This window comes from Kogia breviceps, chromosome 2, assembly GCF_026419965.1.
Source record: "Kogia breviceps isolate mKogBre1 chromosome 2, mKogBre1 haplotype 1, whole genome shotgun sequence".
NCBI lineage: Eukaryota > Metazoa > Chordata > Mammalia > Artiodactyla > Physeteridae > Kogia > Kogia breviceps.
Genome location: NC_081311.1, coordinates 167883990 through 168107514, shown reverse-complemented (window position 1 = coordinate 168107514; position 223525 = coordinate 167883990). Strand labels below are relative to the sequence as shown.

Below are 223525 nucleotides of genomic sequence, written 5' to 3'. Positions count from 1 at the left end.
TGAAATCAACTGATAGGGTTTGGGCAAAACTTGCAGTGTGGAGAAATGTTATGTTAAAGTAACCTTATGGGTAGGGCTTTCTCTGCTGAGTCCATGTACTGTTGTTATATCTCTCACTGCCCACTGTATATTGAAATTGATGTGTTACATGCCTACACTGTAAATATTCATAAAGGGTCTAGAGGGAATTCTCCCATTCAAGGCACTGCCATATGTAGATAAGTCCTTGCCATTTGCCACACGTGGGTGGATCAGGATTTAAGTAAGTGCCTTCACCCTCTCATGTCTAAAGATATAGGTGATGTCCTATTGGTTAGCAAGTCAAAAACCTCAGTTTCAGAGGCCATGACTGTGGTGGTATCACACCTCTACCAACAGAGGTGGCTGATAAACCCTGACAAATTCAAGGGCCTGCTTGCCAAGTAAATTTTCCTGAGACTCTGTGGGCAGATTCACAATGCTCAGTTCCTTTGGCAGTCAAAGAAAAAGTGCTGTCTCTTTGGCCACCCACCACCTAAAAGGAGGCCCGACATATTTTTGAACTCTTTGGGAATGGGAGACTATATGTACATCACTTTGGGCATTCTACTTAGCGCTTTATGTCACCTAACTTGCAAATCAACATGCTTCAAGTAAGGCCTAAAGCAGCAGGCTTTTCTGGTCAAATGGTAGCAGTGTGTTCAGGAGTGCATCTGACCTGGTCCTAGCATCATTTTGGTTTTGTATGAAAAAGTGGCAGCAACCAATTTTGGTGGAACCTTATCCTTCATCCTGCCACCGGAAGCAAAGCCACTGACTGACTCAGTGGAGCCCTGGATTCACAGATGTGCTCCTAAATACCTGGGCCAAGTTCACTCATGGTTCAGATAAGCTGAACATTGGGCTACTGTGGCTGTTCAGCCTAAAGGTCAGCCATGCAGAATCAAAAATGGATGTGGGGGCTTCCCTGGTGGCGCAGTGGTTGGGAGTCCGCCTGCCGATGCAGGAGACGCGGGTTCGTGCCCTGGTCCGGGAAGATCCCACATGCTGTGGAGCGGCTGGGCCCGTGAGCCATGGCCGCTGAGCCTGTGCGTCTGGAGCCTGTGCTCCACAGCGGGAGAGGCCACAGCAGTGAGAGGCCCACATACTGCAAAAAAAAAAAAAAAAAAAAAAAAAAAAAAAAAAAAATGGATGTGGTTATTCCACTCAGCTGGACAGAACTCTGGCCAATACTCCTCTTTAAGAACCTTGTTACATTTTGCTTACTCTGGAGCTATTTCCAATGGTCTAGCTACTTGGTTTGCCATTTGAAAAACTACAGATGCTGCGGGGCCGCAGCCGCCGGGCGGTGGGCGCCCGAGGGGCCGGGAGGTGAGCCGGGGCCCCCGGGCGGGTGTGGCCATCATATCCGCAGCCAGCGTCCCCAAGGCCGGGTTCGGGCCATGATAACTTGGTGAAGCTGCGCCGGGACAGCGCGGAGGACCTCTTCTCGCGCTGTGAGGACCTGTGCGCGCTGCAGGACTCGGTGCCTCCTCCCGCCGTGCGTGCCTCCCTGCGGGAGGGCCTGCTGGACTTCAACGCCGACCGCCTCCGCGGGGTGGACTGGGTGCCGCCCCTGAGCATCCTCTGCCCCCGCCCGGTATCCAGAGCTTCTTCCAGCCATGGCTTGGCGACACAGCACTTGATCTGCAGCAGTGTGGCCCCACCAATGAAGGAGCGAAGGCTTTACTAAAGACCCTTGAAACCAACAGAACTCTGATCATTCTGGATATAAGAAAAAATCCACTTGTTGATCGTTCTGTGATGAAAGCAGTTATCAAAAAAGTCCTCCAGATGGAAGGAGTGCCAAGTCAGAGTACCGGTGGATAACTTCTCCATTGGTGAAGGAACCATCCAAAGCTGCTAGACAAAAAAAAGAGAACTATAATTTTGGGAAGTGGTTGAAAAGGAAAAGCTACTATTAGAATCGATGTCCTGTGGAGCCCCCAATAGAAGCAAGATGAATATTCCATTCCGCACTGGCAACACCAAAGGAGATGATGCTTTAGAAAAAAGATTTCTCGACGAAGCTCTTGAACTCAATATGATGTCCCTGAAAGGGCATAGGTGGAGAGTACATGTCCCATCCAGAAGCTTGTCAGAGAATTGGTTTAGTTTTCAGACGCTGCAGGAAACACATCTAGGAGGCTGCCCATCCTGGAGTAGCAGTTACTGTAACTAGTTGGGAAAGACCATTTGTTACGGGGGTTCTCCTGCTGCTGCTTACAGACCCCTTAGCATGATTCCATGGCCGAGAGCATGGCGGGGGGAGCCACCCCTTCTAGGAACTTTGGTCCAAATTTCCTTTGAAAATCTCTGCTCTGACAGCACAAAGGGTGCCATCCCAGCTCTGGTGCAGCTGGCACAAGCCTGTTCAGTGAAAGCACAGACACTGTTGCTCCCCTGAACATCAGAGAGAGTAGTTAATTCTGTAAGCTCCATGAAAGATGTATGTTCTCACACATGAGAATAGATGCCCGCTCCCTGTCCCCTGCATGGCAGGCTCATCAAAGACTTGAGCTAACCTAGGTTACCTGTGAGCGTGACGTTTCTAATGACTGAGATGTGTGATTCTCCTGGCCACCTGCATTGGCTTTCAGGTGGGAGGTTGGACACGATGGTCTCAGGTGCCATGACTCTCGCAGGAGCTGGTGACGGGAAGGAGGGTTGTCTTGATGCTCAACCAGATGCTCCTGTTCTTAACGGCTGCATCGGTGGTTCTTCTGGGTCCATGGGAGTCATTCGGGCCTCTGTGTATAATGCTGTCACCATCGAAGATGTCCAGAAGCTGGCAGCCTTCATGAAGCATTTTTTGGAGATGCACCAGCTATGAGCACATCCTAACCAATATACACTCTGCCCTTGAACAATGTACAGAATTGAAAGTCACTTGGGCATGGCTTAAAAAACTAAAGAAACACAGTATTTTTCTCGAATGAACATGCTTATGATAGATTTTCTTCTTTTTTCAGAGAACAGCAAAACATCCACAGCTATCCCAAGCTGTTGAAAGTTAACCTTAATTCTGACTTGAACTGGAAGCTTTTAAAAAATCTTCTCTTGCTTTTCTACCAAATTCTAGCTACTGTTGTCTTTGCTGCTACTATTTCTGCCTAGATCTCATATTCAAAGCTGCCTATGGGTTTAATTATATGCAAATTGCAGGTTATTATTTTTAGAGACACACAGCATGGAGGGTGGGCGGGGCCCTCTAAGGTGCTGAGTTTTGATCCTTTGCAAGATGACAGCAGTGGGGTCTTCTGGATTCTTTCTTTATACAGTTATTCTCATAAAGCGATAAAAGTGACATAATATATGTTTATCTAGCAAGGTCTGTTTTTAATACCAAATAGTTTATATCTCTATGCATTTATATCTCTGTGCCTTTATATTTCTAATAATACGGTTCTTGTTGGTATATGTTGAGACTTTGAGAATGTTAGGGTCCTTGACCTTGTGCATTAGAGTGTTACGTTCTCAACAGTTGTATGCCTCCCTTTCCCCCTCCCCTCTCTCTTTTAAAGCTGCTTCACAAGATTTGGAAGCTCCCTGTTTCACCTTTACTTTCCTTTCAGTGGGTAGAAGAACGGTTGGTTGATTGGTTGGTTGGTTTTGTTTTTCAGTTATGCTGTTAAACAAAACATCTGTGTTAAATTCCCTTACTGTTTGTTCACATGACTGTTCTCTTTATGGTGTTTGACCAGTGATGCCATGAGTTTGGGAAGATCTTTGCTGAAGAGTCTTTTCCCCTATTGTTCATCCATTGTCACTGTTTTATGTTGACCGTGTGAAGGACATTGAAGTCCTAAAACATCAAAAAAAACCCCAAAACCCCCTACAAACTGGCAGATTAAAGACACCCCTTTTAGGGGCTGCAAACTATAGAACCAAATTGCTGCTACTAAAAGACTCATCTGGGTCAGTTGTGTAGACGTACACAGTAAGGGCATGTGCTCCATGAGACTGACTAGAATCAAGCTGCTCATTGAGCCTCTCCTCCACAGATTGCCCCCATTGCTGTTTGGATTTATCATTGTACTGGATGTGACAACACATCCACCATCATAGCTGGGCACAAAGTAAAGATGTCAACTTTGGTACAGTTTCTGATGCAGAGGCTGCCGCTGCATGCCAGATTTGACTCCTCAAGGGTTGACCCATTTACCTTGCAGTGAGAGAGCTTACATTGCAGGAATCCCACCTTCTAACACTGGACTTTGGGCTCCTTTTGAGGGTAATCAGTTGACAATTTTTCAGTTTATTGTGTTGCTTTCAGTCCAGTTAGACGACTTCAGTTACTCTGTTATAGTGCTTGAAAATGTTCCTGGTCGTGTCTTTGGCTTTCTGGCTCATTTGCAGTCTGAAAAAAGTTTGCAAAAGCCACTTTAAAAACAGCTAATAATTCTGTCAAACATCTAGAGACTAGCTAACACTGATCCTTCTCAAACTCTTCCAAAATATAGCAGAGGGAGGAACACTCCCAAACTCATTCTACGAGGCCACCATTACCATGATACCAAAGCCAGACAAATATGTCATCAAAAAAGAAAACTCCAGGCCAAAATCACTGATGAACATAGATGAAAAAATCCTCAACAAAATACTAGCAAACAGAATCCAACAGCACATTGAAAGGATCATACACCATGATCAAGTGGGGTTTATCCCAGGAATGCAAGCTTTCTTCAATATACACAAATCACTCAGTGTGATGCACCATATTAACCAATTGAAGGAGAAAAACCATATGATCATCTCAATAGATGCAGAAAAAGCTTTTGAAAAAATTCAACACCCATTTATGATAAAAACCCTCCAGAAAGTAGGCATAGAGGGAACTTACATCAACATAATAAAGGCCATATATGACAAACCCACAGCCATCATCGTTCTCAGTGGTAAAAAACTGAAACCATTTCCACTAAGATCAGGAATAAGACAAGGTTGCCCACTCTCACCACTGTTATTCAACATAGTTTTGGAAGTTTTAGCCACAGCAATCAGAGAAGAAAAAGAAATAAAAGTAATCCAAATCAGAAAAGAAGTAAAACTGTCACTGTCTGCAGATGACATGATACTATACATAGAGAATCCTAAAGATGCCACCAGAAAACTACTAGAGCTAATCAATGAATTTGGTAAAGTAGCAGGATACAAAATTAACACACAGAAATCTCTTGCATTCCTATACACTAATAATGAAAAATCTGAAAGAGAAATTAAGGAAACACTCCCATTTACCATTGCAACAAAAAGAATAAAATACCTAGGAATAAATCTACCTAAGGAGACAAAAAACCTGTATGTAGAAAACTATAAGACACTGATGAAGGAAATTAAAGATGATACCAACAGATGGAGAGATATACCATGTTCTTGGACTGGAAGAATCAACATTGTGAAAATGACTATACTACCCAAAGCAATCTCCAGATTCAATGCAATCCCTCAAACTACCAATGGCATTTTTCACAGAAATAGAACAAAAAATTTCACAATTTGTATGGAGACACAAAAGACCCCGAATAGCCAAAGCAATCTTGAGAAAGAAAAACAGAGCTGGAGGAATCAGGCTCCCTGACTTCAGACTATACTACAAAGCTACAGTAATCAAGACAGTATGGTACTGGCACAAAAACAGAAATATAGATCAATGGTACAGGATAGAAAGCCCAGAGATAAACCCACACACATATGGTCACCTTATCTTTGATAAAGGAGGCAAGAATATACAATGGAGAAAAGGCAGCCTCTTCAATAAGTGGTGCTGGGAAAACTGAACAGCTACATGTGAAAGAATGAAATTAGAACACTCCCCAGCACCATGCACAAAAGAAACCTCAAAATGGATTAAAGACCTAAATGTGAGGCCAGACACTTATAACTCTTAGAGGGAAATATAGGCAGAACTCTCTATGACATAAATCACAGCAAGATCCTTTTTGACCCACCTCCTAGAGAAATGGAAATAAAATAAAAAATAAATAAATGGGACCTAATGGAACTTAAAAGCTTTTGCACAGCAAAGGAAACCATAAACAAGATGAAAAGACAACCCTCAGAATGGGAGAAAATATTTGCAAGCGAAGCAACTGACAAATGATTAATCTCCAAAATTTACAAGCAGCTCATGCAGCTCAATATCAAAAAGACAAACAACCCAATCCAAAAATGGGCAGAAGACCTAAAGAGACATTTCTCCAAAGAAGATCTACAGATTGCCAACAAACACATGAAAGGATGCTCCACATCATTAATCATTAGAGACATGCAAATCAAAACTACAATGAGGTATCACCTCACACCGGTCAGAATGGCCATCATCAAAAAAATCTACAAACAATAAATGCTGGAGAGGGTGTGGAGAAAAGGGAACCCTCTTGCACTGTTGGTGAGAATGTAAATTGATACAGCTACTATGGAGAACAGTATGGAGGTTCCTTAAAACCTAAAAATAGAACTACCATGTGACCTAGCAATCCCACTACTGGGCATATACCCTGAGAAAACCATAATTCAAAAAGAGTCATGTACCACAATGTTCATTGCAGCTCTATTTACAATAGCCAGGACATGGAAGCAATCTAAGTGTCCATCAACAAATGAATGGATAAAGAAGATGTGGCACATATATACAATGGAATGTTACTCAGCCATAAAGAAACCAAACTGAGTTATTTGTAGCTAGATGGATGCATCTAGAATCTGTCATACAGAGTGAAGTTAAGTCAGAAAGAGAAAAACAAATACCGTATGCTAACACATATATATGGAATCTTAAAAAAAAAAAAAGGTACTGAAGAACCTAGGGGCAGCACAGGAATAAAGACACACATAGAGAATGGACTTGAGGACATGGGGAGGGGGAAGGGTAAGTTGGGACGAAGTGAGAAAGTGGCATGGACATATATACACTACCAAATGTAAAATAGCTAGTGGGAAGCAGCCGTATAGCACAGGGAGATCAGCTCGGTGCTTTGTGTCCACCTAGAGGGGTGGGATAGGGAGGGTGGGAGGGAGACGTAAGAGGGAGGAGATATGGAGATATATGTATATGTATAGCTGATTCACTTTGTTTTACAGCAGAAACTAACACACCATTGTAAAGCAATTATACTCCAATGATGTTAAAATTAATTAGTTTTTAAAAAGGGCTAATAGTGCAGATATTTAATGGGCCTTTCATGATCCCCACCATCCACATACATCTGGTATTGTTGACCACTGGAACATCCTGCTAAAAAAAAAATAAAAAAGACTTTAAAAGATTTCTGACTCTACTGTTCTCACCTCCTCCTCCTCCATGGGAAGAGGTATCTACATAACCCTCCAGGGAATGGAAGGTTATACAGACCTGTTTTGAAAACCTGAGATTTCACCTTGACCACTCCTGGGCATGATACTTCTTTTTTTCCACTAATGGCAAATCCAAGTTGACCTGCATTGTACACTCTCCATGTGGCAGCGAAGCCAAAAGGGGCTTAGGAGATTCAAACAATCTGATTCAGCTACTTACATTCTCTTATTTGATTGATATTGTGCTAAATCGTAAGAATGACCACTTGGTTGAGCACACTGCTCTCCCAGTCCTCCTACGGTGGCCCACACAAGCCAATGTGGGGTGCATAGTGGGCCTCTGTAAATTATTCCCTTTTGGGTCTGACTCTTCTGGATGAAAGGTCTAGATGACATTAGGAAATGGTTGAGGAAAAGGTGAAGTTGTAGCCATCCGCAAGCTCTTCTGTCTGCGGACGTTCGGTAGGGTAATGTTAGATGTCTGACGTTTCTAGGCCTTCCTTCTTATTTCATTTACTTTTTCCTAAATTAGAAGATACTGGTAAGAATTCTAGGCTTTTGTTGAGTTATTTTCGTTCCTCAGAATTTCTTCTAGGGCTGGAAGTAGGTTTAGGAGCCAGGTGATTTTGCAAATCACACTAGCATCCCTTGTGTCTTTGCTTGGCTGCCATGTTTTGAAGTTAAAGAGAAAAAATTGTACACCATTCCCTATTAAGTTGCTGCTTATGAATTTATTATTATATTTTGTTTCATTAGATATTAGTGAAAGGACTTTGCTTTCCTGATTTATTCTCCCATTTTTACCTGGAAGTTTCTATAATTCAAATGCAGGCTCAATAAATGACTTCTGGGTTTTAATGAAATTAAACATTTCCCTATATTCAATTGAATCCAATTTCCTTCCTGAATAGGGGGAAATAAAACTTCCTTAGCTTGCTTCTTCTTCTAAAATTAGTACTGTCAGTGTCCTAATACTTGTTGTTAATCTGTTCTGAGAACCCATTACACTTTTTCATCGCTCCCTTTACAATATATTTGTCCTGTTGTGAAATATACATACAGAAATGTGCATAAAACGTGAGCATTTTAATGAGTAATTATAAAGCAACAATCATTGTAACCACTACCCAGATCAAGAAATAAAACAGTGCAATTACATGAAAAGCTCTCCCTCAACCACGTGCCCTCCTGATCACAATCCCATCACACCCTCTCCAGAGATGACCACTAGCCTGATTGTTGTGATTACATTTCCCTACTTTGGAGTTTTACAACTTATTTTTACATTCCCAAATAACAGTTATGCATGTACTTTATTACATTATTGTGTATTATTTTCAGCATTAAATTTGTGAGATTCAATCATATCTTTGTATGGATGTATTTAAGTAATTTTCATTGCTATAAAATATTCAATTGAATGGAATACAATTTGTGTGAATGTAACTTATTAGTCCCACCCATTTTTGATAGAATTTGTGTTGTTCCCATTTTGGGGCATTTGTAAACAATGCTGTTGTGAACATTACTGTGGTACGAAACTCTCTGGGGTGTATATACATAGAGGTGGAATTGCTGCTCCCTAAATAGATGATATGCCCAATTAAAATTACAGATAAAGCCACACTGTTTTACCAAGACGGTTGTACCAATTTACATCTTACCAATAGTGTGTAAGGGTTCCTAATGATGTTTCCTGAATAACATGTTGATACTCTTAGACTTTTAATTTTATAAATGTGGAATCTTACGTTGGTTCTTCTTTGTTTTTCTTTTGTTTTCTATAAACTTTATTGAGGTATTACTATATTAATTGCCTAGGGATGCCATAAAGTACCACAAATCGGTACCTTAAAACAACAGAAATTTATTGTCCCATGGTTCTGGAGACTAGAAGTTTGAAATCAAGGTGTCAGCAGGGTCTGGATCCCTCTGAAACCTATAGGCGAGAATCCTTCCTTGCCTCTTCTAAGCTTCTGGTGTTGGCCAGTAATCTTTGGCATTCCTTGGCTTATAACCTCATCATGCCACTCTCTGCGTCTGTCATCACATGGCCATCTTCTCCCTGTGTGCGTCTCTCCTCTTATGAAGATATCAGTAACATTGGATTAAGGTTCCAGCCTACTCCTATATGACCTCATTTTAACTTATTACATCTGCAATAACCCTATTTTCAAGTAAGGACACATTCTGAGGTATTGGAGCTTTGGACTTCAACATATCTTTGAGAGAAAAAGTCAACTCATAACGTATGAAATATACCCAATTTTATGTGGACAGCTCAGTGAGTTTTGAAAATGTGTTATTTCACCATATGAAGATCTAGAACATTTTCATCACTACACAATTAAGTATGATAATATTTTTTCTCCAGCTTTGTTGAGATTTAATTAACAAACAAAATTGTACATATTTAAAATGTATACAATGTGATGATTTGATATAAGGATACTTTGTGGAATGATTATCATAATCAGGCTAATTGACATATCCATCACCTTCCAGAGTTACCTTTGTATGTGTGTGGTGAGAAAACTTAAGATTTACTCTATTAGCAAATGTCAAGTATAAAATAAAGTATTACTAACTACAGTAACTATGCTGTACATTAGATCTCCAGAACTTATTCATCTTGTAATTACAATCTTGAACCCTTTGACCAGCATTTCCCTATCTCCCTTATACCCCAGCCACTGGTAACCACCATTCTTCTCTCTGTTTCTACAAGTTTGTCATTTTTTAAGTTTCCACATACAAGTGAGATATACAGTATTTTTCTTTGTCTGAGTTATTTCACTTAGCATAATGCCCTAGATTTCCTCCATGTTGTCAACATAACACCAATCCATGAACATTGGATATCCTCCCATTTATTTGTCTTTGTCAATTTCTTTATTTCAGTGTCTTATAGTTTTCAGTGTAAAAGTCTTTCACCTCCTTGATTAAATTTATTTATAAGTATTTTACTTTTGATGCCATTTTAAATGAAATTGTTTCTTAATTTCTCTTACTGATAGTTCATTTTTAGTGTATAGAAATACAACTGATGTTTGTATACTGATTTTGTATCCTGAAACTTTACTGATATTGTATATTAGTTCTAACATTTTTATTGTGGAGTCTTTAGGGTTTTCTATATACAACATCATGTCATCTGCAGACCACTTTATTTCTTCCTTAATGATCCTTAATAGGATACTTCTTTTTTTCTTTTTCTTGCCTATTTGGTAGGACTTCCAGTACTATGTTGAATAGAAGTGACGAAAGTGGGCATATTTGTCTTGTTCCTGGTCTTAGAGTAAAAGCTTAAACATTGAGTTTGATATTAGCTGTGGACTTGTCAAATAAGGCCTTTATTATGCTGAAGTATATCTCTTCTGTACCTAATTTCTTGAATGTTTTTATCACAAAAAGGTGTTGAATTTTGTCAAATGCTTTTTCAGCATCTATTGAGATGATATGTAATTTTTATCCTCCATTCTGTTAATGTGGTGTATCACATTTATTGATATGCATGTGTTGAAACATCCTTGCATCCCAGGAATAAATCCAATTTGATCATAGTGTATGATCCTTTTAATGTGCTGTTAAATTCAGTTTGAGAGTATTTTTTTTTGAGGATTTTTGTATCTGTGGTCATCAGGGATATTAGCTTATAATTTTCTTTTCTTTTAATATCCTTCATGTCCTTAGTGGCTTTGGTATCAGGGTAATGCTGGCCTCATAAAATGAGTTTGGAAGTTTCCCTCCTCTTCAGTTTTTTGGAAGAGTTTGAGAAGTATTGGCTTCAGTACTTCTTTAAATGTTTGGTAGAATCCACCAGTAAAGCCAGGTCCTGGGTTCTTCTTTGTTGAGAGGTTTTTGTAATCTCCTTACTCATTACTGGTCTCTTCAGATTTTCTATTTCTTTGTGATTCAACCTTGGTAGGTTGTATGTTTCTAGGAATTTATGCATTTCTTTTAGTTTATCCAATTTGTTGGCATAAAAACATTCATAGTAGTCTCTTTGTATTTATGTGGTATTAGTTGTAATGCCTCCTGTTTTATTTTAAATTTTATTTATTTGAGTCTTCTTTTTTTCTTAGTCTAGCTAAAGTTTCGTCAACTCTGTTTACCTTTTCAAAAACCATATCTTAGTTTTATTGGTCTTTTCTACTGTTTTCTTGTCTCCATTTTATTTATTTATGCTCTGATATTTTTATTTCCTTCCTATGCAAACTATGGGCTTAGTTTGTTCTTATTTTTTCTAGTTCTTTAAGGTGTAAAGTTAGGTTGAGAGCTTTCTTTTTTTTCTTACTGTAGGGTTTATCACTATAAACCTTCCTCTTAGAGCAGCTTTTGCTGCATCCCATAGGTTTTAGTATGTTGTGTTTCCATTTTCATTAATGTTAGGATTTTTTTAAATTTCCCTTTTGATTTCTTCTTTGACCCATTGGTTGTTTAGGAGTGTGTTGTTCAATTTCCACATATTTGTGAATTTTCCAGTTTTTCTCTTGTTATGATTTCTAGTTTCATACCATCGTGGTCAGAAAGAGACTTGGTATGATTTCGGTCTTCTTAAATTTGTTAAGACTTGTTTTGTGACTTAACATATGGTGTATTATGGAGAATGTTCCATGTGTACTTGAAAATAATGTGTATTCTGCCTCTGTGGATGGAATATTCTATATATATCTGTTAGATCCATTTGGTTTAAAGTATAGTTCAAGTCCAGTATTTCCTTACTGATTTTCTGTTTGGATGTTCTATGCATTGAATGCATTGAAGTTCCCTAGTATTATTATGTTGCTTTGTATTTCTCCCTTCAGATCTGTCAGTATTTGCTTAATACAGGTAAGTGCTCTAATGTTGGTTGCATATGTATTTGCAAATGATATATCCTCTGTATGAATTGGCCCCTTTGTCATTATATAATGACCTTCTTTGTCTCGTTAGAATTTTTGGTTTAAAGTGTATTTTGTCTGACATAAGTATAGCTACCCGTGCTCTCTTTTCTTTTGCATTTCCATGGAATATCTTTTTCCATCCCTTCACTTTCAGCCTATGTGTGTCCTTAAAACTGAAGTGAGTTACTTAGAGGCAGCATATTTTTCAGTCCTGTTTTTTTGTTTTTGTTTTTTTGTTTTAATCCACTCAACCACTCTATGTCTTTTAATTGGAGAATTTAATCTATTTACATTTGAAGTGATTATTGATAGCTAAGGGCTTATTAATTCCATCTTAGTAATTGTTTTCTGGCTGTTTGTATTCCTTTTTTTCCTTTCTTCATCTCTAACTGTCTTCCTTTATGAATTAATGATTTCTTATAGTGGTATGCTTTGATTCCCTTCTCTTTATTTCTGTTTATGTACTGTAAATTTTTGCTGTGTGGTTACTATGAGGCTTACATAAAACATCTCATAAGAGTCTATTTTAAGCTGATAGCAGCATAATTTTGGTACATACAAAAACTGTACCCTCCTTTCTGCACATTTTGGTTTTTAGTCACAGTTTACCTCTTTTCATATTGTGTATCCATTAACAATTATAGTTATAGTTATTTTTAACACTCTTTGTCCTCTAACCTTTATACTAGTTAAGTGATAATATACCACCATATTACACTATTAGAGTATTCTGAATTTGACTGTATACTTACCTTTACCAGTGTACTTTATGTTTTCATATGTTTTTATGTTATTAATTAAAATCCTTTTATTTCAGCTTGAAGAAATCCTTTCAGCATTTTTTGTAAGGCAGGTGAAGAACTCCCTCAGCTTTTATTTTTTGGGGGAAGTCTTTATCTCTCTTTCATTTCTGAGGAACAGATTTTCTGGGTAAAGTATGCTTGGTTGGCTGGGGTTTTTTTTCTTTCAGCACTTTGAATATATCATTACACACTCTCTGGCCTGCAAAGTCTATGCTGAGGAAACCACTCATAGCCTTATGTGGGTTCCTTTGTATGTAAGGAATTTTTTTCTTTGCTGCTTTTAAAATCCTCTCTTTTTCTTTAATAATAGACAGTTTTATGAGAATGTGTTTTAGAGAAGATCTGTTTTAGTTGGATTTATTTGGAGACCTGTGAATTTCATGAATTTGTATGTCCAAATCTCTCTCCAGCCATTATTTCTTTAAATACAAGTCCTGCCCTTTTCTCTCTCTGTTCTCCATCTGGGACTCCAGTGATGTATAAATTGTTTGGCTTGATGGTATCCCACAATCCACATAGGCTTTCTTCACTCTTTTTTGATTCTCTTATTATTTTTCTCCTCTGACTGGATAATTTCAAATAATCTGAGTTCACAGATTTTTTTCTTCTAAGTAATCAAGTCCACTGTTGTGCCCTCCATTGAATTTTTCATTTCATTCATTGTATTCTTCAGCTCCAGAATGTGTTTGGTTCTTTTTTTATGACCTATCCCTCTAAACTTTTTATTTTTGATCATGTATTGTTTTCCTGTTTTCATTGAGTTGTCTGTGTTTTCTTGTAGTTTGCTGAGCTTCCATAAAACAACTATTTTGAATTCCTTATCAGGCAAATTGCAGATCTTCATTTCTTTTGAGTTTGTTACTGGGAAATAATTGTGTTCAAAACTATGTTGAATAAAAGTGGTGAGAGTAGACATCCTCATCTTGTTCCTGATCTTAGGGGAAATACTTTCAGCTTTTCACCATTGAGTATGATGAGTTTGTCACATATGGCCTTTATTATATTGAAGTAGGGTTCCCTCTATACCCACTTTCTGGAGAGTTTTTATCATAAATGTAAGACCAGGTACTGTAAAACTCCTAGAGGAAAACAAAGGCGGGACACTCTTTGACATAAATCGCAGCAATATCTTCTTTGGATCTGTGTCCTAGAGTAATGGAAATAAAAAATAAATAAACCAATGGGACCTAGTTAAACTTAAAAGCTTTTGCACAGAAAAGGAAACCATAAACAAAACAAAAAGTCAACCTACAGAATGGGAGAAAATATTTGCATAAGATGCAGCTGACAAGGGATTAATCTCCAAAATCCACAAATAGCTCATGCAGCTCAATATCAAAAAAAAAAAAAAACCCAGTCAAAAAATGGGCAGAAGATCTAAATAGACATTTCTCCAAAGAAGACATACAGATGGCCAAAAGGCACATGAAAAGATGCTCAACACTGCTAATTATTAGAGAAATGCAAGTCAAACCTACAATGAGGTATCACCTCACACCAGTCAGAATAGCCATCATCAACAAGTCTACAAATAATAAGTGCTGGAGAGGGTGTGGAGAAAAATCAACCCTGCTACACTGTTGGTGGGAATGTAAATTGGCACAGCCACTATGGAGAATAGTACGGAGGTTCCTTAAAAAACTAAAAATAGAGCTACCATATGATCCTGAAATCCCACTCCTGGTCCTATATCCAGAGAAAACCATTGTTCAAAAAGATACATGCACCCCTATGTTCATTGCAGTGCTATTCACAATAGGCAGGACATGAAAACAACATAAAAGTCCATCGACAGATGAATGGATAAAGAAGATGTCATACAAATATACAATGGAATATTACTCAGTCATGAAAAGGAATGAAATAATGCCATTTGTAGCAACATGGACAGACCTAGAGATTATCATGCTAAGTAAAGTAAGTCAGAGGGAAAGATAAATATCATATGATATCACTTACATGTGGAATCTTAAAAAAATGATACAAATGAATTTATTTATAATACAGAAACAGACTCACAGATATAGAAAACAAACTTATGGTTACTGAAGGGGAAAGGTGGGGGGAGAGAGAAATTAAGAATTTGGGAGTAACATGTACACACTACTATGTATAAAATAGATAAACAACAAGGACCTACTGTATAGAATAGGGGACTATACTCAGTATTTTGTAATATCCTATATGGGGAAAGAATCTGAAAAAGAATATAATATATATAACTGAATCACTTTGCTGTACACCTGAAACACAACATTGTAAAACAACTATACTTGAATAAAATAAATTTTTAAAAAATATCTTGTCTGTAAAGATGTATGATGGACAAGGCTATTGCAAATATTTTCTCCCAGTCTGTAGGTTGTCTTTTCATTTTTTAATGGTTTCCTTTACTGTACAAAAGCTTGTAAGTTTGATTAGGTCCCATTTGTTTATTTTTGCTTGTATTTCTATGGCCTTGGGAGACTGACCTAAGAAAACTTCAGTATGATTTATGTCAGGGAATGTTTTGCCCATGTTTTCTTCAAGGAGTTTTATGGCGTCATGTCTTATATTTAAGTCTTTAAGCCATTTTGAATTTATTTTTGTGTACAGTGTGAGGATGTGTTCTAAATTCATTGATTTACATGCAGCTGTCCAACTTTGCCAACACCACTTGCTGAAGAGTCCATCTTTTTTCCATTTTATATTGTTGCCTCCTTTGTCAAAGATTAATTGACCATAGGTGTGGATTTATTTCTGGACTCTCTTTTCTGTTCCATTCATCTGTATGTCTGTTTTTGTGCCAGTACCATGCTCTTTTGACTACTGTAGCTTTGTAGTGTTTCCTGAAGTCTGGGTGGGTTATGCCTCCTGCTTTGTTCCTTTTCCTCAGGATTGCTTTGGCACTTCTGAGTCTTTTATGGTTCCATATAAATTTTATGTGTATTCTAGTTCTGTGAAAAAAGTCATGGGTAATTTGATAGGGATTGCATTAAATCTGTAGATTGCTTTGGGTTGTATGGCCATTTTAACAATAGTAGTTCTTACAATCCAAGAGCATGGGATATCTTTTCATTTCTTTGAGTCATCTTCAGTTTCCTATATTAATATTTTATAGTTCTCAGTGTTTAAATCTTGGTCACCTCCTTGGTCAGGTTTATTCCTAAGTAGTAGACAATATCTTAACTGCATCTAATTTTCTCCAGGAGTACAGGTATGACACCTTCTTCCAAGGTGATTTATTTGACATACTCATTCAGGACATACAAATATTCACAAAGGAGTTTATGAAAGGGGATGGGCCATTGCCCCACACCTAGTGCAAAGCCTGACATCTTGACTAGATTCCTGAAAATTATTCAGTAAACTGAGAGCTGCTCCATTCTTGACACTATCAAGAAACAGTTTTGAGGGCTTCCCTGGTGGCACAGTGGTTGAGAGTCTGCCTGCTGATGTAGGGGGCGCGGGTTCATGCCCCAGTCTGGGAAGATCCCACATGCCGCGGAGCGGCTGGGCCCGTGAGCCATGGCCGCTGAGCCTGCGCATCCGGAGCCTGTGCTCTGCAATGGGGGAGGCCACAGCAGTGAGAGGCCTGCGTACCACAAAAAAAAAAAAAAAGAAAGAAACAGTTTTGAAACTCTTGGCACCTACAACATTAAAATAAGCCCAACATATTTTGGGGTTCTGGAAGCAACAGGTCTTATGTCTTTAATCCATTTTAAGTTGATTTTTGTGTATGGTATGAGATAAAGGTCAAATTTCATTTTTTTGCATGTGGATATCCAGTTGTTCCAACACCATTTATTAAAAAGATTTTTCTTTCCCCAGTGTGTATTCTTGGCATGCTTTTCAAAGATCAGTTGACCATATATGTGTGGTTTTATTTCTGGGCTCTGTGTTCTGTTCCATTTTCTATTCTGTTCCACTGGTTTATATGTCTGTTTTATACAAGTGATATACAGTTTTGCTTACTGTAACTAACAGTCAACAAAATGAAAAGGCAACCAATAGCATGTGCAAAAATATTTACAAATTATGTATCTAATGAAAGGTTAATATCCAAAATATATAAGAAACTACTACAACTGAATAGCAAGAAAACCCACATAACCCAATTAAAAAACAGGCAAAGAACTGAACAGACATTTCTCCAAAGAAGGCATGCAAATGACCAAAAAAAGGTGCTGGACATCACCAATCACCAGAGAACTACAAATCAAAACAACAATGAGATTTCACCTCACACTTGTAAGGATGGCATTTATTTAAAAAAAAAAAAAAAAGATAAACAAGTGACAAGTGTTGGCAAGGATGTGGAGAAAAGGGAACCCTTGTACACTGTTGGTGGGAATGTAAATTGGTGCAACCACATTGGAAAACAGTATGGAGGTTCCTCAAAAAATTTAAAATAGAACTACTGGATGATCCAGCAATCCCACTCCTGGATATATTTTCAAAGGAATTGAAACCAGGATCTCAAAGAGATATTTGCCTTCCCATGTTCACTGCAACATTATTCACGATAGGCAAGATATGGAAGCAACCTATGTTTCCCTCAGTGGATGAATGGATAAAGGGAATGTGGTAAACATACACAATGAGTATTAATCAGCTGCAAAAAAGAAGAAAATCCTGCCATTTGAGACAAGATGGATGGACCTTGACAGCATTATACTAAGTGAAATAAGAGAAAGACAAATGCTTTATGATTTCACTTATATGTGAAACCTAAAAACAAAAAAACTAAACTCATTTGTACAGAGAACAGATTGGTGGTTGCCAGAGGTGCATTTTTGGGGTGGGTGAAATGGGTGAAGGTTGTTGAAAGGTAAAAACTTTCTGGTTATAAGATAAATAAGTCCTTGGTTTGTGATGTATAGGGTGGAAAACAATACTATGTTGTATACTTGAAAGTTGCAGAGAATAAATCTTAAAAGTTCTCATCATAAGAAAAAAAATTATAAATGTGTGGTGGTGGATGTAAACTAAACTTATTGTGTAATCATTGTATAATATATACATATATAAAATCATTATGTATGCTTAGAACTAATACAATGTCAATTATATTTCAATGCAAAATAAATAAAAAATTTTTAAGCATGTAGGAAATTTTAGAAGTTACAGACCAAAAGTAATAATAATGCCTTTTATATTTACCTACATAGTTACCTTTTCTTCAGTTCTTTGTTAATATGGGCTTGAGTTACTGTCTAGTATGTTTTCTTTCATCCTGAGAGACTCCCTTATCATTTCTTGTAAAACAAAAATAATAGTGACAGACACCTCTAACTTTTGTTGATCCAGGAATGTCTTAATTCTTCATTTTTGAAGGATGGTTTTGCTTGTTATATAATTCTTGGTTGACAGTCTTTTTCTTTCCACTGTCTACTAACTTACATGCCTTGTGACGAGAAATTGGCTGTTAATCTTATTGAAGAACTTTTATATGTGATGAGTCACTTTTTTTCTTGCTGCTTTCAAGTTCTCTCTTTGTCTTTTAGTTTTATTATGTCTTGGTGTATATATCTTTGAGTTTATCCTCCTTGAAGTGTGTTGAGCTTTTTGGATGTGTAGATTCATGCCCTTTACTAACTTTGGGAAGTGTTTGGCCATTATTTCTTCAAATATTCTTTCTGACTGTTTCTCTTCTCCTTTGATTCCCATAATGTGTATGTTGGTACACTTGATTGTTGTCCCCAGGGTCCTTTAGGCTCTGTTCATTTTTTTCATTCTTTTTTTCTTCCTGCTTCTCAGGCTGGATAATTTTAATTTCCTTTCTTCAATTCAGTGATTCCTTCCTCTATCTGTTCAATATGCTGTTGAACTTCTTAAGAGTTTTTCATTTCAGTTATTGTACTTTCTGATCCAGAATTTCTATTTGGTTCCTTTTTATAATTTCTATCTCTCTATTTACATTTTGTTTATATATTGTTTTCTTGATTTCCTTTAGTTGTTTGCCCATGGTTTCTTTTTGTTCTTTGAGCATATTTAAGAAAGTCATTTTAAAATCCTTGTCTATTAAGTTCAATATCTGGGCTTCCTCACAGGCCATTTCTGTCAAGTTTTTTCCTATGAATGGGCCATATTTCCTATATCTTTGTATGTCTTGTGATTTTTTTGTTGGAAATTGGGTATTTTAAATATTATAATGTAACTCTGGAAATTCTCCTCCATCTCTAGGGTACTGTTGTTGATTTTTGAGGGCTGTGGTCACATGTTTCTTTAGTGACCTATCCAAACTATTGTTTTGCAAAGACTGTAAATTCTTTGCCATTTGTGGTCAGTCACTGAAGTCTCTCTTCCATTATCTCAGTGGCCAGCTAATGACCTAACAGATTTCTTAAAACACCAAAATTTAGCTGCCCCTTTTTTCATTAACCAGTCCCTGATTGCTATAAGTTTTGTATTAGATTATGGAGTTTGAAATAGTTGATCTGTAAGCCTTTGACATTTATATTTCTTTCAGTGAAGGGACAAATTCTTTGAGCATCCTACTCTACCATTTTCCATCATATCACTTCTCCATTCTCCTTTGATATATGCTTTCTTTGATGTTAATATTATTTTTATTTTATATTTTAAGTTACTATTTTTGTTCCCTGGGGCTTAGGGGAGTAAGAAGAAATCAATAATATACAAAGTAGTATCATGTACTTTTTTGATGCTTGACATTTCCTACCTCAACAACCTACTAATACAATGTTTCAGCCATGCAAGTTATCTCACCACCTCCAGGTGTACTGGTTATAGTAGAAATGAATTATTTTCCTTCTATAAGATAAATCCAAATGGTAACATTGGATCTCATTTTATTATTATTTATAGCTATCAATAATGCTAAGTTTAAAAATTATATTGATATATATTTTTTTCTATCTACTTTTTCTGGTTTATTTTTATTTCAGAGTTCACATTGTTCCTGTAGCACAGTGAATGAAAATTTAAATATCCCTTATGGTGTAGGTAAGTTATTATTTGTATATATGGTTGCAATTTTCAAATATTCAGTGAAATTGAGAATATAAACTCATGTAAAATAATTACTATCAAGACTTTCCTTCAAAATGTAAATTACACTATGATGTTTGTGATTACTGGCATGAAAAACCTATGGAATTACAATATTAGTGGGAAATCAAGCAAAGCAAAATACAGATGGCCTTAAGATCCTAGATAATATTTATTTTACATGCATTATAATATAATATTACTAAACCATTTATTACATTTATCTGTGTTTACAAACATTCTGGCTATCTACAGATCTATCTAGTGAAGTTTTTCTAATTCAAGGAATTGTTCTGTGATATTGTTATGGAGACACATTTGACATATCAGTAAACCCAAAGATAATCAAGATAACAACTAGCACAGCATGAGCATGGAACAACCAGATCAGACAATGCTGCTGGATCGGAGTTCTGGAAGTCCCCTGCTGTGTCATGTTGGGGTTGAAGGAAATGGGAAATTCCTAAGGGAATCAAGATAGCCAGGGCGGCAATGAATCTAAGATGGATACTTGTATATCTTGAGGCAGCAACTTTTTACAAATTAGTATAGAAATGTTTTAATATTCAACAATTGGGACAGTTATGACTGTGTAGTAACTGAATATCCATCCAGAGGAGACTGTAGTAATCTAATTAAAATGAAGAGAAAATAAGAATAAAACACTTGACAGGGAAGATGAGCAAGCAGGCATGTTTCTTTGTAACATGAAAGCATCCTTGAGTAGTAGAGAGTGTTCTCCAATTAGGAACTTATGGGGAAATAGAAGATGAAAAAATATATATATTTTTAAAAAGACATACAGGGAAAATATCAGATGAAATTATAACTGAGAAGTGTATTTTTAGAAGAAAGTCCCCAAAAGGGAAATTTGACTTATCTTGAATAGTTGAATGTCGTGAAATAAAATTATTACAAATTAATGTTTTAGCCATATATGTGTTTGTATTTATTCATATGCTTACATATGGATGTGTGTTTATACATCTGTTCTATGCAATAATAACAGTTCTAAGAATATATATTGGGGTACAGGAAGCTATTTTAGAACAAAGGATGTCAGTTCCAGGAATACTTTAAATGTCAGGAAAAATTTAAAGTACACCTAAATTATTATTTATTTTAGAAGAGAAAGTGACCATTTGGAATAACATTCATGAGTAATAAGAGGGTACCCATAATATGATACCGTTAAAACTTTCATTCTAATATCCTTTGGAGTCTTCTAATCATAAAAGAACTTTTGGAGTAAATCTGCTAGAACAGCAAGCAAGCTCCTTATTTTATTATTTCTGACTATTGCTTGAAAAGGGGAAACAGTGTATCAAATAATAGGAAATATTGTTGAGGCGATAAACCGGATCTCACCCCTGCCTTGCCACTAATTAGCTTTGGACCTTAGGCAACCTTGTCTTACAAAAGCCTCAATCTTCCCATTTTAAAAATTAAAGAATGGAACTAGATACTAAGAATAAAGATTTCAGTACTCCCTTGCAGTTTCCTTATATTGCCTTATAGTCTTCATAACTCTGTAGACATTTCACATATATTAATTTATTTAATCTTCATAAATACAACCCTGTTAGGCTGACACTATTATACTAGTTTTATAGATGAGGCAACTGAGGCATGGAAAGGCTGAGTAGTTTGACAATTCTGTAAAAGAAGTCTGTGAAACAAGCCAGTGGTCCAATCTCATCTGAAGAGTAAACAGCCTTTATAAGCAGTGTCAAATCAAATACAGAATTGGAAAGAACATGTATGGTGTATCTTTTAAAAAGTAAATGCTTAGGGAGGAAAACAGGGCTTATTTTCTTATTGTTCACTCCTATTTGCTCTTGGGCAGGTCATAACTTAAATGGATTTTTTTTCTCATTTTTAAAATGAGAAGAAAGATGGTTTTAAGACTATTTGGTCTCCTATTTCTCTAAAAGGCTATATTCCTAAATTTATATCTGAACAGAGCCTTTTAAAAATGATTCAAGATTCCTAAATATATATTTTAAATGATTTTATTATACTTTGCATTACACTCTTCAGTTTATTTATATAGACCAGTCTTATATAATTAACCTAATTCTTCTATAGATACATTATATAAGATAAAATGCAGTATATTAAAGTTTATTTAGTAAGGTTCAGAACTCTTGCTAAATTCCTTGAATTATCATTACCTTTAAGCAAATTAGAGGCCTAGCCCGGTTCCTTTGGAGCTACTTTCATAGATACCCTCTGACTCCTGATATATATGCACATATTTTTAGCCTAGCACCACAATTTATTTAAGAATATGGTCGTTCCACTCCATACTCTCATAAATTCTTTATTACATAAGAATCCTCTCTAGGGTCATGAACTGAATTAAGGAAATATAGAATTATTTATGAAATGTATCTAGAATGTAGATTGTCTGTCCACACAGCTTTACAGAGTAGGGTATGTATAGCAAATGAATGATGGAAGATTACCCAAATGACTGCTAGAGGATAGGCTAAAATGAGGCTCCAAGAAGGATTAGTAAAAGCAATCTTTTAAACATGCAGTCAAGCATAGCTCTGATAAGGTGCCTAATCTTTAACAGCCACAAAAACATTCAGAACCACCTAGTTTTTAGTTTTTACTTCATTTTTTGAACTGACATTAAGAGCCAGAAAAGTAGAAGTATTCAATACATTGACTATAATCTGACTACAAGAAAATCTTTGATGTACATAAAGTATGGTGCATGATGACATTTAACTTTAATAACTTTATGTATTTTAACAATGCTATTCAAATTAGTAGTCAGAGTTACTAGATGACAGTCCCAAGGGTGCAGTGTGTCAGGGGTCAGAATAGAGGGAGTAGTAACAATGGTAATAATAACAGCAAAACTTCCATTCATTCGTGCTTATTATGTCCCAGACACAGTATTAGTTGCTTTAGCCCTTTAAATCACACAGTTCTATGAGAGAGGATCTTTACCGTTTGACAGATGACAAAACTGAGACATAGAGAGGCAAGATAACTTGTCCAAATTTAGATGGTTAGTTAGTTGCAGAGACTATTTGAGTCTAGGCAGTCTGGCTGCAGAGCCTGTGCCCTTAATTGCTATGCTACATAGTCATTCGAGACATGTCTGAAGAACATGCTTGTCAAATGCCACAAGTGCTAACTTAATTATATCATTTTTTCATTCTTTTTCAGATGAGTTAATGCAAGATAAGGCCTATGGACAGAAAAATACAAATAGAAAAGGAAAATCAGTAAGTAGATTGATATATCCTTTAAAAGCCATTGTTAACATTTTACATTGTTTTGAATTAATTTTTACTGAATATTCTGTCATAAAGAAAGCATATAATTTATTACTGAGAATTTGTGAATTTATTATAAGTAAATTTTATTTATATTATTTATCATAGTTTATTATAAAATTATAAATTATTATAAAGCAATATAAATATATCATTAAATTCAGCAGGTTATAGTATTTAATTCTTCTGCCTCTCCCAAAATGGCTATTGTTTAGTGGGCAACTCACAATAGCACCAGGAAAGCATAGACTATCTTTGCCCAGCTGTTGTGACATGAACAATTTTAAAGAAGCCATTCTCCTTGTCCCAATTTTCCATTAATACTTGCAATTAACTATACTGGATTCCTTTTTTTACACCTTGAGAATTTTCAGTTGTTCAAGATTCAGCTGTCTAAATGCCATGCCAGGCTAAGAGCAGTATTTCAGAAATGGAACAAGGGTTGTGTGGCTTGGGATAAGGATCGGGCAAGAAAGAAACACTGAGATGAAAGGTGAGAAGAGAAAGGAAAACTTGGTCTACTTCATATTTTGCACTCAGTAGGTATGAACCATGCTCACACAGGGGAGAAGATTCTAAGCCCTAAAAGAATTGTCAGTACTTTTCCTCATAATTTTTAATGACTGACTCCTTAATCCAAGACATTGGAACCCCATGCTAATATTATTTTGTAGGGAGTAGAATTTGATATAAGAATGTCTTGGACTACACGCAAAAGGGTTTAGTCACTTTAAAAACAGAAATCCCAATTGTCCAGGACATTACTGATTCTAATATTCAATCCAGTTGTCCCAATAAGCCATTAAAATGTCCTGGAAATTTTAATGTTTTGCTATTCAAACTACTTCTTCCAGGCTCATTCATCTAAAAATAGCACAAAAATCCTATCTGATTACTGGCCTAAAATTTATTTAGGAAAGGAGTGGCATAAATCTACCAGGCATCATACTGTTATAGAAAGAGTACAAGATTTTGAGTCAGAAGACTTGAATTCTGGCACCAGTCCCTTCACTATTCGCTGGAGGTTAAATGGGAACAAACCTAGTTGAATGAATCTGAGGTGGATTTTCAGTAGATGAAGCAACCCTCACACAATTTTTCACCTTCCATTTTATTTTTCCATTTATTATCGCCGCCCTAGCAGCCATCCATCTTTTATTTCTTCACTAAACAGGCTCTAATAACCCCACAGGAATCTATCTGACATAGATAAAATTCCGTTTCATCCATATTATACAGTCAAAGATATTTTAGGCACTTTACAATGAATCCTAGTATTACTAATACTAGAATTATTCTCACCCGCCCTGCTAGGAGATCCAGACAACAATATTCCAGCAAATCCTCTCAACACACCACCCCATATTAAGCTAGAATGATATTTCTTATTCGCATATGCAATCCTACGATCAATTCCCAACAAACTAGGAGGCGTACTATCCCTAATCTTCTCAATTTTAATACTAGCATTCATTCCAATATTCCACACATCGAACAACGAAGTATAACATTCTGACCTCTTAGCCAGTTCCTATTCTGAGTATCAGTAGCAGATCTACTAACATTAACATGAATTGGAGTACAACGCATAGAACACCCCTTCATTATTACCAGACAACTAGCATCCATCTTACACTTCTTTTTAATTCTAGTGCTAATACCAGTAGCTAGCATTATTGAAAATAATCTCCTAAAATGAAGAGTCTTTGTAGTATATTTATTACCCTGGTCTTGTAAACCAGAAAAGGAGAATAATATATCTCCCTAGGACTCAAGGAAAAAGCTCCAGCTCCACCATCAGCACCCAAAGCTGAAACTACTTAAGCTATTCCCTGATAATTGTTATGGGACATTTCCACAATCTTAAAGTACCATGTCAGTATTAAAATAACATTTTACCCTCCTATAAATAGCTAATGTATTTCATGCATATGGTATATATCCATGTATATAAGTACATACATATTATATATACATAATATATGTGTAATTGTGCATTAATTATCTGCCCCATGCTTATAAGCATGTATATTATATTATTGATATTACATAGAACATAATAGTATTAATAGTACATAGTAAATTAAGTCAAATCAATTCCAGTCAACATGCATATCATATCCAGTAGGTCACAAGCTTAATCAGCAAGCCACGTGAAACCATCAGCCCACTTAGCATGTGTCCCTCTTCTCGCTCAGGGCCCATGACTTGTAGGGGTTTCTATTAATGAACTTTATCAGACATCTGGTTTTTACTTCAGGACCATCTCACCTAAAATCACCCACCCCTTCCCGTTAAATAAGACATCTCAGTGGGCTAATGACTGATCAGCCCATGCTCACACATAACTGTGGTTCACGTATTTGGTATTTTTTAATTTTTAAGGGATGCTGTGACTCGGCTATGGCCATCTGAGGACTTAACAAAGTCAAATAAATTGTAGCCGGACTTAATTGAATATTATTAACCAACATCATCAACCGTAAGGTGTTATTCAGTCAATGGTTACAGGACATAAGGAAATTACACACACATACGTGTGCACGTACATGTACATAATTACACGCACATACACGTACACATTTATTAAATAGGTAAACGTCCTGCTTAACAAATCCCCTTACCCCCCACTAAGCCCTATGCTCCATATGCCTATAACACCCTACCAAATCCCAAAACAAGGTCAGAAACATACAAATACATAGAATTTAATTAATCTATCCAACAAAACACAGACGTTTCAATACTCAAGTAAAATAAACCCTAATCATACCAATGAATTATGTAGATATATACCACTTATATAGACAGATATCTCCCTAGACTTATCAGCCACTTTTATTAAAATAAATTTTAAAATTCAACACTAAATCTAATATAAAATACACAAATTAATCATATACACATTACCACATAATCATACATACAAACTCAGCCTGTTAATGCAGCTTAAGACTTAAAGCAAGGCACTGAAAATACCTGGATAAGTTTACTAACTCCATAAACACATAGGTTTGGTCCTAGCCTTTCTGTTAGTTTTTAATAAAAATTACATATGCAAGCATCTACACACCAGTTAGAATGCCCTGTAAATCATAAAGATTAAAAGGAGCAGGCATGAAGCACACTACAATAGTAGCTCATAATGCCTTGTTCAACCACACCCTCACAGGAAACAGCAGTGATAAAAATTAAGCCATAAATGCAACTTAGACTAAGTTATATTATCCACGGTTGGAAAATTTCGTGCCAGCCACCGCGGTCATATGATAAACTCAAATTAATAGAAAACCTTCATAAAGCATGTGACAGAATAAGTTTTCAAAAAGTTAAATTCTAACTAAGCCATAAAAAGCCATAGCTAAAATAAACTACCAGTGACTTTAATATTTCCTGATTACATGACAGCTAAGACTCAAACTGGGATTAGATGCCCCACTATGCTTAGCCCTAAACTCAAATAATTACAGTGACAAAATTATTCACCAGAGTACTACTAGCAGCAGCTTAAAACTCAAAGAAGTTGGCAGTGTTTCATATCCCTCTAGAGGAGCCTGTTCTATAATCAGTAAACCTCACCAACCCTTGCTAATTCATCTATATACCACCATCTTCAGCAAACCCTAAAAAGGAACAACAGTACGCATAATAATTATACATAAAAACGTTAGGTCAATGTGTAACTTATCGAGTGAGTAGAAATGGGCTACATTTTCTATTTCAAGAATATATTTCTTTTTTTTCAATTTTTTTAAAAAAATCTTTTGGCCACACTGCACGGCATGTGGGATCTTAGTTCTGAGACCAGGGATTGAACTCGCAGCCCCTGCATTGGCAGCATAGAGTCTTAACCACTGGGCCACCAGGGAAGTCCCAAGAATATATTTCTTATTACACAAAAGTTTTTATGAAACCAAAAACCAAAGGAGGGGACCTCCCTGGTGGTCCAGTGGGTAAGACTCCGTGCTCCCAATGCAGGGGTCCAGGTTCGATCCCTGGATGGGGAACTAGATCGCACACGCATGCCGCAACTAAGAAGTCTGTGTGCCGCACCTAAGAGCACGCATGCTGCAACTAAAAGATCTCTCATGCCACAACTAAAGATCCCACATGCCACAACTAAGATCTGGCACAGGCAAAATAAATAAATATTTTTTAAAGGAGGATTTAGTAGTAAATTAAGAATAGAGTGCTTAATTGAATAAGGCTATGAAGCACACACACCGCCCATCACTCTTCTCAAGTATTAAAATAATCCTCTATAATCTATTAACAAATACTAATCATATGAGAGGACACAATTCGTAACAAGGTAAGCATACTGGAAAGTGTGCTTAGACTAATCAAAGCATAGCTTAAATAAAGCACCTAGTTTACCACCCAGGAGATTTCATAATTTATGAATACTTGGAACTAACTGGAACCCAAACCTCCCACAATTTTAATTACCACAAGCAAATCAAATAAACCATTAACCTAATAGTTAAAGTATAGGAAATAAAAATTTTAAAATCTTTTGGCACTATAGAGGAAGTACCGCAAAGGAATGATGAAAGAAGCATTAAAAGTAGTAAAAAGCAAAGCTTACCCCTTTTACCATTTGCATAATGATTTAACTAGTAAACATTTAACAAAAATAAATACCCTGAAACCAGACAAGCTATTTATGAACAGTTTATTAGAACAAACTCACCTATGTGGCAAAATAATGAGAAGATTCATAAGTAGAGGTGACAAGCCTAATGATCCTGGTGATAGCTGGTTGTCCAGAAAAAGAAACTTAGTTCAACTTTAAAAATTACCTAAAAAACTATAAATTGTAATGTATATTTAAATGTAATCTTAAAAGGTACAGCTTTTTAGAAGTAGGGTACAACCTTATCTAGAGAGTAAAAACAACACCATAGTTCGCCTAAAAGCAGCCAGCAATTAGGGAAGCGTTCAAGCTCAACAATATATTTACCTTAATAACAACAATAAGCAAATCAACTCCTAGTTTAATACTGGACTAATTATTAACCAATAGAAGCAATGACGTTAATATGAGTAACAAGAAATAGTTCTCCCTGCATAAGCTTACATCAGTAACTGATACTGTACTGAAAATTAACAGTAAATAAATCGAAATCAACATTAAATTACTTATTATAATATACTGTTAACCCAATGCAGGCATGCACTTAAGGAAAGATTTTTAAAAGTAAAAGGAACTTGGCAAACACAAACCCTGCCTATTTACCAAAAACATCACATTAGCATAACTAATAGTAGAGGCACAGCCTGCCCAGTGACATCAGTTAAATGGCCACGGTATCCTGACCATGCAAAAGTAGCATAATCAGTTGTTCTCTAAATAAGGACGTGTATGAATGGCCACAGGAGGATTTCACTGTCTCTTACTTTTAATCAGTGAGCTTGACCTTCCCTTGAAGAGGCAGGAATAATAAAATAAGATGAGAAGACCCTATGGAGCTTTCATTTATTAACACCCCCCCCCCAAACCAAACTAAACCACCAAGGGATAACAAGTTTCATTATGGGTTAACAATTTTGGTTGGTGTGATCTTGGAGGACAAAAAAGCCTGAAAGTGATTAAAATCTAGACCAACTAGTCAAAATATCTTATCACTTATTGATCCAAAAATTGATCAATGGAACAAGTTACCCTAGGGATAACAGTGCAATCCTATTCTGGAGTTCATATCGACAATAGAGGTTACGACCTTGATGTTGGATCAGGACATCCCAATAGCGTAACCGCTATTAAAGTTTCGTTTTTTCAACAATTAAAGTTCTATGTGATCTGAGTTCAGACCAGAGTAATCCAGGTTGGTTTCTATCTATTATATATTTCCCCCAGTATGAAAGGACAAGAGAAATAAGGTCTACTTTACAAAAGTGCCTTAAAATCAGTTAATGATATGATCGTGATTTATTTTATAAATGTACTACCCAAGAACAGGGTTTGTTAGGGTGGCAGAGCCTGGTAATTGCATAAAACTTAAACCTTTATAAACAGAGGTTCAACTCTTCTCCCTAACAAAATGTTTATAATTAACATCTTGATACTCATGGTCCCAATTCTTCTAGCTGTGGCATTTCTCACATTAATTGAATGAAAAGTATTAGGTTACATGCAACTTCGAAAAGGACCGAACATCTTTGGACCATATGGCCTATTACAACCTGTTGCTAATGCAGTCAAACTATTCATTAAAGATCCACTACAACCAGCTACACCTTCCATCTCCATATTTATTCTTGCACCAATCCTAGCTCTAACCTTAGCCTTAACCATAAATCCTGCTACCTATACCTTACCCTCTCATCGACATAAATCTAGGAGTATAATTCATATTAGCTATGTCAAGCCTAGCCATCTATTCCATTCTATGATCTGGATGAGCTTCTAATTCAAAATATGCTCTAATTGGAGCCCTATGAGCAGTGACACAATTTCATATGAAGTAACACTAGCAATTATCCTTTTATCAGTCCTTTTAATAAATGGATCCTTCACCCTCTCAACTCTCATCACAACACAAGAACATCTATGAATAATTTTTACATCATGACCTCTAGCCATAATATGATTTATTTCCACCCTAACAGAAACTAATCAAACCCCTTTCGATCTACAGAAGGAGAATGAGAACTTGTATCTGGCTTTAATGTAGAATATGCAGCAGGCCCATTTGCTATATTTTTCCTAGCAGAATATGCCAACATCATCATAATAAACATTTTCACAACAATCCTATTTCTAGGAGCATTCCATGATCCCCATACACTAGAACTATACACAACCAGTTTTATTATCAAAACACTACTATTAACAATCTCCTTATGCATTCAAGCACCCTACCCATGATTCTGATACGATCAACTCATACATCTACTTTGAAAAATTATCTATCACTAACGCTAGCCCTGTGTATATGACACGTTTCACTACCTATCATAACGTCAAGCATCCCTTCACGAACATAAGAAATATGTCTGATAAAAAAGTTACTTTGATAGAGTAAATAATAGAGGTTTAAATCCTCTTATTCTAGAATTATAGGAATTGAACCTACCTCTTAAGAATTCAGAATTCTTCGTGCTACCACATTACACTATATTATATAGTAAGGTCAGCTAAATAAGCTATTGGGCCCATACCCTGAAAATGAAAATCCCATTATCTTTATCATTATCTTAATAACCATTATTTCAGGGACCATAATGAAATAACTAGTTCACACTGATTACTTAACTTGGGTTTGAAATATATTAGCTATCATCCCTATTCTAATAAAAAAACTTTAACCCATGAGCCATAGAAGCATCTACTAAATATTTCTTAATATAAGCCACTGCATCAATATTACTTATAATAGCTGTCATCATTAACATACTGTTTTCTGGTCAATGAACCATTACAAAAATCTTTAATCCAACAGCATCAATAATCATTACAATAGCTCTAGTCATAAAATTAGGACTATCCCCATTCCACTTTTGAGTACCTGAAGTCACACAGGCATTTCACTAACAGCAGGCTTACTTCTATTAACATGACAAAAACATGCACCACTATCCCTATTATACCAAATTTCACCATCCATTAACCTAAACTTACTACTAATCATATCCACACTAGCAGTCATAATTGGAGGATGAGGCAGACTAAATCAAATGCAACTACGAAATGTCATAGCTTACTCATCAATCGCTCACATAGGATGAATAACAGCTATCATATTATATAATCCAACTCCAACAATCCTAAACCTACTAATTTACATTATAATAACACTCACTGGACTTCCCTAGTGGCGCAGTGGTTAAGAATTCACCTGCCAATGCAGGCAACACGGGTTCGAGCCCTGGTCCAGGAAGATCCCACATGCCGTGGAGCAACTAAGCTCATGTGTCACAACTACTGAACCTGTACTCTAGAGCCCACTAGCCACAACTGCTGAGCCCGCCCGCCACAACTACTGAAGCCCACGTGGCTAGAGCCCGTGCTCCACAACAAGAGAAGCCACCGCAATGAGAAGCCCGTGCACCTCAACAAAGAGTAGCCCCTGCTTGCTGCAACTAGAAAAAGCTCGCGTGCAGCAACGAAGACCCAATGTAGCCCAAAATAAATTAATTAATTTAAAAATAACTCACTATATTCACATTACTCATTCACAGCACAGCCACCACTACATTATCATTATCACACACATGAAACAAAATACCCATCATTACAACTCTTATCCTCACCATTCTATTATCAATAGGAGGCATCCCACCACTATCAGGATAGAGTAATTATTCAAGAAATAACAACAACAACAAAAAGAACATTATTTTACCCACACTAATAGCTATCACAGCACTGCTTAACCTATATTTCTCCATACAACTTACATATTCTACATCACTACCATATTATCTTCAGTCAATAACATAAAAATAAAATGACCATTTGAATATATAAAACAAACAACTTTTCTACCAATAATAAGTGTAATATCTACATTACTTTTACCCCTTACACCAATCCTTTCAGTACTGGAATAGGAATTTAGGTTAATATAGATCAAGAGACTTCAAAGCCCTAAGCAGGTTTAATTTACTTAATTCCTGTATAATAAGGATTGCAAGACTCTATCCTACATCAATTGAATGCAAATCAAACACTTTAGTTAAGCTAAATCCTCATGTGATTGGTGGGATTTCATTCCCACGAAATTTTAGTGAACAGCTAAATACCCTAGTCAGCTGGCTTCAATCTACTTCTCCCGCCGTCAGGAAGAAAAAAAAGGCGGGAGAAGCCCCAGCAGAATTGAAGCTGCTTCTTTGAATTTGCAGTTCAGTATGTTTAATTCACCACAGGACTTGGCAAAAAGAGGACTCAACTTCTGTCTTTAGATATACAGTCTAATGCTTACTCAGACATTTTACCTATGTTCATAAACCGCTGATGATTCTCAACCAATCATAAAGATAACAGCACCTTGTACTTATTATTTGGTGCTTGGGCTGGGATAGTGGGTACTTCCTTAAGCCTACTAATTGGTGCTGAATTAGGTCAACCTGGAGCATTACTTGGGGATTATTAAATTTACAATGTAATTGTAACAGCTCACACATTCGTAATAATTTTCTTCATAGTTATACCTGGAGGCTTCAGAAACTGGTTAGTTTCACTGATAATTGGAGCACCCGATATAGCCTTCCCTTGTGCAAACAACAGAAGCTTCTGATTACTTCCACCCTCTTTCTTACTCTTACTCGCATCATCAGTGGTAGAAGCTGGTGCAGATACAGGCTGAACTGTATACTCACCTCTAGCCAGAAACTTAGCTCATGAGGAGTTTCAGTTGATCTTACCATTTTTTTCTTATATTTAGCAGGTGTTTTTTTCAATTCTAGGTGCTATTAATTTTATTACCACAATTATTAACATAAAACCACCCACTATGTCTCAGTATCAAACACCATTATTTGTGTGATCTGTCCTAATTACAGCTGTATTACTATTATTATCATTACAAGCAGCTGAATTACCATACGATTAACAGACCAAAATCTAAATACAACCTTTTTCGACCCTGCAGGAGGAGGAGACCTGATTCTTTTATCAACACCTGTTCTGATTTTTTGGTCACTCTGAAGTTTATATTCTTATCTTACCTGGATTTGGAATAATCTCACATATTGTAACTTATTATTCAGGAAAAAAAAGAGCCTTTGAGGCATAGTATATGGGTATATGGGCATAGCATGAGCTATGACATCTATCGGCTTTTTACGGTTTATCATATGAGCCCATTATACGTTTACACATAGATGTTGATACACGAGAATATTTTACATCAGCTACTACATTTATCACTATTCATACAGGAGTAAAAGTACTTAGCTGACTGGCAACTCTTCACAGGGGTAATATCAAATGATCCCCTGCTATATTATGAGCCCTATAGGCTTTACTTTCCTTTTTATAGCAGGTGGTTCAGCAGGAATCATTTTAGCCAACTCATCCCTAGAAACCGTTCTTCATGATGTGTATTCTGTAGTTGCACATTTCCATTATGTACTATCAATAGGAGCAGTATTCGCCATTACAGGAGGCTTCATACATTGATTCTCACTATTCACAGGCTACACACTTAGAATGAGCAAAAATTCATTTTGTAATTATATTTGTAGGCATAAATATAACTTTCTTCCCACAACACTTCCTTGGTCTATCTGAAATACCATGATGATATTCCTACTACTCTGATGCATACACAACATGAAATAGTATTTTACTAATAGGCTTATTCATTTTACTAACAGCAGTGATACTAATAATTTTTATAATCTTTATAATTTTTATAATTAATAATTTTTATAACCGAGAAGCATTTGCATCAAAACGAGAGGTCTCGATAGTAGAGCTAACCACTACAAACCTAGAATGATTACATGGATGTCCTCCACCATATCACACATTTGAAGAATCTACTTATGTTAAAGTAACTAAATAAGAAAGAAAGGAATCAAACCCTCTTTTACTGGTTTCAAGCCCATACTATTATGTCTTTCTCGATAAGTGAGATATTAGTAAAATTTACATAACTTTGTCAAAGTTAAGTTATAGGTGAAAACCCTATATATCTCTATGGCATATCCTTTTCAACTTAGGCTTTCAAAATGCAACATCACCTATTATAGAAAAACTTCTACACTTCCATAATCACACATTAATAATCATATTTTTAATTAGCTCCTTAGTCCTATTTATTATTTCACTTATATTAACAACTAAGCTAAGACATACAAGTACAATAGATGCACAAGAAGTGGAAACAATTTGAACAATCTTACCAGCCATCATCCTAATTTTAATTCCTTTGCCATCACTATGAATTCTTTAAATGATAGACAAAATTAATAATCCCTCTCTGACTGTAAAAACTGTAGGACACCAATGATATTGAAGTTACAAATACACAGACTATGAAGACTTAAATTTCGACTCATATATGATTTGTACGTCAGATCTAAAACCAGGAGAGCTGCAATTATTAGAAGTAGATAACCAAGTAGTTCTACTCATAGAGATAACAATCCAAATACTAATTTCTTCCGAAGATGTTTTACACTCATGAGCTATTCCTTCATTAGGCCTAAAAACAGATGCCATTCCAGGACACTTAAACCAAACAACCCTTATATCATCACCACCAGGCCTATATTATAGACAATGCTCAGAAATTTGTGGATCTAATCATAGCTTCATGCATGTCGTCCTTGAATTCATTCCACTTAAATACTTCGAGAAATGATCTGCATCAATATTATAAATTCATTAAGAAGCTAATTAGCTTTAACTTTTTAAGTAAGACTGGGTGTTAAATCTACCCTTAATGATATGCCACAACTAGACACATCAACATGGTTTATTACTATTTTATCAATAATTCTAGTTCTATTCATTATATTCCAACTAAAAATTTTAAAATATATTTATACTTCAAACCCAGAATTAAAATATACTAAAACACAAAAATAACTCACCCCTTGAGGAAAAAAAATGAACGAAAATTTATTTGCCTCTTTCATTAACCCAACAATATTAGAACTTCCTGTTTTTGTATTAATCGTTGTATTCCCAAGTATTTTATTCCCCACACCTAACCAACTAATCAACAACTGCATGATTTCTATTCAACAATGATTAGTCCAACTTACATTGAAATAAATAATAGCAATTCACAACCACAAAGGACAGACCTGAACACTAATACTTATATCACTTATCCTATTTATTGGATCAACGAATTTACTAGGACTCTTACCACATTCATTTACACCCACTATGCAACTCTCAATAAATTTAGGTATAGCAGTCCCTCTGTGAGCAGGAACTGTAATAACTGGTTTCTGCCATAAAACAAAAGCATCCTTAGCCCATTTTTTACCACAATGACCACCAGTTCCTCTTTATTCAGCCAATAGCTCAGCTGTATAATTACAGCAGGACATCTATTAATTCATTTAATTAGGGGAACAACACTAGCACTACTAAATATTAGTACCACCACAGCCCTCATTACATTTATTATCCTTGTTTTACTTACTGTGCTCAAATTTGCAGTTGCCCTAACTCAAGCTTACGTATTCACCTTACTAGTAAGTCTTTACTTACATGACAACACATAATGACCCACCAAACCCATATCACATAGTAAATCCCAGTCCCTGACCCCTTACAGGAGCTCTCTCAGCCCTTCTAATAACATCAGGCCTAGTAATTTGATTTCACTTTAATTCAATAATATTATTATCATTAGGCCTATTAACTAATACCTTAACAGTATACCAATGATAACAAGATATTGTCCGAGAAAGCACTTTCCAAGCCCCCCATACACCAGTTGTTCAAAAATGACTTCAGTATGGAATAATCCTATTTATTATTTCAGAAGTCCCCTTTTTCACTGGCTTTTTCTGAGCCTTCTATCACTCAAGTCTGCTCCTACACCTGAATTAGGTGGATGTTGACCACCAACAGGTATCCGTCCTCTAAATCCACTAGAAGTGCCACACCTTAATGCCTCAGTCTGATTAGCTTCTGGAGGATCCATCATCTGAGCCGACCACAGCCTTATAGAAGGAAACAGTAAGCATATACTCCAAGCTCTTCTAATTACAATTACCTTAGGTGTATACTTTACACTTCTACAGGCCTCAGAGTACTACAAAACACTTTTTACAATCTCAGACAGGGTATATGGCTCAACTTTCTTCACAGCTACAGAATTCCATGGTCTGCCTATAATTATTGGCTCTACTTTCCTAGTTGTCTTCTTCTTAGGCCAGTTAAAATTCCACTTCATCTACAATCATCACTTCAGCTTTGAAGCCACTGCCTGATATTGACATTTTGTAGATGTAGTATGACTGTTCCTTTATGTGTCTATTTATTGATGAGGATCTTATCCTTTTAGTATTAAATACTACATTGACTTATCAATTTGGTATAATCTGAAAAAGAATAATAAATCTTATAAATGATACTAATTACAAGTATAGCACTAGCCTCACTACTTGTATTTACTGCATTCTGACTCCCTCAATTAAATATTTATACAGAAAAAACAAGTCCCTATGAGTGGGAGATTTGATCCCATAGAATCAGCATGCTTACCCTTTTCCATAAGTTTTTTCTTAGTAGCTATAACATTTCTTCTCTTTGACTTAGAGATTGACCTCCTTTTTACCTTTATCCTGAGCATCCCAAGCAAATAATCTAAAAACAATACTTGTTATAGCACTATTCCTAATCCTACTACTAGCAACAAGCCTGGCTTATAAATGAACCCAAAAAAGTCTAGAATGGACTGAATATGATAATTAGTTTAAGCTAAAATAAATAATTTCAACTCATTAGATTGTGATCAAGTTCATAATTATCAAGTGCCTTTAGAATATATAAATATCATTATAGCATTACAGTATTCTCTTACAGGATTATTAATATATCAATCTCATGTAATATCCTCACTCCTCACTACTATTCCTAGAAGGAATAATATTATCACTATTTATTATAGTAACACTAATAATTTTAAATACACACTTCACCCTAGCTAGCATATATTATACCTACTATACAGCAGGCACCATGCTATAAATCATTAACAATGATATACTATAGATGAGTACCATATTGATAAGCTTTTTATGTGCATCATTTTATTTAATCCTTATAACAAAGCAGGCATTGTTATTTTATATGTTTTGCAGATGAGGAAACTGAGGCTCAGTAAGATTAGATAAGGGAGTTGGAATTTGGACCTAGAATGCATATGATCAACCACCTTCTCCTGCCCACCTGACCTTGATAACTAAAAATGTATTAGTGAATGTGGCTGACAGAAAGTGGGGAATTATATAATACATCTATAATACTAGATGAGTGCACAGGGTACCTTGGAAGCATCCTGTGAAGAATGTACCTAACAGGGACCTGGTGCAGGAGAGGGAGGGTAGATATGGGTAGTGAAAGGCCTTTTTAACCAAAAAGTGTGATTCAGTGAGATATTTGGTTGGCAAAAATGTTGATTCAGGTTTTTCCGAAACATCTTATGGAAAAACCCGAATGAACTTTTTGGCCAATCCAGTAATACATGTAAAATATTTACCAGTGCTTTGCCAACTTATATTGTGTTGGTTGAATTGAACTGAACCCTAATAGCATGACATTCCCAGGACCATTCAAGCAATTCGTATTTTGAAAAGACCAATGAGCTAGAGAAATGAAGATTTTATGTCTATTCCAACTCAAACTATTTTGACAAAGACAAATTTATCAAAAACATGCAGCCCTAAGGGTCTCCAAGGGACTCACTTAGAGACTCCTAAGTAAAGTACAAGCCATTCCCTAAATGACAGAGTACTAAGGTCTTTAATCATAGTTGTTCATCTTCTTTACCATAATGTAAGCATTTTGAGAGCTAAGAGTTTGTGTGTCTTATATTCTCAGTATCTAGAACAATGTCTGGAACCTAGACAATTGACAAATACTTTTTGAATGAGTACCTACTATGTGCCTGGTACTGTGGATACAAAAATGAAAAGAATGTAGCTGTTGACTTCAAAGACCTTATAGCCAGGTGGAGGAAAAGACTTAATTGGAGTAAACCATATTACAGTAACATAATTGGTATAAAGGAGATAAGTTTACAAAGTACAGTATGGATCAGCAAAGAACACTGACAGATTAAGATGATCTGTCAGCTGGTTTAAGATTGGACTTGACTCCATATTAACTATGGCACCTTAGGTGATTTGTCACATTACCACCACAGCGATATCCTTTACAACTGATCATGTGACCATTGTCTTTACTAGATTGGGGCAAGGTATTTGTCCCACTCATCGTTCTATCTTCTGACACCTAACACGGTGGTACAAAGTAGTCAACTGATAGGTGTTGTATTTTGTTTATGTTTAAGCCATGTGGTTTTTTGGCTTATTCCGTTACCACTAATAGTTTCTGTCTACCAAGTGCTCTATGACTTTCCCCTAAAGGTGTTGGTAGTGTTAGGCAAATGCTCACAAGTATATATATTTTCCTACTCTCAGGGATACTACACTCCTCACTTCCTGTAAGATCACCTGCAGCCAAGGCCAAAGGCCACCTGTAGACGTGGGGAACTGCATGTTATAACCCTTCAAGGATCTAGACTAAGGGCAGTCAAGACCTATATAGGGGGAGGGTTACTGAACTCAGCTAAAACCCTGCAAATGATAGGTGTATTTCTTTGTTAGAAACACACACAGATATGTACACACATACACACACACACACACACAATTTACATAATTGATATACAAAATTTCACCACTTTAAAATATATGCAGAAGAAGAAAACAAAAGATAAATGGGGGGTAAAGGAAAAAGATTTATCGTAGCATTAGGGAGAGGCATGGCAACTAAAGAAAGGAGAGCCTTCATATATACCAACATGGTATCAGTACAAGCAGAAAGTTGATCTTCTATCTCAAACCCCCATTCCCACCCCTGGGAAAAAGGTGGTGCACTCTGATTTCCCCATGTGGTAGAACTGAACAGGCAGCCGATCTTCTATCTCTACCCAGGAGAACAAGGTAATGCAAAATTGTCCTGCTAGGATAGTGTTATGGGGCTAAGCTGTGAGCTGATCTTTCATCCCCGGCCTGGTGAAAGAGGCAGTGCTATGATTCTCCCATCAGGGTCCAGTAGCCAGCTACACCCGTATCTGCACTTAGTAGCAGTAAGATTTAATGAGGTTGTGCAGTGTGGTCCTAATTCGCATTAGACTGCATCCTCTTCACTGTCAGGAGGATCCAGTGGGAAACTGAGCCTCCACCCCACCTGGCATCAATGAGGAAAAACTAGGTGGTGAGAGGCAGGCTACATGGCACTTTGCTTCTCTCTTTTTACTCCTTGTTGTCAAGGGGCCTAGTGGAGAAATGACCTTACACCCACACTTAGAAACAAGAGATGATGCAAGTAGCTGCCCCACTTTCACTGGAAGGATGCCAGCTGGACGGGGGAGGGTGTTCAATGTCCATCCCACCTGTTTGCAACAAGTTAGTGTGAGTCACTACCCCATTTTTGCTGGGGTGGTGTCAGGGGAGCCTAGTGGGAAGCTGAACATGTACACCCACCTGGCTGGCCCCATGCTACATCTCAACAGAGTGACTGCCTGCTAAAAAATATATTTCAAAAGATCCAGAGTCTTATAAGATCCAAAGTGTCCAGGATAAGATTGAAAATCACTTGTCATGGGCTTCCCTGGTGGCATAGTGGGTAAGAATCCACCTGCCAATGCAGGGGACACAGGTTTGAGCCGTTGTCTGGGAAGATCCCACATGCCGCGGAGCAACTAAGCCTGTGCCCCACAACTACTGAGCCTGCACTCTAGAGCCCGCAATCCACAACTACTGAAGCCCACGCACCTAGAGCCCTTGCTCCACAGCAAGAGAAGCCACCACAATGAGAAGCCCACACACTGCAACAAAGAGTAGCCCCCGCTCACTGCAACTAGAGAAAGCCCATGCACAGCAATGAGGACTCAACGCAGCCAAAATAAATAAATAAATTTATATATTAAAAAAAAAAAAAAGAAAATCACTTGTCATACCAAGAACTAGGAAAATCTGCTGGTCTTAGAGGTCTTAGAGGACCACGCGCTCTGGAGCCCATGTGCCATAACTAGAGAGAAGCCCTCACACCACAACTAGAGAGAAGCCCACACACCACAACTAGAGAGAAGCCCACACACCACAACTAGAGAGAAGCCCGCACACCACAACGAAAGATCCCGCATGCTGCAGCTAAGACCCAACACAGACAAAAAAAAAAAAAAAAAAAATACAGTTGGCAGTGTGAATCAAAAACATGATCCAACAACATGTTGTCCACAAGAAATTAACTTCAAATATCAGTGCAATGACATATGTAAACTAAAAGCAAAAGAATGGGAAAATATGTGACTTCAAAATTTAATCATTAAATGCAACAAGGGCTATATTAATATCAAATAAAGTAGATAGACTTACGTGCAAAGAAAATGACTAGAAATAAAGAGGAATGTTATACAGTAGTACAAGTGTCACTCCACCAGGAAGACATAACAATACTAAAGTAACAAAGCATGACATTACATGATAGAGCTGAAAGAGGAAATAAAATCCACCCTTATAGTTGGGGATGTCAACACCTCAGAACTACTAGAGAGAAAATCAGCAAGAATATAGAACACCTTAACAACACAATAAACCAACAGGATCTAACTGACTATCCAACAATAGCAGAGTACACAGTGTTTTCAAGTGCCCATGGAACATTCACCAAGATATGCCACATCCTAGACCATAAAACCAAGTTCAGCACATTTAAAATAATTAAAACTATCTGAAGTGGTGCTGTCTGACCATAATGGAATATAGGGAGTTCAAGGGATTTGGGAGCTGATCAAGGAAAACCATTTGACCAGGAGGTGGCAGTAGCACACACAGCTTTATTTGAGTGACACTTTGACAGGTCTGCATGTGGGGGAAGTCTCTCACAGCATGAGACCATCTAGAGGCTACCGCACAGAGGCCAATACTCAGAGGGAGAGAAGGACAAGGAAATTCCTAGAGGAGAGGGATATCAGAGAGGGGGTTACATCTCTAGGTGATTTCACTCAGCAGCCTGGAAGGGAGTCTCTGGGTCAGGAACCCCAAAAGGCAGCAGAGTCTTGGGGTCTTTATAACTCCAGGGTTTATTTTACCTATGGCTAGTATATGCTGGGCACAGTTTTTTGAGTACATAAAGCAGGCAGGCTCTAAATAGTTAAAAATCTGCTTATTTGGTTGTGTTTAAAATAATTGGATGTGTACAAATTTTAGTCTGGTGCTGGCAGACTTTTGAGCTAATGGGTCTCAGCCTGCTGTGAATAAGTAAACAACCTGGGGTGGGTGGGGTGGCAATATACAGAGGCCATCTTTGTCTTGCGTACAGAACACAGAATCAAATGAGAAATCAATAACAGAAAGACAACAGGAAAATCTCCAAACACTTGGAAATTTAAAAACACACTTCTAGGGCTTCCCTGGTGGCGCAGTGGTTGAGAATCCGCCTGCCGATGCAGGGGACACGGGTTCGTGCCCCGGTCCGGGAAGATCCCACATGCCGCGGAGCGGCTGGGCCCGTGACCCATGGCCGCTGAGCCTGCGCGTCCGGAGCCTGTGCTCCGCAACGGGAGAGACCACAACAGTGAGAAGCCTGCGTACCACACAAAAAAATAATAATAAAAAAAAAAAAAAAACAAAAAAACACACTTCTAGATAATCCTTGGGTCAAAGAGGAAATCTCAAATGGAATAAAAAATACATAGAATAAAAATGAACATACAACATATCAAAATTGATAAGACACAGTTAAAACAGCAGCACTGAGAGAAATGTATAGCACTAAATGCATACATTGGAAGAGGAAAACTTTCAAATTAATAAACTAAGCTCCCACACCTCAAGAGCTTAGAAAAAGAAGGAGCAAAATAAATACAAAAAGATGAATGAAGGAAATAATAAAGAACAGAGAGGAGAGGGATGAGGATGGGCTTCCTCTCATGGAGTCAGGCATAGACCTGACTAAGGTGCCAGCTGTTCAACAGAACAGAACGGTGGCATTTCTAAACCAATTTGTGTGCACAGTGTACAGGTTCGCAACCGATTTTCTACAGTTTGTGAGGAGAAACTGGCAGACCTTTCTCTTTGTATCCAGCAAATTGAAACAACTCTCAATATTTTAGATGCAAACTTGTCTTCTATCCCAGGGCTAGATGATGTCACGTTTGAAGTATCTCCTATAAGTGTCACTAGAATCACAAATGAAACACATTCTGAAACCACTTCAGAGCAATCACAGCAGAACAGTTTACAAGACTCTGGACCACAGGAAAGTGAAGTAACACCAGAAAATAACCGTAGCCAAGGATCTAAGATATGCCAGATATCTCAAAATGGGTGGGTGTTCCAGTGATGGCAATAAGAAACAAAATTATATCGGAAGGACTAGACCCAGATCTTCTAGAGAGGCCAGATGCTCCAGTGCCTGATGGTGAAGATGAAAAAAATATAGAAGAAAGTTCAGACAGCAAATCTTCTTTTAGTGACTAAGCTTAATTTTTATAACAATTACATATACATGTGTTGGTACACATTTACATTCTATAAGAAAGAGAGCCTGAACTTTAACTCAGTCATAAAAACATCACATGGCTACATATCCACCACCAAGCTTCCTCTATGTTAAAAAATAAATAAAGCATTTACAATTAAAAAAAACCCAGAAATCAGTGAAACTGAAAACTAAAAAAATAATAGAGAAAAATCAATGAAACAAAGTTGTTCTTCAAAATAATCCATAAAATTGATAAACCTCTAACAAGACTGACAAAGGTAAAAAGAGAGAAGATGCAAATCACCAAAATCAGGAATGAAACCTGATATACCACCACATACATATATGCAACCATTAAAAAGATAACTATAAACTACTATATAAAACTACAAAAAGTTTTATGCTCATAAATTAGAAGAAATGGACCAAGTTCTGAAAACCACATACTAAATCAAGATGAATTAAACTGAATAGTCCTGGGAATGTCATGCTATTAGGGTTCAGTTCAATTCAACGAACACAATATAAGTTGGCAAAGCACTGGTAAATATTTTATATGTATTATTGGATTGGCCAAAAAGTTCGTTCGGGTTTTTCCATAAGATGTTACGGAAAAACCTGAATCAACTTTTTGGCCAACCAAATATCTCACTGAATCACAGTTTCTGGTTAAAAAGGCCTTTCACTACCCATATCTACCCTCCCTCTCCTGCCCCAGGTCCCTGTTAGGTACATTCTTCACAGGATGCTTCCAAGGTACCCTGTGCACTCATCTAGTATTATAGATGTATTATATAATTCCCCACTTGCTGTCAATTCAAGAAATTGAATTGGTAATTTAAAAGTTCCTGGAAAAGAAGTGTCCAGGCCCAGATGGTTTCACAGGAGAATTTTACTAACATTAAAAAAAAACACACACACACTAATTTTACACAACCTATTCTGAGAGAGAAGAGGAAGGAACACTTTCCAACTCATTTTATGAAGCTAGTATTACTCTGATACCAAAACTAGACACATTACCAAAAAAAGAAAACTACAGACTAATATCTCTCATGAACTTAGATGCATAAATCTTCAACCAAATATTAGCACACCAATACTGTAATTTATAAAAAGAACTATATACCATGACAAATGGTAAGTATTTCAGGTGTGCAAGGCTGGTTCAGCATTTGAAAATCAATCCATGTAACCTATGATATCAACAGAATAAAGGAGAAAAATCATATGATCATATCAATTGATACAAAAAAAGTTATTCACAAAATTCAACACCCAATCATGATATAAAACTCTCGACAAAGTAGTATTAGAGGGTAAATTCCTCAACTTGATAAAGAGCATCTACAAGACCTCCATATTACATTATACTTAATGTTGAAAGACTGAATGCTTTCTTTCCAGGGTCAGGAACGAGGCAAGGATGTCTGCTCTTATTATTCTTTTTCAATACAGTACTGTAAGTTTTAGCCATTGTAATAGAGCAGGAAAGGGAAATAAAAGTCACACAGATCAGAAAAGAAGAAATCAAACTGTCTCTATGTTCAGATGAAAAAGTTATCTATGTAAAATAGCAAGGAGTCTACAAAAAAAACTACTAGAACTAGTGAGTTGAGCAGTTTGAAGGATAAAAATTCCAAATGCAAAAATCAACAGCATTTTAACACTCAGCCATAAAAAAGAATGAAATAATGCCATTTGCAGCAACATGGATGGACCTAGGGATTATCATACTAAGTGAAGTAATGCAGGCTGAGAAGGACAAATATCATATGATATTGCTTATATGTGGAATCTTTAAAAAATGATAGAAATGAACTTATTTACAAAACAGAAATAGATCCACAGACGCAGAAAACAAATTTACAGTTACCAAAGGGGAAGGTGGAGGGAGGGATAAATTAGGCATTTGGGATTAACATATACACAGTACTATACATAAAATACATAAGCAACAAGGTTCTACCATATAGCACAGGGAACTATACTCAATATTTTGTAATAACTTATAAGGGAAAAGAATCTAAAGGAGAATACACACACACACACACACACACACACACACAAATGAATCACTTTGCTATACACCTGAAACTAACACAACATTGTAAATCAACTATACTTCAATTTTTAAAAATCAGCAGCATTTCTACATACTAACATGAACATGTGGAAACAAAAATTTTAAACACAATAACATTTATAGTAATTCCAAAGAAAACTAAATACTTTTAAATCTAACAAAACATGTACAGGATCTAGATGATAAAAATCACAAAATGTTGATGGAAGAAGTCAAAGACCTAAATAAATAGACATACCATATTCATTAATTGGAAAACAACATAGTAAAGATGTCAGTTCTCCCCAGATTGACCTATAGATTTAATGTAATTTCTATCTAAATACCAGCTCCTTGTAAATATAGACAAGATCATTCTAAAATGTGTATAGAAAGGCACAGGTCCTAGAATAGCTAAAATCATCTTTAAAAAGAAGAAAATGGGAGGAATCACTTTACCTAAATAAGGCCTACGAGGTACAGTAATCAAGCTACAATAACCAAGAGTCAAGATAGTGTGGTATTAGAGGAGAGAGAGACACAAAGATCAATGGAACAGAATAGACATGCCTGAAACAGACCCACAAAAGTATGCCCAACTGATTTTTGACAATGATGCAAAAGCAATTTAATGGAGGAATGATAGCCTTTTTAAGAAGTAGTGCTGGAGCTATTGCACATCCATGGGCAAACAAAACCAAACCTTGACCTAAGTCTCTTACCTAAAATAAAAAACAATAATAAACTTAAGTGCTGGTGAAATGTAGAGAAATTGCTGATGGGAATTTTAAATTTTATAACCACTCCTGAAAACAGTTTGGTAGTTTCTCAAAAAACTAAATATACAACTGCCATGTAACCCAACAATTATACTCTTGGGCATTTATCCCAGAAAGATTAAGTCTTATGATCACACACACAAAAACACCATGAACACAAATATTTATAGCAGCCTTATTCATAGTAGCCAAAAAGTGGAAACAACACAAATGGTCTTTAATTGGTGAACAGCTAAATAAACTGTGCTACCTCCATGCCATGGAATAATACTCAACGATACAAAGGAACTTTGATACATACAACAACCTGGATGAATTTCCAGAGAATTATGCTGAGTGAAAAAAAGCCAATCCCCAAATGTTATATGCTATATGACTTCATTTATATGAAATTCTTGAAATTACAAAATTATAAATGTAGAACAAGTTAGTGGTTGCCAGGCATTAAGTAGGAGGTGGAGACAGGAAAGAAATGGGTGTGACTCTAAAAGGACATTAGGGATCCTTGTGAAAATGTCTGCATCTTAACTCTACAATGTCAATATCCTGGTTGTGATATTGATATTACATAGATTTGCAAGATGTTACTGTTGAGGGAAACTGGATAAAAGGTAATGGTCAAGGGTTTAATTTTTTTTAAATAAAGAAAAAGAAAACTTACCTTAAATATTTTTCTTAAGGGTGGTAGCCAGACCTGTATATGACAGATAAAACTAAATTAAGTTGAACAAGATAAATTCAGTGGGTAACCCATAAAACATAGGTTACATAAAATCAACAGACTTAGAATGTTGAAAGAATCTATCACCTAGGGCAACAGGCTTATAAATTGAAGACATATCAGAGTTCTAGAACAAATTCCTAAAAGTCTAAGCTAACTGCTTCATAAACAAGTCACAAAATCTTCAGAATCTACGGTAAAATAAACTTTGAAGTTTGAAGTTAAAAGAAGAGTTTTTTATGAACCAAGGTAGACAGTGTGTTAAAGAAATGCAGTATTTTGAGACAAACTTCTAGAGTGCTAATCTGAATTGGAAAGGACTAACGTCTCTTTCAACTCATAGCTGATTCAGGTGACAGTCTTTCAATAGTTCCTTCACATTTTTAGAGCCCCTTCATAAATTTAGATTTTCAAGATATAGCTTAATAAGTTTCTATTTAAACCCTGACAATGACAGGATGCTAAATCATTTCCCCAAAGGTCAGGGTGAAAGAAAGGTAGGGGGGTGGGGAATTTAATTTCATCTACCAATGAAAAGCAGTGTTTGTTGATGGTAAGAGAATTAGGAATAGGAAATTAGAATATAGGAAAAAGAGCTTGGATTTTACAGTAAGAAATATCTAGGTTCAAATCCAGATTCTTCCACTACCATGGTCACATAACTTTGGGCAATTTACATCTAACTTTCAGTTTTCTCATCGCAAAATGATTATACTATCATCTATTTCAAAGAATTTTAAAGGGTTTGGAACATAATAGTCACTTGCTAAATGGTAAGTATTATCTTTATTCACCTATACAAGTATATTATAGGATAAATATGAGAAGCAGAATTGTTGGATCAAAGTACATGAGCATATTTACTTTTGATAGATACTACCAGATTATCTTTTAAACCAGACTTACTTACTTGCATTTGCACCCAAAATGTAGGAAAATATCTATTATCTCACAGCCAGGTCATTTTTGTTTTTGTTAATTTGATGCACAAAAATGATATTCTATTGATTTGCATTTTCCTGAGAATTAATGAGTGAACAGTTTTCATGTGCTTATTATCCATTTGTATTTCTGTTATTTGACTGTTTATAATCTCTGCTCATATTTACAAATTTGGTTGTGTGTTTATTTATGTGTGAAAATGCTTTAGGTATTTTGATTAAAAATGCTTTGTTATCTATGTTGTTTGTTATCTGCATTTTTTTTTACTTCTTCAGAGTTCTTATAGAAATTTGAACTGTTTATGTGGTCAAATCTGGCCACTTTTCCTTGTGCCTGTTAGTTTATATCTTGTTTAGATTATCCTTCCCCTCTCCAAGATTATGTCAGCATTCTCCTAGCTGTTTTTCTATGTATACTTTTTTATATTTAAATATTTCATCCATTTATACTTAATTTTTTTGGTATGAGGTAAAGATCTATTGATAATTTTGCTGAAGTGGATAGATGATTACCTCAACGCTATTTATTAATTGTTCACATAGTTAACATGTTTTTGTCTGTCAGTATCCCTTCTTGAGGATAATATCCTCAGTCCTTGGTGTAGTGGGCAAACTTGACCCTCTGCCTCTGTGGCAACAAGGATGACCATGTAGTTTGATATAAAAATATTAAGAGGGACTTGCCTGTTTGTCCAGTGGTTAAGACTCCACGCTTCTGCTGCAGGGGGCACGGGTTCGATCCCTGGTCGGGGAACTAAGATCCCGCATGCTGCAGGGCGAAGCCAAAAAAATAATAAAAAATTAATTTAATTTAATTTAAAAAAATAAAAATATTAAGACAAGTCTTTGTATAATGTTGTTTTCATAAGGAATATGTTAAAAATAAAATTAAATAATAGAATGAGTGTGAAAGAAAGTATAAGTGTGAAAAGTCAATACTTTTTTAAATAATAGAATTTAGTGTATGAAATCAACATTATATGGAATTTCCACTTAAAGGACAAATTAAGCACAGTTTTGGCATTAATATCTCATCTCTTTTAAAGAAGACATACAGATGGCCAGTAGGCACATGAAAAGATGCTCAACATCACTAATTATTAGAGAAATGAAAATCAAAACTGCAGTGAGGTACCACCCTACACCGGTCAGAATGGCCATCATTAAAAAGTCTACAAAAAACAAATGCTGGAGAGGGTGTGGAGTAAAGGGAACCCTCCTACACTGTTGGTGGGAATGTAAGTTGGTGCAGACACTATGGCAAACAGTATGGAGTTTCCTTAGAAAACTAAAAATAGAATTACCATATGATCCAGCAATCCCACTCCTGGGCATATACCCAGACAAAACTGTATTTCAGAAAGATACACGCACCCTTATGTTTTGTTTTGTTTTTTGCGATACGCGGGCCTCTCACTGTTGTGGCCTCTCCCGTTGTGGAGCACGGGCTCCGGACGCACAGGCTCAGTGGCCATGGCTCACGGGCCCAGCCGCTCCGCGCCATGTGGGATCTTCCCGGACCGGGGCAGAACCCGTGTCCTCTGCATCGGCAGGCGGACTCTCAACCACTGCACCACCAGGGAAGCCCTTTTGTTTTGTTTTTTGAGCACTTTCATACTTTTTAGTTCTATAAGATGTTCCAGGCTTATACTGTATTCTTCTTACCCCAGTCCTAGAATCAATAATTTCTACATGGAGTCCTGGTTATTTTACTGGAGAATGATATTTATAAATCATCTCTGTACACTGGGTGTATTTGTTGCTACTGTGTTAAATTTCTTCATATTTGTGATTTTTCCAGTTTCCTAATATTATTGATTTCTAGCTTCATTCCAATGTGGAAGAATAGACAGTATGTGTGGAAGTTGTTGATCAGTTAAGAATTATATTTATCTGTGAGTAACAAAAATTTAGAAACACTGCCTTATATAATGGTGCAGTGGTTTCATGATGTCATCATGGACTCACATGTCTTTTCTTTCTGGAATCTATCTTCAGCATATTCATGTCAGTGTACAGTAACACAAAGTGGACTCTGTACTTCCAGGAATCACAATCTATTCCAGGCAGGAAGAAGGAAAGGAATAAAGGTCAATTAAGTACCTGTCAGCTCAGTCTGCCTCTGTTTTAAGATATTCTGTCAGAAGCTTCTCCCGACAACTTCCAGTTATATGTAGGTGACCAGAACCTTGTCACATGGCCACTCCTGGTCTTTTAAAGGAGGCTGGAAGATGCAGCTTTTTGAGTAAGGGTTTTTGCCCCTAAAAAAATTGAGGTTCTTGAGATAATATGTATTTTGGGAAAGTAACTCTCATTCTCTGTCACAGGGAGCAAGAGACTAGTTAAGAGACTATTGTTGGGAAGAGATGATGGTTGCTTGTGCTACAGTGGTAGTAGGTGGTGGTCGGATATGATTGGATACTTGATATACTTTGAAGCCAGTAGCCACAGAACTTAATGCTGGGTTATATATGAAAAGAAGAAGGAGGAGAGATAGGGTGACACTAGGTCACTAGGTCATTATTAGACCAGATAGGTTTCTGGTCTAATAATTCAGTAGATGGTAGCACCATTACCTGAGATGAGGAAAAACAGAGAAAAGCCAAGGTTTTGTGGTTTTTTTGAGGGGGGAGGGGAGCAGGGTGGTAATCTAGAATCCTATTATGTATACATTAAACTTGACAAACCTATTATATAGCTAAGTGGAAATCAATACCCTTTTAGATATTTCTGAAGATACTACTTAGAATCTTTTCCAAGGGTCGTCCTCCCCCTACATTCCTCAGAAATAGCTCTATTTACTCTGGGGTTAGTTCTGTTTACTCTTATTGATCCTTCACTTACATGTACTGATTTTCCTTATATCTGATGAGCTTTGTTGGCTCACTTTATATTTGTGAATGAAGGAATATGTTGGTTGTATAGGTATTCTCTGTGTGACAGGCCAGGTTCCCTGGAGGGTATATGGGGATGGAAGAGGGTAGGCAGGATGGCTGGAGACCCTACAACATTTCCAAAGAACCAGTGTATTTCTCTCCTGAATAAAACTTTCTTTCCTTCATTTTTATCCCCCTTCAGTTATCTGATGTGAAAATGTGAGTGGCTGTAAGCTCTGCTCTGCAGCTCTGCCAAGGCTCAAAACTCATACAGGGTCCCCACCTAGGCAGATTGCACATTTTCTCAGAGAGCCGTTTTGGTCTTGCTTGTTTTGGTGTTTGGTGAGTGATTGGGGAAAGACAATGCTGCCAGCAATGTATGCTCTGTTTGCACTGAGAAAGAGAACAGTGATGAAGAAGGGTCCAAGTGATCCAGCTGTTCCAAATGCAGCTTTTTAATTAATACTATGACAATTGCACCATCATCTGATTCTCTTTGTATATGTTGACCTTGAATTTATTGCTTCTCAGGCCTACCTGATTTCTGTTATTTAAAGCTCTGGTTTTCTTTCTTTATTTTTTCTTTTTATTTATTTTTGGCTGCATTGTGTCTTTGTTGCTGCGCGCTGGCTTTCTCTAGTTATGGCGAGCAAGGGCTATGCTTCGTTGCAGTGCCGGGCTTCTCATTGCGGTGGCTTCTCTTGTTGCAGAGCATGGACTCTAGACGCACAGGCACAGGCTTCAGTAGTTGTGGCACGCGGGCTCACGTGGGCTCTAGAGCACAGGCTCAGTAGTTGTGGCACCCGGGCTTAGTTGCTCTGCAGCATGTGGGATCTTCCTGGAGCAGGACTTGAACCCGTGTCCCCTGCATTGGCAGGCGGATTATTAACCACTGTGCCACCAGGGAAGTCCCAAAGCTCTGGTTTTCTTGATGGGGGTTTTCCATTAAGTCAATCCATCTACTTTCCTATTTTCCAAACTTTCTTAACTTTCTGGATCTTGGTGTGTTACCTGACTGATTTCCAGTATTCCAATGGGATTTGTTAACCAAAATTTCAGAAATGGAGACCTGATTGAAATAAAAGGTGTTTATTTGAGGTTTGTTAGGACTGCAGCCTGGGAGACACATATTCAAGCACTTGAATTATGTTCCACTGGACTACAAAGTGGGGGAGACTTTATAAAGGCAAAAACTGCAAGGTTACATTTAGTTACACGAGTTGTTTATCAAAATTATGATTGGAGCAGCCAAGAAGTAAGGGTGCTTGTTAAGTAAGGATTGGTTGGGGTCTGAAATGGTTGCATAATTACAAGGAGAGACCTTAAGACCATAAGTTTACAGCTGGCAGGTGTTGTTCTGAATACTGCTAGTGGTGTCCTTGGGTCTGGTACAGTGCAGAGAAAGTTCAGGTTTTCAATGGTGCAGAGACCACTGAATGAGACCAGATCTTATCTGAGGCAAGATCCTCAATGGCCACCTGACTCTGTTTTTGTATGCCTGAACCATGATTACTCCATTATAATTTCAATTTGTCAACAGATTTTTCTTTTGGAAATATTATTTTCTGTTAATTTACTGGAACTTTGGGTGGTAGGAGAAAGTAAATGCACATGTTCAGTCTACCATCTTGAAGCTCCTGTATTGGCTTCTTTTTTTGTCCTTTTCTAGCATCCTGATCATTTCCCTCTCATATAACTATCCTGGATTTTTTAACTAACAAAAGTATTGTATGTTCATCTAATCAATAACACAGAGTTAAACAGAGTAAAAGTTAATTGCATCCTCTTTCCTCTCCTCCAGAGTTACTCCCTTGAGAAAACGATGTCAACATTTTGTATTTTTTCATATATTTTTCCATGCTTATATTAGGGGGGAGTTTTTATTTATTTGTTTTGTGTGTTTTACAAAAATGAGATCATATTTTTTTCTTCTACTTTTTCTTCCACTTCCTTGACATACATATTTCATTTATTTTTAATTTTAATTTTCTAGTAAATTCATTTAAGGCAATAAACTTTCAAATGTTAGAATTTAAACTGTTTTTAAGGGAGATTTTAGAAAATTCAGACAAAGAAAAACAAAATGAGCAAAGGAACAGGTGTGGAAAAGTATGAGATATATTTCTAGAATTCAGAGTTAGACACATTTTCCTGGAGAGAAACTATAGTGGGGAATACTGAGATACTTGCAGAAATTATTTAGAGTCAGTGTGTGAGGTCAATGAATAACAAAATGTGGGAAGCTGCTGAAGATTTAAGAATAAAGTCATGTTATTAACTGCTTAAAATTAATGACACTTAAACCAAAAGTATTTCTTATGAAAGCTCATTCATTGAATTATTTTAACTAACTTGATATATAATGAACCCCTTACAAACTAAAGGAGACAATGTGTAGGAAAGTGGTTTATAGTACTAAGTGTGCTGCAAAGAGATTGTATCAAGTTTTCTCTAAACATTATGATGTTTTCAAAGCACCATTGTCTTTCACTGCAGTCTTGATTGTGTGGTAGTAGAAGCATCAGATGAAAATTTAGGATGCCTAGGATTTAGGCTACTAATCATCTGGTAATTTAGGGCAATAATTTCAACTGCAGATTTTTGTGTAAAACAAAGAGTAGGACTTTATTATCTCTAAAGTGTCATCCATCTCTAAAAAGTCAGTGGTTCTGTAATTGTTCCTATACACCTTGATTTAGTACGGAAGTGTTTCCTTAGGCAGTAAGTACCCATTTAACAATTACAGCTTGAGAGTCATTGAAAATGCTATCTCAGTGTAATATCAGATGCTATTTCTTATCTAAAGCATTTCACAACCTTTTAAAATTAGATTACATTTGTTCTAACAGTTCTGTTTTCTTTTCCACTTTTGTTTCTGCTTAAAGTTGCTGAGCATTATTTTGATTTTACACATTCAATAGGGTGAATATTATGGTGTCAGGGAAGCTAAGATTATATATATTTCTGATATAAATTTCTTTTGATTATAGGCAAATTATGGTAGTTATGAGAAAAATATTTAGTTATTTAAATGTTTAATATCTTTAATAACTATTGAATGAATAAAATTATTTTGGGAAATATCCTCTCATTACAAGCAGTCTAAAATTAAGACTTCTCTTTTCATAAGGTGGCTTTTTCACCAAAAGAATACATTTCACCATCTTTCAAACCAGAATATATAGAATTCAAACCAAAATATCAGGTGAGTACTGAATTTTCTTATCCCAATATCAATTATACTTAAATACTAGGTTTCTCTAATACTTTATGTAGTTCAGTGGTTCCAAAGCCAGACTACCCAGTTGAAACACTCACCTATCTTTACAAAAATACATATTCCCAGGTCCCACCTCTGACCTAATGAATCTCAGTTTGGAAATGGAGCCTGGGAATCTGTATTTCTCAAAAAACAAAACAAAACAAAAAAAACAGGGATTCTTATGCTGTCACCTGGGTATCAATTAGCATTTGAAAACCATATGAACTAAAACAAATACTAGGCTGATTATTTCACGTTTTGCTTTTTTTAATTGAATAGAGAAGTTGTATGAACAAAAAGTTTGAATAAGAGACTTCATTTTCTAGGCTATTTCAATAATAGAATAGCCTAATCCCAGAGCTTACAAAACTGCCTATGGCTATTACACTGACATTTCACTGTAACTGAGAATTTTTTGTACTGTTCTCTACCATTTCTGAGGCCTATATAATATTTATCAAAAAGCAAGTTTCTACTGTAACATGCTAAGGACTAGGTAGAACTCATCATCATTGTTAAAACTCTCAGATTTAAAGGCAGATGATCTGTGTTCCTAAGTCACTCTTTAGAGAATATTTATGATACTTTTAATGGAATATCTACTACTTGCTTTGCATTAAAAAAAATTACCCACATTGCTACTAAAATATTTATATGGATAGGACTTAGATCTTGATGTTAGCCTTTGTCTAAGCAAATGGAGCTAACCCTGGAAATCGAGTTCTTAAACAAACTATTGATGAGTGCCTTTTAAGTGTTTAAAAATATTCCAGGTAGCAAAAAGCTCTTGTACACAACATAGTATCAGAATTAGGAATTTGAAAAATTTGCATTAAAATTCTCATTATTATTCCAATTTCAAATATTTTAAAATAATTAAAGTTGGTTTTCTCTTTGTAGAAGGTAGGAAGATGAATAGATAAATTGGCAGATTGCTCAAAGAGAATTACTAAAAATTTTATTATAAATTTAAAACAAATGCTTCAGAATTTCTTACCTTTTTTTTTTTTAAATATTACAGTTCCAGAAATTCAACATCAAGAACGGTTTTGATCCTTTTCTAAAGAATATAAACAACAAAATGTCAGTCAAAAAAAGGAAAGACCAAGATATGTTCAAATGTAGAAATATTTTAAGTGCCGAGGTTGTAGAGCATGAAGACCAAGATCCTCCTTACCCAACACATTCAAAAACTGCAAGCCCTGCTAATAAAACCTGGCCCCATAATCTTTATATCATCGCAATAAAGGGTTTAGACACTAAGAATAAGTTAGCCAGTGATCCTGGTATCACCGCACTAAAGACTTCAGACCCTAAGAATAAGTTAGTCCATGATCCAGGTATCATCACAATAAAGACTTTAGACACTAAGAATAATTTAGCCCATCATCCTAGTATCGCCACAACAAAGACTTTAGACACTAAGAATAAGTTACAGGAAAGGCTACCAAATGTATCTTTACCAAACTTTGAGGGAGAATCATCAATGACTGGAAAAGTAAATGTAAATAAATGTTGCCTCTCAAAATCATTAAGTCTTACTTCCCACATAGAAAATTTAAAACAATCAATGATGCTCAAGTTAATTTTAAGTAAAAATGTGCAAGACCTTTCAGATAGATTATTTTCTACACCTGAAGTTTCTATGGACACAGAAGCAAGAAAGAAAAGTCATAGTTCTCCACTTCTGGCTCTTCATGATGAACGACCAAGTAGTTTGGAAGGCAAAGTATTTGAAAAAATTCAAGATTTAAATGGCTGGCTTTCAGAAGGAGACATTTTAAATTCAGAGTCTCTTTTAAATCAAATAATTAAAGATATTCCCTCAGATTCACTTTCAGAAGGTGGACCAGGAAATTCTTCAGGGGTAGAAAAGGAACCTGTCTCTGAAAAACACTTAGAGGCTGCTGAGATAGATTCTCCAATTAAAAAAAAGAGTAGTTTCAAAAAGATACATTTAAACAGTGAAGTATCTAGCTCCAAACCAGATTTGAATAGCCTTGTATATGATTATGTTATAAAGCAAATATTCACTGCACCAATCGTCTCAGAGTTGGGGATAGGAGTGAAAGAATCGAGTGAGACACAGATAAACTCGCAGAGTCAATTACCCACAGCTTGGGAGAGTTCGCCTTGCAATGTTCTAGTTCACTATGAAGAAAACAATAATGAAATAGAATTTCTGCCGGCCAAATCTGTTATAAGCCAGATAATACAAGCATTTCCTGTAGATACTCTTTTAGAATCGGGGATACTCAAAGTGACAGAATTAGATAAAGAATACCAGAAGAGCTTTTTGCTGTATACAGAGACAGCTTTTGCTGAAGAAAAGCCAAAGGATTCCACAGAGTATTATTCAGAAATCAGAAGCAAAACAGAACCTCTTTCAGAGCAGAATATACCCATAGTTCACAAAGAAACCACATCTTTTAATGGAGTTGAATTCATAGACAAAGGCCAAAATAGATCCCCACAAGATTCAAAATATCAGTCGACACCAGATAAAAAAACAGATTTGCCAAGTAATGGTCAAAGGCTTGATAGAGAAGAAAATGATCTAAGTTCTACTTTAGAAAATTTAAGTAATGCACTAATGGGTAAACTTAATAACTCTGATGTAATAATGTTAAAATCCTTTTTGAAAAACATATTTAATGTGTTTTTCAAATATAGTCAGTCTAAAAGCAGACAACCAGAAAAAGAAAGACTAATTGAACATCCTTTTCCAAGTCAGACAGAAGACCTTGAAGAAATCAAAGAGAACTTTGATAAAGTAGACAAATTGGACAGAAAACCTATTTTGAATCCAAAGCTGCGTGTATTTCTAGAAGAACTCTCAGAGTCAGAAATAAAAAATTTAAAATCTGAATTAAGTAAACATATCCAGCATTACCTTGTAGAAAGGCTTTCAGAATCAGGACATATCACCAAGGAGGACTTACCAAAAATCTATCAAAATCTGTATGTGATGAATGAGAAAGTAGAACCAAAAGGACAAAATATTTTTCTGGAGAAATATTCAGAAACTGTAAAAGAAATCCTGTCTTTTGTAAATAATTTTAATCATCATTTCACAGATAAACATTTGGAAATAAAGCTAAGATCTTTTTTAAATGAAATTCTCCAAAACTATTTCCTAAAAAACCTTTCAGACAACAGTTTATTTAAAGACGCAGAACCTGAGCCTATACACTCAAATGTATCTTCTCTAAGAGCTAAAAGTGCCTCAGTATCTTTTCATGAGTTAGGACAAGATATTGCAAGAGGGAGTTTTGGTAGTGGGCTTGAAATAAACATGAAATATCCCTTAAGTAAATCTCTACAAAACTATCTTATAGCTTTATCAGAAATTGAACTCTTAGATCTAAAAGCTGATTTAAGCAAACACCTCCAGAGTCTTTTTATAGAAAAACTGTCAAAATCAGGACTAATCACAGAAAGGCAATTAGAGGGGATAAGCCGGCATATAAATTTGGTTAATTCTACTTTCACACCATTAAAATTTATAAAGCCAGATTTGTCCTTAAGAGATGAAAATCAGTTTGTGGAGGACCATTCAGAAAAGCAAAATAAATATTCAAAAATTGCTCAGAAAACCACTTTACAAAAGGTTTCTGAAGATAAACTTGTAGAAACAGAGTTGACCAAAAAGGAAGAAAAGGAACATTTTTCCTTAGAGAATATTAAAGAAAGTCCATCAATAACTCAGGAACAGAAAAGATACTATCCTAAGGAAGCGAAAATATTGAGTTTAATTAAAGTACAACATTGTTCCAACAAAAATACCCAGGCAATTCCAGTAAATAAGTCATCAGAAAGACTTACAGATACAATGCCTAAGAAACAAAGGAAAGAACACGTTTTCATGCAGTTTGCTCAAGCAGAGAACTGTGATTTTAAAACAGAGATACACGACCCACATAGTTGGAGTGGTAAATCAAAAATAACTCAATCAAATGCTTGCTTTGAAAAGACACTGAAAATGAAGTCCCTTGACAAAAAGGAGCACAATAACACCTATAAATTGATAGTACAGGAAAAACCTGAAGCAGTACTGTCACCGTATCCAAGAATTCCTAATTGCAAGATGCCAAATGAAGGTGAGGAATACGTAAACAAACTCACTTTTCCTTCCAGGCAAAGTAATACTCTAACTTGCCTCAATGCAGAAGCTGGAGAGAAATCAAAATTAGAAGACCAGTATCATCAGAGATTGAAAGGAAATAATAACAATTATAGAAAACAACATTTAGTAACATTTGCACATTACAAAGAAGAAATACAAACCCTTTATATAAAACGAAACAAACTTCACAACAAAAAATGTGCCAAGGTCCCTGAATCACAATTGCTTAAATATAAAGTTTTGATAGCTGAGAAAAACTCAAAACCATCCCTCTTCCCAGAAGTACTAAAGAGAGAAAATCTAAAGCCCAGGGTTCAAAAAGAAAGAGACCATGTCAGCAAACAAAAAAAGTCATTTAACAAGATGGTTAGTATATTACCAACCACACTGCCCACCACAGGAATTCTTCTAAGAAAATCTGTTCCAAGGGCATTGCTTCATTGGACTACAAGAAGAACTATACACGTAATAATGTTTTTCTAAGTCTTTTATTTCTGTATTTGGCAAAGTTCTGTAGATAATCTAGAGTATATGTGTCTGCATGCAAGTATGTATGTAACCTTAACTGCCCCAAGATAAACAGACCTCCACATTTTAAAAATTCTTCTGACATTCAAATATCACCTCACCTCATTCAAAAGGCAATCAGAAAATCAAGGGAATGTTAACACCCTTAGTGCCTTTATGTAAAATAGATAAAGGGGACCCCCCCCCTCTAGATCACGAATTAGGAAAAAAGCATTCTTTCCTCCAGGCCAACTCTACTGGCTGACACAGCCTGGACAGTGTACACAGCTCTGTCTATGGAAGACTGGCTATTTCAGCCCTGACCGACCCCTCAGCCAGGGGCTGTTGTGCAGGCACAACCTGAACAACCATTGGCAGTGGCTGTATACTACAGAAAGGCTGGGATTGTCTTTTCATGCAGATATAATTATAAATATATAGTCTTTTTGCAGATCGCTGAATTATCTTTGTTTCAGTAAACAAATAAACTAAGTTCATATTATGTGCCAGTTATTCTGCTAAGCCTTAGAGATATGCAAAATTTACAATCTCTTGAATTACGAATTGTACAATTTTAATTTAGCTTCTACTCTTTTCTCTTTCATCACCACCCCTCTGCCATCTGCTGAGAAACATGGCAATTCAAATCTATTTTTAATATTAACATAAAACAATTAGGAAGGTAAATCTGCTACTAGATGTTATATAAACCATTCAAAAGCAAAGTTAAAATCTCTAGGAATGGAAGGGGCTTATTTTAATTTTCTGGAACACTGCTCTTCTCTATTAGCATATATAGATAGGCATGACCCACAGTTGGGAAAACTCACAAATTCTAAAATGATATTATATTGATAATTTGATGTGCATAACTATCTTTGAATGAGAAAATAGATCTAATTTCAGAATAGTTGCTTTGAATTTGTTTTCCACAGCAAAGCAAATGATTACCTCTAGTAAATGGTAAAGCAAACGTGTAGCAGGGTAAATATTATCAATATACTCTCAACTTTGGATTTCTGTTTTCTAAATTCAGTAATTTAATAATGTGTGTGTGTGTGTGTGTGTGTACAGATGAGGAAAAGGAAGTAAAAGATGGGTTCATAGTTTTTGAAAAGCAAAGACTTTCTGAAGTTCCCTCAGATAAGTGGAATCTTTATTATCACTCTTCCAAACAAAATTAAGAGATTGTGTTTATGTTATATGGTATGGGATCATATAGGATCTCAGAACCTTTATCCTAAGAATGGATAAGGGAGATAGTTATATTTATTTCCCTCTGTCAAACCAACAGTACCTAAACTTTTCTCTCTAGTAAAATTGACAACAGAGAACTGAGTGGTAAGAGGGCATTTTTCAGATCATCAGAAAGACTCGCTCATTTGATTCTCTAAAATCCAGGAAATCTCCCAAAGCAATCAAAGTAGAAGACAGGGAAATTGAGTTGTAGGAGCTTCCAGAAAAATAACCAGTGGTGTGGGTCTCCGTGCCCTTCTGCTGTCACTCTAGTAATCAGTTATATCAACTGTCAAGTAAAAATTATGTTACCAATGTAGCAGAAATTCCCTTAATAATTGCTTAATAGTTCCCTTACCTAATTGCTTCCATGTACATAAGATGGAAAAGGAAGAATGTTTACTTGCAAACCCAGGCAAAAATATGGACTCATCATACCTCCTTCCTGGTAAATCTTCTCTCTCTTGCTGCTCTAATTCTTAGTCCTGCCTAAATTCCTCCCACCTGCCAATTCTATTAATCTACTCCCACCTTCTCACCAAATCAAAGCAGGACCATTCCCTTGGTGTGGCCATCTCTGCAAAGCATTAAGGGACAAACTGCTCAAACTGCAGAGGAAACTAGTTTACACTAATTTGAGAAATGACTAATAATTCCATACCCTCTTATGGGTACTTGTAGATTATTATATTTTTTAAATAAAACATGGTCATATTATACAAATTTGAAAAAAAGGAAAAAAGGAAAACTAAGTCCATAATCCCACCACCCTAAAACAACCATCATTTAAAAAAATTATTTTGGTGTATTTCCTTCCAGTTGTTTTCCTAAATGTTTTACTTGTTTAGTCTCAGAATGTACACAAAAATTTTTAATATTTTAGTATAACCATATTCTTAGATGCTGACCTCTGTATGTGTGTGTATATAAATATTAAAGAAGGTGTTTATTAACCTTCAAAGAATGAATGTTTGGATGATTTTAAAAGTATAAGAGCTTATAATTTATGTTTGGGGTTGGGGAAGAGATATTTTAGAAGAGGAGAATTATAGGAGGGCTATCTTTGCCTAGGAGTCTGACCCCTGAAGACAGGTCCCCTAAGATTTCTGGTTTTCAGTTTCATATCTTGCATACCTTTTAAAATAACAGATCCTGTGAAACAATAAGATTTTTTAAAGTATGGTTTTTAAAGTATCTGATGGCAGGCATTGAATGTAGGGTCTGAATTGGGGGACTGCCTATAAAACATTGGACTGCTCTCATTCTTTGTTGATATTACAAACTTTAGTCCTTGTAAGTCTAAAATGTACTTTTAAGAAACCTAACTCACCAACATGATCTTTTATTTTAATATTTAGGACTGTTCGGATAGAGTTGAGGATTTACATGTAACTTCATTTAAGCATCTTGAAAAAGCAAAATCAAGATCAAGGCTTTTAGGAAAGAGCCCAAATGATAGCCATAATCAGTTAAAACGCTCTGCAAGACCATATACTGCTCCAGAGGTTAACAAACGAGAAAGCTACACTGGAAAATTTACAAGTCCTCGAATCGTTTCAGCAGGCTTAGTTCATATAAATGATTCAATCCCAGATTATGAAATCCATAAAATGTGGCCAAAAAAAAATTAAGAGTATATTGAAAAACATTCGCTCTTGTGATATCCAGATGTTAAACAGTTCAGAATGATGTGTCAGGCCAATAGTCAGAATGTCATTTCTCCAATTAACAAAATGGTTTGGAGATCTGTCCCTTTGTGTGATAGAAGTCAGTAACCAAATTTCATCTTGTTAGAACCATTTTGTTTTAATTAAAATGAAAAAAACACTTGATGTAAATGTGTTGTGTTTATGAATCTTAGAGAACAACCTCAGAGATACATAGTCATTAGTGAAGTTTTATTTCCCAACTTTTCCCATTTTTCACTATTCTCTGATTTTCCAAATCTTTGCTATGCCCTAAATTATCCCTGACCACCCAGTGTCAGGGTCTCTATTTGCAGTTATGTATGTTCAGCCTTTTGTTATGAATATACTTTAACTCTTCAGATGTAGATTCAACAGTATGCAATTCCCTGGGCCTATAGAACATCTATTAATTTCAATATCATCTGCTATTACAACTTTTTACACTATAAAGATAATAAAAAACAAGTTTCATACTACTAATTCCTGAGGCTTCTAATACACTGGAGTGACTTTCTAGCTTATTCGAAAAACTATGAGACAGCCTCTAATAACATGAAACTCAGGAAGAAACTGTATAAAACAAACTATTAAAAATTATCTAGCTAAATCAGCATAGGATTTAAATTAAGAGACTTTTGAGAATTGGTTGTTCTTACCAAAATATTTGAATCTTGAACTTTGGTTCACTCTTGAGGAGTAAGAATTTCAATTTATAGAATTTTTGTCCGTTTCCATTTTTCTACCATAAATCATAAAGTTTATGGAGTTTAAATAGAATTGGCTGATGGAAAACATAATTTCTGATCATTCATTTAATGCCATAATCAAGGTAGTAATTTTGTGGGGGAGACCAAGAATTTCTAGTAATTCTCAAAGTTGCCAGTACATATATCAATCAGAGTGTGACTGGGAAAGCACAATTACCTCTGGATCTTTCAAGTAGAAGGAACACAGGGAATTGGTTTCATGGGTGATGGAACCAAGGCAAAGAAACTAAAAGGGATGATGTGGCAATCCAGAGACTGGCAAGAGCAGAAAGTGATAGCACCCCTCAGATAGGACATCAGGAAGAAGTGGTATGACCAGTGTCCTAAAGCCAGAATACAAAGAAGATAGAGCCACTGAGAGAGACACCACAAGAAACAGGGGAGTGGGGCAGGGGGTGAGAAATAACTATGTTTCTTCTCTCTCATCCTGCTCTCTAATCTCCTGCTATTTCCTCCCTGGAAACCAGAGAGTGAGAGGGCATGGGAAATGTAGTTCCCAGTGAAGCAGAGGAAAAGTGGAGAAATGGATTTGAGAGCTAACAGGCAACTAACCAACAGTACTTATGGGGAAAACCATTGATCTAGATTGCAGTAAAGGAGGAAGTATTTACTAGATGGAAATCTCAAGTCACTTTGCCTCATTAAACTTTTAACAGCAATATTGTGAGACGGTCAAAAATTTCCTACCATGGAAATAAAATTAATATGCCAAATATTTTGCTAAACACTACATTCTCGTGAATAAGACAGTATTCTCAAGGAGTCCACAGTCTACAGGGACATAAACACAGAAGTAGTTACAGTAGAGTTGTGTAAGTGTTGTTGGGGAAAGTACTATAGAAACTCATGGGAGGTCATTTTGGCCAAGGTGGCTGGGCTACTTTGGATCCTTCAGAAAGCAGATACCAAGATGAGATTAGCCATGTACAGTAGGCAGAATAATAACCCCTCCATCACCAACATACAAACATCCCAATCCCAGGAACCTGTGACTATGTTACTTTACATGGCAAAAGAGATTTTGCAGCTATGATTAAATTAATGATCTGGAGACGGAGAGACTATCCTGGATTATCTGGGTGGGCCCAACATAATCAAAAGGATTTTATAAGACAGAAGCAGAAGGGTCAAGTCAGAGAGAGAGAGGTGTGATCACTGAAACAGAAGCTGAAGTAATGCTGGCCCATGAAGCAAAAGAAGGCAGGTAGCTTCTAGAAGCTGGAAAAGGCAGGAAATTCTCTAGAGCCTGCAGAAGGAATGTAGCCCTGCCAAATCATTTTACAATTCTGACCTCCAGAACTGTAAGATAATAAACTTGTGGTGTTTGAAGTCATTACCACTTTGTGATAATTTGTTACAACAGTGATAAAAAAAAAATTGATATAGCATGCCAGGAGCCTATGGTGCAAAATTTAAGGCATTCACTCTCAGGGTGAGGCTGTCAATATCTACTGGGATGGTTAATTTTTTGTGTCAATTTGAATGGGCTACAGTGTGCCCAGTTACATGATCAAACAGTATTCTGGGTCTTTCTGTGAAAGCATTTTTGGATGAAATTAACATCTAAGTCTGTAGACTGAAAAAACAGATTGCCCTCCTTGATGTGGGTGGGCCTCATTAGTTGAAGGCCTGAACAGAAGGAAAAAGCTGATCCTCCCCTAACTGAGAGAGAATCCCTCCTGCCTGACTGCCTTCACACTGGGATATCAGCTTTATCCTGCTTTTGGAGTCGAACTGAAACATCAGCTCATCCTAAGTCTTCAGGCTGCCAGCCTTCGATTTGGAACTACACCACTGCTTCTCCTGGGTCTCCAGCTTGCCTACTCACCTTGCAGATCTGGGATTTGTCAGCCTCTATAATCATGTGAGCCAATTCCTTATTTTAAAAATCCATTGGGGGGATGGAGATCAAGAGGGCAGAATAGAAGGACATGGAGCTCACCTCCTCCACAAATATATAAAAATAATCTATACGTGGAACAATTCTCACGGAATACTTACTGAACGCTGGCAGAAGATCTCATACAACCAAAGCTGCACAAAAGATCACCATGTAAACTGGGCAGGACAAAAGGGGGGAGGGGAAAGTAATTGTAATGGGACCTGCACCCCTTGGAGGAGCTGTGAAAGGGAAAAAGTTCCCTCACCCTGGGAACCCCTTTCATCAGCTGGGAGGTCAGAAGGGTCAGATAGGGAGCTTCAGAGGCTCAGAAGAGAGTGTAGCAGCCAGTTTGCAGCAGGCAGGAGAGAGAGAGAGACCAGGACAGACAGTCCTTGCCACCTCACTGCACTTCCCAGCCCAAGACATGCACCTGCTGAGGCTGAAATCTGAGCAGATTACCGCCACTCCTACAGCGGGTCTGGGTATGCAACTTCAGTGGATTTATACCAGTGGCCAAGGACATCCAAGCTGATTACCAGCATTCCCCAGCTGAGGCGGGTCTGGTGCCAGGAGCAGTAGGTTTTGTGGGTGCACACAAGCAGAAGCAGGGCTGAAATCTGAGCTGATTACCAGCATTCCCACAGCGGAGGCAGGGCCGAGCAGAGTGCCAGCAACAGTGTATTTTGTGAGGACATGCACTAGGTAACAGGTGATGGCACAGAGTGCCCATCCCAGTGGACAGCCCCTGGAGAGGAATATGGAGCAGCGCCTTTCCCAGAGGGAGTGCTCCAGTCCCACCTACCTCACAGTGCGGCTTAGAACTGGATCTGGGGCTTCTACTCCAACAACTGGCAAGCAGACCCTGCTCTCGATAGGGCTGTGACAACCACAGAGCAAAGAGGAGGCCCTGCCCAACATCCAGTGCGAGCTCTGGTCATCACACCACCAATCATACCCCATATCAAGGGAATGACGGCCAGCTAACTCTGAGGAAAGACATGGCAGGCATCCATACCAAAAAACAGCCCTCACACCAAAAATAATGGAGGCTACACAGGGATGCTCCCACATAAAAACAGCCCTTTATCTACCACAGGAGATAATAACTGTTTCCCCTAAATTCAGAGTCAAAGAAATATAAGTGAAAAAGCAGAGGAAACACTCCCAATTAAAAGAAGAGAAATCCCCTGAAAGAACAAACAAGGAAACAGACCTCTCCAGCCTGCCTGACTCCACGTTCCAAAAGGAGGTAATAAAAATGCTGAAGGAATTAAGGCTGTCAATAGAAATGCAGATCACTGTAACAAGGAAATAGAAACTATAAAGAGGAGCCAATCAAAATTAGACAACTCAATTGTTGAGATGAAAACCAAACTAAAGGCAATAGAATACCAAACTAAATAATGCAGAGGAACAAATAAGTGATCTGGAAGATAGAATAATGGAAATCACCCAATCAAAACAGCACACAGAAAGACAAATGAAAAAAAAAGAAAAAGAAAGCAACATATGAGACCTGTGGGCTGATATAAAGGATGCCAAGCTGTGCATAATAGGGATCCCAAGAGGAGAAGAGAAAGGGGGATCTTAAGTGTACTTGAAGAAATTATGGCTGAAAACTTCCCAAACCTAATGAAGCAGATATCCAGGTAAAGGAAGCACAGAGGGTCCCAAACAATATGAACGCAAACAGACCTATACCAAGACATATCATAATTAAAATGGTAAAAGTTAAAGATAGGATTCTAAAGGCAGCAAGAGAAAAACAGAGTTAGTTACAGAAGAACCCCCATAATGCTATTTGCTGATTTCTCTACAGAAACTTTGCAGGCCAGAACGGAATAGCAAAATATATTCAAAGTCCTGAAAGGGAAAATCCCACAACCTAGGATACTCTACCCAGCAAGATTATCATTTAGAATAGAAGAAAAAATTAAAGAATTTCTCAGGCAAGCAAAAACTAAAAGGATACAGCAATACTAAGTCTACCCTAAAAGAAATATTGAAAGGTTTTCTCTAAATAGAAAAGAAGCAAGAACCCATAGGAAAGGGAATATCAAAATAGGGAAAAGCAAGTATATAAAATGATTGTACACCACTTGAATAAGCCAGTACATAGATTTAAAAAAAAAAAAAATCAAAAAATTTTGTGAAAGCAATTATAACTACAATGAATAGCAAAAGGATATACATGAAAATGTAAAACAGGACATCAAAATCATAAAATAGGGGAATAAGAAAATGTAGATACTTCAGAATGTGTTTGAGCTTATAGGACCACCAGTCTAAAGCAAGTAGACACAGTAATGAGTTAACATACTTGAAAACCAGGGTAACCACAAATCAAAAACATACAAAAGATTCACAAAAACCAAAAAGAAGAGAACTCAAGTATAATATAAAAGAAAACCAGTTGCATCATTTGCAACCATTCTGTCAGTTTTCTTTTCGTTTTGTTTATGGTTTTCTTTGCTGTGTAAAAACTTTTAAGTTTAATTAGGGTCTGCCACCATTTTAAATCCAGCTCCATACAACACTCTGCCACAGTTGCAGCCACGACCCAAGACTGTGTGACAGCACCCACCAGCCAACAATTCTGCCGCCATGGAAGATATAAATCAGTACAGTAACACAGAGGAATTCGCAGAGGGATCCAAGATTAATGTGAGCAAGAATCAGCAGGATGACAGTAAAATGTTTATTGGAGGCTTGAGCTGGGATACAAGTTAAGAAAGATCTGACTGAATATTTGTCTCATTTGGGGAAGTTGTAGACTTCACAATTAAAACATCCAGTCACTGAAAGATCAGGAGGATCTGGATTTGTGCTTTTCAAAGATGCTGCTAGTGTCGATAAGGTTTTGGAAGTTAAAGAACACAAAATGGATGGCAAGTTGCTAAACACTAAAAAGGTCAAAGCTTTAAAAGGGAAGGAACCCCCCAAAAGGTTTTTTGTGGGTGGATTAAGCCCAGATACTTCTGAAGAACAAATTAAAGAATATTTTGGAGGCTTTGGAGAGATTGAAAACATTGAACTTCCCATGGATACAAAAGCAAATAAGAGGATTTTGTTTTATTACATATACAGACAAAGAGCCAGTGAAGAAATTGTTAGTAAGCAGTTATCATCAAATTGGTCCTGGGAAGTGTGAAATCAAAGTTAAACATACAGGCAACAACAAAGAGGAGGAAGATGTGCTGTAGCTGGTGGATGAGGTGGTGCTGGAGTCGTGACTGAGGTCAGGGCCAAAACTGGAACCAATAATTATTATGATCAAGGATATGGAAATTACAATAGCGCCTATGGTGGTGATCAAAACTATAGTGGCTATGGCTGCTATGATTATTCTGGGTATAACTAGGAACTATGGATACGGACAAGGATATGCAGACTACAGTGACCAAGAAAGCATTTATGGCAAGGCATCTTAAGGGGGTGGCAGTCACCAAAACAACTGCCAGCCATACTACAAGGGGACATTGAAGAAAACAGGAGGAGATTGCTTGCAGGATGACATTGAAGATTGGTCTTCTGTTGTTCTAAGATAATTATTCCATAAAAGACTTTCTAGTGTACAAGACACAACTGTGTCCAACTGTATATAGCCGCCAATTCATTTTAACTTTGTCTTCTGCTGTGTTATGACTCAATGTGGATTTGTGTTTATACAAATTTTATTTGTATGATTTCATGTTAAACCTCAAATAAATGCTTCCTTATGTGTTAAAAAAAAATAGATAATTTGAGCAGGCTGATCAACCAGAAGTGAAACAGACTCTGTGATTTTAAAAACTCCCTGCAAACAAAAGTCCAGGACTGGATGGCTTCACTGGGGAATTCTACCAAACATACAAAGAAGAACTTATACTAATCCTTCTCAAATTCTTCCAAAAGACTGAAGAGGAGGGAACACTCCCGAAGTCATTCTATGAAGCCACCATCACCCTAATACCAAAACCAGATAGAAACACTACCAAAAAGAAAATTACAGGCCAATATCTTTGATGAATATTGATGAAAAAATTCTCAACAAAATACTACCACACTGAATCCAACAACACATACAAAAGATCATACACCATGACCAAGTTGGATTCATCCCAGGGTCACAAGGATGGTTCAACATATGCAAATCAATCAATGTGATAAAGAAATGACAAAACCACATGATCATCTCAATAGATACAGAAAAAACATTTGATAAAATTCAACATCCATTCATGACAGAAAAAAATCTTACCAAAGTGGGTATAGAGCGAACATATCTCAACATAATAAAAGCTATTTATGACAAACCTACAGCCAACATAACACTCAACAGTGAAAAGTTGAAAGTCTTCCCACTAAAATCTGGAGCAAGACAAGGAGGCTAACTCTCACCACTTCTATTCAACATAGTACTGGAAGTCCTAGCCACAGCAATCAGATAAGAAAAAGAAATAAAACATATCCAAATTGGAAGGGAAGAGGCAAAACTGTCATTATATGCAGATGACATGATACTATACATAGAAAACCCTAAAGACTCCACACAAAAACTACTAAAACTGATAAAAGAATTCAGCAAGGTAGCAGGATATAAGATTTACAGAAATCTGTTGCATTTCTTTACACTAACAATTAACTATCAGAAAGGGAAAGTTAAAAAAAAATCCCTTTTAAAATTGCATCAAAAAGCATAAAATTGGGCTTCCCTGGTGGCACAGTGGTTGAGAGTCCGCCTGCCGATGCAGGGGACACGGGTTCGTGCCCCGGTCTGGGAAGATCTTACATGCCGCGGAGCGGCTGGGCCCATGAGCGATGGCCGCTGAGCTGCGCATCCGGAGCCTGTACTCCGCAACGGGTGAGGCCACAACAGTGAGAGGCCCGCGTACCGCAAAAAAAAAAAAAAAAAAAAAAAAAAAAAAAAGCATAAAATACTTAGGAGTAAACTTGACCAAGGTGAAAGACTTAAACACTGAGAACTATAAAACACTAATAAAGGAAACTGAAGATGATTCAAAGAAATGAAAAGATATCCCATGTGCTTGGACTGGAAGAATATTGTTAAAATGGCCATACTACCCAAAGCAATCTACAGATTTAATGTGAACCCTATCAAATTACCCATGACATTTTTCACAGAACTAGAACAAATAATCCTAAAATTTATATGGAACCATAAAAGATCCAGAATTGCCAATGCAGTCCTGAGGAAAAGGAACAAAGCTGGAGGCATAACTCTCCCAGACTTCAGACAGCACTACAAAGCTAGAGTAATCAAAACAGCATGGTAATGGCACAAAAACAGACATATGGATCAATGGAATAGAATAGAGAGCCCAGAAATAAACCCACACACCTATGGTCAATTAATCTTCGACAAAAGAAGCAACAATATACAATGGAGAAAAGACAGTCTCTTCAGCAAGTGGTGTTGGGAAAGCTGGACAGCTGCATGTAAATAAATGAAGTTAGTACACTCCCTCACACCATACACAAAAATAAACTCAAAATGCCTTAAAGACTTAAATATAAGACATGACACCATAAAACTCCTAGAAGAGAACATAGGCAAAACATTCGCTGACATAAATCATAGCAATGTTTTCTTAGGTCAGTTTCCAAGGCAAAAGAAATAAAAGCATAAACAAACAAATGGGACCTAGTCAAACATATGTTTTTGCACTGCAAAGGAAACCATAAACAAAATGAAAAGACAACCTACAGAACGGGAGAAAATATTTGCAAACGATGTGACCGACAAGAACTTAATGTCCAAATATACAAAGAGCTCATACTGCTCAATATCAAAAAAGCAAATAACCCAATCAAAAAATTGGCAGACGAGCTAAATAGACATTTCTCCAAAGAAGACATTCAGATGGCGAAGAGGCGCATGAAAAGATGCTCCACATTTCTAATCATTAGAGAAATGCAAATCAAAACTACAATGAGGTATCACCTCACACCAGTCAGAATGGCCATCATTAAAAAGTATACAAATAACAAATGCTGGAGAGGGTGTGGAGAAAAATGAACCCTGCTACATTGTTGGTGGGAACGTAATTTGGTACAGCCACCATGGAGAACAGTATGGAGGTTCCTTAAAAAACTAAAAATAGAGGTACCATATGATCCAGTGATTCCACTCCTGGGCATATACCTGGAGAAAACTCTAATTTGAAAAGATACATGCACCCCAATACAATAGCCAAGACATGGAAGCAACCTAAGTGTCCACTGACATGAATGGATAAAAAAGATGTGAGATATATATATATATAAAATCCATGTTGCTGCAAATAGCATTATTTCATTCTTTGTTATGGCTGAGTGGAATACTTTCGTGTGTGTGTGTGTGTGTGTGTGTGTGTGTGTGTGTGTGTGTGTATGGATTATCATACTAAGTGAAGTAAGTCAGAAAGAGAAAGACACATATCGTATATGTGGAATCTAAAATATGACACAAATGAACTTATTTACAAAACAGAAACAAACTCACAGACACAGAAAACAAACTTATGGCTATCAAAGGGGGAAGTGGGTGGAGGGATAAATTAGGAGTTGGGATTAACAGATACACACTATTGTATATAAAATAAACAACAAGGACCTACTGTATAGCACAGGGAAGTATATTCAATATCTTATAATAACCTATAGTGGAAAAGAATCTGAAAAAGAACATGTGATTATATCCATATATCTCTCTATATAGATATATATATCAATATATATACCTACATATATATATATCACTTTGATGTACACCTGAAACTAACACAACATTGTAAATCAGCTATACTTGAAAAAAAAAGAAATCCACTGGTTCAGCTTCTCTGGAGAACCTTAACACAGTGGACCTGAGAGGCACTGTTTCCCAGCCTCCACAGTCCTGCTTCGCAGTACACATATTGACTCTCCACACAGATTTGAGAGCACCTCCTCTGTGGTTCCTGTGAGCATCTCTTGCTGAGGGGAAATGAGAAGGTTAGTGGAATGAGCTACAGCCCCCACTACAGGTGATCTCAATGCCTCCACTGGTACTCATCTCCTTTCTCTCCTCCACCTTGGCAAGTCTTTGTGGCTTGCTTGATGGAGTAACCCAAATATCCTTGAGGGGGGCTGGCCAATAAACACGAAAAGATTTGTTTCAGACTATTAGTCTGTATATTACTATCTCATTGGTTTTCATTTTTAAGTATTAAAACAATCATTTCAAAATAATTTTTAATGTAATGTTAAATAAGAGTGTGCAAATAAAGAAAATCTACTAATTGAGGTAAATCCCAACTTATCACAGTCCAAACCACATACTCTTTTCGAGACAGCATATCTCTTTTGCTAATAAGTTAAAACTATTAAGTTCTCTATGTCCTTGTAAGTTGAATCTCCTACAGGAGCAAGAATAATCATATAAAGGGCTGGAAAAATCTTCCTCCATTGAATCAAATACCAGGCTGTCCCCAATTCAACAGGTTATATAAATAAATCTGTTTGAGAAAGAGCCTTCCTTGGCAAAACAAATTAGTATGTATGTTTTAGCTTTGTCAAACCACACAAAGAAAATTATTAAGTATAAACTCAATTGAATAAATCTTTATTGAGCTCCCACGGGGTGCATGAATTTAGGATCTATAATTTACATAAGTAGAAAAGTGTTACTTTAGCCCCTTAACAATTAAAAAAAAAGGCAAATCACAACTTCTCTATATATTTCAAGTGAATCATTTAATGTGAGTGAGGCTCAGTTTGATATTACCGTAAGAATTAACACATGAAAATGGGAAAGTATAAACAGTTTCCCTTCTATCAAAAACAGGTTTGATGCCAGGATAAACTAGCCTGTTGGTTTAACAATAGCTGATTAAAAAGGCTAGTGAATCTGGAAGTAAAAAATGTACTTGGAAGCAATGTCCTCTGAGGGCTCATTCCCCTGAGGGCAGCAAAATGCTGAAAAATTTAACTGGCTCAAAAATTATACTGAGAGATCAAAAAGAAGAGCTAGTCACAGCTTGGGAAAAAATTCTGAGAACAGATGACATTAAATGTAGTTAGATTAATAATTCCAAAGTTTCCCTGGAGTTATAATAGCACTCTGAGCTAACCAAAGGGGCTATAACCTCATGCTCCTTTGAACAGAGTGGTTTTAAATGATAGATTCTCCAGTGCACCAACTGTATTTTCAAGTATAATTCTAGTATTTGTACCGAGCAATACAGAAGAAAAAGCAGCAGGGAGAAAGTGTCAAGTATATAGGACATAAAAGGGTTTGGCAGCCCTAGAATTCCCAGTTTGTATCTTTTTCATCAGGAAAATCCCATTCCGGCTCAGTCCAAGGTGACACTGGAGGTGGAGCTGTTGATGGCCTGTGACAAGCAGGAGGCAACAGTGAAAGTATTGAACTCTGGCTTTCTTCCTTCATCTGTTAAAGAAACTCAAAATAAGGCTGTTGGTACATAAATTCAATACATTAGTTTTTTTTAGTAAAAAATAACTGTTAAAGAAATCATGTTAAATGTGTTTAAATTGTTTTTAGGTATTTTCACTTAAACATGCCTTTGATTCTGGTCATCCGAAAACAAGAAGAAGTAACAGCCACTGACTTTTATCAGAATTATTTTGCCTTTACATCATTTCTAGCCAACACAGAAAAATAAAATGTCTCTACATTAATCAAAATATAAGCTGAGGATAAAGTAACACATGATGATATTCCATTTGTCTTTACTCATTTTGTTTTGCAGAATGGAAATATTTTAGAGAGTCTATAATTAAACTACCAAAAACGTTTTCTTCTTTTTAACTTTACCTTATAAGAAAATTATTAAGAATCTTAGTAACCAAACTGTCCCATTAAGCCAACAAAATGATGTGACTTTTTAATAGTATTAAAAAACATCTAGACAACAAAGATAGATCAGCTCACCTGTTTGAAGAAAACATGGGATAATAAACTGCTTGCTGATGGCCTGAAATTTTTTTGAAAAAATTATTTTTAAAAAGACCTCATATTAGAATGTAGATTTTTTTGGTGTAAACTATGTTAGAACTTAGGTTTAGAGCTATAAAACTCAATACACAAAAATTAAAAGGAAAAAATATAGGTAAGGAAGCCCAATTCTTAGCTTCAACCTTAACTAATGGGAAGAATTAATTCTAGAGATAACCTTCAATTAGTCTGTGACTTAACATTTATTAGACACTTACTAACTATAAGGAACTATACTAGGCCTTAAGGGGCTTAAAAAAGATTTAAAAGACACACACCTTATTTCCAAAACGCTAATGCATTAGTTATCTGTGATAATTATTGTAATACAGGCAACTAACACTTTTGTACTGCTTGGAAGTTTCTAAAATGTCTTAACATAAGTGCAGTAATTAACGTCCAGAAAGATTAACTGATTTTTACAAGGTGACTTGGTTAGGAAATGATACAGCTGAGACTGAAGCCCAAGTCTTCTGACTTCTAATCTAGTATTCTTCCCATTTGCTCATTGTCTCCACTTGCTTTTAGCATTGGTATTTTCTGGATTAGGCTACTGTACAGTTTTTTTATGAAAAGACTGATAAAAGATTTGAATTTGGCAAGAAGGAAATGTCATAAAACTTCTATAAAATACAAGACACAGATGTTCTATGCTATTTAGAAGTGACCAATATTACCTTTTCTCAGGTTCTTGCTGCAAACAGAGCTGTACCAAGCTAAGGAAGGCAGGAGAGAATGTTTTTGAGGGCGGTGTTTGCAATCTGTCACTATTTACTGTGCGAGTTCCACTGGAGACATGTACACTTTCTCCAATCCCAGAGTCTACACCTGATCGGGAATTTTTCATTCTGGATTCTGACTGAGGGAAAATACTGATATCCAATGGGCTATAAGGAGGGCCTTTCAGTTTCTGTAACAACATCTAAAAGAAAGAAAAATTTCCTTCAATCCTTTTTAGGCAAAAAATTAAAGCAATAACAACAACAATAAAGGTCCTAAGAGTCTACAGCAAAGATGTTTAGAAGAAATTATCTAGAATGTAAGGGATCTTATGAAAGGAAAGTAGTTCAGGGATTTTAGCAGCATTTACCTGAGTCCTGTGCATGTCCTGGAAAGGTACCTGCCCACTGGCCAATTCACATGCTGTAATCCCAACGCTGTAAATATCTGACTTTACATTATATCCATGTAAATCCTGTAGGACAATTAATTTGAAGTCCTTTAGTGTAAATACCCTTTAAAAAGTTACATACATATGCTTTTTTGATAAAGGGTGGTGAATAATAATGGAAAAAAACTCGAGAAATCAAGATATACCTAATATTTGTTATACATTTAAAAATTCCTAATATAATAATTTTGACAAGAAAGAATAAAAAAAGTCTTGCAGTAGGCCTTTCATCGGGCACAACTGTCCTTTAGTCAAACTCAGAAGACACTTAAGACGCATAGACAACTCAATGCAACGGCCACACCTGACCTGTCTCAGTAGTTCTGGACTCAGCCACGGCTGCACTGATGTGCTGAACTGTGGGAAATCATACACAGCCCTATGCTTCTGTCCGTGCTTAACCAAACTATGCAGATGGGACAGGCCAGAGAGGGTCACTAGGCCATCACCAGAAATGAGGATATGGCTGGCTTTAATACTCCTAGAACAAAAAGAAACAATCCTAAATACTAAGAAATTGGCCAATGAAGAAAGAATAAAAATCTGGTCAGAATAAATCCATGTATTCCCTTGGAAATTAATACTCCTTAGAAGTTATAAAGTTAAATGCAATATTATCCAATAAAAGATAGCCTCTCATGGTATTAAAATTTATAAAGATATGTCTAATGTAAAAATGTCCTTCATCAAATAAATTATAAAAGAGCCTTGGTTTTCATCCTAAACAAGGAAAATGGAAACTAATAGAGCAGGATGGCCAACAGTCTGGGAAAGTATAATAAAACCTTGATTAATTAGAATATGTCTGCTAGAAATCCTCAGTTAAGCAGAATGCTGCTAAGAAACAACAAACAGTAAGAAAAAAGCTTTGAGGTGAAACAAACAATAAGAAAACAAGCTTATTTAAAAGCAACTTAATTAAAAAGGAAAACAAAGTCCCAATGTATCTTAGAACAGCATTGTTTTTAACATTCAGCCAATTACTACTGCACCTACACTTTGGCAACAAGAGAACTGATATTTAGTATGGTAATCTCAAAGTGCTACAGAACACTTAAGAAATCAAAGGTTTAGTTACAATCTGTATATGATATAAACATGACATAAAACTGAAAAGCAGATAAAGCAGCTCTTTATTTGCTTAAGGAAAAAACAAAACACAAGAGTTAACTAGGATCCCACTCCCCACAGCTTATACCCCAAACAGATAGGTTCTTGTAACCCTCATTATTGGGACATGATGTCTGCAAGGACAGGCACTCCACCCCAGCACGGAGCACAGCACTTGGCACAGAGGAGGTGGTCTGAACATTTCTGGTGAATGAACTATAAAATGTAAGCATCTACTATACCTACTGGTCCCTTCCTCCCTCAGTTTTCATTTGCAAGTTTCCTGTCCTCCATTCTAACACTCAATTGCTCCTTCCTAAAAGCTCCCTAAAAGACTTCTTCCTCTCAAATTCTTTCACTTTGTAAAATACAAATAAGTAAATACCTGTGAATACAGCCATTTTGATGCAGATAGTTCAACCCTCTCACTGCTCCAAAGAGAATGTTTCTTATTAAAGTTTCACTCATTCCTTCAGGAAAGTAAGTCCTCAAGAGTTGACTTGCTGAACCTGAAAGAAACCCCTGAAATCTTTAGATGAACACTGAAAGTGATTTTGCTTCCAGCTATGTTTTAAATGTTCTTATCAACCATAAACACACACACGCTCACATGCACACACATCACATTTTAGAGTCTAACCACTTTCTTATGCCAAGGTAATTTTCCTTCACCAATCTTTAAAAAGACTTTTCTAATGACATGCTAGAGATTAGGAAAGTGAATTAACAATATTCCATATTACTGAAAAAATATATACTGTGTGAGAACATATATTTTAAATCCACAGGCAATTCACAGAAGCTATCCTAAAAATCAAAGCTCTAGAATCCATTCATTTATTTATTCAACATACCTACTGAACACTACTTGTGCTAGGTATTTTATGAGCACCTGGGGATACCAAAATGAAAAATACATACATGATCCTGCCCTCTAGAAGCTCAAATCCAGTGAAAGAGACAGGTACACACACAGATGTTTACAATACAGTGAAATAAGTTTACAATGCAGAGAAACAAGGATAGGGATGGTGTGCACCAGTAGAAAAACTACTTTTGCTTGAAGAGTAACAGCAGCTCTCCACTGAGAGAGAGGAAGGAAACTGAAGGGAAAAAGACAGCTTGTTCAAAGGATTGACTTCTTGGAGAAGCAATAAGTGGTGGTTTCAATGATCATGAGACTGATTCTACTTTTATTTCTGAAGACTAAAATTCAACATGAACCAGATATAAAAATATATCATGGGGCTTCCCTGGTGGTGCAGTGGTTGAGAGTCCGCCTGCCAATGCAGGGGACACGGGTTCGTGCCCCAGTCTGGGAGGATGCCACACGCCGCAGAGCTGCTGGGCCCGTGAGCCGTGGCCGCTGCGCCTGCGCGTCCGGAGCCTGTGCTCCGCAACGGGAGAGGCCACAACAGTGAGAGGCCCGCATACCGCAAAAAAAAAAAAAAAAAAAAAAAAAAAATATATATATATATATATATATATATGGAAATCTAGAATTGGCCATCAGATTTATAAAAAGTAGTGAATCATAAATCTAAGACCACACTCATCCTTAATTATAGCATCCAGGCTAAACCATGAATTATTTTACCTAAAATGAGTTTTCTTACCATAGGCCATAAAAGGAGAAACAACCCAAAGCCAGCTGCCAACAGTGAAAACAGTCCAGTAAGTTGTAATATTGGGATGCTGGAAAAAGTGGGATAGAATCACTGCTTTCTAGTATAGAAACACAAGAGACAAGACATTTAAAAACCTTTTTAGCTGATTCATGTTGTTATAAAGCAGAAACTAACACACCAGTGTAAAGAAATTATACTCCAATAAAGAAATTTTTTTAAAAAAGGGAAAAGTAAGTAACAATAAAGTAGATTTAAATAATAAAACAAAACAAACCAAAAAAAACCAACTTTTTTCCTCATTATGAAGATAACAGCAGTAGTGGCAGCTTATTAATACTAAGCACTGTTCTTAGTGCTATCATGTCTTTAAATCTCACAACCACTACTCAAAGTATATGACATTATAATTCACATTACAGAAGAGGATACTTAGAAACAAGTTAGAAAACTTGTCCAAAAGCACATAGGATGTGAACTTATTAGATAGTCTGTGACTCCAGAGGTCATAGTCAATAACTATACTGTGTTCTTATGATAGAAACATTTAAAAAATACATTAAAATATGAATATAAAAGTCACTTCTAACATTAAATCATAGAACCACTGTTAACATTTCAGTATAATTTCTTCCAGTCTTCTTCTGTGCAATATACATGTGCACATATAAATAGTTACAAAATTAGGATAATATCAAAACAAAATCCTTTCCCTCTTTATATCAAAAATGATTAGTGACAATTGAAATGGTATTATAATATTCCTGAAATGCAATCTGTTAAAATTTATCAATTCAGAAGCTAGTTTTACTTAGCTGGATGAAAAGGAAACTGTTTGCTTTTGTTTTTTCTATTTCCCTATACGATTATTTGTGACTGGACTGACGAGGGGTATTTAAATAAATTCCAGACCAGTGTTCCAAATATGATATTAATTTGAAGGAACTTATAGTGGTTACCAAAGTTTGAATATATTTGCTCTTTCATGGATCTGGCTTCCAAGTATTCTTTCCAATTCGGTAATTGCATATTTATTAGAAGAGAAATCTACCTTTCTCTAACAGAACTACTAATTTGTGAAAAAAAATTCTTATAGGTGTAATCTCCTCAAATAGACATTAAATTAAATGGGTTTTTTTGTGTGTGTATTGTTACCTGTAAAGCTTTCAGGCGTTCTTCAGTGCAGTTTTCCAGATTTGTAATTTTTACAGTGACCAGTGTTCCTGTAGGAGTATGCCGTGCAAGATGGACAGAAGTCAAGTTGTCAAATCCTCTTCCTATAATCAGATGTAAAACTTGTGTTAATGACTAAAGTAAAAAACTGATAATTTGGACTTAATCAAAATTAAAAAATTTAAAATTTTGGCTCTTCAAGAAAACACTGTTAAGAAAATGAGAAGGCAAGCCACTGATTGAAAGTATTAATCAGTATTTATATCTGACAAGACTTAAACACAGAGTACTATATAAAAAACTCTTATAGCTCTATAATAAATGACAAACATCCCAACTAAAAATTAGGCAGAAGATTAAATAGGTAAGCCACAAAAGAAGACACAGAAGTGGCCAACAAGCACATGAAAAGATGCTCAAAATAGAGGAGTAGGAATTAAACACAATATACCATTACACACCTAATGTAATGGTTAATATTGTGACTTGGTAAACAAATTGTTACATTCAAACAATGGAATGTTACTCAGCAATCCCCTACTCCCAGTCCCTGGCAACCACTGATGTGATTTTTGTTTGTCATGTAAATAGTATCATAGAGAGTACAGTTTTTTGTGTCTGGCTTCTTTCATTTAGTATAATGCTTTTGAGATTCATCCATGTTTCAGAAGTTAATTTCTCCTATTGCAGAGTAATAATCCATTATATGTATATACCACAATTTATTTTTATCTATTCATAAACTGATAAATACTTCGGTTGTTTTCAGTTTTTTGTGACTACAAATAAAGATGCCAAAACCATTCTTTAAGTAGACATACGTTTTCATTTCTCTTTGGCAAATACCTGCAAGTGGGATTGCTAGGTCGTGTACGTTTAACCTTATAAGAAGTTGTCAAACTGTTTTTGAAAGTGGCTGAACCTCTTTGCATTCCCACAAGCCACGTAAAAGTACTGCAGTTACTTGACATACTCACCAGCATTTGGTGTTGTCAGTTTTTAAATTAAAAACACCTAGAATGGTAATCTATTAATAGACACCTAATAAATGTTAGTTTCCTCCCTCTCTCCACAGTCACCAAGTTCTATCACTTTTATTGTTGAAATGCAGTTAATCTGAAATTCATCCCTTCCTCCCCAGTGACAAGCATCACGTGCCTTAGCTCAAGACCTGTCCTTGTTCTCTGGATAGATGCAGTGACTTCCTCACTATGCCCTGCATTCTGGATCAGGACATGCACCAAAACTACTGATGGAACTACTTCAAAAGCCTGTGCCTAGGTCCTATTCACCAGAAATTTTGATTCAGGAGGTCTGTGACGGGATATAGGCATTGCAATTTTTAAAAAGACTCAGGTGATGACGATGGTACTTCTGGCTGTAAATCCCTGGTATACTATATCTTCCAGACTGGTGCCTGGAACTGCTGCCAGTTGTCCTTCTAAATTCAACATTTTATCAAAAGAAAGGTACTACAGTGCAGCAGCTGAGATCTTAGACCTTACAGTCACAACAGTTTGCTTTCAAATCACTAACTGTATGACTATTACTTAAATTCTCAGAGCCTCAGTATCCTCATCTGCAAAATGGGAGGGCTTTTAAAGGGGTGAAATGAAAAAATACATATAAAATGTTCAGCCTGATGCCGATTAGATGCTATTATTATCATCATCACTATTCCACAATGTCTCTCTAGTAGAGACGATAAATTCCAAACCTTTCCTTAAATCCACCGAGTAATGAAGTTGGTACGTTGCGGGGCTGACAGAGAGAGTCTGAACTTCTATATATATATCCCATATGAGGTCTTTCACAATGTGTTCCAAGCCTCCTTTTTCAGATTTACCTCCTCCTACTGCCTACTCTCCCTATGTTCCTGAGTCTAGGCACAGAGCAGCTATGTGATAGTCCTTCCTCAGTCACCTATTGGAGTAATTATTTTTTTACCTTTTTTGGATTGAAACCATCTGAAAAGTCCTTTCTAATTTGGGGGCATTTTCCACCAGTGCTATTTTAGAAAAGGTCAAATCCTTATTTCTCTTTTGGTCACCTTGACCTGGGCATGGGAGGGTCAATGACATAAGCTAAGCTTGGTCAATTGGAGGATGAAGTGAGTGATAAAAGAAGCAGAGGTAGTCAGAACTCACACTTAAAACCTTGCCTAAAATCCCATTTTTAGTAGAAACTTTTTTCAGTTAAGTTGGAACTCACCAGTGGGGTCCAATATCATCTAGTGGGGTTAAAGTACATTAACTAGGCTGCTCTTATGCTGTGACCCAGGCTACGGTTCTAGTCACATAGTTTCTCTTGGTTTCTTCCAAGCCCATTTCTCTAGCCAATGATTCTGTGAGTTAGCAAAATTGTTCAAAAAATTCTTTCAGTTTAAGTAGTCAGGACTATTTTTTGTTATTTGAATAAAAACCCTGACTAGAATATTTAGTAAACTTTTCCTCATGCTTCAGGATCCAGCCCCTTTTTGCTATCTTCCTTGACTCCTAGAAGAGTCGAGATGAACAGGTGAATGCTCCATCTTCTCTGTTCCCATAACACTTAGCACACCTCTACTATAGGACCTTCCAGTGCATAAGACAAAGCTATCTTTCATGTTTGTCTTCCCAGAGAGGATGTGAACTCCTCAAGTGTTTTACATGGCTTTATATTCCTAGCACCTAAGATAGTATTTCTTTGTATTATTTAAGAGATGTTTCTGAATACTCAGAGCAACTTTTCACAGGTATAATAAGGCTAAAAACAATAACTCAGCCAGTTCCAAACTTAACTGAAAAAAGTTTTTACTACGAATGGGATTTTAGGCAAGGTTTTAAGTTAAAAGAAAGTAATTTGGGCTTCCCTGGTGGCGCAGTGGTTGAGAGTCCACCTGCCGACGCAGGGGACGCGGGTTCGAGCCCCGGTCTGGGAAGATCCCATATGCCGTGGAGCAACCGGGCCCGTGAGCCACAAATACTGAGCCTGCACGTCTGGAGCCTGCGCTCCGCAACAAGAGAGGCTGCGACAGTGAGAGGCCCGTGCACCGCGATGAAGAGTGGCCCCAGCTCACTGCAACCAGAGAAAGCCCTCGCCCAGAAAAGAAGACCCAGCACAGCCAAAAATAAATAAATAAATAAAATTTAAAAAAAAAAAAAAAAAAAGAAAGTAATTTGGTTAAAGGACTGTAACTGAAAAGATTTACATGATTTGGTTTAAATCAGACAAATGATCAGAAGTTCCCCACAATAAAGATAAAAATAACAAATGCTTAGATTATTTAGTGTCTTCCTCCTCTACAAGTACTTCAGTGAAAAAGTAAAAATTCTAGAAGGTAATCTTGAAAAAAATCTGGGCTACTGTTTTAGGACAGATAAAATTAACAGATCCATTTGACTGACACAATTAACATTTAGTTTTTTGTTTTTTTTTTTTTTTTTAATTTTTTGTGGTACGCGGGCCTCTCACTGTTGTGGCCTCTCCCGTTGCGGAGCGCAGGCTCAGCGGCCATGGCTCACGGGCCCAGTTGCTCCGCGGTATGTGGGATCTTCCCGGACCGGGGCACGAACCCGTGTCCCCTGCATCAGCAGGCGGACTCTCAACCACTGCACCACCAGGGAAGCCCTAACATTTAGTTTTATGCTGTGAGTAACAACAGAGACCTGCTTACAAAGTAATCTTTTTGTCATCAATTTCATTTCTAACAATGAAGAATCAATTATATGCAATCCAGAATGATTACCTATTTCCACTTGGAGTTCATAGTGAGAAACGTTGGTGGAACAGATCACTTCATTGGCTCTAGTGGATGGAGGCAACAAGGAAAGGGTTGGCTCATCAACCTGCATTGTTTTAAAAATATGAAAACAAAATAGGTATAAACTTTTTGGTGTCCCAATTTGGTCCGCTACTCCAATGTAAAAAACTGATATTGTCTTTTCAAACACACAAGTGCTCATTAGGAAGGCACTGAAAAGGTAGCTTAAGAGACTGTTTTAAGATCCAAAAAGTATTTACAACAGTTAATAAGGGATGCTAGTTATAAAGATATCAGCCTGTGAAGGCGGAGAGGGCTAGAAAAACAGATTTACAGGTAGTGAAGAATACTTTTCAGCACAATTTCCAGGAAGCATTCTTAGGAGTTGCTAAGAATGGCTGTTGACTCTTCAGGGTATCTAATAAATATATCAAGGGAAGAAATGAAAGGACGTATGAGGACTATTCTATTCTGGTGCTCTTGCTTCAAATGGTTGTCAGTTACAATCATTACACATACATGTATCTGCTCAGCTAATGGAGGTGTTAACAGTCACGGAACAATTTCCATACTAAAACCTCTTAAAAGAAGCTGAAGAAGTTTTTCAAAGATGAGATGAATCAGAAGGGAGGTCAGAAAGAAAAATAAGCCTCAAGAGATGGGAGAACAGGATAGGGTACAGAAGTCCTGAGTTAATGACCATGTACCACTATGGCCTTTCATGGGATACTATGGAGTCAGAGTGCTAGGTTTGCACCAGATCCCAGTGGCACTGAAATAACATGCACACAGGAGAAAGAAGAGGCCAACACCACTGGCATCATATGATAGCCATGAGGATCTCTAAAAGGACATCAGTACTCCAAAAGACACTTAGCAGCCTTTACAGGCACCAGCAGGTGGCAAGAATCTTGTTACTACCTCCAAGGTAAAGAGAAGGAAGAAGGGAGTTAGGAATGACATTACTATGTACTAGGAATTCTGCTAACTGTTTTTTACATTTGATTCTACATGTTCCCCAAGCTTTTAGGAGAGCAGAAAAATATAATTGTAAGCTCATGGTAAAAGGTGAATAATCTGCAAGAGGGATGAAAGGCTATAAAAAGAAATTCTACCATACAATTGGAAATAATCCCAATGAAGAAAGAAATCTAAATAAATCAATGCAATTTCTTTAGAACAAGTAGTCTTAAACTCAGATTTAAAGAACACATATAAGAGAGAGAAAGAAGAGCACACAGCAGTTTAAAAAATGTTTAAAGTGATAAGCTATAAGTCTGTCAGAAAGGCTAGAGCACAGAATGAACTGAGGCTTACAGTTCACTGCTTGAAAAAAATGGCATCAGGTTACCAGATGATGGACTGAAATAAGGCTAATCAACCTCTACTTTGCTTCCATCAACTCCAATAGGGAAATAGTCTTCTTTAAACTAGAAGCACTTAGGTTGTAATTAAGTAGCTGAAGCTCAAAACAGGTTGTTTTAAATAGGTTCAAACCTCCAAACCAAAGACAGTTACACCTAGGATATTAAATCTGCAAATATAGTAAAACTCAGATGAGAAACACGAACGGAAATAGTCAAACATTGACTCAATTTTCAAAAAAGGGAAAAAAGGATAAAGGGGCAAGTTTGATGCTGTTGCCCAGTAAGATCTGGTATCAAATCACTACACAGACGAGTTATGGACACTTACATGGTAATCACAAGAAGACAATACAGGTTTACTAAGAGTAAATCATCTTAAAACTAAGCTCACTTCTCTTTTTGATTTCATGACTAGTTAGAGAATTAGAAAGCAAAAATCATGGCAGGGTCCTTGTCCTTGTCAAACTTTTTAATAACTTTTTGAACTAAAAATGCAAAAGACCTGGTTAATGAATAATCTGGGAAAAAAAGTCGAAAACAATACCATTTACAGTAGCACCAAGAAGAATAAAATACTTAGAAATTAACTTAACCAAGGCAGTGAAAGACTTGTACAATGGAAACTACAAAACATTGCTGAAAGAAATTAAAGAAGACATACTGAATGGAAACATACCTCATGTTCAAAGATTGGAAGACTTAATATTATTAAAATCTCAAGGGATCCTGGATAGCAAAAACAATGTTGAAAAAGGAACAAAATTGGAGGACTCACTCTTCCTGATTTCAAAACTTACTACAAAGCTACAGTAATTAAAACAGTGTCGTGTTGACACAAAGACAGACATATAGAGCAAGAGAACAGAATAAAGAGCCCAGAAATAAACCCTCACATATATGGTCAAATGACTTTTGACAAGTGTGCCAAGACCATTCAATGGAGCTAGGACAGTATTTTCAACAAATGGTGCTGAGAAAACTGGATATCCAGATGCAAAAGAATGAAGTTGGACCCTTACCTATACAAAAATTAACTCAAAACGGATCAAGAAAATATTTGTAGGTCATACTTCTGATAAGATGTTAATACCCAGAATATAGAGAGAACTAAAATTCAACAACAGAAAACAAACAACCCAATTCAAAAATGGGCAAAGGACTTGAACAGACATTTCTCCACAGAATACATGTATGTGGTCAATAAACACATGAAAAAGTGCTCAACATCACTAATCATTAGGGAAGTGCAAATCAAAACTACAATGAGATACCACCTCACACCCTTTATGATGGCTGTTATCAAAAAAGCAGAAAATGAGTATTGGAGAGGATGTAGAGAAACTGGAACTCTTGTGCTCTGCTTGTGGGAATGGTATAGCCACTGTGGAAAACGGTATGGTCGTTCCTCAAAAAACTTAAATAGAATTACCATACGATCCAGCAATTCCACTTCTGGGTATATACCTGAAAGAATTGAAATCAGGGTCTCAAAGAGATATTTGTACTCCCATGTTCATAGCAGCACTATTCGCAATAGCTACAATGTGGATGCAACCCAAGTGTCCACCAACAGATGAATGAATAAGCAAAATGTAGTATATACATATAATGGAATATTATTCAACCTTAAAAAGTAAGGAAATTCTGCAGTATGCTGCAACACTAGTGAACCTTGAGGACATTATGCTAAGTGAAAAATCTCAGTCACAAAATAACAAATACAGTATGATTCCACTTATACTGGTACTTAGAGTAGTCAAAGATCAGAGACAGAAAGTAGAATTGTGGTTTCCAAGAGGCAGGGGAATTATAAGGGAAGGAGGAGCTACTGTTTAATAGGTAGAGTTTCAGTTTTACAAGATGAAAAGAGTTACAGAGATGAATGGTGGTGATGGTTGTACAATATTATGAATGTATTTGATGCCACTGAACTGTACACTTTAAAATGGTTAAGATGGTAAATTTTATGGTATGTGTACCTAGCACAATAACCCCTCCTGCAAAAAAAGCAGCACTTGTGGAAATTTCCTGAGTTCTAGGCCTCTCTCTTGGTAACAGCAAGGAGTCAACAACAGACACTTTACTTTCTAAACACTACCTGTCTGAAGGGTAATACTTGAATGAAAACTAGGATTGGATACTATATCCTATTGTACAAAAAGGTACGTAACTAGAAGACTTTACAGTATTCGTGAGTAAAAAGTGAAATGACAAAAATGATGACAACTGAAGGTAAGGTCAGGATAAATTTATAAATAGGATTAACTGGGATTACTCTATTTTGTAGGAATAAGGTATCTGCAAGGCAGGTTCTATTTTATAGAAAGAATTATAATATAAAATGAAGATTAAGATATTTAGAGGGAAAGATCCCAGAGAAATATTTATTTCTCAGCATGTTTCTTTAAATATTATTTAATACATCAGGCATTGCCCAGGGATGATAAAGATGAAAAAGACAGGATGCTTATTTTATGGGGATCATGTGGAGAGACATATACATCAATCATTGCAAGATAATATAGTAAATGCCATTTTATGAGGATGTCTAAGATCTGTAGGACCATAATAGAATTAAAGGTACAAGAGCAAAGGCTTCAGAGATGTGATATTTGAGCCAACTCTTTAAGCACGAGGAAGAAGTTTAGAGGGGTATTTCAAGCAGAAATAAAAGTATGTGCTAAGACTCAGTAGCAATAAATGAAACTCAAACATTAGACATATTCCATACCATTAAGAGTCCTTATAAAACACTAACAAGTTTAGGCTTTATCCCATACACTTTAGGAAACCAATGGCAATTTTAAAGCTGGAAAGTGGCACAAACAGGCCTGTATTGGTAATAGTGTTGAATACTGATCTGAGTGGGAGAGGAGGTTATATGTGTGTCTAGGAAACTAGAGGCAATGTGTTTACCTGCAATAGTCCAGGTGAGAGATGATGAGATTTGAGTAGTAGCAGTGATCAGGTGAAGGAGGGGATGGACTCAAGGGCATTTCAGAGACAGATCCGTAAGACTTGGTGTGTAACTAGATGTGGGGGCAGAGGAAGAGGCAGTGAGAGGATAACTCCAAAATTTCTGGTTAGGGTGATTTAGTAGATGGAGTTTCATTTGCCAAAGCAGGAAATTCAATAGGTCAGTGAAGTTTTGAGAGATTAAGGTTTTACTCAAACTGCACAGAGATGTCTTTGAAAACTCTAACCAGAGGGATTCTACAGACACATCTGGTGCCCAGGAAAGAGTCCAAACTTGCAGGTAAAAACTTGAGAATCATTAGTCCTACCTGATGACAGGGTCCCCTCACAACCTAAAGGTAAACCTCTGGTAGCTCCAGACAATCTGAAATCTGAGCAAGTAAAACCACAGGAGCCGGTGAGACTGCTTAGGGAGAGTCTGTTTAGGCAAAAGAGCAGAGGCCAATTATAGACTTCTGGAGAATAGCTTATGTAGAGGAAGAAGAAACAGTAAAAGAAGAAAAGTGAAAAAAGTAAAGAAAAAGAGATATAGGAGAACCAGAAATTATATTCTGTAAAATGGTGTCACAGAAGGCAAAAGAGGAGTATTAATTGTACTTAACTCTTTTCTTACCAAGTTTTGATGGGTACTGGTTTCAGACTGTTTTTCAGGTCTGAGTGATTCAACTTGTGTTCGTGAAGTACAGAAACAATCCTGTAAATTCAGAAATATACTAAATAAGTGAAAAATAAGTCACAAGATAAGTAAAGGTAACATGTGGATACAAAAAAGTCTGTTGACTGGGGTGAGGAGCAGAGAGAAAGGGCAATGTGCAGGAACCTGAACTGGAGCCAAGATTCATACTGTGGAGGTAGACATTATGGGAGAGAACGGAGAAGCAGCTGGGTATGCAGAAGACAAATTTCGTATCTGCTATAATTTTACTTGTCGCTATCTCTGATTCTTGCCCTCTATCCTGGAGGTAATAATATCAATTCATGTCTACTGCTGGTGTTAATTTTTAACCCTTTCATAATCTTTGCAGTGTTTTTCTGAATATTTAGCTAGAGATTTATTCTGCTATGCTCATCATATTGTTTTTATCTTGATCCTCAGATTTTCTTTTTCCCTTAAGTGTGGGAACCATGTTTATCCACATTAAACCACACATTGAGTATATCAATATTTGGAACCCATTTTGTTCCGTAAAGTGATAAACATCTCTAACCAACTCAAATCAAATTAAGAGACTTAGATCCATTATCACAATTTACATTTTCCTGCATTTCAACTCAGTGTTCTGTTATCACACATTGTCAATAAAGAAATGTAACACCTACATGTTGTGGTGTGAAGCTGATGTTATACTTATTTAGGAAGAAAAGGTATGTCAAAAGAAAAGTATAAACAAATTGTATGAAAGAGACTTTTAATTATTTTCAAGCATCTCATTAACATTCATTTTTATATGAACATTAAAGTATAATATCAAATGAGTCTTTAAGACAAGTCCATCCACGTCTATTTTGCAGTCACTTACTTAATCAAACTTCCTTTAGCATAAAATATGCCAGAATTTCTCATTAATCAAACTAATCATTTTCCCAGTTAGCCTAAATTACTGATTAAGTTGAATTCCTACAGTCTGTACATATCAATCTTACCACAATAATTTGACATATATTCCCACCGTTTTATGTAAAACTCGCCCCTGAAGAAAAGGAGCTAACAGTGTCAAGATAGCTGTAGAATCATTTCCTTTGCAAAGTTTCTATTGGTTTGTGTACGGTGAATAAAATTTACAATAAAAGTTTTTGAAGACACTTAATACTGTTGTTCACATAAAAAAGAGCCACCAGTTACATCATTTATATATTATATTTGGTACTTACATATATTTTCCAACATTTGCCCTGAATCTTTCACAATAATCATTCATACTATTGTGTGGGAAAGGGTTAGCAGGCCTAAAACTGCTCTCCTTGGAAAGGCCTGTTTGCAAGGTTGACCCTTGGCTGGTATCTAGGAACTCGGATTTTGGGAGGGTTCCCACCATTCCTTGGTAAGAATGGATCATGGTGTGCCTAAACTGTCTATGCAAACAACATGGTTTATGCTAAACACCTGCTTTCTTTCTGGGAGTCTGGAATTTTGTTCCTGCTGCTCCTTTGAAAACACCACTTCTTAGCTGTCAAATAGAGGTAAAACTGGAATGAGGAAGCATCCTTCATAAGCGAAAACATTAACTTTATCTCAGTTACACAAATACCTCACTGAGGAGAAAACATGAATGTTTTGATTCAAAGGATTCTAAATATTTCATTGCAAGAAGAATACAAAGTAAAATTATTAACAAACTGAACAAATATAAATGACCCTATCAAATTCTATTTTTTCAAAAATCCATAATTATGAAATAATAGATTAAGTAAGATGTCCTTTCCCCCAAATTTGGAAGCCCTGGGCAACCACACAGCCCTTTGAATCTCAGTATCTCCATCTATCAAATGCCCTTTTACATCTCATCCAACCTACAAATTGATATGAAATTGTTAATCTTAAGTAATCCTTTAGAGCAAGGGTCAACAAACTATGGTCCACAAGTCAAATCTCACCCACCACCTATTTTAGTGCATAAAGTTTTACGGAAACACAGACACATTCATTTGCATTTACTTACATATTGTCTATGCAGCTTTTACAAGAGTAACTTAATAGAGATCACGTAGCACACAAATACTACCTGGCCCTCTAAAGAAAATGTTTACTGATCCCTGCTTTAGAAAATGAGGTAGATATTTCACCTCAGTGTATTTTCCAGATATATAAAGCTAGTTATAGATATATAAAGTTAGTTATTTTCCAACTAACTAACAATACAGTCTCCTAACTTCATAAGTTCTGCCTCTCAGACTTGGCAAGTGATAGAGTGGATTGGCAGATGTGAGTTTGAGCCCTGGCTCTAATTTTTTGCAATCATGGGCCAAACTCCAAATGAAATGGATTATACCACCTGCCCTGCTTACAATTTTGAAGACTGAGAGAGATATAATATACGAAAGTATTTGTAAATTACAAATCATCATACAAATGCACCCACCACTTTTTAAAAGATCACTGCTTTAATAATTCAAATATTCAAATAATGTATTATATTCTACATAAGACACAATGAAAGTCCTAAAACTACTTAATCTAGAGTAGATACCAAGGACTTAATATAAACAAAAACCACGTTAGTATCTATACATCATATTAGACAATGATCCTAATGTTTCTTGTCTTGTTAAGTCAAGGGGCTTATTTTTCACACTATTTTGCTCGCCTTTAGTCAGACGGAAATTTGTCAAAGGGATTTCTGAAAGATTTAAAGGATAATGCATAGCTAACTGGATGGAAGAGGAATGTCTAAGGACAGCAAATATATGAGAAAAGGTGGGTATGGGACAAAGGAATAGAAGGAGTATATCAGAAAAGTATAGGAGAAGCTCTTTTTTAAAGAGACAAAAACTCAATGATAATTTACTCATTTTTAAAGACCAGAAGTCTTTCAGATCAAAATAACATTTCACAGCCTAAGAATATTCCATCAGAGTATGCCTATTATGGTTTTGCACTAACACCTAATTACTCTATTGACACAAAATTAGATCCACGATTATAAAAACTTACCAAAAGAGACATTGAATCGCTTTAGTTCACAGAAAGTGAGAAAAATCCATCTACTCCAAAGAAGATTTCTGCTTTATCTTCAAGATACAGAAATATCCTAGTATAAAAACAGAAGCAAAATAACATATTTACATACAAATTCCTTAAAGATCTAGTTGCCATAAACCCACCACTATTTGGACAGCTATTCTTTGTCACAAGGACTACAGACATTCCTGACAGGTGTCCTTAAAGAGCATTTCTGTTTACTGAACACTATTTGGGATCTGACATCACAACAGAAAGGCATAGTGAAGTTGAAAGGAGGTTCTGAATATTTCCAAAGCCTCAATAAACCTGCATCTCTTCTTCCTTATCTTTTCTATACTACCTTTTTACAGAACCCTAAGCAAATGTAAAAGCAATACAGAAAGGCAATGTTGGACCCACTTTTAATACAAATGATGCCCAAAAATTTCCAATGGTTCTACTTAGAAGTATACTTTGAATCTTCCAAAGCTTCCTTATCCGATTAATTACTATTAAATCATCTGGGGTCACTGACCAGCAAATTTGGGAAAGAGTCAAGATTAGCAACAGAGTAGGAATTAATTACATTTTCTTCTTGCCATGTTTAAAAAAAGATTTTTTTTCAGTTTTCATGTGAAAATAATATTTTTTGTAGGTTGAATATTTTTTACCTTATGATTCTTAGTTCTCATTTCCATTCTTCTTGGAATTTATTGACAGATAGGAAAGATATGCAGATTATTATACAAATAATTCCTGTCCACTTTCACTGATGGAGTATTAATCTCAGTAGTTTATGAAGGCTCCAACAGATGCAGAGGTTTAAAATTGTAACTTATTCAGATTCAAGAAGCTACAAAAGCACCACCAAAAGTTTCCAAATCTTTCCTAATAGAAAGGGTGGCAATGTTCGAAACTTGCTGGTGCTGGGTATTCCCTTACACCTACCCAGTATCTCTTTCACCTAAATTGTGGTTATTTCATTTTAATGAAGTCCCCAAGTTTGATCAAGGCATCTGCAAACAGCTGAACAAAATGAGAAAGAAAAAGCTTTTGTAAACCATAGATATTATACAGCAGCACCTGATTTTATTGCTAAGAAAAGATGTCAATTTATTCAGGATATTCACTACAAACCAAAGGAAGAGAATAGGGAGAAGAAAAAAACCCAAAATGGTTTATTTTTGTCACCTGCCATTCATTACCATCAATTTAAGGCACTGCTGTTTGCTGTGTTACAAAAGGGGTAATGCAAAACCTGCCCTGCTCACTTTCCAGGGTGATTCGGATCAATGAAATACTTTATCTGAAAGCGCTCAGAACTACCAAATACTGTATCAATAAGAGCTTGAGAAGATGCTCTGAAAGGTACCAAATGGTAGGACTCATTTGGAAAGTAAGTTGGCAATGTTGTGATAACTATAAAAATGTTCATCCCTTTTGACCCTGTAAAACTCTCACTTCTAGTAATCTATTCTAAGGAAATATCCAAGTAAATGAAGAAACTACACGCATGTAGAAAGTAATTACCCTGTTACCTGAAACGGTCAAGTATTCATCTCTCAAGTGTTTAATGAATGGCTGCCATGGGTCAGGCACTGTGTTGGGCACTGGGGACACTCGCTAGTGATCGAGGCAGACAAGGCCCTGACCACCTGGAGCATACATTCCTACAAGCAGAAAGATCAGGGATGTCGTGATTAACTGAATTTCCTGGTTCTCAGGACTTTGTTTCTTGCTCTTTCCGTGTAATATCAATTAAGTTCTTTCTTAAACAACAACAAAAAACCTTTAAACTCCATTACATTATCTGTTTTTTGGAAAAACTCATAAGAAGCAGACACAATCTGTGAGAATTGTCAGTACTAAAGGGGTTGCCCACGTGCGTGGCTTAATCCCAGAGGATTTTGCTTTAGATGTGACAGACTATTAAGAGATAATTTTATGAGACATTTTGAGGTCAAGGAAGCAGCTGCCCCTGGCTAAGAGACGGGGTGAGGGGGGGGTCGCTGGAGGGCGGGGTATAGATCTGCTGTCATAATTTTCTCCTGCATGCTCTTTTACTAGGTATGAACATAAACCCTTTTCAAAAAATCATACTCGAGACTTGTATTTCTAAATGTATTTACAAGTATATCAGTGTGGTCCCTTGCACTTTTATCTAAAAAGCGAACTAGAATAAAGCTTTCTAAATAATTTAAATTTGTTCTAAAATAGAATGGTTCCTCCGAAAGCTTTAATCTGAAAGGTTAACACTTTCTGTGACAATCGGAAGGCGCATCTAAATTACAGAACTAAATTGTGGGTTTTGAGTTAATTTAAGCATCCAACAGAGGCCCTTTTTACAGGGAATGCAAAAAAGCCAGATTTAACTCTCTTTGCGGAGCTTTAAAATTACTGTAATTTTCAAAGTTATCTTGGGAACCCATAAAATCTTAAAAATTATAGCCACGCACAACTCGGTAGAATTTTCCAAACTTAGCATAGTGACTCAGGCTTTCAAAAAATATTTACTAAGCGCCTACTGTGTGCCAGGCTCTATCCTAGAGAGGCGCTGTCACCAATTCCAATCGAGTTCTGAGGAAAAAGGTACGCAACACAACAAATCCACGAGGGGAAAACACAACGCTGAACTTAAATACCGAGGACGAAACGCGGCTTGAACGTTCAATTACGTAAAAGCTTCCTTCCGAGTCCTGCTTTGGGGGACTTTGCAGCGAACTCGTAGAAGGCGGCACACAGAGCCGGGCCGGAGGGCACCTCGGGTCTGGAGACTCCGCGTGCCTGTGAGTGCGGCCAAAGGTAACAGCAGGAGTGGGGGTGGCGCCGCGGGCAGCTGGGCCCCGCGCACCTGGCACCGCCAACCCCAGCAGACACCGCCTACCCCGCACGCAGGTGCCTCGGCCGCCGCGCGGCCCGGAATCCCGGGCCGAGTCGGAGCCGCGCAGCACGCAGGGGCTGCTCGCCACGCCGAGCCGGACGCCCGCCACGGCTCCGTCGGCTGCCCGGGCTCAGGTTGGAAGTGGGGCGACGAATTCTAGCCTCGAAATTCTGTAGACGCGCGCTAGCCAAGCCGCGCTCGCTCACTTCGCGACCAGTCCGTAGCCCTTCCCCTCCCCAGCCCGGCCTCCCCTCATTACCCTGGCGGCGACCTCGGCCAGCGGCTCTCCTCAGGCGGCCAGCGGTGCGGGGCCCGGGCGCCAGGCCCGCCCAGCGGCAAAGCGAGCGCGCAAGGCCGGCTCGCGGCAGAAGCCGCGGAGCCAGGAGGGCGGCGCGACCCGTCTGGCGCTGTGGGCCTGGAATTCTGCCCCAACCCCCAGCAGCCCTCCAGCACTGGGCTCGCCCCGCCCTGGCCCCAGGGTCGCGGCCCCGCCCCCGGCCCCGCCCCTGGGCTAGCAGCGAGGGGCGTGGCCTTTAGAGTTAGGGGGCGTGGTCTAGAGGAAACTACAATCCCCAGCAGGTCGTGCGCTGGTGCCGTGCAGGCTGCTGGGAGAATGGGTTTCCTCCTCTCTTCCCCAAATGTGTGGGGGCTGTCATTGACCTGGAGTAGCTGCAAAACTGAAGTCGCCGAATGATGATGTGAAATCGCCCGTCCGTTCCTGCCACGCCCGGGCGGTTACTGGCAGCGGCGGCCGCTTCTGCTGCTCCTCTCAGTCTGCTGCCACTTTAGAGGCTTCTCCCTGAGCAAGCGCGTGCGAAGGACGGAGGACGCCGGACCATTCCTGTGAGTAACCTTCCCGCTCACGACTCGAACTTGCCCTTGCCATCCTCCCTTGAAGGCAAAGGAACCTCTCCACCCCGCGCTCCTCCCGGTCTTCGGAGGTCACGCGCGGACACCGGAGCCTGAGCTGGGTACCGGAGGACTGGGTCCTCTCCGGGTCAGTACCCCCCAACCCCGCCGCCGCAGTGGGAAGCGGGTGTTTTCCCAAGTGTAAGTGCGAAGTGTTGGGCGTTGGGCTCTGGCCTCGGGGTGCACCCCAGCTGCACCTCTCAGGATTGGCAGCATCCCATCCTCTGCCGGATAGCACCCACCTGGTGCCCCATCCTGGAGCGATAAGCGGCTTTAGTGTCTGGACGTTAAACCTTAAGCCTTGGTCGCCATCTGTGATGTGAGCGAGACGAGAGGGTATTGGAGAGAGCTCTTTCTGTGTTGAGTTGGGCTTTTCTTGCGATTGATTTTGAGCCAAACACCGCACGTCTTTTAAAAGACGGTTGCCTTTAGTTACAAGCGTAAATAATGGATATTGGCAGATGTCCTTTTAGAACCAGAGTAAAGATAATCTCCTAAACACTTAAAAGATTTCTGGGTCATTAAAATAGCGGTGAACTCAGTTACTTGTCCACGAACCTTTTATTTAAACCTGCAGTTTCTGCGTCAGAAACTAACTTTTCACTGGAAATTCATCAAGCTAGAATGGACCATAGGAATAAAATGAAACGGACTCTTCCAGTTTTGTTTAGTTTAGTTTAGTTTTATCTATTTCAATGATTATTTTTTCCTGACCTTCAAATCTTTGCTGTAGAATTGGAAGCTACAGCATGTTAATAGCATGTTAATGGTGGTGCAGTGACACTTGCGAAGAAATTGTGAAGGACGTTTGGTGGGGAGAAAGGGCAGGGATGAAGACACTTGATCATTTTAGCAGTTATTCCAGCTTTCTGTTTTTAAAATTAAGTAATGTTCAACAAGTCTCAGACATTCAGCAAACACATACTGTATGAAAGACAGTGTTTTATTATTTTGCAGATTTTTATTCATATGGTGAGGGGGGGTCAGAAAGACAAAAATTTGAGTACTTTAAATCAGCCAGGCATCTCAGTTATGAGCTGTATGTACATTCGATCACTTAATCACTATAATAACCCTGTTGCATAATCTGAGGCTCAACTTTGCTTATGTAACAAGTGGAGATTCATACCTAGATCTGCCTTACTTCAAAGTTACAGGTCAGGTAACTTGTACCTACTTCAGAAATTACCGACCTTAAAGGTTGGATGATTAAAAAGCATTTTTCCAGCGTTATTTCCTAATACTGGTTCAAACTGGCATATACAGAATGGGTAAACAACAAGGTCCTACTGAATAGAACAGGGAACAAGTACCTATGAAAAGAGAAGGAAGGAATACAGAAATAAATTGGGTGTGTTTACAATGAGGAGTATATAGTTTACCAGAGGAGATAAGGAACAATTGCAAGGTTTTTTGAAGTGTTTCAGAGAAAAATGGAGAGTATTGGGAGACAACACTTACTTTGAGTTGGGGCCTCTCAGAGAGCTTGGTGGGAAAAGTGGCATTGACCTGGGGTGTGAAGAATGTCTAGACTTTGGGTATGTAGAACGGGGGGAGGACATTAAAGATGACATAGCATGAACAAAGTCATTGGTTTGGGAATTTCCTGGTTTGTCTAGGGAACTAGTAAATATAGTCCTTTGTTTTGGCTGGAATATATTATGTGGTTGGAGAAGCCAGGTTGGGGGATGGTAGGTGGGGGGCAGCAAATGTCTGAGAAAGAGCACTCTTAGGGGAGTGAGGGACAAGGAAAATTGTGAGGTTGTTAAGCCAAATGATTGAGGTGTATACTAGAAGTAATTATATTTTAGGAGAGGATCAATAAAGTTCATCTAGTCCCAACTTAACACGTAAGTCCTATTTTCCTGTCTCACAAATCCCACACATCCCTCTTACTGTTTCTATTCACCTAGTTTATGCCTTTATTACAATAATTCAGGCATAACATGGTAAAATTTCTTAATTATTTTTCTGTCTCTGATATCTCCGTTCCTGAAATTTGTCCTGTATTCTGACTCCAGATTTATTTTTCAAATGTCACTTTCTTCTTAGAAACTTGTTCCCCCTCCTACACTGTTGGTGGGAATGTCAGCTGGTGCAGCCCCTGTGGAAAACAGTATGGAGATTCCTCAGAAAACTAAAAATAGAATTACAGTATCATCCAGCAATCCCACTTCTGGGTATATATCCGGACAAAACAATAATTCAAAAAGGTACATGCACCCCTATGTTCATAACAGCACTATTCACAATAGCCAGGACATGGAACCAACCTCAATGTCCATTGACAGATGAATGGATAAAGAAGATGTGGTACATATATACAATGGAATATTACTCAGCCATAAAAAAGAATGAAATAATGCCATTTGCAGCAACATGGATGGAACTGGAGATTATCATACTAAGTGAAGTAAGTCAGAAAGAGAAAGACAAATACCATATGATACCACTTATATGTGGAATTTAAATGATAGAAATGAACCTACCTATTAAACAGAAGCAGAATCAGGGACATAGAGAACAGACTGGTGGTTGCCAAGAAGGAGGGAGGAGGGAGAGGGTTGGAGTGGGAGTTTGGGGTTAGCAGATGCAAACTGGTATATACAGAATGGGTAAACAACAAGGTCCTACTGAATAGAACAGGGAACTATATTCATTATTCTGTGATAAACCATAATGGAAAAGAATATGAAAAGGAATATACATATATGTATAATTGAGTCACTTTGCTGTACAGCAGTAATTAACACAACATTGTAATTGAACTATACTTCAATAAAAAATAAATTAAAAAGAAAAAGGCTTAGAACCCAGTTGTGACCAACTGACCAAACAATATTGTTTCATGGTAGAAAAAAAAAAAAGAAAAAAGAAAAAGAGGGTCTTCTCTGGTGGCGCAGTGGTTAAGAATCTGCCTGCCAATGCAAGGGACACAGATTCAAGCCCTAGTATGGGAAGATCCCACATGCCACGGAGCAGCTAAGCCCAGGCGCCACAACTACTGAGCCTGCACTCTAGAGCTCACATGCCTCAACTACTGAAGCCCGCGCACCTGGAGCCCATGCTCCACAACAAGAGAAGCCACCACAATGAAAAGCCTGTGCACTGCAATGAAGAGTAGCCCCTGCTTGCTGCAACTAGAGAAAGCCCGCGTGCAGTAACGAAGACCCAACTCAGCCAAAAATAAAATAAATAAATAAATTTATTAAAAAAAGAAAAGAAAGAAAGGAAGGAACTTGTACCCTGTGGAATCAAGTTCAGACTTCCTAATCTTTTTTTTTCTTCTTTTTTTAATAGATCTTTATTGGTGTATAATTGCTTCATGATACTGTGTTAGTTTCTGTTGCACAACAAAGCTAATCAGCCATATGCATACGCATGTCCCCATATCCCCTCCCTCCTGAGCCTCCCTCCCATTCTCCCTACCCCACCCCTCTAGGTGATCGCAAAGCAACAAGCTGATCACCCTGTGCTATGCTGCTGCTTCCCACCAGCCAACTATTTTACATTCGGTAGCGTATATATGTCGATGCTACTCTCACTTCACCTCAGCTTCGCCCTCCCACCCCATGTCCTCAAGTATATTTTCTATGTCTACCTCTTTATTCCTGCCCTGCAACTAGGTTCATCAATACCTTTTTTTTTTTTTAGATTCCATGTATATGCGTTAGCATACAGTATTTGTTTTTTTCTTTCTGACTTACTTCACTCTGTATGACAGACTCTAGGTCCATCCACCTCACTACAAATAACTCAATTTTGTTTCTTTTTACGACTGAGTAATATTCCATTGTATATATGTGCCACATCTTCTTTATCCATTCATTTGTCAGTGGACATTTAGGTTGGTTCCATGTCCTGGCTATTGTAAATAGTGCTGCAGTGAACATTGTGGTGCATATCTCTTTTTGAATTATGATTTTCTCAGGGTATGTGCCCAGTAGTGGGATTGCTGGGTCGTATGGTAGTTCTATTTTTAGTTTTTTAAGGAACCTCCATGCTGTTTTCCATAGTGGTTGTATCAATATACATTCCCACCAGCATTGCAGGAGGGTTCCCTTTTCACCACACCCTTTCCAGCATTTATTGTTTCTAGATTTTTTTATAATAGCCATTCTGACTGGTGTGAGGTGATACCTCATTGTAGTTTTGAATTGCATTTCTCTAATGATTAGTGATGTTGAACATCTTTTCATGTGCCTCTTGGCACATAAAAAGACATCTGTATGTCTTCCTTGGTGAAATGTCTGTTTACGTCTTCTCCCCATTTTTTAACTGGATTGTTTGTTTTTTTGATATTGAGCTCCATGAGCTGTTTGTATATTTTGGAGGTTAATCCTTTGTCTGTTGTTTCATTTGCAAATATTTTCTCCCATTCTGATGGTTGTCTTTTTGTCTTGTTTATGGTTTCCTTTGCTGTGCAAAAGCTTTTAAGTTTAATTAGGTCCTATTTGTTTATTTTTGTTTTTATTTCCATTACTCTAGGAGGTGGGTCAAAAAAGATCTTGCTGTGGTTTATGTCCAAGAGTGTTTTTCCTATGTTTTCCTCTAAGAGTTTTATAGTGTGTGGTCTTACATTTAAGTCTTTAATTCATTTGGAGTTTATTTTTGTGTATGGTATTAGGTAATGTTCTAATTTCATTCTTTTACCTGTAGCTGTCCAGTTTTCCCAGCATCACTTATTGAAGAGGCTGTCTTTTCTCCATTGTATGTTCTTGCCTCCTTGATTGTAAATTAGATGCCCATATGTGCGTGTGTTTATCTCTGGGAATTCTATCCTGTACCATTGATCTATATTTCTGTTTTTGTGCCAGTACCATACTGTCTTGATTACTGTAGCTTTGTGGTATAGTTTGAAGTCGGGGCACCTAATTCCTCCAACTCTGTTTTTCTTTCTCAGGGTTGCTTTGGCTATTTGGGCAGACTTCCTAATCTTAACTAGTCAAACTTAAAGCTCCAAGTATCTTCCACATAATCATTCCCACTTAAGTTGGTCTGTACACTGCTGCCAAATTGGCTCTGCCTGCTGTTTGCTTTAGGGCCTCTTTTTCTTTCTATGTCCTTTACCTACTGGATACCCCCATTCTCACTACTGAAATCTTTCCATCGTTGAGGAGCCCTGTATTAAATCTTACTCCTGTGTGAAGCCAGGCTACTTCAGCTAGAAAAGAACTCTCCCACCACTGACTATCTATACAACAGTTCTCTTCTAATACTCATTAGTTACTTATTTCTTATCTGGTGGTATTCTCTTATATTCTTACATTTCTTTGATCATTAGATCTTAGATCTAATCTAGATCATGGAGATCATTGGCACTTTCCCCATCAGATTTTAGATTTCTTAGATCTTCATCTTCCCTTAAGACAGAGACTGTTGTATATTACTTTTTATCTCTTTCCAGTACTTTTAGTTTAATTCAAGAGGCATTTATTGAAAGCTTCCCTGTAAGCAGCTAGTTGACCGGTTGTTAATTGAAATCATTTATTGAAATTTCTTTTGGGGGGCGTGTGGTGGGATGAACTGGTAGATGGGATTGACATATATACACTAATATGTATAAAATAGGTAACTCATAAGAACCTGCTGTATAAAAAAATTAATTTAAAAACAGCAATTTATTTTATAACTGGCTTCTTAATATGTAATGTTCTGACTTTATTGCTAGCTTTACTACTGACTCATGTAAACTTGGGGACGTTCTGATTAACTGCACCCTGTATTATGGTTTATTCATGCTAGAAAATGAGCATACAAAGTCTACCCGTGGTATAGAAGTGGAACTAATTCATGTTGTGAAGATCATTGAGATCTTTGAAGCTTACCCATATATCTCTGTCAGTTTGCCAAAGTGTGAGTTCTTTCTTTTTAGAAAGGTTTCTGACAAGTCATGAAGAAGGAAGGAATCGTTCAAATAAAATAGGGTCTAATTTAAGAGTGTCACACTATGTTGTTTAACAATGGAGTTAATAGTTATACATGTTAATGGTGAAAGAATTCACCCACCAGTTCAGTTAATAGTTCATTTCAACAACAAATATTTATTGAGTTGCTTGAGCTCCTGCCGTTGTATTTCCAATTCTGATCAGCAAGGAGGAGGAAAGGGAGAAGATAGCACCTTCCCGGAAGTAAATTGTAATATATGTTGGGAAAGAAACATTAGATGCTGAGTTAGAAAATAAAGGTGGTAGGGGAGGCTACTTCAGATCAGGTGGACTGGTAACGTCTCCCAGAGGGTGGCTTTTCAGCTGAGACCTGAAGGGTGAGAAGTAGTTACCATATAAAGAACAAGAGGGGAGAGTATTCTGGGTACAGTGAACAGTTGCAGAGGCCCAGGATAGGAGAGAGTGTGATGACGAAGTGGAAAGAAATGACAGGAGGCCTGTGACTGAGTATGAGCAAGGAGGAGAGTGGTACAAGATGAGGGAGGAGAAGTAGTCAGGGGCCAGATGAGGCTGAACCTTGGAGACTGATTTGAAGTGTGGATTTTATTCTGTATATTATGAACACCTTGAATTTTTTTAAAAGGAATTTAGTTTTAAAAACTTTATTCTTGTTGCCTTATGGAGAATAGAGAGGAGATTAAGCATGGAGTCTGTTAGGTTTTTCATATTCTAAGAAATGATGTGGCTTGAATTAGGATGGTAGAAGAGGGGATGAAGAAGAGTGGGTATGTTTGAGATATATATTGGTATTAGACTATACAGGATTTGATAATGGATTGAATGTGGCTCGGTGAGAGAAAGGAGGCATCTGCTATTCAGTGGATCAGTTCAAGGGATCATAATTAGCCTGTGAGAGATTTGAGTGAAACTCAGGAAGAAGTCTGGTCTGAAGAGCCTGATTGGGAGTTATTAACACAGAAGAAGTGGTTAATCTGTGGTCGTGAATGGTTTGCGCAAAGGTACATGAAAAACAAGTACATGGTCACAACTGGAACTCTGGGATCAACAACATTTAAGGATTAAGGAGGGGGAGCTGGGTGATCCAATGGAGGGATTTGAGAAAGAGCATTCATTGTAAGATGTAGACTCCAGGAGAACCACAGGAGGAAAGTTGAAGTAGGGAATGGTCAGTAATATTGAACCAGAGATGACCTAAGATAACAACTAAGAAGGTATGATTGGATTGGTTAGCAGGGACTATTGGTCACTGAAGGGAAAGTAGTTTCAGGAAAAATCAGATCACAGTGAGGTTGAAGGATGAATGAGAGATGAGAAGGGCATGAGAGTAATACTCTGTGAAGAAGCTTGGCTGAGGAAAGCAGCTAGAGGGGAACCCAGAGTCCTGGGGAAGGGAGATTTTTAAATTTTTATTTTATCTGTTTTTAATAAAATAGAAGACTTTGGACTTGATAATAGGCCAAGGAAGAGAGTGAAGCTAGTGGACTATAGGGATAACCAGTAGAGCAAAGTTTAGAGAAGGCAGGAGTAGAGACTTACAAATAACATACATTTCATTATTTTTTAACTGGATGGACATATACACATGGTAGGAAAATTGGAAGGAAGTGATGAAAAATAAGTTTCTTTCCCCTTTCTGTCTTCCAGCCACGCAGTTCCTCTTCTTAGAGGATTGCTAATTTCCACTGCCATCAATAAGTGTATAAATGTATGACTGAGATTATGTTTGTACTTAATTCTCAGAGTTTTGCGCTATAGATTATGTGGGTTTATTGGTGGGAGGAATGAGAGAGAGATGGAGAACAGATAGGGGTTCAGAGAAGAGTGAGAAAGGTGTGGTGTGGAATTGTCTCAGAAAAGAAGGGCATTGAAGAGGATAACGGAGGGCATGTCTATGGGGTGACACCAATGGGTGAAGAATTTTCAGCAGCCCCTCCCCACATGGTTTTGTGACCTTTTCAGGAGAACTTAACTACTTTATATTTAAAATCTGTGTCAACTTAGAAAATGGCTTTCTCAAAAATTCATCACGTGTGTAAAGTAAGTACATTTGGGGGGTCTAAGTGCCAGAACTCTGCTTTCAGCTCTTAATTGCTTTCAGTCATAGGCATGTTACATGGTGCTTTGGGGTTATTCAGACCAGTGGTATAAATCAAAACAAAGGGAAGCTTGTTGGTTAAGAGAGAGCACTCTCTGTCTGAAGGCAGAAAGGAAGAGGAGACTAGAAACCAACTACAATGTCTCTGAGGTGGCACTACTGTTCCTAAAGCCTTTAACAACCTAAAAAGAAATTTTCTTTTCAACCATTCTTTTTTTAGCTAGAACTAGGCTAAACCGCTGAGTGTGACTTTGTTTATTTTTAGTCACAAAATTGAAAGATTACAAATGAGACATATTATTGATTGTGAGTTTCTTAAAGAAGATATTTGGTCATTTCTTATTTGATATGGGGCTTATTTTAAATGCATTCATAAACAGCTGCAAATGCTCTTTGTGGAAAACATGATAAAACTAAGCAGTGAGCCAAAGTTTCAGGTTTAGCTTTCTGCCAAAACTGACAACTCATTCTCTTTAGTTATTACAAGAAAAGTGGGTACTGTGTCACAGCTATAACAATGATATATCACCCTTTTATCAACAAACTCTTATACAGAGTTTTTCATAAAGCAAATAGTGCTTTCTTTCAAATATTCAATCTTACCTTGATTTTGTTCTTCAAGGCAATTCATTTAGTTGATGCTGGACTGAAGTGTATTAATAATCAACTTTGTTCATTTAGTTACTTCTGTAATTCAGTGTGTTGACATTTTTAATCATTAAGCTTATAGTTGGGCATGTATTGCAAGCCTACTGTATGTCAGTTGCTTTAAGGTTTGGGGCATACAGAAATAAGATACCTTCTTTCGAGGAGCTCATAGTGTAGTGAGGAAAAAATTGAGCATACAGTCTTCTGGGAGCATCCAAGCAGGGGAGTCAGTAAATACTGATTAAGGAGCAAAATCACAATAAAAAATTTTAAGATTTCCTAAACCATTTTCTCCATGTTTCCACTGTATTTCTCTATAGTGATTAACAGTAAAATTCTCACAAAAGAGATGAGGACGTATACTTTTCTTAGGAGACAGTAAAGAAAGGACAGAGCATATTCATAGCCAGCCTAGAGAAAAGAACACCAGATGAGAAAGGCACTTGGTAACAGTGCCAAAGGAAGAGAAGCAAGCCAGCTGAATCCCTAGTGCTGGAGGGTTGAAAGAAAAGGTACTTGAGGAACTAGCCAAGGGTCAAAAAACAGGTCCTAGGGTTCGATCTCAAGCAGACAACTTCTGGGTTCTCTGATAATCTGGTTTCTCAGCCAACAGCAGGTTAGAAAAGGGAGAGGCACACTGGCAACAAAGGTTGATAGCCTCACAGTGAGGGAGAAGAAATTAGAAGTGGATTTAAGTCTCCAAAAAATTAGCAATTTGAGATCATTTAGTGTAGGGAGAAAGAACTCTTTAAAAGCTTATAATCCTGGAGCATATCGCCATAGTCACCATAATACAGTAATTGCTAGTCATAGTTATGCACCTGAGTCATCAACTTCTTTTTATTCTATTCTGTCTGAGGACTTTTTCCCCCTTCCCATTGCAGTCTGTTGGACCTTTCTCATTACCATGTCTTAACTTTAAGGAGAAAACATTTTTTTTTTTTTTTTTTTTTTTTTTTTTTTGCGGTATGCGGGCCTCTCACTGCTGTGGCCTCCCCCATTGCGGGGCACAGGCTCCGAACGCGCAGGCTAAGCAGCCATGGCTCACGGGCCCAGCCGCTCCGCGGCATGTGGGATCTTCCCGGACTGGGGCACGAACCCGTGTCCCCTGCCTCGGCAGGCGGACTCTCAACCACTGCGCCACCAGGGAAGCCCAAGGAGAAAACATCTTACTATCAATGTTTCTAAAATAAAATGGGTATGGGGTGGGAGGATTGGGTACAAGTTTCCCCTGCTATCAGAAAGTAGAGCGTTCCTATGAAACCTTTTGGAAAGCCGGTATAAAGCGAAGTAATTACCTTAGGACACATCTTACTAACAGCTGCACAAAATAAGTCAGGATAAAGCACAGATGGTCACAGACACGGTTCAAGGCTATAGAAGCTTGATGCTGAGATGCTGAGTGTAGTTCCCTGGGGAGGAGCTTGGTGGTGCCCCTCTCACTGCTCAAGGTGCCCACTGCCTCTATAACACTTCTCTGCAAAACAAATGCCTTTTTTCATTTTTTTAGTTAAAGAAAACAGGTACTAATGTAGGTCTTTCATAAAAGCAAAGTGGCATGTAGTCAACTTTCAAAAAGCGGGGGATACAAGTATTAAACGTTTTCTGTTTTTTTGCCACACTGTTGTCAAACCCATTTCTAGGGGATGTTTTCAACTTCAATGTAACTGATGGGTTTAACTGATATAGCCCTGCTTGTATGCTCACATTTCTTACTGAAACCCATGAGAGGCCTATGCAGATCTTTGTAAATTGGGTTAAGAAAGCCTTCAGTTTTCAGATGCTCTAACCGTCTTCTGTTTCTCACGTGGCTCCATTTTCTCCCTACTGCAAATTGCAAGGGTGTAACTTGACTACAGATTGATTCATTCATTTAACAAATGTTTATTGAATGCCTGGCATTTGCAAGGTATTGAGATATAGGTGGACTTAATTTTTTGGAATAAGAATTTATTTTGATCTATAGTCCACTTATTATTTTTAGCAGCTCAGAACAAGTAACAGATTGATTGATTCCTGAATTTCATTAGCAAACCAAAATCATCCACTACGTGTCAGTTCTCCCTCAAAAGGTCACCTTATCTTGAAGTCCTGGAGTTGACTGTGACAACTGATTCAGAAAACAGTGAGTCTTATGTCTAAACCATAATATAATTTGAATGTCTCTTGCCTAGTAGAATTATATTACTAACATGGTTATATGTCTTAGATATGCAGAATTCTAGAATCATTCTAGAATTATATATGTTTATAAATATGTTTATAATAAATATTCTATCCTGACCATCACTCACCCCCATTTTAAGTTACACCCTGTTCCTGGTCATATAAGATTGCATATCCTGGTGCCACTGATTACTTCATCGATCTGAAGAGCTATCTTGCCTACAGTTTTTCTTTTGGCAGCTTTTGGAAACTTTTACTTCTAAAGGCTTTAAGTATTTTAAGTTTAAAATAACTGAAGGATTTAGGATCATCTTAAGCCACCAAAAGCAAGTTTATGTTTGATTGTTAGAGGAGACAGAAATGAGGACACAAAAGAATCTAAAAAAGAGGATATAGGTTTGTGTATAACAGATTCACTTTGCTGTACACCTGAAACTAACACAACATTGTAAATCAACTATACTCCAATAAAAATTTTTTTAAAATGAGGACATGGATTTTGAACTTCTTGAATTTCTGTTTTTAAAATTTGAATTTACCTTACTGCTCTGTGAAAGTGCTGTTTCAGGGCATCTTCTTGGCTATTTGATTTGAAGCTAAGTCTGGAAGAGCAGATTATACAGAAGTATTCTTAAGTCTGCCAGCGATTATATCTGTTTGGTTTATTTCTTAACCTTCTGTGAAGTGTTTGTAGGTTTTCAGGTGATGGTGTCTTTTGATTTACTCTACTACCTAAATTTTACCAGTCAATGTTGAAAGAAAATGCTTTCTGATTTGTTGTGGAAGGATTTATTTGGTTCTAGAAGTATAGTACATATTTTAGTACCCACATAATCTATTATGTAAAATGCCTCAGCTCGAGATATTTCCCCCCATTTTTGGTTAAGAGAATAGGAAATCCACAAACTTTATTATCCCATTTCCTCTGCATTATCCATTTTTGAAGACCTATAATTGTTTTTTTTTCTTTTTTTAACCTTTAGTCAAAAGGACATAATTTTCTGTGTTTAAAAAAAGATTTAAAATATAATAGCTATGATGACTTTATTAATATCCTGGAATATAAATTCCTGATAGCAACCACTCTTGTGAATATTTTAATATGTCTATACCTAAATGTCATCTGAGTATCCAGACAGACCCTTTAAGAACTAAACAGTTGGCTTGAACCTTCAGTTTCATGTTATGGAGAAGCCAAAAACCCTCCCTAAGATTTCTGCAAATTCCTGGTGTTCTGTGGCCTCTAAGTTACTGCCATCTGGATGGGATTTCTTCCCCTTGCCTTCTCTTTCCCTCTCCGGAGGGGAAAAAAACAAACAATTGTTTCCCTAGTCAGTCTTATGCAGAGCATCTTTGCCTTCCTTTGATGCACCTTCCACCATAAGTGCCTTTTCCATGTATTTTCCTGAACAAAAAGCATTTGTTTCCTAAGAGGAGCTCCACTGTTGATGTTAAAATGATGAAATGTGTGCCTTGTTAGGTTTAATTTGATAATAATAACCCTTACAGTAACTTATTTTCTCCATTTACCAAACTTTCAAAAAATTTCAGTAATTCACACTAAACTCAGTCTCCATTCTTTAAAGAGGTTGTAAGAAAACCCTATGCTGAAAAAGCTTTTGCAGTGTTAGAATTGATTATACTATGTAACATTGTGTAGCTCTTTTGCCAGGTGGTTCAGAGAAGATAGTGCTCTCTTAAAAGCATACAGTTTCAGATAGAGTTCAAGTATGGAGTTGATCTTTCTCTTAGAGAACTAAATCAAGACTATTTGGGGAATGTGTGCAAGAAGTCTACCCTTTTGAGGTTTGCATTTAGTAATTTTGAGCTATTTTCTATCCGATTTTCTTTGACTAAACTACATATGATGCCACTAAATTATTTTTAGTGGCAAATAATAATTTGCCATGGTTTTCACATTTCTAAGCCAATCATGATCTTTTACAGAAACAAGTTTGAAAAAAATGGGTTATGGGAAAAAGAGATAAAACTAGAGATGTATAACTAATAGTCTATGCTGGTTTTAGGATTTTTAAATATCTACTATCTTTTTTCATACTCACTGTCACTGGGAAATCATGCAAAAGTTGGAATTCCTGTCTAGAAGTAGAATTTTGAAAATATGTTGATACTATTATACTTATTCAGTTACTAGTTGCATTTTCTTTAAAAGTTTTGTGTCATTGTTTTCTTCTGTGGTGCAAAAATACTGTGATTTAGGGTATAGACCAGAGGTCAGCAAACTATAGCCAGTGGGCCAAATCTAGCCAGTTCTGTAAGCTAAGAATGGTTTTTCCATTTTTAAAGGATTAAAAACAATAACAACAACAAAGATAATAGATAACCGAAGCCTTATATACTACCCAGCTTTTTACAAAAATGTTTAGATTCTTGAGTTTTAAAGTGGATGAGCAACTGTTAGAAAGTCACTGATGGAAAAAATTGGTGGTTACATAATTGTATATTCTGAATACTGTGTAATTCATTACAAAGTGAGTTACATTAAAAAGATGGCATAGATTGACAATATGTTGGCATGGAAAGATAAATGAGTAGGCTACCAAACGCATATCAACAGTCTATCTCCCAGTGAAGGATGGTAAAAGATTACAAGGAGCTTTTATTTGATTGTTCATATTTATCACTGCCTGAATTTTTTTTGAATGAACATATGACTTTATTTATAATGAAAAACAAAGGTGCACACATGCATATGTGTGTGTTGTGTTTGTGTGTTTTAAAGAAAAAGAGAGAAACCGAATGGAAATTTCAGTGTTACTTGTGGCTGATTTTCATCAGATGATAAATAGGTTTAGGAATGTAACTTATTGTGTACCACTTTTAAACTCTTGTCATCTTTGAACTTTAAACATTTTTCCCTTCAAAACTTTTACCAGATAACCAAACACCTGAAGGTGTCAACATTGAGGCTTACTCTCACTTGTATTTTTTTTTTAACCATTTCTTTAGTTGAAATCTAATTACACTGCTTTAGAGCCTCTAGGTAGTAATATAAAAGCAACATGGCCTTTTAAGAAATTGTCAGGAACTGTGCCCCACATAGTTTACATTGCAGAGATTGCTAGTTCTGCATACATTGTCTCCAGAAAATGTTTTCATGTCTAGGCACATGTTCAGACATTAAGGATTGAAGAGTTGCAATAATAATTATACGATAAGTAGTCTTCCAAAAGAACAGTAGGACTTCATAGATTTTTAAAAATTTTCCCTTTTATCCCCATACCTTGCTCCAAATTCCCCTACTCTCCTCCCCGCAAGGCAAGCATTTTAATGTATTTATAATACAGAAAAAAATTTAATTTATGTAAATTGCATTGTGGTGTCTCTCTCCTTTTGCTTCCTGCTTTATTCACTCAGCACTGTACTTCTAGTGCTGTGTTGTTCCGTGGTGTGTATCCACATTTTACCTATTCCTCTCGAGGGAGTAGGCCCTCAGCTTACTACCACAAATAGCAATGCAGGAAACAATCTCACACCTGTCTATGGGCTGATGTGAGAATTTCTTTGAGATGGATATACCTGGGAGCAGAATTGCTGGATCAAAGGGTACGTGTGTACTTAATTTGACAACGTAGTTTCCATGGTTCTTATAGTTTCCATGGTTCTTTTGAATGGCTGCACTAGTCTGCATTCCCATCATGGGCTTTTTATTTGGGTAAATTTTTTTTTTTTTTTTTTTGGGTAAATTTTTGTAAGAGTTTTTCTACGGCCAGTAGTTAGTGACTGGAAAAGATTACCTTAGATAAGAATAATTGTTAGAACTCCTGAATTATTGTTAGTTGACATTCCAGATGAGATATAGAGCCAAGCTTTTTATAAAAGCATGTTCTTTTTGAGAGCTAGAGCTGTTGACAATGTGGAAGCGTAGGAACTGATCTGAATCCTGTATCTTCTAAGTCTGTGTCCCATCACCAGGTACCATGAAATGGTGTTGTTTGTATTTTATAATGCTACATCCTTATCTATTTAACTTTTAAATTATATTAAGCACATAAGTAATACTCACTGTTTACAAAATACTATTATATATGCTTTATAAGTATTAACTCATTTAAGCCACATAAAATAAGTACTATTATTGTTCCCATTTTATAAATGAGGAAACTGAGGCACAGAGAGATTGTTTTAATATTACCAATTGGTGAATATATATAACTAATGAAAAGTCTGTGAAAATAAATGGGTTATGTAGTATATGTTATTTCATAGTCCATTACAAATACAAAGGTGCTGTTTAACTTTTCTGATTTTAACTTTTGAATACCAATATGTGTAACTCATTGAAATGCCAAATGGAAAAAAGAAGCATATTTATTAACATGTTTAATATTATACTTCCAAGAATTTGAAAATAAAATCCACAAATAGTGATAACCTTTATTAGGTGCCATAGTTGTTACTCTAGTACACTGGGTGTGTAAATTTTCCAGATGGGTAAAACTTAATTATTTAAACACCATAAAATATTGTAAAGGAAAAACTAACACACTATTGTAAAACAGTTATACCCCAATAAAGATGTTTTAAAAAAATATATTATCTTTTAACATTTTCTTTTAAATCCTGCTTTCCTAACTTGTTAAAGCGTAGGTATGAAAAGCATGATTTAACGTTTTCCTCATGATTGGGGTCATATTTTAATAATTGTCATTGTACTTTGATGAGGATGTAGATGTAAAATATGAAACAGAAGGCTTCTAGTAATGACTAGACCTGGCTTTCGTGAAAAAGTGCCTAATATTCTTTTTCTTTTGGATTATTTGCCTAATTTTAGACAAGGTAAAATACAGAATATACAATCACAGTTGTGTAATGTGGCTGCTGTAAAATTAATAATCAATTCACAGATGGTTCTTTGCCTAGAAAACCTTATTCAGTGTTGCTGTGGTAGTTTTAGCTCCTAGTGATTTGAAGACCCTGATGAATCAGATACTTATTAGCAGTCACCCATTCTCTTGCTATTTACTGTTTGTTGAGGAAGTGTAGAGAAACAGTATCCCTTTCCACTGCAATAGTTCAGACTGGATTACTGGAATATAAATTCATTATCTTTGCAAACAAGACAGCAGACTAATTTTTTCTTCAAACCTTCTTTAATATTTGGCTTGAAACCAAATGCCAAGCACAAGCAACATCTAAAATTATGTCTCCAGGGCTTCCCTGGTGGAACAGTGGTTAAGAATCCACCTGCCAATGCAGGGGACATGGGTTCGAGCCCTGGTCTGGGAAGATCCCACATGCCATGGAGCAACTAAGCCCGTGCGCCACAACTACTGAGCCTGCACTCTAGAGCCCGACTGCCACAACTACTGAGCCCGCGTGCTGCAACTACTGAAGCCCACGCTCCTGGAGTCCGTGCTTCGCAACATGAGAAGCCACTGTGATGAGAAGCCCGTGCACCGCAACAAAGAGTAGCCCCTGCTCGCCTCAACTAGAGAAAGCCCACGCGCAGCAACAAAGACCCAATGCAGCCAAAAATAAATAAATAAATAAATTTTTAAAAAATAATAATAAAATAAAATTATGTCTCAGGACTTCCCTAGTGGTTCAGTGGCTAAGACTCTGTACCCCCAATGCAGGGGACCTGGTTTCAATCCTTGGTTAGGAAGTTAGATCCCACATTCTGCAACTAAGAGTTCACATGCCACAACTAAAGATCCTGCATGCCTCAATGAAGCTCCCAAGTGCCTCAACCAAGAGACCTGGTGTAGCCAAATAAATAAATAAATATTGAAAAATAAATAAATAAATGGATGAAATTACATCTCTAAATGTATAGGATAGAAAGCCCTGTCCTTGCATGGTAGATTTACCTTCTTATAAATTGCTTGCAACACAAAATTGTCTGCTTAAAACTTGTAACTTATGAAAGCTTCTGGATAGGGACAAAGTATGCTACAGAGTAAGGGGTTCAGCTCTGCTGATCACCAATAGATGGTCATTTTCAACTCAGACATTATTGTTATTTATAGCATGTTTGTTTATACATGTATAGTTTTGAGGTATCTTATAAATATTATAAATATTACAAACCCCATTTTGTCTCTTTTTTTTTTTTTTTTTTTTTTTTTTTTTTTTTTTTTGTGGTATGCGGGCCTCCCACCATTGCGGCCTCTCCCGTTGCGGAGCACAGGCTCCGGACACGCAGGCCTAGCGGCCATGGCTCACGGGCCCAGCCGCTCCGCGGCATGTGGGATCCTCCCGGACCAGGGCACGAACCCGTGTCTCCTGCCTCGGCAGGCGGACCCTCAACCACTGTGCCACCAGGGAAGCCCCTGTCTCTTTTTTTTAAATTAATTTATTTATTTTTGATTTTTTTGGCTGTGTTGGGTCTTCATTACTGTGCCTGGGCTTTCTCTAGTTGCAGCGGGTGGGGGCTACTCTTTGTTGCGGTGCATGGGCTTCTCATTGCAGTGGCTTCTCTTGTTGTGGAGCACAGGCCCTAGGCGCGCGGGCTTCAGTAGTTGTGGCTTGCAGGCTCTAGAGTGCTAGTTGTGGCTCGCAGGCTCTAGAGCACAGGCTCAGTAGTTGTGGCTCACGGGCTTAGTTGCTCTGCAGGATGTGGTATCTTCCCGGAGCAGGGCTCGAACCCGTGTCCCCTGCATTGGCAGGTGGATTCTCAACCACTGTGCCACCAGGGAAGCCCCCCATTTTGTCTCTGAAAGCCGTACCAGTGATAGATGGATGAACACTAAAATAGAAATAGTATAAAAAATTGAAAGTGAGGAAATTATACATATTAAATATATGACTGGACAATAAGAATGATTACGAAGGACAGTCCCAGGATGTGTGAAAAAAGATGCACCTGTGCAGTTGAGAGTCAACCAAAGGTGAAGAAATATGCATGTCTGAAATGGTTTCAGCAGAGGATCATCGCTAAAATGGAATGAATGCCTATTTAGTCAAATGTTTGAAATTCAGGTTAAAGTTGGAGTTCAAGAACTTAAAGGCTGAGCGTGGTGAGTGAAAGTGGTGCTGTGGAAACTTATCAAAAGCCACAGACGGCACCATGGGTTCAAGGCCTTTTCTAATCTGCAGGTGAAATTCTGGTGTGGATTCCTTAGCTGCCAGAGGTTGCCTCCCTTCTGTTGGTGGAGATTGTGACAGGGAGGGGTTGCCTGCCTCAGTAAATGTTCATTGTAAACAAAACAGAACACTTATTTTTTTTAATGCCAAAAATATACCAGCTCGGAGGAAATGCAGACCCCATAAACCTAAATTTCACTCATGGTTTTGGACTTTTAGACTAATGGATTTCTTTTAGACTAACGGCTTTAACAGCCTTTTGGAATTTGTCCTGCTTGTAAGTAGAGCTGCCTCCATGTATTTTATATTCTGAAAACCCTACTGGTCATTAAACTGAATGATTAAAAAAAAAGAGGGATCAAATATTTGCTAGGACCAAATAGCCCCTCAGGGTGAACTTCACAGTTGCTGGTAGAGTAGCTGCGCCGGATGTAGTGTCCTGTGGCTCACCCACAAAGCTGGCCTTGGTGTTGGTGTGTGGTCTCTGCCTTTGTAAGATCTGCTGCTCACTATCCAGGTTGGATTTTGGGGGTGACACCCCCTGCCACCCTTTTTTTCAGCCTTTAGCACTGAAGCCATTGTATAGTCTTTTTTTGTGTGGTTCAATATCTGATTTTAAAATTATTGTGTTTTTTTGTAAATTTTATCTTTGATGTAGCAGATACATTAAAAATTTAGTGAGTCTCTGTCTTTGTTGAAAATCTATTATTTAATAAAGGAAACATGGTCCATTTATTTTATGGTTTTTGTTTGTTTTTTTGTGGTACCCGGGCCTCTCCCTGTTGTGGCCTCTCCCGTTGCGGAGCACAGGCTCCGGACGCGCAGGCTCAGCGGCCATGGCTCACGGGCCCACCAGCTCCACGGCATGTGGGATCTTCCCGGACCGAGGCACGAACCCATGTCCCCTGCACTGGCAGGTGGACTCTCAACCACTGCGCCACCAGGGAAGCCCTATTTTATGTTTTAAATTATACAGTTTATCGGGAGGGAGGGTGACTAAAGAGGGAAGAGTTATGGGAACATATGTATATGTATAACTGATTCACTTTGTTGTAAAGGAGAAACTAACACACTATTGTAAAACAGTTATACTCAAATAAAGATGTTAAAAAAAAAAAAAAGTAAAAAAAAAAAAAGAATATATTGTTAATCGTTGATGCTAAGTGATGGGTAGTAAAAGTTTATTGTATCATTCTTTCTACTGTTGTGTATATTTCAAATTTTTTTCTAATAGAAACATAAAAAATAACCTAGGTTATATTAAAAAAACCACAACTTTTAAGTCCTTAAAAAAAAAAATTATACAGTTTATCTTTTGTCTGGATGAAGGTTGACACTGTCTACAAGAGCTGCTGCTGGAGTTGGCGATTGGCACTGTTCCCACTTCTGCATTCAGATCAGCAGCCAACATGTATTTTAAATTAATCCCCAAAGTATTACCTGTACAATAAAAATTTAAAATATATTTTTCCAATTTAAATGTTTGTCACATCATTTTATTTACTGTATTTCTAGGCTCTGCACTCTTGTCAAAGTGAAGTGTCCTGAATTGTTTTAGCCTTTTCTATAAGTCTGTTTTGGCCAGAGTATCCCGTTTTAAGGAAGTAGCAAGATTTTTTTAAGGCACAGGGCCTATATTTAGGCCCTCACTGTTGGCCATTTTAGTTTCCATGGCTAGGCTAAACTGAGTCATCAGCATGTTGTATTCTGCCAGCAATGTTTATATCAATGACATGTTTTGTTTGTTCTTTTTAAGTCTCATTCTTATTAAAATAAGTCACTTAGCTGGTTTACTTTATTTGTTCCTAAATGTGCTAGAATTACAAAGGCTGGCTTCTTGTTAAATAACACATGCTTGGTTGACTGTTTTATTAAAAAAAGCCGTGAAGTTGTTCCTAAAAAGAGTGAATAAAGATCCAGCATAGCAAGTAGATGATACTCAAGGAGTTACTATGAATAAGTGTATACAAACTAGGAAATGCACTGAATATGTGTTGCTTGTGCTTGCCAAAGTTTAGTTTCTACTACATTTAGAACTCTGACTCTGCAATCTTTCAGCTTGTTCATGAATCACAGGGGTAGAAAGAAAATGATTAAGGGCACTAAACTAATATCACTCATCAGAGGGCAGGAAGTAAATGTGACTTCTTAAGTTGCGAGCAGATTGTATTAGCAGTCAACAGCAGGGTTTACAGTGTGCCCAACTTTGTGTAAGGTACAATAATAATAATGATAATATTGTACTATTTGGTGGTGGTAGAAATAATAACTAATATTTACATAGCATTTAATGTATTCTAAGGTATTGTTCTAATAGCTTTACATGTATTAACTCATGTAATTTCCCCAGTGACCATCTGAGGTAGGTGCTACTGTTATCCTCTCATAACTTACTTAGTCCCCATAGTAACCCCTTAAAGTAGACCATGTTATTAAGCCCATTTTACAAATGAAGAAACAAGGTTAAGTAACTTATTCAAGGTCATGCAACTAGTAGTAGAGCTGGAGTTCAGAATCCATGTTCTTAACTACTCTGGTAGGCTCAGTAATGGCCTCCTCCCAACCTCACTGGGTGGGAGTGGGCAAATCTTTACTGGTTTGATGCCATTTTCTTTCCATTGCCCTTTCAGTGGTTAATTTGGGAATGGCAGTTTGGACAATAAGATAGCACATGGGGAAGAATTTAATTGCACACAGTAGACTGATCTTGGATGTGAAAATGAATTTTTGACAACTGGAATTAAAATCAAAGTACCTAAACAAATACTTTTGAGCTTTACTTCCTGTTGCACTGGTTAGTACAAATCGCTATATTGACAAACATGTTTTAAGAAAATAATTGTTTATATAAAATAGAATTTTAAAAATTTTCTGAATTCAAATATAGGAAATTTTTTATGTCAGCGTAAAATTATAAACTTTTCTGGGAAGGAATGTTGTTTATTATGTGTTTTTCCGTATACTTTTTTTTTTTTCATTTATAAAGTATAAAAACAGCAACCCTGTGCCAATAATAACAGAAGTTTTTGAAATTTTACTTTTCCATGGAAATCCATGAAAGCCTGGATGTTGCAAATCTTGGTGTATACCCACTAAACTCCATTCTTACCATCTTGCTTCCTGATCTCTTACAGCCTGGCTTTGGGCCTAATCTCTTGATTGAACTGGTTTCTAGAAGGTTACTATTGATTTTATGGTCTTTGTATACCACCTTTTTTAAACCAAAGATCTTTTTTGACTTTTCTGTAATGTTTAATTCTGTTGCCCATTCTGTCTCTGAAATTCTCTTCCCTAGTAGTTGCTGACAGTGTGTCTCTGTGCTACCTCAGTGACCATTTTCAGTCTTCTTTAGTGCTTTCATTTTGGTCTTTTCTATTTCTTGGTGGTGACTCTTGTAAAAAAAAAAAACACATCGTGTTTATAATGCCTGTAAATAGTAGGCATGAGAATGAATTATCCATAAATAGAAGCTGCATGTTACTAAGTAGACACTATTTAGTAGAGACTGTCTTTTGATATAAAGCTAGGTTTATAATTAATATTGAACAGTTGTTTTGATTGCAACAATTGGGTTTTTTAAAGTACACACATATATTTAATGCATTATATTCCTTTGTATATACCATTATTAAACTATTTCTTTATGGATATCTTGATTCCAATTGTGTATGTATGCTTTAAAAAAAGAAAATACTGTATGGGCATCCTTATGCCTACATATTGGCATACTCTGTGAGTATATCCATCATGTAAATTCCTAATGGTAGAATTGTTAAATTATGGTGTATATGCATTGAAAACTTTGGTAGGCATTACCAAATAGCCTTTCTAAAAGCTTGTATCAATTTGCACTTTTATCAACAGTATAAGTACCGCTTTCTCCGTACCCCTCCAACAATGAATATAATAAAACTTAATGTTTGCTGATCTAATGGATGAAAAATATTTTCTTTACATTTTTATTTATTTTAATTATAAGTGAGGTTGAGCATCTTTTATATCAGTAGTTTCCAACTGGGGGCAACTTTCTCCCCCTAGGGGACATTTGATACTGTCTGGAAACATTTGGGGGCTGTTAAAACTGGGAGAGGGTCTGGGAAGAGGATTCTACTGTCATGCTTCTAAACATCTTACAATGCACACAACAAAGTATTATTTTCCAGCCCCAGATATCAGTAGTGCCAGGGCTGAGAAACCCTGTTTTATGTTATTCCATTTTATCTTCTTTGTTGGTTTGTATCTGTAATTTCTGAGTTATTTTACTGTTTGCTTTAGAGTTTATAGTATACATTTTTAATTTATCACAGTTCACCTTTGAGTGATATTTTACTATTTCATGTATGGTATAAACACCTTGCTATGGTATATTTCCATTTTTCTCCTCCTGGCCTTTGTGCTATTATTTTAATATGTTTTACTTCTGCATATGTTATAGACCCCACAATATATTATTATTATTTTACTTTAAACAGTAGATTATCTTTAAATTTTTTAAACAGCGTTAATGAATTATAATTTACATTAGATTGCACATATTTCAAATATACAATTTGATAAGTTTTGACATATGTATATACTTGTGAAACCATCGTCACAATCAAAATAATGAACATATTTATCATCCCCCAAACTTTCCTCCTGCCCCGTGGTCATCCCTCCCCAACCCCAGGCAACCACTGATCTGCTTTCTGTCACTATAGATGTTTACATTTTCTAGAATTTTATATAAATGGAATCATAAACTATGTGCTTTTTTTGTCTGACCCTTTCATGCAGTATATTATTTCTAGATTTATCCATGTGGTGTGTGTATCATTAGGAAAACGTTCTTAATGACAGACATTCTGGGTAATTGGACTGCTGTTGTTAACGAGCATGCTGAATTCTAAAGTCACTTGATGTGTTCTTTGTTTTAGGTCATGACCATCCGAGGAGTGAAAACCACATGAGAGCACTCATTGCTCCAGATGTCATTTGACCGTCAAAAAAAAAAGTCTGTTTAATAGAAAATATCCATTTGACCAGAACCTTTCTTTATTGAATGGCTTGATGGATTTCCTTTACTCTGATTCAAACCAAAGCTGTCCTGCTCAACCAAAACAAGGAAGGATCTTGCATGAGTCAATCCCAGAATGCCACTTCTACATCACCGATGGGTGAAGAAAACCTCATGAATATCAATCACAGAGACTCAGAGAGCATCACTGGTGAGTCCAGTTTAATAAATGAAGTGCTGTTGCTTACAGGATAAAGTGCATATAAGACTCACCATGATGCAACTCAGCCTCTCTTTCCAGCCTGGTCTCCTCAGAGACCACTGAATTAATCTCTCCATCCCTAGGTCTCCTATCACATTATCAAAATCTGCCTTGGGTGCTGTTCCTTGTCTACATCTGACTCCCTGTACCGTGTAAGCCCTGGTCAGTAGGAACTGCGTCATACTCATCTTCCTTATCTTGTCTTCCTATTCCTATCTTCCTATCTCTGCAAGAACAGGGTTGCTTGTGTTTCTGTGCCCTGCAGTCACCTAACAACAGTATCTGGCACATAAAAGGCTCTCAGGACATATAGGGTATGCAATAACAGGTACAGCCCCATAAGTCCTTATCTGCAAGACTAAATTTTTAAAACTCTGTACACGCAAAGTTTTTTCTAAACTTTGGTTCTAAAACTCACTGGTCCACAAAACCTGACCTGTCCAGTTATTTCTAGACATCTCACTTAGTTGGAATACTTGTTTGCTGAAATTATATTAATGTGTTTAAATATGGGATACTGCTACAAAACCAGTTGGAGGTGTTATATAACATACAGTAAATGCACAGTACTGCTTTTCTAAAACTCCATAAAATTCTGCAACCCATCTAAACCTAAAGTTTTTCCCATTTTTTGTTCAGCTTTATTGAGATACCTGTGTTAAGTTACTATAAAATGCACCCATTTTAAGTGTACAGTTTGGTTCAGTATGGCCTGTGGGCCATAGTTTGCTGACGTCTGCACAACAACATCAGCACTTGATAATGTCAGTGTTTTTGATTTTAACCATTCTAGTAGGTGTGTACTGGTACCTCTGTGTGGTTTCACTTTCTTTTTCCCTGATGACTAATGATGTTCAGTGTCTTTCCATGTGCTTATTGGGTATTTCTAGATATTTTGAGTTGTCTATTTAAATCATTTGCCCATTTTTATATCTGTCTTACTATTGAATTGTAGTAAATATTCTTTATACATTCTGTGTAAATCCTTTGTTAGGTAAAGGGGTGCAAATATTTTCTCCCAGACCATGGCTCACCTTTTCATCTTCTTAATGGTGTCTTTTGAAGAGCAAAAATTTTAAATTTTGGTGGAGCCCAGTTTATCAATTTTTGCTTTTATAGTTCATAATTTTTGTGTCATTTCTAAGAAATCTTTGCATACTTCAAGATCACAAAGACATTCTCCTTTGTTTTCTTTGAAGAGTTTTATAGTTTTTGCTTTTACATTTAGGTCAACAGTCCATTTTATAATTAAATTTGAATATATAATGAAGTTAGGGTCTGGGTTTTATTTTCCCAGTTGAATGTTTAATTATTCCTGCACCATTTGTTGAAAATATTATTTTTTACACTATTGAATTACCTTGGTAATTTCATTGAAAAATCATTTGATTATGTATGTGTGGATCTATTCCTGGACTCTCCATTCTGTTTCTTTAATCCCTAAGTCTATCTTTACATAAATACCACAAGGTTTTGATTACTGTAACTCTGTAGTAAATCTTGAAATCAGTTAGTATAATTTCTCCACGTTTGCTCTTCTTTTTAAAAATTTATTTTGGCCATTCTAGACCTTTCACATTTCTATATAAATTTTAAAACCAGCTTGTCAATATCTGCCAGCAAAGATTAATGGAATTTTGAATGGAATTATATAGACTTTGTAGAGAATTGACATCTTAAGACTATTGAGTCTTCTAATCTGTGAACATGATACATCTCTCCATTTATTTAGGTCTTCTTTAATTTCTCTTAATAGTATTTGTAGTTTTTATTACACAGGTCTTCCACATATTTTGTTAAATTTAATCCTAAATTTTTAACTTTTTTTCTGCTACTATAAATGACATTGTTTATTTAATTTTATTTTCCAGCTGTTTATTACTAGTATGTAGAAATGAAATTGATTTTTTATATATTGACTTTGTATTCTGCAACTTTGCTTAACTTAGTTTTATTAACTTTCTTGTAGATTCCTTAGCATTCACTGCATAAACCATAATGTCTACAAATGGAGACAGTTTTACATATTCCTTTTCAATCTAGATGTGTTTTATTTCTTTTTCTTGCCCTTTGAATGGGACAGGATTTCAGTATATTTTTGAATAAAAGTGAAGGGAGCAAACATCCTTGCCAAATTTCCAATATTAGGAGAGAAATTACGGTCTTTCACCAGAAGTTTTTTGAGAATGCCCTTTTTCAAATTGAGAAAGTGTCCTTCTCTTCCTAGTTGGATGAGAGGTTTTTGTCATGAATGGTTATTGAATTTTGTCAAATACCTATTTTCCATTACTGAGATGGTTTTTCTTTTTTAGTCCATTAGTGTGGTGAATTCTATTGATTTATTTTTTAATTTTAAACCAGCTTTGCATTCCTGGGGAAAACTCTACTTGGTCATGATGTATTATCCTTCTTACATATTGTGGATTTGATTTACTAATGTTTAGTGTGTGTGTGTGTGTGTGTGTGTGTGTGTGTGTGTTTCCCAGTCATTGGTTTGTACTCCTTCTTTTGCAATGTCTTTGCTTGATTTTGGTATTAGGGCAATGCTGGCCTCATAAAATGAGTTGTGAAGTATTCCCTTCTCTATATTTGAGTTTTTGTAGAATTGGTACGATAACATTTTCCATCCTTTTACTTTTAACTTATCTGAATAATTAAGGGACATCTCCTATAGATAGTTTAAAGTCAGATCTATTTTCTTTTTTTTATCTAGTCTGACAATCTCTTTTTTCTAATTGGTATGTTTAGACCATTTACATCTAATATAATTATCAGTTTAGTTGAGTCTACTGAACTCCTACTTGTTTTCTCTTTGTTCCATTTAAAAGTTCTTTATTCCTTTTTCTCCCTCAATCCTTTCCTCTTTTGAGTTGTTCCTTTGCTGGTTTGTTTTTTTTAGGATTCCATTTTAATTCCACTATTGACCTAAGTAGCTATACCTCTCTTTTTTCTCAGTGGTTGCTCTGAGTTTGCATTTTTTAATTTATCACAGTCTATCTTCAGATAACATTATACTATTTCATAAACTGACACACAATATTCTTCCATTTCCCCCTGCCATTGTATTATTCTTGCCATGCCTTTTATATTTACATATGTTATATACATAATTAATTGTTATTATTTTTGCTTCAAACAATTATAAGTTAAATACATTATGAGAATAAAAAGCTTATATATTTCCACACAGATTTACCATTTCTGTCACTTTTTATTTCTTTTTGTAGATTGAACTTTCCATCTTATATCCTTTTTGCCTGAAGAACTGCAACATTTCTTGGAATATAGGTCAGCTGGCAATAACTAGTCAAAGTTTTTTGCTTGTCTGAAAAGTCTTTATTTCACCTTTTTTAAAAGGTGTTTTCACTGGTGCAGAACTCTAAGTTGACTTTTTTATACACTTTAATGACATTCCATTGTCATCTACCTTGCACTGCTTCTGATGAGATCATTTTTGTCTTTGTTCCCTCAAATGTAATGTGTCTTTTTTTCTCTCTGCTTTTAAGATTTTCTCTTTGGGTTTCTTTGTGTTTATCCTGCTTAGAGTCACTGAACTTCACTGAAATATGGATTATCGTTTTGATTAAATTTGGAAGATTTTGACTGTTATTTCTTCAAATATCCTTGCTGCTCCCTCTTCTCTCCTCTTCTGTGACTCCAGTTGCATGTGTGTTAGACTGATTGTTATTGTGATGCAAGTCACTGACGCTCTGAGTTTTTTCCTAATCTTTTTTCATTTTAGTTTCCATTGCTATGCCTTCAAGTCTACTGGTCTTTTCTTCTGGATAGTGTCTAATGTGTTAATGTTATCCAGAGAATTTTTAAATTTAGATATTGTACTCTAGTTCTATTTGAATTTTATAAATATAGGAATACTTTCTGTTTCTCTTTTCATCAAATTCATGTTTTCCTTTTAAATCTTTGAGCATATTAATAATGGGTATTTCAAAATTGCTGTTTACTAATTTTATCATCTGTCTTTACTGGGCTTGTTTCTATTGATTTATTTTCCAACTGGTAATGGGTTACAAATTGTTTATTCTTTGAATATCTAGTAATTTTTTATCAAATGCTGAATATTTTGAATGTTATGTTGTTTGATGTTTGAATTTTCTTATTTGAAAAACTGTTATTTTGTCAGGTCCTCAAGTTACTTGCTGATAATATCAGTTCTTTTGAGGCTTGTTTTTAATCTTTACTATCTAAGTCTCTATATCAGAAGACCATACTCTAGTATGCTTTATTCTAGCATTAATTTAACCCTACTACCAGTAGGCATGACACTTCCAGGATCTTTTGATTGTCCTAACTGTTCATGAGGTTTTTCTACTCTGGCTAGATGAAATTCAGGCCTTTCTTCACTTTGTGTAGGATAGTAACTTAATAAAGATATGAAGATGTAGAGGAAAATATGAGTATAATGAGGACAGACCACTTTTGAGGCCATATTCAAGAGAAACAAGAGGAGGCCTTGAACCTAAATGGAGGCATGTGGCTAAAAAGAAGTGAGCATAAGGAAGGGACATTTGGAGGATAAAAATATTAAGACTGGATAATCAGGAAAGCAATAAATAGTACATTATCAAAAATATGGAAGCAGGGCTTCCCTGGTGGCGCAGTGGTTGAGAATCCGCCTGCCGATGCAGGAGACACGGGTTCGTGCCCTGGTCCGGGAAGATCCCACATGCCGCGGAGCAACTAAGCCCGTGAGCCATGGCCGCTAGGCCTGCGCGTCCGGAGCCTGTGCTCCGCAACGGGAGAGGCCACAACAGTGAGAGGCCCGCATACCGCAAAAAAAAAAAAATATGGAAGCAAATGGGATTTGCTCCTAATGATGTTATTTGAATCTCCTAAACCTTGATTGTGTACTCACTTTTAAAATTATTTTTTGGAAGTAGGGAATTGGTAATCTTGAATTTTCACAGAATTTTATTATTGCTTATTAAAAGAAAATTTCTGGGGAATAGTAGTTCTTTTAATGAATGTTACTTTTTTCTTCATTTTCATTATACCCTTGAATGCCTAAGAGTCTGTTTTTAGCTCTGCATGTATTTATAGTCAACTTCTCTTCCTGAAGATTTATAATGACAATCTGTATGTGATATATTTGTGGCAGGAAAAATTTGAATAGTCACATAGAATTCATAGTAATATTATTTGGATGTATTTTCAGAGCTCTTATTTAAGAGATCTGCTAAGGGTTGAGAGGAGCTTCTTTAGATCCATATTTAAGGTTTTAAATGTACCTCATCTCTGTGATTATACACCTCATCTTTGTAGTTATGAAGCCACTGCTTGTCCTTTTGGGTGAATAGGATTGTCTGATATTGTCAATCTCCTTGTACTTGATTTGATTAATGTCAGCCTCCTCATTATTAAGATCAAGTAGTTGAAATTTACTCTTTTAAGGTATGTTTTCTTAAAATGAACTTTGTTGTTCTTTGCCAGAGTTAGGACATGTTTCTTTATGCCACCCCCAAAGGAAATACCAGATCTCTTTTAAAAATGAGAGGGTTGATATGACATCCTGTCTTTTCTCTATTTTAAGCTGTAGTATTTTAAGCATATTAAAAGAGATAACGTTTTTTTTTTTTTGTAAACTGCTAAATTTGGGAGGTGTTAAATGATGGGCAGCATTTGGAACAAGAAGCCAGGAGCAAATACAAGAAGGTGGAGAAGCCCAAGCATGTTCAGAGAAGTATAAGCAGGGGGAGTTAGAGGTGTGCAAGTGAGCGAGTAGTGATGTGAAAGGTATTCAAGACTTTAAATGTATCACATCTTCAGTAAGTGTTAATTTTTTTAATATCTAGCTTCTGTGAGAATGTAGTAAAATGTAATTTTTCCAGATTTTGAAGAATCCACAGAGTTCAATTTTGTTATTAAAGAACATGTAATTTTCTTCCTTTTGAACTCCTTTTCTTCTGTTTGTTTTGTGTTGCCTTTTTTCCCCGAAGCATATAAGTTATTTGAGATCAGATCTCTTGTAAGCAGCACTAAATATATTGATAAGGAAGAAATAAGAAATTTTAAACTAAAAACATAGGTGTATTCCCTAAGCAATGTATTTTTAGATAGGATACAATTAAAGTTCATGGTAGTATTTTTACTATAGAAGTTGTCGTATTAAACCTAGAGAAAGACCAACTGTAGTACCAGGATACAGTAATAAAAATCATCGGAGACATGGTATTAGCTAATGTTTCTTTGGTTATCCTACTTTGACAAAATTAATTTCACCGATTTTTCTCTGTAGCCTAGAAAATTGAAATACATTGGATTCATTTACATGGAATCTCCTCTTTAGATGTGTGCTCCAATGAAGATCTCCCTGAAGTCGAGCTGGTGAGCCTGCTAGAAGAACAGCTACCCCAGTATAAGCTAAGAGTGGACTCTCTCTTTCTATACGAAAATCAAGACTGGACTCAGTCCCCACGCCAGCAGCGCCATGGATCTGATGCCCTCTCTCCAGTCCTTGCTGAAGAGACTTTCCGTTATATGAGTGAGTATTTTAGAGTTTGTCCGTTGAACTAAAGATCATGAATATCTTGGTGTTGACTTTTAAAACATTTGACATCCCTAGCCATTATTTAGTTTGTACCTACTTTAACTTGAACTGATTTCACAACATGAAGAGATGATTCTAATTGTGTTATGTCTGAATGCAGAAAGTTTATCATTCTTAAGACTCTGAGTGTCCAGGGTTGCAAGCATACTCAGAGGTTTCCATTTCTCTCATCTTTTATTTGATACTTCCTCCAACTGTGTAGAAAAGGGAACTTAAAAAAAAAAGTAGTGAAAGTATTTAAAATTTAATATCCCTTTATATTTCACAGCATTTATTATCCTAATACTTTAATATCTTGAGCCATCAGCTTTTTGACTCTACCCTACTAAACTGACATAGTCACGGGAACTTGTCAAGTCATTAAGAAACGGAGTTCTTGGATACATAAGTAGCTTATGCCAAGGAGAAATACGTGCACACTATATAGTAATCTTCATCATTTACTTAAGGATTCAGAGAATATTTCAGTGAGAAAGTAAGCCAAATTTGTCCTGAAAATAGGTCTGTTTTACACCACACTCTTTAAAAACAACAAAATTAAATAGGACACTTTTTAAACTTTCAAGTATGGAGACCTTTTTTGCTTTTGACCTTATTCCAAAAATCTGCATTCAGGCTGAGCTTACTTTTTAAAAATTCATTCACTATAAAGATGTTTTATGCATAGTGGCTGTTAGAATATATAATAATTCTATAAGTTCAGTATAGATATATGTATAAAATTATTTTCATTTGAATTAGATATGAGATTGCATTAGGTCCTAGGTATTTTCCCAGTGAGTGCTTCAGTGTTTTTAAAGATTCTAGCTGGAGAGTGATTGTTGTGAAATTCTCATTTTCATAGTAATCCTTAACTTTTAATGGTACCTTCCTATAACCAGATTACTTACTGCTCAGAAAAAGAATTGTAAACATTGTTTAAATTTGAATTAGGAACTCAAATAGAACTGTATTTCTGTCCTCAACAATTCTTTTAAGTAGCTGAATATTAAATTAAGGCCCTTAAGGTTTTCTTAACTTTCTAGTTTGAGAAGTTACTTGCTTGAGATTTTCTAGAAAATGCTTTTTAAAAGGAACGCTTTTTTATTTCCCTTTGTTCCCTGAGTTTTTAGATTTGTGAGAAAATTTCATACTGAAATTTCATCAGGATAAATTTAGTTTGTCATTATTTTGATAAAGCGGCATAGAAAGTGCCCCTTAGTTTACATGTTCTTTGCCTATATGCCGCTGGAGGGGACAGTGAAGGAGACTACCTAGAAAGATGTCTTGGATCATGACTTAATGGAGTTACTTTTAGGGTGAATTTTAAATAAAAAGACTGGGAAATAAAAGGTAAACAGATTCTAAAATACTTGGTTTATAGGACTTTACATAAACAAACCATAGTGTTCAAGGGAGCAATTTTAAACTTGAGATTAATAGGATGTTACAAGATCCATACTTCCAAGATCTGGAAAAGTGTCCTATTCCTTTCATCTAATGGTACTATTTTCACTTCAACAATTTGAAAATTAAACTGCACATGATACACCTAATATCATGAAGCAAAGAAGCTAGGATCATCATTCGTTCACTGATACTTTATCTCTCTACTGTACTTTAATTTCACTGTTATTTTAAAGGTATCAATTCTTTGGGTTAACAGTTCACTCAAATATAAATAAACTTCATTATGAATTTCTGTCTTATGAATGTAAAAGATAAGTGATTTACTTTGTTTAGCAAATTGATCAAGATTTTAAAATCACGGGGACTTCTCTGGTGGCACAGTGGTTAAGACTCCTCCTGCCAATGCAGGGGGCAAGGGCTCAATCCCTGGTCCAGGAAGATCCCACATGCCACGGAGCAGCTAAGCCCATGCACCACAACTACTGAGCCCTTGTGCTGCAACTACTGAAGCCCATGCACCTAGAGCCCGTGCTCTGCAACAAGAGAAGCCACCGCAATAAGAAGCCTGCACACCGCAACGAGGAGTAGCCCCCCGCTCACCACAACTAGAGAAAGCCTGCACACAGCAACGAAGATCCAACGCAGCCAAAAATAATAAAAATTTTTTTTTAAAAAAAAGAACTTTAAAAAGCATGATACAAACCATTCTCTTACCCTTTTCCACAGTTTTCTATCCCCTTGAGATGTCAAGATTTGTGGTTTAGAAAAGTTACTACAGACCCTGGCAAGCTATCCTAGGGTTCAGCTCCCTGGTGCTGTTTCATCCCCTTCTTATCCTGACTTACCTCACATGCCAGTAGATACTCATGCTCATTAAAATGATTTATAACAGCTAATAAAAAGAGGTGGCACAGGCAGAGGCACTTTCTCTCTTATATAACACAAAGAAATTGAAAGAGCCATGAGAAGAAAATAAAGAAATTTGGAAGGAAACATGGGCAAGTTTTTGGGATGCGAACCTATCTCACATGAATAAAAGGACACTGGTTGTTCTTTGAAGCCCTTACCAAACCAGAAAGGGATTGCTCTCAAGTGTTTTGTTTTAAAAGTAAACAATGGGTGGGTCCAAAACAGTAATTCCCCCCTAGTCCCTGCCTCACACACACAAAGTTTAAGATACTCAAAGAATGTTTTGCGTGCAGGGTTTTCTTAATTTTATTAAGAGAGAGCCCCACAGTGACATGGGGCAAGCAGTGCGATCATATCACACTGGGACAGAAAGTACCATTTATTTGTTCATGTGAAGGCTAAAAATAGAAACCTGATCTGCCCTTCAGGGCATTTTTTATTTGGGAGTAAGGGATCACCTGTACCACTTCCTAATGCATAAGAAAAAGGGGGGTGGTTATATAAGTTGAAATTAAGGCATCGTTAATTACAAGTACCAAGTGATATTATATGTAATTAATGATGTGTAATTATTACACATCATTAATTACATATAATATCACTTGGTACTTGCTAGAAACACAGATCCTTGTGCTACCATCCCAGATCTACTGATTCAGAAACTCTGGGGGTGGGGCCCGTCTGTTTTAACGAGTCCTCCTGATGGTACTGGTGCGCACTCAGATTTGAGAACCACTGATCTAAACCTTTGTCACCAAAGCCATATGGCCATTTCACAGTGACATTAATTGGAGAATTTGAGGAATTAGGGAGGGTGTAGAATTTTGCAGAGAAATACATTGTAGAAATTATTACTTCTGGTTGGTAGTTATACTTTTCCTCACCTCTGCCCTTGAAAATCATTAACCTGTACTGGCAAGAAAGGAAATACAACAGATAATGTTCAGGAAGCATTAACCATAAGTCAAGTTGTAGAGGTTAGCGGATTTATAATTCCTTGCAACCAGTTCCACAGAAGAATTAAGCCATATGCCCTAAGACATCTATTGTAGAATGAATTACCTTATCACCTCTACATTATGTACTAGGTAGGTATTATTTGTCAGAGAATTGAGAGCATTGTCACTCAAAGCATTATCTATGGGGCTTAATTCTCCCCTGGAATCCTGTTGAGAAAGGCTGTCCTAGACGGTATATATCACCAGCCTCCTTTTTGTTCTGCCTCAGTTCTTTTGAAGGCAGTGTTTTGTATTGCAGAAATGTTCTCTGTATTATAGTAACAAGAACCACACTTCTTTGGGGTTAAAACCTCAAGACCTGTCTATAGTTATCAGGAGCTATTCTAGCTTTTACTCTGCCATGTGAACTGTGTGTTTCATTTTTGGTTTTTGTTGTTTTACTTTTGGTTTTTGGTGTGGGAGGTTTGGAGAGTGATGAAAGATTAGAAGTCTTTTAAAAATTAGATAATTGTGGTAAAAACTCTAGACCTTGAAAAAGGACATATGAGAGAACTATTCAAGAACCATCTCATATAAATAACGGGGATATCAAAATGAATTAACATTGGCATTTTCCATCCTGAAAATGATTGGGGATGATTGATGTGAAATTACACAGATATAACATAGAGTAATAATTAGTGAAGTGCTTATATATATCTCCCCATGTTTTTTCAGGAATATTAGATTCTCCAAATATTAAACAAAAATGTTGAACATTGGGCTTCCCTGGTGGCGCGGTGGTTGAGAGTCCGCCTGCCGATGCAGGGGACGCAGGTTCGTGCCCCGGTCCGGGAGGATCCCACGTGCCGCGGAGCGGCTGGGCCCGTGAGCCATGGCCGCTGAGCCTGCGCGTCCGGAGCCTGTGCTCCACAACGGGAGAGGCCACAGCAGTGAGAGGTCTGCGTACCGCAAAAAAAAAAAAAAAGTTGAACATTAACTAACAACCTTCAGAAACCAAAAATATTCTGTACAAATGTTTATTTTCTCCCTGATATATAATTTGTTCTTAGAGAGTTAGAAAGTTCATGTCTGGAAACAAGCAAGGAGCATTGGTAATGTCTGTACCATTTAACATATTTTAACCTCTGAGAACTGAAGGAAAAATAGTATTTGATAGAATTATAATAAAGTCAATCTGCTTGGCCCTGAATTCTTGGTTACAGAATTACAGTGAAGAATTAGTCTATCGCTTTGGAAGCATTTAATCACAATACTTAAATGCCAAGAGAATACTTAAGAGCTTTGCCCTGAGTACTTTTGGAATCATCCCAAGCAGCCTATCTTTATCAGGAGTATTGTGTTAAAGAAGAGAAGACAGAACTGATGAGGCTGCAGAGAAGAATCCTTTGTGTTCCTCTATGCTTTGTGTTCTTCTATCAGTTGAGCGACTCGGTGCAGTTGCGGTGGCCCAGCCTTTGGGGCTTGGTGGTCTATAGACTGTTTAACTTAAAACATAAGAATTGGAGAGTTCTGGTTGCATTATCTAATTCCTTTGCCGTAATAAATATTTAATAAATATTTAAGCATTTGAAAATTCATTTTTCCTTTTTGAAACCTCTGAACAAGAGCTGCTACTTTTTTGGTTTGATAACATTTGTTCTTCATGGAAAATTAGCAAAAAGCTGAACACAAAACAACAGATCAACCATAACCCCTACTCAGAGATAACCACTATTAACATTTTGATTTATAGCCTTCCAGCCCCTCTTGTGTATAGACATGTATAGATATACTCACACGTTTGAAACAAAAATGGTACCTATGTTGTTTTATAACTTGTGTTCACAGATAAATACTCTAATATTTCATCGGATAAAAGCCTTTTGATCTTGGTGGGACTGTGGTAGAAACAGCAACATGGTGCAAAGAGCCCATTCCCGTCACTGAGACTGAGCAGACCCAAGTTTTTCTTATGACCTTGTGAAACGGGAGTTGTTATCACCTCATTATTATTATATTGGCTTTGCCACTAATAGTTTGCTTTGCTGTCTTGGACGTGTCACATAATTCCTCTTAGTCAAGGTTCCTCGTATAAGAAAATGAGATCATTAAACTAGGTAACTTCTTAAGGTTCAGCTTTAAATTGTCAGACTATGACAGATGGTAAGCATTTATGGGAAATATATTTTAGTTTCTCCTTACTAAAACATATTTTATTCTAAACATTTCTTTTCTGTATTACTGTGCCCTTCATTTTCTGTTCCCCTTTCATCATGTGTGACTGGTACCTCGCAGCGTTTTATTACATCCTTAATTTACTGGTTTGACTTCAGATTAAATTTACGACTTCATCTTCAACTCTTGTCAGTTGTATAATATAAGCCATGTCATGTATTTTTTAAATTAGTTGTATAAAAACTGTTTTTAACTGAGTCTCCAGGATTGCTGGTTCTTGCTTTGAGTGTTAACCCTGGATCAGTAGTTTTCATCCCTAGCTTCACATCAGAACATCTGGCATACTTTATGTACTACCTGTGCCCTGGACTTCCTCCAAATGAATTAAATTAGAATCTGGAGTTGAGACCCACTGTCCTGCATTACATTTGTTTTTTCAACCATTGGCTAGTTTTCTGTAGTTTAGAGTATAGATATATTGACTTGATTTTTCTCCCGTGTATTATTGAGACACGGGAAGAGACCACACACTGTTAGTATCTACCTTAATTTTTAATCCTTTGTTCCTGCTATGCTACCAAGTTAAACTGTGAAGATTCCTGGCCCAAAAGCCTATTTCCCTTATCCCTGAGGTTAAATTATAGTTTAATTTATACTTATAAGTAAAAATTCTCTACTTGTAAATAAAAATTCTTTTGGAGTAAAAATGTTTCTAGTGTTTTTGTTTTTGTTGTTGTTTTTAGTTTTCTTATTTTCAATTTAAAACTTTTTCAGCTATCTCCTAATACTATCAACCCAGCACTTTGTTTTACTTTTAACTAGAAGTAAGACTATCATTAATAATTAAGCTCTGGGGGCTTCCCTGGTGGCGCAGTGGTTGAGAATCCGCCTGCCGATGCAGGGGACACGGGTTCGTGCCCCGGTCCGGGAAGATCCCACATGCCGCGGAGCGGCTGGGCCCGTGACCCATGGCCGCTGAGCCTGAGCGTCCGGAGCCTGTGCTCCGCAACGGGAGAGGCCACAACAGTGAGAGGCCCGCGTACTGAAAAAAAATAATAATAATAATTAAGCTCTGGGTAATTCCCAGTTTCATATTTTTTAATTTTTTTTTATATTTATTTATTTATTTTTTTGATTGCACCAGGTCTTAGTTGCAGCAGGCAGGCTCCTTAGTTGCAGCTCATGGGCTCCTTAGTTGCAGTGCATGTGCTCCCCACTTAGTTGCGGCCAGCAGGCTCCTTAGTTATGCATGCACATGGGATCTACTTCCCTGACCAGGAATCGAACCTGTGTCCCTTGCCTGCATTGGAAGGCAGATTCTTAACCACTGCTCCACCAGGCAAGTCCAAATTCCTAGTTTCATTTTAAGCAGTGGTGCTAAGAAGAAAAATTAAAAGCTCAGATTAAAGTAAAACCTATCTAATGGTGTCTTTTGAGCAACCTTAAGTGTTAAGATGGGATTAAAGAAGTATAGATGACTTAAATCATAGTTTCTGCTGCCAACTCAGTGCATTATTTACAGAGAATTTTAAATCAGGGCTGTTTCTTACATACCAGTTGTGTTTAAAGAGTATAGCTGTAAATAGTTATATGATACTTAGCAGTTTACTAAATACTACTTAGTAGATTATCATATTTGAACCTCCTAATGACCTTGTGAGAGGTTATCAGCTTCATATTATAAATGTGGAATCTGAATCTCAGAAGGGGTAAGTGACTTGTTCAAGCTCACTCAAATATGTGAATTCAGCTTTTCTGCTTCAAACCTCTGATTTTTCACACTTGAAGGCAAACTAATTTTAAAATCAGTCTAAGTCAAACACAAGTCTGTTTCATGTAACGCACTCCAAAGTCAAAAGATCCCTCTTTTATTATGCATCATTACCTTAAAAAGGTATTGCTTGTTGTGATTGTGGAATCATTAGGATCATATCTGTTCTTTTCTTTGGAGCTGAATTAGTCAAGTGCAGTTCCTGAATTTATGGAGTGCCAGAAATAATGGGTTTGAGTTATGCAAGGAATACTATAGTATACAGTTTAGTTTATAGCAAAGGCCTACATATGATGAAACTTATCATAAAGAAAAAGGATTTTTTTTTTTTTTTTTTTTTTTTTTAATTTTTTTTTTTTTATTTTTGCAGTATGCGGGCCTCTCACTGTTGTGGCCTCTCCCGTTGCGGAGCACAGGCTCCGGACGCACAGGCCTAGCGGCCATGGCTCATGGGCTTAGTTGCTCCACGGCATGTGGGATCTTCCCGGACCAGGGCACGAACCCGTGTCTCCTGCATCGGCAGGCGGATTCTCAACCACTGCGCCACCAGGGAAGCCCAAAAAGGATTTTTAATTAAGCTAAAAAGTGTTATGGTTCATAATAGAATTACAAGAAGTCCTACAAGTCCTATTCCTTGTTTATTGACATTAGCTCACATGACAGGTGATCATAGATGTTCAAGATGATCACAACAGAATTCTAATTAAATTCCTTTATACATAACTCCTTGTGAACTCGCCCCTCAATAACTTTAATTTAGATTAGGATGTAAAACAATTGGTGATTCAGTTCATTCTCCAGGCCCACATTCTCTAGTGTGAGTGAACCAAAGTTCCAATCTTTTTTTAAAATTTATTTATTTATTTTTGGCTGCATTGGTCTTCGATGGTGCACACGGGCTTCCTCTAGTTGTGGCGAGCAGGGGGCTACTCTTCATTGTGGTACACAGGCTTCTCACTGCGGTGGCTTCTCTTGTTGCAGAGCATGGGCTCTAGGCACGCGGGCTTTAGTAGTTGTGGTGCACGGGCTTAGTTGCTCTGTGGCATGTGGGATCTTCCTGGGCCAGAGCTCGAACCCATGTCCCCTGCATTGGCAGGTGGATTCTTAACCACTGTGCCACCAGGGAAGCCCCCAAAGTTCCAGTCTTACCAAGGGAAGAGGAGACAGTCAGGAGGTAGCTGCCTTGTGATCATTTGATACTTTCTTAATTTATTGTATGATGTACATTTTGTTTGTAGTAATTGGTCTATTTCCTGAGTGTCTAACACATGAAATATTTATTTCCCTTTTCCTTTTTCACCTATTTTTTTATTCTGAATGGCTTTTTGTAAAAGGCCAGTTGTTTGTTGTGTTGTTATCTTTCAATTCTTGTGACTGTTTAAAACTTTGTGTTATTTCTATATCCTATCAACTGTTGTTTTTAACTATCTTAGTTCTAGGCACAGACAGGGTGGAGCAGATGACCAAAACTTACAATGACATTGACATGGTTACACATCTCCTGGCAGAGGTAGGAATATGTCTTTTTTTCCCTCCAGTACAAAAAGCTAAAACTTGAAGATCATTTAGAATCTATCAAATTTGCATATCAATGAAAAATGATGATGTCTTTGCTCTAGGTTGTTCTGTATAAGGTTGTTACAGATAGAACAACTGCCATACCAACTAGCATTCCAAAGAAGAATGCCTCCTGAAGTTTATTGTTACGAAATTGTAGAGGGCTTAATTTTTTGTTGTTGTGTTATAATGGTGCTGGGTGGCTTCTCTGTCCTAGAAATGCAATCTTTTTAAAAAAAGTTTTTTTTAAGTAAATCCTTGGTGTCACTCACCCTGAAAACAGAGCTGCCCATTCAAGAAGTAGCTCCATTGCAAATCAACACCAATAGTTTGAAGCATCTTCCCTTTTCTACTTTTATTCAGGCTATTATTTGAGCTCACTTTGTCCATGACATTTTTAGTATGTATAGTATATCTCTTCGAAGTGGCAGTCTTAAGAGGTCTCTCCCTATGCTTCAATTTCAGTTGATCTGATGGAAATTTCAGTCTTTCTCTCTGAAGTACCCTTCTCCCCATATGCCCCCCTCACCCCCAGCAGCTCCCCAGAATGATTTTGTGTATGCCATTTAGCCTATGTTGAAAATGAGGCAAGTGGGCCTTGAAAATTTGGAGATAATCCATCCACCTGTTTTCATGTTGCTGTGGACCAATAAAATAGAAGTATAATTTTATTTACAGTGATTAATGTAAGTGGAACCCATTCTCATATACTGTAAGGCACTCAGATGTATATTGATAGTTATCCACCCTACAGAATACAATCCTCACCACCACCATGTCGAGGATTCCTTTGCCTTGCTAAGTATCACCATCTACCCAGGAAGAGTAACTCTTGCCTTGCTTGACTTTTCTATAGGCTTCCCTGCATCATTACCACCAATTTCTTCAGACTCCCTTCTTCTCTACACTCGAAGAAGAACCCTATAGCCTCAAAATGTCCAGTTATTATATCCCCTATTTTATTTCACATCATGATTCTTATACCAGTTGACAATAGGACTCTTGATTATGCTTTCCTCTAAGCCTCTGGCTCTGAATGCATAAAAGCTTTGCCCTAACTGGAACTGTATTCAACATGCCTACTGTATCATTACCATGCTTAATAGACAAATGCATTCAACAGATATTTATTTGGCTTTTACTGTGTGTCAGGCCCTGTCCCCATTTTTAAAGACTATATTGATTTTGTAAGTCCCTAAAGTCATACGTTGAAAGGTTGGGTTGCTGGATCCTAATTAATGGGGTGATCAATAAATCTCACTTGATATCAAGAAAGGCCCTCTTGCATTTATAACTATGGTGGTCATCCATTTGACTAATGTATATTAAACACCATTTGTGTGTCAGGCCCTGTATTCATTTGTATATCTGGGCATTAAAATGGATCTTGATCCTTTCTAGGACATTGCTTTTGAGTTTAGCAAAAATGACTGCAGAATTTTAAACTACCACTTAATTTTGTTTGTACTCAAAGAAAAGATGTGTTTGGTATTTTAACAGAGGGATCGTGATCTGGAGCTAGCTGCTCGAATTGGACAAGCTCTCTTAAAGCGGAACCATGCCTTGTCTGAGCACAATGAAGCCCTCGAGGAGCAACTGGGACAAGCCTTTGATCAAGTAAGTCTTGGATCAGGTATTTGCAGCATGAAGCAATTAGGTCTTAGGAAATGGAGAATTTATTTTCCTGGGTGTCCCTGAAGTGATGACAATAGTATCCATTGAACTAACCAGTAGAGAAATGAAGTGTTATTGTACAGAGGAGTACTCATGTGACTCTACCTTAGTCAATATCAAAGCTTGTATTCAGTACCTACAGTACTTGTGGCATCCTGCTTAGATTCTAACACTTTATCCTTACTCCTTTCTGTAGACTTTTTGTGTGATCTTATCTTAAATTTATTTTTTAAAAAGTACCCCCAAATAATAGATACCCAAAAGAAGTATCTTTATTCAGAAACCCAAACAAAAGGAGAAAAGGAAAGGAAAAGAAATTTTTGAAAATATATTTATCCTATAGCAATAAATATTTTTAGTGAGAACTGATTTATTATTAATTTGAATGGTTACATTTTAAATCTTCTATAATTTGATATTATCTGGTTTCATTTATATTTTATAAATCATCATGTTTAATAACATTCAAGCCTTTGTGTTGAAAGTACTTATTCCCTAGAACTAAAGTTGGGAAGTCATGTAGAGTTATGCAGCTTAAAAATACAAACCTTTAGGATGAGAATTTGAAGTAATGTTCTATTCTGATACTTTGAAGTTTCTTCCATTTTGTTTTGTTTTGAACCGTGAATGTATCATCTTGTGTGAAATTTTCCTCCCATATTCCCATTATACAGAATATAGAAATTGGCTTTTCTTTTCAACTAGTATAGAAAAAGCTGCATTTGTTGAGTTAATGCTCTAAAATTATAGCTTAGGAAGTATCTGAGGTTTGTTACTCTCTTTGTAGCCCTTGTTACTTTAGTCAGTAAAACCTAACAACTGATTTTATGACTTTGTTGTATGGTGAGAAACAATTGCTCTTTGAATTAGAAGCTATATTACTTGTAAATAATGCAAAATAAAGACCATCTTGTAAATCAAACCCTTTTGATATACAGGTTAATCAACTGCAGCACGAGCTGTCCAAGAAAGATGAGTTACTTCGAATTGTCTCCATTGCTTCTGAAGAGAGTGAAACTGATTCCAGCAGCTCTACACCTCTTCGCTTCAATGAGTCCTTTAGCTTATCTCAAGGTTTGCTGCAGTTGGACATGCTGCAAGAAAAGCTCAAGGAACTGGAAGAAGAGAATATGGTTCTTCGATCCAAGGTACAGTGAACTTAATTCTCACTCTCCTTTACCTTAAAGACTATAAGGTTTAGGTCCAGGCAGTATTGAGGTGAAATATGGCATAACTAAGGATTTGCTCTTGACATTCCAGTGCGGTGTGGTGGTGGTGGGGGTGGTGACAGCCAAGGCACAGGTGCTTGCCCTTCATTGTTACTTAGATCCCACTGAAAAGTGGATAATAGCAAGCTGACAGGTGAAACAGAGAAAGGCACAGCATAGAATATATAGTTTGTGGAGTTTACACAAATAACTAAATAATTACAACTAAGTTAAGAACTATATTGGAAAACTACAGTGTTTCATGAGCTTATATAATGGGGGGTTGGGGAATGGATCAAAGAAGTCCTACTTAAACATGTGACATTTTGGCTGAGGCTAAGGGTTAGCCTATCAGAGATATATGTAGTGGAGGGGAGGGGTTGAGGTGGGGATGAGTAGACATGTGCAAAGGTCCTGAGAGGAATAAGGGGGAGATGTTTGTCATGTCCTTTTCCATGGTCTTTTTTTTTTTTTTTTAAACATCTTTATTGGAGTATAATTGCTTTACAATGGTGTGTTAGTTTCTGCTTTGTAACAAAGTGAATCAGTTATACATATACATATGTCCCCATATCTCTTCCCTCTTGCGTCTCCCTCCCTCCCACCCCTCTAGGTGGTCACAAAGCACCGAGCTGATCTCCCTGTGCCATGCGGCTACTTCCCACTAGCTATCCACCCTACGTTTGGTAGTGTATATATGTCCATGCCACTCTCTCACTTTGTCACAGCTTACCCTTCCCCCGCCCCATATCCTCAAGGCCATGCTCTAGTAGGTCTGTGTTTTATTTCCGTCCATGGTCTTTATTTTATGATAGGTAAAGCTTTATGAGTTTTTGTTTTCCTTTGTAAGTGATGAACTTTTATCTTTAAATAAGTAGTAAAGATTTTTTTAGTTAATACTATAAAATCATTAGAAGATATTATCACATACTGATTTTTTTTTTCTTGAAGGCTTGTCACATAAAGACGGAAACGATTACCTATGAAGAGAAGGAACAACAGCTTGTCAGTGATTGTGTTAAAGAACTTCGTAAGTGTTAATGTATTCTGTTTTATAGCCTTTGGGCAGTTCTTTGGTAGGATATCACTAACTCAAGTTAGGTCAATGGGTTTCCCTGGAGGCGCAGTGGTTAAGAGTCCACCTGCCGATGCAGGGGACACGGGTTCGTGCCCCGGTCCGGGAGGATCCCACATGCCGCGGAGCGGCTGAGCCCCGTGAGCCACAGTCGCTGAGCCTACGCGTCCGAAGCCTGTGCTCCGGGAGAGGCCACAACAGTGAGAGGCCCACGTACCGCAAATAAATAAATAAACAAACAATCAAATTAGGTCAATGGTTTCAATAGAATCATCTCAAGAAACAATTTTAAATAATTGCTGAAAATCTTGGAATATCACATTGAGCCCACAACTCTAAATAAAGTACCCTATGTACTTTTAAGAAGTATCTTTGTTTCAAATTGTCATCATCATTAAATAAAGACCTATATTTCTACCCATTATAGCATGTTAGAATGAAAGTAACCAAAGCTCTTATTTTGTTGATGAGGAAATAGTCCTATAGAGAATATGATTTGCCAAAGTCAGAAAACTGATTAGTAGCAAATCTGGGGCTTAAATGATGGTGTAAGACGTAGCATTCAATGAGTATTTGTTAAATGCCAGCTCTGTGTCTATAAAGGAATATATTTTACTTTCATGTATTGTTACCTAAAATTTTTAAAAATAAATCAGTTGGAAAAAGATCAGCTTTACTAGAGAAAAAATTTTAATCTCTTTATAAATATTGATATATATAGCCTTTTATGTTGAAAGAGAAGGTATGATAACAACATATCAGGTCATTTGAGCTTTGGGCTTCAGAATGTGGTACCTTGCACAGACTATTAGAGAACCAGAGGAATGTAAATTGAGTCTTCTCCATCAACAACTATCATTACCCACCTTCTACACTTTAAAAACAAAAAGCAATGACTTACCTAAGAGCTTAGATCCTGGTCTCCTGTCTCCTTATTGCCATCCTTTGAATTGCTATAGACTTTCCATCGATTTAAAAATAATTTTATATAACACTTAGAAATAGCTTTGCCACTTTTGTTTAGATGTCAAAATTTTTATATGAAACAAAGATTTATTTCTCCAATGGAATTTTAGCATGCAAGAATGCTGCATTGTAAGAATTGCTTTAGAGGCCCTACTCAGTTTGCTGGGTATCCCAGAAAGTCTCTCCTGCAGAAGCATCTCAGTAGCTTTTACAGACTGTAACTGTTCCATTCCTTTGTTAGATTTGTTAAGTTTGATTTTCATTTCTTTTGGGATCTTATTTACATTCCTGAAGAGTTTTCAAAGACATAAATATCTTGGCCCTTGCAAAGATATATAATTCACCTATCTCTTTTCAGCCTTCTTGTCCTTCATAAAGAAAAAGATTGAGGCAGAATCTTTAGCTTGCTTGCCTTTACAAGTTATCTCTTTTTAGCTTCAGTGCCTCCTATTAAATTTCCAGCATTAGTCTATTTCAGAAGAATCTTTAGTTTTCTCTATTGGGTTATCTGGATTTATTATTTTAAATTTATGTTAGAGAAAAATCAATTCGTGATAGTCCAGTGCATGTTACAAAACAGGATTTGGCCCACAGGCCATAGTTTACTAACCTCTGCCCTACATTTATATTAATTTTAAGTTTTTAATTTTGTTTTCCAGGTGAAACAAATGCTCAGATGTCCAGAATGACTGAAGAACTGTCTGGGAAGAGTGATGAACTGATTCGTTACCAAGAAGAGATTTCCTCTCTCTTGTCTCAGATTGTAGACCTTCAGCACAAACTTAAAGAAGTAGGTTCATTCATTCAACAGATGTTTGTTAAGCACTGACCTAGTACCATGCACTCTGCTAAGTGCTAGATACATTAAGCAAAATAAACATGGTCCCCACCCTTTTACATTGCTTTAGTCTGATTGCTGTTTTAGTCTTCTGTCATGAAATGTCATGAATAACTACTTTCAAATCACTATTTCTTTCCATAAAATGGATTTTCCTCAGAAAGTTGTGATGTGAACTACTGATTCATACTCATTGTCCTCTGAACACCTTGATGGATTTTGTATTCTGCCCGTTTTATTGCATTTATTTGGCTTTTGAAAGGTTAGCTTTTGATAATCCTCTGGACTATATCCCTGAAATACATTCTTAAGATTTCTTAAAAAGAGAGTAAGCTGTATTTTATATGTAAAGACTTCACATGTCTCTTTTAATATGTTGTTAGCATGTGATTGAGAAGGAAGAGCTGAGACTTCACCTCCAAGCTTCCAAAGATGCCCAAAGACAACTGACGATGGAGGTAATGAAATCTTCCTTTATCTTGTGTTATATGGGAGGGGAGGAATGAATAGTTCCTTTCTTCTTTGTGAATAAGAATGGCTAAAGGTGATAACCAGATTTAAAACAACAACAGAAGTTTAAGCTGAAAATTATGAGATCTAAGAAGTAAAGCTTTTTAAAGATTCTGTCTCTAAAATAATAGTAACAAGACAACATCCTTCTTGATTAATAGGAAAACCTTGAGTTTATAAGATTCTTTAGGAATATATGACCCTTTTACAGGTCTATATTAACTAACCCAACAGTTTTTAAAATAAGATAATCTGCATTTTTAATAAGCACCCTTAGCCCTAGTGATGCTGATGATCTAGTCCACATAACACACTTGAAGAAATTTTTGAAGTTAAAATGTTCTCTGAAAATTATGTACTCTTTTAACATGCTTGTGTATCTAACTATTAAAAAAATTTTGAAACAAGGGAGAAGAAACTACTTGTTTAGGATGATTGAGCACCCTGACATCTTATTAAATACTTTGTAGACTTGATCTTGTCATTTACAGACTTCAGAGTTCATTCATGTTCATTATGTTTAAAAATATACATATCCAATATTCCACTAAACTAACTTGGCCATAGCTATTATACTTCCTCTAGAATTTTTTTTTTAAGGATAGGAAGCATTAAATATTGAATTGACAGTTATGGTTGTCTCAGCTACATTTCACGTTTTTAGGAAATCACGCATATATATAATTCTGGCCAAGACACCTCTAAATCTGGCAGCTTGAAATATATATACTTTCCTTGCTTAGTCTGTTTCAGAGTCTTTGTATTAAATTTAAATTCATAAAATTAGTCCTCTGGATAAAATTTAAACTTATCCTAATGGGATTTTTTTCCCCATTGTCATTTTGAGAATATAATCAGGAACACTAATTGCCATCCTATCTTTCAGCTGCATGAGTTACAAGACAGGAATGTAGAGTGTCTGGGAATGTTACATGAATCCCAAGAAGAAATAAAGGAACTTCGGAATAGATCTGGCCCTGCTGCTCATCTCTACTTCTCCCAGCCATACGGAGTTTTTTCTGGGGTAAGGAACTGAGAAAGAAACTTGAGATTAGATGGTCCTGAGAGTAATATGGTTTCTAATGGTGTAAAGCATCTTGAGAAGAGGTAACATGGTTTGTCCTTGTTAATTGAATTTAATTATTAATTTAGGGCTTCATTTGCATATCTGTATCTACCTTAATACTCTTTATTTACTGTAGCCTTCCTTCTAACGGTTGACCTTCCAGATTTATTGTATGAGATGAACCCTAAGGAAATTAAGTTTAGGTCTGTGTCCCATAGAGTTACTTAAACTTCAATCATCCTCCTTACCCTAATCCCACCACATACCACTTATTCAAATAGTGCTCTGAACATTTAAAACCTCTTTTAACAGATCTTGAGTTTCTGTCTATATTTAACTTCAGTTAGAGTGTAAGCCCCATGAGAGCAGGAATCATATTGATTTGATTCCTCAATAAACAATCTTTTTTTTTTAATAAAGAAATTAATGAAAACTTCTGAGTTTATGCCCAAATTTGTAATGTTGGTTCAAAGAGTTATTTTAGTAATCTAGTTCTTAAACACTTACGTGCAATCCTGTGAAATTTTTTAAAAGACTAAAACTATAAATTATAATAGATTTTCTAGAGAATATTGGGGCAGAATATTTTTTAATTTTGAGGTAATTTTAAACTTAGGATAACGTTCCAACAATAGCACAAAAAACTCATATATCCTTCATCTAGATTTCTCAAATTTAATATTTTACTACATTTGTCATATTGTTCTCTTATTTTTTCTGGACCATTAACAGTAAGTTGCAGAGAACCCTATTACCCCTTAATAATTCTATGTGTATTTATTAAAAACGAGGATACTCTCAAGGACATTCTCCTACATGACCACATATAACCATCAACTTCTACATATTGACATTGATACAATACTATCACTGTCTCATCCACAGAACCCATTTAAATTTTGCCAATTGTCCCAACAGTCTCCTTTGAAGGATACATTGCATTTGGTTGTTTCAATCAGGGACAGTTCTTCTGTCTTTGTTTTGTCTTTCATGACCTTTGTAGAATGTCCTCAGTTTGGGTTTTTCTGTTGTCTCCCCACAATTAGATTTAGGTAATGCATTTTCAGCAGAAATAATGCCATGTTCTTCTCAGAACATTGTATCAGAAGGCACACATTGTCTCTTTTTCCCATTGCTGATGATGTTAATTAACTTTGATTGCTTGGTTAAGGTAGTATCTGCCAGTTTTTTCTACTGTAAAGTTAATCATTGTTAATAGTTAATTGAATTACTGTTACTAAATTAACTTTGCATTGATGAAAATTGTCAGATACTACCTTAACCAAGTGATCAAAATTACTATTTGGGGGGTACTATTTTGGGGGTAATGCTTTGAGACTGTTTGAATATTCTTTTCCTCATCAAGCCTTTACCCACTAGTTTTAGCACCCGTTGATGGGGATGTATCTGACTCAGTTATTACTGTGATAATTGCCAATGGTGACTTTTTAATTCCATCATTTTTTTCAACTCTTTTTAATTGGCATTCTTTTATAAGTTAGAGCTTTTCTGTGTCATTTATTTATTCATTTGTTCATTTGGTTATGTCAGTATAGACTCAGGGATTCCTATTTTAATCTGTGGATTTAATCCATTATTACTATTTTTTATTTTGATACTTAAATTGTCCAAGATATGACCAGTGGGATCTCCTTCAAGCTCCTCTTGCCCTTTCCCTGGCCCAGTCCTGGGATCAGCCATTCTCCAAGGAGCTCTGGTTATTTTTAATGAGAAATGATATTTGGAATCCAAAATCTGGGTGCTAGGTATCCAATGCCACTAGAGTACCATTGCTTTGAGGTCCCCTCAACAGATAGAACTAGGAAATATGTGTAGGTTCATATACACCCACATAAACACATCTATATCTATCTTTACATTCATACCTATGTTTATATGTATATTTAAAATCATGAGTTCACACCAGTACCTCCAATTCTAGTCATTGTTAGCACAGCCCCACTGAGCATGACACCCATTCTAGTTGAATCTTCATCCCTGACCAGGGGAAAGGGAAGCTTACTTATTTTTCTTTTAACAATTTTTTATATTATAAAAGCTTTACATGTTTATTATAGAAAAGTTAGAAATTACAGAGAAGCAAAAAGAAATTGCTAAATACCATCAAATCCTGACCTCCACAGAATCACTATTAACATCTTGGTTTATAACCTTTCAAACCTTTTATTTTTGTGTGTCTGCATATGTAATACATTTATTTATCATAATTGGTTTTTCCCACTGCTTTCTTGTAAAAATATATCTGAAAAGGTAGTTGGTTCTTGTTAAAAGTTACATTTCCAGAATATCTCTTTTCTTCCCCTGCATTTTAGCCTGTGACTGTTTTCTTTTATTATAACCCTGCAAGTATTGGATTCTGGAAACTCCGTTAAATAATTTAAAGATAGTTTATTTCTCCTAACAGGCTTCTTAGATAATAACTGTTAGTAACATCAAACTCTTTTTCTCAGGAATCCCTGGCAGCTGAGATTGAGGGGACCATGCGTAAGAAGTTGAGTTCGGATGAGGAATCTTCTCTCTTTAAGCTAAAGTAAGTTCAGATCACATGTGTTGTTAATCAACCATTGGGATGGAAATTAAACAGAAGCCACAATCCATAGTGATTGGTATTATGAGATTCAGTAGTAAATCTGCTTACTATTCAGTTTTTTCCTCGTAGTGCTCGCATCTGTGAGAGCATTCTCTTCTTCTGAAATTTATTTGCTAATAATTTCTCCAAAACTTCAGAGGCTCTTCAGGGTGGCTTTATTTTTAATTAACTGCACTTACATGTCTCTTTTCTAAAGCACTCCAGTGGTAGGCAGTGGCAATAATTAACACTTCTCTTTTGACAGAGCCCAACAGAAACGAGTATTTGATACTGTCAGGGTTGCCAATGACACACGGAGCTGCTCTGTCCCATTCCCAGCTCTGCTACCCATTCCAGGCTCCAACCGTTCAAGTGTCATCATGACAGCAAAACCTTTTGAATCTGGTTTACAACAAACAGAGGACAAAACAATCCAGAAGAGTAACTTGGAGGAAGATCCAGGGTAAGAAACATAGATTCACACACTCAAATTCCAGCATTGCTCTGTGTTGTCCCAAGGAAGTTCTGGAACTGTCAGTTTTCATTCAGTAATGATTCCCTGTATCATTATTTGTTAGATCATTGGAGTGAAAAAATTTAATTAGGTGTATTCAAAATGGAGTTTTCATTGAACTATAAAATTCTTTACTACTTTCGTCTCTGGTTTGGCAAAATTTGAGTCTAAATCTTTGTGTTCAAAGTCAAATTTGTTTGAATCTGTTTGGTCATTGGAAGTTATGCATAGCATTACATGACACTTTCTCATAACCCATGCTTCTAATTTCAGTTGCTTTGGTGCCATTAGGATAAACAATAATCTGGAATACCTATTGAGGAAAACTAGATTGCTCTTAATTTCCTATTTATTTAAATTTAGATTTTTTTCTGCTTTTTATTAATTCAGTTCATTGAATTTTGTATAACTAGAAATTAAAGAGAATGACTGGATTGTCTGCTGAAAGGTTTTGAAAATTAGATGTTTGGCATCTGAGGGAAGTCTTTCTTAATGCAGAAATCCATTACCTTGGGTTTTCAATTTTATTACCTGGTCTTAGGGGTAGATTCTATATACACAATAGCTTGATGTTTCAATACTACCTCATTGTACACAGTTACCTTATGAAAAGATCTAACAAACAGATCAGTGTGAATTCACACATGGAATAACTAAAGCTTGGCTTGCTACTCTTTCTTTTGGTATCAGTTGTAAGATACCGCCAATTTTTTAAATGTTAATAAGTGAAAAACTGTATTGCAGAACTATGAAAATGCAGTATTTACAGATCTTGTTGGTTTCTTTTAAATGTTTGTAATATTCATAGAGGATTCTATGCCTTAAAGTAAATTTTTTGACATTTTAATATTTTTGAAATTTTTTATCTTTTGCAGCTAATGACATGTCATAGTTTAATGGGTAGCATTTTTTTCTTTCTTAGTACATAAAATAATGGTACCTCTTGTCTTCAATGGTATTATAGAATCAGTGAGATATAATAATATTTAGCTTTTTGACTAGCTAAACTGAATTTATAGATGGTCATTATCTGTAGGTTCATAAATTAAGTGAAACAGAAAAGTTAATAAATACAAAATCCCACATGCCGCAGAGCGACTGGGCCCGTGAGCCATGGCCGCTGAGCCTGCGCATCCGGAGCCTGTGCTCCGCAATGGGAGAGGCCACAACAGTGAGAGGCCCACGTACCACAAAAAAACAAACAAACAAAAAAAACCATAATATAGTTTTGCCTATCTGAAGTCACTTGAAATGATCTATAAAAACATTATATATATGGGCTTCCCTGGTGGCGCAGTGGTTAAGAATCCACCTGCCAATTCAGGGTGCACAGGTTCGAGCCCTGATCCGGAAAGATCCCACATGCCATGGAGCAACTAAGCGCATGCGCCATAACTACTGCGCCTGCACTCTAGAGCCCGCAAGCCACAACTACTGAGCCCGTGTGCCACAACTACTGAAGCCTGTGTGCCTAGAGCCCATGCTTCGCAACAAGAGAAGCCCGTGCACCACAATGAAGAGTAGCCCCCACTCGCCGCAACCAGAGAAAGCCCGCGCATAGCAACGAAGACCCAGTGCAGCCAAAAATAAATAAATAAATAAATAAATCTATAAAAAATAAAAATATTATATATATATTAGAGATTTGGGTTTGTTGTTACTGTTTCTGTATTCCAGGTATCTAAGAAAAGATATGTGTGTTTTTTGTTTTTTGTTTGGTTTTTTTTGCGGTACGCAGGCCTCTCACTGTTGTGGCCTCTCCTGTTGCGGAGCACAGGCTCCGGACGCGCAGGCTCAGCGGCCATGGCTCACGGGCCCAGCCGCTCTGTGGCATGTGGGATCTTCCCGGACCGGGGCACGAACCCATGTCCCCTACATTGGCAGGTGGACTCTCAACCACTGCACCACCAGGGAAGCCCAAGATATGTGTTTTTAAGATCAATCTATTGAACATTCACCATTGTGGAAAGGAGAGGTCTATGATATGCTTATGACCCTCACAGATCTCATCAGTGAATGTGTTTTTCCCATAGGAACGTCCAGAAGGTCTGTCAACCAGGATGCTCTGCAGAGAGCGATTTGGCTACAGCCCTTCATCGCCTGAGTCTGCGGCGACAGAACTACTTAAGTGAGAAGCAGTTCTTTGCTGAAGAATGGCAACGGAAGATCCAGGTTCTGGATGGCCAGAAAGAAGGGGGAAGTGACTGTGGCATCCCCACAGAGAGCATTGCCTCCCTCTGCACCGACCAGTCGGAGATCACAGACCTGAGCAATGCCAGTTGCCTTCGAGGTTTTATGCCTGAAAAATTGCAAATTGTCAAGCCCCTTGAAGGTAATAAGTAAGGAAGGGCTGTTTCTAAGCCATGTTGTTTATTGGCTTTGCCTTCCCCTGGAATTGAGATTTCTCTTGTAATTATAAGAACCCTAAGTGCAGAAGACGTCTTTCTTATCCCTAAGTCTTTGCTGTTTGTGTGACCGTGCAGAACTTTGTGGAAAATGAATGAAGAGATTTGCATTCTCCAAGCCATCAGCTGTCAGTTCTCTTCTACTGATACTGTTTTTTTACAATTGTGAGGGAGGAGGAGTAATCTTTTCTTGTCCTTTGCTAAGGAATATCCTTGATAGCAGTTTTCATGGTAAGATAAACAGGATATGATAGATGAATAAGAATAATCTATATGTAATGCTTCATCTCTACCTTCCTTTTCAAAAAAGAGTTCTTTGCCCAAAAAGTGTCAGTTACTTAGAGATATGTGTCTGTATTTTTCTTTTGTTCAGTTCTGTTAACTTCAGGTCAGTTTCTATTTTCTCCTAAGAACTTGAATTCGAAACAGATCTCTTTGTTTTATGGAATATTGACAATATTCAAATGATCTTCTGCTATTATCGTGAAAGAGTCTGCATTAGACAACATTTTGAGTCAGTAACCTATAAGGGCCCCTCAAACTCAAAGGTGCTATAAGTTCGTTTTATTCATTAATAGTCAGTACAGGTATTTGTCAGAGTTGCCATTTTTAGGATTATATGACTATTAGTGACAGTTAGATACTGCATCTGGTGCAGGTACTTGGGATGATCATTCACCAGTATTCGTAGACAGAAACCATGAGGATTGATCCTCCTTTTTTATCATCTCCTTCACTTTCCTACTCTCCCTGAGAACCTGGTGAAACAAGAGTCATGAGCACATATGAGTCTTGAGAAATATATTAAAAAAACCATGGTAATTCAAGGTGCCTTCCAACCTAGGAGCCTGGCTTTTGAGTTCAAAGTTCATAGGCATAGTTCCAGGACAAAGGAGTATTGATTTTTGTCACCTGGGAAAATACAACCCGACATGATACATTATCTTCTTTCTCATCACTGCCTTAGCATCCTAGTTCCTATTAAGGGTATTGTCTTGGTTTTTTTCACCCCTGCTTTAGATTTCCTTTTTAAAATTAACTTTTGAAATGAACAGATTATTATTCATACCTTTATCATCTTGTTAATCTTCCACAGATAACTTTAATTTATAAATTTTACCAAAATATTAAGACCAGATAAGTAGTTTTATTATTATCATTACTTTTTTACACATACAGTTTTAGCTTCTTTCAACATTTAATATTTGTGGGAAATTTAAAACATGTTCCTTTTTTGGTTTGCATACTCAGGATCACAAACTCTGCACCAATGGCAGCAGCTTGCTCAACCAAATTTAGGAACCATTCTTGACCCACGACCAGGTGTCATCACTAAAGGCTTTACCCAGTTGCCCAAGGATGCCATCTATCACCTCTCAGATTTAGAAGAAGATGAAGAGGAAGGTATCACTTTTCAGGTTCAGCAACCTCTTCAAGTGGAACAGAAACCATCAATATCCCAGCCAGTAACGGGAATCTTCCTGCCGCCCATGACTTCAGCTGGTGGTCCAGTTACAGGTGAGAAGAGTGCTTGGTTGAGTGTAGTCTAGTAACCAGAAGTACTTTGCCTTCTGCATAACTGTATGGTCAGCTGACTGCCTCTATATAAATCTTACTGGAGTGTACTCAGTCTTGAATATAAGACAATAGAAATCTATAACATAAGTGCCCCTTCTAATTCTCTCCACTTCTTAGCCAACCGGCATAAATAGATAGGCAGGGAGAGAGCAATTCAGCCAGTGGTTCACAAAACTTTTGGACTCAGGATCTCTTTACACTCTTAAAAATCGTTAAGAATTCCAGAGAGCGTCTGTGTGGGTTGTATCTACCAATATTTACCTATTAGAAATCAAAACTGAGAAATTATAAAAATATTTATTAACTCATTATTTTAAAAGAGTTACATGTTAACACAAATAATATGTTTTATGAAAAATAGCTGTGCTTTTTTAAGTAGTTTACAAAGTGGTTTAGTTTTACAGTTTTGCAAGTCTCTAATTTATGGCATAACAGAAGATAGCAGGATTCTTGTGTCAGCTTCTACATTCAGCCTATTACAATATGTTGTTTTGGTTGAGGAGTATGAAGAAAATACAGCCTCACCATCATCAAAAAGTCTACAAATAATATATTCTGCAGAGAGTGTGGAGAAAAAGGAACCCTCCTACACTGTTGGTGGGAATGTAAATTGGTGCAGCCACTATGGAGAACAGTGTCAAGGTTCCTTAAAAAGCTAAAAATAGAACTACCATATGATTCCTGGGCATGTATTCAGAGAAAACCATAATTTGGAACGATACATGCACCCCAGTGTTCATTGCAGCACTATTTACAATAGCCAAGACATGAAAGCAACCTAAATGTCCATCAACAGATGAATGGATAAAGAAGATGTGGTACATATATACAATGGAATACCACTCAGCCATAAAAAAGAATGAAATAATGCCATTTGCAGCAACATGGATGGAACTGGAGATTATCATACTGAGTGAAGTAAGTCAGAAAGAGAAAGACAAATACCATATGATATCACTTATATGTGGAATCGTAAAAAAATTGATATAAATGAATTTATATACAAAACAGAAATAGACCCACAGACATAGAAAACAAACTTATAGTTACCAAAGGGGAGAGGGGGGTGGGGAGGGATAAATTAGGAGTTCAGGATTAGCATATACACACTACTATATATAAAATAGATAACCAACAAGGACCTACTGTATAGCACAGGAATATACTATACTCAATATTTTGTAATAACACATAAGGGAAAAGAATATAAAAAAGAAAAAATATATATATATTTATGTAACTGAGTCACTTTGCTATATACCTGAAACTAACAGAACATTGTAAATCAACTATACATCAATAGAAAAATAAAATGAAATAAAAAGAATTTAAAGTTTAAAAAAAAGAAAGGAAATACAACCTCACACAGATACATGGTTGGAAAAGGAAAGAGTATTTTAATAGCTGCTTCAGGTATTTGTGGATATTCTTTGATATTCCACCAAAACTTGATAAGTGGTAGTGTCTTTAAGGTTTGTAGCAATGTGAATCTAAAACCCTATCAGTGAATTTTTCGTACTTTGTCACATTAAAATCTATTAGTCTGTCCTGCTCTTTGAATGCATCTTTTACTCATGCATGATTTTGTTAACATAATGCATTGGTCATTTGGAAAATATTGGTTCACTGAGTTATGCAGATCTTCCAAATGTTGACCCATTTCATTATAGAATATATTAAAATCATATAATATCACCACCTGTCTCATTGGGTAAGTCTTTTAGTATTAGGAAGCTTTCAAGCTCTCAGCGATGGATACAAGTCTACCAAACACTTATTTTCACTGAAATTTTGTCACTGGCAGCAAATCCTGTCAGCTATTTTCTTGAAGAGACAGGCTCACTACATTCTTTTTCAAGAAAATGTTGCCAGATATCCAAGTCTGAATAACTGTAGTTTTTGTATTAATTGTTCTTTCAAGTAAAAATGGTGTTCTGTGAAAAAATGTAAAAATTGCACATGTGCTTTTCCTCTAGATAACCATTGTATCTCTGTATAAAGCAGAGTGCTTAATGCTTACTTCCCATTTCATCACACAGAATATTAAAATGATTCAAGGGTCAAGATTGTTTTTTAAATTAATTAATTTATATTTGGCTGCTCTGGGTCTTCGTTGCTGCGCACAGGCTTCCTCTAGTTGCGGCGAGCGGGGGCTGCTCTTCATTGCGGTGTGCGGACTTCTCATTGCAGTGGCTTCTCTTATTGCGGAGCATAGGCTCTAGGCGCACGGGCTTCAGTAGTTGCGGCATGTAGGCTCAGTAGTTGTGGCTCACGGGCTCTAGAGCACAGGCTCAATAGTTGCAGCACACAGGCTTAGTTGCTCCGCGGCATGTGGGACCTTCCTGGACCAGGGCTTGAACCCGTGTTCCCTGCCTTGGCAGGTGGATTCTTAACCACTGTGCCACCAGGGAAGCCCAAGGGTCAAGATTTTTTTTTAATAAATTTATTTTTTTTAATTTATTTATTATTTTTGACTGTGTTGAGTCTTCGTTGCTGTGCGCGGGCTTTCTCTAGTTGCGGTGAGCCGGGGCTACTCTTCATTGCAGTGTGCGGGCTTCTTATTGCGGTGGCTTCTCTTGTTGCAGAGCATGGGCTCTAGAGCACACGGGCTTCAGCAGTTGTGGCTCGTGGGCTCTAGAACGCAGGCTCGGTAGTTGTGGTGCACGGACTTAGTTGCTCCGTGGCATGTGGGATCTTCCCGGATCAGGGCTTGAACCTGTGTCCCCTGCATTGGCAGGTGGATTCTTAACCACTGTGCCACCAGGGAAGCCCCTGGCAGGTGGATTCTTAACCACTGCGCCACCAGGGAAGTCCCCCAAGGTTCAAGATTTAATAAATAATTTTTACTGCTTCAGCAGGACATTCTGATATGAATTTGGCTTTTTTTCCTACTGTAATTGGACAATAGTGATGAATACTAGTACAGCTTTGTGCCATTGCCTTGATTTGTGCTACGGAGCCAGCAGCTTTACCCACTATTACTTTTGCACCAGCAGTGCAAGTGCCAATGCAGTCAAAAAGGCAGACAGCATCTTAACATTGCTATGAAAGTAGTTTTGACCTGTAGACTCACACAAGGTGCAAACAACACTTTGAGAACCACTGGAGTAGATAGTTTGGCTAGAAAGATTGGATGACTAGTTCTTGGTTTGGTATATTTTTTTAATGTATTTTTTCACAATGTGTTTTTCTCTTGTTTCTAAGCTATATTAAATCCTTTTGAATTACAGCTTCAGATTATTGAAGGATTCAGCTATATACTAACCAGTGGATACTAATACAATATGTAGGGCTTCCCTGGTGGCACAGTGGTTAAGAATCCGCCTGCCAATGCAGGGGACACAGGTTCCAGCCCTGGTCCAGGAAGATCCCACATGCTGGGGAGCAACTAAGCCCATGCGCCACAACTACTGAGCCTGCGCTCTAGAGCCCGCAAGCCACAACTACTGAGCCTGTGTGCCACAACTACTGAAGCCCACGTGCCTAGAGCCTGTGCTCCAATGAGAAGCCCACACACCGCAACAAAGATTAGCCTCCACTCGCCACAACTAGAGAAAGCCCACGCACAGCAGCGAAGACCCAACACAGCCAAAGATAAATAAATAAATTCATGGGAAAAAATGAAATATGTGTATTTCATTTCTAGATTTGGGAATTTTTGTATAAAAGACACCAGATAAATGCTGTATTATTAATAGTAATGATGAACTTTTTACATTATTAACCTAGTCTTTCAATTTTGTGTTTGATTCCCTAAAACTCTCTACTTCAGTTGCAACCTCAAACCCAGGAAAGTGTCTGTCCTGCACAAACTCAACATTCACCTTCACCACCTGTAGGATATTACATCCTTCTGATATTACTCAGGTTACCCCCAGGTAAGAGAGCCTGGGCAATTTGAGGCCTTACTTCTTTCCTCAACTCTGTTTTCTTGAATTTCTTTTTTAAATTACTGTCATTTTAATTCCCAGAATTTTAATTAATGTACTGTGATAATTTGTCTTTAGAATATTTTCACATTGTATTTTCTCATTTGATCATTATAACTCTTTGAAGTAGGCAAGCCAAGCGAGTATGTAGTGTCTAAATGAAGAAAATGAGGCATAGAAAGTTCAGGTGACTGGTCCAAGGGCAGGCAGGTAGTAAATGACCCAGCTGAAACTATATCCAGAGTTAGCCAAACTGCAAGATTGGAGGGACTAGTCCTCCGCACAAGACTGCCCTCATTTCTGATATGACCTGCAAGTTCAGGGGTTCTCAAAACCATGCTCTTGTTTGATAAATTTTCTAGAAGGACTCACAGAACTCACTAAAAGCTGTTATGCACGTGGTTACTGTTTATTACAGGGAAAGTTTACAGGATAAAATTAGCCGAAGGAAGAGACACATAAGTCAGAGTCTGGGAGGGTTCCACACATGAAACCTCCCTGTCCTTAGGAGTCATTACTTTCCTGGTATCAGTGTTTGACAGTGCACACAGAGTATTGCCAACCAGGGAAGCTCACCCAAGCCTTAGTGTCCAGAATTTTTTTACTGAGGCTTCACTGTGTAAGGCATGATTGATTGATTACCTATATAACTATAACTCACTATAACTATAATAACTCACCTCCAGGTCCACTGACCCAAGGCTTCTACCCTAAATCACATGGTTAGTCTTCTTGGCATGGCCAGTCCACATCCTACAGCTATTGGGTGTGGCCAGGTCCACTCCAAGATCTAGTGTGGCCAGGCTCCATCCTGAACAAACACACTTCTAGCATCCATGGCATAGATTACCTCCCAGAAGCTGAGGGCAAAGCCAGAACCCTCTGGGCAGTCCAAATTATTTACTACACAGACTAAAACAATAAGCAATATTGCTGAAATTTCTGTCCTACCAATTCCAAAAAGAATCTAAGGCAATTTCCAGAGATATGTAGAACTTTGCAGGATAATGTTAACTAGAAGTAGAGAAGAAAAATGAAGCAAAAAAGAATCAAGAGTAAGGATATAAAATGGATAGAGGAATACACCTAGTGTATAAATTGTACTATAAAGTCTTATATACTTGCTAAGTAAGGTGAGCCATGTATTTGAGTCTTAGCTTTCTAGCTGCCAATGTGGAGGGAAATAATATTATGATTCACAGTGTCTATAAGATAGAAGCAAATTGACTGTTTAGGGAAGCATTTGGGTGGTATCCTATAAAGACCTCAATCAAGTCTATAATAAACAGGCATACCTGCAATTTTTCTACATTGTTCTTATAGTCAACAAGATAGCAGGTTTTATAAAATTGGTTCCTGAGGAGGCTCTCGCTGCAGGTTGATACCATCATTTGGTATGTTAGTGACATGAACAGTTTAGGAAAAGACAGGCAATTCTACAATAAAGTAGGACCAGGGAGGTGGGAGACTGGGAATACAGTAGACAGACTACATCAGAACCAAGGAGTCAAAGTTGTTTGCATTTTGCTTCTTTAATACAAGTTGGTACTTTAGAAAGTTTATTTATTAATCCTAAATTTGTATCTTGTTCATAATCTTTATAAATCTTGATATCTAGATATTCTGAGTATTTTGTGTTAAAGTGAAAGTATATATATTAAATGCTGGTAACATTTGCTCAAGGGGGAATAATTTGCTAAAGAAGTACCCTCTCCATTCTGTCACCATTTCCTTGGGTACATGATTGTTTATTTAGTTTTTTTTCTTTTTAACAAAACATAGAATAAGAAGAAAGATTCTAATAGCTGTCAAAGCTTTTAATTATTTTTAATTTCCCAGAAACCCATACTTTAAGTCAAGATTGAGAAAAATTCATTCCATGGGTATCCTTATACTACTATTGTTTGGAATTAGCATTCTTGGAAATTTAACAATTAGAACTTTATTCTCAGTAATATAAAATTGACAGATTAAAAAGAAATGTGTCTCCTTAGAAAACCATCTTCGGTTTAATTATGAAAGATTGTATTTTCCAAAAGGTTGAAGAATTGTTAAATCACGGATTATTGTCTCTTGGTGTATTTCACTTTATGGAATGGATATGTTAATAAAAATTTCTAAAGTTTACTTTCTTCAATGTTTAAATTTCTTTGATTTTTTATTATAAAATATAGTGTATTTCCACAGATACATATTTTAAGAGTTAAAATTTAAGAATAAGTAATTATTTGAGAATAATAAAGTTATCTAAGTACAGTAAACTCATATTCTGTGAAAAGAAATATGTTTCAATAAGTTAATGACTAAATTACAAATTACAAATAACTAATCATTGAAGTAACACATCAAAATTTTCATTCCTCAGATACTGATGTGTTGCCTGTTCCTCTATATTTACTATGGATAACTACTGTAATTACTTTAAATGCTGACTTGGGATTACTTTTTATTCTTAAATTCTCTCTCCTGCTTATTGTTTTTTCTTTCTACATAAAGCTCTGGCTTCCCTTCATTATCCTGTGGAAGTAGTGGTAGCAGTTCATCAAACACAGCTGTGAATTCTCCTGCTATGTCCTATAGGCTCAGCATTGGTGAATCCATCACCAACCGACGAGATTCTACCATAACCTTCAGCGGCACCATGAGCTTGGCCAAACTTCTACAAAAGCAAGGCATCTCTGCTAAAGCATACCACAGCCCAGTTTCAGAGGACCCCCTCCTCCAACCTCTCCCTAGAGGCCTGGCTATCCCTTCCACGCCACCAAATTCACCGTCTCACTCACCTTGCCCTTCTCCTTTGCCCGTTGAGCCTCGAGTGCATCTCTCTGAAAATTTTTTGGCCTCCCGACCAGCTGAAACATTCCTCCAGGAGATGTATGGCTTGAGACCGTCCCGAAACCCTCCTGATGTTGGCCAGTTGAAGATGAACTTAGTGGACAGGCTGAAAAGACTGGGGATAGCCAGAGTGATCAAGACCCCTGCAGCCCAGGAAAATGGAAGAAGCCAAGAGGCAGAAAATGGTCTTCAAAGACCAAACTCTGCTGTCTATTTAAAGTCAGGTAGCAATTTATTGAGTGGTCTGAGGAGGAATCAGAGTCTTCCAGTCATGATGGGTAGCTTTGGCACCCCAGTTTGCACATCATCACCCAAAATGGATATCCTGAAGGAAGACTGAGGTTCAGCAGTTGACTGACCTCTTACACAAGTTAGCACATGAAGGAAAGATTTGCACTGATACATGTAGTCTTGTCTGAGAGAAAAGGAATGTTGCAGAAGGGTTGTGAATGTGGGAAGGGGAAAGTGGAAGAACGGAAACAGAATTGGCATGAGGTCTGTCTGATAAATTGAAAGTATAAATGAATAGGTCATGAGTGTTTGGAAGCAGAGAAAGAAGAAATGTTTAATGCGGTCATCCAGTTGGTATTTCTTTGTCTTGAAAATAAAAATTGACTAGAAAATAAATTCAGTAATATTGGAACATACCAGAAATACTGAACTAGCTAGCACATTTACTTCTGGTGAGCATAAGCAGGGAGGACCCAGGTTAGGAGATGGGAAAAAAGAAGGAGCAGCTTTGACCGTTACCTTTAGAAAGCTGTTCTAGAAGGTTGCTGGAGTAAACTCAGTCTGTTACTGAGACAACAGTGAGATGGCTTATCTGCTGACCCCTGTTAATGTCTGGTTAAATTACACCTCCATCAAAGAGTATGCTCACTGCATTATCGACAAGGAATTTTACCTTTTTCATAAGATCAGACTAGTGGAGACTCCCTTTTTGCTTTCTGTTTTCAGGCCTTTGAGCCACTGGGATCCCAAACATAATCCACGTTCCTTTTGCATTTGTGATTAATAAGGATTAATTTTTTTAATTTGTATTTTTATACAATACCCCCCCCAAACAACATGAGTGGGGGGTAGGAGGGATTTACTTTAAGAAGGAAAATATGGGTACATTGGAACCAAGGAAACTTGTTTTCAGAATATTTCTTCTGAATAAGTGCATTGGCCAAGGTGTATGAACATAATTACTGTACATGTCTTTCAAATTTCCTTGGAGGCTGGATGGGTTAAACCAGAAGTGCAATCAATAGGAATTAGAGAGTGTTGTGTATTTATCTCTAAGTTTTTTTGGGAGGAAAGTTGGTTGCAACTAAACTTTTTCCAGAATGTGCTATGCATACTTTTAATGAAAGATGACATATATTTGCACAAAAATTCTCAGGCACAGCAAATTATTATAAACTGAAGTAAAACCCAGGTGCTTTCTTTGAGATTGTGTTTTTTTAATATAAAATAAAATTAAAACATCTGCCTTTTTCTTCATATCCGCAGAATTAGAGAATGAACTTTTTTCGATGAGAAAGTCAAACGCTTTTGCTTTTTCTCTGGTATTCCTTTTTTCAACTATGTGAAATGGCAAAGTGAAACTCCGGGATTAGGTTTCAGCTTTCAGCAGTGTGACGCAAGGCTGTGAATTGGGAAAAAACAGATCTGTTTTCTGAGCATTGCTGACTGAGGTCTGCTTCTCATCAGATGACATGGCTTTATCTTGGCCATGCAGTTGAGAAAGAAATGCTGTTACATGAAAGGCATTATGGAGAGAAGATGAAGGAGGGGCCTAGTTGTTTTTGAAAATGGGAGGTGTGTTACTTGATCTTTTCATTGCTTCATTAGCAAATGTTTTGCTCCTTTGTTCTGACTTAAACTGAAAGGCAGTTTTCTGCAGAATTCTTGATGGGCATGTTACTCCTGTGGCTCCCATCCATACACCTGTTACAGGCCAGAGGAGGGTCCTTCTCTCTTGAGCTGCCTCTCCTTCAGGAAGAGCTATGTGCTCAAAACACACATGCAAGAGTAAAATGTGTGAGTTTTCCATGATTTTTAGAATCTTTTAATAAACTTTTCTAAATAAACTTCTTAACAAAAAGAGTGTCCTCTCCCCATTCTCTCCCCCTTGCTCAGTCATTCTGAAATCAGCAGACCATACACAGAGATGTTCAGAAAGGATTCCAGCTGGTCTGTAAGTGAACGCACATGTCCCTGAATGTGGACCAGAAGAATTCCTGATGTTTAAATTTCTAGAATATTCCAATTCACATTTTAAATGATATTTGAGTTTCTACTTCATAAAGTAACTGGGGTGCTTATTTTAGACAATTCTTTAATCTTTTTATTTATTCTCTAAGAAAGTAATCTTCCTGTTACCAGTTTCCAAGACACATCAGGAAGTAGGAAAGTATAGGACCAGAGAGTAGTACAAAGTGTTAAATTATCAGATTTTACGTATATTATATAAACAGCTATAAATTAAGCTAGATTTTGGAGTGTTCTGTATAATTAGTATCCTTTTAAAATAACCGAGGCTAAAATGATCACTTTGGAGTCAAGGCAAGGGTGTATTCACAGCCAAATAAGCCTGTCTGATTAAAGAGAACCAGACTTTGGTTTTTGGAAATTAAATTGATGTTGCTGTTCCACCAGAAACACAATGATTGGAAACTGGTGCATGCTCGTCTCTAGAAATGAATCCTGTTTTGAAACTGGGTTTTGTTGTTTTTGAAATTTCCACCTAAAATCATTTTTGGTTGAGAATGAGAATCTCTATTATAATGAAATTGTGTGTAAAATATAGTAAGAACTGGAGCCTTGTAACAAGTTCCTTCTTAATTTATCTGTTATGTTTTAGCACTGTTCACATTTTAGTTTTTCTTTATCAACTGTGTATGTACTTTAATGCCAGTATAGGGAACTCTGATCTTTTTTTTTTTTTTTTTTTCCTTCTGAAGGGTCTCAGTGATTATACCTCAGGTATTTCTGAGTATCCTATTATCTACTAGGAGGGATACCTTCCCTGTGAACTCAGAATTAAAATTTCTCCTGAATTATGGTGATCCCAGATCTTCTGTAAATAGCCTTAGGCATGGGTCTTGGAAAAAAGTTAATGACTATTGTTAAAGTCGTTTTTTAAAAAATTTTGTACTATATGTCCTTGATTTGACCTGAATGAACAGACTTTGGCCAAGGGAGGAAATAAGTTAAAGACAGCTCACAAGAGCCTGTTCTCTATAAAAGGTGTATTTTATACAGTATTGAAAGCCTGTTATTTTTTCTGAGCATTCTGGTACATAATTAGTACTTGTTGGTAATAACATTGACTTTTGACACCTGGATCTAGAACTCTTAGTGTTTAGTAGCCCACTCCTTTGATGTCGGATGCCTGCAAGCCTGTACTCCACGTACAACACAGCAGCATCTACACTGAGTGGTTGCATAGCCAGCACAGCTACCTGGGAGTGGCATGGTGCCCTCTGGGGCTGCCAGGGAGATACTGTAGTTTGATATCTGGGGATCGACTTTGTAAAAGAGCTCTTTGTGCACCTACCTTTGCTTTGTCAAATGTTAATCAGATAATAAACATGAGTATCTTCTTAAATTTTCATTTGTCTTTCTGTGTTTTTGTCCCAGTTCTTTTCACAGGTAATCCTGCATTAAGTCTTTCCTTTCCATTACGTTGTTTTTGGTACAGAAAACAACTCTATTTGTCAAAACAACACAAAACAAACCAACATTGGTCAAGAGTAGTAAACATCTTATTCTATTTTCTTAGATTTAAAAAAATAGAATAAACATATTGTTTCCTCAGCAAAGTATCAGCAACAAAAAAATAAAATCTAAAGTCAATGCAGATCTTTAATTTGAAAAGACTCAGGAAGTATGAAGCAATTCATTACCTATAGTCCACAATTTACTATTGATACTCTTAGCTATTTCAAAACTATTTCCAAGAAATTAAATTTGAGAATTGTTGGATTCTAACAGAAAAGTCCTTTGATGTTCTCTTTTCTCTCTCACAATTTAATTGATGTATTTATTTTAAACTCATTTAATATCCATTTAGAAATATGGAGATTGGTTCAAGATAGCGGAATAGAAGGACATGCACTCCCTCTTGCAAGAGCACCGGAATTGCAACTAACTGCTGAATGATCATCGACAGGAAGACACTGGAACTCACCAAAAAAGATACCCCACGTCCAAAGACAAAGGAGAAGCTGCAATGAGACGGTAGTAAGGGCACAATCACAAATCAAATCCCATAACCGCTGGGTGGGTGACTCACAAACTGGAGAATAATTATACCACAGAAGTCCACCCACTGGAGTGACAGGACTGGGGGAAACAGAGACTCCACTCTTGGAGGGCACACACAAAGTAGTGTGTGCATGAGGACCCAGGGAGAAGGAGTAGTGACCCCATAGGAGACTGAATCAGACCTACCTGCTAGTGTTGGAGGGTCTCCTGCAGAGGTGGGGGGTGGCTGTGGCTCACCACAGGGTCAAGGACACTGGCAGCAGAAGTTCTGGGAAGTTCTCCTTGGCATGAGCCCTCCCAGAGTCCACCATTAGCTCCCCCAAAGAGCGTGTAGCCTCCAGTGCTGGGTTGCCTCAGGCCAAACAACCAACAGGGAGGGAACTCAGCCCCACCCATCAGCAGACAAATGGATTAAAGTTTTACTGAGCTCTGCCCACCAGAGCAACACCCAGCTCTACCCACCACCAGTCCCTCCCATCAGGAAATTTGTGCAAGCCTCTTAGATAGCCTTATCCACCAGAGGGCAGACAGCAGAAGCAAGAACTACAATCCTGCAGCCTTTGAAACAAAAACCACATTCACAGAAAGACAGACAAAATGAAAAGGCAGAGGACTATGTACCAGATGAAGGAACATGATAAAACCCCAGAAAAACAATTAAATGAAGTGGAAATAGGCAAGCTTCCAGAAAAAGAATTCAGAATGATAGTGAAGATGATCCAGGTCCTCAGAAAAAGAATGGAGGCAAATATCAAGAAGATGCAAGAAATGTTTAGCAAAGACCTAGAAGAATTAAAGAATAAACAAACAGAGGTGAACAATACAATGACTGAACTGAAAAATACACTAGAAGGAATCAATAGCAGAACAACTGAGGCAGAAGAACGGATAAGTGACCTGAAAGACAGAATGCTGGAATTCACTGCTGCGGAACAGAATAAAGAAAAAAGAATGAAAAGAAATGAAGACAGCCTAAGGGGACCTCTAGGACAATATTAGACACACCAACATTCGCAATTAAACAAAATTGATAAACCTTTAGCCAGACTCATCACGAAAAAGAGGGAGAGGACTCAAATCAATAAAATTAGAAATGAAAAAGGAGAAGATACAATGGACACCACAGAAATACAAAGAGACTACTACAAGCAACTCTATGCCAATAAAAGGGACAACCTGGAAGAAATCAACAAATGATTAAAAAGGTATAACCTTCCAAGACTGAACCAGAAGAAACAGAAAATATGAACAGAACAATCACAGTAATGAAACTGTGATTCAAAATATTCCAACAACGGCAAAGTCTCCACTCTCAGGGACTCACATTCTAGTGGGGAGGGGCAGGGAGATGACCATAAACATGTTAATCCATCCAAGGTCTACAAGTGCTACGAGGAAAAATAGCACAGGCATAGGGAGGAGGGGATGGTGATGGTGGGATTGCTCTTTTATACAGAGAAGTCAGGGCAATCCCTGTGTAAAAAGCCAGCAGGAGCCACTTTGGCACCTCAGGCAAGCACTCTTGGCCAAGGGAACAGTGGATACAAAGGCCCTGGGTGGGAACTTGCTTGGCACGTCTGATCTTTTCCTGGAAAGCAAAGAGGCCCATGTGGGGGGAGTGGAGGAAGTGAGGAGACAGTGTTGGGAAATGAGCTCAGAGAAGCAGCAGAGATGCTGAATGTAGTCAGCAGAATAATGACACGCCACCACCCCCTCCCCGCCCACAAGGAAGTCCATGTCCTAATCCCTGGAAACCACCACTTTGTTCTGTTACTTGCCAAGGGAAAATTAAGATTGCAGATGGAATTATGTTGCTCATCAGCTGACCTTGAGATGGACAGATCAACCTGGATTATCCAGGTGGGTCTAATGTAAATGTAAAGCTCCTTACACATGAAAGAGGAAGTCAGAGTGTCAGAGAAGGAGACATGACGATAGAAGCAGAGGTTGGAGTGATGCCGTTGTTGGCTTTGAAGGTAGAGGACAAGGCCACTAGGAACAGGGGCAGCTTCTAGGAGCTGGAAAAGGCAGGGAAATAGATTCTCCTCTAGAGCCATCGTGAGGAATACAAGCCTGCCAACACCTTGATTTTAGCCCAGAGACACCCATTTCAGACTCTGCCCTCCAGAACTATAACAAGCTGATGTTGTTTTAAGGCACTAAACTTATGGTAATTTGTTATAGTAACAGTAGGAAACTCATACAGTAAACTGTGCTGACCACTGTAAGGACTTTGGCTTTTACTCTGAAAGGGATGGTGTGTTCGCGGCTAGGGCTGCCATAACAAAAACACCCACAAACTGAGTGGCTTAAGCAACAGAAATGTATTGTCTCACAGTGCTGGAAGCTGGAAGTCCAAGGTCAAGGTGCTGGCAGAGTTGGCTTCTGGTGAGGACTCTCTCCTAGGCTTGCAGATGGCTGCCTGCCTGCCGCCTCCTCACCTGGTCTCTCCTTTGTGCCTGCACACCCAGGGGTCTCTCTGTGTGTCCTAATCTCTCTTACAAAGACATCAGTAAAATGGGATTAGTGCCCACCCTAGTGGCTTCATTTTAACTTAGTCACCTCTTTAAAGGTCGTATATCCAAGTATAGTCACATTTTGAGACAGCAGGTGTTCGAGCTACAGCCCAGTGAATTTGGGAGGTTGGGTTGGGGGGCAATCTGCTAGCCGGTAACACATGCAAAGCCATCAGAGGATTCCAAGAAGGGTGACCCCATCCACCTTGCGTTTCTTGTCACCACATCAGAAGTTAGTTACTCTTATCCAGCTCTTTCAACGTCCCGGGTAAGCTCGCTTGTAAACACTCTTGTGACATTTGAGCACCTGATGTTATGCTCATGTTTCTATAACTGAAAACAAAAATTAATTATAATCAGGGTTAACACCAGATCTCAGAATAGGACCATTTTGCTTGTCCTGAATTCATTTAAGGGGCACTTTCAGGATCCCAGAGCACCAATTTCTAGTGTAAACACGAAGGCAGTTGTGCCGACAACACAGATGTCACTTAAAAATGTGTGTGCATCAAAGATTAGACACTGTGCTCATAGGAGAGCACTTGGGATCTTCATGCCAAGTCTCTTGGCCTTGCTTTAGCAATAGTTCTACTCTTAGACTGGCGACGGATTGATTTCCCACTTTTTTACTACCCACCATTTCATCACAAGCTGTGTACTAACGATCCCTGGACCCTTAAATATTCCCGATTTCCTGAAGTAGACTATTTTGAGAGATGAAAGGGACTGCAGAGATCCTCCAGGTAATGTCACTTTTTACAGATGACATGGCAGGATCAGGGTGCAGCTCCTAAGCTTGGAACTTTTCTTTGCTCTCCGGTTGCTTTCTGAGCACACCTTTCTCTTGCAGAATGAAAATCCATTTAGGAATAAATTACCTTGTGTCAGTAAAAACGGGAAGAGGGCAGTAGGGCTAACGTTTATTGTGTGCGGGCATGGATCTTTTACACATATTTACCTCATTGAATCTGTGCAATGATCCTCTGAGGAGGAGCTGTAATTACTGCATTTAATGTGTAGCTGGTAAGTGGCAGAACCAAGACTTGAACTCAGGTCACCCAGACTCCAGAGAGGGCATTTAATTACCTATTTCTGCTGCCTTATGTAGGGTGAGAAGAGCGTCCCAAGAAAACCAGACGGTGACAATCAGTCCAGGCCAGGGTATAGCTCATGCCCAGATGCAGGAAACCCTCTGCTGCACTTGGGAACCCACAAAGGGTGGGGGAGGGACCATCAGGACACCTGAGAGGAGCAGGGATGGGAGGGTGCTGGAGAAAGAGGGGGAGACCAAACCCAGAAGGACATGACACCTGCCTGGGAGTTTGCACCTAATCCTTTTTGTGTCTGGGAGCCTTTAGGGGTCTGACACAGGCACAGGACCAGGTCAGATTTACATTTTAGAAAAAAAGACCCTCCGGTGGGCTATTACTGGTGCTTTTTACTGCTTTCTGCTTTTGTCTGTTTTCCTCGCCCTTCTCCCCCCCGTCCCACCTCTCCTATGCAAGGATCACACAGTCCCCTAATGGTCAGGGGGAAAAAAAAACAAATATGCAATAGCCCTCCAGGTGGAGAGGATGATGAACTTTAGGGGAGCCAGACTGAAGGCGGAGAGGCCAACTGGGAAGGGTTCACCAGAGCCAAGGAGAAAGATGACAGTGGCCTTGAGTCATGTCAGGGGCAGGGGTGCGGCAAAGAGAGGATAAGTTCGAGATACAGTTAGGAGATAGCAGTGACAGGACTCGTGGGGCTGCAGGGGTGTCCTGCACACCTCAAGATGGTACATCTTATCCTAGACTATGCTGGCTGGTAGCCCTGCCCAGATGAATGATTTGGTGTCTAGTGGGGTATGGAGGAACTGACTAGAATGTTTTGGGGGGTTTTTTGTTTTGTTTTGTTTGCAACTGAACTAGGCATTTTCTCCTATGTTATTTTGTTTATTCCTCAAAAAAAGCTGTTTGAAGAAGAGGTATTATCCTCATTTTCTGATAAGGAAACTGCAGCACGGAGATGTTGAATACCTATGGCTGGGGGCAGAGCCAGGATTTAAACTCAGGCCCATCTAATTCCCAAACCTGAGCGGTTTCCACAATGCCTGGCCGCCTCCTGGCCCCTGGCCGTGAGGGAGAATGCAGAGGAGGATGTGGGCTGGGAAGCAGAGCGGCGGCAGGGGTCAGCGGTCGGCTTGTGCACGTGCTGAATCTGAGAGGCCTATGGGGATGCTCAGGAGCCAGCCGAGTCTTGGGGTTGGGGGTGAGGAGAGAGGAAAGCTGGGGGAGGGCACGGGGGGAACTTGGGCCCTGGCATCCCACCTCACGTGCCTGTAGGGCGCTAGCAGAAGATTGGAGCAACCTCAGCACTCCAGGCCTGCACTATACCTTATCTTCCACCTTGATGCCCAGGAAGTAATAAACGTGTCACCTGGCTACCGCTTCGTTCAGAACAGGGAGCAGATTTCCGTCACCTTGGGAGATGAGATGTCTGATAGGAAAAAGCATTCGGAATCAGAGAACATGGGCAAAGTCAGGATTTCCAGGTAATGTCCCTGGACCCGCATCTAGCTCCTCAGCCCCACCCCGGCCTGCCCTCAAGGACGAACCCCTTACTTGACGCCCTTCACTCCTCAGCCTGGCGCCGGCTCTTCTGCGCACCCACCTCTGCTCTGAGCCCGTATGAGTCAGGCAGACAGACGAGTCAGGCAGCTGATCTGGAGAATGACTGCATGGGTGTCCCTCACACAAAAGGCGACTGGCTTTTTCTGGAGGTAATGAGTAGATGCAATGTTCATAAAATAGTCTGAACTTGAAGCGCGAGAGCTGAGAGTAAGGTCAGGGTTTCTGGGAGGCCAGAGACTGCATCTCTTTTCCATGAAGTCGAAAGAGACCACTCAGTTTACGCCTCTGAGAGGTGCAGCGTGGAAGGTTCTGGTCTGACTCCATCCCGGCTGGGCACGCTGCCATCCCCTCTGTCCTTGAAGGCCCACCCACTCTCTATCCTCCGGGACCATGTGAAGTCAGGCCCCACAGCCTCTTCATGCTACCTGCTAAACCTCTCATTCATATCTCCTCCTTCCCCATCTCCTCCTACATCCTCTCTCTTCTTTCCTCACTCTCAGGAATCAAGGACCTCATCTCTGCTGCACTGCCTGCCACCCTGTTCACTCCAGCTCAGCCAAACAGAGCTGAGTAAACTTACAGATTTCATGGAGTCCCCAGACTCAGAAACACAAAAATCTGTAAATATACTCTGAAATCCACACTCTTAAATCCCCTCTCCGTCCTGTTTCTGGCCCATTCCTTGTCTATGAGTCACTGTCAGCATCAATCCTATTCTTCCACCTAATTTCCTAATCCTCTGAATTTCTCCCTCCTCCATTTCAAGTATCTTTACCAAGTCAGGGTCAAATCCTAATAGATTTCTGGCATCCTCCTCTTTCCCTTCTAGTCAGTGGGTCACCAAACCACCCCTGCTCACTTCTGGCCAAGATTACCCAAAAGGGCTCCATGTGAGGCTCAACCACCCTACTGCCAAATTCCTTCTTCCAAACCACCCTCTGCCCCCCACCCCCCATGGTGATGGAGCAGGTGCAGAACATGGCCTGGCTCTCACCAGGCCAGAGCCAGCCATGCCCAGGGAGGGCCCTGACTGGCACGGCATGGAAGGTGCATGGATCACGGATTACTTGTCCTGCAGGACTGCTATCATTACTGACCTAGAAGAACAGATCTCAGAGCTGACAGCGATAATAGAGCAAATGAACAGAGACCATTGTTCTGCCCAGACACTGGTGAGTGGTCCTTGAGTTAACCGACATCTCTTTGGGAAGGGGAAAGGCCAATAGTTTCAGATCACCTGCTATGTTCCAGGCAAGGCCAAGCACCTTCCTCCTGGGAGCCAGGCTGTCCAGGCAACAGCCCTGACTCCATCCTCATCCATAATCGCAAAAACTCAGGTCCCTCCTCTAGGCCTAACTCAATTTCCGGGAGTTCTCGGGGAGCCTCTGGCATGTTCGATACCACTGTCCTCTCCACACTAGGGGGTGCCAGCCATTTCCAGCAGGGCTGGCTGTGGCCTGTGCAATGAGTTAAATTTCAGACCTTGCTGAGGCTCTTGGTAACCGCGTCAGCGTGACCAGGACTTCAGTTTTGCTCAAAAGCTGCCCAGAAGCCTCCAATACCACTTCCTGTTGCTGATGAAACTGCCAAAGTCCACTCTCCAGAATCTGCTGATTTCAGTTTGCACCCTTCGTGTTCCCTGGGGATTCTGGTAACACTTCCTTTAAAATTCACCATTCGTTTTGTCACGGACTTTTCTTCTCCTCCCTAAGCAGAGGTGTCTGGTGGCCTGGACTGGAATGAGACATCAGAGCCATCCTTAGATCTCCTCCCAACTCCTCCCCTCTCCTCCCCATCTGCCCCTCCCCTCCTGCCACCACCACCCGCCCCCACCCGCACCCCGCCTCGCTTGCCGTTACCAAACCCACGTGTGAAGGATGACTTCCCAGCAGGCCAGCCGCTCGCCCTCTGATACACACCAGATGTGTCTGAATCCTATAGTGACCCAGCGTAAGATTCAGGCTGAGACCTTCCCTTCTGAGGATTCATTCCTATACCTTCCAGAAAACCCTGCCAAGTTCATGGTCACCTTCTACAGAAAGGAAATTGAGGCTCAGGAAGTTAAATAATTTGCATGAGATCACTCACCTCATCTGTGGTGGGTTACTGGGCAAAATGCACACTTTCAGTCACTGAAGCATCAGCCCTGCTGAAGACATATTTAGAGATTATTTCCATCGAGGGACCTCAGATTGTGATTCTTAAAATTCTCCCAGCTGTGAACACCCTACATTGTTGTGTGACTGTGCAGAATGGGGGGGGGGGGGTGCTGGCCCGAGCCCTTGTCTCGGCTGGCGGTGTCTATTCCTCCTGAGGCACTGGCCAGAGGACCCGATGTGTGTGTTAGAAGGGAGGTTCACCTGGAACTGAGCACTTCCTGCTTCCGGAAACAGAGCCATTCTGCCAGTGAGGATTTATTAACACTGGTTTTAAGTTCATCAAAGCAGGGTCTGAGTCTCAGGCCTCTTTGGCTCCTCCAGATCAAGCCCTTTGCACAATAAACAATTGCTCAATTGAATTACGTATCCAAAAATCCAAAGGCCATGATCTTACAAAGATATTACAGTCCAGCCAAAGAGACCAGACCTGCCCACAAAATAGTGAAAGGGATGGTTTCCATGCACCCTTTGTGAACTGATTACGTACCAGACAACATAGAGCGAGACAAGAATTGTCCCGTTTCCTCAGTAACGATTGCTCTCTGGCACTGCCGAACACAACGGGAGAGGCTTGGGGAGAGGCGCATACCCCGTGAATGGGAAGGCTTCTCAGAAGTTGCAGGTTGGAGTGGGAGTGGGGTCCTCAATCCTGTCTTGTAAATGCCAGCCTCGTTTCTAGCCCTCCAACGAAATGGATCTCCGCTGTGCTGAGATGCAGAAGAACTTTGAAAGCAAGAGGAGGTATGCTTTCTGGCACAAGTTCTTGTGTACTGAAGGTCCTAAGGCTCCTGCATCCTTGCAGGATTTCAGTTCACTGGGATTTCAGACAACGCCAAATGGAACTGGGTGGCAAGGGGTAGGGGAGATAAGAGACATGTCTGGAGAGCAGGATGGTTGGATCTGAGGTCACTAAAATACAGCCCGGAGAAGGTTATTCCTGGCTTTGTAATTTCTCATCCAAATTTCATTTCAATTATAATCTCCCTTTCAGTTGATTGCTGAGAAGAGCTGTTTTTTTGGTTCTCTAGGAGGTTTCCATGGTAAACTACTGTTGTTCTCAGCCTGGTCTCTCTCCACACCCCTCCTCTTCCTCCTCTCACCTCTACTGTCCCTGGCTACTAGGTCAAGGTCTGGGCAAAATGGGAAGAAGGTATGGGAAGGGCAGGAGCCAGAGCTGCAGAGACAAACCAAGGGGAAGAAAAAGGAGGTGTGTTGTCTGTGAGAGTGAGAAAACCCACAAAGTCCCCTTCCACTCCTCCTGCTGGGCACCAGAGCAACCCCAGTAGTCCTGCTGGAGAGAAGTCTTCCCAAGTGTCACAAACTTGCTTTTTAAAATTTTTTAAAATTAATTGACTTATTTACTAATAGACTTTATTTTTTAAAGCAGTTTTTAGTTCACAGGAAAAAAGAGCATAAAGTAGAGAGAATTCCCACATACCCCCGGGCCCCATACCTGCACAAATTTTTGTCATCACTGACATCCCACACCAACACGTGACGTTTGTTACAATCAGTGAAGCCTACACTGACACACACTGTTATACCGCAATGTCCACAGTTTACATTAGGATTCACTCCTGATGCTGTACATGCTATGGGTTTTGACAAATATTTAGTGACATGTATCTGCCATTATAGAATCATACAGAATAATTTCATTGCCCTAAAAATCCTCTGAGCTCTGCCTATTCATCCCTCTCTCCCCACTAACCCCTGGCAACCACTGATCTTTTGACTACCTCCGTAGCTGTGCATTTTCCAAAATGTCACATAGTTGGAATCATACAGCCTGTAGCCCTTTCACAGTGACTTCTTGCACTTACCAATATGCATTTAAGGTTCTTCCGTGTCTTTTCTTGGCTTGACAGCTCATACAGCCTTTTAGTTTATTTTTTAATATTTATTTATTTTATTTACTTATTATTATTATTTTTGGCTGCGTCGGGTCTCAGTTGCAGCACGAGGGATCTTCACCGAGGCACATGGGCCCTTCCTTGTGGCACGCGGGCTTCTCTCTAGTTGTGGCACACGGGCTCTTGAACACATGGGCTCTGTAGTTTGCGGCACGCGGGCTCTCTAGTTGAGCCACGAGGGCTTAGTTGCTCCGTGGCATGTGGGATCTTAGTTCCCCGACCAGGGATTGAACCTGCGTCCCCTGCATTGGAAGGCGGATTCTTTACCACGGCACCACCAGGGAAGTCCCATATGGCCTTTTATTTTAACATTCCTCTTGAACACTGCCAACGTCTGCCACCTGGAATGGAGGCTGGAGAGACCTTGGGCTCTAAAATTATCCTGGGTGTTAATCAGCCCACAGTTTCCCAAAAGGATTGTAAGCAAAGACTGTGCTGTTGGGGGGCATCCATGGCCGCCTGATGTCTCCATGCAAAATAGCGGATGGTGAAAACAGGGACCTCCTCAACCTTTTCTGGATGGATGTCGGGAGAATGTGTCTGGAAGTGAGGGCCCCGCAGCCTGCCCACCAACTGCCTGCGTGAGGGAGGAAGGTGGGGTCAGGTAAACTTTTCACGGATGACTGTGGCCTTCTCCTGGGGTCCCACGGGGAGCTCGAGGAGACTCCCGCAGCACAGCTCAGTGAGCTGGAGAAAAACTACAAAGCAGCCTTGAAGGCAGAGAAGTTGGCTGCCCAGGATAAACTAGGTACGGTTGGGACCTGGGAGAATGACCCTGATGAGGGGGTGGAGGCTGACCCTGCAGATCTAGGACAGAGGAACTCCCACGGCTAGGCCAGACTCTGGCTAGGCTTTCAGGGTTTCCTTCTCCAGCCCAGGAAGAGCAAGTGGTTGAGAATGAAACTGAAAAAAGGGAAACCATGTCAAGCAATGTCCTCCCTACCCCCAGAAGTTTGAAGGGTCTGTGGCCTAGTTTTGGGGTCTGAGCAAGTCCCTTCATCTCCTTCTTAGTTTCCCCATCTGAGAATCAAGGACAAGAGTACCTGCCTTTATCAGAGTGATAAGAATGTGAAAACACTGTTTAAAGTATATATAAAAGGTCTACAAACGTAATACTGTTACAATTCAACAAGTTCCCTCACCTGTAAAATGATGGTGTTTCATTAAATTCTAATGGGCGCACTGTGATTTGTATGGCCTTAAAACCTGTAAGCGTTGTGTGGGCCATTTATCCCATTATTTATGCTGCCTTTGGGAAGGACAAAGTGTGTACCCTTCAGAATTCTGAGTTTACAGACTAATCGCCACAGGGAGAATTTCTATAATCTCCTTCCTTTCTTTTATCTTACATTTTTAAAAGATGGTATTTGTACCTTGCTTGCTTTCCAGTTCTCTAAAGAGAACACGTATTGTTTTCAAAACAAGGCAGTCTTACCACAGGGTTATTGGGCTGAAAATTGTAATTAACAGGAAATAATAGAATGCTAAACATATACAGAACCCAAAATTCCCTATTTACCAAAATCCCAGTCTCTGAATGGACTTCTCATCCTTGATTGTAACTGAAGAGAAAGGACACTGTCGCAAACTCGACTAAGCAAATTTGGACGTGTACAACTTGTGTTTGATGAGATTTGACAAATGTGTTCATCCATATAACCAACACCCAAATCAAGACCTAGAATATTTCATCAACCCAGAGAGCACGTCTGTGTTCCTTCCAGATAAACCCTATCTCCCTCAAAACCAGCCCCAAGACAACCACTTTTTTGATTCTTACAACTATAGACAAGTTTTACTTGTTTTTAAACTTCATATAAATGGAATCATACAGTATATGCTCTTTTGTTTATAGCTTCTTTTCCCTCAATAATTTCTGTGAAATTTATCCATTCATTGTTCATATCAGTAATTTATTCCTTTTATTGCACAATAGTATTTCTTTGTAGGAATATCACACAATGTGTTTACCATTTTTCTGTTTTTGGAGATTTTGGTTGTTTCCATTTTTTTGGCGTTTACAAATAAAGCTGTTATAAATACACTTGTATAGCTATTTTTGTAGACATATGCTTTCATGTCTCTTGGGTATATACCTAGATGTGTTATTAGTGGACTCTAGAGTAGGGATAGGTTTAAATTTATAACAAATTACCAAAATATTTTCCACAGTCGTTGTATCATTTTACTCTTGCATCTTAACTATATGAGAATTCCAGTTGTTGCATATCATCAACAACAATTACTATTACCACTCTTTTAATTTTGGCTATCCCAATGGGTATGAAGTTGTATTTCATTGTGACTTTAGTTTCCCTGATGATTAATTATGTCAGGCAATTTTTCATATGCTTATTGGACCATTTATATGTCTTCTTTTGTGAAGCTTTGGTTCAAGTTTTTTGCCATTTAAAAAGAACTTGGGTTGCTTATCTTTTTATAATTGGTATGTAGGAGTACTTTTTATACTATGGATACAGGTTCTTTGTCAGACATACGTGTTGCGAATTCTATCTCCCAGCCTGCGGTTTGCCTTTTCATTTTGCTCACGTTGTCTTTCCATGTACAGAAGTTTTTTGTTTTGATGTAAGTTGGTTATCAATTTTTTCCTTTTATGGTAACAGCTTTCTATGTCTTCTGTGAAACGGTTGCCTATTCCAAGAACATGAAGATATTCTAGTCCCTAAAAAGCTTTATAATTTTAGCTTTTATGATTCTATGATCTATTTTGAATATTTTTTATGTATGGAGCAAGGTAAAGGCCATAGGTCTTTTTTTTCCATATAGATATTTATTGTTCCAGAATGATTTGTTGAAAAGATGTCCCTTTCTCCATTGAGTTACCTTGGTGTCTTTGTTGTATTTGAGGGGGCAAGGGGTAGACTCTTCATTTTGTTCCATTCAACTATTTGTCTATATTTAGGCCAACAACACAGTGTCTTAATTACTGTAGCTTGAAAACAGGGAGAAAAATCTTCCAACTTTGCTCTTGTTTTTCAAGATTATTTTGGCTCTTCTATATCCTTTGTATTTCTATATAAATTTTATAATTATCTTGTTAAGAAAGCCTGTTGGTATTTTGAGTGGGATTCCAATGAATATAAACTTCAATCTGTAGAGAACTGGATATTAACAGTATTAAATCTGTACCCAAACAAAAGAAAAGGCTTTAATGAAAATATGATTTCTTTTAATATTTCTCGATGCACTAAGGTTGAACATGAGTAATTTTCATTATTTAGCTTCAACATGTCATGTCATTAGTTTATAATGTGTGCTTCATTAAAGCAACATCTAAACTTTGGTGAATATTATATTTCTGAATCCTATTCCGGCTTTCTTAATTTTCTGAAAGAAGTGCCAGAACCCCAGTGTTGACCTTTTCCAAATAAAATTATTTTTAGGAGCTCTTAAAACAACACCAAAGGTACACCTTGCAATTAGAGGAGCTGAGAAAGACCAAAGAGGTAAGTTTTTTCATTTTTCCTGTGAAATTAGCCTCTTACAAATATATCATTAAAATGATACACTCTCCGTAAAATGGAATCTATGATAATTTTCCCCAAACCATTAAAAAACAGAAGATCTAGGGCTTCCCTGGTGGCGCAGTGGTTGAGAGTCCGCCTGCCGATGCAGGGGACACGGGTTCGTGCCCCGGTCCGGGAGGATCCCACATGCCGCGGAGCGACTGGGCCCGTGAGCCATGGCCGCCGAGCCTGCGCGTCCGGAGCCTGTGCTCCACACGGGAGAGGCCACAACAGTGAGAGGCCTGCGTACCGCAAAAAAAAAAAAAAAAAAAAAAAAAAACAGAAGATCTAAAGCTGAGCCTACTGGATTCAATAAGTCAAAAGAATTTTAGAACTATCTGAAAAAGAAAGCCATTGTTGTCTTTTTAGAGCCAGATCTGAACAAGTATATGAACAATATACTGTGTGATCTTCAATGTTAAATGCCTCCTATTTCTTGTAAGGCTCAAACCACAAAAGGGCCTTAAATAATAAAACGCCAGATTCTTCCTTTTGAAGTCTGAAAAGTACAATACTGCCCCTTGGGAATGCTGCCTTCAAGCCTTTCCTTAAAACTCTGAGTGAACCTCACCCCCCAGCCTCTCTAGGAACTTTTCTTCTGGGACAAATTTCAGCACTTCCATGAGGGAGACACCAGAAGGGAAACTGTTTAAACCCACAAACTGCCTTGTGGTTCCTCTTCCACTGATAATTTAATTTGGATCCAGAATGGACATGTTTGGGAAAAGATTAGCCATTATGAAAGCATGGCATGATATTTTAGAGCCCAGGAAGGGCTTCACCCTTGATGGACAAACAGACCACAATGTCCCACAAGGTAAAGGGATGGGCTTTGGTGTAAGGTAGACCCAGTGTGTTATAATAACGGCTTTAATGAGCTTGGCTACTAATTTTATCACTTGTGTCATTTCTGGGTCTGTTTCAATTAATTGACTTTGCTCCTCATGAATGGACATATTTTCTTGCTTGTTTGAATGTCTGGTAATTTTTTTATTGGATGCCAGCCATTGTGATGTTTACCTTATTAGGTGCTAAATATTTTTGTATTCCTTTAAATATCATTGAGCTTTGTTCTGGGATTCAGTTACTTGGAAACAGTTTGATTTTTCAAGCCTTGGTTTTAAGCTTTGTTAGGCAAAATTAAAGCGTCTTGATCTAGGGCTAATTTTTCCCTACTACCGAGACAGTATCCCTCTGAGTAAGCTACCCAATGCTCTGTGTCTTAAAAGGGGTTTTTATACTCTGGTTAGTGGAAGCATGAATTTTCCCAGTCCTGTTTTGGTCCAGGGATGGTTCTGCCTGCTGGTGGTTCTTTTCCCCAGCCTCATCTCATTCTATTCCTTCCCTCCATCATGCAGCTTCAGTGGCACTGGACTTCTTGCTGTTTCTTTAACAGGCCAGGTTGCTCCCACTTTGGGGTCTTTGCACTTGGTGTTTTCCCTTCTTGGAAAGCTCTTTCCCAGATATCCACACAGCTCACTTCCTTACCTTCTTCCGGTCTTTCTTCAAATGCCACCTTCTCAGGGGTTACTCTACTTAAAGGCTCAACAACCTGCCCAGCATGTCCTTTCTCCTGTTTCATTTTTCTATACAGACTTAATAACCATCAAACCTGATAAACTCGAGCTTCCCTGGTGGTGCAGTGGTTGGGAATCTGCCTGCCACTTCAGGCGACACGGGTTCGTGCCCTGGTCTGGGAAGATCCCACATGCCACGGAGCAACTAAGGCCGTGAGCCACAACTACTGAGCCTGCGCATCTGGAGCCTGTGCTCCGCAACGAGAGGCCATGATAGTGAGAGGCCCGCACACCGCGATGAAGGGTGGCCCCCGCTCTCGGCAACTGGAGAAAGCCCTCGCACAGCAAGACCCAACACAGCCAAAAATAAATAAATAAATTTATTTTTTAAAAAACAAAAAAACCCCTGATAAACTCAATGAAGTCAGGGTTTTTTGTCTATTTTCTTTGCCACTGCTCCTCAGTTTCTAGAATAGAGTCTGGCATATCACGGACATTCAGTACATAGCAAGTGATTTTTGAATGAATAAATAAAGAATGAAAAATGACCTGGTACAGAGCTTTGCCCAATGCCATTGCAGTAAATGATGGTACCTCTCCAGTTTATACATCGTGGGAGAATGCTCTTTTGGTGCAAAGAGCCCTGATGACATGTAGGAGTTTAATGGGGCTGCACCTGAAAGCAGAGGCCCATCTGGTTCATTTTTATAGTCTCTTCAGCATCTATCTAAAGTAGACTCCACACTTATCCCTTGCCTGCACTTACACTGCATCTTCTGTCCACATCCTTGGTTTGTTTTCAATTTATTTATTGTATTTACTTTTTTTGCATCTCTTTCACTAGAATGGATCCCCATAAAAGTAAGAACTTTATCTGTCTTGTTCATCATAATATTCATGATGCCTAATACAGTAGTAGGTTTTGTGGGTTTTTTTCCCCTAATTAACAAACTATTTTTTTTAGAGCAGTGCTAGGGTTACTGAAAAATTAAGCAGAAAGTGCAGAGATTTCTTCCCCCTACACACACACACTCACAATTTCCTTTATTATTAACATCTTGCCTTAGTGTGGTACATCTGTTACAGTTGATGAACCCATATAAATACATTATTATTAACTAAAGTCTATAGTTTACCTTAGGGTTTCCTCTTTGTGTTGTACATCCTATAGGTTTTGTCGCAGGCATCATGCCATGTAGCCTCCTTTGCAGTATTGTATGGAATAGTTTCTGTTCCCTAAAAGTCCTCAGTCCTCCTATTCGTCCCTTGCTTCCCTTCCTAACTCCTGGCAACCACTGGCCGTTTTACTGTCTCTATGGTTTTCCATTTTCCAGAAAGTCATATTTAATAAATACTTGTTTAATGAATGGATGACTGGTGGCTATTTTGACAATCCGTGTGAGCTGTGGTGAGGGCTGGTTCTGGGGCAGTGATAGTGAGGCTGAAAAGGGGTACAGATGAGTGAGACACGAAGTAGAATGAACAGGGCGCAGTAACAGGGCAGGAGAAGGAGTAGCTAAAGTTGATGCTTTCATATTCGAATCCAGGTGTCCTGGAGAAGAGAATAAATGGGTAGACATCATCATGATGTCCTGAAACAATTTCTTCTTACACAGGTCATAGAGGAAGAGTTGCATGCTCAAGCTCTTATCCTAGGATCACTGAACACAACCCTCTACCAAACCCAGATGGAACTCCAGAGAGAGGTGAGTCCTGGCTGGAGTGGGGATAGGAGTTGGAGGGAGGAAGCCTCTGCTCTGGGTGACTCTAATTTGGGAAAGACGGCTATTAAAATGTACCTGTCTTTCAGAAAGCTACGGCGGCAAATCTGGAGAAAACACTCCAGACCAAGCTTGCTGAAGCTGAAGAAAATTTTAAATATACCATACAGCACCTGACAGAAGAAAACATTCATCTAAGGTATGAATGATGCTGCTCAAAAAGACGTGGCTGAGTTATCTTTAGAAAGTGGAAGGGATGGGAATTCCCTGGCGATCTAGTGGTTAGGACTCTGCACTTCTGCAGGGGCCCTGGGTTCGATCCCTGGTCGGGGAACTAAGACCCTGAAAGCTGTGTGGCATTGGGTGAGGAATGGGTGAAAATGAATCTAGGTATCCCCTCATGAAATCAAAGCACAGGCAGTGTCAGGAGGGGGATATGCTGGCCACAGAAGTTATCTACTGAGGTAATTTCATTTGAAGTGATGCTAGGAGACTCCTCTCCCTTTCCTATCTTAGTTTTTTATGCAAAACAACACAGGAGGTTTATCTGAGAGTCTCCGGGTTTATTCAGTTTTATGACTGAGAATTATTGTTAAATCCAAGGCCTTGAGACTTGTGATCTTCTATTATAGGCTTTATGCTTTGAAGGGCTTTTTTACTTATAGGATATTGATTAATTCTGGGAAGAGGTATTGAGGGATTTATCTGAATCTTGATGGGAGGTGCACTGTGAATTTTGTCAATATCAGTTGGAGATTTTGCCCATAAGGAGGATGGTAGCTCCTAATTCAATAGGGACAAATAATCAGTGTTTCCAAATACAGTTCTAGGGCCATGAGAGATGGAGCAAATAAAAGATGTCACAGGGTCATTTAATTCACCTGGTTGGCTTGTTTGATGACTGTGGTCAAATTCTAGAATTATTTCCCCCTTCTGGGAGAAAGAAATTCCAGCAAGATACTTCTCTAAGAAGTCTCAGCTTAATAAATGGGTAGGGACAGGGGAACTAAGGAGAAAAGAGTGTGTATGTCTCAAAGGACCTAAATGAAAGGAAATAGGTTCAGAGACAGGAATCTCTTGCAGCTCATTAGAGATCCCCACTATGTGAATTGTTTTAGTATTCTGAGGCAGGGGCTGCTTTATAGTAGTGCGGTTGAGCACTGAGAGTGTGGCTCTGAGGTCTGTTAGGACTGGAGGGATTCATCCCCAACCTGGAGAAATGTTTCTCCAAGCCAATTAAGAGGGAGGATTGGGAGGAGCCCCTGTAGTTCCTTGGAGCCTCATCACTGAGAATTGGGAGGGTGTTGGAAAGGATGGTTAGAGGGCTAACTGTACCTGAAGTGCTTGAATTTGTAAAATCTCTTTTCCAAAGTCCCGGCTCTTTGCAATAACAGGAGAAACTAGGAGGGTTCTGGTCTCATTAAGGAGACTCCATTTTCTGGGGTTGAAGATTAAGAATTTTGGCTGTCTTCCTTACAGGTGAGTCATCTAGAGTGTGAGAGCACTGGTTTACCAGATTCACTAAATCCAGAGTGGATGTAGTTTCCCATTCTGTCTGGTCCTTTTTACAGAAGGGAAAGATCCCAGTTCAACCCATTAATAAATATAGAATTAAAAGCTTCCTGGGTGGAATCAACCTCTATAGAAAGACCAGAATTTTCTTTAAAAACAATCTGAAGTCAATTGTAATCATCATGAATAGGTTTGTCAGATTTTCGTGTGCAAGCCTGAATTTTCTTCCAATCAACAGGCTTTGGAAAAGCCCTAGGAGTCACATGATGGAGTCGCCTAGTGGTGGCTCAAGCCATGTAATAAGTTAGCAGGTTTCTTGGTTGTAATTTTAGAGACCTGTCAGGATTTCCTCAATTAGCAGTTTTCATCAAATGCTGGGCCTGACCTTTACCAACAAGCATATGAACTATCTGATATAAGTCAGAGAAACCAGGTCAGTAAGTTCAAATGACTATAGTAAATTCCTGAGCAAATCTGTGAGGGTCTTTGTTTACTTTGGGTGAATCTTTGACTATGGTTCACAGTTCAGCTTTAGTCCAAGGAGTATGAGAAATTAAGGCTCTGGATCCTCAGACAGCTTAATTTTAAAGGGACAGGTTCTGACAAGTTCAGAGGGAAAAGGAGTGGGGAGAATTTCAGAAAGAAGGGGAAGTTCAGTAAAGGAATTAGCATAGGGGAACTAAGGATGTAGAGGAAGTACAGGCAGCATAGAAGGGAAGGAGGAAGATGGTGCCAGAGGCAGAGCCTGGTCACAAAGAGCCAAGGGAGAGACTCAAGATGGGGTCAGAGATGGAGCCTGAGACAAAGAAGCCAAAGAACAAGAGCCTAAAGCTTCAGGAGCCATTTTATCTTTCTTTAATTATTTGTTTGCCTCGGTTAACCTTAAGATCTTATTTTGCAGAGAGGCAATTTTAGACTCCTGATAGTATTTGGAAGCCTCAAAATAAGCATTCCACTCAGTTCTAGAAATTTTTGAACTGTTGTGGTCCAATTTGGTTTTAGGAAAATTAAGTTTGGGGATTTCAAAAGTTCCCTGTGATGGCTGTTGAGATCCTAACTTGCCTTTGTGGGTCAGTCAATTTAGCTAGAAATGCACATGAGGAAGGACCACAGTTTTTAAACATAAAATTGGCTGGAGTCCCTGTGGTGAGGGTGGGGGGCAACAGAAAAATATTTAGATAACTGGGGTCCCATTTTTCAGAGGTTTTTCTCTGGAATAAAAGAATAATTTTCAAACAGCTTGCAACTCACATAGCCTACAAGCTAATACCAGCCAGTTCTAAGGAAACAGCTTGATCCCAGAGGAGCCAGACAAGAGGGTTTTCAGCCAGTTTCCAGAGAACAGCCCCTGTACCAAAGGAATGGGCCAACAGTTGAACTGACACAGTTTCAGTGAAGCAGCTCCTGTTCCCAAAGGAATGGGCTGACAACTTCTCAACCAGCTTCAGTAGAAACAGTTTAATCTCAAAATCAGACCAATGTGCCAAACAAGTACTTGCACATAGAACAAGGCCTTAACAAGAAAGATAAAACCTTAAAATAGATCCTGAATAAAGCCTGGAGAACTTCAAACAGCAAAGAGCGCATGAGCTCAGATCCAGGAGAAAGATGTACCTTCAAACTCCAGGGTCATTGAGGAAAACAGTGAACTCAGTGGGCTTGATTGTGGGTACCACACTTGTTTGCCCACCAGCCCAGAGCCATTGAGGATCTTCTCTGGTCCCCATATGGACCACCAAAAATGTTGACCTAAAACAAACAGACTGCCAGTTATCTCTCGAGTTAAGATGGTTTTATTGGGGAGCAGCAAAAAATTGCAATATGGGGTCTGCAACCATGGCAAGCCATATGCAAGGCCCCACACAGCAACAGAAGAATGTTTTTACAGAGGGTAAAAGTAAATGGGGAGGGCCATAGTAAACAAAGAGTCTCTGGCTTTTCATTGGCTGAATTCTTACCAGGAAAGAATAAGAGTCTTTCTTCCTGTTGGGCTCTGCTACCATCTCAGGGCATGAGAGCTCCCCCTTCTGGTCTATCTACTCTATTTAACTGAGGTTTCTGTTTATTAATTTTTTTTTTTTTTAATGAAAGCTTCCTTCTTTATTTATTTTTGGCTGTGTTGGGTCTTCGTTTCTGTGCGAGGGCTTTCTCTAGTTGCGGCGAGCGGGGGCCACTCTTCATCGCGGTGCGCGGGCCTCTCACTGTCGCAGTGAGAGGAGCACAGGCTCCTTGTTGTGGAGCACAGGCTCCAGACGCACAGGCTCAGTAGTTGTGGCTCACGGGCCTAGTTGCTCCGCAGCATGTGGGATCTTCCCAGACCAGGGCTCAAAACCGTGTCCTCTGCATTGGCAGGCAGAGTCTCAACCACTGCACAACCAGGGAAGCCCAATATCCAATTAACATCATTCCTCTTAAAAGTGAGCTGAATACTGTACTTATGAGTAATAAAAACAAGGAAAATCATGCTTAGGTTTTTGAAATCTAAGTCTGAACAGTGGTGTCTTTCACCACTGAAAAACAAAGTCTGCTCATGGCACAGGAGAGGAAGCTCACATGTTTCTGGGATAGCTTGTCACAACTCACCACCAGCAATCAGGCTGGATGTGAGAGCATTATACCCTCAACCTCAGCACAGGGGATTTTTTAGCCAGGTCAGATCACAAATATCTCCCTCAGTGATCTTTGACATTTCTTTTAAACTTACTATACTCTTTGTATCTACTATAAGTTCATTTTAGAACCTTTTCATCAAATTAAAAACACAATTAAAATTATGTCTACAGCTATGACTGTCTAGCTATTGCAATACCAGAGTTTTAGCCTGAATTTGCATGAAAATTATATTGTTCTAATTCCTATTCCCTTATCTTCTAGATATCAAGAAAAAAAAAGAAAGTGAATAAAATAGCAGCATTTTAACTATTGTTTACTTATGCAACTAAACAATAGCATCAATTAAGGGGAAAGAAGAGTTTTTTTCTCAGTGTGAAAGAAGGTTGTGGCATCTGTTTGCCCATATTTTTCTTGTCATCCTTATTGCTTACTTCAAAGTTCACCTTGGTGAGGATGGCGAGAATATCTTCACCCCTGAAAAACATAACATAACCTTGTGACCATCTATGGGGGGAAAAATCAACTGGTAAACCCTATCATCTGCTGTGATTAGTGATAGTTATTTCCCTCAAAACAACAGGCATTTGAAATAACAAGATGTTCAACCAAGACCTACCACAGCTTTCTAGGTAAAGAAGTTGTCTCAGAGCTTAATATCTTATGACCATCAGAAACTTCACTGTCAACATCAGATTTGGTTTCTTTGCCTCCTGACCTATTTGTACCTCACTCTGCTCCATGTATTGTGTCACTTACCCCCAATCGCCTCAACGCCCCCCAACATCCTCTGCCTCAAATTGGCATTGCTTCTGTGGATTTATCTGTGGCCGCATCAAACTTTAGGCAAGTGGAAACTGAAAGTCTCCTGCAGCCACCCCACTGCTTTCTCACCAGCTTCTCTTATCAGTTTAGTCGGGCAACCTGTTTATTCACTTCTGTAGCTAACCCCTTGGAACCTCGCAGGATTCGTGGTCTAAGTTACAAAATGAAAATGTAGTGTGGATGTTATGGTTCAGTCCTTTATCTGCCATGGGAAATTCTTGTGCTTCATACACTTAAAACATAATGAGACACAGAACTAGAAGCAACCTACAGAGGATTCCTTGCTATTTATCTGCTGGTTGTGTGTGCATTTGGTGAACTGTGCTATACAAAACCATCATTTAAATAAAGGAAACATAAGATAATAAATGAGGGAAAGTTATTTTCCCACATTTTGTGGGCTTCAAAGCAGGCCAAATTTGTGGGAATAGAAAAAGTTTTTGATCTTTAGCACTTATCTCCCACAAGAGGGTCCGAGGTTGGTCAGCTATTATAGGACTTTTGACAGGGTTGGAGGATGTTAAACATGGAAATTCCAAACTAGTTGAGTGGGTTCAGTCATGTTTCTGCCTAAAGACGAGATGAACTATATGATTTTGCCATCTTTCCCACTCTACGATATGCTGACTGTCCTTTGAGGTACTACATAAAAGAAACTCCTCAGTAAGTATTTCAGTTTTTTCCGTCGGTAAACTTGCCCTCTTTCCCACTCTGCAACTGACCTGAGGATTACAGTTATGTGATCCACAGCTAGACATTTAAAGATGAATGAAGTGTTGAATAAGCAAAAATTACCTAGGACATCTTTCTCTCAGGCTCTGGCAAAGTGACTGGATATACCAGCTCCCCTCCATGGTGCTTCGGTAGGAAACACAGTTGTTCACGGTGGCCATCCCCAGCAGAAAGTCAGCCTCATCTGGGATATATTTCTTCTGAAGTGATGAATCCATTTCTAAATAGGCTTCCTTCTGTTCTGAGTCAGCCTCAACAGCTATACCTCTCTGGTAGTTATCCCCTTGACAGGCCTGAATAAAAAAGATTTTGGGTTTGCCAAGAAGGGAAGGGCACTTTGAACCAGTGAAGTAAGAGGTCAGCTCATAGATGGGGGCTTCCTGCCCATCGGAGCCATAGATGATGCCTTTGTCTCCATGGGAGAGGATGCAGCAGATGAAGCAGTCCTTGTTATTGTGGTCCATGCTTTGGTAGGATTTCAGAACCTCACAGATTTTCTTCGCAGTGTAGTCTTTGTAATGCACTATCTCAAAATGAAGCTCACTAAAGGTCTTTCTCAAAGCCTCTGAAAAGTGAAACAAGAAAAGTCATATTACACCGCAAGAATTCCCAGACCACAACCCAGGACTAGAGAGAACATTGATCAGATAAGAATCTGAACCAGAACTTAAAAACAAGACCCTCTATATTAGTGGCTGTATTCCATAGACTTCTAATATTTACTGCCACTAGCTGCAAATATTTCCCAGCCCCGAGGCAAAAGAGAAAGGGGAGACTGCTATTGTTGGCCTGTTGTCTTTTCTCAACTAGTCTACAAGATGGGTAAGTTATTATTTAGGCTTACTACCTAATCAGTCTAAAAAGTAAATAATACTTACATAATCAGAAAAAAGCAAAAGAAAATTTTTAATAAAAGATCCATACTTATTTTATCCTGAATCCTCTCAAAGTTGTTCATCAAAATACGAGATATGAATGTTTTAAAAGTCAAGTAGAACTAAAAGACTTATGTCAAAGAAGCTACCTTCCTCTACTCCTTCCTTTTACCCAGTCATGTTCTGTCCAGCCATTTCTATGAAGGTAACCACTTTCAACTATTAGCTTTAATTTTTTTTTTTTTTTTTTGGTATTAGCCTCCATTTTGTAATGAATTTGGGCTCATTTCTATTTATTAGTTTATAAATTTTAGACTTTTGTATTGAGTTCCTATTGTGGGCGATGAGTGCTTGGTGTTCTTATACATTTACAACTTTTAGTTGAAGCAATAGAAATATATGTATTACTAATACTATGTAAACATAATATTCTTTAATTATGCTTCCTTTCTTATTAAACTTTTTGTCTTTCCTGGAATTAGCAATAGCATTATTTTTTCATTGCTTTGTTTTCTACATGCTTAACATTATTTTTCCCCAAATGCTCTAATTGATCTAGTCAAAGTCTTTCAACATTTTTCAGGCTGCTTGTCCGATTATTTTAGATAAAAATACCATATATTTAAGGTGTACAACATTATGATATGAAATGATTACTACAGTTAAGCTAATAATATATCTCCTCACTCAGTTACCTTTTGTTTGCATGGTGTGTGTGTGTGTGTGTATGTGTGTGATGAGAACACCTGAAATATAGTCTCTTTGCATATTTCTCATGTTCAATACAGCATTATCAACTATTGCCATCATGCTGTACAGTAGATTTCTAAACTTATTCATCCTACATACTGCTACTTTATACCCTTGATCAGAAATACAATCTATGCCATTTTAATAAAAAATGTTTTAATGGTAAATATTAAGTAAATGAAAATCGAAGGCCTAAAACCTTTTCTTCAATACCAAGATATAGGATGATGAATGATGTAGTCAGTGAACTTAAGTTCTGTGGCTTTTTAAAACCTTAGAATAGGTTTGCTTGAATAAACAAATGTTAACAGAAACCATTCACAGAGTCCTGATGATTAAAATCAACCTATCTTATTTTCTAAACTACTTTATTTAAAAACTAAGTAATTACCTGATGTTATGACTCATAAACACCATTTTCAAAAATTCTTTGATCAAGTAAAAATTCTTAATATCACAATGGTTGAATTATTTCTTTTATTGCTTTTAGTTGTAGCCATTTCTATGGTCACGTGATTTTATTTTATTTTATTTATTTATTCACATGAAATTATTTTTCATTTAACTTGTAAGCTCTCAATCTTAACTGAAAAAGGCTGAGCCAAAGACTATCTGTTTAGTTTAACATTTGAAAATGCTATTTCTGTTAAGGACTCAATTTCTGCTGCACTCCTAGCCCAACTTTTATAAACACAACTTCCATAAATGGTCTTGATACCAAAGCAATGTTTTCACCCAACACCTAATACACTCTATAGAGGCTCTATTCATTTAGTTGAATTAAAAACAAAGTTTATTGTTGCTTTTTGTAAGCCTTTTAGTGAGATTTGATATTTTATCTTTATATATACATTGCTTTGATTTTTAAAATTAATTTTAAAAAGAACAAAAGCAGAAAACTAACAAGTATATAAGAATGTTGTTCACCTCCACAGGGAAATACGGTTATATCCATCTTTTTGAAACACGTGGCCCTGTTGATACAGCTTTTGTTCTCCCCTTTTGACAAAAACATAGATATTAGGAATATTTCATTTCTCTTTTGGGTTCTACTGTACCTGCATCCAAGTCTGTTCCATTCCTATCCTTAATGCTGTGAAGTTTGGGCACATCCTTCCTTGCTATGCTAAAATCATAATTGTTAAAGATCAAACAGTATCCCCGAGGTTTGCTTTTCATTCGGTAAACTGCGTTCGATGTCTGGAAAACAAAAATCCAACCCAGGAGCTGACTCTGTGGATCAAACACTTGAGATGTGAACAAACAACTCCCTAGTAAGAGGTTAGGCATCACCTAAGCCAAACTGGGATGCAAGTGCACTTTCCATAGCCTCACCCCAACTTGGCACTGCTCCCCTAAGGAACTAGTTTCCACTCATTCCCCGACAAGGATCGCAGACTTCTTCCCCACAGTTAGTGTGGAAAGTCAGTGTCCCAATACTTGCGCCTCCTGAGCATTTGCACTTATATTAATAGTGTTGTCACCACATTGTATTGGTATTATTTATTCTCATTTCTGCTCAAGGCAGTGAACATCTGTGCCAGGGACTAGGATTATTATTAATTTGTGAGAGCTCGATCAGGAGTTGCTGGATGAATTACTGTCTTGTTGCTGTCTTTGGGCTGCCCTTTTGAGACCTTGTGATTCCCTCGGCTCTCTGCTCAACTCATCCATGCTTCTGGGCTAACAGGTGAGGGCCTGCCCATCACACAGCATAGCATGGTCCCAGGATTTTTCAAGCTGATGGCTTAATCTGGATCTGAGGACCACAATGACTCGAGGAGACAGATGTGCTGGGCAGGCAGGTCTTGGCTGTGCTACAGGTTACAGTAACCAGACTCTACTACTTGACAGTATCAATCAGAGGTGACCCTGTGACCTCCTGACTTCCCTGGGGTTGTTTCAGTGCTGAGATATTTATCATTTATTGGGAAATCCATGCAATTCCTCAAGGTAGAGAAAAGCGCCCCAGACTAGGGGGCCAAATTCCTGGCTCTACTACTTAATAACCTTAAGACTTTGGACAAGTTAATGAATCTCTCTTGCACTCAGTGTCGTTAGCTGATGGATGGGGATGACATTTGCAGAGTGCTTTTACTGTCTACAAAGTGCCACATGACTTCAGTTAATCCTTGATGTTCAGACTGAGAGGTCTGGTAATTTGCTCAGGAGTCCAATAATAAAAGGTCTCTCCTAAGCTTAATTTCAAGTCTCCCACTAGACATTAGGTATACAGGGTTTCCTCTGCTTCCCACCACAAGGAAGAGTGAATGGACTGCTGAGTCACCATGTGGTAAATTGCTGAAAGTTACAGAAACAGAAGTGATATCTAGAAAGGCAATTCTTGGGCCAGCTCATTGGGATGAGATGATAGAGACAACTAGATCATGAGCATGTGCTGCTTACACCTAATCACAAAGGAGAAACTGTTTTGAAATGCCAAGCTAAAAGAAGACTTTGCTTTTCCTAATCCTGCTGACTCTTATCCCAAAGCCCTCTCCCATTTAGGCTGATGCAGCTGCTGAAATCAGGTTGGAGGCTCCCCACCCCTCTGCCCTCCAACTATTCCAACATCTTTGCTTTTAAAATAGAAATTTAACACATGGGAAACCAAAGAGATCACCTTTTCAAAATTCCAAAGTCACATTTTAAACTTGTGCTTTTGTGAATTTTTTTCTACAGCTCTCAACATTTTCAATAAGTTTCCGTCCCTTATTGGTTTATCTGGAAGCTAAAAAAAGCTCAGGAACACAATAACTAGAATCTGCAGCACAAAGGGGAAAAGGAATGGGAATTTCCTGGTACCTGTGACTCACTGTCCTTTTCTCCTGGAGAGTCCGACATGGCCAGCATTTCAAGGGAGCCCTCCCTCATGAGCAACTGTGAAACATCTGGAATGACACAGGCAGGGAAGGTGCTTTGGTGAGGAAAGATGTAGCACCCAGGACAACACAAGGTCCCTTTTAAAATGAAAATTCACAGGACTTCTCTGGTGGCTGAGTGGTTAAGGATCCTCCTGCCAATGCAAGGGACATGGGTTCAAGCCTTGGTCTGAGAAGATCCCACATGCTGTGGAGCAACTAAGCCTGTGTGCCACAACTACTGAAGCCCACATGCCTAGAGCCCATGCTCTGCAACAAGAGAAGCCACCACAGTGAGAAGCCCACACACCACAATGAAGAGTAGCCCCCACATGCTGCAACTAGAGAAAGCCCATGCACAGCAAAGAAGACCCAATGCAGCCAAAAATTTTTTAAAAATTAAAAATAAATAGAATTAATTAAAAAAAAAATAAAGTCAGGGTTTGTTTAAAAAAATAAAGAAAGAAAGAAAAAAAAAAGAAAATTTACAGACCGCCTTGAACATAATATCCTCGAAGTTCACAGAATAAGGGAAAATCTTATCACTAACTCTGCCCCTATTTCAAACATGCTGGCCTGGGGCTGCAGGGACTTTGTCTTTTGACAATGCCTTTTATATCTTCCAATGTGCAGAGAAGGTGAAAAGTAGCCAGTGCTATTAGGAGAACAGGTCCATTAACAAGCAAATGTCATTTGCATACAGAGTGACGTAAGTCAGAAAGAGAAAAATAAATATTGTATATTAACACATATATGTGGAATCTACAAAAATGGTACAGATGAACCAGTTTGCAAGGCAGAAATAGAGACACAGACGTAGAGAACAAATGTATGGCCACCAAGCGGGGAAAGTGGGGGTGGGATGAACTGGGAGATTGGGATTGACATATATACACGAATATGTAGAAAATAGATAACTAATGAGAACCTGCTATATAGCACAGGGAACTCCACTTCACTGTACAGTAGAAGCTAACACAACATTGTAAAACAACTATACCCCAATAAATAAATAAATAATTAAAACAAAACGGGAAAAAAAAAGATGCAGAAGTGGTCACAGTTGTGACTTCTGTAGCCCTCCCTCTCCCCAGCCTGAGTGAGCAAGTGAGCCCTAATCAGCTGCTGCTTTTGCCCCCTCTTGCCTGGGTGGGGAACAGATGCCTGAGGGTGGCCCACATGCAGAGACGGGACCAAAACCAAAGCTGAACTCCAGGAGCAGTGGGACCAAAAAATAGAAAGGGAAATCTCTCTCTGCAGCCACAGGAGCAGCGGATTAAATCCCTGCAATCAGCTTGGTAAACCCTGCATCTGTGGAATATCTGAATAGACAATGAATGTTCCTGCAATTGAGGCTGTGGACTTTGGGGACAACTGTGGACTTTGGGGGCAAGTACACGCCAGAGTTGGGCGAGGTCAGAGTCTGAGCTGGCCCCACAGAGCCCACAGCAGGTCCAGAGACCCACCTAGAAGTACTGGAGGACTTCCCGGGCAGGCAGGGATTGGCTGCACTTCACTGTGGGAGCAAGGACACTGACAGGTGAGGCCACAGAAAAATATTAATATTACTATTACTTTTTTCACTTTCTTCTATTGTTTTTTTATTATTCTTTTAATTTTTATTTACTATTTCTTTTCTTTTTTATGCTTTTATTTGTAATATAATTTTTACTTTACTTTGTCATTATATTGTGCTTTCTCCTTTTTGTTTTTTCCTTTGTTTTGCTTTGTTTTTAATCTTCATTTTAAATATATTTTATATTTTTCAATTTTTACTTTACCTTTTTGTTGTTTTGCATTTTTTCCTTTTGTTTTCATCTTTCTTATGTTTTTATCTTTTTTATCTCTTGTGTGTTTGTTTTATGCTTTCTTTGCCTTTTTTTAGATTGCTTTCTGCTTTTGATTGTTTTTTTTGTTTTTTTCTTTTTGATAGTTTAGTTTTTATGTTTGTTTTCATTTGGGGGTTAGTTTACTTGTTTGGTTGCTCTCTTCTTTTTTGTTTTCTCTTTTTCTTTTCTTGTTGTGAGTGTGTGTTTCTTTGTGTGTTTTTGTCTATTTGGTTTTGTTTTTACCATTCGACTTGGGGTTTTGCCTGTCTGTCCTTTTTTTTTTTTTTTTTTTTTTTTTCCCTTTCTTCCACACCATGTGGCTTGCAGGGTCTTTGTGCTCCAGCCAGCCAGAGCCTCTGAGGTGGGAGAGCTGAGTCCAGGATGTTGGACCACCAGAGAACTCCTGGCCACAGGGAATATTAATCAGCGAGAGCTCTCCCAGAGGTCTCCATCTCAACAGTAAGACCCAGCTCCACCCAAGGGCCAGCAAGCTCCAGTGCTGGATGCCTCACAACAAACAACTAGCAAGACAGGAATGCAACCCCACCCATTAGTCTAAACCCCAGCCTTTAGTCAGACAGGCTGACTAAAGTTATGCTATGCTCACAGACACCCCAAAACACACTACCGGATGAGGCCCTGCCCACCAGAGGAACAAGATCCAGCTCCACCCACCAGAATGCAGGCACCAGTCCCCCCACCAGGAAGCCTACACAAGGCACTGGACCAACTCCACCCACTGGGGGCAGACACCAGAAGTAAGAGGAACCATGACCCTGCAGCCTGCAGAAAGGAGACCCCAAACACAGTAAGTTAAACAAAATGAGAACACAGAGAAATATGCTGCAGATGAAGGAGCAAGGTAAAAACCCACAAGAACAAACAAATGAAGAGGAAATCGGCAGTCTACCTGAAAAAGAATTCAGAGTAATGATAGTAAAGATGATCCAAAATCTCGGCAATAGAATGGAGAGAATACAAGAAATGTTTAACAAGGACCTAGAAGAATTAGAGCAAACAAACAGTGATGAACAACACAATAACTGAAATTAAAAATACTCTAGAAGGAATCAATAGCAGAATAACTGAGGCAGAAGAATGGAGAAGTGAGCTGGAAGATAGAATGGTGGAAATAACTGCTGCAGAGCAGAATAAACAAAAAAGAATGAAAAGAATTGAGGACAGTCTCAGAGACCTCTGGGACAACATCAAATGCACCAACATTCGAATTATAGGGGTCCCAGAAGAAGAAGAGAAAGAGAAAGGGCCTGAGAAAATACTTGAAGAGATTATAGTTGAAAACTTCCCTAATATGGGAAGGGAAATAGTCAATCAAGTCCAGGAAGCACAAAGAGTCCCATACAGGATAAACCCAAAGAGAAACACACCAAGACACAAATTAATCAAACTATCAAAAATTAAATACAAAGAAAAAATATTAGGGACTTCCCTCGTGGTCCAGTGGTAAAGAATCTGCCTTACAATGTAGGGGACATGGGTTCGATCCTTGGTCATGGAACTAAGATTCCACATGCCGCAAAGCAACTAAGCCCACGTGCCACAACTACTGAGCTCACATGCCTCAACTAGAGCCCGTGTGCCACAAATTACAGAGCCTGTGTGCTCTGGAACCTGCATGCCACAACTACAGAGCCCATGTACCCTGGAGCCTGTGCACTACAACTAGAGAGAGAAAACCCACACACCACAACTACAGAGAAGCCCGCACACCAAAACGAAGAGTCTGCACGTTGCAACGAAAGATTCTGCATGCTTCAATGAAGATCCTGTGTGCCACAACTAAGAGCCAACATAGCCAAAAATAAAAATATAAATAAATAATAAATCTTTTTAAAAAGAAAAAATATTAAATCAGCAAGGGAAGAGCAACAAATAACATACAAGGGAATCCCCATAAGGTTATGAACTGATTTTTCAGCAGAAGCTCCACAGGCAAGAAGGAAGGGCCCAATATATTTAAAGTGATGAAAGGGAAAAAGCTACAGCCAAGATTACTCTACCCAGCAAGGATCTCATTCAGAATTGATGGAAAAATCAAAAGATTTACAGACAAGCGAAATGCAAGAGAATTTAGCACCACAAAACCAGCTCTACAACAAATACCAAGGAACTTCGCTAAGCGGGAAACACAAGAGAAGAAAGAGACCTACAAAAACAAACTCAAAACAATTAAGAAAATGGTAATAGGAATGTACATATTCATAATTACCTAAATGTGAATGGATTAAATGCTCCAACCAAAAGACACAGGCTCGCTGAATGGATACAAAAACAAGACCTGTATATATGCTGTCTACAAGATACCAACTTAGGGACACATACAGACTGAAAGTGAAGGGATGGAAAAAGATATTCTATGCAAATGGAAATCAAAAGAAAGCTGGAGTAGCAATACTCATAACAGATAAAATAGACTTTAAAATAAAGAATGTTACAAGACACAAAGAAGGAAACTACATAGTGGTCAAGCGATCAATCCAGGAAGAAGATATAACAATTATAAATATATATGCACCCAAGATAGGAGCACCTCGATACATAAGGCAAATGCTAACAGCTATAAAAAGGGGAAATCAACAGTAACACAATAAAGGTGGGTGACTTTAACACCTCACTTACAACAATGGACAGATCATCCAGACAGAAAATAAATAAGGAAAAACAAGCTTTAAATGACAAAATAGACCAGATAGATTTAATTGATATTTACAAGACACTCCATCCGAAAACAGCTGATTACACGTTCTTCTCAAGTACACATGGAATATTCTCCAGGATAGATCATATCTTGAAATCATATCAAGCATCTTTTCAAACCACAATGCTATGAAGTTAGAAATCAATTAGAGGAAAAAAAGTGTAAAAAACACAAACACATGGAGGCTAAACAATATGCTACTAAATAACCAAGAGATCACTGAAGAAATCAAAAAGGAAATCAAAAAATACCTAGAGATAAATGACAAAAAAGCATGACAGCCCAAAACCTATGGGATGCAGCAAAAGCAGTTCTAAGAGTGAAGTTTATAGCAATACAATCCTACCTCAAGAAACAAGAAAAATCTCAAATAAACCATCTAACCTTACACCTAAAGGAACTAGAGAAAGAACAACAACAACAACAAAAAACCCAAAGTTAGTAGAAGGAAAGAAATTATAAAGATCAGAGCAGAAATAAATGAAATAGAAACAAAGAAAACAATAGCAAAGATCAATAAAACTGAAAGCTTGTTTTTGAGAAGATACACAAAATTGATAAACCTTTAGCCAGTCTCATAAAGAAAATGAGGGAGAGAACTCAAATCAATAAAATTAGAAATGAAAAAAGAAGTCACAACAGACACCGCAGAAATACAAAGCATCCTAAGAGACTACTACAAGCAACACTATGCCAATAAAGTGGACAACCTGGAAGAAATAGACAAATTCTTAGAAAGGTATAACCTTCAAAGACTGAACCAGGAAGAAATAGAAAATATGAACAGACCAATCACAAGTAATAGAATTGAAACTGTGATTAAAAATCTTCCAACAAACAAAAGTCCAGGACCAGATGGCTTCACAGGTGAATTCTATCAAACATTTAGAGAAGAGGTAACACCCATCCTTCTCAAACTCTTCCAAAAAGTTACAGAGGAAGGAACATTCCAAAACTCATTCTATGAGGCCACCATCACCCTGATGCCAAAACCAGACAAAGATATCACAAAAAATGATAATTACAGACCACTATCACTGATGAATGTAGATGCAAAAATCCTCAACAAAATACTAGCAAACAGCATCCAACAACACATTAAAAGGATCATACACCATGATCAAGTGGGACTGATCCCAGGGATGCAAGGATTCTTCAATATACACAAATCAATCAATGTGATACACCATATTAACAAACTGAAGAAGAAAAACCATATGATCATCTCAATAGATGCAGAAAAAGCTTTTGAGAAAATTCAATACCCGTTTATGATTAAAAGAACTCTCCAGAAAGTGGGCAAAGAGGAAACCTACCTCAGCATAATAAAGGCCATATATGACAAACCCACAGCAAACATCATTCTCAATGGTGAAAAACTGAAAGCACTTCCTCTAAGATCAGGAACAAGACAAGGATGTCCACTCTCACCACTATTATTCAACATAGTTTTGGAAGTCCTAGCCACAGCAATCAGAGAAGAAAAGGAAATAAAAGGAATACAAATTGGAAAAGAAGAAGTAAAACTGTCACTGTTTGCAGATGACATGATACCATACATAGAGAATCCTAAAGATGCCACCAGAAAACTACTAGAGCTAATCAATGAATCTGGTAAAGTTGCAGGATACAAAATTAATACACAGAAATCTCTTGCATTCTATACACTAACAATGAAAGATTAGAAAGAGAAATTAAGGAAACACTCACATTCACCATTGCAACAAAAAGAATAAAATACCTAGGAATAAACCTACCTAAGGAGGTAAAAGACCTGTACTCAGAAAACTACAGGATACTGATGAAAGAAATCAAAGATGACACAAACAGATGGAGAGATATACAATGTTCTTGGATTGGAAAAATCAATATTGCAAAAATGACTACACTACCCAAGTAATCTACAGATTCAATGCAATCCCCATCAAATTGCCAATGGCATTTTTCACAGAACTAGAACAAAAAAATCTTAAAATTTGTATGGAGACACAAAAGACCCCAAATAGCCAAAGCAATCTTGAGAAAAAACAAACGGAGCTGGAGGAATCAGACTCCCTGACTTCAGACTATACTACAAAGCTACAGTAATCAAGACAGTATGGTACTGGCACAAAAACAGAAATATAGATCATTGAAACAGGATAAAAAGCCCAGAGATAAACCCATGCACCTATGGTCAACTACTCTATGACAAAGGAGGCAAGGATATACAATGGAGAAAAGACAGTCTCTTCAATAAGTGATGCTGGCAAAACTGGACAGCTACTTGTAAAAGAATGAATTTAGAACACTCCCTAACACCATACACAAAAATAAACTCAAAATGGATTAAACACCTAAATGTAAGACCAGACACTATCAAACTCTTAGAGGAAAACAAAGGCAGAACACTCTAGGACATAAATTACAGTAAGATCCTTTTTGACCCACCTCCTAGAGAAATGGAAATAAAAACAAAAATAAACAAATGGGACCTAATGAAATTGAAAAGCTCTTGCACAACAAAGGAAAACATAAGATGAAAAGACAACCCTCAGAATGGGAGAAAATATTTGCAAATGAAGCAACTGACAAAGGATTAATCTCCAAAATATACAAGCAAGCAGTTCCTGCAGCTCAATAACAAAAAAACAAACAACCCAATCCGAAAATGGGCATAAGACCTAAATAAACATTTTTCCAAAGAAGATATACAGATTGCCAACAAACACATGAAAGGATGCTCAACATCACTAATCATTAGAGAAACGCAAATCAAAACTACAATGAGGTATCACCTCACACCTGTCAGAGTGGCCATCATCAAAAAATCTACAAGCCATAAATGCTGGAGAGAGTGTGGAGAAAAGAGAACCCTCTTGCACTGTTGGTGGGAGTATAAATTGATACAGTCACTATGGAGAACAGTATGGAGGTTCCTTAAAAAACTAAAAATAGAATTACCATATGACCCAGCAATCCCACTACTGGGCATATACCCAGAGAAAGCCTTAATTCAAAAAGACACATGTGGACTTCCCAGGTGGCACAGTGGTTTAGAATCCACGTGACAATGCAGGGGACACAGGTTCGAGCCCTGGTCCGGGATGATCCCACATGCTGTGGAGAAATTAAGCCTGTGTGCCACAACTACTGAGCCTGCACTCTAGAGCCCGCGAGCCTCAACTACTGAAGCCCACACACCTAGAGCACATGCTCTGCAACAAGAGAAGCCACCGCAATAAGAAGCCCACATGCAGCAATGAAGAGTAGCCCCTACTCGCCACAGCTAGAGAAAGCCCATGTGCAGCAACAAAGACCCAACACAGCCAAAACTAAATAAATAAAATAAATTTATTTTTAAAAAAGACACATGCACCCCGATATTCATTGCAGCACTATTTACAATAGCCAGGTCATGGAAGCAATGTCAATGCCCATCAACAGACAAATGGATAAAGAAGAAGTGGTACATATATACAATGGAATACTCAGCCTAAAAAAAAAGCAATGAAATTGGGTCATTTGCAGAGACATGGATGGACCTAGAGATTGTCATACAGAGTGAAGTAAGTCAGAAAGAGAAAAACAAATATCATATATTTAACACACATATGTGGAATCTAGAAAAAAATGGTACAGATGAACTGGCTTGCAAGGCAGAAGTAGAGACACAGACATAGAGAACAAACGTATGGACACCAAGTGGGGAAATGGGGGGTGGAATGAATTGGGAGATTGGGATTGACATATATACACTATAGGTAGGAAATAGATAACTAATGAGAGCCTGCTGTATAGCACAGGAAACTCTACTTCAATTCACTGAAACTAACACAACATTGTAAAACAACTCTACCCCAATTAAAAAAAAAATGCAGATGTGGTAGAAGGTTGTGGAGAGGAGGCAATGAGGCTATCAGGAAGTAAATTAACTAAATAAACCTCGAAAACATATCTGCAAGTATTACCGTTTGAAAATTCATCCGGACCTCTTTCAAGGCTCATTCTTTGCTCTGAATTTAAAAAGAAACATACATATTTGATTAGAAATTGCTGTGATATAGAGGAGTCTGTCCATTTAAGACTACATTTTGCTGATCCACAGCTCTCAGGTTATTTATACCTTTGCTTAGTTCTTCATAATCATTGATTTTCTTCAGCAGACTCTTGTTGATTTGCTCACAGATTCTTTTCAGGGTGTCCAAGTTTCTTTCCCCTAGGATGACCCTCTTCTCCATCTCTATGAAAATATCAAGCAAGGTCTAGAGGGAGGATAAATCAAGTTGGAAGACTAGATGGAGCCATATTGGCTTTTAGATTAACTTTTGTTTTTACTTCCACTCTCTCCAAACTAAGCACCCACCCTAGCTTCCCAAGCCAACCCTCCTGAGAGGACATCCTGGTCTTATAAAGCCAATCAGTAGATTATTAGGGAGGCAATTCATTATTTCTGGCCCAGAAAGACAGAAATAAGAAGACACAGGAGAAGTCACATCAGATGTCACCTAGTCCCCAGACCCAGGCCCTGTGCTGAAACTGCCTGTGGACACATGTATGTGAAGACAGTGAAGCAGCCCGAGTGCATGGCTAAGATGCGACAGCCTGGTCCCTATGGCAACAGCCTTGGGGACTGCCTCACACCCTCCATTGTCTCTGCCACCTGATCATCTCCAGGCTGAGTGTCCCCATAACACACACACACACAGACAAGCACACACACATACATTACATCACAACACACACACACACACACACACACACACACACACACACACACACACACACACACACACATACACACACACAGAGTTCCAGGTCTCAGGTTGTTTCAGAGACTGCAGAAGTGGGGAAACGATCTCAGGCCCACCACCTTCTCTCCTGGCTCTGCAAGGTCTCCACATTGCCTGTGCCTCCACACCAGCCTTCTCCCCTTGCTCCTTACTCTGCCTTGTTCCTGGTAATTAACGTGAGCAGCACTTTACAGTATACAGAGGCATCATATCTACAGCACTCATGCCTGACAGCATTCTTCTTCTCCCCAGTTAAAAAGTGAGAATTCATGTTGCTTTTACTGACAAGTGCTCTCTTTAGTCTCAGAAATCCCCCCTGACTCACCCTCAGGACTAAACCTCGGTCAGACACCAGGTCTTACCATGTCATCATCCAGCTTACATTTGGCAATCTCCTGGCTCAAAAAAAACTTGAAGTCCTTCAATTCCAGTTTGCTCACATCTTCTGAAATCTGAAAAAGCATGACCCTGACGTGGGAAACAGAAACACTTTAGAAATATTTTCTTAAATGATTTCCCATCCGATATATGGAGTCACAGTGGACTTGATTCCTATGGCCTCCCTTTAAAATAAAGCCAGATAATGACGTGATTTATGAGTTGAGTCCTTGGAAAGAGGCTGGTGTAGTGACACTGAAGACAAATGGCTCATGCCCAACTATCCCACTCTTAACAGAATTTAAAGTTCTCCAACTTTGACTTTCAGTTAATTTCAGTTAAATGAATTGTGTTTTTCCTTTGTCCTTCGCTATAAAATCAAGATCTTGTTGCAACAGACCAAAAGCTTTGATTTTGGATATCATGCTTTTCAAAATGCAAATCAGGTGGAATTCCTCAATTAAAACTAGTCAATGTTCTCCCAGCTGCTACCTTCAGTAGGAAGGCCAAACACCTCATTCTGGAGTACGGGCTTTTGTGAACTGAGCCCAGCCTGCCTCCTCATCTCTGGATGCTCCTTACCGCTGTCCCCCCATCTCCTCTCCGAACACACCCAGCTGCCCTGCCCCTCACCCTGTTATGCTGGGCCTCCTCCCACCTCTATCCCCTTGTCCGTCTGCAGACAACCACTCATCCACTAACAGCTCAAGCACTGCCTGACTGTCCTCAAGGCTGTATTCACCCCGCTGTACCTGCCTGTGCATCGCCAGAAGAGTAACACACATAACTGTCTGTTTATGAAGCTGTCCAAGTTCCCTGAGAATGGGATCAGTACCCTTTTGGTTTCCATATGCCTAGAGGGTCATGAGATACAGTGTTTAAGTGCAGGGGACCCAGACTCCTGGTGTTGGAACCCTGGATCCACCATCCATGAGCTGTGTGGCTTTAGACATGTTATACATTTTTTCCCCCTCATCTGTAGATTGTAGATAATACTCTATTTACCCCTCTTGGAGGTGTTGAGGATTACATGAATAAGTTTACCTGAAGCACTTAAACCAACCTTTGGCAACACACTAAGTGTTCAACCATGACAGGCATTATTATTTCCTAAATTATGATAGGCTCCTGGGATATGCTTGTTGAATGAACAAAGGAAAGTTTTATAAGTCAGCAAACCTTTTACTATTATGGTGCAAAGGAAAATAACTTTAATACAAAAACATGTTAACTTCAAAAGTAAATTAGAAAATTAAAATTCAAAAAATAAAAACATGGTTGACCCTTGAGCAACACAGGTTTGAAGTGCGCGGGTCCACTTATGTACAGATTTTTTTCAATAAATACGTAATATAGTACTACACAGTCTGCGGTTGGTCAAACCCACAAATGTGTAACCTGCAATACGGAGGATTGACTGTAAGTTATAAGCGGGTTTTTGTGCAGAGGGTCCACACCCCTAACCCCCATGTTGTTCAATGAGCAACTGTGGTGTAGAAACAGAAGTTACTCAGTATTATCACCTGCTTCATCCTTCTTCTCATGGAATCTCTACCCTAGAAGTATTTCTTTAAAACTTTCTCAGTTTGGGCTTCCCTGGTGGCACAGTGGTTGAGAGTCCGCCTGCCAATGCAGGGGACACGGGTTCGTGCCCCGGTCCGGGAAGATCCCACATACCGCGGAGCAGCTAGGCCCGTGAGCCATGGCCGCTGAGCCTGCGCGTCCGGAGCCTGTGCTCCACAACGGGAGAGGCCACAACAGTGAGAGACCCACGTACTGCAAAAAAAAAAAAACTTTCTCAGTTTGACCAAGATTGGGTCCAATCAAAAGCTACCTCCCCTTTTAACTTTATCACAAGGTATTTTGCCCTTCTACGTTCCTCATTACTGAAACCTACTGGCTGTCTTGTACCATCGTTGTCTAGAAATAAATCTGGATAGTTTATAAGGTACTAATTTTATAGGTAGCAATGGTAATTTGAAATTTTAAATATCTTATAAATGGAAAGTGGCCACACTAGCATTTTTTTTCCTACTTGATATTCAACAATAATGAACAAGCAGGAGATTTTACTTGTGCTGACCCTTTTGTTCCCAAGCTAACATATTGAAGATTTTAACAGACAGATCCTGCCCTTGTTAGACACTCATAACCCTCCAACAGAGAGGCCCATGTCATTGCCTGCACTGGAAGTTGCCTTGGCCTTGCTCACATGGCAGGAGTGCAACCGTCAAAAGACCAAGACAGGGAACACAAGATGAGACCCTCTAGCTTTCCTAATTATGGAGCTGTTGTTTTTTATGATTAATTGATGCCTCAATGAAAAAAAATTCATTACAAGGACTTCACAATTCTATTGAACCAAAGTTACCCAGTATTGAATAGTATCCTTCCCCACTCTCCTTCCAAATTCACGTCCACTTGGAACGTGTAAAAGTGACTTTACTTGGGAAAAGGGTCTTTGTGGATGTGATCTTGCCCAGATAAGGTCAAACTAGATTAGGGTGGCCCTAATCCAATGGTTGGTGTCTTTAAAAGAAGAGGGAAATTAAGACACAGATACACAGTGGAGAAGGCAAGGTGAAGAAAGAGGCAGAGATTGAAGTGATGCATCCGTAAGACAAGGAACACCGAGGATTGCCTGCAACTACCTGAAGTTAGGAGACGATCATGAAACAGTTTCTCCCTCAGAGCCTCTAAAAAGGAATCAATCCTGTTGACACCTCAGTTTCAGCCTCTAGCCTCCAGAACTGTAAGGAATTAACTTTTCTACTGTGTTAAGCCTTTGGCAGGACAGACAGCCCAAGCCACTGCTGTTCTGACAGCACCTGGGGTCACAGGGATTAAGCAGTCATTGGGCATCACAGGACAGCTTATGAAGTAAAATTGTGAAAGCTGTTTAACCTTACAATGATCGGTTATTACAATGGAGGTTTCCAGATGGCCAGGCATAGATTTAAAATGGTTATCTTATACCATAAAAAAAAAAAGCACTCATTGCAGGGGTCCAGCCTGGCCAATCTAGAATGACTGGCAACACACAGCTCACTGAAGAACTCGGTAACACAAGCCTTACGTTATGGAATAAAAGCCTAAAATCCTACCGAGAATTTCATAGTCATCCAGAAGTAGGTGGGAGGGGGTCTCAGGTGGGAAGTAGCGATGCTTTATTCGATAATAGGCAAAGAAGTAAATGGTACGGGCATCAGCAAAGCAGAGGCATCCAGATAATGGATATGTAACAGAGAGAGAGAGAGTTAGAACATTTTAAAAATGTCTATTTGGATTTCGGCATACCTATAGGTAATGTTTCACCTTGGAAAGAAAATTTTATTTTATGGTTTTAGCATATTTTTCTCTGAATTCTACATAAAGTCTCTAAATTTCTTAATCTGACCGTGGTGGGACATCTTCCCAAAGCCTCCAAAGTCACACCACATAGACAACCTACAAACAGCATCAGCCCTGCCCATAAAGATGTGTCCATTCAACCCACACGTCCCAGTTCCACACCATGGAGGTTTTTCTCACCTATAGGCAGAGATCTGGGCCCTGCCCGGCATCTGAAGCTCCCTCTCCATCTCCTCCTCACTGGTGTCCAGGTAGGTGAGCAGCAGATCCAGTCTATTCATTCGGAAAAGCAGCTCCTTCAAGAAGGACAGGTTGCTTTCCTCCAACATTCTCTTTTCTTGGAGCCTCTGGAATAGCATCAAGGCATCCTTGATGGGTTCCTGCTTCCTATGTGGAATGTAGTCCAGGCTCAGGAACTTGAGGGCAGCCAGGTCTTCACTGTCCAGCTGTTCCCCAATATTATAGAGACATCTGTTGAAATTCATGCTGATCAAGCGTTAGGAGAATGTAGTTGTTACCTAGGTTAAAATGCAATGTTATGTTCAGATGAGGAAGAAAACTACCACTTACTGATTTGTTCCTTCATCAAATGCTATTACATCTACTATATGCCAGACATTATGCTGTGGATACAGGCAAGAAAACGAACAAACAGGTTCCCACTCTCAAGTGGCTTACTCTTTTGGAAGGTAGATTTACAAACTAGCCAGTGGTCAGAGAGTTGTGACCAGGGCACGGTAGAAATATAGAGGAAAGAGCCTTAACTCAGCCTGGGAGAAGAGCTTCCTGGAGGGAAGTCACCTTTGGGGAGGAGATGGTGAAGGACAATTTTTGAAGGAAGTAATTTATGCAAAAGTTGGAGGCAAGAACGTTCAAGTCAGTTCAGGCAGGCAAAGAGAGCTCAATAAAGTAACCACGAAGGGTCTGGGAGAGGGAGTGGTGAGACAAAGGGATGGAGCTGTGGCCAGGAACTATTATAAAGGGCCTCATATGATGTGTCAAGGGGGTCAGGCTCTCTCCTGGATATAATGGGAAACCAAGAAAGGATTGTCAACATGAGTGTGACGTCATCCAATTAGGGATTAACATTTAAAGTGTGGGGGACATATGTGGATGTATAACTGAATCACTTTGCTTCACACCAGAAACTAACAATAACACTGTAAATCAACTATACTCCAATATAAAATAAAAATTGAATTAAAAAATAAAGTGTGGAGGACAGATTGGAAGGGTTGGAGGTGGGAGAAGTCATGTGGTCTAATGGAAACAATGGTGGCAGGAGGACACGATGCAGTGCTCTCCCCCAAAGCCCTCAGGACGGGCACCCACAGCTGGTCAAGAACCCAAGACTGGAAACGGAACCAAGAGAACTCGGTCAGCCTTTCAACGCAAACAGTCTCTAAATCAGGTTATGGGGTATTTTCACATACTTATATGTTTGAGCATGTAAAAAAAGAGAGAGGGCAGTGTTTCAGGAAACCCCAGACAACCTTCACGCAAGCAGCCCCAGATCTGGGGTTGGGGTTTCTCCCCACTCGAGCCCCTTGAGTCACCTCGGCCAATTTCTCCCTCACCTCCCCTGCTCTGATAGGCCCCTGTTCATGGTACAGGAGCCCTTGGAGCAGGGTTTGTATCGGGTACATCATAGGAACAAGACTGGGACCTGGATTCCCGGGGCGGGCTACAAGGCCACTGTCAAAGCCAGGAATCTCACCTGCAGCTGACTGTCGGAGAGGCAGGCAGTGCGGTGGTTCAGAGTCTGGGGCTGCGGGTTCCGACAGAACTTGGACCAGAACCCAGCTGGGGCAATGGCCCAGGCCTGGGCAGCTCACAGCCTACAAGGGTGAGATTCCTCCTTGGTAAGGTGGGATCAGAAGAGCAATATCTCCTGAAGTGTTGTGAGTATACAACACCTATCGTGCTTTTAGAGTAACGACCAGCAACTAACGAACAAAGGCGTGTTCACCTGAAAGAAGGAAAGACCTTGGCTGTGGGGCCGGACACCACCAGGCATGTGACCTGAACACTTCTCTTACCCTCCTGGTTTTCCCACTTCCTCACTGGAAAATTCACTTGGAAGCAGTGATTTTCTACCTCTTCAACGTTGAAGAACTCTTCCTTGAAGGCTTACTCAGATGCTCCCTTACCTCAGGGCTACCATCTGCAAACCTTGAACTAGAAAACCTTTAACTTCCCGTCCAGCTCCATCATTTGCTTGCTCCCACAGACTCTGTGCCCCTGGGCACTTTCTTTAACCTCAAATAACCTTAACCTGTTTGGACCTCTTTCCTTCCTGAAACAAGGCTCCTAAATTTTTAAGCTCCCTGCATTCACTGACATTCTCGGATGAAACCACAAATCCTGACTATCACTTGAGCAGTGATGGAGTGAACCAGGACCTGTGTATTTTGTAAAGAATCTGCCTGCCAACACAGGGGACACAGGTTTGAGCCCTGGTCCGGGAAGATCTCACTTGTCACGGAGCAACTAAGCCCATGCGCCACAACTACTGAGCCTGCACTCTAGAGCCCATGAGCCACAACTACTGAGCCCTCGTGCCACAACTACTGAAGCCCTTGCACCTAGAGTCCGTGCTCTGCAACAAGAGAAGCCACCACAATGAGAAGCCCTCGCACTGCAACAAAGAGTAGCCCTCGCTCGCTGCAACTAGAGAAAGCCCATGCGCAGCAATGAAGACCCAATGCAGCCAAAAATAAAAATAATTAATTAATCAATTAAAATAAAATAAAACAGTATTTAAAAAAAAAAAAACAATCCTGATTACTTCCCCCCAATCCTGATTACAGAACACTGGGGTGTGTTTTTTTTTCGGTAAAAATTGAAAATATGATAAATTATAACATGGTCATGGTTATCATTATCATACATCACATACACACAAATACACATTTATATAAACATTAGAATCAGGTTGCACATACAAGCGTGTACATCTGTATTTTTTTATACCCACTTAATATTTAGAATGAACATTTACCCTTACCATAAATATTCTTCTTTGGCATATTTTTAATATTTCTTGATTTCCAGCATGTGGAGATATCAAAATTTATTTTAAGCAATTTTCTGTTTCTTTACTATTAAAAATAATATTGCATTGAGAGGCTTTTTCATATATCCTGTGCATACCTCTGATTATTTCCTTCTTAGAACTGGAATTATGGGCAAAACATTTTTTCTCCCTTTTAATCTAGAGCTGACATTATTGTTTAGACAAGTTTTCTTGATTAGGAAACTGGAGGGACAGTGTCTTAGAAAGATAGATCTTGTTTTACACTGGATTCACAAAGGCTGCAGAGCCTAGATTATTCACTGCAAAAGCAATCAATTATCATGAAAATACTTTTATATAGGAAAGATACCTTAAATATTAGGGCAGCGACTAAAAGCATACGTTCAAAGTTCAACAAACAAAACCTCTAGACATTCAAGGGTATAAACTAGCAAGTTCATTCCTTAAATCACACTCCATAAAAACACACATGTGCTCAACAGGGTTTGTACATGGAGTCTCACCACAGCCCAATATATAACCCTGAACAACTAGAATCATCCCAAATGTCCTCCAATAAAGGAATGGCTAAATTAACTAAAGCATAGTTATCCTGCAGAATATTATGCAGCAGTTAAGAAAATGTACTCCAACTTCTGAAATTAAAATGGATAGATATTCAAGATATGTTACTGTAACAGTGAAAATAGCAAGTTGCAATATAACCAAAAATCATACATCTACTTTTTAGAAATACTCAAACAACGTAATTAGATTTTCAGTGATTACAGACAGATATATTAAAGCAGAAAATAAAAGATAAGGAAATTCTGGAAAGAGACATACCAAACTCATAAAGTGCCTAGATTTTGTATTCACAGATCTTTGAAGAAAATACACAGGAAGCTGCTTCAGTGGTTGCCTGAGAGGAGAGGAACTAGAGGTCTGAGGGTGGACAGGAAGAGACTTGCTTTACATTCTATACCCTTTGCACAGTGTAAATCTTTACCATTTTATTACCCTAAATGTACATGTACTTAAATTAAAATCTCTATTTAAATAACTATTTTTATTCCAGTATATGAAACTGGAGAGGATCAGAACTGGGCCCAGCCCTGTTTAAAACTATTAGGACCAGTGTCCTTAAATTTTCTAATAAGTTCTAACCATTGCTAAAATATCATTTTACAGAATAAAATCATCCAAAGAATCAAATGAAAGCAGAATCTCCTTTTTTTCCCCTCTGCAATTATTTTCTTTCTAATGATAACAATGCTTATTGTATTCCTTTTAGAAAATACAGGAAAGATAAAAAGGAGAATAAAAATTACCTATAATTCTATCATCCAAAGGTTAAATGCCTAATCAAAACATTCTCTGACGTAAATCATACCAATGTTTTCTTAGGTCAGTCTCCCAAGGCAATAGAAATAAAAACAAAAATTAACAAATGGGACCTAATCAAACTTAAAAGCTTTTGCACAGCAAAGGAAACCAAAAACAAAATGAAAAGACAACCTACAGAATGGGAGAAAATATTTGCAAATGGTGCAACCGACAAGGGCTTAATTTCCAAAATATATAAACAGCTCATTAAATCAACCACAAACAACCAAATCAAAAAATAAGCAGAACACCCAAAGAGACATTTCTCCAAAGAAGAAAGACAAATGGCCAACAGTCACATGAAAAGATGCTCAACATCGCTAATTATTAGAGAGATGCAAATCAAAACTACAGTGAGGTATCACCTCACACTGATCAGAATGGCCATCATTAAAAACTCTATGAATAACTAATGCTGGAAGGGTATGAAGAAAAGGGCACCCTACTACACTGTTGGTGGAAATGTAAGTTGGTAAAGCCACTATGGGAAACAGTATGGAGGTTCCTCAGAAAACTAAAAATAGAATTACCATATGATCCAGCAATCCCACTCCTGGGCATATATCTAGACAAAACTCTAATCCAAAGAGATACATGCACCCCTATGTTCATAGCAGCACTATTCACAATAGCCAAGACATGGAAGCAACCTAAACATCCATTGACAGAGAAATGGATAAAGATATGGTACATATATACAATGAAATATTATTCACCTATAAAAAAGAATGAAATAATGCCATTTGCAGCAACATGGATGCAACTAGAGATTATCATACTAAGTGAAACAAGTCAGAAAGAAAATGACAAATACCATATGATATCACTTACATGTGGAATCTAAAATATGACATAAATGAACCTATCTATGAAACAGAAACAGACCTGTGGTTGCCAAGGGGGAGGGGGGTTGGGGCAGGGATGTAGTCAGAGGTTGGGTTAACAGATGTAAGCATTTATGTATAGCATGGAGACCTATATTCAGTATCCTATGACAAACCATAATGGAAAAGAATATTAAAAAATTATGTATATGTATTACTGAATCACTTTGCTGTACAGCAGAAATTAACACAACATTGTAAATCAACTATACTTCAACTTTTAAAAATTAAAGTAGAATAAAAAACAAAGATAAATGCCTAATAATCTTACTGTCCTTCCTACTGAATATTTTACACATATATATTTTCCCTCATATTTAAACACCATATTTCTGAGGTATACGTGGACTTTTCCACTGATAATACTATAAGTACATCTTGATGTCTTTATTTTTTCTTCTACAGCATGGATTTTTAAATCTGTAAGTCATCTAATCATATGAATGGGCAAGAATTTATCTAACCAGTCTCTGATTACATTTAGGATGATCTTAAAATGCCAACCTCCATGTATACCTCTGATTATTTTATTAGAATAATTTCCTAGAAATAGGATTACTGAGACAAAAGGAATAAAGATTTTTAAGGCTTTTGTTACATATTCAATAGCATTTTCTGACAGTATAAAAAAATTTCCAATCCAAGGCCAGGATGACGTGAGTTTGGATATAACATGATGGGCTCCTGTCCTCTATGGCTAGTTCACCTCACTCGTTTCATTATCTTTGCAATAGCCTGACAGTGCTTTCTAAATTATTTTTGCATCATATTAAAATGGACACTTAGTAGGGAAAGTGCTGGCAAGGCTTCTTTTCTGACCCAGCTTTTTCCAGAACACATTGTGGTATAATATTGTCTTTATTTGTTTAGGTCACACATCTCTTTGATTGTAGTGCCTGGGAAGCACTATTACCTGCTCTAGATTTTATACTGTTAACAATGGGCCACTTCTAGGTTCTGGCTCTATAGGAACAGGGACCAAGAGGCACTTCTTTTTTATGGGCCCTGGGTTTACTGCATGCGCTCATGAGCTAGAAACTGTTAGAGTAATATTTTAAGGAGAATATTCATTGTTGTATTTTTCTCATCCTAAAATAGTAAAAGTAACATTTATTCCTTAGAGAACTTTTAAAAGAAAAATAAAAACACTTAGAAAAACTTAGAAGTAATTTTGGGGTCAAATTTGGTGGGTGTTTTCCCATTTTATTCACATATTCACATATATATACATATATAATGTGTGCATATACATATGCTGAATATATAAATTCGAATATAAATGTGAATATATTGATTTATATTGCATACAAGGTGGAAGAGAGGGGTGGAAATGGAAAGGCCTCCAGAATTTTTCTTTTATTTTCAATTATATAATAATAATAAATCCATATGAATATATTTGTATTATATGATATATAAGTATATCTAATATTTTTATAATAAATGTGTGCCCCAAAGTATTTTGATATAAATAATTTTTTATATTATGATATGTGTTTATAACATATAAACATAAGAATATTTTTCTTGTCTCACTTACTGCAATCCTCTGAAGAAATTGCTATTATCATCCTCATTTTACTATTGTGAAAAATCAGTTCAGAAATAAGCTAGTGAGAGGCGTGAGGCCCAAGTTTGAGCATCTCACTCAAGGGTCTCAATGACAGACCCTGCAAAGATTTAGAATTTATTCTGATTCCAGTTGGAAGCCAGTGAAGGAATTTAATGAGGAAAGACACATAATCAAAATATTTTTAAAGATTATGAATTACTTAAAATTTTAAAAGACTAAAGAAACCCCCAAAACACAGAAACAAGAATTCTTAACAAATCTACAAAAGCAAAGAGAGGGTCAGAACCTTACAAACCAAGGCAGTACATGCTGGAGCCTGGATTTAGACCTCAGCACCTCATCCCAGAGTCCCAAATTAGCACCGCCTTTTGTGCCACAATTAAATTGCAAATAAATCTCATCTAATCACAAACAATCCTTCTAGCGACATTCTAGCAACATCTTAGCTCTTTTGGTGGTACGGAAAATCACCTCAAAGCTGGAGAAAATAAACCCAAAATTTGCATTACTCTTCTGAGATAAAAATCCTTTACCTTGTTCAAAGCTTGAGAATACTGGAACGCCACTCTGAGGCCCAAACCCCTAAGCAATAGGGTGACTACTCCCTCCAGTCCAGCATGACCACCGCAAATTGGGGTTCCCCCAGAACCTGCCAGGTGTCCACACTGCACACAAACACTCTCCGCTGCAGGGTCCCAGCCAGGGCTATCACACAGCCCAGGAAAGGTGTCCAAATCGCATCAAAACTTAGAGCCAACCAAACTGAAGAAATTTATAACTCCACTTATAAATGTTTAACCCCACAAGTACTGATTATCAGTCTATGCTTGCCATTATATTACTCCCGGTACTGTCCTGTACCCTTTCAATTTCTCAAAAATAAATAAATAAATAAATAATTGAGTTCTTAGCACTGTTTCTGTTTACGTGTGTGTCTGTTTATGTATACGTATGTGTTTATACTGGTGGTCTGAGTGTCGGCAGATTGGTAAAAGCTATAGCAGCAAAGTCAGTTGAGAGTTGAGTTTTAGTTTCTATTCTTTGACAGCCTGGCATAAGGATGAGGCCTCTGTACAGACAATTGAACTTGGAGTACTCCCCCCAATAATCAGGAATGCATCAACCGAAGCTGGAGGGGCCTGGAGATCTGGGACCCGTGGGCCCTCACTACGGCCCTAGGAAGCACTGCTAACTCTCCTGGTTTCTGCATCTACGATCACCCCATGAGCCCCGAGGCCACCAGATCCCACCCTCAGTAGCCTAGAAAATTCTAGAATCAAAAACCTTCCTCTTTAAAAGCCCCTCCAACCTTACCAGAGGCAAGTCCCAGAACCCTCACAGTGGCAGCCGCTTCACAGGCCTCTCTCTCCCGGCACATCTAAGAAAAGAATGAAGTCAAATGAAGAACCAACAGCACAGCTCACTTACTTCCTGTTTTCGAAACTCCTGAGTCACTAGTGAGGTAGGCCGGCCTCCAGGCAGCAGCCCCGTCTAGATCTCTAAGAGGGAGCCTGTGGAAGAGGAGGCAGGTGCCGGGAGGGGACCCTGGCCACCTGAGCTTTGGCTCTGGCTGTGTGACTTTGGACAGGTCAGTTTCTCTTCGGGGCCTCCTTACCACATTCCAACAGGAGAAAGTTTGAACTGGGTGATAGCCAAGAACCTTTCTTTTCATATTGCAGGAATTTATGGATTTTTAGGGGCTCATTATGAAGACTTCAATGGTTTCATTCAATAATATTCATTGAGCACTCCTGAGTGGTCTTGAGATCTGTGAACTGCAGGGCCCTCACCACAGCTCTCAAAGGGTCTGCTGACCCTCACAGAAACTCTCTTGGTTTCCCCATCTACACTCACATACACGACCACCTCCATGACCTCGAGGCCACAAGATCCCACCCTCAGCAGCCCAGAAAAACTCTAGAATCACAGTCCTTCCTCCCAAAAGGCCCAGTCGAGCTCACCAAAAAGACAAATCCTGGGGCCCTCACCATGGACTAGGCCCTGGAGAACAAAGCACACATTAGCCCTGCCTTTTTGCTCTCAGTCAGTTGAAATGTTTTCTGATGATAAAACTAGAGGGAGAGAAAAATGAAATCAAACACCTCTCTTCTTTGAAACTGCCTTTTTTCTTTCCCCAAATGGAATATTAGCTTTCAGAGGGCAGAGTTCACGGCTGAGAGGATTAATGAGATGTCTGAAAGTGACCCTCCACCTGCAGAGGGCTAGGGAAGGGTGCCATGGTCCCATCGTGCCCTTTGCTACCGCGACTCTGCCCCGAGAACTCTGAGTGAGAACACAGTAACAGAATGAAATCCTGTTAGTGGCTAAACCCTAGCCCAGGAGGTGCTCCCTGACTCTTTCGTGCAGCCTCCTGTGCATACACTCAGCTTTCATCCTGCTGTTTTATGGCTAGTTCCTGACCGAGGCTGTGAGCTTCACAAAGGCAGAGACCAAATATTTCATGCCCGTTCCCAGGATGTGACACAGGAGTAGCAATATCTAGAACATACAAAGGTTTCCTGCAAATCAATGAGGAAAAGAAACCCTGGAGAAGGACAATGGATATGGACACAGGGTTCCTTGACAGGGATACTCAGATGGCCAAAGTGTACGAATGACGCTCAGACTCATGAGTAAGCTGGCAAGTGCCAAAATAAAGCAACGAGCTCCCTACTTTGTACCTATCAGAATGGCAAAGGTTTGCAAGCTGGATCAGGCTAAAGATTGGTGGTCAAGTTCTTCTATAGCCCTTATATAGGGTTGGGAGACTGTCCATCATGGAATAATAAGTAGTGGTTACAAAGCGGGACCTGGCAAATTACATAGAACTTAAAGTACAGTGCTTACTTGAAAAACAAAAAAGTCAGAAATGGAACAAGCAAAACACAATACAAATAATACTAATACGTAATAATAATTGCTAACACTTACTGGGTACTTAGTGGTGCCAGTCACTGTTCTAAGTGGTTCATGCTGTTATTATCAACTTAAATCTTCACAGCCACCTCATGAGGGAGTGTTAATCCCATTTAATGATGAGGAAACAGAGGTACAGAGAAATTACTTTCTTGTTCCTGATCGCACAGTTTAAAAAGTAGGGTACACACACAAAACAAGGACACATTTTGCAAAGATACAGAACGATTCAAGGATATGTATCAAAAGATTTAGAGGGTCGTCTTTGGGAGGGTAGGAGATAGGGTGGGAGTGGGGAAATCAAAGAAAGTACCTAGAACAGGGCAGGGTAGAGGGGCCGTAGGCCTTAGAGACCGAGGGCTACAGGGAATAAGGATCTGACAGGGTGATTAACTTAACCCTCTGCCCCAGGCCAAACGGAAAATAATATAAACATAAGTAGGTAAATAAAGTCTTGTAGAATTTCCAAAGTAATCCAGCAGGAGAGAGACAGTGTTGTCTATATTTGAGGCAGCAGAGGAACTGGAGATTCCTCAGAGTTAAAAATTAACAAAGTCAGTGGTTGTGGTTCAGAGAGAAACCCAGTCCAAGATCTGGGCCCCTAGCAGGACCCAAAGGTGACTCCACTCCGCAGGTCTGATCTGCCCCTTGAGTGGGCAACGTGGTATCCAAAAGCCACTTCTGCACCAGACACTCACCTGATCCACCCTGGCAACATCACAGTCACCAAGCTCCCGATGCCAAGACCCCTAGACTGCCTAACTTCACACGTTCCAATTTCTGAGGCGGGTTCTTACAACGGAGAAAAATCCCTGGAAACGAGGCAAGGGGGAAGGGGAGGAAGGAGGTGGGGTTGGAAAGGCCTCCAGGAAGAAGTTTTACTTTTACTTTCGATCACTCAACCAGGATTTTCTGCCTGTCCCAGCAGACTCACTTCCTGCTTCTCTCCTCAACACATGCAAAATTTACTAGCGAATTCCGCAGGGCTTTGAAACATCGCGAGATAAAAGAAAGAGAACCTGTGAAACCATTGTCCTCCGGCAGAAGGGCAAAATCTGGTCTTTAGGAAGAGAGAAAGAAAATTCCTGAGCAGAGAGAACTAGAGAATAAAATAGACTTTGAAAACTGGAAAAAAGAGGTGACTCACTCGAACAGGAAATGTTTCTTATTTAAAGGAACCGTTGCCCAATTTCCAAACATTCAGAAGTGGGAGATGATAGACAATTCATCAATATGCAAACTAAAAACCAGGAAGCTGTATACTCACTACATTTAGTGTATATAAAGCCTATAATTTTTAAAGACAGATTTAAGACTGTCTGTGGCAAGTAAAAATGCCATTCTTCCTTGAAAGGGGTCTGGGGAGAGGAATTATTCCTCTATTCTGTGGCCCAAATCTCAGCACTGAAGCCATAGACCAGCCCCCCATATCATCTGGCAAGAGCTCTTCTTGGGTCGAAGCAGATCTCTTGCTGAGATGTGGGGAGATCCTGCACAAAAAGAAATGTGGGTCTGGCCCAGCCCTAAGCAAGGGTAACAGTCCCTGGCCAGCGCCATGCCTTAGTGACCAGTACCTGTCCAGTGCCGAGCCTGGAGTGGTGGTAATGTGGAGATCTGTCCCCCAGGACCCTGAGCCCCCAAACCTCCCAGCTTTTCTTCATCTTCCATCCCCTTCCCACCCTCTGCCTCCGTTTCCTGTTTGAATTTTTTTTAAGGTTTTCTGCCTTTTTGTTTTTACACCTTGTACATTTTATAACAAAAACACCAAAAATAATACAATACCTATATGTTGTACCTTTACATCAATTATCTCTAATTCCCCCAGCAAAGTAGAGGATTGTTCTCCCATGTCATGGATGAGGAAACAGAGGCTCAAATGAATAACCAAATTCAAACTCAGTCCCGTTGGACCAAAAACAAGGATTTTTCCACCGCAACACACTATCTCCCCTTCCCCAACATTTAGGATTTGAAATGAACCATGTGGATGGAAGAGCAGTAAATTTAAACTAAGATGATGACCTACGTATGCACAGAGGTCACAAGGTCACCTATGAAAAAGGAGTCCGCCTAATGGCACCAGCTAATATTTAATAAACATTTTGTGTGTGCAAGGCACAGCCACCCAAACTGGCTCATTTCATCTGCTGAACAGTTCTCAGAAGTGGATGTTCCCATCTGAGTGACGAAACTGAGGTTTGGAGAGGCGAAAGACTTGGACAAGTACCTTCAGCTAGTGAGTGACAGAATGAGTTTTGTATGCCTCTCTAAGACCCTGAGAGGCTAATCAGTGTCTGAACATTAATACACACCCATGGTTCTCAACTTGACTGATCTGAGGGTTAACTGAGGAGGTTTAAAAAAAAATACCAGTCTTCAGGCCCTAGCTTTGGAATTCCTACCTGAGCAGAATTACAGGAGGTAAAACAGACTGAGCACTTAAAGGAATGCCTGGACCTTTGACAGTTCTCAGTAAATATTCACTACCACTGTGTTACATAAGCTCACAATATCTGTAAGATGGCTACGAATTATTAGACACATTGTACAGATGAGGAAACGAAGTTCAGTGTCAATCAGCTGACAAACTGCACGGCCAACACAGGATCCCAAGATTGTCTCACCTGAGAGTTTATGTCCATCCTCCAGCCCCCAGCCTGGCAGAAATGGATGACCCACCGCAGACATCCAGGGGGCCATACTGAGGAGGAATGGGGGAGTCCCAGGGCTTTGATATGTCATTTGTAAGGTATTGATCCTAGGCTCTCCCAGTCTTAGATCTTTTTAAAAAGGAAGATGAATAATCAACAAGTGAATTGTGAACCTGAAGTTGGTTAAATTCCATTTGTGATCTTCTAGGATCAATATTAATTTACTTGCTCTAACCAGTTTCTTGCCTCCATCTTGAGCTATATGTCTACGTGATTATTTACATCAAAATGAATAATGTACCTGGTCTTTAGTCCTGGGGAAGCTGGAAAATCTGGAGGCATTGCGGTTCAGCAGGCCATGAGGGAGCTGGTCCCTGCCCAGTGCAGGATGAGGACAGCCTGTTTTGACTTAACTGCCGAGAGGTTTCCACCCTCCTGAATCTCAGCTCCCACCTGATGGCCTGCTCCAGAGACTCATGTCTACTAATCTGCTAAAAGCAGATTTGGATCTGTACATTTCCCTAAGAAATCCAAGAATGACTAAACCTCCCTTCAGCTGGCTGGAGCACACCAGTTCCATTGATCTGGACTTGAACCACAGGACATCATTAGTCAAGGACAAATCAAGGACAAATACTGACAGTGAAACAAAAATCCCCTGAACAAGCATGCTCTTTTGTTGGTTAGTTCTCTATTAAGTTGTATACAACTGACCCATAGGCCAGGTGACCACAGACCAGGTGGTCTGGTATGTGCATTCTGTTGGGCCCCTCCTCCCCCTTCCTCAAGCTGGCCTTGACTCTGGCCTTAGACTCCTGAAGGGAATGGTGAGGGAAAGAAAAGGAGACTGCATTCTAATCCATCCATTTCATCTCCTCCCAGCCATGTGGGAAGAGACTCAGCCAATTCTCTAAAAGTTTTTAACAGCTAGGTTTTTAAGTCTTTGATTTTTGTTTTGGTATTGAGATGACTAGACAGTCATGAGCAGGTAGAAGAAGAGTTTACATCACTGACCTGAAGTGTATATTCTGCAATTTGCTGGGTGCCGGTACCTGCCCCCTCTACTTCCACAAAAGATACTACTGCAAACAAGAACCCATCCCACTGATCTAGAAAGGAAGAAACTGAGGTAATTGTTGGGCTGTGATGCAATATTCATGTCATCAACTTAGCTTTTTAAATATTTTCTTGGAGGTCTGAGCACAGTCAAGGTGAAAGTCCTCCAAGTTCCAGCTACACTCTATGCCCACCCCCAGGAACCATTTCTTGGGAACAATTTCTCAGTACCTCAAACCCTAAGGACAAATGTCAAGAGCTGTTAAATTTTTTTTTATTTTTATGGTAAAATATACATAACATAAAATTTACCATTCTAACCATATTTAAGTGTACATTTCAGTGGCATTAAGTACATTCACATTGTTGTGCTACCATCCCTATCATCCAAGAGCCACTTGTTTTTGTTTTTGTTTTTGTGGTACGCGGGCCTCTCGCTGTTGTGGCCTCTCTCATTGTGGAGCACAGGCTCCAGACGCGCAGGCTCAGTGGCCATGGCTCACGGGCCCAGCTGCTCCGCGGCATGTGGGATCTTCCCGGACCGGGGCACGAACCTGTGTCCCCTGCATCGGCAGGCGGACTCTCAACCACTGCGCCACCAGGGAAGCCCCACTTTTTTTTTAAATTGAAGTATAGTTGGTTTACAATGTTGTGTTAGTTTCTGGTGTACAGCAAAGCGATTCATATATATATATATATATATATATATACACTTTTTAGTATTCTTTTCCATTGTGGTTTATCACAGGGTATTGAATATAGTTCCCTGTGCTATACAGTAGGACCTTGTTGTTTATTTTATATACAGTAGTTTGTAGCACGATGCAGTTTTAAAGTGTTCTCCCTACTTTATCTCATTTATCTCATTGGTGAGCACATTTTTAAATCTAAAGCAGGCAGGGCGGGTGTTACTAAGACATTTAGAACACCAAAGGCTAGAAAGGTGAAGTGACTGAGCTGGGACTACCCAGCTACTGTATCTGCATGCAGCACTAGTGACTCCTTCTTTTTAAAAAAATCAAAAGATGGGAGGATTATTCCCTGAAACACATATTTTTTTCCCTTTTAAAAGAAGTCACTCCTCAGGACTTCCCTGGTGGCACAGTGGTTAAGAATCCGCCTGCCAACGCAGGGAACATGGGTTCGAGCCCTGGTCTGGGAAGATCCCACATGCCGCGGAGCAACTAAGCCCATGCACTACAACTACTGAGCCTGTGCTCTAAAGCCCACGAGCCACAACTACTGAGCCCACGTGCCACAACTAATGAAGTCCACGTGCCTAGAGCCCGTGCTCTGCAACAAGAGAAGCCACTGCAATGAGAAGCCCGCGCACCATGAGGAAGAGTAACTCCTGCTCGCTGCAACTAGAGAAAGCCCGTGTGCAGCAACGAGGACCCAGCGCAGCCAAAAATAAATAAATAATTTTTTTTTTAAAAAGAAGTCACTCCTCACTTTCTGCAAGGGAAATTCATTTCATTTTTTTCTCAGTACAAAAGGATTTCAAGGGCTTCCCTGGTGGCGCAGTGATTAAGAATCTGCCTGCCAATGCAGGGAACATGGGTTCGAGCCCTGGTCTGGGAAGATCCCTCATGCCACGGAGCAACTAAACCCGTGCACCACAACTACTGAGCCTGCGCGTCTGGAGCCTGTGCTCCGCAACGAGACAGGCCGTTGCGGTGAGAGGCCCGCGCACCGCGGTGAAGAGTGGCCCCCGCTTGCTGCAACTGGAGAAAGACCTCGCACAGAAACAAAGACCCAACACAGCCAAAAATAAATAAATAAATGAATAAATTTTTTTTAAAAAAAGGATTTCAAGAATTGCGTAATGATTTTTTTCCTCAAAGCTATTAGTAAAAATAATTATAATACACCCGTTCTCAGTAGTAGCACAGCTAGCGTGCAGGTACAGGTAAGCCCAGGTGAGACGGCCAAGCGGCAAAATGTGTATTTGGTGTCTTCCCTGGATAGGATATTGTTTCTTCCCCCAGAAGTGTCCTCCAGGCTCACTTAGATTCCTACCGACTCCAGCTTTCAACAGACCCTGAAACAAAATGATGTAGTAGGAAGGTTAGTGCAGTTTCTTATTTATCTTTCTTGTGATAGTCTACACAAAAGGAAAAGCAAACATATATCTGCATTGACTTTAATTTTTGCACTAACTATTTGTATATTTGTATAAACATTGTGTGCATGTGTGTGTATTCTATCATTTTTTCATCTAACTCTATCTTGTATCTCTTTCTACATTAGTACTTGTGAACGGCCTCTGTCCTCTTTATTACTGCTCAGTGCTTCTAAGCTAGAGTTTAACACTGCTTGGGACAATGTGCATTTTAGCCAGTGTCTCTGCAAACCCACTGGGTTTCCTCAGAACAAGTTGACGAGAAAAAAATGGCATGTTGTACCTGAGGCTGACCCTGGGAGCCAGGCTGTTTGATTCACTCACAGGAAGGGGCAGTTGGCCAGGGAGCAAAAGGGTCAGGTTTTAGGGCTGGGTCTCCAGTTATAAATGCTCCAAATCAGACTTTCTCTTTCTTTTTTTTTTTTTTTTTTTTTGCCTCTCTAAAGATATTCAGAAGGAGATTAAGCCAAAGAGCCCAGATAATAGTCATTCCAATGAAAACCTTAGAGATGTTGATAAGATCTATATTCATTAATGATTAAACAAACATTGGTTAAGTGTCCAGTGATTGTTTTTGTTTCACAAAATGAAAAGAAAAGGTCATGGGTAGACACAAAAGCTAGGTTATAAAGTTAACTTTTTTGTGCTTTACAACATTATGATACAAACTTCCAGTTTCTGAGAGAATGAGTCATCTGTCATCTGACACATGTTGTAGAGGCTCCAAATATGCCTAAAGATTATTTTGAGTTGGAAGCAAATGAGAATCAGCAGATACAGAAAGAGGCCTTTTGTAGCATCCCTTAACTGACTAAAAGTAGCAGATTCTGAGAAATGAAGACTGCCATGAATCCCTCTCCCAGGGAAGTTTTATGGCCATGAAGAAGAAAGTCTGCACCAAGATGGACCTGCATGAACAAATGTAGTTTGCCCAATATATTCATCTTCCCAAAGTTTATCACTCTTGGAAGCCTAAACCCTTTATTACCTTTGTCTTGTCACTTCTCTGCATACTTATTGTTCTTTGCTAAGATGCTATATAAGCTCAAGTTCTAGCCACCCTTTTGAGTTCCGAATCACTGGGGTTTCTCCCACTTGATGTGCTTTGCATGCATAATAAACTGTCTGTTTTTCTCTTGTTCATCTGGCTTTTGTCAGTATAATTTGCAGGGTCTGAGGTAAAGAGCTTAGGAGGGTACAGAGAAAAAGGTTTTCCTCCTCTACAGAGTCAAGAGTCATCCCAGTGACAGAGCAGAGAGGCATGGTCTCCTTGTTTCTCACTCTCTTTTGTGCAAGGATGATGAATGAAATTTTCCTGGTGGCTCAGCATTTCAGCTAAATCTCAACAGTTAAGGACAACTGTATCCCTATATACTAAAGAGAAAATGCTAGCCACATTCTGGTGGGAGTAATAAAAGACAGTGTATTAATCATGTCTTTTAGTTTGTACTTTCAATGCTTCGACATCTTGAGGTCTTGCTCATCCTGGAGAGACTGCCCCTCCTCAGGTGTTTCATTCCTAGAAAGAGCACGCACCAGGCCAGCCAGCGTGGCTTTCAAATGAAGATCAACCAATCCAGAGTCCCTACCCCCAACCACCTTCTTCATCAAGGTTTTACACTCTGGGACACTATTCCCCTGCACTCTAGAGACATGTACCAGAAAACTAGGGGCACCCCCTACATCCCAGAGCCCATTGAAATGCTACAGATTAACCCAACCTAAGCCTGATTCCCCTGCCTCATCAATTCCTTCCCACGGAAACCACAATGAAGGCTCTTGCCCACATTTCCCCTTCACATCATCTGCCTCCTGACCAACTGATGCTTTCCCATGTGGTCCTGCATGGTGTGCCCCTTCTCCTGGGATCTGTGAGTATAAAATTCCTCAAGGCAGTGATTTCCATGTCTGCATATCTCACCATACCTGATTAAAGCAAATCCCAGGTACCCTTACCACTGATATCCACACTGGTTTTTTTGACACTTTCCACCCCATCCTGTATAGTCTACAGGAGCACAAGATGGAGTTCCTTGAGAGAGAATCAGGGCAAAAGGAGAACTGAAATTTAGGTGAGACTGGATCCAGTGGCAGAGGAATGGACTTATGCTTGTCTACAGAGTCCTAGTGAGGAGGGAAAAGAGAAAATATACCTATTGCAAAGTTATGGGGTGGCAGGGGGAGTCTTGTGGAACTAAACCCTTAATCTGTGAGATCTGATGCTATCTCCGGGTAGGTAGTTTCAGAACTGAGTTAAATTCCTGGCCAGTGTCCTCCGAGAATTGAGTTAATTGCTTGGTGGTGTGAGAAGAAAACACGCAGCAGAATTAGGGAACAATCCACAAAACACCATCACTTCTCACACCAAATGCAAGTTCAAGAGGTTCCCCAAAGCACCCTGAGGTGTGATAATTGAAGGCTATTACACTCATAGTTAGGATTTATTACAGGGAAAAGATACAGATTAAAATGAGTCCAGGAGGATTCCATAACTGAGCTTCCAGTTGTCCTCTCCGCATGGAGTCATAGGAAGCATTAACCCCTCCCAGCGCTGAGGTGTGATGATACACAGTAAGTACTGCCGCTGAGGAAATCTCATCAGAGCTTTGGTGTCCAGTCTTTCCTGGGGTTCTGTTGCCATCTGCCTGCATGCTGACCTCAGTCTCTAGCCCCTGTGGATGTTGAGTTGATACCCTGTGACGGAAATCCCTCAACATAAATCACATTTTAAAACTTTCTGGGGAATTCCCTGGTGGTCCAGTGGTTAGGACTTGATGCTTTCACTGCCTGGTGCTTTCAATCCCTGGTTGGGGGACTCAGATCCCACAAGATGCCCAGTGCCGCCCAAAACCAAACACACTTTCTGGCATAGTCCAAAGCCCCCAGGTAAACAAAGACATTCTTGTCAGGCACAACATTTCAAGGTCATAGAGATTACCTCCCAGAGGCCAAGGACAAAGGTCAGACCTCTTTTTGAGCAAAGTTCAAGTCTTCATTACATACCTAAATAGATTGGAGTGCTTGAAAGAAGATGAGACTTGTATCTCACTGCCTAGCTGGAGGCTTAATGAGCTGCAGAAGCTCAGAGGACCATTATAGTGAGTCCATAGAAGCGGAATGCTTTGAGAAAGTTCTTGGGAGAACCTCACTTGCAATCTCTGGTACTGGGGGCAATGTGAACATGGAAATGGTGCCTGCATCACACTTGGAATATGAAGGTAAGAAAATTGTTGATGTCACCACTGCTCAGCAAAGAGAAGCCAGAATGGACACAATATATGAGTCAGGGGCTTCCCTGGTGGCGCAGTGGTTGAGAGTCCGCCTGCCGATGCAGGACACACGGGTTCGTGCCCCTGTCCGGGAAGATCCCACATGCCACGAAGTGGCTAGGCCCGTGAGCCATGGCTGCTGAGCCTGCGCATCCAGAGCCTGTGCTCCGCAACGGGAGAGGCCACAACAGTGAGAGGCCCGCGTACCGAAAAAAAAAAAAAAAAAGATATGAGTCAGTATTTTCTTATGGGACAAAATGGATAAATGAGAAGGTTGCCTGGCTCTAAACCTCTTAATTGGAGCCCATCCAGAAGATCTGCTTGCCAGGGCCTTGATAATGTGGTGTTCACCACTGGGGCTAGGATCTCGATTGTGATGGGCAGGATTCTATACTAATTCTCAAAAACTCCACTGTGACTGTGCTGGGGAAAATTGGAATTCCCCACATATCTGGGTGGATGTGTCAGGACTTGGATGCCTGCCATGTCAGTAGGTACCAACTGCCAAGAGAGATCTGCAGCTGAGCAGGAAGATCTTTTCTTCTTTACCTCCCTACCCTGTGCCTGTCTGGGGGAAGCAGAAGACATGGAGTGAGTAAAGAGAAATGACAAAGAAGAAAAAACAGTCCCCTCCTCAAGATGTTTCCCTAGCTAAGATTCATTCCTGAGCTGAGGGTAATTGGATCCTTTGACTTCAGTTGAGATGGAAACTTAAATATCTGAACTAAATTTTTAACAGATGAAATGAGTCACAATATTATAGCCTTCTTATAACCAAAAGAGCTGAAAGATGTGGGATCTGCCCAATGTCTAGTCAGGACATCACAGAAGATTTTTCATACCATCACTGAAAATAGTGATAGGGAAAAAAATAAATGCACTTTCTATTGGTAGGCCAATGAGTTCAGCCCAAACAATAAAATAAATACTAGTTCATTTTGGAGTTTGGGTGTTATTATTATTTTTTAAGCACCATTTAATCTACCACCTTGGTCTCCTTTAAAGAAATTGAATCAATAATTAATAATTTGCTAAAAAAGAAAGCACCAAGCCCAGACAGGTTCACTGTCAAATTCTACCAGACATTTAAGGAAGAAACCAATTACATCAATTCTCATGATCTTTTTCAGATGCAGAAGCAGAGAGGCTACTTCTTAACTCATTTTATGAGGTCAGTATTACCCTAATAGCAAAACCAGACAAAAGCATTACAACAAAGTAAAACTATAGAAAGATATCTCTCATGAACATAGAATGCAGAAATCTTGAACAAAATATTAGCAAATTGAATCCAACATTTTATAAAGATTTCTACACCAAGACCAGCAGAGATTTATTCTAGGTGTGCAAGCTGGTTCAACATTTGAAAATCAATTAATGTAAGCCATCATATCAACAAGATTTTTTAAAATTGTGTGATTATATCAATAAGTGCAGAAATAGCATTTGACAAAATCCACCACCCACTTATGATCAAAATTTTTAGCATGTTAAGAATAGGGGGAACTTCCTCAGACTGATAAAGAACATCTACTAAAAATCTACAGTTGACCTCATACTTAATAATGAGAAACTAGACGAGTTCCCCCTAAGATAGGAACAAGGCAAGGATATTCCCTCTCACAACTCCTTTCTGACATCATACTGGAAGTCCTAGTTAATGCAATAAGATAATAAAAGGTATACAGATTTGAAAGGAAAAAATAAAACCGTCTTTTTTCACAGATGACATGATTGTGAAGAAAATCTCAGAGGTACTCCTGGAACTAGTAAGCAATTATACTAAGGTTGTAGGATAGAGGTTACTATACAAACATTCACCACTTTCTGATACACCTGCAAAGAATAATTGGAATCTGAAATTTAAAATATACACTACACTATTCAAGGGAGATGCAAGAGGGAGGAGATATGGGGATATATGTATAGGTATAGCTGATTCACTTTGTTATAAAGCAGAAACTAACACACCATTGTAAAGCAATTATGCTCCAATAAAGATGTTAAAAATATATATATATATATTCACATTAGCACCAAAAAATGAAACACATAGGTATAAATCTAAAAATATATATGTATATGTACACGCACACTAGATTATATGAGAAAACAATAAGACTCTGATGAGAGAAATCAAAGATCTAAATAAATGGAGAGGTATCCCGTGTTCATGAATAGGAAGTCTCAATATTGTTACGATGTCAGTTCTTCCTAAATTGATCTATGGATTCAACGCAATCCCAATCAAAATCCCAACAAGATACATTGTGGATCTTTACAAACTGATTCTAAAGTTTGTACAGAAAGGCAAAAGACCTAGTTGTCAGCACAAAACTGAAGAAGAAGAACAAAGTTGGAAGGCTGGCATTACTCAACTTCAAGACTTACTATAAAGCTACAATAGACAGTGTGTTACTGGTGAAAGAATTGACCGATGGAACAGAATAAAAGGACCAGAAATAGAGCCACACAAATATAGACAACTTGATCATTGACAGAGAAGCAAAGACAATCAAATGGAAAAAGGATAGTTTTTTCATCAAATGGAAACTGGCACAAAAGACATCTATATTAAAAAAAAAGAAAGAAAAAAAAAACTAGATTCTGACCTTACACATTTCACAAAAAATAACTCAAAATGGATCTTAGATATAAATGTAAAACACAAATTTCTAAAACTTTTAGGAGGTAACATAGAAAAAAACCTGGATAACCTTGGGCTTCGTGATGAATTTTTAGATAGAACAACAAAAGCATAATCCATGAAAGAAATAATTGACAAGCTGGACTTTATTAAAATTAAAAACTTCTGTTCTTCAAAAGAGAATGAAGAGTTAGAGGATAAACAACCCAATTATAAGATGGGCAAAGATTTGAAAAGACACCTCACCAAAAAAGATATACAGATGGCAAATAAGCATATGAAAAGATGTTCAACATTGTACGTCATTAGGGAATTGCAAATTAAAAAAAAAAATGAGGCACCATTATGTACCTTCTACAATCAATAAAACAAAACACTGACAGCACCAGATATTGGCAAGAGTGTGGAGCAACAGGAACTCTCATTCATTGCTGGTGGGAATGAAAAATGGTACAAACACTTTGGAAGACAGTTTGATAATATTTCCTAAAACTAAACATATTCTTCCCATAAACCCAGCAATTATTCTCATAGGTATGTGCCCAAAGGAGTTGAAAACTTATGTCCACACACACACAAAAACTGCATATGAATGTTTATAGCAACTTTATTCATAATTCATAATTGCCAAAACTTGGAAGCAGCCAAGATATCTTTCAGTAGGTGAATGAATAAACAAACTGTGGTACATCCATACCATGGAATATTATTCAACAATAAAAAGGAAGGAGCTATCAAGCCATGAAAAGACATGGAAGAAACGTAAGTGCATAAGTGAAAGAGCCCAGTCTGAAAAGACTACGTACTATATGATTACAACAATATGACATTCTGGAAAAGGTAAAACTACAGAGACAGTAAAAGATCAGTGGTTGCCAGAGATTAGGGGAAGGAGGGTGAATAGATGGAGCACAGGGGATTTTTAGGGCAGTAAAACGATTCTATATGACCCTGTAACAGTGGATACATGACATTTTGCATTTGGCAAAACTACTAGAATATCAACCCGAAGAGTGAATCCTAATGTAAACTATAGATTTAGTTAGTAACAATTATGTACCAGTATTGGTTCATCAATTGTAACAAATGTACCACACTAATGCAAACTGTTAATAATAGAGGAAAAAGAGGGTAGACAGCAGAAGCAAAAGAACTACAATCCTGCAGCCTGTGGAACAAAAACCACATTCACAGAAAGATAGACAAGATGAAAAGGCAGAGGGCTATATACCAGATGAAGGAACAAGATAAAACCCCAGAAAAACAACTAAATAAAGTGGAGATAGGCAACCTTCCAAAAAAAGAATTCAGAATAATGCTAGTGAAGATAATCCAGGAACTTGGAAAAAGAATGGGGGCAAAGATCAAGAAGATGCAAGAAATGTTTAACAAAAACCTAGAAGAATTAAAGAACAAACAAACAGAGATGAACAATACAATAACTGAAATGAAAAATACACTAGAAGGAATCAATAGCAGAATAACTGAAGCAATCTTGAGAACAAAACACAGAGCTGGAGGAATCAGGCTCCCTGACTTCAGACTATACTACAAAGCTACAGTAATCAAGGCAGTATGGCACTGGCACAAAAACAGAAATATAGATCAATGGAACAGGATAGAAAGCCCAGAGATAAACCCACGCACATACGGTCACCTTATCTTTGATAAAGGAGGAAAGAATATACAGTGGAGAAAGACAGCCTCTTCAATAACTGGTACTGCGAAAACTGGACAAGTACATGTAAAAGAATGAAATTAGAGCACTCCCTATCACCATACACAAAAATAAACTCAAAATGGATTAAACACCTAAATGTAAGGCCAGACACTATCAAACTCTTAGAGGAAAACACAGGCAGAACACTCTATGACATACATCACAGCAAGATCCTTTTTGACCCACCTCCTAGAGAAATGAAAATAAAAACAAAAATAAACAAATGGGACCTAATGCAACTTAAAAGCTTTTGCACAGCAAAGGAAAGCACAAACAAGACAAAAAGACAACTCTCAGAATGGGAGAAAATATTTGCAAATGAATTAGCAGACAAAGGATTAATCTCCAAAATATATACACTGCTCATGCAGCTCAATATTTAAAAAAAACAAACAATCCAATCCAAAAATGGGCAGAAGACCTAAATAGACATTTCTCCAGAGAAAACATACAGATGGCCAAGAAGCACATGAAAAGCTGCTCAACATCACTAATTATTAGAGAAATGCAAATCAAAACTACAATGAGGGCTTCCCTGGTGGCACAGTGGTTGATAGTCTGCCTGCCGATGCAGGGGACATGGGTTCGTGCCCCGGTCCAGGAAGATCCCACATGCCGCAGAGTGGCTGGGCCCGTGAGCCATTGCCGCTGAGCCTGCGCGTCCAGAGCCTGTGCTCCGCAATGGGAGAGGCCACAGCAGTGAGAGGCCCACGTACCGCAAAAAAAAAATAGAAAAAAACTACAATGAGGTATCAGCTCACACCAGTTAGAATGGGCATCATCAGAAAATCTACACACAGCAAATGCTGGAGAGGGTGTGGAGAAAAGGAAACCCTCTTGCACTGTTGGTGGGAATGTAAATTGATACAGCCACTATGGAGAACAGTATAGAGGTTCCTTAAAAAACTAAAAATAGAATTACCGTATGACCCAGCAATCTGACTACTGGGCATACACCCAGAGAAAACTATAATTCAAAAAGACACATGCACCCCAATGTTCACTGCAGTACTGTTTACAATAGCCAGGACATGGAAGCAACATAAATTCCCATAGACAGATGAATGGATAAAGAAGATGAGCTATATATATACAATGGAATATTACTCAGCCATAAAAAGGAACGAAACTGGGTCAATTGTAGAGATGTGGATGGATCTAGAGACTGTCATACAGAGTGAAGTAAGTCAGAAAGAGAAAAACAAATATCATATATTACGCATATATGTGGCACCTAGAAAAATGTACAGAAGAACCGGTTTGCAGGGCAGAAATTGAGACACAGATGTAGAGAACAAATGTATGGACACGAAGGGGGGAAAGTGGTGGGGGAGGGATGAACTGGGAGATTGGCATTGACATGTATACACTAATATGTATAAAATGGATAACTAATGAGAACCTGCTGTATAAAAAAATAAATAAAATAAAATTCAAAATTAAAAATGTAATAATAGAGGAAAAGGTGTGGAGAGAGGAAGGATGGTGTGGAGGCATATGGGAACTCTGTACTTTCTGCTCAGTTTTTCCATTTTTTTCTAAAGCTATTCTAAAAAATAAAGTCTATTACTTAAAAAAAAACTCTCACTTATATAAGATCACCCATTAATAGATAAAGATGACACTGCAATGAAGTTAAGAAAGAATGGTCTTTATATAAATAATGACAGATCAGTTGGATAGCCATATAAAAATGAATCTTTATCTCTTACCTACAGAAAATTCAAATCTAGAGGATCATAAATCTAAATATGAAAAGCAAAGCAACAATGCTTTTATAACAAACCCTAAGAGAATGTCTTCATGATGGACTCTTAAATAGGACACCAAAAGTGCTAACCATAAGGGGAAAAAAAGGGTCAGCTGGACTGTTTCAGAATGAAGAGTTTCTGTTCAGAAGAGGATGCCATTAAGAGTAAAAAGGCAGGCAGGGAACAGGAGAAGAAGTTATGATATGGAGCAATCTCTAAGATGTGCTGGTTAGTAAGAAGGGGTATTGCAGAACAGCATGACTAGAATGATATACAGATGCACACAGGGCCACTGCTAGATATCATAAAGGTGCCTCCTCTGCGTCCCAGCCCCTTCGATACTGTGGATCAACACCTCCAAAATGGAAATCCTTCAAATGATTTTCTGAAGGAAAATTTGCATCTTGTTTTGAAATGAGTATTAACTGAAAGACACACTCAGGCTAAAAACCTAAACAGATGATTTTGCCACTTGGGATCGTCTGTCACGGGCCACTTCTGTCAGCTGCATCCCCACCAGAGCTGGTTGGATATTCATTCAGTGCACAAGCTGGTTACACACCAGAGTCCCTTAAGCAGGACCTTCATACAACTTGGCAACTTCCCCATGATTTTCTTGCCTTACATTTCCTATTATATTGTTCTGGATATTTTTCGTTGTCTTATTAATTAATTAAGCAGTGGAAAAAGAGAGAGGATTAATCACCATGACTAAGCCTCAAAAATTGAGGCTGTTATTCATTAACTGGTTGGGCCAAGGAGAAGCCTAAGAAATCCTGCAACCCCTGGGGCAAAGCAGAGCTGAGGGGAAAGACAGAGCCAGGATAAAGGATCTCCAACCCCCAAAGTACAACCAACCCCAAATGGGCTCTTGGTTGATTTCAGAAGAAAGTTGTAATACATACACACACACACACACACACACACATATATATATATATATATGTATGTACGTATATTCAATTAAAAGAAAGTATCACCTGGACATCCCTGGGGCCACCAGCCTAGACTGCTCCAGAAACAAATCAGTTCCTTCCTAAAATTCCAGATAAATCTTACCAGAAGGCCAATACAGGTGCTTCTTTCTGGGATGTGTTCTTGCCAAGAAACGCCTCAAAAATATAATGAAAGTCAAATGAAGAACATATTGCTAGCGTTGCTGTGAATACAACTGCTGGGGTTTCCACAGGCAGAACAGACTCAGAAAATCAGCGTGAGAGGGTGGGGAGGAGAGCAGGAAATGAGACACACCCTCTTTCATGTCTTGGCTTCATGAACGGTCGTGCAGAGGAGAGGAGAGAGAACATGCCAGGGAAGTGAGGTATCCAAACTGGAGTCTGGGCTGGTCAATTTAGGTCTCAGTCCAATTTCTACGTTCCAAAAAGAGGGAGTTAGGCTAGATAATTTCTAAGAACACTTTCAGTTCAAACACTTAATGAGTGCATTTAATATGTTCTTTTTTTCATTCAGGGACTCAACTGTTTTTCTTCTAGGACTCTAGCAAGTTAAGACATTCATTCATTTAAATATATATATAGAGAGAGCATATATATATATATATATATATATGTCTATATGTATGTTTATATGTCTATACACACACACACACACACACACAGGGGCGGGGGGAGAGAGAAAGACCCTATTTTAAGCCAGATACTGTTCTGGCATAAAGCAGCAAAAGGAACAGAAAAAGTTCTAACCCTCATGATGTGATTCAGTTTGAATTTTTTCTTATATTAAAATGACGGGGGCTTCCCTGGTGGCGCAGTGGTTGAGAATCCGCCTGCCGATGCAGGGGACGCGGGTTCGTGCCCCGGTCCGGGAAGATCCCACATGCCGCGGAGTGGCTGGGCCCGTGAGCCATGGCCGCTGAGCCTGCGCGTCTGGAGCCTGCGCTCCGCAATGGGAGAGGCCACAACAGTGAGAGGCCCGCGTACCACAAAAATAAATAAATAAATAAAATGACGGGGGTGATGGGCAATAGACACATGAAAAGATGTTCAACATCACTAATTATTAGAGAAATGCAAATCAAAACCACAATGTGGTATCACCTCACACGGGTCCGAATGACCATCATCGAAAAATCTACAAACAATAAATGCTGAAGAGGGCATGGAGAAAAAGGAACCCTCCTACACTGTTGGTGGGAATGTAAATTGGTACAGACACTACGGAGAATAGTATGGCGATTCCTTAAAAAATTAAAAATAGAGCTACCATATGATCCAGCAATCCCACTCCTGGGCATATATCTGGAGAAAAACATGCTTCAAAAGGATACATGCACCCCAGTGTACATCGCAGCACTGTTTACAATAGCCAAGACATGCAAGCAACCTAAATGTCTGTTGACAGAAGAATGAATAAAGATATGGTACATATTTTCAATGGAATATTACTCAGCCATTTAAAAGAATGAAATAATGCCATTTGCAGCAACATGGATGGACCTGGAGATTATCATACTAAGTGAGGTAAGCCAGAGAGAGAAAGACAAATAATATCATATGATATCGCTTATATGTGGAATCTTAAAAAAAAATGATAC

The 223525-nt window shown here is 38.3% G+C and overlaps 5 protein-coding genes and 2 pseudogenes across 15 annotated transcripts; 5 read left to right on the top strand and 2 right to left on the bottom strand.

Moving 5' to 3' along the window:
- Nucleotides 1-9191: 9191 nt before the first annotated feature.
- LOC131750426 (cation channel sperm-associated targeting subunit tau) lies at nt 9192-60628 on the top strand. Its single transcript, XM_067023311.1, has 7 exons — nt 9192-9427; nt 12123-12147; nt 19894-19951; nt 23183-23241; nt 52997-53071; nt 54156-57719; nt 60356-60628. The coding sequence occupies exons 1-7, from the start codon at nt 9192-9194 to the stop codon at nt 60626-60628; spliced, it is 4290 nt and encodes a 1429-aa protein (XP_066879412.1).
- On the top strand, nt 41877-42480 carry LOC131750672 (WASH complex subunit 3 pseudogene; annotated as a pseudogene).
- A 5295-nt stretch (nt 60629-65923) lies between the features above and the next one.
- On the top strand, nt 65924-66882 carry LOC131750677 (heterogeneous nuclear ribonucleoprotein D-like pseudogene; annotated as a pseudogene).
- A 3653-nt stretch (nt 66883-70535) lies between these two features.
- STRADB (STE20 related adaptor beta) lies at nt 70536-92498 on the bottom strand. Of its 4 annotated transcripts, none has more exons than XM_067026581.1 (13): nt 92274-92498; nt 90672-90803; nt 89125-89221; nt 86086-86166; nt 81115-81214; nt 77370-77491; nt 76206-76314; nt 74975-75098; nt 73789-73960; nt 73399-73503; nt 72986-73230; nt 72246-72288; nt 70891-71741 (listed from the first exon to the last, which is right to left on the bottom strand). In XM_067026581.1, exons 3-13 carry the CDS (start codon nt 89134-89136, stop codon nt 71598-71600), a joined length of 1257 nt encoding a protein of 418 aa, XP_066882682.1. In that variant the 5' UTR covers nt 89137-89221; nt 90672-90803; nt 92274-92498; the 3' UTR covers nt 70891-71597. The 4 variants fall into 4 exon arrangements, with proteins under 4 accessions (XP_066882683.1, XP_058909444.1, XP_066882682.1 ...); XM_067026583.1 differs by having other exon boundaries at nt 70897-71765; nt 92274-92439; XM_067026582.1 differs by lacking the exon at nt 90672-90803 and having other exon boundaries at nt 70536-71765; nt 92274-92497.
- On the top strand, nt 91832-156146 carry TRAK2 (trafficking kinesin protein 2). Of its 3 annotated transcripts, none has more exons than XM_067026578.1 (16): nt 91832-91935; nt 115708-115998; nt 122354-122548; nt 131233-131309; nt 132857-132973; nt 133969-134178; nt 135190-135268; nt 136939-137069; nt 137501-137575; nt 138514-138651; nt 141165-141244; nt 141549-141746; nt 143831-144129; nt 145454-145720; nt 149553-149658; nt 152206-156146. In XM_067026578.1, exons 2-16 carry the CDS (start codon nt 115908-115910, stop codon nt 152882-152884), a joined length of 2742 nt encoding a protein of 913 aa, XP_066882679.1. In that variant the 5' UTR covers nt 91832-91935; nt 115708-115907; the 3' UTR covers nt 152885-156146. The 3 variants fall into 3 exon arrangements, with proteins under 3 accessions (XP_066882679.1, XP_058909357.1, XP_066882680.1); XM_059053374.2 differs by lacking the exon at nt 91832-91935 and adding an exon at nt 92594-92857; XM_067026579.1 differs by lacking the exon at nt 91832-91935 and adding an exon at nt 92644-92857 and having other exon boundaries at nt 152290-156146.
- A 2583-nt stretch (nt 156147-158729) lies between these two features.
- On the top strand, nt 158730-174249 carry FLACC1 (flagellum associated containing coiled-coil domains 1). The gene is given in 9 exon segments (XM_067023285.1): nt 158730-158777; nt 161717-161850; nt 163008-163101; nt 164768-164833; nt 166656-166754; nt 169406-169468; nt 172593-172751; nt 172856-172965; nt 174246-174249. Coding segments are annotated over 9 exon segments (777 nt in total).
- Nucleotides 174250-175724: 1475 nt separating this feature from the next.
- On the bottom strand, nt 175725-222173 carry CASP8 (caspase 8). Of its 6 annotated transcripts, none has more exons than XM_059053443.2 (10): nt 206454-206701; nt 204154-204217; nt 196161-196498; nt 192614-192719; nt 191585-191723; nt 191430-191474; nt 182876-182961; nt 181129-181270; nt 178509-179010; nt 175725-177365 (listed from the first exon to the last, which is right to left on the bottom strand). In XM_059053443.2, the coding sequence occupies exons 3-10, from the start codon at nt 196463-196465 to the stop codon at nt 177230-177232; spliced, it is 1461 nt and encodes a 486-aa protein (XP_058909426.1). In that variant the 5' UTR covers nt 196466-196498; nt 204154-204217; nt 206454-206701; the 3' UTR covers nt 175725-177229. The 6 variants fall into 6 exon arrangements, with proteins under 6 accessions (XP_058909426.1, XP_066882666.1, XP_066882667.1 ...); XM_067026565.1 differs by lacking the exon at nt 206454-206701 and adding an exon at nt 222031-222173 and having other exon boundaries at nt 176055-177365; XM_067026566.1 differs by lacking the exon at nt 206454-206701 and adding an exon at nt 205771-205784 and having other exon boundaries at nt 176055-177365.
- Nucleotides 222174-223525: the final 1352 nt, after the last annotated feature.

Coding starts and splice junctions, on each gene's coding strand:
- STRADB (XM_059053461.2), bottom strand. Junction 76,315..77,369: donor AACGCCTGAAAGCTTTACAG/GTAACAATACAC, acceptor TTTCTATACTAG/AAAGCAGTGATTCTATCCCA. Junction 73,231..73,398: donor AGGACATGCACAGGACTCAG/GTAAATGCTGCT, acceptor TCTTTCTTTTAG/ATGTTGTTACAGAAACTGAA.
- CASP8 (XM_067026565.1), bottom strand. CDS start 196,465: ATGAATTTCAACAGATGTCTCTATAATATTGGGGAACAGCTGGACAGT. Junction 192,720..196,160: donor GCCCAGATCTCTGCCTATAG/GTGAGAAAAACC, acceptor TTCCCACGTCAG/GGTCATGCTTTTTCAGATTT. Junction 181,271..182,875: donor AAAAGGACAGTGAGTCACAG/GTACCAGGAAAT, acceptor TTTGTTTTCCAG/ACATCGAACGCAGTTTACCG.
- TRAK2 (XM_067026578.1), top strand. CDS start 115,908: ATGAGTCAATCCCAGAATGCCACTTCTACATCACCGATGGGTGAAGAA. Junction 132,974..133,968: donor TGGGACAAGCCTTTGATCAA/GTAAGTCTTGGA, acceptor TTTGATATACAG/GTTAATCAACTGCAGCACGA. Junction 134,179..135,189: donor ATATGGTTCTTCGATCCAAG/GTACAGTGAACT, acceptor TTTTTCTTGAAG/GCTTGTCACATAAAGACGGA.
- LOC131750426 (XM_067023311.1), top strand. CDS start 9,192: ATGGTTCTGGAGACTAGAAGTTTGAAATCAAGGTGTCAGCAGGGTCTG. Junction 19,952..23,182: donor AAATATCCCTTATGGTGTAG/GTAAGTTATTAT, acceptor ATTCTTTTTCAG/ATGAGTTAATGCAAGATAAG. Junction 53,072..54,155: donor AATTCAAACCAAAATATCAG/GTGAGTACTGAA, acceptor TTACAGTTCCAG/AAATTCAACATCAAGAACGG.